The 217,129-nt window shown below is 37.6% G+C and overlaps 1 protein-coding gene across 1 annotated transcript; it reads left to right on the plus strand.

The window, feature by feature from the left end:
- The first annotated feature begins 63,323 nt into the window (after positions 1-63,323).
- CFTR (CF transmembrane conductance regulator) lies at positions 63,324-216,048 on the plus strand. The gene is made up of 27 exons (XM_080936133.1): positions 63,324-63,443; positions 84,574-84,684; positions 102,837-102,945; positions 113,859-114,074; positions 119,254-119,343; positions 120,168-120,331; positions 121,169-121,294; positions 124,370-124,616; positions 126,352-126,444; positions 128,216-128,398; positions 132,094-132,285; positions 157,377-157,471; positions 160,410-160,496; positions 166,213-166,921; positions 168,505-168,633; positions 172,050-172,087; positions 172,722-172,972; positions 176,069-176,148; positions 178,497-178,647; positions 179,742-179,969; positions 182,942-183,042; positions 194,428-194,679; positions 199,923-200,078; positions 208,533-208,622; positions 213,769-213,941; positions 214,519-214,624; positions 215,649-216,048. The coding sequence occupies exons 1-27, from the start codon at positions 63,391-63,393 to the stop codon at positions 215,847-215,849; spliced, it is 4,431 nt and encodes a 1,476-aa protein (XP_080792259.1). The 5' UTR covers positions 63,324-63,390; the 3' UTR covers positions 215,850-216,048.
- The last annotated feature ends 1,081 nt before the right edge of the window (positions 216,049-217,129 follow it).

A 217,129-nucleotide genomic window follows, 5' to 3' on the forward strand; every position in this document is an offset into this window, starting at 1 on the left:
CAGAAACCCAACTCTCATAACACTCTCCTCATAGATGCCCCAGGACAAAAAGTCGCTCATGAGAGGAGAATATCGAAGAGAGAATCAGAGACTGTGAAAGATCACAACGATCCAGATATCCAGAGAACAAGCAACTTCAGGTGAAAGCAGACAAAGGTCAGACCTACTTTTCTATATTATATTGATAGAATGCTGACAACACACCTATTATCTTAGATACCACACACACAAAATAGTTGATTGGTTACAAATATAGAATATTTATCCCAATGACTTAAATGCAAACTAGACTTTCCAGTTCCAGTCTTTCTTGATTTTTTTTTTTCTTGAACAGTGGTTGAGACCACTGGTGGTGGGGGTGGGGAGTTAAGTAACCTCTTCACACAGGTCACCAAGACCATCAGAAAACAAATAAATATGTCATGACTCATAACAGTAAAATTGCAGTTATAAAGTAGCAACGAAATAAGTTTATTGTTAGGAATTACAGCATAGGAACTGTATTAAAGGGTTGCAGCATTAGGTTGAGAACCACTGAGCACTCCCTTGAAGGCTTTTTGTTTGTTTGGTTGGTTTTTTGTAAGAAATCATTTCAGCGATTCTCAAAGATATTAGGTAGGTTAGTTTAGGGGAGGAAGACTAGTCTATCTAAATGTATTCAGTAAATATGGGCCATTGAGTATAGGGTGACACACACTGTGTGTGTGTGTGTGTGTGTGTGTGTGTGTGTGTGTGTGTTTTAGAAGTTTGTCTTACTCTGCAGCATAGGCTTACTGTAAATTCTGGCTTCTCTTACCTTGATCTACAGTCACCTGTTTAAAGTCACATAAGAACATCATACCCACCTCAAAGTCACACACTACCATGGACAGCTACAGTCCAGAACTAGGCTTTAGAGGACACAGCATTAAAGACAAGCCATGGTACCTAATGGAGACCACATTTTAATCAGGAGAGAGAATATATACAACTAAACAAGACTGTTGAAGATTGTAAGTGCCCCAAAGCAAATGAATACGTGTGCTTAATTTCTGAAATCAAATCATTTAGACTCTTTACTGGTAGAATTATTAGTTGTAGCTGTGTGCCCTTTAATGATTTGTTTAGCCTCTTTCTCCCTTTGCCTGAAGTGCCCACCACCACCACACTTTGCAGAGGTGCTTTTTCTCTGTGTCTGCTGCACATGACTGTTTCCTAACCCCCAGCCTTTCTTCAACTGCTGGTTCTGTCTACAGAGCTTGAGATTTCTCTGCAGATACCCATTGTGCTTCAGACGACACCCCCCCCCCCACTGCCTTTTAATCCTTTAACTAACAGAGAAAACAAGATTGATGAAGATCCCTAAACTGTATCAAATGAACAAAAACAGAAGCCTGAAGCTGGAGGTTTGTGAAGAGATTGTATGATGGGTGTGCCTTTGTGGGCCACAATATTGGATTTTACTTCACCACTAAATGAACGCTACAGTATTTTTAAGGTATTGAAAGATTGTGTGTGTGTGTGTGTGTGTGTGTGTGTGTGTGTGTGTATAATAAATGTTTTATCCCTTTTACAGAGGTTTTTTTGTTTAAGCACTTGACTACTTTTGTTATTTAGTAAGATGGTAGGAAATTGCAGGATAAATATGAAGATATAGTGAATAGCCCTAAATTAATTAAAAACCAAATGTCCAAGGGAAGCATTAAAATAGATGGATGAATGTTTAAGAAGGAGCTCAAGAAAGCTTATCTTATACACAATTGGAAATTATTTATGTACAACTTGTTTGAAAGACTTTGGGATTTATCTAACAAGAGAATTTGTAAATATAGGTCATATTATTGTAAAACTTATATGAAAAAGCAAATAAACTAGAATACTTAACAAGCCTTCACTGGACTAAGGGCCTTTCCTCCCACTGAGGCGCCCTATAAGGCCTTCCTCTGCTACATATGCAGCTGGAGGTATGGGTCTATTCATGTGTACTCTTTGATTGGTGGTTTGGTCCCTGTGAGCTTTGGGGGTGGGAGTTGATACTTTTGTTCTTCCTGTGGGATTGTAAACTCCTTCACCTCCTTCATTCCTTTTTCTAACTCCTCCATTGGGGACCTAGGTTTCAGTCCAATTGTTAGATTCGAGGGGTGGGAGTTGATACTTTTGTTCTTCCTGTGGGATTGTAAACTCCTTCACCTCCTTCATTCCTTTTTCTAACTCCTCCATTGGGGACCTAGGTTTCAGTCCAATTGTTAGATTCGAACATCTGCCTCTGTATTTGTCAGGCTCTGATAAAGCCAGGAGACAGTTACATCAGGCTCCTGAAAGCATGCACTTCTTGGCCTACTCAGTATTGTCTGGGTTTGGTGACTGTATATGGGATGGATCACCAAGTAAGGCAGTCTCTAGATGGCCTTTCCTTCAGTCTCTGCTCCACACTTTGTCTCCGTATTTCCTCCTGTGAATATTTTCTTCCCCCCTTCTAAGAAGAACCAAAACATCTACATTTTGGTGTTTCTTCTTCTTGGGCTTCATAAAGTCTGTGAATTATATCTTGGATATTCTGAAATTTTGGGCTAATATCCACTTGTCAGTGAGTGCATACCGTGAGTGTTCTTTTATGCCTGGGTTACCTCACTCAGGATGATATTTTATAGTTCCATCCATTTACCTAAGAACTTCATAAATCATTGTTTTTAATAACTGGGTAGTACTCCATTGTGTAAATGTGCCATATTTTCTGTATCTATTCCTCTTTTGAAGGACATCTAGGTTCTTTCCAGCTTCTGGCTATTATAAATAAGGTTGCTATGAACATAATGGAGCACATGTCCTTGTTATATGTTGGAGCATCTTTTGGATATATGCCCAGGTGTGGTATAATTGGGTCCTCATTTTCTGAGGAACCGCCAGACTGATTTCCAGAGTGGTTGTACCAGCTTGCAATCCCACCAACAATGAAGAAATGTTCCTCTTCCTGCACATCCTTGCCAGCATCTGCTGTTACTTGAGTTTTTGATCTTAGTCATTCTGATTAGTGTGAGGTAGAATCTCAGGATTGTTTTGATTTGCATTTCCCTGATATCTAAGGATGTTGAGCATTTCTTTAGGTGCTTCCTGGTCATTTGATATTCCTCAGTTGAGAATTCTTCGTTTATCTCTGTACCCCAATTTTATAGGATTATTTGACTCTCTTGAGTCTAACTTTTTGAGATCTTTGTATATATTGGATATTAGCTCTCTGTCAGATGTAGGATTGGTAAAGATCTTTTCCCAATCTGTTGGTTGCCATTTTGTCCTATTGACAGTTCCCCTTGCCTTACATAAGCTTTGCAATTTTATGAGGTCGCATTTGTAGATTCTTGATATTAGAGCATAAGCTATTGGTGTTCTGTTCAGGAAAATTTTCCCTGTACCCATGTTTCTAGGTTCTTCCCTACTTTCTCTTCTACTAGTTTCAGTGTATCTGGTTTTATGTGGAGGTCTTTGATTTACTTGGACTTGAGCTTTGCACAAGGTGATAAGAATGGAATGATTTGCATTCTTCTGCATTCTGGCCATGAGTTGAACCAGCACCATTTGTTAAACATGCTGCCCCCCCACACACACTGGATGTTTTTTGCTCTCTTGTCAAAGATCAAGTGACCATACGTATGTGGGCTGGTTCTTTGCGCTTTTTATTTTTAGCCTGTGGTATCCAGTAGGTTTTTTAAAAATCGTACTGGCATGTGGATCAAATGCTCAGGCCATCTGCCACCAGGAACAGTGGAGATCCAGGGACACAGGCCTGGTGAGTCTGCACTGCGCATAGCCAGGGCTCAGATAAGTCTGGGTCGAGTGCCCAGAAAGTGTGTCCCCCACCCCCAATTGGTTCAGGGGAGCAGGAACTCTGCCTTAGCAACTTGGTTACTACCCAGAGGGCCTGTGAATGCAGAACAAACGTTCAGGCCACTGCTACCTTGAACAGCAGGGATCCAGGGACACAGTTCAGGTACACAGGAGAGAAGGGAACCATCAGTGACAACGAGATTAAGTATAATCACAGACAAGATGGCAAGATGAAAGCGAAAGACTTAGCCAATGGAAACCAAGACAACCTGGCAATACCAGTACCCAGCTCTCACATCACAGCAAACAACTGAATGCCAAACACTCCAGAAAAAGAAGACTCAGACCCGAAATCATTCCTCAAGATGAGGACAGAGATCCTTAAACAAGAACGGGAGGAAAAGCATAAAGAAATAGAAGCTTTTAAAGAGGAAGCAAGAAAAACACTCAAAGAAATCAAAGAACTAGAAGAAAACAGAATCAAAGAGATGAAGGATTTTAAGAAGGAAATGAAAATGTAAGTAGCAACAATAAAAAAAAAAAAAAAAAAAAAAAAAAAAAAAAAAAAAAAAACACTAAAAGAGACTTCTGCTTCCTGGAGGAAGAAAACCTAAAAAAGAAATCAGTAGTCACAGATGCAAGCATCTCCAACAAACTACAAAAGATGGAAGAGAGAATCTCAGGGGCCGAAGACAACATGGAAAACATAGACAAAACAGTCAGAGAAGATACAAAAGCCAAAAAGCTCCTAAACCAAAATGTCCAGGAGATCCAGGACACAATAAGAAGACCAAACCTAAGGATAATAGAAATAGAAGAGGGCAAAGAATATCAAACTAAGAGGCACAGTAAATATCTTCAACAAAATGGTAGAAGAAAACTTTCCTACCCTTAAGAATGAGATGACCATGAACATAAAAGAAGCCTACAGAACTCCAAATAGAGTGGACCAGAAAAGAAATTCCTCCCGACACATAAGAGTCAAAACGCCAAGTCCCCAAAGCAAAGAAAGAATACTAAAAGCAGTAAGGGAAAAAGGTCAGGTAACATATAAAGGCAGACCAATTAGAATCACACCCAACTTCTCAACAGAGACTGTGAAAGCTAGAAGATCCTGCACAGACATCATGCACACCCTAAGAGAACACAAGTGTCAGCCCAAGCTTCTATACCCAGCAAAACTCTCAATTACCATAGATGGAGAGACCAAGATATTCCTGGACAAAACTAAATTTACACAATATATGACTACAAACCCAGCACTACAACAAATTATAGGTGGAAAATCCAATACAAGGAGGGAAACTACATCCTAGTTAAAACAAGAAAATACCTAAGCAAGAAAACCAAAAGAAGAAAGACACATAGGCACAATTCTACCACTAAAAGCAAAAATAGCAGGAAACAGCAACCACTATTCCTTAATATCTGTTAACATAAATGGATTCAATTCCCCAATAAAAAGACACAGGCTATCAGAGTGAACACATAAACAGAATCCAGCATTTTGTTGCATACAGGAAGCTCATCTCAGAGACAAAGACAGACACTATCTCAGAGAAAAAGGTTGGAAAAAAAATCTTCCAAGCAAATGGCCCCAAGAAGCAAGCTGGAGTGGCCATTCTAATATCAAGTAAAGTAGATTTTCAAACAAAAGTTATCGAAAAAAGATAAGGAAGGACACATTTTACTCATTACAGGGAAAATTTGTCAGGAGGAACTTTCAATTCTTAACATATATGATCCAAATACAAGAGCATCAATATTCATAAAAGAAACCCTACTAAATGTCAAAAAATACAGTGCACCCCACACAAAAATAGTGGGAGACCTCAACAACCCACTCTCATTAATGGACAGATCATGGAAACAGAAACTGAACAAGGAAGGACACAGTAAAACTAGCAGAGGTTATGAACCAATTAGAATTAATAGACATCTACAGAACATTTCATCTAAAACAAAAGAATACACCTCCTTCTCAGCACCTTATGGCACCTTCTCCAAAATTGACCATATAGTCGGTCACAAAACAAGCCTCAAGAGATATAAGAAGATTGAAATACTCTCATGTATCCTATCAGATTACCATGGTCTAAGGCTGGTCTTTAATATCATTAAAGACAACAAAAAGCCCATATGCACATGGAAACTAAATAATGCTCTATTAAACCATAGCATGGTCAAAGAAGAAATAAAGAAAAAAATTAAGGATTTTATAGAATTTAATGAAAATGAAAACACAACATACCCAAACCGATGGGATGCAATTAAAGCAGCACGGAGAGGAAAACTCATAGCTCTGAGTGCTTCCAAAAAGAAACTGGAAAGCATATATTAGCAATGTGACAGCACAGTTGAAAGCTCTAGAACAAAAGGAAAAGCATGTACACCGAAGAGGAGTACACAGCAAGAAATAATCAAACTCAGAGCAGAAACTGACCAAATAGAAACAAAAGAAGCATTCAAAGAATCAACAAAACCAAGAGCTGTTTCTTTGAGAAAATTAACAAGATTGATAAACCTTTAGCCAGACTAACTAGAGGACAAAGAGAGAGTATACAAATTAACAAAATCAGAAAGGAAAGTGGAGACATAACAACAGAAACTGAGGAAATTCAAGAAATCATCAGATCCCACTACAAAAGCCTATACTCAACAAAGCTGGAAAATCTGGAGGAAATGGATGAAATCCTAGACAGATACCAGATACTAAAGTTACACCAATACCAGGTAAACCATCTAAATAATCCCATAACACCTAAAGAAATAGAAGCAGTCATCAAAAGCCTCCCAATCACAAAGAGCCCAGGTCCAGATGGGTTCAGTGCAGAATTCTATCAGACATTTATTGACAACCTAATACCAATACTGGACAAACTATTCCACAAAATAGAGTCAGATGGAACACTTCCTAATTCATTCTTCGAGGCCACAATAACCCTAGTTCCTAAACCACACAAAGACCCTACCAAGAATGAGACCAATCTCACTTATGAACATTGATACTCAACAAAATCCTTGCAAACCGAATCCAAGAACAAATCAAAACGATCATTCACCATGATCAAGTAGGCTTCATCTCTGGGATGCAGGGATAGTTTAATATATGGAAATCCATCAATGTAATCCACCATATAAACAAACTCAAAGAACAAAACCACCTGGTCATCTCACTAGATGCTGAGAAAGCATTTGACAAAATTCAACACCGCTTCATGTTAAAAGTCTTGGAAATAATAGGAATCCAAGGCTTATACCTAAACATAATAAAAGCAATATACAGCAAACCGATAGCCAACATCAAACTTATGGTGAGAAATTTGAAGCAATCCCACTAAAATCTGGGACTAGACAAGAGTACCTACTCTCCCCCTACCCTTTCATCATAGTACTGGAAGTCCTGGCCGGAGCAATTAAACATCTAAGGGAAATCAAAGGGATACTAATTAGAAAGGAAGAAGTAAAAACATCACTTTTTGCAGATGACGTGATTGTGTACATAAGTGCCCCTATAAATTCCACCAAAGAACTTCTACAGCTGATAAACAATTCAGCAAAGCAGCTGGATATAAAATTAACTCAAACAAATCAGTAGCCTTCCTCTACTCAAAAAACAAACACGTGGAGAAAGAAATAAGGGAAAAGATACCTCTCACAATAGTCACAAACAATATGAAAGACTTTGGTGTGACTCTAACTAAGCAAGTGAAGACCTGTATGACAAGAACTTCAAATCTCTAAAGAAGGAAATCAAGGAAGATCTCAGAAAATGGAAAGATCTCCCATGCTCATGGATTGGAAGGATCAACATTTAAAAAATGGCCATCTTACCAAAAGCAATCTACAGATTCAACGCAATCCCCATCAAAATTCCAACCCAGTTCTTCACTGAGTTGGAAAGATCAATGTGCAATTTCATCTGGAATAACAAAAGACCTAGAATAGCGAAATCCATTCTCAACAACAAGAAAACATCTGTGGGAATCACTATCCCTGACCTCAAGCCATATTACAAGGCAATTGTGTTAAAAACTGCATGGTACTGGTACAGAGATAGCCATGTGGATCAATGGAATAGAATAGATGATCCAGAAATGAGCCCTCACATATATGGTCACTTGATTTTTGACAAAGGAGTTGGAAACACTCAATGGGAAAAGGAGAGCCTTTTCAACAAATGGTGTTGGTCCAACTGGTACTCACAATGCAGAAGAATGAAAATAGACCCTTTCTTATTTCCCTGTACAAAGCTCAAGTGCAAGTGGATCAAAGATCTCCACATTAAAGCAGGTACACTGAAACTATTAGATGAGAAAGTAGGGAAAACCTTAGAACACATAGGCACAGGAGAAAATATTCTTAACAGAACAACAATGGCTCAAGCTCTAAGGTCAAAGATTGACAAATGGGACTTAATGAGATTGCAAATTTTTTGTAAAGCTAAGGACACTGTCAAGAAAACAAAACAGCAGCCAACAGATTGGGAAAAGATCTTTACCAACCCCTCATCTGATAGAGGCCTAATATCCAAGGTATACAAAGAACTCAAGAAGCTAGACAGCAGAGAATCAAACAATCCTATTAAAAATGGGGTACAGTGCTAAACAAAAAGTTTTCAATTGAGGCATATCGAATGGCTGAGAAGCATCTAAGGAAGTGTTCGACATCCTTAGCCATCAGGAAAATGCAAATCAAAGCAACCCTGAGATTCCGCCTCACACCAGTCAGATTGGCCAAGATTCAAAACTCAGATGACAACAGATGGTGGCGAGGATGTGGAGAAAGCGGAACACTTCTCCACTGCTGGTGGGGTTGTAAACTGATACAACCACTCTGGACTCAGTCTGGCGGTTCCTCAGAAAAATGAACATAGTACTACCTGAAGACCCAATTATTCCACTTCTGGGCATTTACCCCAGAGATGCTCCAACATACAACAAAGATACGTGCACCACAATGTTCATTGCAGCTCTATTTATAATATCCAGAAGCTACAACACCAACCACTGAACACACATGGAGAGACCCCATGGCTTCAGTTGTATATTTAGGAGAGGGTAGCAGTGTTTGGCATCAATATGTGGAGCGACCTTTGGTCCAAAAGGGGTGTGTTATTCCAATGTAGGGGAATTCCAGTGCACCGAGTTGGAGAGTGTGATTGGAATAGGGTGCACTTTAGTGGAGACAAGTTGAGGGGGATGGTTAATGGGAGGATTGGGAGGGTTATTAGGAGATTGGGGGAACAAAATAACATTTGAAATGTAAATACGGAATGTATTCAATATAATAATTTAAAGGAAACATAAATAAAATATGACAAATTAAAAAAAATCCTACTATAGGGTAACTTTATTTTATCATTCACACACACACTGTCTGCTAGCTTACCTGCCTGCCTCATTCTTCTATTAGCTGCATTTTCATATGAGTTTTTCCAAAGGTCTTTGGTGTTATGTTATTTGTCTCTATCTACCTATATTCCATTTTTTTATCCTGACTCCCATCCCACACTCCAATTTAACTTTTTCTATAATTCCATTCAAACCTTTATACCTCTGCATCTATTTCCCATCATTTCTATTGAACCTTCTTCCCGATGGGTTTTACTAAGTGTCTTCTCTCAGTGAGTATTCCAAATGGAACATAAATATCTAAAGATTCACAGCTAACCTTCTTAAGTGAGAGGAAACATGAAATGTTTGTCTTTCTGAGTTTGCTTGTTTCCAGGTCTATCTACTTACCTATGAATTTCATAATTTTATTTTTCCTAACAGCTATTATGTAAATATATCATATTTTATTATTCATAAATCAATACATGTAGGCTGTTTCCATTTCTTGGCTATTATGACTAAAGCTACAAAGAATATGGATCAGCCTGTTTCTGTGTAGTAGGATAGAAAGTCATTTGGATATATGACTAAGAATGGTCTGGCAGGATCATGTGATATGATGAATTTATAGCTTTTTGAGCAACCTCCACCATGTTCATGGTGGCTGAACCAGCTTACACTTCCCACCAGTATTCAGTAGGTACCGTTCTCCCTCCATATTTATGCCAGTGTTTGAGTTGATTTGATCATAGCCATTCTGACTGAGGTAAGATGAAATCTCAAAGTAGTTTTATTTTGTATTTCTCTGGTGTTTAAGGATAACAAATATCTTCTAAAGGTTCTCAGTCATTTGTTTAATCTTTTGTAGAGACTTGAGCTTGTTTGTATTTTTAAATTTAGCATTTTGAAGGTATTTCTGTGTAGTTCAGACTAACCTGGAGCTGACTGTGCTCCTCAGGCTGCGGTGGGGCTCACATTCTTCCTGCTTCTCCCACTCGTGTGCAGGGATTACAGTCCTGGGCCAACCATACCCAGCTACATTTATTTCTTCCCTGATACCAGATATCAGCTTCTCTATATCTCATTTATACTGTTCAACCAACCTCAAATTCTAGAAGGTTCCCTTTTCTGTATTATAAAATCTCCATGAGTAATTGGTAAGTGATGAAGTAAGCTTTTGTCTTTAATATTTCACCATGAGGTCTGTGTTAGTAATTCCACAGTTCTCATGTTGATTATAATAAAGTCTTGAATACATATTTTCTATGGAGCCAAAATAGAAACAGTTAGAAACTGCAATGGAGCTTTTAAATGCCCTCAGGTTAAAAAATGGACCACAGGCTAATTGTTTTAATAAGTTAAATAAAATTGGGCATTGATATATGTAAACATAATACTAGCATTATTATTGCTTAAAATAAAAACAATGTACAGCAAATGATGACACAAAAATTATATATATTTATATAAAATATGTACATATATTTATGACATTAATATTAGTTTCTTAGGCATAGTGGGCCACATTACCACAATCAGAGTAACTTATAGTAGTATGTTTTTTCAGTAGCTGTGGAGGTCAAATATCTAAAATGCAAGTTACATTAGGACCATGATGAACCATAGGGGAACATTCTTTGATTCTCCTCAGCTTCTGGGGATTGGTGTCAGTCTTTAGCAGTCTTTAGCTTGTAGATTTCTTACATAATCTGTGTCCCCACTTTGCTTATATTCTGGTGGTGCTTATATTCCTCCTCCTATAAACACATAAAATGTGTATGAAATTTAGGACTCATAAACCCAGCAGTGCTCATCTTTACTTAATTTTTACTCCAATGACTCTATTCCCAAGTCAGGCCACAGTTACAGACTCCAGATGGGCAGGAACTTTTAGGGGGCAGCACTAAGTATACCATACATGCCACTCAGTACAGTGCTGTCAGAGCTCATGAGTACATATCCACTTCTCGCTTTGCTGAGTATTGGGTGGTTTCGTGAGGAATAGTATGTCCTCTATAAGGTTATTATAATTATAAACTAGAAATGGCATGAAAGTGGAGAGGCTTGCTTATTACGCATGGAGGAGACGGGGAAGAGGGAGCCAAAGACGTACACGACAAGAATAATGAAAGAAAGGGATCAGTGACGCAGGCAGTTACTTCTGCAGAGATGGCCGAAGAAACACCAATATTCAGATAAGCAGAAGCTCATCATGAGATCGGGGTTGTTGTCTTAATTTTAGAATTTACCTTCCTAAGATATAAGAATAGACAAAATGCAAAGTGATTATTACCCAGAGAATATGAAGTTGAAATCAGGGACCCAGAGGTCTGATCTATGATTTCTTTTAGGAACAGCAGAAAATGGGGTGCTGAAGGGGCATAAGACCAACCAGGCAGCACACACCAGCTGATATGAGGCCCCAACACATACACAGCAGAAGTCTGGGTTCAGTCAGAGAAGATGCACCGAACCCTAAAGAGACTGGGGGCCCCAGGGAGTTTAAAGGTCTGGTGGGGTGGGAGTGGGGGGCATCCTCATGGAGACAGGGGTCAGGGAGGAGGTATGGGATATGGAACAGTCTAAACGTGGACCAGAAAAGAAGAGGTAAATAAAATCTGGAGTGTAAAAAGAAAAAAATATGAAATAAGCAATGCTTCACATGTTCTATTAAATCATAACTCACAATAATACTCATAGTCATCAGAGCAACGATAGCAATCATCTTCATTTTATAGTGCTTTTTCTAGTCAGTGCCTGAGAGTTTGATATACATTAAATTAGCTGCCCCATACAACCCTATTAGAATAGATGCTATGCAAGTTTTATGGAAGGAATATAAGGCCCAAGCAGTTAACGTGACCTCCAAAGGCCACCTACCTGGCTGGCGTGAAGTCCGTGGTACTTCCATCTGTAGCATCCCTGCTGCAGCACTCTCCTGGGCCAGGACACTTCTCTACGCATTTTAGCTCCATACAGTTCATACCGCAGTAGTTTCTTTCCAGGTGATATTAGTTCTTCATTTTCTAAATGATGAAACTCGGACATAGAAAGATTTTATATAAACGGTCCAAGATCATCTACGTGTGATAGCCAGGCTTTTCTGATTTCCAGGGGTAAGAGTTAACAGGGAAAGTTTAACACCCTCCCAAGAACTCCCACCTCTGGGAGGTTCTTACTTCTACTATGTGACGTACCCACACATTAGAGAGATACATTCCTTTCCAAAGATTTTATCTTCTCTATGGAAACTTTAACGGAGTCAACTATGATTCATCTACATTACAAGTTTTACTTCTGGCCAGATAAGAAGTTAGTAAGTAGGTTTTGTCTGAAAATGTTTGGGAATTGCCCAAGGGGACTTCCTGGGACGCATCAGAAATCTACTTACATTGTCTGGCTCTAAGAGCCATTGGAGAGCACAGTGTTCTGCTTGCTTCAGTGATGACAGTAGGTTGGAGACAGACAGGACACATGCTGCCTCGGTTCAGGTTATTCCTGGTTCCTGTGTTTTTGAAATGAACTTTTAAGCTTTGACTCAGCACCAGTGACTCAGCATTTGAACCATGAGCAACAGCGCTGCTGTAGTTTGTGGCTCAGTTGTCTTTGAAATGAACGTGTTGACAATTCTGTAGTTCTGCTGTGTTCTTTAGGACTACGTTAAGTTTACTCTTCAGAAATTACAAAAGAAAAACACTTGGATTTTAAAAGTCATAGTCCTCTCCGAAATTTATTAGTGTTAAAGACATAATATTGTTTCAAATATTTTTAATTATTAGAATTCATCTTCACAAAATAGGGGATGAGAAAATCAGGTAAGAGTCTTGATCTCAGAATGTTTTCAATGTAGCAAGAGAAACAAATAGATAAGTTTATAATTAAATTGAGGAGGGATATGTCCTTTAATGAAAAACTTATTACAAACAACAATAAGAGGCAAGGGAGGTAAGGAGGCATTTAAAATTAATTCCAGGGCACCTTCTCTGAGGTTCTCTTCTTACTGTGACAGAAGTTACAAGAATTCCATTTGTCCACTGAGTTAGAAGCTAGGTAATTTAAATGTACAGGTCTCCTTTATAAAGCTCACCATGGGAACTCAGGGAAGTTTCTGTTCTCTGAATCCTGGCATGTAATATACCTCTACCTAGAGGGTAAAAACCCAGAACCTGAAGTATATGGTATTTCATATGGTAAAAATGCAGACTGAACTATAGACTAGAACGAGACCCATGAACTCCATGTTTGATGGACAAGAAGTGATGAGTGCTTGGAAAATTTTCTAACAGTCCCTTTCAAGGTGCAGAGCCTGAAAAACAACTGCAAGTGTAATGCCCACCTCCTGGCCCATGAGCCACACCTCTGCTTGCCCAGCACACAGCAGAGATAAGCACAAGAAGCTTAGAGCCGCAAAGGCGCTGCTCTCATCAAAAGATACACATCTAAATAGTCAAGGAAAAGTAAGAGAGTGTAAGGACAGGATGAGCAGACAAGTGACCGCACAGAGTCATGCACCTGTGCGAGTCATGTGACCACACACAGTCAATCTGTACCCCGTGCGCATGTGATTGTCTGCAGCTGTGCATACGTAGCACCCACATAGAGACAATCTACCTTCACACATGCAAATGATGGTGCAGAGACAGTCTGCACCTGTGCTAGGTGAGCGTCCACCTAGTAAATCTGCATCTTCTTTCACATCAGCGACTACATATAAATACTCTGTTATCTGTGTGTAATTTTGTGTCTGTTTCCACTGCTTCATTTAGGAATGCTCTGCCAGTGGGCACAGGTATGGTGGAGTTGAAGAATCATCTTGATCAGCCTCCCATGTTGCTTTAGGGTATTTCCTTAATGCCTTCCTTCTCATTTGATCATGATTGCAGATGTGTTCTATCCTCCCATATCCTTAATTGTTCTCTCCTCCACGGACTTTTCTCTAGTCTATCTATTCCTCTGATAATCAGTATTGCTAAGCTTACACAGTGGCTAATATCTTACTATTGACCATGCTAAATTGTTTTGTTCATCCACCCAAAGTTACTGGATTTCAAAAGATGTTGTTTTCAAGTGGTTATTATTCTAATTTTTTAATACGCCTCTTCGTTTGTAGTAGAAGTTTTTGTAGCTAGTATTTTACTTTCTTGTGGAATGCTAGAGATTGTGCTTGGTGCCCTGAGCTTATAGGCTGAAGTTTGATTTTGTTCAGTCCAGTGAGGAAGAGTGACACATCATCCCTACTGCAACCTAGTCCCACTTGAGTATTGCAAATGCCTCAACTAAAAGAATATAGATGATCAAAAGGTATAACCAATGACCTAATTCCAGATTTACAAGTCTATCATAGAAACACCAAGAAACATGAAAAACCAAGGTAATAGGACACTTCCAAAAGTTATTAATTTTATAGTAATGAATTCTAATTAGAGAATTAGATTAAATCAACAACAAAAAAATCTAAAAGAGTGGTTATAAAAACAATGTTCAATGAATGGCTTCAGTGATTAAGGACACTGTTCTTCAAAAGGATATGTTTCTATTCCTAGCACCAATATTATGGCTCATGACCATCTGGGTTCCAGGGGTTCCATTATTATTCTCTGGCCTTTGTAGACACCAGAGATACAGGTGAAGCACAGACATACACTCAGGCAAAACTCCAATGAACATAACAAAACTGTCAGTAAAATGAAAGAGAATATGAACAAGTTCATTATTAAATTCAAAGAGAATTAAAACAAAAGAAATCCAATTAAAAATAGAAATATTGGAAAATTACATTTTTAGAAGTGAAAACTTTAATAAACCAAACTTAGTTAAAAAAAAACCTAGTAGAATGGAGCCGGTTAGGTCTTAAAGGCAAGTTAGACAACGCAGAACATCATAAATGACAAAGATGAAATTAGAAAGCACAAGCAGAACATGCAGTACCTGTGAGAAAACCTGAAGAGAACAAGGCTATGAATAATAGACATCAAAAAGTAAAAAGTTGGAGCTCAAGGCATAGAAAACATATTCGATAAAGTCATAGATAATTCCTAAATATAGAGAAGGAAACCATCACACAAGTCTAGGAGATAGTTATAATATCAAATAGATAAAACAAGAAAAACAACTCCCTATAAAGTATATTAAAATGCACTAAGTGATAGAACAAAGAAGAAACATTTAAAGTCACTCTAAAGAAGCAAGTCACATAAAAAGGCACACTCATCAGAATAAAAACACATTTCTTTTTTCTTTTTTTTATTGGATATTCTCTGTATTTACGTGTCAGATTTTATTTCCTTTCTCCCCATTTTATCCCCCCTTCCCATCCCATTGCCTCCATGAAGGTGCTCCCTCTCCCAACAACCTTCAACCACCTCAGCACCTTTTCTCCAATCCCTGCTCCTCTATTTGTTCCATTATTTTCTCCCATGAGTGTTTTGTTCTCCCTTCTAGGAAAGATAGAGGTATACACCTTCTGGCCTGCTCTTGAGCTTCATAATTTCTGTGACTTGTTTCTTGGGTTTTCCAAGCTTTTTGGGCTGGTATCTGCTAATCAGTGAGTGCATACCATGAGTGTTCTTTTGTGACTGGGTTACCTCACTCGGGATGATAGCTTCAAGTTCCATCCATTTTCCTAGGAATTTCATGAAGTCATTGTTTTAAATAGCTGAGTAGTACTCCATCGTGTAAATGTACCACAATTTCTGTATTCATTCCTCTGTTGACGGACATTTGGGTTCTTTCTAGCTTCTAGCTATCATAAATAAGGCTGCTGTGAACATGGTGGAACATGAACAACACATTTCTTAACAAAAATCTAATTTAAGAAGGCATAGAATGATCCATTTCAAGCACTGTAAGACCGTACTTGTTAGCTTAAATTACTATATACACTTTATACAGCAAAGTTACCCTTCATAATTAGAAAAGGACCTTTCCATAATAATATAACCTGAAGGAATTCATGACAACCAAGCACTACATAAGATACTTAAAGGAGTCTTATGTATTGAAAGAAAAGATAAACAAATAAGCACATGCATGAAGCCACAGGAAAGAATACAGCACACAGAAACAGAAACAAGGAATTGAGGAATGATAAAGGATCAAATACTACAAAAAATGATAAAAATTCAAAACAACAATTCTGAATTAGTTAAAGGTCTGGACTATTCAATCAAAAGATATAACTAGCTCATTAGATTTTGTACCTAACCGACAAAAACTAATAAGGATAGTGATGGTTTAAATATATTTAGCTCAGGGAGTAGTGCTATTAGGAAGTGTGGCTTTGTTGGAGTAGATGTGGCCTTGTTGGAGGAAGTGTGTCATTGTGGTTGTGAACTTTTAAGACCCTTATCCTAGCTGCTGGGAAGCCAGTCTTCTGCCTGCCTTTGGATGAAAATGTAGAACTTACAATTCCTCTAGCTCCTCATCTGCCTGGATGCTGCTATGCTCCCACCTTGATGATAATGGGCTGAACCTGTGGACCTGTAAGCCAGCCACAGTTAAATGTTGTCCTTTATAAGAGTTGCCTCTACACACATAGACTTATGGCTGAAGAATAGTGAAAGGTATTTCTTGCCAATAGTACTAAGAAGTAAAGATATATAGTGATACTGATATCTGAGAAAATAAAATAATCTAAATTTAGAAGAGATAACAAAAGGCCTCTTAATTATTGATTTAAGGATAATAATCAAGGCTATATTGGGGAGGTTAAAGAGGAGAATGGAATGGACAAATGTAATCAAGTTATTATCTCAAATAGTTTTAAAAATCAGATATTCTTAATACAGATGAATTGGTCATTGGCACCCATAATTTTATAAAATGAACACTATGGAATATAAAGACATGGATTGACTTAAAAGAGTGGGGAAACAAGGCATGATTAAAAGAAATAACCCTAGGTAACAGATAATATGGTTTGTGTATGATGTGTTTCTCCCTAAAAAGCCAAAGTTATAATAACTATAGTTAAGAAAGCAACAATAAATACTTAAAAGGACTTGGTAAAATGGAATTCATATATGCTTTTGATAGGAATGTAAACTGGCCCAGTCATATTGAAATCAATATATAGGTTTCCCAAATACCTTAGAATTACCATAGGATCCAGATATGGCACTCCTAGACATATACTTAAGGACTCCAAGTCAACACACTACAGATATGCTTGCACATCCATGATTCTTTAAGCTATTCATAATAGCCAAGTCATGGCATCAACCTAGATATCAGTCAACAGATGAATGGATAAATGACATGTAAATAGACACAGACAATCTTATGTAGCCCTAAAGAAAATGCATTATATGCTGGATATAACTGGAGATCATCATATTTAAGTAAATAAGTCCAACACAGAAGGGCAAATATCACATTTATTCTCATTTGTAGAGACAATGGGAGGACTGAATATATTCAAAGAATATGATGAATTTGAAAGAAATTGTATTTATAAAAGTAAGAAAAGAAAATATATAACAACTTGTTCTTGGTTAATCAGTATAATATTATCCATGTATTAAAATGTTGCAATCTTCTCTAGAAATGTGTACAATTTGAGTGATAAATTATGCAAAGCAGTAACAACAATAGGAAAGAAGAGCCCTCCCACAGTCTTGCTTATTTTTCAGTAGGAACCTAACACAGGTGAGACCACCCTACATACACCCCAACCTTCACAACAGCTAGAACCCAACAGAGCTCAGAGAACTTGGGTTCTGTTCAGCCCTGTCGAAGCCCTATCATCTTCCAGGATCACACCTCCACCTGTTCTGACAGCAGAATAGTGAGCCTGATTTCCACCCCCACCTCACAGCCCTGTCTGTCTCCCAGGACTGCTCCAATCAGGAATACAGAAGTCCTGCTCAAATCCGTGCCACCCAGGCCAGCTAAAACCAGAAACAATCAGATGTTGCAAAGCAAGCACAAGAACATAATCAACAGAAGCCAATGCAATATTACACCATTAGAAATCAGCTGTCTTACTATAGCAAGCCCTGGATATTCTAGCACACCTAAAGGCAAGATTCTGACCTTAAATCTCTTCTCATGAAGATGATAGAGGCTTAAAGTGAATATAAGTAATTCCCTTATAAAAATACAGAAAAATAGAATCAAGCAAGTATAAGAAATGAACAAAATGGCCCAGACCTAAAAATGGAAGCAATAAAGAAAACAAAAAATGGAGGCAACTCTGGAGATGGAAAACCTAGGAAAGAGAATAAGAACTACAGACACAAGTATCACCCACAGAATACAGGAGATGGAAAAATCTCATGCATAAGATACCATAGAAGAAATAAGTAGATCAGTCAGTAAAAATGCCATGTGTAAAAAGTTTCTAACCCAAAATATCCAGGAAGCTTGGGACACAATGAAAAGACCAAACCTAACAATAATAGGACTAGAAGAGAGTGAAGATTCCAGTTCAAAGGGCCAGAAAACATCTTCAATAAAACCATAGAAGAAAACTTCCATAACATAAAGAAATAGAAGGCCATAAACATACAAGAAGCCCTCAGAACAGACAGCTAAGCTTAGGCAGTTAAGTAGTTGGAAAACAGAAAGCTGGTGATAATGTAGTAGGACAAAGAGGCATTGTTCCAGCTCTTGTAAGCAGCAAAACTTGGTAATTTCAGGCATGAGGCTCTGCCTTTATAGTCAAGAGGAGAACAAGACTATTGGGAAAATTGATGTTGGTTAGCTGGAGTTGAGAAATTAGTAGTGATTAAGAAGAGACCAGCATCACTGAGGTGAAATCTCTGGGAATTGTTTTCTGAGAGCACAGAGAAGCTCTCAGAAGTGTTCCAGAGAGAGCCAAGGTTGCACCTAGTGTTGCAGCTGTACTTGGTAATGTGTAAGAGTCACCCAGGCATTACTGGTTTTGAAGCATGAAGGGGTCATGAAGAGCAGCTGAGTGAGGCTCTGTACTGTGAGAGGCCATGGAAGGCCATTGGTGAAGGTACAGCCTTAGTTGCAGTTGATGGCTCAGGACTGAGGCAGTCATACAAAGAATATGAGGCTTGGCACCATGAAGAGAGTCTATGAGAGGCTACAGGGGAAGCCTACCTAGTTGCAGCAGAAGACCCCAGCATATTGGAGCTGCCAGAACCATGGGATGACCACCAAGAACAGCAGCAGTGGCAGTAGAGTGGATCAATCTGAGCTACAGAAGGCAGAGCTGGGTGACACCAATCATTTGGAGGAACCCAGAAGATCATGTGTGAATCCCAAACATTGTAACAAGGAGCTGTAACATTGAAGCTGCCTTGGAGACCCCAAGATTTTCAAGATACAAGATGCATAGGATATCTCCTTAGGAATGCTGCTAGCACAGAGTGGAACAAGCTCAGGAAAAGAAGTTTGTTGCAGTCAACAAATATGAAAAAGGAGTTGGAGATCTGAAGACCAATTTAACATCAGCCATGGAGATGCAGTGTTTGGTGTTTGCCCAGCTGGTCTCCTGCCTTGCTTTGGTGATTACAGTTAAGTGATTGAATGAATCTCAGAAGAGACTTTGAACTTTGGACTTTTAACACGGTTGAGACTGCTATAGACTACAGGGACTTTTGAAGTTGGACTAAATGTATTTTCCATTATGTTATGTTTAGGTATGGCTCCCATAGCCTCATATTTAAACAAGTTTATGGGGGACAGGGAATGGAAGGAGATAATTTGCACATGCTCATCCCAGGAACTAGCACTATTAGAAGGTGTAGCCTCGTTGGAGGAAGTGTGTCACTGTGGGATGGGCTTGCAGACTCTCCTCCTGGATGTCTGAGGATGCCCAATCTGTTCCTGGCTTTCTTTAGATAAAGATGTAGAACTCTCAGCTCCTCCTGCACCATGCCTGCCTAAATGCTGCCATGCTCCCACCTTGATGATAATGGACTGAACCTTTGAACCTGTAAGCCAGCCCCAATTAAATGATGTCATTTATAAGATTTGCCTTGGCCATGGTATCTGTTCACAGCAATAAAACCCTTAGACACATTCTTTATAGCAGATCTGCAAGTAAATTGTTCAGCTTTTGCAAGATTATAGCAGCCTTTGTTTTGTATTTGTCTTAAAGGAAATTTTTTCTGGGTAGTTCTGATTGTTAGTTTTATTTTCTGAGACTGTTAAATACTGATGCTGTTATGATATCAAAAGAAGGAGAAGGAGAAGGAAGAAGGAAGGAAGAAGGAAGAAGAAAAGGAAGAAGGAAGGGAAGAAGCCCACAGAACACCAAATAAATTGGACCAGAAAAGAAAACCTGCCTCATAATAATTAAAACATTAAAATGTACAAAACAAAGAAAAAACCACTAAGAGATTCAAGGAAAAAAAGGCCAAGAAACATATAAAGGTAGACTTCTCAAGAGAGATTCTAAAAGCCAGAAGAGCCTGGATAGATGTCTTGTAGATCCTAAGAGACCACAGATGCCAGCCTAGACTGCTGTACCCAACAAAACTCTCAAATACCATACATGGTAAAGTGAAAATATTCCATGACAAAATCAAGTTCAAACAATATCTGTTTATTAGTCCAGCCCTACAGATGATACTAGAAGGAAAACTCCAGAACAAGGAGAGTAACTATACCCAAGAAAACATTAAAAAAAAATCATCTCACAACACCCCCCCAAAAGAATGTCATACACACAGTGCCATCCCCAACAACAGAATAACAGGAATTAACAATGGTCATTAAAATGTCTCAGCATCAATGGACACAATTCACCAGTAAAACAGCACAGAGTAGCATACTGGATAATAAACAGGATCCCTCATTCCCTCATTCTGCTGCGTACAAGAAACACACCTTAGCAATAAAGAGAGACACTACTTTAGAGAAAAGGGGGAAAAAGGTTTCCAAGCCAACAGTCCCAAAAAACAACCTGGAGTAGTCATTTAATATCCAGTAAAGTAGACTTTTAACCAGTAGTAATCAGAAGAAATAGGGAAAGACACTTTATACACACACATATTACAGAAACATACACCAGGATGAAGCCTCAATTCTGAATATCTATGCCTCCAAAGAAAATGTATGCACACTTGTAAAAGAAACTTTACTAGAGCACAGAACACCCATTGACCTCACATAATAATAGTGGGAGACTTCAACACCTCACTCTCACCAATGGACACGTCACTGAAAAAGAAACTAAACAGAGACACAGTGAAAATAACAAGTTACAAACCAAATGAATTTAACAGGTATCTACAGAATATTTCACCCCAAAACAAAAGACTAATACCTTCTCATCAGCGCATGGAACCTTCCCAAAATATGATAATATAATTGGACACAATAAAAGCCTCAACAGATAAAAGAAGATTGCATTCTATCAGATTACCACAGACTATGGTTGTACTTTTAAAAACAACAGAAAACCTATATATTCATGGAAACTGAATAACTCAATGATAACTTGGTCAGGGAAGAAATAAAGAAAGAAAATAAACACTTTTGAGAATTCAATGCAGATGAATGCACAACATACCCAAACTTATGGGACACAATGAAAGCAGTGTTAAAAGAAAATTTCATCAACACTAGTTACCTTTAAAAACTGGATAGTTCTCCTACTAGAAACTTAACAGTACACCTGAAAGCTCTAGAACAAAAAAGAAGCAAACACACCCAAGAGGAGTAGACAGCAGGAAATAGTCAAACTCATGGATAGAATCACTCATTTAGAAACAAATAGAGCAATACAAGGAATCAACAAAGCCAAGAGCTGGTTCTTTGAGAAAATCAACAAGATAGACTAACTCTAGCCAAACTAATTAAAAGGCATAAAGACAGTATTGAAGTTAATATACTCAGAATGAAAATGGAGACATAACAGACACTGAGAAATTTTAAAAAATCATCATGTCTTGCTTCCAAAGCCTATACTCAGCAAAACTGAAAAATGAAGACATGCATGATAAATTGAGGCATACTAGTTTTATAGGTCTGTTTTATAAAGGAATTAGTTGTTAAATCTATGCAGGAAAATAAGCTATACATTTCATTGGTATTATTTAAAGGATCTGAAATATCTGTGATGATTTTTATGAATAAAATGGAAATAATTTCTTTAGTGGATATCTCTTATATTAATATCACAGTATCAAAAATAATTCTCAGCTTTTATAGAAGATTTCAGTTTACTTCAGCAAAAGGATGTATACATCGAAGAATTCTCATAATATGATTTAACTGTTCTAAAAGAAAGGAACTTTGGTGTGTAGGGAAACCTTACATTTATTTATATGCACATAGTACTTTTATGTGAAGACATTTGACTTAGAAACATGTTTGGAATTGTCATAGTAAGATAGACCGGTAGTATAGATTCTGTTTTAATCGTTAGGAAAAATTTTAGAAATGTATCTGTCATATCAAAAGTGAATTATTTGAATATTACCTTTTTAACATCTTTATTTTACAAAACAAAAATAAATGTACAGATTTCAAGTATTTTTTGCATAAAATTATACATTTTTGTCAGTACTTTTTTTCAGATTTTAAAATAATTTTTACATAAATCTATATGAATAGTCAGTACTTGATCTTTTTAAAGGTTTGCCAGTATGCATCGAAAACCCAATAGTTACAATGAGCACAAAGTACATGCAAAACAAAATGTAAAATGAAAATAGTCAAAGTTTTCTTGTTGTGTAAAGATTTTTTTGTTTTGTTTTGTTTTCTTTATTTCTTGGACTTCCTACACTCTGTGAGTTGTTTCTGGGGCAGTGCGAGCCTCTGGGGGTTAGCATCCCACTATCAGTGACTGCATATTATGTCTGTTCTTTTGTGACTGGGTTATCTCACTCAGAATGATATTCTCTAGATGCAGCCATTTTCTTAAGAATTTGGTCAAGTCATTGTTTCTGGTGGCTGAGTAGTATTCCATTGTGTAAATGTACCACAATTTTTGTATCCATTCATCTTCTGAAGGGCATCTGGGTTCTTTCCAGCTTCTGGCTATTATAAATAGAGCTGATATGAACATTGTGGTGCATATATCTTTGTTGTGTACTAAGGTGTCTCTGGGGTATATGCCCAGAAGTGGAATAGCTGGGTCTTCAGGTAGTATTATGTCCAATTTTCTGAGGTATCGCCAGACTGATTTCCAGAGTGGTTGTATTAGTTTGCAACCCCACCAACAGTGGAGAAGTGTTCCTCTTTCTCCGCAACCTCGCCAGCATCTGTTTTCATCTGAGTTTTGGATCTTGGCCAATCTGACTGGTGTGAGGTGGAATCTCAGGGTTGTTTTGATTTGCATTTCCCTGATGGCTAAGGATGTGGAGCACTTCCTCAGATATTTCTCAGCCATTCAATATTCCTCAACTGAGAATGTTTTGTTTAGTTCTGTACCCCATTTTTCAATAGGGTTATTTGATTCTCTGGTGTCTAGCTTTTTGAGTTCTTTGTATACCTTAGATATTAGGCCTCTATCTGACGTGGAGTTGGTAAATATCTTTTCCCATTCTGTTGGCTGCCATTTTGTTTTCTTGACAATGTCCTTTGCCTTACAGAAACTTTGCAATCTCATTAAGTCCCATTTGTTAATCTTTGACCTTAGAGCTTGAGCCATTGGTGTTTTGTTCAGGAAATTTTCTTCTGTGCCTATATGTTCTAAAGTTTTCCCTACTTTCTCATCTAATAGTTTCAGTGTATCTGGTTTAATGTGGAGATCTTTGATCCACTTACACTTGAACTTTGTACAAGGAGATAAGAAAGGGTCTATTTTCATTCTTTTGCATGCTGAGTGCCAGTTGGAACAGCACCATTTGTTGAATAGGCTGTCTTTTTTCCATTGAATGTTTACGGCTCCTTTGTCGAAAATCAGGTGACTATATACATGAGGGCTCATTTCTGGATCTTCTATTCTATTCCATTGATCCACATGTCTATTTCTGTACCAGTACCATGCAGTTTTCAGCACAATTGCCTTGTAATATAGCTTGAGGTCGGGGATAGTGATTCCCGCAGATGTTTTCTTGTTGTTGAGGATGGATTTCGCTATTCTAGATCTTTTGTTATTCCATATGAAATTGCACATTGATCTTTCCAATTCCATGAAGAATTGTGATGGAATTTTGATGGGGATTGCGTTGAATCTGTAGATTGCTTTTGGTAGGATGGCCATTTTTAAAATGTTGATCTTTCCAGTCCATGAGCAAGGGAGATCTTTCTATTTTCTGAGATCCTCCTCAATTTCCTTGTTTAGAGGTTTGAAGTTCTTGTCGTACAGGTCCTTCACTTGCTTAGTTAGAGTCACACCAAGGTATTTCATAGTTTTTGTGACGATTGTGAAGGGTACCTTTTCCCTAATTTCTTTCTCCACATGTTTGTCCTTTGAGTATAGGAAGGCTACTGATTTGTTCGAGTTAATTTTGTATCCAGCCATTTTGCTGAACTTGTTTATCAGCTGTAGGAGTTCTCTGGTGGAATTTTTGGGGTCACTTAAGTACACTATCATGTCATCGGCAAAGAGTGATGTTTTTATCTCTTCCTTTCCGATATGTATCCCCTTGATCTCCTTTTGCTGTCTAATTGCTCCAGCCAGGACTTCCAGTACTATATTGAATAGGTAGGGGGAGAGTGGGCAGCGTTTGTCCAGTCCCTGATTTTAGTGGGATTGCTTCATGTTTCCCACCATTAAGTTTGATGTTGGCTGTTGGTTTGCTGTATATTGCTTTTATTATGTTTAAGTATTGACCTTGGATTCCTGTTCTTTCCAGGACTTTTAACGTGAAGGTGTGTTGAATTTTGTCAAATGCTTTCTCAGCATCTAGTGAGATGACCATATGGTTTTGTTCTTTGAGTTTGTTTATATGGTGGATTACATTGATGGATTTCCTTATATTAAACCATCCCTGCATCACAGGGATGAAGCCTACTTGGTCATGATGAATGATCGTTTTGATGTATTCTTGGATTCGGTTTTCAAGTATTTTGTTGAGTGTTTTTGCATCAATGTTCATCAGTGAGATTGGTCTGAAGTTCTCTTTCCTTGTAGGGTCTTTGTGTGGTTTAGGTACTAGGGTTATTGTAGCCTCAAAAAATGAGTTAGGTAGTATTCCATCTGATTCTATCTTGTGGAATAGTTTGGAGAGTATTGGTGTTATGTCTGCAGTAAATGTCTGATAAAATTCTGCACTGAACCCGTCTGGACCTGGGCTTTTTTTGGTTGGGAGGCTTTTGATGACCTCTTCTATTTCTTTAGGTGTTATACGGTTATTTAGATGGTTTACTTGGTCCTGGTTTAACTTTGGGATCTTGTATCTGTCTAGGAATTTGTCCATTTCCTCCAGATTTTCCAATTTTGTGGAGTATAAGTTTTTGTAGTAGGATCTGATGATTTCTTGAATTTCCTCAGTTTCAGTTGTTATGGCTCCACTTTCCTTTCTGATTTTGTTAATTTGTATACTCTCTCTTTGCCCTCTAGTTAGTCTGGCTAGGGGTTTATCAATCTTGTTGATTTTCTCAAAGAACCAACTCTTGGTTTTGTTGATTTTTTTCAGTGGTTCTTTTTGTTTCTATTTGGTCTATTTCTGCCCTAATTTTGATTATTTCTTGCCGTCTACTCTTTTTGGGTATATCTGCTTCCTTTTGTTCTAGCGCTTTTAGCTGTGCTGTCAGGTTGCTGATGTGAGCTCTCTCCAGTTTCTTTTTGGAAGCACTTAGGGCTATGGGTTTTCCTCTCAGGACTGCTTTCATTGCATCCCATAGGTTTGGGTATGTTGTGTTTTCGTTTTCGTTGAATTCTAGAAAATCCTTAATTTCTTTCTTTATTTCTTCTTTGACCCCGCTATCATTGTTTAACAGAGCGTTGTTTAGTTTCCATGTGTATGTGGGCTTTTTGTTGTCTTTGTTGTTGTTGAAGACCAGCTGTAGACCATGGTGATCTGAGAGGATGCATGGGAGTATTTCAATCTTCTTATATCGATTGAGGCTCATTCTGTGTCCAATTATGTGGTCAATATTTGAAAAGGTGCCATGGGGTGCTGAGAAGAATTGTATTCTTTTACTTTAGGATGATATGTTCTGTATATATCTATTAATTCTAGTTGGTTCAAAGACTCTGCTAGCTTTGCAGTGTCCTTGTTCAGTTTCTGTTTCCATGATCTGTCCATTGGTGAGAGTGGGGTATTAAAGTCTCCCACTATTATTGTATGGGGTAAAATGTATTTTTTGAGCTTTAGTAGGGTTTCTTTTATGAATGTGGGTGCTTTTTTATTTGGAGCATATATGTTAAGGATTGAGAGTTCCTCCTGACAGATTTCCCCGGTAATGAGTAAAAAGTGTTTTTCCTTATCTTTTTTGATAACTTTTGGTTGGAAATTTACTTTATTCGATATTAGAATAGCCACTCCAGCTTGCTTCTTGGGGCTGTTTGCTTGGAAGTTTTTTTCCCACCCTTTTACTCTGAGATAGTGTCTGTCTTTGTCTCTGAGATGAGTTTCCTGTATGCACCAAAAGGCTGGATTTTGTTTGTATCCAGTCTGATAGCCTATGTCTCTTTATTGGGGAGTTGAGTCCATTTATGTTAATAGATATCAAGGAATAGTTGTTTCTGTTTCCTGCCATTATTGCTTTTGTGGGTTGAGTTGTGTCTGTGTCTTTTTATTTTTTTAGTTTTCTTGTTTAGGAGTTTTCTTGTTTTTACTACGCTGTATTTTCCCTCATTTTATTGGGTTTTCCACCTATTATTCATTGTAGTGCTGGGTTTGTGGTCAGATATTGTGTAAATTTAGATTTGTCTTGAAATATCTTCATCTCTCCATCTGTGGTGATTGATAGTTTTGCTGGGTATAGCAGCTTGGGCTGGCACTTGTGCTCTCTTAGGGTGTGCATGATGTCTGTCCAGGCTCTTCTAGCTTTCATAGTCTCTGTTGAGAAATCGTGTGTGATTCTGATTGGCCTCCCTTTATGTGTTACCTGACCTTTTTCCCTTACTGGTTTTAGTATTCTTTCTTTGCTTTGGGCACTTGGTGTTTTGACTATTATATGTCGGGAGGTATTTCTTTTCTGGTCCAACCTATTTGGAGTTCTGAAGGCTTCTTTTTTGCTTGTGGTCATCTCATTCTTGAGGGTAGGGAAGTTTTCTTCTACGATTTTGTTGAAGATATTTACTGTGTCTCTTAGTTGATACTCTTCTTCCTCTTCTATTCCTATTATCCTTAGGTTTGGTCTTCTCATTGTGTCCTGGATTTCCTGGACATTTTGGGTTAGGAGCTTTTTGATTTTTGCATCTTCTCTGGCTGTTTTTTCTATGTTTACAATGCTATCTTCTGCCCCCGAGATTCTCTCTTCCATCCCTTGTAATCTATTGGAAATGCTTGCTTCTGTGACTCCTGATTTCTTTTTTAGGTGTTCTACCTCTAGTGTTATCTCTTTTAGTGATTTCTTTATTGTGTCAATTTCTGTTTTAAATTCCCTCTTCCATTTCTTCGTCTCTTAGGTTGTGTTTTCCACTAGTTCTTTGAGTTCTTTGAGTGTTTTTCTTGCTTCCTCTTTAAAAGCTTCTGAATCTTTTTGCTTTTCCTCCCGTTCTTGTTTAAGTATCTCTATCAGCATCTTGATGTATGATTTCAGGTCTGCATCTTCTTTTTCTGGAGTGTTTGGCATTCCTACGTTTGCTGTAATGGGAGAGCTGGGTTCTGGAGTTGCCAGGTTGTCTTGGTTTCCTTGGGATATACTCTTTCGCTTTCCTCTTGCCATTTTGGTGTCAGTGATATGTTCTCGCCTTTCCCTTGTATCTGGTCTGTGTCCCTGGGTCTTCACTGGTCTAGGTGGCAGATGGGCCGAGCCCTGTTCTATGCCTCAGTGTCGCCGGGTTGAAACAGTAGTTCCAAAGTTCTGTTCCTTGTCCCTGGATCAGGCAGGGCTGGAGGTGCGCTTACAGTGCTCACTCGGCAGAGATCTCTCTGCTCCCTGGCTGCCCAGGTCTCCCACTCACCGGTCTTTAAAGCTTTAAATGCTGATGATCCGTGTGGTGGATGGGCCGCGCCCTGTTCTGCGCACTCTGAATATTACTTATTATGTTTTAGAAAAAAGAATCTGTTTCCTTGCTGTGACCTGGCTTCATGGTTAATGTTTTCCTTGTATTCTTAAAAAAATAAAATAAAATAGACCAGACATATGTGAACCATTCAGTTGCAGGAAGAGAGTAGCTTTTCTGAGTTTTCAAAGGTCTATGCTATTATGAACAAGGTAAACTCAAAGCAGCATGGTGAAAAGAAGCCATAGGTAGAGATGGAGTTACTATTGAGCATATTATAACATGTGGGAGCAATTGTATTTGTGAATTACTCTGAGAATTACACATTAATCAAGAAGCCTACATTAAGGGATTCCAGTGACTGTGCCTGGAATTATTCTGTTGAGCAGAGAGATAGGGTCTTTTACCCATAACTGTGCAATAAATATGTCCATGCCATCTTTTGAAAAGGGCCAAGGAGGAATATCATGCTGTAAGTATATTTGTGCTGATTTAAACATTGTACATCACAATGTACTCATCTCATCAAATGATCCAATTGCTAGAAAACAGAGGTCATTTTTTGTTGTTTTGGTTGAAGATGTCTGTAGAAAACTTGATAGCCCTATTAAACTTATTTGCAGGGACCCCAAGAATCAGACCGCAAAACCATCCCATGTCATTGTGGTATACACAAGAGAGGTAGGTCATTCTTGGGCCAGGCAGGTATGGTGGTATGGAAATTGGGAAGGCTGAAGAATGGAGAAAAAAATCTTGGAAAACTCTAAGAATATAAGATTTGAGTAGGAATTAGTAAAGTAGGACTGGAGGGGTGGTGGGACAAAACATGGTTAAACGTAATCATAGGGAACAGGTTACAGTCTCATTATGGTGTGGACATGAAGTGCTGTCTCCAAACCCAAGGCTTAGTTCCCACCAGTTGGTGGTATTGTGGGAATGCAATTAGATCATGAGGGAGTGACCTTATTAATGAGTTAATCATTCACTGACGAGTTCACAGCTGAATGAGCTGTTAGGTAGGACAGCAGAGCTAGAGCACAATGTTGTGTTCCTGGATTGTACTTTTGAAAGGAGTCTCTTTCCCTCTGGCTCACTCTCTTTCTTTTTCTTCCCTCTCTTATGCCCTTCTCTCTCTTATTTGGAGGACATGAGTGCCTTTATTTCTACTACATGATGCCCTATAGTGATGTCCAGTTTCTCCTCAGGCTGGAAGCAATGAACTGAAGCATAAGCTGGAGTAACTCTCTCCTCATTGAAGCTGACAGGTATTTTGTGACAGCAACAAAAGTGAACAGCACAGTTAACAGGAGGGCAGGGGCAGCTTCTTCCGATGCCGTGGGCACGGGGAACAGGAACCTGACTGGAGAGGCAGCAGCACCAGACAGAGAAGCTTCCCTCCTAATTTCTGTCACTCATTTCTTCTTCCTTCTTCCACCTTTGTGATGTCACTGCATAACATCCTTCTTGCTTATCTTGTCTGTCCTTGTCTTCTAAACTCCCTAGATTCTTGTCCATCTGAAGTCCTTCGCTGTAGCTGTTACTTCCAGCACTTAGACTTATGCTTACATCTCTTTCTCACATCTGCTCAAATCTTGACTTCTCAGTAACACCCACCATGGCTCCTATATTTCATATTTCAACCTATTCTAATATTGCAACCCTTTGTCATGTTCTATCCCTAGCCACTGTTTCTTTATAGCACGGCCACCTTCTAACAAAGTACAGTATACTACTTATTGTGTTTATTGCCTGCTACAGCATAAAGCTTACATAGTTTGTGTTTTATTCCCTAATATGGAGTTCCCGGAAAAGGCATTGGGGTTGATGCCAACGAGAAGTCACTGCTGACTCTGTGCCTGCACTATAAAGCTGGTCAAATATACTCAGTATCAGTAAACGGTATGTTAACTTTCATCATTATGACGAACTTCTCCAGGAAATCAAAAGGAAAAAAAAAAAAAAAAAAAAAAAAAACATTTGACTCAGTGTTCTGAGGTTTCACTTAGACCTATTGTTTCTAGGCCTTTGGTGAGGCAGAACATTGTGGCAGGGAGAAGCAAAGATGGCAGCCAGGAAATGGAGGGGTGGGAGGGAGGGAGGAAGGGAAAGACAGGGAGGGGGAGAGGGAGAGAGGGGGAAGGAGAGAAAGAGACAGACAGACAGAGCTGCAATCTTTCCTTTTTTAAATACTTGCTTTTATTTTTATACAGTCCAGCTTTTCCCCCCTTCCTGGTCCTGCCCCCTCCCCAGTTTTTCTTCCCATTCCCTCACCAGTGACTCTTATCCAAGAGAATTTACCTTCTCCCACCAGGCCTCTCCACTCCCTGGAGCCTTAAGGGTTAGGCCAGACCCAGCAGTCCTCTGCTATACATGTGTTGGGGCCTCAGACCAGCTTATGTATGCTGCCTGGTTGGTGGCTCAGTGTCAGAGAGATCTCAGGCGTCCTGATTAGTTGACACTCCTGGTCTTCCTATGGAGTCACCTTACTCAGCCTCTTTCAGCTTTTCCCTGATTGAATCACAAGGCCCCCCAACTTCAGTCCAGTGGTTGGATGTAAGTCAGCTGCTTGTTGGGTCTCTCAGAGGACAGCCATGCTAGGCTCCTGTCTGTAAGCACACCATAATATCAGTAACAGTGTCTGACCTTGGAGCCTCTCCTTGAGATGGATCCCAAGTTGGGTTGGTCACTGAACCACCTTTCCTCAGTCTTCTCCATTTTCTCCCCTACAGTTCTTTTGGGAACAATTCTGGGTCAGAGTTTTTGACTGTGGGTGGCAACCACATCCCTCCTCTTTATGCCCTGTCTTTCTACTGGAGGAAGATTCGAGTCCCTCTGCCCACTGTTGGGCATTTCATCAAAGGTTCTTCCTTCTGAGAGTCTCTTACCTCCCAAGTCTCTGGTACTTTCTAGAGGGTACCCTCATCTCTCATCCCCGATGTTTGCATATTCCCATTCATTCTGCTGGGCCTTGGGGGTTTCCTCCTATTCCCCAATACCTGATCATGTTCCCCTTTTCTTCTTCTCTTCCCTTGCCCACCCAGGACCCTTTCTCCATCTCCCATGATTATTTTCAATTACCATATGGAATTGTAGCATTCTCACTTGGTAATAGACTAAGTTCTGAATCTACAAAGGGATTAATTTAGTCTTCAGAACAGAGCCCTCTGGTCCTTTCATCTTCAAAGCAGTATCTCTGACTATGGCTGCATTAAGGATCAATGCTGCCTAATCAGCAACTGTCCCAACAAGTCTTGTTAGCCATCAAACAAGTTCCAGAATTTTCTCTTTTCTCCATTTCGTGTGTTGTCCTTGTGCTAAGTCCTTCTGGCCACTGGTATTGTCCCCATCTCTGGGTCAGGGTGCAGCAGGCATATCTGTCAACACTCACCTCACCATTTGGGCTTCTTCACTGAGGGCCTCTCTGAACTTCCTGGAGACTTGGTGACTTCAAAGGCATATGTTAAATGGGCAAGAACATGGTTTGTTTTTGTTTTATTGTTTTTTTGGTTTTGTGTGTGTGTGTGTGTGTGTGTGTGTGTGTGTAATGCTGTTCTGCAAAGAGGCACAGAAGTATTCCTTTACTTCTGGAGTTTTGTCTGGGATTTTACTAAAGGTTTTACTGAAAATACATAGTATTTCTATAATCTTTTCTGCCCACTAGTTCACTTGAGGTTTTCTTCTTATGCACCTATTTATTAAGTAATCAGCACCAGCTCAATTGTGACATATGCATATTTAAGTACATTTATATTTAGAATGGCCCTGTGAAACAAGAATAGTTTTCAACTATACACATAAGAAACCAAAAACAAAGAGTTTAAAATTTTACTAGAGTCACAGGTGGTAGGATTTAAAGCCAGAACAGTTGAACCCTGTAATAAATGTTGATGTACAACTAGATTAATTTTATCTTGTTGGAACTTCCATCCTCTACCTAATAGGACTACAGGCTGGTGTCTGATAGAATGACTCTCTTCTGGAAGATTCTGACAAGTGGATTTTTGACTAGTCATTGCCTAATAGAGATCAACAAAGGTTTTACTACTTTCTCAGGGTGAGCCTGATTTTGTGATGTAGTTTGTGCTCCCAAGCTTACCTTTGGGATCAAAATGATTCTAGTCTTTAAGTCAGTCATATTGTAGCTTCTCCTGACCTATCCAATTTACTGCACTTATCTCAGGAGTAATAAATTACTTGTGCAAAAACAAACAACCTCATCTCAGATATTCTAGTAGACCTGTATCCAGCTTTTAAAGCCCCAGAGTATACTGCCTCCTGTGAGACCAGGAGTGTGTACTCATCTCTCTCACCTGAGGATAAGCTTCCTTATGTGTCACAGGCCACTGGGATTGGCCATGGTGAATGCATTTTAGGCCTTAATTCAGTGCTAGTGTGCTCTGTCCTTTCCCCTGAGAGTAGCTTTAAGCTAAGCACAGGTGAGCTCTTACAGTCAGGTAAATTATTGCCCAAGCATGTCCAACCAAACTTTAAGAACATGCTCCTCTAAGTAGAATTGGTTTTAATATTTTTGAATTTTTAATACATTTTTTTATTATGAAACAAATTGTAAGTAACAATATCGACAGCATCAAACTAGATTTCAGGGAGAAGTGTATATTGTGTCCATTCTGGAGAATTACAGAGTCTGCTAATGTAGTGAAACACATTTCAATACATTCAGGATTTTAAAACATATCGTAATAAGATAAGAATTTTGGAGTAGGGTGGTGGTGCTGGTGCACACCTTTAATCCTAGCACTGGGGAGGTGGAAGCAAATGGATCTCTGTGAGTTCAAGGCCAGCCTGGGCTACAGAGTGAATTCCAGGGTAGGGAGTCAAGGCTACATGGAAAAACTCTGTCTTTAAAAGCTAAAAAAAGAAAAAGAAAAAAGAAAAGATAAAGAATTACTGAAAACAAAAGATAAGACTATTAAATGTCTAGCTAGAAATTCGTTTTTATTTAACTGTGATTTTTTAAAAAATATTTCTTTCTGCCTAGGTGATATCTCATTCTTCCAAGCATCCATCAATACTCTACAAATAAATGACTAAAACCTAACTCTTATCAAATACATATGCCAAAAACTTTTGTGTAATTGACTAATACAAAGAATTCCAGAGGAGGTCCTTGTTAATTATGAATTGTGCATTACTCCAAGATCAGAATGGCAGGCAGATTCATATGGTATAACTATTGAATGGTTACATAGACATAATCTACTTGTGAATGAATAATATGATTTATACAACAGGAAATCATACCGGCCAATCAAATTTATTTCAACATAAAGTCATTGCTTTAAAAAGGAACAAGGAAATATAACTTATTAACATTTTCCTTTGACAAAGTCTCTATTCTCCTTATTCTAACCCTGCTCCCATTCTAACACACAGATACATACACGGTGGCTTTGAAAATTGAACTATAGGGAAATGCCAGGATGGGGAGGCAGGAGGGAGCAGGTGGGTTGGTGGGGGAGCACCATCATAGAAGCAAGGGGAGGGGTACGGGATAGGAGTTTTTAGGGGGGAAACAGGGAAAAGGGATAACATTTGAAATTTAAATAAAGAAAATAAGAAAATATCCAAAAAGAAAAAAAAAAGAAAAAAAGAAAAAGATTGAACTATTGGGCTGGAGAAATACATTTGTTTCATTTCTAAATTGTTTGAGAAATCAGTAACAGAGTTGGGATAATTACTTATTTAGAAGAAAAAAATTTGTTACCTTTCAGTAAAATAGCATATATATATATATATATATATATATATATTTTTTTTTTTTTTTTTTTTTTTTTTTTTTTTAAATAGGATATATTTGTGTAGACGGCTGTGTTTGTACCATGGAGGCTAAAGGAGGATGCGACCTCCTGGGTCTTGAGTTAGGGACTGCAGTGAACTGCCCTGTGGATGCTGGGAACAGCAGGTGCTCTTAATCCCTGTGTTATATCTCCAGCCCACACTTAACACTTTTATGTCTCCAACACATTAAATATCTAAGTAGCTGATGGCATTGCACAAGTGACTTTTGGGTCTGGAAAATTTTAACCAAAGTTATTTTTATGTTTTTTTTTTAATGAAAATAAAATTACAACTTTATCTTCCTTCCCAAAGAAGTCTTAAAAGTTCAGGATATTGGGAGAGAACTGAAAGAGTTGAACACTGGTATAGCTAAGTATAAAAATAAGGTGAAATGTATGGCAAGGAAGAATGCAAGCATATTGACATTTCAAGAGTTGTGATAACCCTTCGATTGTTTTTGAAAGTTAAACAATTAGCTCATGGCTGAAAAGATGGCTTAGCAATTTAAGATGCTTACTGAACAAGCTTGACCACCTCAATTTGATCCTGGGAAGTCATGTAAAGTGGTAAGAGAGAATCTGCTCTCTCTCTCTCTCTCTCTCTCTCTCTCTCTCTCTCTCTCTCTCTCTCTCTTTCTCTCTCTGCAACACCTTTTTTAAAAAAAGATTTATTTATGTATATGAGGAGTACCCTGCAAGCTAGCTTCTTCAGACATACCAGAAGGAAGCATTGTATCCCATTACAGATGGTTGTGAGCCACCGTATGGTTGCTGGGAATTGAACTCAGAACCTCTGGAAGGACAGTCAGTGCTCTTAACTGCTGAGACATCTCTCCAACCTGTACACAAAAATCTTATTTTTTCAATATTTTTCCAGTGACAAAAGGCTCATTTGAGTGACATTAAGTACTTAGTGTTGCATGATCACCATTATGAATTTCCAGTACTTTCTCATCCTCTCAACAAACTGTGTATCCTTTACCCATTACCTCCCCACTCCCTACCTCTATCTCAACCCACAAATCTACATATGTTAGAATTTTGTGTCTTTATGGCATAATGGAGAATTTTCTTGCTGCTATGCCTCAACAATGTATATAAAATATTTTCTCTTATAGATGAAAGTCAAGGGAGAATAAAGTTAGAGTAAATCCTGAAGAATCTATGTGGATTAAAGAAGCCCCGTTTGAGAAATCTTAGAATATTACCAGTGATAGTTTTTTTTCTGAAAAACTTTCAAAGGAAGAATTTAACATAACCATGATTAAGAGACATTAAGGTGATGGAAAAAAGTATAGGCAGTTTATAATAAAATGCTACTGTTGTAATTTATTTAGAGAAAAGTAAATGTTCTGTAAGAGACTAACTCTAATATTCTAACTGCCTTAGCTGATGGGCAGCTGTATTTTTTCATATCTCACTGTGCTGGAGAGATTACCCAGTGGTTAAAAATGCTGACTGCTTGTGCAGGGGACATCATTGGTCCCCACTGATGTCAGGTGACTCACAACTAACTGCCTGTAATTTCTGCTCGAGGGAATTGAGGCCACCTGAACTCACGTGTGCACAGGTTTCCCATCCCCGTTATTTAAAAATAAAGTATTTAAGGAAGAACTTAAATCACTCATTGTATATATTGTAACTTGCATGAGTCCTACTAACACCACTGAATTAAAGAAGGCAGAAATTAGAGAATAGATAAGTACGTCTGTGGGGTCCACATGCCACATAGTTCCTTGGGGACAACTGAGGAAGAGGTAACAGAAAGGAGACTAGTACAATAGACTTGTCAGTCTGATGGTAGTTACATGGAAATGAATTATGCACTTTTCTGTACGTGTATTAAATGGCAAAAACATTAAAAACAAAACCAAATGCCAAATAAATTTTGGGTCTAAAACATAAGTATAATGTAGTTTACTATACCATTTGACTAGTTATCTGTCTGGATCTTATAGCACAATTTTAAGATGTTAGAACTCCACAAATTAAAGATTCTACACTCCTCAAATTTAGTGTTGAAGATTTCTGAAATGCTAAGATATGGTCATTCATTAATCTTCCTCCCTTTGAAAAAGAATTATAGCTTTCATCTCTTGTTCAGGAGAGCTAAGCTGATACATGAACCAGTTCCTAATAGAAATTAGTGTTGTGCTAGCTGGGTTTTGTGGTATTTGCAGAGTTTTAGTGTAGGTTTAGTGCACACAGTGCACTCAATCAAGATGGCTGTTGTTTCAAGAATAGAAACTGGGGAAGTATTTCTTCTCATGTCCATCTAAGATGATTCAGATCTTATTTTCACGTGGCAATTTAATCTGATTATATATTAAGAAGTGACATACTTCCAAGGATAGTTTTTATTTCATCCCAGTCTTAACTCATAACCAGTATGCTTCACATCAAAATAGTTCTTCAGTAGAAATGAATTGTCCTAACTTTGTAACAACCAAACTTCTGTTTAAGTCATACCTCCTTCCCGTACACTGTCTAAACATTTTTGCTTCTAACTTCTCTTTTCTTTCTGTAACCAGCAGAGGGCAGATAAGAAAGAGAAAAGAAATGACAGGCCACTAATTGGCCTCAGTTTAAAGTGGTTAATAATTCTTTCCCAATCATGTATAAAGTGAGTTAGTTGGTTTTCTCTTTTAAAAATAATCTAATAATAAGATTTAGTTTTTTACACAGGTATCTAACTTAATTAAGGTGTCTAATAAAATTAATACTTTATATTTTAATTATTTACAAATCATTAATTGTATTTTAAAACTCTAAATATTCTTTATATTTAGAAATGATGTGAATGATGCTCTCCTACTTTGGGCAGAATTAGACTTATTTCTTCCATGATTCTGAATTCAGTTATGGATAGATTTACATGACTCTTTTCTTCTGTTTTAATAAAGCCATTAACTAATTAAGTAATACATATATTAAAAATAATTGAAAGCAACCCAAATGACACACAATCAATTATCTTTTCTTTTTGGCAATACATACTCTAGAGGAAGGCTTAAGTACTGTTGTAAGGATATATTAAAATGTTATTTCTTGCAACATTAAGTTTGTTTAATCAACAATAAGACACAGTTTCCTGAACATTAGATGGTACAATGAACTACGTCATCCAACAGATCAGATCAGCTTTCAAGTAAACATTTACAATCATAGGTGAAGGTGCAACTGGGATTTTTTCTTCTTCTTCTTCCTCTTCTTTTTCTTCCTCTTCCTCCTCCTCCTTCTCCTCCTCCTCTTTTTCTTCTTCCTCTTCCTCTTCCTCTTCCTCCTCCTCTTTTTCTTCAGTATAAATGAGGTGTTACTGTTTAGGATTAGAGAAAATACTATACTTTTTCTATTCCTTGGAGGATAAATCTCCATATTACTCATTCTACCAACTACAAATATCTGCTTTCCCCTTCTTACTGAGAATTTCATCTTTAAGAATCTTCTTTTTAAAGGACAAAAAGTTACTGACAGAATCGCAGCTGGATAGCAAGTGCTTTGTATTAGTTACTATGACAAAGTCACATATTTCAGGTGGGTCCATTTATTGAACTAAGGTCATATAAAATGTAGCTGAGGACTCATTCTTTAATAAGAGGAAAAACTAGAAAGCATTCTTAGAGGTGCTAATTCTATTCTTGTATTCAATAAGAAAAGAATACATTTAGCTTGAGTGAGTCAAGCACTTCATGGAATTGAGCAACAGGGTGGAATTAGCCCATCATTTAGTTCTATTAGAATAAATGCTTCCTGGTATAGGAAACTGGGGCTGGATTTCTGATGTGTGATTTAAATGATATATATTTTTTTAAATCAAGCTAGAGGAGAAAGAAACCTTTTATTTCTGTTGAAGAAACCTCTTGCTCTTAAAAGAACATTTGAAATTATTGGACAGAAGTAAGTCTCCCCATGGTATGTTGTGAAGACAAGTTTACAGAGCCTGGGGCACAGGTGGAACTTTGAGTGAACAGGGAATCTTGGTCAGACAGAGTGATAAAGCTTCAGGCCCATGTGGAATTTCTCTGAACTATTTCTTCCTATTGTACTTGTCAATGTGCCTGTTTAGCTTGTTTAGAAAGTTTTACCTTTCTTAAAATATAACATGAGTTTATTTTCTTGCTCTAAGCCCTAAGAAGACAGTGCCAAACTTCTGATGTTTTTATTTTCAGATTTTTAGTTTATGATGGCACAAAAGGGTGCTACTCAAGAGAAACCGTTTCAAAGTGTGGCTTGCTCATTCTGTTAACAATGAAGTAAGTCTCCTTTAAGCAGACACCCACTGACACTCTGAAGTAAATTCTGTTGCTAAACAATGATGCCCAGCAACTTAGGTGTATTAAATGTACATTTTTAACTTACGCTATTTTTCCATGTAAGGTAGCTTTACCCAGACATGGCTTCATCAGAAAGCCAGGAGATTCACACAACTTCCTTAGTGGTCTTAGTAGGTATGGGCTACCTTATCTTGTCAGTTGTGATTCTGAGGAACACAGTTCATGTCTGCTTTACCATTCCTTTTCACCTTCTACATTCCTCTTCATAAAGTCTGCTCCTCTCTGCCCATAAACTTCAAAGTTATCTTTGCCTTCCAGTGGCCCTGATCTTAAGATTTATTTTCAATAGTGTCTTTTCTTGAAGACATACTAATTTTTAGATGGACCTGATCTTAGCACTGATTCTCATGAATATTAATGTTGATAATGGACTTCTTATTTTATCTGTCAATAAATTTATTTATATATTTGTTTCTCTTTCTATGCTACTATAAGCTCCCAGAGAGAAAAGAATATGTCATTGTGTGCTCTGCAGGAGGCATAGACATTTGGCAAAACCAGAACTGTTAGCATTTTCCAGGACTTCAGAAGAAAGAACTTCAGGCCATAAAATTATGCATTTGACTATCAGAGTTAACTAATGGATACTATGAAAACACATAAATATTCATAATGGTCCCCAAAGTAGTTGTCTTATTCATGAAACAATGATAGAACCTCTAAAAATAATTAACAGTGTCTCTATGTAACCTGAGGTGAGAACTGAAGAGCCTTTCAGACTCTGTAAGGGGCCATCCCACTTGATGAACTTAATTCCTGTTGTTTAATAAGAGTTAAGTTTAAATGTATATAGAAAAAAGTTGCTGCATATAAATACTGTGTATTAACTCTTATACTTCAGCATGGTCAGACTGCTATTCGTAAATAAAGTTGAAAGTTAGCATTAAAGTCTAGCTTGATGCTTGAAATTTAAATTTTAAATTATTTTCCATTTATAAGCCAAAGAGCTAATATTGAGAAGAAAAAACAAGCTCATTTTTACCACTTTAACTGACTACATACAACTTTGTAGTAGAAGACATGTAACCAGATAAATTATGTGCTCTGTGACTCATTTTCTGAGTTAGTAAGCCGATTAATGCTTTATGAGATTTTTTAATTATCTTTTGGAAATAAGGTAGAGATGAAAAATCAAATTCCTATACTTTAAAATATTTAGGAAGCAGTAGAGATGTTTTAACAGTTAAAAACACATATTCCTCTTGCAGAGGACCTGAGTTTGGTTCCTAGCACTCATGTCTTGAGGTGCACAAGCATTTGTTAACCCCAGCTTCAGAGAATACAATGTCCTCTTCTATCCTCTTCAGGCTTCTCCCTTTCATGCTCACGCTCCCACACAGATGTGCACATGCACATATAATGAACTACAAATAAAGTAAAGTCTTTAAACAATGGTAATCATTTTCATAAGGATGCAAACTGATGTCAGTGTGTAGTCTTTGTCATTTGTTAGTTACTAAAGCTTACAGTTGCCTAGGAAATGTGACTTCATGCTGAGCAGAAGCAGTACATGATTACATGTCTCTCTGATTCTCTTTTAGTATAGAATAGTGAAACCAGGCATGCCTGAAAATAAGGACGAAACAATTATTGTTTTTTTATAGATGTGTACATGTATAGATATTCTCCCGATATAATCTCTTTCCCCTTGACTGATTTCTGTAATTGTGTGCTTCAAGTGGTACTTTACTTGTGCCAAACTGTATTAGTGTATTTTCCATTACTGTAATAAGATATCTAAGAAACTTACCAGGAAAAGTAATTATTATTGGCTCATGGGTCTAGTTCAAGGTTAAGGACCTGGGTTAGAAGTGCCAAGTTGGTTCAAGGTATCACATGACATAAAACCTATGCCTGCCTATTCTTTCTGTGTCTCTTTTTCCTTATAAAGTTACTGCTATGAAATAGTGGTGCTCCACCTTGATATCCTATATAGTTGCAATCACTCACTCCAAAGGCCCACCTGTGGCCATATTTAGGCCGTATGATATCCTCCTAATACATTCACAATGAAGACTGATCTTTAGCACAAGAGTACATGAGCGATGTACTCAGATCATGTCCAGAGCATAGTAACAACAGTACTCATAAATTTCCCTTATAATGGAAAGAAGAAGAAGAAACCAAACTTGGTTATTTTTACTATTCTTTCCCTACTTAAAAGACTGATTTTTTATTTTAAGGAGCAGGTCAGTTAGGGGCAAGGGTGGAGATGGACTTGAAGCTGGAGAGTGATGAAGTGTGAAGTAGTTAACTTACAGTAAGTGCAGGTATTTCCTAGTTTTACTGTTAAGACACAGATGATTAGACAAGTGAAAAATGGAAGGAAAGTTATTTCTGAAGTTTATTAAGTTATGATATATGTTTATTAAAAGTTAATATATTAAACACTTAAAATCCATATGAACATCAAATGTTTTCTTTGGCTAGAATCAGTTGAACTATTAATCAGTTAAATAATTCACATCTATACCTCTGTCACATTCTCATTTTTCACCTAAGTATTTCAAAGCTTTTGAGACAGGATCTCACTTTGTAGTCATGATTGGCATGAAACTTGGTGTAAGTTGGCCTCAAACATACAAAAATCTGTCTGTCTCTGTTTCCAGAATGCTGAGATTGAAGATACACACCCCTACCTTCTGACCAAATATCTTTAAATTTATCAAAACTAAAAGGCATTTTCATAGCATCAATGTGTTTTAAATCACATAATTTAAAATCTTAAGCACTCGTAAGATTTAGACATAGGGCATCTGAATATTAATATTTAAAGGCTATCAGTGTAAACTTATGAAGAGAGGTAAGGGTGGCTTTATAAAGCCCCAAGTCAAATGGCAAGAGGACAGTTTGCATACACAGAAGGAACCCTGGGTGAATGCTCCCAAACTGATTAGCACTTCCTTCTGACTGGATGTACTGTACAGTCAACAAGCCTTTGTTTCTATAAAAATCCTGTTAATTATTTGTGAATCAGGCAAGATAATCCCAACCATGCCACAGTGAATTCAAATATCACTCATTCTAGGAGACCATAAATTTCAACCCTTCTTTGCAATAGAACAAAATATAAAAGAATGCAGTATGCATCTGTATTTATAGATCAATAATTTATATTATATATGGAATTTCATAAGCAAGTCCAACACAATTTTGATTATCTTTCACTTTATGTTTTAGCCATGACTTGAACTCTGGCTTCAACTTCTGAGCGAGAGCTCCACTTTTTTGAAATGTAGGAATGTAATCTTCGACTCCTTTGGCTCTGTAATGTGGACTTTATTGAGACCAATGACATAGTTTCATTTAATTTTTTAAAACTACATTCTTTTATGGTGTGTTCATCTATATTTAAGAATATTTTTTTTATTCAATATTTTATGTGTTTACATTTCAAATGTTATCCTCTTTTCTGTTTTCCCTTCTAGAATCCCCACTCTCCCATCCTCCCTTCCCCTGCTTCCATGAGGATGTTTCCCCCCCCCCACTCCCACCTCACTGCCCTGACATTCCCTTACACTGGGGAAATGAGCCTTCATGGGACCAAGGGCTTCTCTTCCTATTGATGCCATCCTCTGCTAGGATGATGATATTCGGCTGGAGCCAAGGGTCCCTCCATGTCTACTCTTTGGTTGGTGCTTTAGAACCTGGGAGCTCTGGGGGAGGGGTCTGGTATTGTTGTTCTTCCTGTGAGGCTGCAAACCTTCAGTCCTTCCTCTTAAGTCCTCCATTAGGGTCCCTGTGCTCAGTCCAGTGGTTGGCTGTGAGCCTCTTACTCTGTATTTGTCATGCTCTGGCAGAGCCTTTCAGGAGACTGCTGTATCAGGCTCCTGTCAGCATGGATTTCTTGGCATCAGCAATAAATAGTGTCTTGTCCCGCGCAACCGTCTCACCAGCAAGAACGACGCGGCACACGAATAGGATTCTTCTGCGGTAAAGCTTTAATGCATCTGGAGAGGCAGAGCATAAGCTTGCAACAAGTGAAGACGAAGACGCCGAACTATCTAGCCCGTCCCCTTATATAGGAATCAGTCCTCACCTTGGATGTGGAGCCCCCTGATCGGTTGAAACTCATCAGGCCCTATGACGCCACAGGAGAGGCAAAGCTCAAGGAGTGGAAAGTTACCCAGCGCGTGCGCACATGACTTGTTTACTGCTAACTCCAGCCAGATGTCAGTGCCATCTTGTAATGGAGAATGTGCAGGCAGCGCCCCACAGTGTCTGGGTTTGACATCTGTATATGGGCTGGATCCTCAGGAGGGGCAGTCTCTGGATGGCCTTTTCTTCAGTCTCTGCTCCACACTTTGTCCCAGTATTTCCTTTATACAGGATCACTTTTGGGTTAAAAATTCCCAGAACCAGGAGCCTTGCCTAACCTCTAAATATGGTCTCTATGGTTCTCCCTCCCCTTTGTTGGGCATTTCAGCTAATGTCATCCCTGTTGGAATCTGGGAGCCTCTTTTTTTCCTGGCATCTGGGACTTACTGGTGACTAGCTCCAGTTCTCCATTCTCTGTTGCTACATACTTCTTTTCAAATGCTGACCCATTGTATATCATCCTTGTCTTCTCCCATATCTCATCCTGCCCCTCCTTTACCCTCCCCCTCCTTTCTTCCTTCCAAGTCCCTCCCACCCTTAATCTCCCAAGAGTATTTTGTTCCCACATTTAAGGAGGACTGAAGCTTCCACAATTTGCTCTTTCTTCTTTTGAGCTTCTTTTTCTTCTTTTGTGGTCTGTGAATTGTATCTTGGGTAGTTTGAGCTTTAAGGCTAATATCCACTTATCAGTGAGTGCACACCATATGTGTTCTTTTGTGACTGGGTTACCAAACTCAGGATGATAGTTTGCCTAGGAATTTGCCTAGGAATTTCATGTAATCATTGTATTTAATAGCTGAGTCATACTCTATTGTGTAAATGTGCCAAATCTTCTGTATCCATTTCTCTGTTGAAGGACATCTGGGTTCTTTCCAGCTTCTGGCTATCATAAATAAGGCTGCTATGAACATAGTGGAACATGTGTATGTCCTTGTTATATGTTTTATCTTAGCCATTCTGACTGGTGTGAGGTACATATAAACTGAAGAAGCCAGTTGAACTTTCTAGTTCAAATTATTTTACAGATGTGCATAATCAATTTTTTTTTAGTTTAATGTCTCTTGGTAAATTTTTTTTCAAAGATTGTGTCATTCATCACATCAGTGTATTCTACTTTATAAGCATATGGTTAATAGGTGGTCATAAGGCAGATTAGACCTAATGTACCATGGGCTGTTTTAGGTGTGAGATTATAAATGGGTGGATGAATACTTTTCTTATTTTCATCAATATTAAATATCATGACAGTTATCCCTTAAGGGAAAGTCAGTACTAAAACCACAAAATGCCCTACCATAGTAGAGAGTCAACGCAAGTTAATGTTTTGCTTTTAGTTTATCCTGAGTATATTTCAAATTGAAAAATGGACAGGAATAAAGCTGCATGTTCTATGCTTCGGTTACTTAACATAGCAACTGTTCCTCAAAGCAAAGAGATTCATTTAATTGTACATCGTCTAAACCGTATTTAAACACTAGTTGTAAAAAATCTTTACTGTACAATACAAGTCATTTTCAAAAGTACATTTTTGTGAGTGGAATATGGTACCTTCGCTGGTTTGCAGCAATCCTGTGTAAACATTTAAAGGTGAAAGTAATGGCAGACAGGCGTGTGAAGAGCAGGAATGGAGAACAGAAAGAAAAGTAGAAAACAAGAACCCAATTAAGGGAAGTAATTTTCTAGAAAGGATTCAAACAGTAACGTTTGCAGCTGATTTTAATTCAGTGTTTCTAGAGGATACAGCACTCTGTGAGTAGTCACATGTCTTACTACTTTGCAGCCAAACTCAACCTCACAGTGAAATTAAGTTCTGCTTTGACATTTCGATGTTTCAGTAAAGACTGAAATTTTTTTTAATTGAACAACTTTATTTTAAAAAACAAAGATAAATGTACAGATTTTAAGCATTTTTGCATAAAAGTATATGAATACATTTTTGTCAGTACTTGATTTTTTTTTAAAGGTTTGATAGTATGCATTGAGATCTTACTAGTTACAATGAGCATAAAGTACATGTAAAATAGGATGTAACATAGAAATAGTCAAAGTTTTCTTGGTGTGTAAAGATTAAGCATAATGATTTTCCACTTTTTTTTTTTTTGGCCTTTGTTTTTTCTTGAACTTCATATAGTCTGTAAGTTGTTTCTGGGGTATTCAGAGCATTATGGGGTTCATATCCAATTATCAGTGACTGCATATTATGTCTGTTCTTTTGTGACTGGGTTATCTCACTAAGGATGATATTTGCTAGATGGATCCATTTTCTTAAGAATTTCATAAAGTCATTGTTTCTGATAGCTGAGTAGTACTCCATTGTGTAAATGTACCACAATTTTTGTATCCATTCATCTACTGAAGGACATTTACAGCTTCTGGCTATTATAAATTGGGCTGCTATGAACATTGTGGTGCATGTGTCTTTGTTGTATGTTGGGCCTTCTCTGGGGTATATTCCCAGAAGTGGAATAACTGGGTGTTCAGGTAGTACTATGGCCAATTTTCTGAGGAACCGCCAGACTGATTTCCAGGACCTGGGCTTATTTTGGTTGGGAAGTTTTGATGACTTCTTCTATTTCTTTAGGTGTTATGGGATTATTTAGATGGTTTATCTGCTCCTGATTTAACTTTAGAATCTTGTAACTGTCTAGGAATTCATTTATCCATTTCCTCCAGATTTTCCAGCTTTGTTGAGTATAGGCTTTTGTAATAGGATCTGATGATTTCTTTCTTGAATTTCCTCAGTTTCAGTTATTATGTCACCACTTTCATTTCTGATTTTGTTAATTTGGATATTCTCTCTTTGCCCTCTAGTTAGTCTGGCTAAGGCTTTATCAATCTTTTTAATTTTCTCCAAGAACTAGCTCTTGGTTTTGTTGATTCTTTTAATGGTTCTTTTTGTCTCTATTTGGTCAATTTCTGCTCTGAGTTTGATTATTTCTTGCCATCTACTCCTCTTGGGTGTATCTGCTTCCTTTTGTTCTAGGGCTTTTAGCTGTGCTGTCAAGTTGCTAGTGTATGCCTTCTCCAGTTTCTTTTTGGAAGCACTCAGAGATATGAGTTTTCCTCTCAGTTTTGCTTTCATTGCATTCCATAGATTTCGGTATGTTGTGTTTTCGTTTTCATTAAATTCTAGAAAATCCTTAATTCTTTCTTTATTTCTTCTGTGACCATGTTATCGTTTAATAGAGCATTGTTTAGTTTCTATGTGAATATGGGCTTTTTGTTGTCTTTGTTGATATGAAAGACCAGCCTTAGATCATGGTGATCTGATAAGATGCATGGGAGTATTTCAGTCTTCCTATATCTATTGAGGCTTGTTTTGTGACCGATTATATGGTCACTTATGGATAAGGTGCCGTGAGGTGCTGAGAAGAATGTGTATTCTTTTGTTTTTGGATGATATGTTCTGTAGATATCTATTAATTCCAGTTGGTTCATAACCTCTGCTAGTTTTACTGTGTCCTTGTTCAGTTTCTGTTTCCATGATCTGTCCATTGATGATAGTGGGATGTTGAGGTCTCCCACTATTATTGTGTGGGGTGCAATGTATTTTTGAGTTTTAGTAGGGTTTCTTTTATGCATATGGATATTCTTGTATTTGGAGCATATATGTTAAGGATTGAGAGTTTCTCCTGACAGATTTCCCCTGTAATGAGTAAAATGTGTCCTTCCTTATCTTTTTTGATAACTTTTGGTTGAAAATCTACTTTATTCGATATTAGAATGGCCACTCCAGCTTGCTTTTTGGGGCCATTTGCTTGGAATTTTTTCCCCAACCTTTTACTCTGAGATAGTGTCTGTCTTTGTCTCTGAGATGAGTTTCCTGTATGCAGCAAAATGCTGGGTTTTGTTTATGTGTCTAGTCTGGTAGCCTATATCTTTTTATTGGGGAATTGAGTCCATTTATGTTAACAGATATCAAGGAATAGTGGTTGCTGTTTCCTGCTATTTTTGCTTTTGGAGGTTGAATTGTGCCTGTGTGTCTTTCTTCTTTTGGTTTTCTTGCTTAGGTATTTTCTTGTTTGTACTAGGATGTAGTTTCCCTCCTTGTATTGGGTTTTCCACCTATAATTCGTTGTAGTGCTGGGTTTGTGGTCAGATATTGTCTAAATTTAGTTTTGTCTTGGAATAGCTTGTTCTCTCCATCTATGGTGATTGAGAGTTTTGCTGGGTATAGAAGCTTAGGCTGACACTTGTGTTCTCTTAGGGTCCGCATGATGTCTGTCCAGGATCCGCTAGCTTTCATAGTCTCTGTTGAGAATTCGGGTGTGATTCTGATTGGTCTGCATTTATATGTTATATGACCTTTATCCCTTACTGCTTTTAGTATTCTTTCTTTGCTTTGGGCACTTGGCGTTTTGACTATTATGTGTCAGGAGAAATTTCTTTTCTGGTCCAACCTATTTGGAGTTCTGAAGGCTTGTTTTATGCTCATGGACATCTCATTTTTAATGGTTGGGAAGTTTTTTCTATGATTTTGTTGAATATATTTACTGTGCCCCTTAGTTGATATTCTTTGCCCTCTTCTATTCCTATTATCCTTAGGTTTGTCTTCTCATTGTGTCCTGGATCTCCTGGTCATTTTGGGTTAGGAGCTTTTTGGATTTTGCATCTTCCTTGACTGTTTTGTCTATGTTGTCCATGTTGTCTTCGGCCCCGGAGATCCTCTCTTCTATCTCTTGTAGTCTGTTGGAAATGCTTGCATCTATGCCTCCTGATTTTTTTTTTTTTAGGTTTTCTACCTCTAGGGTTGTTTTTTTTTTTTTTAGTGTGTTCTTTATTGTGTCCATTTCCGTTTTAAATTCTTTCTTCCATTCCTTCAGCTCTTTGGTTCTGTTTTCCCCTAGTTCTTTGATTTCTTTGAATGTTTTTCTTGTTTGCTCTTTAAAAGCTTCTATTTCTTTTTGCTTTTACTCCCGTTCTTGTTTAAGGATCTCTATCATCACCTTGAGGTAGGATTTTGGGTCTGAATCTTCTTTTTCTGAAGTGTTTGGCATTCCACTGTTTTCTGTGATGGGAGAGCTTGGTACTGCTGTTGCCAGGTTGTCTTGGTTTCCCTGAAGTAGGTTCTTTTGCTTTTCTCTTGCCATCTTGTTGTCAGTATATATACCTGGTCTTGTTGTCAGAGATTGGTTCTCTCTTCTCCCTTGTTTCTGGCCTGTGTCCCTGGATCTCTGAGTTTTCCTGGTGGCAGATGACCTGAGCTTCTCTTCTGTAAGCATGGGCCGCCAGCTGAGAACAGACAGCCCAAAGTAGGTTTCCTGTTTCCCTGAACCAAGCAGGGGAGAGGGCGTAGGGGGCATACTTTCCACTTGCTCGGCACAGACCTCTCTTTTCCTTGGCTACTTGGCTACTTGGAGCACCCTCTCACTAGACCTGTGTCCCTGGATCTCTGCTGTTCTGGTGGCAGATGGCCTGAGCTACTGTTCTGCATGCATGGTCATGCGGGCTGGCAACACACAACTTCGAAGCAGGGTTCCTGCTCCTCTGAACCAGTGGGGGGGGGGCACACCTTCTGTGCGCTCAGCAGAGATCTCTCTGCTCTTCAACTACTCAGAACGCCTTCTCACCTGTCCTATGTCACTGGATCTCCACTGTTCCTGCTGGCAGATGGCCTGAGCGCCTGTTCTGCACGCAAGGGTCACTGGCTTTCTGTTCCCTGGCTACTCGGCTACTGGGAGCACTGTCTCACTAGGCCTGTGTCCCTGGATCTCTCAAGACTGGAAATTTTTAATAACTACAGACTACTGTGTTATGTGGGTGTTTGCACTATTTTTTCCCCACTGGGAAGAGAGAATTTTCAGGTTAACAGAATAATTCAGTTTGAAATCAATTATATGGTTGAGTTCATGCCTAAGCCTAGACCCTATGGCCACGTTTGAAATAGAAATAATTATTGAGAGAAAGAAATAAACAGAAAACTATTTTTTAGAAAGCCTAAAATGAAATAAAAGCATCTCACAGGACTTGAGATATTGTTATTAAATGTTATTAAATGTCTAAAATTTCAATACTTGCTTATTGCATAGGAAGAACAGGGGTCACTAAAATATTTTTATTTTTCTAAATAAAAATATTAAGATAATTTTAGGCTTATCAAAAATTGTGACAATGCTACATGTACACTAAACATTGCCTGTGGTTCCCTTTTTCTGTTAGTGTGTTATGTTTGCCATATGTAACAATGTAGTAGCAATATATCATAAAATAATGTCCGTATTTAACTCCAATTTCCCAGTTTTCTATTCTAAGCTCTTATTCAGGATAATGTATTGTATTTAGTCCTTATATCTCCTTATATATTCTTGGGTGTGGTACTTTCTCAGATTTTTTTTATTCCTATGACCTTGATAATTTTAGGCGTACTGTTCGAATATTTTGTAGAATATATATATATATATATACATATATATTTGGATTTGTCTGGTTTTCTCCTGATTACCCTGGGACTGTGGGCCTTGGGAGTAAGATAGAGAACTATAATGCCATTTTCACCATGTCCCATCATGATTGTCAGGTTTAACCGTTGTTATTGATGTTACCCTGGTTGACCTAGATGAGGTGGTCTTGTTGGATTCCTCCACTATAAAGTTATTCCTTTCCCCTTTGCCACTAATACTGTATTGTTTGGAAGGAAGTCATTGTAAGTAGTCCATGCTTTAGGAATGAGGAAGAAAGTTCTACCTTCCTAATAAAGTATCTAATTAGTTGTGTGAAATTCTCTACCAGAACTTAGTTTATTTTCATCTAATGATTTATTTAATCACTGGTTCATGTTAGTATTGACTCATGGGTATTTATTGTACACTTTTGATTATAATTGAATGCTACTTGATTTATTGCCAAAGTATTCTGGCTTTTGTGGCTAGAAGGTTTTGTTTGAATTCATGGGTCTCTTTAAGATACTCTTGGTATTATGAATTTGTTTTTTATTTTTATATTTCATGTTTCTCACTTCCTGATAATATATTCTATGGTCAATTTGCATATTTCCTATCTCTGTCCTAAAAGGAATAATTGTACTTTATTTTGGAAAATGATATTTGAAATTGTAGTTTACTGGTACCTACGGTGAGGTATTTTAGAGTTCCTTAGCTGACTAAGTTCATGATGTATCTTGCATTTTAATCTATTACTACATATATCATTTTAATATAATTTAATTCTGTTTGCTTGTCTTTAACTTCTCTTTCCAACCATGAGAAACCTGGCTTCCAATACCCAGTATCTCCTGACTTCAGTTTTCTTTTCTAGAATGTGTATTTAGTGGCTTCATGACAAATGGAACTTGGTTGAAGAGCACTTATGTTGGTTTTCATACCTCTAATTCTATGATTTACTCATTTCCAAGGTTACTTTGGCCTCCACCCCAATCTTTTTCTTACATGAGGTAATTTCCTACTTCTCACTATTTCCTTTGTTGTATTCTGCTTTGCATGCTGGGGTGCCTTCTTTTCCTATCTTCTAAATTATGTTTTTACTCTCATTAAGATACATGTTTCCAACCCCTTGAGCTCCTTCAGCACTTTCTCTAATTCCTCCATTGGGGACCCTGTGCTCATTCAGTGGTTGGCTGTGAGCAACTGCCTCTGTATTTGACAGGCTCTGTCAGAGCCTCTCAAGAGACAGCTATATCAGGCTCCTGACAGCAAGTACTTGTTGGCATCCACAATAGTGTCTGGGTTTGGTGTCTGTTATGGGCTGGATCCTCAGGTGGGGCAGTCTCTAAATGGCCTTCCTTCAGTCTCTGCTCCACCCTTTGTCCCTGTAATTCTTCCCCTGAGTATTTTTTTCTCTCTTCTAAAAAGGACTGAATCATACACATTTTGGTCTCACTATAGAACTTCTTGTGGACTGTGAATTGTATTTTGGGTGTTTTGAATTTTGGGGTTAATACCTACTTATCAGTGAGTGCATACCCTGTATGTTCTTTTGTGATTGGGTTACCTCACTCAGGATATTTTCTAGTTCCATCCATTTGCCTAAGAATTTCATAAAGTCATTGTTTTTAATAGTTGAGTAGTACTCCATGTGTAAATGTATCACAATTTCTTTATTCTTTCCTCTGTTGAAGAACATATGGATTGTTTCCAACTTGGGGCTATTATAAATAAGGCTGCTATGAACATAGTAGAGCATCTGTTCTTGTTCTGTGTTGGAGCATCTTTTGGGTATATTCACAGGAGTGGTATAGTTCGGTCTAAAGCTAGTACTCTGTCTAATTTTCAGAGTAACTGCCAGACTGATTTTTACAGTGGTTGCAATCTCAACAATAATGGAAGAGTGTTCCTCTTTCTACACATCCTTGCCAGCATCTGCTGTCACCTGAGTTTTTGATCTTAGCCATTCTGACTGGTGTGAGGTGGAATCTCAGGGTTGTTTTGATTTGCATTTCCCTGATGACTAAGGATGTTGAGCATTTCTTTAAGTGCTTCTCAGCCATTTGATATTCCTCAGTTGAGAATTCTCTGTTTAGCTCTGTTCTCCACTTTTTAATAGGATTGTTTGATTCTCTGGAGTCTAACTTCTTGAGTTCTTTGTATATATTGGAAATTAGCTTCATATCAGATGTAGGATTGGTAAAGATCTTTCCCCAATCTGTTGGTTGCCATTTTGTCTTGTTGACAGTGTACTTTGCCTTACATAAGATTCTCAATTATATGAGTCGATTTGTTGATTCTTGATCTTAGAGCATAGGCCATTTTCTGTTTAGTAAAATTTCCCCTGTGCCTATGTGCTCAAGGCTCTTCCCACTTTCTGTTCTGTTAGTTTCAGTGCACCTGGCTTTATGTGGAGGTCCTTGATCCACTTTGACTTGAGCTTTATACAAGGAGATAAGAATGGAATAATTTGCATTCTTCTACATGCTGACCACCAGTTAAACCAGAACCATATGTTGTCATTTTTCCACTGGATAGTTTTAGCTCCTTTGCCAAAAGTCAAGTGACTATAGGTATGTGAGTTCATTTCTGGGTCTTCAGTTCTATTCCATTAATCTACCTGACTGTCTCTGTACCAATACCATGCAATTTTTAATCTATATTGCTTTGTAATACAGCTTGAGGTCAGGGATCATGATTCCCCCAGAAGTTCTTTTATTGTTGAGAATAGTTTTCACTATCCTTGGTTTTTTGTTATTCCAAATGAATTTGGAAATTGCTCTTTCCAACTCTATGAAGAAATGAGTGGGGATTTTGATGGTGATTGCATTGAATTTGTAGATTGCTTTTGGCAAGATGGCCATTTTTACTTTATTAATTCTGCCAATTCATGAGCATGGGAGGTCTTTCTATCTTTTAAGATTTTCTTCTATTTCTTTCTTCAGAGACTTGAAGTTCTTGTTATACAGATTTTTCAATCTCCTGCTTAGAGTGATACCAAAGTATTTTATATGTTTTGTGACTATTTTGAAGGGTATTGTTTCCCTAATTTCTTTCTCAGCCTGTTTATCCTTTGAGTAGAGGAAGGTCATTGATTTGGGTTAATTTTATATCCAGCCACTTTGCTGACATTGTTTATCAGCTGTAGCAGTTCTCTGGTGGAATTTTCGGAGTCACTTAAGTATACTATCATATCATTTGCAAATAGTGATACTGTGACTTCTTCCTCTCCAATTTGTATCCCCCTTGATGTCCTTTGGTTTTCTAATTGCTCTGAATAGGATTTCAAGTACTATATTGAATAGGTAGAGAGATAGTGGGTAGCCTTGTCTATTCCCTGGTTTTAGTGGGATTGCCTCAAGTTTCTTTCCATTTAGTTTGATGTTGGCTACTGGTTTTTTGTATATTGCTTTTACTATGTTTAGGCAACCCCATTGGTAGAACAACACTATCAACTAACCAAACCCCCAGAGGTCCCAGGGACAAAACCACCAAGTAAAGAGCACACATGGAGAGACCTATGGCTCCAGTTGTATTTGTAGCATAGAATGGCCTTGTTGCACTGCAATTGGAGGAGAGATCCTTTGTTCTGTGAGTCTCAATGGCCTGGTGTAGGGGAATGCCAGGGCAGGAAGGTGGGTTTAGGTGGGTGAGACCACCCATAGAAGCAGGGGGATGGGAGATGGTGGTTGGAGGGGGTAGGGAAGGGGATAACATTTGAAATGCAAATAAATAAAATACCCAATAAATAGATACATGTACTGTTGTATTTAAAGTTCTGAAACAAATGCATAGTGTCATATAGACATATCAGCCATTCTGAATAGCTCCGCCATTCTATACACATCCCCTTGTGCTTCAGCCATTCTCTATATTTGTTCTTCACACCAAGCTCCTGTCAATCACTACCTTTTCATTTAACATCTCAACAGTCATGAATTTTCTAATAGACATATAATATAAATCATAAAGTTATATAAGCTTTTCATGCCAGTGTTTTTTTAAATTTATGATTAGCAATTTGTCTCTTAGTTTAGTCCATGTCTTTTTCTGGCTTTTTAAATTCATTCTTTTTTATTGCCAAGAAGTAATCTGTTATATACATATAGCAGTTTGTTTGTGTACTTACTGATTAAACAGCACTTGTTTTAGCTTTCAGCAATTATGAATGAAGCTATTATATTGGGATTCAAATATATCTCTGTCTCTGTCTCTCCCTTTCCCAGTGTGTGTGTGTGTGTGTGTGTGTGTGTGTGTGTGTGTGAGAGAGAGAGAGAGAGAGAGAGAGAGAGAGAGAGAGAGAGAGAGAGAGAGAGAGAGAGAATACACACACACGCGCACACATACATAAAGTTTTCAGATCAGTTGGTTGAATACTTAGGAGCATGACTGTTGGGTTATATAGTAGGACCTTATTTAGTTTTACCAATAACATATTCTAACCTCATGAGCATTTGTTATCAAGGGTTTTAAATTTTCAGCCTAATAGTATGTCATTTTTGTTTTAATTTGCAAGTTCACAACAGCAACCAATTGTATATACCTCTCCATATGGTTCTGTCTTTTACATGCATCTTCACTGCTAGAGTGCCCAGTTGCTTGTTTTATTTCTAGTTGGGTTGCTCTTTTGTTGTTGAGTCTTATTTTCCTTTATTTTAAAGTAAGTAAATAAAAAGAATTGTTGAGAAATGTTGTTTAAAAGTCCTAAAGAAGTGCACAGTAGCCATTTTACTTTTACTTTTCCATGTAAAAATGACCTTAAAGGACTCAGCTCAGCAATGACTGAATCATTAGAAGATGTCAAAATTGGAATATGAATGTACACTGTCAATTATGCTAAAATTTAAAATTTTAGGTTAACTCATTTAATTCTCAGTACAATCTTCAGTAATAGGAGCTCTTGATTCCCTCGCATTAGCAACTGAGGAAACACTGTTCCCTGGAAGAATTTACAAAACCCATTTGCCTAAAATGTTATCTATATGTATATGTAATGTATATATATATATATGCTTAATATGTTTAATAATAAATACATATAATTTTAGATATATGAATCTTGGCCTTCATGTACACACAGCCTGTGGACACCAGAAGAGGGCATTGGATGCTCTGAATCTGCAGTTCCACAGGGATGTGAACGTGTGTACACTGCGAATTAGATCTAGGTCCTCTAAAAGAGTACCAACTGCTCTTAACTGCTAAGCCATATCTCCAGACTCCTACATATATTTCTTGAGACAGCATTTCACTATGATACCTAAACCAACCATAAGACAAAGATAATATATTTTAGAAAAGAGATGATCTAAAGCATGCTACTTGCATAGCTAATGGAAAGAGTATTTTACATGTATTGTCTGAATTAGGAAACATCTCAGAGAGCATCCTATCAAGATTATTATGGCTGTCTTTGGCTGAACGTGTTGGGTTTGTCTGAGAACACACTGAGCTGAACGAGTAAAGTTCTTGGTTGTTGCAGATGCTATTGCTCTTTCCTCAGAGTTTTCATTGTCATTTTCTTGAAAGCATGCACGGTAAAAGTATAACAATAAAGTACGCCCCTTCTCCCCTTTTAATTTTGGTTAGAAAATTAACTTCCAGAAGTGATTTGTTTCATTATTTGGTAAATAATCAACAAGAAGAATCTAAAAGGCAGTGATAGTCGTGGCCAAATGAGGTCTTGAAAACACAGCAGTGCGGTCGCAGCTGTGGCTAGCTCTCTGGCTGGCGATGAGCCTGCAGCATGGGACTGGATGTTCTACCATGGCTCTGGCTCCCCTCCAGGGAGCTGTCAGTATCTGGGTTCCCACAGTGCTGAGCAGAAGGCAGGTGCAAAAAGTTCAAGGTTCCTGTTCCCCATTAGAGTTGAGGGCATGCAGTTCATCTGACATGAGGTATGGTGGGGTGGAATTCCTGCTCTGTTCTGAGGAAAGGAAGGACGTAAATTCCAGAACCTGGTATAGCTCATCACATTCCTCAGTCTGCCTTTGATATGAATGAGGAATATCCAGGATCTTTTTAAAGAAACAAGACTGTGATATTTCCCATTCTCTAAGCTACTGATGATTTTCTGTTTGTTTCTCTTTATATTTATAATTAATATTCTTAATAAGTAAAAATTAAATGCAATCAAGAGTATATACACTTTTAAAAAAGAATAACCCAGAATGAATCAGTGCTAGTAGTGAAAGAATGTAGTTACATAAATGTTTTGAAGTTATCTGAGGGAAATATTTTCTTACTCCCAGTAGGGTATTTTTTGTGACTATATCAAATGGCTCTAGAGAAGATCTAATTTTTGACACCAGTCCACAAGCGGTGTATGCATGTAATCCTGGGGGTGGATAAAGCAGGAGAGATTTAGGACCACCATAGCTTTTGAGAAGAATACCTATGTTCACCATTTACTTTGGCTCAGGAAGCTAATATTTTGCTTTGTCCAAGTTTTAGTCAAACTTAGTTCTAAGATGTTAGATGTTACACCAGGGTCTGCCTTTTTTACTGTATACTTAGCCAGACAAATAGCCGATAGGCATTCCAAAAATATTGGTGGAATTTAGAAACTCCTTAGTCAGGCGCTCTATATCTTTTTCTTGTTTTGAAAAAAAGTTAGAATTTGTGACATGATTATAATGTTTTCCCCATGTTTATGCAATTATGTATATGTATGTCTGTGCAATTATGTATATGTATGTCTGTGCACATGTATGTATGTATATGTATATGTGTATGTGTATATGTACATGTATGTTTTATTTATCTATGGAATGTATATGTCATCTTTCAGTTCTTGGAGTTGAAATAAGGTCATAAGCCTCATTTTGAATATTGAGAGATCCAAAAGTCCCCTTTCAAGTTTGTCCTCCACTCACCTTCCCAGGACCAGGCTTTACCTGTGACAACAGCATATTCCCATTTCTGCACATCAGAGGAGTGTGAGTGCAGTCTGAGCAGTCTAGGCAGTTTCTCCTGTTGGCTTCTGTCACAGCAATATTTTGTCAGGTGGAAATAGTTCTTGGGCTTGTTGAGAAGAGCTTGGGAGAGGGGAGGAGATGAGGGGATATAACAAAAATGCATCACATAAATACATGAGCACGTCAGTGAACAGAAGAGGCCCTCTCAGCTTCTGGATCCATGGTTGCCTTATTGGAGTAGACTCAGAAGGCTCGCTCGTTCCCATTATTACTCTCAGCCAGTATCACCTCATACCCTGTTCCATCCTGGGTCCCATCCGCATTTCCATCCATGGACTAACTGGATCCCCTCAATGAAGTCCAAAGAAACAGAAAAGAAACACCCCGTTTGTGATGTGTCCTGTTTTCACCCACACAGAGAAGCAGAGAACAACATTCACAATGCTGCTCCTGTCAGTTAGTCAAGGCTTCTCCCTGGTCTGCTGCATGCACAGCACGGACTGCACATTCACTTCCAGGCACCCCATCAAGCTTGTTCGAAGTCTCCTGATTTCCCTCGAATTCATGTAGTGATCACCCTTTGTAACTAAGGTTATTTATTACTGGAATTTATTTGTTACTGGAACATACTAATTTTACAGTTTTTCCTGAGCCATATAATGATATTTATATAGCAAAAGATTATATACATCCTATAAGTACTTGCTTACAAATCTGGTACCAAGTTAGGTTTAGTTTTTATTCAGTTATTCAGAATAATTTATACAATAATAATTGAACTTGTATTTGAAGGTAAAACTTTGCAGTGGTCAAATGTGTTTAGAAGAAAAATGATCTAAATTTGGCAGTTTGATTTTGCTTCATTAGTATGATTATGTTTCCAGAAAAATGTAAGCATTCATATGTCTTTAAAAACAAGTTTTGGCATGTAAACTCCAAATGCCTGCTGCCCTCTGACAAGCATGCTGCTGGACAACAGCTATACAAGCAAGAGAGAAAGCCCAGTCGTTGTCAGCTCCCACAATGCACAGAGGCCCTGGTCCCTGAACAGGAGTGGCTTGTCCTTTTGACCATTGGATTAATCACCATAGCTGCACCAATTGCAATGAACATGGAGATCAATAAACAGCCATCACAGAGTCCTGAAACAGCAGTGTCTTTTAGATTGTCTGAATAGCTAAGCCAAGACAGAAAATATAAGAGCACAAATTCTTACATTTTAGCCTTCCAGACAGAACAAGAATTGAATGGGTAATCAACCCTGCATTCTGTCCTTCACACCCTTCCATTTTAGAATCATGAACAAGTAAAAAGTGATCATTAAATAAATTGTTGACAAGTTAGTTGTTGACTATAATGACAGTGACTGATCACTGTAAGTTTCTGAGTACAGGCTCTTTCAAAGCTGAGTTGTGGGGCAGTGTTTCCTTCCAGTTAAATGTACATTGTCTTCAAAACGTTAGACTGAGGATCATGTGTTGGACTGGACTTTGATAAACCAAGACTTTAAAAGGATCACTGTGAGTACCCATGTGTAGTAATATTTCCATCAATCTATGTTCATGACGATGATCTCAAAATCATCATGTCACCTGCTCTGTTGTAACCCTCCAGTTAGAGAAGAAGCTAGAAATAAGTGAATGATCTGCTTTTGTGGTCACTGTGCTTCACTGACTAGTTAAATGTAACGCAGAAATCCCACAGACCTTATGGGCAAAGTGTTATCATTTCCCCCTGTAGAGTTCCGATTTATTAAACTCCTGTTATAGCTCTGTAGCTAACATCTGGCTTTCAGCATGACACCATCAATGCAAATTTAACTTGAAGGTAAGAATTCTCTTGTTTGCAGAAAAGCTTCAGTGAGAAAATAAGAAGAGATTGAATATAAATAATAGAACATTTTATGATAAAAACTTTAAGAAATCCCAGAAAATTCATTAGTTTCTGTCTTTAGACCAAGCTATGCTCTGTACGTTCTCTGTGATTGTTCCAGCTCATTAGTGACATTAATATCATTCCTGTTTTGCATAGCTAGAGGATCTTTTAGACTTTCTGTCTTAGGAACTACCTTTAATATTCAGAAGACCCATCAGGGTGCCAAATTCCATCTGGTCCCAGTTGTTACAAATACATTATTGTAGATGAGCTGAAAATCAGAGGAACCAGGAAACAGAACTGGAAAAAGTCTTCAGTGTGCAGAGGTCAAAAGCATGTCTATAAAATGCAGCCTTGCATATAAATCAAAAGTATCTTACCCCCGTAAGAGTATTTGATTTACTCATTTTCCTGCCAGGTCTATCCAGCCAAATAACATCAAAAGGAGCAGGAAACCAAAGTTCCTGAAAATGCTGATAGCCTTCAGAAGACCGAACAATCTGTAGTATTTTGTTTTGCAAGTTAACCTGAGTTTCTGATGTCTAACGTTTGTACATAAATGTAATTTTGAACATTTTATGGATGCTTATACAGTTATAAATTCTTTATATCTGTATATCATACTTAATGTATTTCACCTCAACTAAGGACCTATTTTCAGCCCATTCCCCTCGAACATCTGGTAATCTTTTGAGATGATGTTTTTCATAGCTTGCAGACTATGGACTGGTTATAGTAACAGCTTTGGGTACAGGTTTAAGATGTTATTAAACATCCTGGTATAATACACAGAGCGGCCTCAAATCAAAGAATAATTAAACTGCATGTCTAATGACACAGAAATAGAGAAATTTCTTTCCTAATCCACTAAGTAAATACCTAGTTTGTGGGAGTGATTAATCTAAATTTGAGGGAAGAGAAACTTTACATAATAGGTGCAGGCCTTTAATCCTAGCACTTGGGAGGTAGAGGCAGATGGAACTCTGTGAGTCCCAGGACAGCCAGGGCTACACAGAGAAAAACTGTTTCAAAAGAGAGAGAGAGAGAGAGAGAGAGAGAGAGAGAGAGAGAGAGAGAGAGAGAGAAAGAGAGAGAGAGAGAGAGAGAGAGAGAGAGAGAGAGAGAGAGAGAGAGAGAGAGAGAGGGAGAGAGAGAGAGAAAGAAAGGGGTAGAATTATCTAAAGTCACACAGCTAAGTAATTGGTAGCACCAGGTTTTGGTTTCAGACTTAGATTTTGTTGCCTTAAAACTCAAAATGACTTTTAAATACTCTAATACAGTTTCCAGGGAAAAACTGAGAGCTATGAATAAATTGTGTTTCAATGGAAGTGCTACTCATTCTATATGACAGCCATTTTATCAGGCCCTGATGTTATGAAAGCTTAACAGCAGCCACTCATACTTGAGTAGCTTCAGATTCCCTCATTAGAATGTCATTTCATCTATTATATCAGTAACTACAAGACAAAGATTGCTTGGTTTTTCTTGCTGCATTATGTAAGATGAGCCAAAAACAAACAAACAAACAAACAAGCAAATATGGAAACAAGCCAACAACACCCCAGAAGACATTATTTCTGTCTCTATTTCTGTGGAAGTTCTATGTGAGTACCAAATGTGTGTGTGTGTGTGTGTGTGTGTGTGTGTGTGTGTGTTTTCATGAGTACTTATAAACAGATTGGTCAGACAAAATGTGATGCTGGAAGCAGTGAAGATGACCAACTGGCCTAACCCTGCAGCAGGGTACCTCCTATAGCGAACTATCAGCTTTGTAAGTCTGCAGTGATATGTAGTCACACTGAGGTGATCCTTGAGGCAAGGTGGGGAAGAGCTGTGCCTTCCCCTACCTCCTATCTTTGGTAAGTTTTTAAGTATAGCCTTCCTGTGCACGCGACCTAATAAAGTCTGCCTTCGCTCCTTAGGGAGCTTGTCCTAAGAAAGAACTTCTCACCCTACTTGTCTAGGTTTCAGTGCATCCCCGACTGTTACCCATGCACAACATAGCTCCCTCAGGGAAGGTTTGGATGTACTCAAATTAGGTTGAATGTGAAGGATCAGGGCGAGATGTCGTGTACCTACTCTCTCCTACTCTCTAATGGGCACTTACTAGCAGGCAGAGAAGCACATGACAGGAAGCTTATATTGCCAAGGTCATCTGTGGAAAGCACCTGGCACACTGCTGGCACACTGCTGGCACACTGCTGGCACACTGCTGGCACACTGCTGGCACACTACAGTAGGTGCCAAAAACACATGGGTTACTTTTGTCCTCTTCCTTCTTTTTTTTTACCAACCTTTCCCACTCCATTCCTTCTCTTCTTCTTGCAGTCCTCTCAGTGTAGCTTCAAAAGTATGACATGAGAGTATTACTCATCTGTACTAAAGAAGAGCGCTTCCCAAAATACCAGTCAATCCTGCAGATGAAGTTGCAGTTATTAAGTACCAGGGCAGACAACAAGTGCTTAGCTTCACATTCCATTTTGCTCTTTATCACTGACTGATCACACTGTGGCTAGGACTGAGGATGTGGTGCAAGCAACTCTGCCCTGAGAAGCACCCTGATCTACCTGTGTTATTATGAATCAGCCAAGCAACTTAATTTGGAAATTAATAAGCCATTGTTTTTCAAATTCTTTCCCTGCAGGATATATTTGCTACCTCTATGTGAACATGTCCTAAGGATTAAGAGTTCATGGTAGACATAGTAATACATCTGAACGTGGCTGTTGAGTTCATGGTCCCTGAAAACTGAAAGGACTCATTACCTTTTCACGTGTCCTTTTAAGAGGAAGCAGCTTGAGGTCTCATGGAGTCGTGCAGCTTGGTCAGCTCTGATGATCTCTGAAACTTAATTCTTCATTGAGTGTCACATGGTGGTTAATACAAGGAAGAACCGACAACAAATTAGTTTCAGAATCTGTGTATCATCTGTGATGGGTCACACTACCATTTACAAACAATGGGAGGGTGGGAAGGATAAGTCAAGTTCAGTCACAGTGATGGGAAAAGTCAATAGTGAGAACCAAGTTTCAACTCTTGTCATAATGGAAAGAAAAATATACAGATAGTACTTGAAAATGATAAGCTAGGGGACGCAGAAGTTTCCTGTAGTGTCTAAGTGTAAGAACTTTATCTTTTTGCTATTTTTTTTCTTTCTAAACCATATTTGACTGTTAAAAACTAAATGTCTTTACAACTATTTCAAGATAAGGGGGAAAAACTAGTATAGATACAAGAAGTAGAGCTATAAAGCCCCTTAGCCACAAGATTCATTAATTTAAATTTATTTTCTTGGCTTAGAAGTATTATGAGGGCTAAAGAGGTGGCTCAGTGGTTAAGAGCACTGATTGCTCTTCCAGAGGTCCTGAGTTCAAATCCCAGCAACCACATGGTGGCTCACAACCATCTGTAATGGGATCTGATGCCCTCTTCTGATGTGTCTGAAGACAGCTACAGTGTACTTATGTATAATAAATAAATAAATATTTAAAAAAAGATTTATAAAAATATATCCATGTCTTAAAAAGTATTGTGAAATATATTTTACTTGTGTTGTAGTTGGATGTCAAAAATCAGACAACTCACAAGTAAACACCCTTGCTTTTATATGGTAAGGCAAGATACAGGCCTCAAAACTTGGAACAGTCAGCCCTTTATGGGATAGCTCCATCAAATCCTTCCCTACAGGGATCAGGGAACCTTGCAGAAGGGCAGACAGAGTAGAAGCCAGAGAAGATGGAGAAAACCATGAAGACAAGGCCCTCTAAATCAACATGGTCAGAGCCCATATAAGCTCACAGACGCCGAGGAGACGTGCATGGGACCATTAGGGTTTGCACCAGGTACTCTGTGTGTATATTATGGCTTCCAGTTTGATGTATTGTGGGATTTCCGAGTGTTCCAACAAGTTTGTCTCCATTTCTTATGCCTCCTATTGGGCTATGCCTCCTATTGGGCTCCATTTTGTTTGTTTCCTGATGATGGACAGAAAGGGAGTGATCTAGCTGAGACTGGGAGGGATAGAGGAGGGAAAACAGTAATCAGGATATATATTGTGATAAAGACTGTTTTCTTTGTTCATTTGTTTGGTTTTGGTTTTTCAAGACAGAGTTTCCCTGTATAGCCATGGGTGTCCTGGAATTTGCTCTGTAGACCACACTGGCCTTGAACTCAGAGATCATTTGTTTGCCTATGACTCCTGAGTGCTGAGTTCTGGAATTAAAAGACCTGTGCCACCACTGCCTGCATAAAAAGAACATTTGATTTTCAATAATGGAAAAAAATCCAACTCTATTTAAACTTACTTTGGCACAACAGGGTTTAATTATTACAGTGTTGATTCTTTACAACCCAGCAGGGAAAAGCTTGGAAGGCATGCAGCCTGGGGAACTCTCAGTGAGCTTGAGGTGAACAGGACACCTTTGCTTCAGTGACTCAGTTCCTCTTTAGTGTCTTAGTCAAGATACTTTGCTTAGTGAGACTAGGAAAGTGAAAGGAGGGTCCTTTAGTTTATACTGCCCCCTGTCAGTCTCTAGTGCACACACATAAAGCCTTCTGCTCAGGAAATTCCAGACCATACACACGGAGCAGGTCCTGAGAGAGAAGTGGTAAAGGGTACCTCCTTTGTACTTGAAGTCTTTGGCTGTAATTATGATGTCTCAAAGCATTGTGACATGTATGTATGACACACATGTACCTCATAAGGGAAAGTAGTAGCTTCCCTTTCCTTGGTAGGACTTTTGGTGTACTTATGTCATATCAGTGAATTGTGACATATGTGTATGACACACATGTACCTCGTGAGTGTTTGTGCCACTATGGTTACCCTAGCTAGAGTCTCCAGCCAACAGAGCTTAGGTCTTGTCAAGCTCTTGAAGGGTTTACTGAGGTGGGACCTCAGAGTACCGCGGGACTTTGTAGTTTCTTGAGTGTTGTTTGATACAAAAGAGCCACATTTTCATCTCATTTTCAGAATGGATCCTGAAAAGTTGACTGTAATTCAGCCAGAAGCTAAGGAGACAGGAGAAGGAGGGAGAGAAAGAGAAGAAGGAAAAGAAGGAGAGAGGAGTGAGGGTGGAGGAGGGAGAAGAAAAAAGGAAGAAAGAAAAGAAAAAGGGAGAAATGAAGAAGAAAGAGATGAAGGCAGGGAAGGAAGAAAAAGAGTTGAAGGAGGAGAAAGAGATGTAGGCAGGGAAGCAGTGAGAAAAGAGGGAGGAAGGGAAGGAGAAAGAGATCAAAGAGAAAGAATTGAAGGTGGAGGACAAAGAGAGGGGGAGGGAGAAATAGTTAGCAGAGAAAGAGTAGAAGGAGACAGAGAAGGAGAGGAAGGGAGTGAGATAGAGGGAGAACGAAGAGAAAAGTTCTACGAAGCCAAAAGGATCAGTGAGTGGTCTTTATTTCCACATAAGAAGGGTTCTAGGTCCCGCAGATTGGCCACGGTTTACCCGGGCCAGCTGTCTGAGCCACTGCTGCAGCCTGAAGGTAGGTGCGCGGGGGGCGCTGGAGGGCAGGCGCGGAGAATGAGGGCCAGGGAAAAGGAGGCGCTGGCGGGCGGGCGGGCGCGGGGCGCGCTGGGGGAAGGAGCGCAAGGAGCGCGCGGGGCGGGCGCGGGGCGTGGAGAGCAGCGACTGAGAGGCTGGGCTAGGCAGCGCTGGCATTAACCTGGGCTGTGGAGGCGGGGGAAGAAAGCTGAGGAAGGGGAGGTGTGTGGGACCCAAGTGGGTGGGGGTAATTGGAAGCAAATGACATCACCTCAGGTCTGAGTGAAAGGAAAGAGCCAAAAGCAGTGACCAGGTCCTGGATATCCAGAGGTCGAGTCCAACCTGAACCTGGACGGACACAGACCTCAGAGCACCACGGAGACATCATGCAGAAGTCGCCCCTGGAGAAAGCCAGCTTTATCTCCAAACTCTTCTTCAGGTGAGAGGGTGCCCAGCGGATCTTTGCAGGGACACGTGTGTGCCCATGCCAGAGAAGGGAATAAATATGGGCAGACTTTGGGAAAACAGGAAGTGATTTTTGTTGAGTTTGTTTTGTTTTTAAAGGTGTGTTGTCATTCATTGCTTTAAAGGAAATATGTATTTTGTTAGAACAAAATGAAGCTGATTGAATAGAGAACAAAATATACTTGCAACTGTGAATCAGACTTGCAACAGCCAAATATGCTACAGAGCAGTAGATTTTTAAAATTTTCTAGAAGTTATACATCATAAATGTACTTAATAAAACATTCTTACGATTGGTCCATTGTTTTCTCCCAGGAACGTGTGTCTGCAGGTGCCATGCCTGTATGTAATAGGTGCTCAGAGAATACTTGCTGAGTTTTTTAAAAGTCAGGGAATTATATTGTACTTACTTTTTGCTGTTGTAATATTGAGTAACTCTAACTCTTACCACAGTTACATTTATTCTTTTTAAGAATGAGCAAGTCAATTAAAGTATCTAACTTTTAAAAGAAATACCATAAGCAATGCATTTAAAAAGTCAGTTACTAAGAGGACATGAAGCTAGGCTTCTAGCCACTGAAGCTGTATCCAGTTGACACTGAGGACATGTTCTTACCTTACATTGCCAAAATGTAAGTTGGAAATCCTAGGCAGTTATTAAGCACTTGGTATTTGAAGTGCTCGGTGGAGCTTCATCGACTCTGCTGTAGTGTGAATGAATGAACAGAACCTCTCTCTCCTGGGTCCTCGGGTGACTCACCCCCACCCCAGTGAATCAGCACACTGAAGTATCATAAGTGTCCAGTATGTTCTGAATATGCCCTGTGGTGTGGGAAGGAGGCAAGGCTCAGCCTTCAGCCTTCCTGATGTTCTTTCTCCTGCTGGTCTAGAGCTCAGGGCTCAGGAGAGAGAAGTGCTTCTGCAGGAGAGCTCCTCCCAGTGGATGGGAGAGAAGGTCTTCACTCTTTAGAAGGAATAATTGTGGTGCCTTTTGTTACTTCATCTATAAATTTAGCTTATTGGCATGGATCTGTTTTCTTATTATTTCCAAAATCAGAATATCAATTGACCTAAATTTTAGGCTTTATGAGAGCATATTGAGGAACCTAAATTTGTCTGAAAAAGCAAGTTTTCTGGAAAATGCATATCTCTTGTGTGTTTTCCCACTAAGTATTAAGAAACTTAAATTTTTTCACTTATCAAGTGTTTCAAAAATTTCCCGTTTTTATAATCCACCTAATACATTTTAGTGTGCTTTACAAATGTTCTTAAGCTGATTTGGAAAGGAAATGTATTATAATGGCTGTGAAATTTGTTAAGAACATACTCATTTCTATTCTCCAAATGATTTCATAATCAGTTGCTTTAAGAATAGGTGTGTTTTTAAGAGTTTAGTTCCTCCTATTTATAGGAGCTGACATTTAGCTAAGTACCAGTCAGTGACTATAAACTTCCTTCTGGACCGTGCTTTTCAAAGGGTGAAAACCTTTCTCCACTGGACTAGGTAGTGCTCAGGGCAGTGGGCTCTGGCTCCCACGGCCTGGACTCTGCCAAGCTATTCTCACTGTAAAAGACAAGTTTGTTACTGTTGGGTACAAACTTGTGACCATCGGCCTGTATCCGTGCCATACATTTGAGGAGTTAATGGAGGGGCGCAGTGTCATTTCTTACAGATGTTTAGAAAGTCACACACTTGGATCCCATCTCCTTCAGTGCCTGAGAAGTTAACTCTCTGAACACCATCCCGTCAGTTTCAGGGTCACAAAGGACTTCAAAATGCTGATTCTATGTGTCTACTCTAAGGGTCTTGGTTTTTGGATTGTGTTATGTATCATTTTAATTATATCATTCAGAAACCAAACAAAGTTTAATAAAAATGTAAGTACATTTTATTTTTGGAAAAGTTTCCAGTAAATAAAAAAAATGAAAGACTTTGGAACTGTACAGAAGATAGTTTTACCATGAAAAATTCAAGTATTTGACTTTTATAGAAAACAAGTGTATTGACTTTAAGATGTTATGGTAACATTTATGAAATACGTAGTTTTTAAACAAGTGATGACATATTTGCATAGAGTTTATGATTGGTATATTAGTACAATTGCTTCTAAAATATCTTATTTGAAGAGATATTTGAACTTTACAGTTTCATATAGCTTTAAGGGAAAGATTATGCCTGATATCTGTGTATCTGTTAGTGTATATGTGTGTGTGTGTGTGTATGTGTGTGTGCATGCGTGGGTCTGTGCCCACAGAATGCAGTATAAGGTATTATTATCAGAAGAGCCATCATATCCTTTGAGGCAGGTCTCTCATTGGCCTGAACTTCACCAGTTGTGTTAGACAAACTTGCCAGTGACCCCCAGTGACCCCCAAGGAGTCTTACTGTCTATGCCTTGGTAGCGCTGGGATTATAACCTTGCCCTCCTGTTCATATGAGTTCTTGGGACTGAACTCAGGTCTTCATGCTTGTGAAGCATGTTCTTCACTGACTGAGCTATGAAGTTACAACAAATTAAGTTGCAACATTTTAATTCTGTTTCTGATTCATGCATTTGTATCTTGTATTTGCCAAGACTCAGGTTATCCAGATCCAAAGGCCACTTTTGATATACTGAGGATATGGTTTTTTAGAAAACCCACGATAGCTGTTCCCTTAGCTGATGGAGGCCACCCAGTGGCTACAGCTCCAGATTCCCCTGCTGTCATTTGGCTTTTCTTCAATAGGAATTAGAAGAGTCCACGTCTAGGTTGGAGACCCTCTGGACAGTGTAAAGCACTGCCCATTGTACCAGCCCCTCAGGACTCCCTTCTGTTTATTTTCTTTTAACTGATCATGTTTAGATATTACACAGCTCAGCATTTCCAACTTGGGACTTATGTTAGGTTCGTGTTCATTTTGTTTAGTTTAATGCACAGTTCTAAGAACACTTGTATATGACATGATGAAATTGTCATTTTGTGTATGTAGAATATATATGTGAGTGTATGCATAATATCTCTATACAGTGAAATTTACTTTAGTTGATATCACAATTATTAACATCTCTTCCAATGTTTTATAGCACATTACTACATAATATACTTTTAATAGTCAATCCCTTGCTCTCAGAGCAGAGGAAGCTATTATCTTAAAAATAACTTTGTCAACAGATTGTTTGATGCAACAATGAAATACTACTCAGTGCATACTGATACTCAGGGGAAATCAAGGCTTTTTGTTTTCCTTATGGAAATTGGACTTACTGTGATAATAATTCCTAAATGTTAAAACTTGTTTAAGAGGCCCACAAATAAATATCACCACAAAGTATATTATTACCGTTAATGTCCTTTCACAGGAGCCTGTAATTTCATTGTGGTAGCCCTATAGATAAGTATAGGATTGCCAAACCATAAGGGAAGGGCGTTAGCCATTTAGCATGCAGTCAGACATTTGTTGAGGCTTTAGAAAGAGCTCTGAGTCAGCAGCATGCTGGGCCTCTTCGATCCTCTCTTCCCAGTGCATTGCATTTCCTCAGAGCAGAGCCCCTGCAAAGCAGTGAGCTTGAGAGGGCAGAGCTATGAAAGAGGTCCACGAAGGGGCTTCATGAATATGTTGTTCATTATTACTGAGGGAAACATTACTTTAGGTGCTTCCCTTCAGTTCTTAAGAATGGAATGGATGTAGGTCTGTGTAAACTCAGAATTACAAAGTGGTCTTTGTTTGTACTTGATTGTCAGAGATCTTAGTCTTTTAGCAAGAATACTGTAGTAGTTCAGACGAGGCTTGCCAAATTGTCCATTTCTGTATAGCTCATTAATTAATTATCTTTTGACATTCAAAATTGTATGGCTATTTGAAATGGTAAACTGCTCTTGTGTTTAGTATTCAGACCACTTCAGGACTCCAGGGCTACATGATTCTAATAAGTGTTTCTTTGTGATCAACTCTATAGCTGTATGTATATTGCATATTGATGATGTTTAGCATTCCTCAAAATAGTGCTGGGACAATCATTCTGATAAAATGGGTGAGGGAAAACAACTCTTGACAGATTTTTTAATAGAGCAAGAGTTCTTTCAAATTTCTCTTGTGATGTTTAGGATGAACTCTTTAGGAAGTAGTCTACTTTATGACTCTGTGTTCTCGGGCCATGGTTCTTAACTTGTGTCGCAAGGGTCAAATGACACTTAACACACAAGTTGTGTAACAGATATCCTTCATATCATCTTATAATTCATAACAGTAGAAAAATTAGAGTTATGAATTAGCACCAAAAATAATTTTGTGCTTTGGGTTCACGATAACATGAGAAACTGTATTAAGGAGTTCCAGCAATAGAAAGGTTGAGAGCCACTGCTCTAGGGTAAGGAAATGGTTTGAAGAGTTTTGAAGTCTTTAGCACCTTTAGACTTCTCAGCTTATAAGATATTCTCTTGAGATCATCAGATTAACTGTCCTCCCCTACCCTCAAGAGCCAAGTCAAAGCAGACTTTCCCTCGAGGTCATGACTCAGAACAATATTTGCAGGGCTCTTTCATTCATTCCCTTTCCATCACTGTACTCCATGCTTGCCAGTACGGTGGAAGAGGTGCTGCCTTCTGAATGAGTAAGTACCATAGAACTGATGATCTCAAACCACAGAGATCCCTAACCCACTCACTCCTGTGCAGAATAGAGAAGTGTTTTCTGTAGTCACACACGGTCTCTCAGTGAGTATTATTTAGAAAAAAAAAAGGGGGATGTGCATGAGTTCAGGGAAAGATGAAAGCAAATCAGACCATGTGTATAGAAATGACAGGAAGAACACAAGAGACCTGCCTGGTAAAGGTCCCGAGTTTGTCCTGAAAGCATGTGACAGAGATGAGGGAGGTAGATCAGGAAACTATCAAGGCTAGATCACTGGGGACCTGGTACATTTCTCAGAGTGTTGCCGTACTGCTGGTGAAAGGAGACAGATGTGAAGCCAGCAGAGATATGGTTATTTCAAGGTAGTTGACGTTTTTCACAACACTGACAGAAGGCTTAGAGACAGATGCAGATCTGAAAGACGGGAAGTAAAGTGAACAGATTTTCAAACTAGAGGTGGAAGGTGAGAGGGAGAAGAAAAAGAGGATTCAGGTGAGCCGGTGGAGGGCAATGCATCCAAATGAAGTGGGTCATTCAATTAAAGGCGGAAGCCTGGTGTGAGGACTGAAGCCTATGCAGGTCTGCAGTCTATAAATAAAAACGCAGCTGGCTTGAGGTGGGTTAGACAATTGTTTGGATGAATTCGGTGCCTTACCAATGCTGTTTTCCAACAAATAATAATCAGGCAGAACTAATATTTTATTTGGTAGGGCTAAGGACCAAACCCAGACCCATGTTCATATTTAAGTGCTCTCCTACTAAGCTGCACCCCAGCCCGAGTGAGCAAAGAGTAAGCATTCCTACCACTTAGTTCAGACAGACTTGTCATATAAGAATTCATATTTGCTTTTCTACTCCATTACACCTATATCTAATAGTTACTGTTCTCTGTACATAAAAAAATTCAGTCACACACACACACACACACACACACACACGCACACACACACTTAAAAAGCCATCATGGATCAGTGTCAGTGATAGAGTAAAAAACATTAACTATTTCCACAATTTAATTCAGTGCATCAAGTACATAACTCCAATGAAACCTAAAAAATTATTCATTCTATTAAGAGTTTATAGAACTGTTGAAATTAAGTGTCAGGGATAGCAATCCCAATAGCAGAGTCAAGGATTTTTGTAATAAAATTTGATGAACCAGATAATCACTATAAGATGAGCTCATTTAGGTGAGGATAATGACCTTGAAATACAAATGTGGCTCTTAGTGATGTTAATTATCCATCAATCCTGTGTTTGCATATTTATATAGCATTACTTGTGAGTCTTTATACTTGCCAGGTTTCTAACAGCTAACAGTCTTAGATTCCATATAAGAACTTATTAAAAATTCTGTTTATTCTTCCTAAAGTTTCATTCCAATATTTTTAATAATGCAACTGTTTCCTTTGTAATGAAATGGCTATCACATTCATTTATAGGTTCTATAATTTTGTTACTTAGTTTAATTAGACTAGACACTAATTTTGATTCATAAAATCATTGACTGTATAAAGTAGTTGATACATAACAAAATGAATTACAGTTACAAATAGAATTCCTTGAAAACAAAAATCATTTAATGTTTTGAAAAATTAATGAAATCTTTCACCTGTGTTGTTAGCATAAGGTTATTTCATTTAAAAATGTATAATGTGTTAGTCCTTGAATCAGCCTATGGATTCCTTGAAGTATGAAGCTGGTGACATGTCATCTGGGCCCTGGAGAACCAGGTGTTTTGCTGCCACAAAGGGGAGCAGAAAGAGTCTCTCCTGATCTCACTCCTTTTGTCACTACTGTGACATCAAACACAGTCCAGTGACGGTTGACTTATCAATAAAGCAGTGTTGTCAGGGTGCTGCATTCACTGGAGACATGTTTAGGGTTAGTGGTGTGTTGAGATGGAAACCAGTTGTGAACTTACAATATTTTATTATTTATCAACTACTTTACATAGCCATTGATTTTATAAATTAAAATTAAAGTTGAAACAGGATGAGGGGGTTCTTGAAATTAGAACATTCTGCTTCACAGCCAACAGCCATTTCTATAGCTTTCTTTACTCTGATAACTACTATCTATATAGGTTCTCTGGAATATAACCCACACATGACATGGAAAATATATTAAATATGCCAAGGCCTAGATCCTTCACATACATTCTTTAACAAATGCTCAGGTAATTCCTTTTTGCTGAGTAACAACTCATATCAGCAACTCAACCATAAAACAGGTTTGGACAACCCAACAGGTCTTCAGTGGACTAGCAATATCCTCCTCTTCATTTTCCTCCCAAGAAAATTAACAATAGAGACAAAGAAGTAGGTCACCTTGACAAAAATTCATTTTTTTCTCTTGGCTAGTTTCTGAATTCTGTAGTTTTGCCAATGTCTCCAAGCTCTTAATAAGTACATTCAAGAGATTTTTATACATTATCTCAATAAAATTTTTATCTGTTTTCCAGAATTGTACATATAAGAAATGTGGTTTTAGAGGCCTGCATTTTAGCAGTCAAGTATTGTGAAGTCAAATGTATCTTTAGATTTTTATAAATCCAGATATACAATTTTAGTGAATTTATAACACACCTAGAATGGAATTGATAAATTATATTATTTCACTTGGATTTTATATACTTTAAGTTTTTTTGTCTCTGAAATAATTTTCTAATGCATTTGTCTATAGACAACACTAAACGAGCCTTCTTGGAAGGGCTTGTTGCTTTAACAACAACAACAAAATACTTTATGTGTATAGGAGTTTTGCCAGCTTGTATGTTTGTATACTATGTGCACATTCTACCAGTGGAAGACGGAAGAGGGTGTTGAATTAGCCTGGAGTTCCAGATAGTTGTGAGACAACATGAAGATGCTGGAGATGAAGTGAGTTCCTCTGGATGAGCAGCTCCTAAGCACTGAGCCATGTCTCCAGCCCCTGTTTATTCTTAGCATAGGCCTTTATAACATCCACAGGAGGCAGGATAGGGCTTTCCTCAAAATAATGATATCCTTATATTTTACTCTTAGTGAAAAACAGATAATATAGTAGGCCAGAAAACATGGCAGTAGCTGAACATTGTCACCCCGTAACAGCTCAGTTAGTGTGACTCCAGCTGTGCCTCTTGTCTTGATTAAGGTGCCAGGTACCAGCTGGTGCCATTTGCTCCCCAGCCTTCCTAGTTTTCATTTTCAGGCTAGAATATCAAGCTGGGCCTTCGATTGAGTTTTCACCTCCTAACTGACTTCCTTCACTCTGACCACATCATAGCTGTCTTTGCTACATATGCCACCATCAGCACCAGTCATGTGATCTCATCACTCATGGCATCTGGTTTTCTATTGGTTTTACTTCTCATCCATCTGCTCAGGTTGCAGGGAGACATCTGATAGTTGGGTCTTTAATTTGATGCTTGTCACTTTATTTATGCAAATTATAGATTTTCTTCATGTGGTAGTATCTACAGTTCTTTTAGAAGGTGTTTTTAACAGTAAATCTTCGTGGAATTTTAATACTTCATGAAATTTCTAATGTACACACATACCTATGACAATAAAAGGATTGCTTTTCCACAGATAAAAAGATATAAACTCCCAGATAAAGGCAATGTGTGTGTGTGTGTGTGTGTGTGTGTGTGTGTGTGTGTGTGTGTGTGTGTGTATTTAGAGAGAGAGCACAATACATAAAAGGTGTATGTTTCCTGTGTTCCTGTAACCTCAGCTGATGGTTTTTGGCATTACTTTCATCCTACCATGCTGACTTCTAACTTTGCTTGCTTGATATTTCCTGTGAATACTGTGTGATCCAGTTTTGAAGGTAACAGGTAATATATACTTGGATGCTCGTCTAGTAATTACAGGCAGTGTAATTACAGTAGAAGTTCCCCAAGTCTAGCCCTCTACCATATGTTGAAATTATAGCCTGCCCCAGGAGTGGAGTTGTTCTGAAGGCATATTTTCTCTGGAAACCTCGTCCTAGATTTGAGAGGCCAAGAGTGACTCAAAACTAATTTTACTTGAGTATGAAAATGGCCTAGGCTAAAACTTTAATTACCATAGGAAAAGCAATAGTTGTGCAGATTACTCTATAATTCTAATGTCTAAAATGGTGTGTCATGGACAGTGTTTGCAGTGCAGCTGTTGGTTTAATAATGAGTCTCATAATCAGTGTCCCCTTAGAATCACACAAACACTTTACTTAGAAGCTACAGCAGTGCCACCTGTGGCATGTTACCCACCTGTGGCATGTTGCCCACCTGTGGCATGTTGCCCACCTGTGGCATATTTGTTTCCCACCTGTGGCATGTTTGTTTCCCACCTGTGGCATGTTGCACACCTGTGGCATGTTGCCCACCTGTGGCATGTTGCCCACCTGTGGCATGTTGCTTGTCACTTTCTAGGTGTTTTGTGGCTCCTGGTTATGCTGTGACCTTGTGCCAGTGTCAGCAGGTGTACCGCAGACATTCGAGGCCGGACTGAGCCTGACTCATTTGTGCTCTAGGAACATGGCTCACTTATAAGAGTAAACATGGCAATAAATTTCAACATTCACCAAAAAGAGATGTCTGGTGAAGTTTTCCTATTTGTAGGACTATTATGGGACTAAAATTATCATATAATACATTTAAGAATATGCAATTTTTATTTCTTAAAATAATAGTCACTTTAAAAGATTGATGTTTGAAAACAAAATTTTGGGGGTATGTTTAGAGAGTGGTAGATGTTGGGACTCAAGGTTTCAAAGCCTCTGAAGGTAGATTATGCTTACATTGATTGTGCCTGGCAATTTCTGAGTGCCTTGCTTCATCTGTGTGTACACTTAGAAAGGCCTCACACTGTACCTCATATGTAGCTTCTCTGTCAGTTCTTAGGTACCAGCATGTGGCAGAAGAAAGGTGTACTTTGGAATGGGGCTTAGTTGGAATCCTCATTCTGTGATTTATTAACAGTGTGATCTTAGGCACTTAATCTTTCTGATACTCAATTATTCTCACTGGGACAATGAAGGACTTTCATTTCATCTGGGCCTAAGAATATAATAATATTCAATGTTCTCTGGGTACTTACTCTGAGTTCTCCTAAGAATGAAAATCAGTAGTAAATCTATTTAATATATAAGATTATTTATAAAGAATTAGTTTCCACGACTAAGAAACCTGTCAAGTTTAAAACCTGCAGGGTTGTTTTCAGCATGGAGACTGGGAAAGCCAATATTCAGGTTTGAGTTGAAAAGCAGTCTGCTAGGAGTTCAGTGCCATTCAGACTGTTCTTTTCAGACTCATGTTTTTTGTTTGTTTGTTTGTTTGTTTGTTTTGTTTTTTTTAATGTTCTTTGCCTTTATTTTTCCTTTCTTTTCTTTTATTGGATATTTTCTTTATTTACATTTGAAATGTTACCCCCTTTCCTGGTTTCCTCTCTTTAAGCTCCCTACCACCTTTCCCTGCTTCTATTAGGGTGCTCACCCATCCACACACCCATCCACACACCCATCCACACACCCATCCACACACCCATCCACACACCCATCCACACACCCATCCACACACCCATCCACACACCCATCCACACACCCATCCACACACCCACTCCTACCTCCATGCTTGGTATTCCCCCACGCTGGGACATCGAGCCTTCAAAGGACCAAGGGCCTCTCCTCCCAATTATGCCCAACAGTGCCATCCTCTGCTACATATGCAGCTAGAGCCATGGGGCCCTCCATGTATACTCTTTGGTTGGTGGTTTAGTCCCTGGGAGCTCAGGGTGTCTGATTGGTTGATATTCTTGTTCTTCCTATGGGGTTGCAAGCCCCTTCAGCTCCTTCAGGCCTTTCTCTGTATCATTCCTCTGTTGAAGGACATCTGGGTTCTTTCCAGCTTCTGGCTATTATAAAGAAGGCTGCTATGAACATAGTGGAGCATGTGTCCTTGTTAGATATTGGTGCAATTTTTGGGTCTATGCCCAGGAGTGGTATAGCTGGGTCTTCAGGTAGTACTATGTTTAGTTTTCTGAGGAACCACCAGACTGATTCCCAGAGTGGTTATACCAGTTTGCAATCCCACCAACAATGGAGGAGTGTTCCTCTTTCTCCACATCCTCAACAGCATCTTCTGTCACTTGAGCTTTTGATCTTAGCCATTCTGACTGGTGTGAGGTGGACTCTCAGGATTGTTTTGATTTCATTTCCCTGATGACTAAGGATGTTGAGCATTTCCTTAGGTGTTTCTAGGCTGTTTGAGTTTCCTCGGTTGAGAATTCTTCATTTAGCTCTGTATCCCGTTTTTAATAGAACTATTTGATTCTCTGGAGTCTAACATCTTGAGTTCTTTGTACACCTTGGATGGTAGCCCTCTATCGGATGTAGGATTGGTAAAGATCTTTTCCCAATCTGTTGGTTGCCATTTTGTCCTAATGACAGTGTCCTTTGCCTTACAGAAGCTTTGCAATTTTATGAGGTCCTATTTGTCTTGGATTTTAGAGCATAAGCCACTGGTGTTCTGTTCTGACTCATGTTTTCAGTGGATTAGGGGAAGCCTGTTTACATTAGGGAGCTTCTATTGGTGCACAGAGGCATGTTCCCATGTGTTTTCAAGAACCAAATTAACAAAGATATCTCTAGAACAGTGTACCACAGGAGCTCAACCTCTTTTAACCTAAGTGCTCTGATTTAATGTCAGTCTGACCTCCAATTATCTTATCAGTTGCCATAGCCATCACCCCGGAGAGGACTTTCTGTGTCTTCAGTGATAAGAAACAGTTCAAGATATAGAGTGGCTCTTTAATAAGTAAACAGAAACTCTTACCACCACATCAGCATTAATGCACTTAATACCTTTTAATTTCTGCCCAGTATGTAACAGAGTAGCCCTTTCCTTCCTACATCTAATATTCGTCTCCTATAAAGTAGGCACAACATGTCACTGAATTATGATCCTATTCCTAAAACTGCTGTTGCCCAGTCTCTTAACTTTGTGTGTGTGTGTGTGTGTGTGTGTGTGTGTGTGTGTGTGTGTGTGTGTGTGTTTATTTTTGGGTTTGAATTAATGGCTGAATGTACTATGCTAAGCAAATGCTCTGTGGTACTTAGTTGTACTTCCAAACCTCATCTTAATTTTAAGTTTATTTCAAGGACTCGGGTTACTCCTTTTGCTCTAATATATTTCCTTTGTGCTTGAGGCTGGTGTGTTTGCAGAGGCTGCCATCACACAGTACTATAATCTGAATGGATTAAGCACCCAGAGTTTATTGTTACAGTTCTGAAAGCTTCAGTTCTGAGATCAAGGTGTTAGTTGACTTGGTTTCTTCCAAGGGCTGTGAATAAGACTGTTCTGTGCTTTCTGCTAGTGTTTGTCAGCATGCTGGTGGGTTTCCTTAGCATTTTCAGAGTTGTAGAGGCATCGCCCTGTAGAGGCACCCTTTTCACAGATTTCTCCTCATGTCTTCAGATCAATGTTCAAAATTTATTCCTTTGTAAGGAAGACAATCATGTTGTCTTTTCTCCAAATGTTTTGAGGATCAGAGGTTAAAATGCAAACATTCAAAAGTAAACACATATATGTCCATACAGTATGCAGATACAGGGCAGAGGATACTATAAGACAGATAAGGAACTCTCAAAGGAATAGGTCATTAAACTTTTGTATATCTCTAGAGTATCTGTACTTAAAATGTATGTATGCCAAGTACTGGGAAAGCTTAGGTAATGAAAAATGTTTCATAAAATTTTATCAAACAAAATTAAATAATCTTGGTTGAATTTTTAGTATTGTAGGCCATTAATGATATATAAAATGGACATGTTATTATTTAAGAGTTATCTCTGAACAAGTATAAATCCCTTATGTTTGCATTGCATTCCTATAGATTTTTTTTTCTTTCAGTGCCTTGACCAGAGTAATGTACAAGCAAAACCTACTTGCAATCAGTGTCTTCAGGGTGCTATAGACATACGGTGTTTGTGGAATTAATTACTAACAGATCAATTCACCAAGTTTTTAATTTGTTCAATGCAATGAACAGGAAAATGAAAATAAGATAAATTACACACTGTGTTATCCTTAATATTTTAATCTTGTGAGGAAAAATTAGCACCATGTAATATGTTAACTTTAATTCAACAGTTTAAAAATTTGAATGAAAACAGTGAAGGGAATGCTGCAGTTTAAACACAGCTCTATATGATGCTTGCCCTATGGTATACAGTTTAGTGCACGTGGTGACTCGAGATTGGTAAAGGAAGGAGTAGACAGTTAATACAGAGACTCAGAAGAAGGAAGGATGGAGTAGAACTGTGTACACTGGACATAAATTAACCAGACTGGAGAAGGTTCATCTCAATACCAATGTACATAACCCTTCTTAGAAACAGACTTCAGGCCCTGTTTCAAGGAAGCGCTCTTTCTTTATTCAGTGTGATTCAGCTAAGCCTGAGATTAAATTGCTCAGTGATGGTGATAGGCTAATCTTTTCAAAAATTAAGGGCCACCTTATTATCAGTGTTTTCATCCAGTTGAGTTCCTGCAGAGTTCAAAAGCTGGAAAAATCTGGCTCAGTGTTTCTTTTAAAGCTCATTTTCTTACAGCCCAATGGGAGCAGGAGCTCATGGCATTCTGAGGGGAAAATCCCTTTAAATACTTATAAAAACAATTTTTACTAACTCTCCATGTCCTTTAAATACCTGACTGCCGCACAGCTAATTGGATCTCTTAAAATGCTTATTTGAAACAATGAATTGCTCACTATTATTCATATGTATTATGTTCCTGACAAAAAATCGGCAATTTTAATTTCTGATGGATATTAGCTTGCTTGTATTAATATACAGTGCTATGTTTAAATGAACATAAAAATATTAAGTAGAGGCATAAAGTAAGGCTTTGGAGTAGTTTTATTTCATGGCAAATCCTGGACCAATCTGGTTGTTGACTCAATTCCCTGCTAAATCACAATTTTCTACAGAAATGCATGGTGAGAAAGGTGAGGGTGAGTCTCTATTTCACTTTCCTGCAGCTTTGGGGAGCTTCATTGTTTGTTCTTGGGGATACCAAGGGTTTTAGGCAATGCAAATAGAAATCGTTTGCCTCCTAAAATCAGGTACAGAATATGAACCTTACATTTCAAGTCATAAAATACGCTTACCTACAGCCTCCCATCACTGAAAGGGAAACGGCATAAAGATTTTAGGCTTCTACTTCACTTTGTTGTGCTTTGCAGATTTTTTAGACAGTGAAGTAATCATAATAGGAGGGAAAAAAGACTAAAATGCTGCTAATAAACAAATTTCATCCTTAATAGGAGATGGGAAACTATGCAAAGATGAGAGCCCAAATCACACGCCATTCCACTCTTCTAATCCCACTGGGGTAAGAGGAGGTTAAGACAATGAGGAAAATTCCAGAACTGACTCATTGGACTAGGTGATTGCATGGAGAACTGTGAAGACTATGTTTATCACAAGCTGAAGCTTAACCTTATCTTCTTGGTACAGAGCCACTTCTTTTAAAAAAGTTAACATTCTTATTATACATGCATGTAATGTGTCTTGATTAAACCACCCTCGCATGTATCCCCTTCTTTCCACTACTTTTTCCTCCCAACTCCATGTGCTCTTATTTATTTTAAATTTAATACCCACTGAGTCCATTTGGTGCTGCCTCATATGACCATGTGTGCCCAGGAGACCATCTACTGGAACATAAGTAGCCTTTCAGGAATGGGCATCCCTGAATAGTGACTCTCCTTTCCCCAGCAGCTATGTATTAACTAGTAATTTCTCAGATAGAGCTAAGACTTTATGAGCCCCTTCCCTATCCATACTTGGGTTTTGGCTGGCTTACTACTGTTACTATTTTCATCTTAAGACATGATGTATTTGCCTCTAGTCTCTGTTGTGTCATTTTATCTACAAGCAAAATAATCAAATGAGAAAATGATCTCAAACTATGTGGGATGGAATGCACTTTAAAATTACATTTGCATATTTGTGTGTACATACATGCACATATGCACATGTGCTCACACACCACTGTGTACTAATCTATGGAGGACTGAGGACAACTTGTAAATCAGTCCTCTCCTTCTACCATATAGTTTCACTGTATTGAACTTAGGTCATCAAACTTGAAACCCAAGTACCTCCTAAGTCATCTTCTGGCTCTGAAATGTATTTTCTAAAGGTTTGAATTGGTAGAGGCCATTTTGAGGTAATGAATGAGAAACATCTATCAAAAAAAAAATTCGGTAATACAAAAAGGACTTGTTTGTACACATAGTGAGGAGCTATTAGATGACTTAAATATTGAAGGTCTCAAGAAAATGTACTTTGTGTTTTATGTGTCTTAGCTCATACCAGACGATATCTGCAGGGATCTAAAATCTGTCCAGAGCCTCATAGAAGTTCTATCTCTAAAACATAAATGTTCTTTATACCTTTTGGGAAATATCTTGGAGAATCAAGTAGGTGTGATTCCAAAAATTTAGTCACTGTCAGAATGGTAATCATGGTCAGTAAAGGACATGTTTATTTTCCTGAGAAACGAAAAGTATAGTCTTTGTGTCTTAGTGATGCTGTATGAAAAGCAAAATGAACAAAGAACCACAATAAAGGATATAAAGTTCTACAGAAAGGGAGAAAACACTGAAATAGATCAAATAATTTAAAAAATATTTTTAAAATACCAGCAAGATAACATATAAACCAGTTAGGAGATGTCTTTGAATGCCAGTCAAGTGCAGTACATTTTTTTCAGTTGCCTAGTCAAAGACAGGGAACTTGTGCCCACCTTTCCCTGTCATCCTTCCCTGAGGATGTGCTTGAAAGTGCTCTGGCCTCTGTTTTCCAGAAGGTGATTGTTAACACCACATAGTGGGTGAATTCCCTGATAACACAGAGGTTTCCATCTGTTCTTCCATACATGCCTCCATCTGTAACTCAGAAACATTGCTGCTGTAAAATTGTCTCCTGTCTTTTGGTTTCAAATATATTTCTTATTGAAATGAAAACATTGCTCAGAAATTAGAGAGCAATTGTTTCCTTAATCTTTGTTGAGAAGTCTCCTAAAAGGAACTGCTCAGGCAGGATACAAGCAGCTTCAGGGGATCATTCGTACTCTCTTTCTTGGTTTGGGTATAGTTACAGTGATATTTGTGGCTTCATAGAAAGGCACTGAGCTGCTTTATGGAGTACATTGGCACTTGACTATAAGTTACACACTCTGTGTCTTCTGTTATCTCCTAATATAAGCAGAATATTTCCCTTCCTTTCCCTTCTCTTTCTTTCCCTCTCTTTCCTACTGTTTCCTATTTCCTTTTCTATTTTTTTTTTCTTGTAGCCTTGCTTGTTGCCTTTGAAGTTTAGAAATGCTAGTGTCTTCTCACTGCCAATGAACAACATTTCTTAATTTCTATACAATAGAATATCATAATACCATTTTACCTTTCAGAATTCACAATAGTTCCAAAATGTCCCTTTCTGGCTGTGGGAGACAGAAAATAAACAATGTATAATATTCATGTTGCTTTTCACCAATCATTAACTGTCTCCATGAACTGCTCACACACTCTTGATATCATTGACAGGAGCCATCAAGACATTTGCATATGTGAAAAGGAATACAATTTGAGAATTACCATTGAATAATTTCACCAGCTCTAAAAGCATATCTCACTTAGAAAGCCCTTGCAACACCAACACTGATTTCTCAAGCCTTCATCCTGCCTTTCTAACTTATAGCTTTACTGAGGTAAAAATTATACACCAATTACTTATTTACAATATCGAAAATAATGAATTTTAAGCATATTTATAATTTGGCTAAATATCACTAAAATAAATGTAGGAACCTTTATCCATACAAAAAAGAAATGACTTGGTCATTAGTAATTATTCCTTAGCTCTCTCATGCCTATCTGCTGATCTGTTTCAAGGGCCTTTTGTTGCTGTAACCTCTCCAACCCAAATACCCACGCAAAGAAAACACAACTCAGTTAATATGAATACAAGCTGCATGCCTAGACTGGGCAGATCTACCACTACACTACTCTGTTGCCCAGCTACGAGATCCCTTATAACTTGTGCTTTCTCCAGGCCACGTGCTTCAGCTTCATCTTTCTTCTTCTTCCTCCTCCTCCTTCAAAGACCCCCTCCTCCAACTCTTCAGCTCCACTTCCTTTCCCCTGCCCAATCACCAGCTCTCACCTTTATTTTACAAATTAAAATGGGAAGAAGGTTCTGATGCAGTCACACGAGTATGTGACTAGGCAGCCCTTCTTGGGGAAGTGGAATTAGTGTCAAAATACAAACAGCTCCAGGGCAGTCTACAACATTTCCCCCCTTTTTGTCCAGTTAATAGGCTCTTTTCCCTTAAATATAAATTGAATACAACTATTATTACCATTCTACAATTTATGAAGTAAAAGATTTACTTAATACTCAGTCCATCATTTTTGTCCATTAAATAAAGCACTCTGCAAAAGACTATAAAAAAAAAAGTCTATACTTGACTTATATCCTTGTTTTAGATTGTATGTCATCTGAAAACCACCCTTTCAAATCTATATCATCTTTCTCAATGCTAAACAGCTTGGGTTGGTTATGAGACTACCAGTCTTCAACTACTTCAGAAATCCAAGAATGACTAATATTACCTGAAAATTTGGAAGCACAAAACATAGCTTCCAAAACTTAGCCAATTTATAGACTGCTGATCACCTAGACAGTCCTTCATTCCTCAAAATGTTGGAGCATCAGTCTTCAGCCTTCTGGCCCAGGATCATCTGACAGACATTTGTAATGCAGAATTTTGAAGGGCTGATAATTCTGGCTCAGCAAAGATTATCAGTCAACTAGTCTGCATAATGTGTCCCTTTCTAGACAGTATATCAAAAAGGTCATGGGTGGGCTCATGTGAATTGTAGTAGAAATCATACAGCTGGATGCAGCAAGGTTTAATTCATTGACTAGTTTAATAAAAAGTAATGTTAAATACAGTGGAAGTATTCTTCTATACAAATAATGGCTTTGAAAATATTTTATATATCACCTTAATATCGTTTTAGTAGATGAAAATGCCAGGTGACTGTTAGATGTAGCTAAATGCCAGTTGGGAAACTGGCTATTGGTTATTTTAAAACATGGGCTTTATGAGGAAAGGTTTTGAAAAAACAAAAGCTTTAATAGTCATTATAATTGACAGGTTTTTAATAGGAGCTTAGACATTTTTGTTGAAGAGCTCTGACTCCTCATTTGGCCCATGGGGTCACTATAAAAAAACAAAATCCTGGTATCCATGGGGGCATTTTGCATCTGTATTCTTGTCTGACTTTGTTGTTAACTTTGGGTTAAACTCTTACTTTTGTATGTAGGTTTTATGTCACTTATGTAGTATTGTCTCAAAAATGATGCCTAGTCTATTGCATCCCCTTTACGACTGGATACACAAAGACGAGTGAGAAATCCTACTCTCTCCCTCTATAGCATCCTTTCCTAGACTCCCAAGATGATCTTGCATTTCTTCAGGGATTATCATAAGCCTGTAGTTACTCTGTATTCCAAGACAGCAGACTTGCACAGACAGACCATTATGCATGAGAATCATGTCCTGTACAGGAGTCTTTCTCGGGAACTGGCTTGTCCCCACAGATGAAAATGGCTTCTTTGAACTGACTTGTGAAACAAACCGTGGGACCAGACAACAGTTTGACCAAATCTCTTTACTGATGCACATCTCCTGTCCTGCTTCCGTGGTTCCTGTATGGAAGCCTAAGCTCTTGCTACTGTCCTGAGGATGGACTCAGTGGGAAGGGGCAGAACCCTTTCCTGCTCTTCACCATGTGCCCACTTAGATTAAATCTCCATTCTCTGTCTTTTGTCACTGCTCATCTCCTTGACTGGCTGAGTTGACTTGGGAACTACTTGCTAAACATGGCCATTGTTAAATATCAAATCATAGAACTCAAATTAGATATGACAAACAAAGGTTCTGGAGGTTATCTCTTAGCATTTGTTTTGTATTTTGCTGTTATTGTAATAAGGTCACTTGTGTTCCTTGTTTTTGAGGAGGTACGCATATTAACTCTTCCCAGTTCTCATCTTTGGTAGATTGACATTGACCATGGAAAGAGTCCTTATAAAGCAGTGAATGCCGAAGGTCATGAGTCAGCTTCTGCTTTTGTTTTCTGGAAAGGGGTTATGATTTGTTTGTAGATTACACCCCTACCTATTGCCTGTTAGTTTTCACTCCCTTAATTTGAGTCTAATTTTGTGTCTTATTTTAATACAACTCACTCTACCTACTTTTCTAAAGCTGAACATGGTTAAATGAATTCAAAAGAATGTGAAGAAATCTTTGACGTTGTTAGTAATTCAGAAAAGTTTTACACCTCTAAGTACCATTTCCTAATCCTGGCAATAAGGCAACACCCCTTTTTGTCCTGTTTGCTTAACAGAAATTTGAAATGCAAATAACAATGTGCTAATGGTTGTGAAACTTCTTTTGCAATTGCTAAGTAGATACTTAAAAAAATTGTAATAAACCCTTGCTTCAAGTTTATGGCGGGTAATAGCCTAAATCACATTCTACATTGCTATCTCTATTGTCCTCCTATGCTAACTGCCAACTACATTTCAGGTCTCTTTCCTTCTGTGAGATGCTGGGGCACTGAGCACCTAGCTGTACTATTCTTCCTTAGATGATGCCACTAGAGACACTGCCCCATTGTGGCACCATTTTCCTCTGTGCCTCCAGACCACGTTCATGAATATTCACCATTTTTCTCCTCTGCCAAGAATGACCAGTGAATCACAGTGTGCCGTGAGGACATCTAGTAAACCCTTTGTTAAGGAAGGTTCTTGTTAAAAATGTTAACTTGCAAGTTAAACAGGGAAAGTAACATACTAAACCATAGTCAATCACTAAAGTCTTAGCAAGGAATGGATAATGAGTTCACTTAATCTTAGGGATGGACCTAAATTTAGGTCAGTCTTAAAGACAACTTCGAGACCAATTAAGGACATAGGGCTGGTCCTAGTGAGCAAGTCAGAGGTGGAAGTAGTGTAAAGAATACGGCCCTTGAATGGGAGGCATGAGGGTTACCATGAAGGCCACCGGGACAGTTTGCCCTGGAGCAGTATCAAGATTTTGACATTTGGCATGACATTTCCTTGCTTTCTCAAATGACTTTGATAGAGTGTGATTTTCGGTTACATGTTTATCTTGCTTCTCAAACACTGACTTTTAGTGGTTTAGTGTGAATATTTCCTTTCTTTTACATCATTAAGAAATCTCAATAACAATAATCTTAGACATCTCTGAGGTAAAAAAGAGGTGCTGAGGGAGAAACCAGTTTTGTAAACTACATAATTAAACAAACACAAAAAAATTGACTTGGTGGTGATCACACATACCTTTAATTCCAGCACTCTAGAGCAGAGACAGGTGGATCTCTGAGTTCAAGGTCATTCTGGTCTATGGAGTGAGGAGATCCAGGACAGCTAGAGTTACACAGAAAACTCCTGTCTCAAGACATCAAACAAACACACACTTTAAGCTAAAAAGATACCTCATTCTTTTGAATTTATTTCAGAATTTTCTTTTGATATGTGATTGACTTTTTTTTATAATTTTCTTTTCTTCTCTGCCTTTCTTCCTCTCATACATATTTTTCCAGGCCTGCCTTAAGGAAATATACTATATACACAGGATAACCTCTAAAATCACCTTCTTTTGCCTCAGCCTCCCACATTCTGGGACTAGAGGCATGTGTCACAATGGCTGGCTTGCTATCAAAATAATTTTAATCAAAAATTAGTACTGTGGTCTGAATGAGAGGGAGCTCTAAAGGCTCTTATATTTGAGTATTTGGTCACCAGGTGGTGACAATGTTGGGGAAGGATTAAAAGGTATGGCCTTGCTGGAGGAAGTGTGTGTGTGTGTGTGTGTGTGTGTGTGTGTGTGTGTGTGTGTGTTAGAATTTCTGATTTCTGTCATTGTGAAGGTTATGCTGCCTTTTGCCATAGTAGAAGCATGTTTGAGCAAATAGGGCTACTCTGCTTATTTCATCCTTCAGCTTCTCCGGTTTCCTTGATAAATTGTGTATTAAATTTCCAGTAAATATCTAAAGTGTAAAGATGAGCAGATGGTGATGATTCATATTTTCAAGAAATGACATAGTGATAATTATATCAGCTAACTGGTATAAACCATTCACTGTTCATATTCACTATTTAAAATAGCTAACTCATTGCTGAATTGCCCTTGGCTACACTTGGGAAAGACTATGCTGCAATAGATTTCTTGTCTATTCAGAATGAAGCAATGGCATAAGTTTCAAGGTGCTGGTGTTTATGAGGGTGTATCAACTAAGACATGAATTAATGTATCTACATAAGTGGTCTTATTTCACTTTCATCGTTTTGTGTGCATACAGTTGGTATATAAGAATAATGTCTACATTGGAGACCTAATCAAGGGAGTAAATCTGTCTGTCCTCCTTTATTTTAGCTGGACTACACCAATTTTGAGAAAAGGCTACAGACACCACTTGGAGTTGTCAGACATATACCAAGCACCTTCTTCTGATTCAGCTGATCACGTGTCTGAAAATCTAGAAAGGTATGATCTTATCAATGACTTTGCTGCCAAAGAAAAATGTCTTTCACGTCTTTTAGAGAAAACTCAAGTATTAGAACTTCCATTTTAAATTAGTGCACTTAAATAGAATCATTTTATATTCTTGTTGAATCTTGATCAACTCAAAAATTAAACAATGAAATGAATGAAAGACACTTTTTAAAAAAATGGCTTCTTCTACGAAAATAAATGATGCATAGCCTGATAATTTCTATATCTTTAAAAATATGGAAAAAGGAAGATTTGGAAAGACTAAATTAACAGTATTGTATAGAAAATTATCTATATTTGTTTTCAGCCGTAGAAACAGAATGTTTTCCTTTTTACTCTTTGTCAAGCAGTCTTATCAATGAGGTGCATTTTCCCCCCTTGGCATTATTTTTATTTCTATTAACAGTATTTTTACTGAATACTTTATTTATTTACATTTCAACTGTTATCCGATTTCTCAGTTTCCCCTCTGGAAAAGTCCTATCTCATCCTCCTTCCCCCTGCCTCTATGAGGGTGCTCCCAATTCCACCTGCCCACTCTGCCATTCCCCTTCACAGGACTAAGGGCCTCTCCTCCTATTGGTGTCTGACAGGGTCATCTTCTGATGCATATGTGGATGGAGCCATGGGTCTCTACACAAGAATCTCACAACTCTTTGGTTGGTGGATTCTTAACCTTGGTCTTTTGAGACAAGATACCATTATTTAGTCCAGGCTAGCCCTAAACTCACTAAATGCCTAGGATGGCCTCAAAATCTCCTCCTCTTTGCTTCAACCTCCTAAAATTATAGATATATACCACCAAGTCTGGCTTGTTTCAAAAATATTTTTAAATTGAAAATATTTATTATGATGGTGTTCTGAGTGAGAATGCCCTCCGTAAGCATGCATATATATGTATATGTATATATATATATACATATATATATATGTATATATATATATAGAAAGAGAGAGAGAGAGAGAGAGAGAGAGAGAGAGAGAGAGAGAGAGAGAGAGAGATATTGAATACTTGGTTCTGAGTTGGAGAGGCTGTTTGAGAAGGATTGCAAGTCTGACCTTTATTTTTTCAAAAGCCCATGCTATTTCCAATTAGCTCTCTCTGTCTTATGGTTACATCTCAACATGGGAGCTCTCAAGTGCCCCAGTATCATGCCTGCCTGCTGCTAAGCTTCCCACATGGTGGTCATGAAGTTACTCTCTGAAAGCATAAACCCCAATAAACTATTTTTTTTTGTAAGTTGTCTGAGTCATGGTGCCTTAGCACAGTAGTATAAAAGTAACTAAAACAGGCCTGGTGAGGTCATGCCATAAGTACCATAGTGCAGAGAGGGCTTGGCACTGCTGGTGGAAAAGGGTCCTTTCTGGCCTACAGTGAGGGCCCGGTCTCTGTCATCCCGTCTCCAGATCTGCCCGGGAAAGGCGGTGCTCGAAGATCAGCTCCACAGGTGCTTTTACACCTGGACCAGAGGTGAGCTTGTCATATAAGCTCAGGGAGGGCACACTGTGAGTTCTCAGAGAGCAGAGAGTGCTGTGCCAGTAGTACTCAGGACCTGTGGGCAGAGGGCTGAGCTCCCAGAACAGCCTTACCAGAGCTCCCACACCTGAGCCCACAAAGACAGAACTGAGTCACTACCACCAGAACTCACTGCTTGCCCACAAAAAGCCAAACACTCAGAAGCAATTTTCTTCCTGAGGCCATGGAACCTCAGATCCACAGGAGAGACAGGCGCCAATCACTGACAACAAGACCACATATAATCACAGATCACAAGATGGCAAGAGGAAAGTGAAAGAACTAAAGCAATGGAAACCAAGACAACCTGGCAACATCAGAACCCAGATCTCCCACTATAGCAAGTAGTGGATTGCCAAACACTCCAGAAAAACAAGAATCAGACTTGAAATCATACTTCACGGTGATGATAGAGATCTTGGAGAAGCACATGAATAACATCCTTAAACAACTACAGGACATCCAGGTGAAATCACTCAAAGAACTACAGGAAAACACAACCAAACAGATGATGGAATTAAAAACAGAAATAGAAATAATAAAGAAAACACAAAAAGAGACAACTCTGGAGATAGAAAACCTAAAAAAGAAATCAGTAGTTACAGATACAAGCATCACCAACAGACTACAAGAGATGGAAGAGATGGAAGAGAGGATTTCAGGGGCCAAAGACAACATAGAAAACATAGACAAAACAGTCAAGGAAGATGCAAAAAGCTCCTAACTCAAAATGTACAGGGGATCCAGGACACAATGAGAAGACAAACCTAAGGATAATAGGAATAGAAGAGGGCGAGGAATATCAACTAAAAGGCACAGTAAATATCTTCAACAAAATCATAGATGAAAATTTTTCTGCCCTTAAGAATGAGATGACCATGAGCATAAAAGAAGCCTTCAGAACTCCAAGTAGATTGGACCAGAAAAGAAATTCTTCCTGACACATAATAGTCAAAACAACAAATGTTCAAAACAAAGAAAGAATCCTAAAAGCTGTAAGAGAAAAAGGACATGTAACATATAAAGGCAGACCAATCAGAATTACATCTGACTTCTGAACAGAAACTATGAAAGCTAGAAGAACCTGGACAGACATTATACAGACTCTAAAAGAACACAAATGCCAGCCCAGGTTACTATAGCCAGCAAAACTCCCAATTGCCATAGATGGAAAGATATTTCAGGACAAAACTAAATTTACACAATATCTGAACACAAATTCAGCCCTACAATAGATGGAAAACCCAGCACAAGGAGGGAAACTACACCCTAGGAAAAGTAAGAAAATAACTAAGCAAGAAAGACACATGGCATGATTCTACCTCTAACAGCAAAAGTAGCAGGAAACAACAATTACTATTCCTTAATATCTGTTAACATTAATGGACTCAGTTTCCCAATAAAGAGACATAGACTATCAGGCTGGATACATAAAAAGAATCCACCATTTTGCTGCATAGAGGAAACTCATCTCAGAGACAAAGACAGACACTATCTCAGAGTAAAAAGCTGGGGAAAAAAAAAAAAAAAAAAAAAAAAAAAAAACTTCCAAGCAAATGGCCCCCAGAAACCAACTGGTGTAGCCATTCTAATATTGAATAAAGTAGATTTTCAACAAAAAGTTATCAAAAAAGATAAGGAAGGACACTTTCTACTCATTACAGGAAAAATCTATCAGGATAAATTCTCAATCCTAAACATATATGCTCCAAATACAAGAGTACCCATATTCATAAAACATACCCTACTAAAGCTCAAAACATACATTGCACCACACACAATAATAGTGGGAGATTTCAACACGCCACTCTCATCAATGGACAGATCATGGAAGCAGAAACTGAACAGAGACGCAGTGAAACTAGCAGAGGTTATGAACCAATTGGAATTAACAGACATCTACAGAACATTTCATCCTAAAACAAAAGAATACACCTTCTACTCAGCACCTTATGGCACCATTTTTAAAACTGACCATATAGTTGGTCACAAAACAAGCCTCAATAGATATAAGAAAATTGAAATACTCCCATGCATGCTATCAGATCACTATGGACTAAGGCTGGTCTTTAATAACAACAAAGACAACAAAAAGCTCACATATACATGGAAGCTGAAAAATTCTCTACTCAATGATAACATGGTCAAAGAAGAAATAAAGAAAGAAATTAAGGATTTTTTAGATTTTAATGAAAGTGAAAACACAACATACCCAAACCTATGGAGTACAATGAAAGCAGTACTGAGAGGAAAACTCAGCTCTGGGTGCTTCCAAATAGAAACTAGAGAGAGGGACTGAGGCTTCCACTTTTTTTGGCCTTTCTTTTTTTGAGCTTCATATGATCAGAGTGGGGTACACCTAGACCTTAAATCATTATTAACTCAAGAGCTAAGAAGATAGCCTTGTGGCAATTTTTGGTATTTAAAAATCATTATGTTTAACCTTTACACACCAAGAAAACTTTGACTATTTCCATGTAACATTTTGTTTTACATGTACTTTATGCTTATTGTAAGTAGTAAGATTTCAAACCTTTAAAATCAAGTAGTGACAAAATATATTCATATAGTTTTTTTGCCAAATTGTTTTTAAAAGTCTGTACATGTATTTTGATTTTTTAAAATAAAGTTGAAAAAAAGTAACTAAATGAAATCTATTAATCTAACCATGTTAAGTATTCTTAAAATACTGACTTCTATTATGATTATATAAGGTAGAAGTAGTTTAGCTTTCTGATATTTAAAATATATTTTGATTTTTTTTGAGATGAGAAGTTATAGTATGTGTTTTTTGGTTTATTGTATTGATAATTTCATACAAGCATATGGGTTTTTGTCAAGTTCATCTTCGATTTCATTCTACTCGGTGTCTATCCCCTCATCCTCCCAGTTCTCTACCAGATTTCACGTGCTTTTTAAAAAGCACACTGATTCCATGTAGTGCTAATGTATGTGGATAGTATAGGATCATCTACTTGGTCGTGGATGGCCTCTCTGACTGCATCCCTGACAACCGACTATCCACTAATTACCAGTAGCCCCTCAAGTAGTAGTGGACTTCATAAGCTGCTCCCATCCGTGCTGAGATTATCTGTGACATGACTGTTTACAGGTCTTGTACATGCATTTGTAGCTATTGTGAGTTCATATGTGCAACAGTGCTGTCATGTTCAGCAAATTCTGACAGCACATACTATATTTCTGCATGTATCCAATAACTCTAGCTCGTTTTTCCTTCTAGAATCTGGAAGTCTGGATTTTTCCTTTTTTTTTTTTTTCTTTTATTTTTTCACTCAAAATTTTATTCCCCTCCTAGTCCACCCTCCTTATGTTCCACATCCCAACCTCCTCCCTGCAAACACTGTCTTCACAAGGATGCCCCTACCCCCCACACCCCACCAGACCTCTAAACACCCTGGGGCTTCCAGTTTCTTGAGGATTGGCTAAGTCTTTCTTCTCTGACTGAACCCAGACCAGAAAATCCTCTGCTAAATATGTGTTGGGGCCTCATATCAGCTGCTGTATGCTGCCTGGTTGGTGGTCCAGTGTCTGAGAGATCGCAGGGGTCCAGATTAATTAAGACTGCTAGTCCTCTTACAGGGTTGTTCCCCCCAAGCTTCCTCCAGCTTTACCCTTATTCAACCACAGGGATCAGCAACTTCTGTTGATTGCTTGGGTGCAAATGTCTGCATCTGACTCTTTCAGCTGCTTGTTGGATCTTTCAGAGGGCAGTCATGATAGGTCACTTTGGTGAATGTTCTATAGCCTAATTAATAGTGTCTGGCTTTGAGGCTTCCCCTTGAGCTGGATCCCCTTTTGGGCCATGCCCTGGACCTCTTTTTCCTTAGTCTCTTCTACGTTCCTTCCCTGTAGTTCTTTCAGATAGGAACAATTATGGGTAAGAGTTTAAAGTGTGGAATAGCAACCCCATTCCTCACTTGATGCCCTGTCTTTCTGCTGGAGGTGGGCTCTACAAGTTCCCTCTCCCCACAGTAGGGCATTATATCTAGCCCCTGCCCCCTTGAGTTCTGAGGGTTTCTTACCTCCCCAGCTCTGTGGTACATTCTGAAGGGTCCTCCCAACATCATATTTTCTGAGGTTGCCTGTTTCCATTTCTTCTGCTGGCCTTCAGGGCTTTAGTCCTTTTCCCCACCCAATACTATATCATGTTCCCATCTCCCCCAACACAAGCCCATCCACTTTCCCTCCGAGGTCTGTCTCTCCTCCCTTCTGGTTGATTACTTCTCCCTCCCAAGTGGGACTGACACATCCTCACTTGGGCCCTTCAGCTTGTTTACCTTCAAGTTCTGTGGACTGTGTCTTGGATATTCTGAACATATTTTTGGCTAATATCCACATATTTATGAATATATACTGTGCCTGTCCTTTTGGGTCTGAGTTACCTCACTCAGGATGATATTTTCTAGTTTTATCAATTTGCCTTCAAAACTCAGGATGTCTTTGTTCTTAATTCCTGAGTTCTTAGTATTCCATTTAGTAAATTAATCACATTTTCTGTATCCATTCTTCAGTTGTGGGACATCTGGGTTGTTCCCAGCTTCTGGCTATCACAAATAAGTCTGCTATGAACATAGTGGAACACATACCCCTGTGGCATAGTGGAGTGTCTTTTGGGTATATTCCCAAGAGTGGTATTCCTGGGTCTTTAGGTAGATTTATTTCTAATTTTCTAAGGAACCTCCAAAGTGATTTCCATAGTGGTTGTACCAGTTTGCACTCCCACCAACAGTGGAGGAGTGCTCCTCTTTCTCCATGTCTTTGCCAGCATGTGTTCTTGCCTCAGTTTTTGATCTTAGGCATTTAGATTGGTTTGAGGTGGAATCTCAGGGTTGTTTTGATTTGCATTTCCCTGATCACTAAGGACTTTGAGCATTTTTTAGGTGCTTCTCAGCCATTTGAGATTCCTCTGTTGTAAATTCTTGGTTTAGTTCTATACCCCATATTTTTGGATTGGGTTGTTTGGTATTTTGGTGATTAGCTTCTTGAGTTCTTACTATATTTTGGTTATTAGCCCTTTATGAAATGTGGGATTAGTGAAGACTTTTTTCTCAGTCTGTAGGTTGATGATTTCTCTTATTGATTATGTCCTTTGCCTTATAGAAGCTTTCCAGTTTCATGAGGTTCCATTTATGAGTTCTTGACTTTAGAGCATGAGCCATTGCAGTTATGTTTAGGATATTTTCACTTGTGCCAATGAGTTTGAGGCTCTTTCCCACCTTCTATTAGATTCAGTGTATCTGGTTTTATGTTCAGGTCCTTGATCTACTTGGACTTGAGTTTTGTGCCATATGAAAAATATGGGTCTATTTTCGTTTTTCTACATACAGACAGCCATTTAGACTAGCACCATTTATTGAAGATGATTCTTTTTTCCATTGTATACTTTTGGCCTCTTTGTCAAAGATAAAGTGTGCATAAGTGTGTGGTTTATTTCTGGATCTTCAATTCTATTACACTAATCAGCTTGTCTGTCTCTGTACCAATACCATGCAGCTGTTAATCACTGTTGCTCTGTAGCAGAGCTTGAGGTCAGGGATGGTGATTCCTCAGCCTTTCATTCTTTTATTGTTAAGATTTTTTTTTCTAATTTGTTTTTTTTTTTTTTACCTTTCCAGATGAATTTGAGAATTGCTCTTTCCACAACTTTGAAGAATTGTATTGGGATTTTAGTGGGGATTGCACTGAATCTGTACATTGCCTTTGGTAGGATGGCCATTTTTACTATATTAATTCTGCCAATCCATGAGTAAGGGAGGTTTCTACACTTTCTGAGATCTTCGGTTTCTTTCTTGAGAGACTTGCAGTTATTTTCGTACAGATATTTCACTTGTTAGGTTGGTGGTTTCCCCAAGATATTTTATATTATTTGTGGATATTGTGAAGGGAGTTGTTTCCCTAATGTCTTTCTCTGCCTGTTTATCATTTGTATAAAGGAAGGCTACTAGTTTATTTGAGTTAATTTTATATCAAATATAAGGTTTGATATAAAAGGCTGAAGGTTTTTATCAATTGGAGAAGTTCCATGGCAGAATTTTTTGGGTTTCTTATGTATAGTATCATATCATCTGTAAATAGTGATAGTTTTAATTCTTCTTTGTCAATTTGTATCCCCTTGATCTCTTTTGGTTGTCTTATTTTTCTAGCTAGCACTTCGAGTACTATATTGAATAGATATGGGGAGACTGGACATCCTTGTCATTTCCCTGATTTTAATGGGGTTGCTTCAAGTATCTCTCAGTTTAATTTGATATTGGCTGTTGGTTTTTAGCAAATTGCTTTTATTATGTTTAGGTATGGGCCTTGAATTCCTATTCTCTCTAATACTTTTAACATTAAGAGCTGTGGCATTTTGTTAAATGCTTTTTTTTCTTCATCTAAGGAGATGGTCATGTCATTTTTTTTCTTTGATTTTGTTTATGTACTGGATTATGTTAGTGGATTTTCAAATATTGAATTCACCTTGCATCTTTAAGATGAAACCTACTTGATCATGGTGAATGATAGTTTTGATGTGTTCTTGAATTCGGTTAGCAAGAATTTTATTGAGTATTTCACATTGATATTCATAAGCGAGATTGGTCTGATGTTCTTTTTTGTTGTTTTTGGATTCTTGTCTGATTTAGGTATCAGAGTATTTGTGGCTTCATAGAATGAATTAGGTAATGTTCCTTCTGCTTTTATTTTATGGAATAATCTGAGGAATATTGGTATCAGGTCTTCTTTGAAGGTCTTGTAGGATTCTGAACTAAATGTATATGGCCCTGGGCATTTTTGGGTGGGAAGTTTTTAATGACTTCTATTTCCTTTTGGAATGTGGGCCTGTTTAGATAGTTTACCTCCTCCTGATTTAACTTTGGTATGTGATATCAGTCTATAAAACCATTCATTTCATCTAGATTTTTCAGTTTTGTTGAGTATACTACTTTTGTAGTATGATCTGATGATTTTTTTGAATTTCTTCAGTTTCTGTTATGTCTTCTTTTCATTTCTGATTTTGTGAATTTGGATACTGCCTCTGGAGCCTTCAGTTAGTTTTGTTAGTGGTTTATTTATCTTACTGATTCTTTCAAATAAACATCTTTTGGTTTTGGCAATTTTTTTTTGTGTTGTTCTCTTTGTTTCTATTTGGTTGATTTAAGCTCTGAGTTTGATTATTTCCTACCTTCTACTCCTCTTGGGTGTATTTGCTTCTTTTTTTTCTAGAGCTCTCAGGTGTGCTGTTAAGTTGCTAGTGTAAGATTCCCCTAGGGCACTTAGTGCTATGAATTTTTCTCTTAGCACTGCTTTCATTGTGTCCCATAAATTTGGATATGATGTGTCAACATTTTCATTAAATGCAGGAAGTCTTTAATTTCTTTCTTTATTACTTTCCTGATCAAGTTATCATTGAGTATAGAGTTGTTTAGTTTCCACATGTATGTGGGCTTTTTGTTGTTTTTTGCTGTTATTGAAGACCATCCTTAGGCCATGGTGATCTGATAGGATGCATGGGATTATTTAAATCTTCTTGTATCATTTGAGGGTTGTTTTGTGACCAATTATATTGTCAGTTTTGGAGAAGGTACTATGAGGTGCTGTGAAGAAAGTATATTATTTTGTTTTAAGATGAAATGTTCTGTAGATATCTGTTAAATCCAATTTGTTCATAGCCTCTATTAGTTTACTTTGTCTCTGTTTAGTTTCTGTTTCAGTGACCTGTGCATTGGTGAGAGTGAGGTGTTTGAACTCTCCCACTATTATTGTGTAGGGTTCATTGTATATTTTGAGCTTTAGAAAAGTTGTTTTTCTTTTTTTAATGTGGTGCTCTTGCATTTGGGGCATAGGTTTTTCAGAATTGAGACATTTTATTGGTGTATTTTTCCTCTGATTAATATGAAGTCTCCTTCCTCATCACACTTGATAGCTTTTGGTTGAAAGTCTATTTTATTGGATATTAGGATGGCAACTCCAGCTTGTTTCCTGGGACCATTTGTTTGTAAGACTTTTTTCCTATTACTCTAGATAGTATCTGTTTTTGTTATTGAAGTGTGTTTCTTGTATGCAGCAAAATGCTGGATCTTGTTTGTGTATCCAGTCTGTTAACTTATGCCTTTTTATAGGTTTGTTGAGTCATTAATACTGGTTTAATTAAAGACAGATGACTGTTGGTTCCTGTTATATTTGTTTTTATACGTGGATTTATTTGCTTGTGGTTTTCTCCTTTTGTTTTTTTTTTTTTTTTTTTTTTTTTTTTTTGTGCTTAATATCTTGTCATTTCTTTGTTGTATGTACCTTTCTTGTGTTGAAGTTTTCCTTCTAGGATGCTCTGTAGGGCTATATTGGTAGATACTGTTTAAATTTGATTTTGTCTAGGAATATTTTCGTGTCTCTTTCTATGTTGATTGAAAGTTTTGCTGGGTCTAGTAACCTGGGCTAGCATTTGTGTTCTCTTAGAGTCTGCCTGACCTCTGAGAAGGCTCTTCTGGCTCTCATAATCTCTGTTGAGAATTATGGTTTAATTCTAATAGTGTTTTGATTATTATGTGATGAGAGGGTTTTATTTTCTGGTCCCATTTGTTCGGTGTTCTATAGGCTTCTTGTACCTTTATTGTTATCTCTTTCTTTAGGTTGAAGAAGTTTTCATCTATGATTTTGTTGATGACATTTTCACGTTTTTTCAGCTGGGAATCTTCATTCTCCTCTATTTCAATTATTCCTAAATTTAGTCTTTTCATTGTGTTCTGAATTTTCTGGTTGTTTTGGGTTAGGAGTTTTTTATGTTTTGAATTTTCTTTGACATTTGTATCAATCTCTTCTAAGGCATCGTCTAACCTGAGATTCTTTCTTCTATCTCTTGTATTCTGTTGGTGACACTTACATCTGTAAATCCTTACCTCTTTCCTAGGTATTCAATTTTCAGGTTTGTCTCCGTTTGTGTTTTCTTTATTGTTTTTACTTCTTCTTTTAGGTCTTGAACTGCTTTATGCAGTTCCATCACCTGTTTACCCGTGTTTTCCTGTATTTCTTTCAGTGAGTTATTTATATCCTCCTTAAAGGACTCTATTATCTTCATGAGATAGGATTTTAGTTCAGGTTCCTGATTTTTAGGTGTGTTGGTATATTCAGGGATTGCTGTGGTGGGAGAACTAGGTTCTGGTGATGGCCACATATGTTGACTTCTGTTTCTTATGATCTTGCGTTTTCTTCTCACCATCTGTTTATCCCTGGTATTTACTGGTTTAGATTACTCTGTCTGAGGTCTGCCTTTTTTGTCCTTGGGTTGCTATAGGTACCCTGGTAGGCCTGCTGCACTGGCTGTAGCAGAACTCCTGTGGGGCCTTCCAACTAGAGGGTCTTCAGAGTGGCTGAGAAACTGCTGATTTGTTGCTCTATCTGCAGTAGATCTCCTGGGAGGCCTTCAGGTTCCTGGGTCTTTAGAGGAGCAGTCAAGCTGTTGTACTGTGTGAAGCTTTTCCCAGGGGCTGTGTGTGGGGTGGGTGGGTTATGGGCTGTACTTTATGTTTTTCTGTTTGCAGCTAAACTCAAGGGAGCCAGGGAGGCTTTCAGTCTTTTGGTTCAGTTGCCCTGTATGCCACAGAGCCCCTAGCAGGTCTTCAGACTGTGCTGTCAGTTGCCTAGTTGCCCTGTGTACAGAGGTACTCCTCAGATCCCTTCAAGCTGTGAATACTACACCCAGACATGAAGACTGAGACATGCATGTCTTGGGTGTAGTAGATCTCATGGAATGTCTCCAGCTGTAGTATCAAATGCCCTGGGTACAGCAGATTTCTTGGGATGCCTCAGGATGTGTTATCAAATGCTCCGAGTACAGCCAATTTTCTGATATGCCTCAGGATATGGTGTCTTCTGGGGAGTAGACTAGCTAGCAGTCAAATGCTCTGAATGCAGGGGATTCTCTGTATGCCTCAGGATATAGCCTCTTCCAAGGAGCAGACTAGCTGCAGTCTGTCTTGGCAGAAAGGACCAGGCAGAAGGGGAATGGTGTTCCTCAGGTTAGGTGGGAGGGCGTGGGGAAATGGTGGGTTCCCAGCAGCAGCTATGGGACTTTGGGTGTGGAGGGTTCTTACTAAATACTCTGGGTACAGCGGATCCTCTGGTATGTATCAGGATATAGCCTCTTCCAGGGAGCAGACTAGCTAGCAGTCTGTCATAGCAGAATAACTCTAGCTCAAAATTAATTGCTATGTGCTGCAAAAAGTGGCTTATCTGATGAAGACTAAGACATGCATGAATCTAAAAATATAGATAAGAATTTAGGCAGTGGGTTAATACTATATCTGTTTAGCATAATAATCATATTAGGTTCTCTCCCAGGGCTATGGTATAGCCCATTTAATGGTACCAAACATAACTTCTTTATTGTGAAGTGAATCAATCAGAAAAGGTTTGATTACATGAATTGATATCATTCATGTCTCTCAGTGTCCTCCTTATTGACATGTCTTTCCAAAGCCAGTCTTCATTTTAAATGACAGCGTTTACACCTGTCTAAGACTCTTACTTTTTTTCTCCAGTCACATGCATAGAATTTTCAGCACTGTGATCACCTTCATGGAAACAAGTGGCGGGGAAGGGGGGATGGGTAGGGGGAAAAAGGGGACAACATTTGAAATGTAAATACAGAAAATAGCCAATTAAATTTTTTAAAATGTCATTTGTTTCATCTCTAATTTTATTAATTTGGGCCTTCTCTCTTTTTTAGTGAATTTGGCTAATAATTTGTCAAATTTGTTACTTTTTTCACAAAACTAACTCTTTGTTTCCTTGATGCATTGTTTTCTTTTTATATCATTAATTTCAGTCCTGATTTTGAAATAACTCTTTTTATCTACTCTTCTCTGGTATTATTTGTTCTTGTTTTTCCAAGGCCTTTGGGTGTATCCTTAATTTATTAATTTGAAATCTCAAGATTGTTTAATTGTTTTGGCTCTTGCTGCTACAAACATCTTTTAACTGCCTTCATATGTTCCATAAGTTTTTGTATCCTGTAATTCATTTTCATCCAAGTCTTAGGATTAATTTTTTTTCTTTGACCCAATTATCATTCGGTCATGGACTGAATAGTTTTCAAAGTTTCACATATTTTCTCTTGTCATTGATACCCAGCTTTATTCCACTGTGTCATGTGGAATGCAGGGTGTCCCTAATACATAGTCGATTTTGTGTTACTGCGAAGAGTGTGTGTCTAATATTTGGCTAGGATATTCTGTAGATACCTGTTAGGTCCATTTGATCACTGAGATGACCTATCTGTAGGTGACATTGTTTTGAAGCTTCTTCTTCCCCCTGAAACTCGGTGCACTTGTGTTTTACATATAAATAGCAATATCTAAATTAAATGTCCTCCAAGTGGATTGCTTTGTTTTCAGTAAGTTACTTAATAATGGAGATGATACCTACTTTTGTTTTACCTATCTAGCTACTCTTCTGAGTGGTTTTGGTTTGAAGCTTATCTTGTCATTTATTGCAATAGGTATGCCTGATTTTTTTTTTTACATTTAAATTATTTATTATGATTTTAATCATCTAATTAATTAATTATGCATATATGCACATGTGTCATAGTATGCTTATGGAATTAAGAGGATGATTATAGAAATTGGTTCTCTCTTCTATGTGCATTTCTGAGATAGAACCTTTTAGCAAGGCAGAAATTCTTTATTTATCTCTTTTTAGATCCTCTGTATTTACATTTGAGATGTTATCCCTTTACCCGGACCCTCTCCCATCTCTCCTCCCTCTTCATCTGCCTTTAGAAAGTTTCACTCCCTTCTGATCCACCTCTCCACCCCATTGCCTTGGCATTCCCCTACATTGGGGAAACATGTCCTCTGTGGAATAAAAGCCTCTTCTCACATTGATGCCAGACACTGCTAGCTTTGATTGTTTCTTAATTCCATTTGCTTAGAATACCTTTTTCTATTCTATTACCCTAAGATGAGCTGATATCTGATATTGATGGTGATGTATGCTTTTTAGAGGCAGCAAAAAGATAGATCCATGTTTCTAATTCAAGCTGCTTTTTTATATTTTTTTAATATTTTTTAATTGAAAGGTATATATTAATGTCGGTTGTTTTGTTTTGGCCATCATTTTAGAACTCTTTTGATAAACTATCATGGAGTTATTTACTCTCTGTGACTTACTGTGAAGGCCATTTATCTTATTTTCTGACTCTAGTATTCCTTCCAGTATCCTTTATAGAGGTGGCTTAGTGTCTGTAAATTCCTTTAATAAATAAATAATAAACAAAATGTTAAGTTTTTATTTCTCTTTAACTTTAAATAGATAATTTCACTGAATATAATACTATGTGTTTACAGTTATAATCTTTAGAACTCTTTAATGTTTTGGGCTATAACTTTCCAGCCTTTCTGGTTTTGAAGAAGTGATGATTTGGGAGTGAGATGGGAGATACTGGAAGGAGTTAGAGAGAAGGGACTTGGGCTGGGCTGGATGGAGGAAAGAGAGCAAAATGACACATTAAGATGTTAGAAGTAAATAGAAGTCTTGAAGAAAACTTTCTGCTGAATTATCAGGTGCTATTCTGATGGCCCTGCCATTATAAGAGATTTGACCTCTTTTTTTTTCTTTCAATCTCTTTCTCTATTCTGCATGTTTAATGTTTTAACCATAACATGTGCTGAGGAAGTTTCTTTTGTAGCTCTGTCTTTCTGGTGTTCTGTGAGCCCTCTTGCACCTAGAAGGACATCTCTTTTTCTAGATTTGGCATTTTTTTCCTCTATTGTTTTATTGACTATGTATAAAGCCTTTATTATGGAGTTCCAGAGGTTTCCCATATTTTGGTCACATATGTTCTTAAAATTCCTTGCTGATTTACTGAGTGACATAATTTCGATATGTTTCATCTTCAGCCCTCATCCTCTCTCTGTTTTCTACACAATCTTGTCTACTGATTAGACTTCTCACTAAGATTTTTACTTGAATTATTTTTTATTTCCAGAATCATTTTAGTTTGAAATTTTCTAACAATTCTCTTAATTGAAATATATTATCCTATCTTGTATTGATGTCTTTGTTTTATTAATCCCTTTGTTCCTTTGTAGTATATTCATGCTTTTTTTAGACATTTGGATATACTCATATTTTATTAAGTGCTATTATTATAGGATCAGTGACTTGTTGAGGAAACATGGTGTCTAGTTTTCTCATGCTTATTTCCTTTTTGTGCTGGTTCCTGTACATCTCAAACAGCTGTTGAGTTCCCCCCTCCTTTCCATTCACGTCACTGTCTTTCACTGATGTCACCTACAATGTCTATGAAAGTATTAAGTCTCAGTGAGCTAGAATGCCATTTCCATCTATGGTGCTGTTAGAGGAAGTTGGGGTCTGAGTAGGTGGCCTATGAAAGGGTTACCTATACAAAGATACATAGTTTATGCATCAGGAGCAAAATTCATGTGAGCTGAATGTATGAACGCTCCTTCACTTCAGGGAAACCATTATACTTCATGTATTTGAATCTTTCATACATCAACCATAATTTCTCATCTTGACTACTCTGGAAAAAAAACTGTAATAATCACACCACGGCTTAAAGATAATGTAATTTGCCAACCACTGAATGATGAATAATTCAGTCCAGGTGAATTTATAGTTCCCTTTTCTGACTGTTGGTTGGGGCCATTGTGATTGTGAGTGACAAAAGCCCAATCAATTATGTTTATCAGTTAAAAAGGGGACATTTAATAATGAAGCCTGAACTATGTAAGTGTCTAGGTAGAGAACTAGCCTGAGGAGGTCAGTGAGTCCAGTGTATCTGGGATCAAATGTCTACTTGAGATATTTGCCCTATGCTGGCTTATTTTTTTAGTTTAGTTTTCTCCTCAGGTGGACCTCTCAGAAGAAGATAAGTCTTTCTTCCTTTCCCCCTCCCTCATTCCCTTCTTCCTTCTTTCCTCCTCCTCTCTGTTTTTCCATCACCAAATTTATAGAATTATCTGGCCTTATACTTTCTGCTTAGTTTTATGACTCCTATCTTGATAAAATTCAAAATTTATCTATTGTGTTTTAATTAAAACTCTTTGTCTCAGAATGGATACATTAAGTTCTAATAAGAAATAAATTCTAACCTATATAATCGCCATTGCTACAATTTTGTATCTCTTATTATCTTATTTCTTATTATATATTTATTGAAACCTTTACACCCTTGGGAAGTGACTGAAGTTCTCAGTCTGTTGGCTGAGGTCCATTATTAACTCTCTGCTTCGTCTTTGTGGCCATAAGAGTGAATTAACTGTATCACTGCAGTGTTAAAACCACAAACCCACTCTTGAGTTTCTAACTAACTTACAAGCTTTGCCAGTCTGGAATTCTTTCCCCTCATTAAGCTTCTTTTGTGTTGCTGGATTAATACCATCTACTTTTATTGCTAATTGCTCTAGAGTTACAGAATATTCAAGTCCTATGATTAAAATAACAGCTTCTTTTCCCTTCAAGTCTACATCGTTCTCATCTCTCATCTGACATCTGTCCCATTTCTCCCATCTGACAATTCTTTGTTGTTCTGGTCTCCACTTGTTTATCATCCATTTACAAATCAATTCCTGAAATATGGTTTTTGTTTTGACCATATTCCTCAAACTGCATTGATGAGGGATAACAGTGAGGTGTTACTGTCAAATGTGACACTTGTTTTTTTGTATTTAGTATCCCACTGTTATTGGTATCTTTGTCTGGAATCAAATTTTTAGTTTATGGACATTCCCTCTTCTGTATTTTCTAGATGGAGTTGATTGTTAAATTATAATGGAGTATTGGTGAAATTTTTAGTGAGACCTATTACTTGTATGGAGAATATACTGCTGCTTTGTAATTTTGTGCCCTGTGTTTTTTAATTAAATTTATTTACTCATTCCCTTAACAACTCAATATTAGCCATTTCTCTCTCCCAGTACCCCCTGACACAAATTCTCCCTCCATTACTTCTTAATGAAAGCTCCCCTTTGGGTGTTAACACCACCCCCCCTCTAGCAAACCAAGTCACTGTGGAAGTTGATACAACTTTTCCCAGTGAAACTCTAAATATCACAGATAAACTGGCTCCATGTTTATGAATACAGAGTCAAAGAGGACTATGGGTTGACTAGGCTTTATAGACCAGCTGCCATTAACAAATTATTGGGGAAGCATAGGCCATATACTGAGACTTCTAAGCTTTTCAATTAATCTCAGTTGTATGTTCTTCCTCTGAAGTGATGTAGCACCGTATTTAATTATGACAACTTAATGAGAATATCCATTAATGGAATACAAGGCCTTTATCTGAGTATTCAGTCCTTGTCTGTGGTTCATGGAATTTTTTTCACCTCAGAACAATTTGAAAATTATGATGAAAGTGACACTGACACATATTTTATTCCATTATGAGAATTATAAGTACTTTTTCTTAATAAACAGTAGTGGCCACAGCCTACAGTGAACTAGCTGATGCTCTGGGAGCACAGAAATAAAACTGTCAGTACTGTCTAGTAGCTATGCTTACTGTGAAACATATTTTTAGTAATGTGAAACATTACTAAATGAATTCAGCAGTTTGATATGAAGTTTAATGATAGTTATTTTATGCCTTTTCTTTAAAACTCCAAATAGGATTTTCTTGTGTTAAATCACGAAATGCTCACCTGACATTTTCCCTTTCTTATGTCCTATTGTCATTGTTCAGATCTCCTTTAAGTAACCAGACTGTTGAGGTGTTATGAGTGCAGCTTCCTGTCATTTCTAGGAGACATATCTCAGAACAAACTTTCTGGCCTTTCCGCCCCCCTCCTAGACAAAGAACTATAGACAACTGAGAGAGAAATGTTTTTTTTCTAAAGGTGAGCTCCCTAATTAGTTATCCAATGTCAAGGAGTCATCTCTGAGGTCATATACATACATACAAGCAGCACTAAAGGACATCACCAGGTTGTATTTATATATGTATATATGTATGCATGTATGTATATGGAAATATGTCAAAATAATAATACATATTATAATCAAAGACAGGCTATGAATTTGAGAAGGAACTCAGAAGAGGGGTAGGGGAGGGACTAAAAAGAAGAGATATAGGAGGGGGTGGTAGGTAGACAATGAAAGAGAAAATGATGTAATTATATTAACTAAAAATTTTAAATATATTTAAAATAAAAAATTCACCTGATGTTTTATTTTTTGTTTGAAAGTTGTATATTGTAAAATCTGTGACAGTTAAAAACACATCTATATGAGACAACAGGAAAAGAAGCTTAAAACATTAATTTTTGCATCCTGTTCTGAACACAAATGCGTTGTCAGTATTATAAATCATTTGTTTACCCTTGTCATTGCTTTTAGGAAACCTAGTATAGTTCTTTAACATAGAAAACTCAGTATTTTCAGAAAATGAAACTGCAGAGAGATTTCATGGCAGGCCATCAGGTTATACCAAATATCTCGGTGGGCAGTTGGTACTGGAGAGAGAGACATCACAGGGTCTTGTCTCTTGCACCATGGTGGTTAAGCTCCTTGACACTTGGGGCCAGAGAGAGTATGAAGGAAATAGAGCCGCTCAGATACTTGTAGCTTCAGCTTACCGGTTTCACTTTCTTGTTCTTTGCAGAGAATGGGACAGGGAACAAGCTTCAAAGGAGAATCCCCAGCTTATCCATGCCCTTCGGCGATGCTTTTTCTGGAGATTCACCTTCTATGGAATCTTGTTATACCTCGGGGTAAGATGTATACATTTATGCAAAAATGTTTAAAAATTTCTTTTCTTTTATCTTTGTTTTTTAAAATAAAGTTAAAAAAAAGAAATGTAAAGAAAAAAGAATCTCACCTGTAAATATGCTGTCATATATTAGTAAGATATAATTATTAGTTTTCTAATTACATAAATATGAGGGCACTTGTGTAAACAAAGGTTTTTATTATTGTTTTTGTTTTAAATAAAATTCTATTACAAGTTTAAACACAAATGACCAAAAACTTTAGCAAAAAGAAGTGGAAATTCTTAAAATATAGGTTTCGATTTATAGTTTAAAATTAAAATGGGTCCAGAAAAGCAAATTACTCATTTCAAAATTATTTTTTTTTATGAATCTATATTATAATGCCTCAACAGTATCTGTGATTGCTGGCACCTTTGCTTTTCTGTACTATAGAAGAGAATGTCAGAAGACAGGAGTAAGACTTCATTCGGGCAATGATATGGAGGAATGTTTATGATATTTTGGACTCATACATATTGATATACTGAATTGTTTCCAAAAGATGGCAGAAATTTAAATGAGATGGTGAAGTACACAGACCATGTATTTTATCAGCAGTCCATCATTGTAAAGAGAGTAGCAGCGAGGAAACCTAGGCTTTGTGGTGTTTAAGGACGTGCTTATACTTTCTGTGTCGTCCGAACATCACTTTGAAGCTTGGTCATAGCCTGTAAAGAAATGACCCGCAGAAAATATGTTGAGTCTGCTGTAACAACTCCACACAACTCTGCCTTGGGACGTTATGTTCCATTTGGATTGATTTGCATTGTATGTCTTCAGGTCTTTATCCTCAGATAGCAGGGCTTTGGTGTCTCCTCAAATCCTTTATGAACCATATGCAGTCATGTTATTTAAAGAATTTTATTTTATCCTGCCTCAGAAAAAAAATCATTAAAAATTTACCTTGACAAAATTGACTATAATTACTCCAGAATGTTTTTTAGCTTGCAAATTATTTATTTTTATTTTTGCGCTCAAATTTCATTCCCCGCCCAGTCCACCCTCCTTCTGTTTCACATCCCATACCTTCTCCACAACCCCTCCCCTATCTCCAAAAGGAAGTCCTTGCCCCACACACCCCTTGAGACATCAGACCTCTAAACTCCCTGTGGCCTCTAGTTTCTTGAAGGCTAAGTGCATTTGCTCTGACTGACCCCAGAGTCCTCTGCTGTATATGTGTTGGGGGACTAATCAGCTGCTGTATGCTACCTGGCTGGTGATCCAGTGTCAGACAGATCTTAGGGGTCAAGGTTAATTGAGACTGATGGTCCTCCTACAGGGTCACCCCCCTCCCTCAGCTTCCTCCACTTTTTCCCTTATTCAACCACAGGGGTCAGCAGCTTCTGTCTATTGGTTGGGTGCAAATGTCTGCATCTGACTCTTTCAGCTGCTTGTTGGATCTTTCAGAGGGCAGTCATGATAGGTCCCTTTGGTGAATGTTCTATAGCCTAATTAATAGTGTCTGGCTTTGAGGCTTCCCCTTGAGCTGGATCCCCTTTTGGGCCATGCCCTGGACCTCTTTTTCCTTAGTCTCTTCTACGTTCCTTCCCTGTAGTTCTTTCAGATAGGAACAATTATGGGTAAGAGTTTAAAGTGTGGAATAGCAACCCCATTCCTCACTTGATGCCCTGTCTTTCTGCTGGAGGTGGGCTCTACAAGTTCCCTCTCCCCACTGTAGGGCATTATATCTAGCCCCTGCCCCCTTGAGTTCTGAGGGTTTCTTACCTCCCCAGGTCTGTGGTACATTCTGAAGGGTCCTCCCAACATCATATTTTCTGAGGTTGCCTGTTTCCATTCTTTCTGCTCACCCTCAGGACTTCAATTCTTTCCCTCCATCCAATACCAGATCATGTTCCTCTCTATCCCCCACACCTGTCCCTTTTCCTTCCCAGGTCCCTCCCTCTCTCCTTCCTTGTGGTTGTTTTATTTCCCTCCCAAGTGGGTCTGAGGCATCCTCACTTGGGCCCTTCATCTTGCTGAACTTTTTGAGTTCTGTGGACTGTACCTTGGATATTCTGTACCTTTTTCCTTTCTTTTCTTTTCTTTTTCTTGAGTAATATTAGTTAGAACATACTGTGCATGTCCTTTTGGGTCTGAGTTACCTCACTCAGGATGATATTTTCTAGTTCTATTCATTTGCCTGCAAAACTCAGGATGACTTCATTCTTAATAGCTGAGTAGTATTCCCTTGTATTTTCTGTATCCATCCTTCTGTTGTCGGTGCACCTGTGGCATGGTGGGGTATCTTTTGGGTATATTTCCAAGAGTGGTATAGCTGGGTCTTTATGTAGATCTGTTTCCAATTTTCTGAGGAACCTCCAAAGTGATTTCCGGAGTGATTGTACCACTTTGCACTCCTACCAACAGTGGAGGAGTGCTCCTCTTTCTCCATGTCCTTGCCAGCATGTGCTGTCACCTGAGGCTTTGATCTTAGTTATTATTTGGTGTAAGTTGGAATCTCAGGGTCATTTTGATTTGCATTTCTTTGATCACTTAGGACTCTAAGCATCTTTTAGGTGCTTCTCAGCTGTTCTAGATTCCTCTGTTGTGAATTCTTGATTTCCCATTTTTTAATTGTGTTGTTGGGGGGGGGGGTTGGGAGGAAGACTATGGACTGTGGTTTCTGTTTTCCTGTTTGCAGCCAAACTCCAGGGAGGCTTTCAGTCTTTTGGTAGTTGCCCTGCATGCCACAGAGCCCCCAGGAGGTCTTCAGACTGTGGTATAGGTTGCCTAGTTGCCCTGTATACAGAGGTACTTCAGGGATTCCTTCAAGCTGTGGTGTCTTGGGTACAGTGGATCACCTGGGATGTCTCCAGCTGTTGTGTCAAATGCCCAAGGTGCAACAGATGCCCTGGGATGCCTCAGGATGTGGTATCAAATGCTCTGAATGCAGCCTATCTTTTGATATGCCTCAGGATATGGCATCTTTGGGGAAGCAGACTAGCTAGCAGTCTGTCCCAGCAGAAAGGACCAGGCCCATAGTGTTTTCTAATGCTATTATATTTTAGAAGAAATTCTTCAGGTCTTTTCAATCCACATATGTATATATGTATATAAATATATGGAGGCATACATTTGAATTTCTTTGTAAGTAAATTTATGAGTATTATAATAACTGTACATATTTATGCATAAATTCATACATTTATATATAATAACTAATTTGTTATATATCATAGATCTGTTATTTAATGGTGGATCTATACATCTATACATGAAAGACAAGACTATAAAAAAGATAATATAATTTCTTCTAGTAGAATATGTTATAAAATACACATATAGACATAAATAGACATACAAAAAAGAATGAATTATCATTTCAACTTACCTTTGAGGTCACTTTTATCAATGAGCACACACAGCATTTGAAAATATTTTCAGTCAAGATCTCCCTGTGAGTAGAAATTAAGGACAGGGAAATGCAATAAATATGAAAAAGTTAAAAAATTTTTCAACATTAAAAATAGCTAAAAAATCTCCAAGCTATTCACCGTGTATTAATTATTTATGGATAAGTGATTAGAAGTGCTTCTGAGATAACCTGGGGGCTTAGAATGTATCTCTGGACACATCACAGCATTTGGAGCCAAAGATCAAATGTCCACTGATACACAGCCGAGTGTTGGTAAGGAAGGGTCCTCATAGGAGAGAGTCGATGAATGTACAAAGTGAGGAGGCATGAGGAGGAAAATTGTCAGGACACAGTGTGATGATGTTGAAGGGGCTCTTTTATCCTTGCCCCCTTCACTGAGACCACACAGTTCAATGCTGTAAAACTTTTATTTCCCAGATCTATTATTTATTTCAATTTAAGTTTTATTTTAAAAGATTTATTTGACATATTTAAATTGTCATTATAAAATACATAGTGTATAGTTCAGTATATGTATCCAATCTTTCATGATGAAATGAGGGTAATTAACATATAGATCACTCAATCATTTATCATTTCTTTGTGGTGAGAAAAGTGAAATTCTCTCCCGGCTGTCTGGAGATATTATTTCTAACTATAGTCACCCTAGTAGAACGTGTTCCTTCTGTACATTTGTCACTGGTAAGAGCTTCCCAGCATCCTGCCTACTCCTCTTACTAGACTTTGTTATCTTAACTCCTCTTCCAACTCACAGTGGCAATGGGAGATAGTTTAGCCATTTTAATAAGCTTCTTTCGTGTCGAATAACCAATGCCATTGCTTAACTGTTGTGTGTTCCATATGGGCATTTTCTTCTTCCTATTAAATAAGCAAAGATTACTGAAACATATATAACACTTGTATAGATAAATGTAGAGGAACATTCACTCAGGTGTTTATACTCTTGGTCTCTGTATATTATGATAATTGTGGCATAACCATTATTTAGTTGGTTTCAGTACTGATAGAAAAAAGCACTATAAAAATTGCCTTCAGCTGCGAAAGGTTAAGAAAAAGGAAATACCATCACAAAGGACCTTATTTCTACAACAGTGACGCAAGTTTTAAATCATATTAGCTATGGTACGTCCCCATTAACTTCGGACTTGTGTTTTCTTTATCTTACTCAGCAGCCAGACATAACATGGTTTTTAATATTTAAGACTTTCAGCGCAGAAGAGCAACAGGCTGCTGAAAACCATTGGAGAGTCACTTAAGGATACTCTAGGGACCCTGTGAGCACACCACTGACAGAATATGATCACCAAGGAGAACTTTACTGTAGAATTCATAGGCATACATCCAGAAGCATTTTTGATTCCATTTTTATCATTAGTTTAGCTTAGATCGGGACTTTTTTTTTAAAGTCCCAGAAAAGCTAAAGGACACAAAGAAAACCTAGTTCTTACAATGCCACAGTTCTTATATTCCCCAGACTGTTCTAAAGGAGGATCTGTCTCTTTACATTTAGACAAATACAGGCTTTTGAATCCAAGCCTTCTGCTCCTGAAGCAAGAGTGTTTGGGTAATTCTGCTCATGTGTGGGCTGGCTGATTGTCTGGATTCATCTTCACTCACAACCGAGCTCTCCAGAAGCTGGCTGCAGCTCAGTGTGCGTTTATTCTCCTTGTAGAGCTGCCTCCCCATCACCAACACACATGCTTCCGTCTGTAATCAGAGCGCTCAAGTTCACAGCATCCTTTTCGAAAAGGAAAGAATTATTACTCACCTTTACAGTATTTACCTCCAGATAATTTGATACTTTTTCCATGTTGTATGGGAATATTTGCTTAATGAAAGGGAGGGAGAGCATCCTTTCACACAGTGTCCAACTTTCTCCTCTTGATGTACTGTGAATGTGTTTCTGTGTCATTAGATGTTCTTTCTCCACATGATTAGTAAATTCTCTGTTTGTACTGTAATTCTCGGAATAAGTCCAAGTTATTTAAATTATTTCAATTTTTTGTGGGTAGTGAATGTAGTCCTTCAATATCCATCTAATTAGATAAAATCTAAATCTTTCTATGACATCTAGACTTGAGATATACAAATATAGCTAGGAAACATTTTCTAGTACTAGTGGAAAGTAGAGTCTTTATCACCAATTGATATTATCTTCATTTTGAAATGCTATATTTCTAGGTGAAAAAATACATTATTATTACCAGAGTTGTTTTTGGTTCTTAATAAGTTTAAAATGTCATTTATATTCATCATGCATTTAAGTGTGTGTGTGTGTGTGTGTGTGTGTGTGTGTGTGTGTGTATGAATTGCCCTTTTATTCTACTTCTGTTTTGTTGTGTTTCTCTGTTTAATATTATAATGTTTTCCCTAGACTTTTATAGGCCTTATAAATTTATTATAGTGATTCTTAACTAATTTTTGAGACATAGTAACCCTGGTTGTCCTGGGTTGTCTGTAATTTACCTGTAGCCCATACAGTTTGGAAATCACAAAGAACTAACTGCTTCTGGCCTCTGAGCACTGGAACAAAGGCATGGGCCACCACATGTGGACATGTTTTTATTTTATAGCTCTTATAATTTTAATTGATGCATATCAGTGTAATATTTTTTGTTTTATGCTTTTTTCAGGGGTATTCAATTATTATGCAAGGTGCAGATATCTTTGGTTTTCTTTTAATTTTATTGTTTCAAGACTTGCTGATATGGATGTATATGTGCATCTGCATGTCTATATTTTTACCAGAAGTGTTCATGTACCACAGAGACCAGATGAGGTCATTGTGTTCCCTGGGACTTGAATTACAGACAGTTGTCAGCTACTTTGTGTGGGTGTTGGGAACCAAATGTCAAACTCAAGTCCTCTAGAAAGTCCTCTAGACAAACCAAATCCTCTTAATGGAGCTATTTCTCTAACCCTGCTTATGCTTCGTTGTGTCATGTTTTACACGTAATGTCTGTGCCGCTTAGAATCTACCTTCTCCACTGAATTAAGTGCCATGTATTACAAGTTAAATATATATATATATATATATATATATATATATATATATATATATATGGTCCTTTCACTGGAATTTCCAGATAAATCAGTACACTTTCTTTGTCCTGTGACATGTATACTTGTCTGGTTTAATATCCAGTAGGTTACATTTTCATATTGTTTTTATGTTTCAAATGGTTTTAATTAGTAACAATTTCTAAATAAAATTCATAATAATTTCATTTATTGATTTATTAAATATATATTGCTTAAATATACTCACTAGGAAGGTATTGTATATATCATAACTCTTGTGACAATATAAATAGATAGCCCTGTGCTAATTTATTTATTTTTAAAATATACTTGAAATTTTTATGTGATTACATTAATCTTATTGAGTAAATTAGATGAAACATAATCTTTGTAATATTTAGGCTTTTTAGTTCAGTAGTTTTTTACATGTAATTAATAGTTTCTGGAATCAATCATGTTTCATATTAATACAGGTGCTTTTTGCTTTTTATATAATTCATAGAAATTTTTATTAAATTATCTTCGCTAGACATTTCAGAAAAATGTTAAGTGGTCATACTAGCCAGTTTTCTTTTGTTTTCCTGCCTCCAACACTTGTGTTTATCATCTATTCCTGTTTCCGGATTCTGAAGGAATCTTAGGTTAATAAGCACTGTTTTGATTCAGCTTTGTAGGAATTTTAACCAGATACAGATATTGTTTATCAAATTAATTACTTCATTGTTACTGTGATATTCACAACTTGTTCAGTAGTATATTGGTATTCTGCTAGTTGATTTCTCAGTATCACCAGCCCTAATATTCTAAATGTAAAGATATATAAAATGTGCTTACAAGTGAAGGTGATAGTATTACTTAGTGGCTGCACAAGACATAGCAAGAAATTCTTAAACCTTACATTCGAGTAGGAAACACTCCTGAACTAAATGCTCACAACATGCTGTCTTTTTTTTTTTTTTTTTTTTAATATAAAGTCCATATAACTTCGCTGCAAGCCTGAGTCTGCCCTTTTGTTTTCGGGTAAACTTTTCTTTATGGTCTGATGTCCACTCAGCACAGACCTGTCTGTCTTTTATTTGCTTATTTGCCAGGTGCAGTGGTGTAATTTAAGGATATGTGTACATCTACAGTGACTTAGAGCTTTGTTTGTTTAGCAAATCCATTCAAACATCCCCTCATAGGCTGCTCTGAGATCTGAATTATTCCCACCAAGAGTGCAAGTCCTTTAACTAGTTTTTACATGATCACTTACCCAGATGACACATGTTTTCACATGATCACTTACCCAAATGACATGTTTTATTTTGGTGGGAAGGAAATGTGTATAGACTGGCCTAGAATTCATAATCCTCTTTTTGTAGCCTACCTAGATAGGATTATAGACATGTGTCAGAATTCCTAGCCCCAGGTGATCTTTTGAACTCACAATGTTGAGTTCCATATCTCGTCTAGCAGGGAAAAAAAAAAAAAATCTATGGTCACAGAAGGAAAGGAACCAGTACTTTACCTTAGGTATTACTGAGCCTCTGCATAGTACTTCAAGACTCAAGTCATGCTTCCAGGGATAATGCTGTAAGACAGAGCCTTCTAGATTGCTAGAGTTTGCCAATAAGGAGAACTCTCCAAACAATAAAATTGGCTGAGGTGACACCTGTAAAGATACTGGAATAAGAACAGTAAGGAAGAGGTCATATACAACCCAGGGAGTCATATGGGAGAGAGTGGTGACGGTGTGTGTGTGTGTGTGTGTGTGTGTGAAGTATTCATGTAAGAAATTTAAAAATAAATGTAAAAAGGGGTGTTAGAGTTTTATGATTCTGAATTTAGTGTTCTTATTGTCTTAAACATTAGCATTAAGCTTCTTTTATTTTCTAATGAAAAGAGTTAAGGAAATTCTGTTTTGATTTATACCTGATAAAATTATTAAAATTCTTAATTGAATATTATCTTAAAATAGTTTTGCAGTATTTTCTATTGGATGCAGTTCTGTTTGGAGTACTATTTAAATGTGGTGAAAATAAGGGAACTTTTTATTTTTGAAAATAGTCTGAGCAGCAGAGGACTGCAGCTCGCATGTGTTGGTGCTGAGTTTTGAAAAGGGCTGTGTTTGATAGATTAAGCTCGGTATCAGTTACCATTGTTTTTTTCCACACTTTAAAAAAATGTCATGTGGATCTATGAATAGTTCCATTGTAAATATTAGAGAACATGATACATACAAGAGATTAGGGGAAATGGTAGAAGGAGAGAGTCTAGAAGTGCTGGTTTTGTCCTTGAGTGATAACAGCACTATGTGGTAGTAAGGTTTGTGCTGTGATCTACAGACTGTCTTGTCATTGACGTTTTCCCGTGAAGAAACAAACTGTACCTCACCGTGTGGATATATGCCCCTCCAGAGTAGTACTGGTACAGTCCTTGTGCGATGACTTGTATTGTTCAAAGATGAGTACGACCTGTTATTCGTGACAAGATGAGATCTAATTCATTAGTAGCAATATGTAACAGGTATGCCATCTAAGGCAATGCAGGCTCTAATTACTGTATTAAGTTGAAATCAAATAATAGAGCAAATAAATATGTTATGTTAAAGAATGTAGGTTATTGAAAAATATATTGGAGATCTAACATTAGAAAGTTTAGTTCAAACTAGTCAACAGAAGAAAGACATATAAGCTTATAACTTATAACCTGAAAAAAATGTGTGTTAAAATGAAGTTTTAAAACATTTACTTTTATTCAGAATGGTCTTTGTAATCTTTCATAATCAAGAATGATTTCTTAGAAATAATTATATATAGTACAATATGATATTTAATATAGTCTCTGACTTGTCTCTGGATCTCTCACATTACAAAACTCTTAAGAGCGTAACAGCTTAAACATAGAAATAGCACATTGTCTCAGCGCAGGGATAAACAAACTGATATATTCGTTAGGAGCCATGTTAGATAATATTTTGAACAAATGAGGTAATTATATGAATGCGTAGAGTTAAATATAAAACTTTTTAGGTTTTTAATAAAAGCACATTATGAGAACCTTTATATGACATTTAAACATCACATCCAGGGCATATCACTCTGAATGTGACTGCTTAGTCTCCAATATAATTCAACATCTAAATATGTTAAAGATGTTTAGCTAAAAATATTTTATATACTTTATAAAAATCAAGTTTTATCACTAGATATTACAAACAATTGACATGTTATAAGTAGGTTAGAGGTTAGAAAATATTTTTGATAACTGTGTTTTCATTTGGCATTCAAAACCATTTAAAACATGGTATGTAAAAGGAAAGAATTATATCTCATCCTTGTGATTATCTTGGAAGATTTTCAAAGGTTTGAACCTTCTCTTTGAATTATACTATCATGAAATGAAGTACTGTGTATAAAGTAGAGAATGAACAGCTACACAAAACCAGTGATCGATGACAGTTTGTAATTCCCTGTGGAGATGAAGGTGATGTAAAAATATGGTCATCTTCTGGGGCTTGTGGGGCAGGAAAAACCATCGTAGAGAACAATGAAAAGCAAATTATCTGTAGGAGCTAGGATTGCTGAGCAGCATGGGGGCCATTAATACAATCCTTTCCTTTAGCATCACATTGGTATTAATCTTCATGCAAGATTTAGCCCTAAGTTTCTATTTACTAAGTTATCATAAAACAAAAATTAGGAGATAATGTCTTCCTAACTCAAAGGATGTTTATCTAAATAAATGAGATTTAGGGTTTCTGGGTTCAAATCTATCTATGTACATTAAGAAGGTTGAGCATCTTGGTTGGTAATCAGTTTTGGATTATTGAAAAGTTTATGGGGTTGTTGACAACTGTCCCAATGTAGAGTGCTCTAGTGCACACCTTTCCTGAAGTCTCTACCCAGCCTACACTGGCAGAGAAGGAACAGTACCCAAGTGGCTGGCTTTAAATACCAGTGGAGCTGGCATGTTCTTCCCTCCGGACTCTAGCTCCACTCAATGGCAGTACTCTTAAGAAGCTGTTCCTTCTGATGTCACAGCTCAAAATACCTAGAGAGGTTCATTTGAAATTTCTTAGTGTCTTGCTTTCTTTAGCCTTCATTTCTTCATCTGTCTGCATAGTGAAAGCAGTTCCTGCACAGACTGAGAGCTGTGAAATCTTCTGGGACATATTTTAAAAATGGTTTTGTGACATGTAGGTATTACTAATCCATGTGCTACTTCATCAAGTCCCCCCTATACAATTTAGTCACTATTTGTACAGGTCTTAGTGAACCTCACACAAACTTGTCTCTAAGTGAGTTTTGCTGTAAACTAATAACCAAGTCTTATTACAGAGTATGCTCAAAGACACCACCAGCAGTTTCATGGATTGTCCAACCTTCTCTGTGAAGTTATTTTAAGGCCTTTGTAAAGATCAAATTTTCATAATTAAATTGTGACCTTATTTTTAGAACAGGAAATGAAATTTAATCTCTGTTTTCTCCTTCTCTAGGAAGTCACCAAGGCTGTCCAGCCTGTCTTGCTAGGAAGAATCATAGCATCCTATGATCCAGAAAACAAAGTCGAACGTTCCATTGCCATTTACCTAGGCATCGGCTTATGCCTTCTCTTCATCATCAGGATGCTGCTTCTGCACCCAGCTATTTTTGGCCTTAATCGCATTGGAATGCAGATGAGGATAGCTATGTTTAGCTTGATTTATAAGAAGGTAATACTTTTTGGAAGATGTTATTTGATTGGTCGTGTTTTATTATTTCAGTTCTAGAGATTAAATTCAGGATTTCTTGTACGTCAGGCAAGTTCTTTCCTGGGTTTGCTGCCCTGCACAGTCTCAGGTATTCTACATGGTATGTCTTCAGTGCCCTGAATATGATCTTGTACAAGGTTAAGTGTGCATACTTACTTCATGTGCCTGTGAAATAAATGGCAGGTACAAATATTGTTCTGAGTTATCTATCCTTGATAATGCAAATTGATTTAGTATACAATTATTAAATAACTTCTGTAAATTACCTATATTGCAGATGTCATATTTTAGGGGAAGGATTTGAGTAGTTTTATGGTTTTATTTTTAAATTCCCAGCACTTCACACGTACTAGACAAGTGTTGTAGCAGTAAGCTAAATCACCGTCAAGTTTTTGAGTCCCCCCTTTTTTTATTTAAAATAACAAATAGTATGAAATTCATTGACTAAATATCTTATGATAAAACGCTATTTTTACTAACAATAATATATCACTCTTAATGATAACCTAAGCAATACATTCCCACCTTAGTCAGCTGCCACAGATGGTGACAGTGTCGCAGTGGTGACACTCATCTACCATCTTACTTTGAGTTGGATTTTTGTCACCCAGTGAGTTCTGAAACTTTATAACATTTTAAAAATAGTATACACACTGAGATGATATGAACTTATTTGCTTTTCTGCATTCATTAGCTAGATAAGAGCCTAGACTGTCTAGGAATTATTTAAATATATTCAAAGAACATCAGGCTTTCTAAATGTGGTCTTAAATTTTGACAAAATTCAAGTCATGTCAATGACATGGGCTTTCACCTATCTATGTCACTTTGTTGCTCTGTCAAGTGATCAAAAAAAAGATATATTTTGGTGGTGTTTAGATATTACCTTATTCTTTGTTATTTTCTTTCTTCAATAACAAACAATGTATATATTTGGCTTATAAGGGCTATGGGTCTAAAATTGACCTTTAGCAAGTAATCCATAATACTACCACAGTACATACTCAAGGGCTATTGTGTCATAAAATCTTAATAGCTGTACTTTATTGCTTAAAAATTCTTTTATAAAAGCAGAGAAGAACAAAAAGATGTCAGAGTTTAATTGAATTTCTTATGCTACAAAATCATCAATTCATGAGTTCCAGAAAAACATGTTGAATAATTAACAAAAATTTTAGAGATTATTTGGAATATAGAATCTACAAAAAATGTTATCAAAGAAAATTGAATTTACTTTAATAAATATTTGTTTAAAGTACTTATTACAATGATAATAACCAAGCATATGTATATTGCTCTAATGAATTATTTAAATATGATCTAATTTTATCTACCCACAAATTTCTACTGTAGGTAATATTATTATCATTCTTTTAAGGAACTTAAAACCTATAAAGATCATTGAATAAGAGGTACTTCAAAACTTCAAAATAGAAAAGTCACAGTCGTGGAAAGTGGTTTCCAAGTAATTAGGTAAAACAGAAGTATGGAAACATAATATTGAGGGAAAGGACATATGAAGTAAAATAAAGAGGATGGTTAATTTGGAATCAAGACCTTATGTAAAATTTAGCACAAATATAGTAACACATGTGCTACATAATTTTAGAGAACTTAGTGAAGAATTTGAAGCTGTTACATATACATTTTCCTCTCAACATCAACTACTTGTGATTTTGACCTGAATTTATCTACTTTATTTCACAGACCACTTGTAACTTCTCAGTATTGGCTCATCACCAAAGAGTATGAGTGCATCTTTATGGTGCTCTAGTTGGTTCCTAATTGCCCTTTGTCTTTGCTCTTCCCGTGTCTCATATCCTTTCCCATATCCATCCTGTTTTAGGTCCATAGCAAGGACAATATAGTATCCTTCTATCAATATTTACAATTTTAGAGAGACAAATTTACTCTCCTTAAAATTCTGAAACCAAACATGTTATACTCAAAATAATGAACACAAACACAAACCAAACCTTGCCCATTAATGTGAAGATCACCAAAGTAAGTGAATAAATATTGGCTATGTGCTATGCATGAAGCTTCATGCTTTAGCCTGTGCATAACTTTACCTGACACCGGAATTCCTTCTAAACACATTAATCTACCTCAGCGAGCTCTCTCTCTCTTCTTATTGCTTTAATAATATTTTTTAATTAGCTGCACTCATTCTCTCTTCATCTTTGCTTCTCTAAAATTTATCTATAAAATCTTTCATATTTTTAAATGTAGAAAAGGAGCCCACTCTACATTCTGCCTCCCTAACTAATTTACTATATATATATATATATATATATATATATATATATATATATATATATATATATATATATATAAATTCCTGATACATACAGGACAATGGCTTACATCTATTTATTACTCAACAAATATGACAAATATGTAATGAGTTGAAACAAATAAATGCTTTGTTGCCAAAGCCATCTAACAAAAAATAAGTAATTAAATTTTACAGGCAAAGGATTATTCTCTTTCAGGATTATAATGTATCTAATAATGTTAAAACATTAATTTATAGGTAAGTAAATAAATGTTTTTAATCAATGATCTTCCATGTTTTTTGTAATATTTAAAGACTGTTTTGTTAACATAAAATACTGATTAAGTTATTCATAACATACTTTTGTTGAGTTTAAGTAATTTTGTTTCAAAGAATTAGTGAAGGACATTATGAAAAAATTGAGGTAAGGATTCACTGCCTTAGGGTTCATCTTTCATTTCTAAATTTATATATATTTTTTATTGTTTGACATCTTCAAATATTTACACAATTAACTTTGGTTATCTTATTTTTAGTTTCTTTCTAATCCTGTGTGGTCTAGAACTAGTCATAGCAAGCACCCTCATTCTTTCATGTCTTTTTGTGTGTGGCCCATTGAGTTTAATGAGATCATAGGTGGGAGGTTATTTAGTGGTGCAAGGGAAGCCTATGTGTATTGTAGACATGAGCTCTGAACACAACTCCTCCCTAACAACCGTGAGCCTGCCCCACCCATCCTAATGTGCTTCACCTTGTACTGATAACCTTGGCTTTAATGGGTTCAGGATAGCAAGTGATATGTCCTGTAGCAAAGATGTCTAGCTACTGTATATCTTTCTCTAGCTCAGTTCTTCAGTTCTTCATGCCCTCTCTTCTGCCATGCTCTCTGAATTATGGTGGAGTGATACAGCCTTCTTATTTATGACAAATATTCTACCACTCCTTATTTGCTACTGGTTAGGTTTCTGTAGTCACCAGGACCCATTGTGGTAAGAAACTTTTCTGATAACTGTGGTTACAAGCTCTGATTAATGGTAGAAATACAAGGGGTGAGAAAGTACCTAATAACATGACCACTTAGAACAGCAGTTACCTGGATACCCTCAGCAGTCAAAGACCACCCCATTCAAAGGCTCTTATTCGGGGTTACAAACCCAAATATAACTTCGATTTGTGGAGCAGGCCATACATATAATCAGAAAGCAGCTAGTAACCTCCACAAGAATTGGACTACTTCTATCACTTCTATCGTAGAGGACACATTTTACAAAGATATGCCATTAATATAGATCACAAGATTCACAGCTGGGTAAAGCAGATGATGCTCTTTCCCCCAGCAACTTGCATATGCCTCTAGTTCTATGAACCAGTAGGGAGGAAGCTTGTAGTTCAGCTCCGTGTCCTGTGACTATAGCATACAGTACCTTAAACAGCAGGTTCTTACCATCACATTCTGGTAGACAACCAAGAGCACTGGGAAAAGCTTGTGTTACTTTTTGAGCATCTCTGAGATCTCCCTAGTCAGTCACTCATAGGAAGGCATCGTCTACTCAGCACTGGGACTATTGTTCAGTTATTCATGGTATTTAAGAGGAATAACATCTAAAGAATACCTCTGTTAAAACTTACATCTATTTCTTAGAATTGTACAAGAGTAATACTCAAATGGTAAATTTTAAACTCAAATATATATAATTTTTATATATGTCCAATTTATTAACTAATTTCTCAAGGCATGTTATATACTATAGATAAAACAAACATAAATAATAATATTTACAAATCTCTATATTAAATTATCTTGATAATTGCAATTTGGTGACACACTTCATTACCACATGGCATGGCATATGTTTCTTTGCATATTCTTTGACAGAGACAAATTATGAGTAATGAGTCTTTGCCAGTGTATGCCAATTAGATTGTATTATTGCTCAATTTTATCACCACCCCACAGTCCCATGTAGAACTCCATTCTGTGAAAACTGGTTTAGTTAAAACTAGCTAATGCCATTTCTGAATCCACTTTACAGAGAGAGTGCCTCAGCCACCCAAAGTAGAGGGAAGATGACTGTGCACCCTACTCTTTGTAAACTCTCACACTTTACTTGGACCACAGACACCCCTCACTTGTCCTATGTATCCTCGCTGTCTGACATGCATTAAAAAAACCATAAGATGGTATTTTAAGTAACTTTATAAAATAATAGCTTTCAAGATCCCTTTTTCTTCTCTCTTAGTTTTAGATCTATGAATTAATTACAGTACTTGCCGCTACTCTTGCTGTCTACTGTCTTCCCACCCACTCCATGCCTCTACCTTAATTAGCCCTCAACTCTGGCCACCATTTTCATGTCTAATGTGTAATACTGTCCTCTTCCTCTCTCTCTAATGCCTCTCTCTACCTTTCTTACTTTTGCCAACATATTGTTACACTTACTATCTTAAAAATTAATAGCTGAGATCCTCACATAAGGAAGAACTGGTAGCATTTGTCCTTTTGTGTCTGGCTTACCTGACTCAGTGTAGTATTTGTTTCTGTTTAAAAAAAAATAAAACAAACCCCCAAATCTCAAACAAAAACACTTAAATAACAACAAAAAAGATTCAACCTTACATTTTGCAAATAGAAATACAATATCATTCTTATTGTCAAAGACAAAAAAGGTTTTATATGACAGAAAATATTCAGATATAAATATTTCAATATAATATTTGTCTTAAATTTGAATATTTATAAAGCTGATAAAGTATAAAACAAACAGATATGAAACAAGGTTGACTCTCCAGTTAAGAGGCATGCAGTGACATCTTACATTTTACATTTGCTTGTTTCACCTAACTTCCATTTTTGTCTTTTAGACGTTAAAGTTGTCAAGCCGTGTTCTTGATAAAATAAGTATTGGACAACTTGTTAGTCTTCTTTCCAACAACCTGAACAAATTTGATGAAGTATGTACCCATTGATTTAATATTTTATGTATTTTATTAGAAATAAAACACTTGTAAAGAAAGATTTGCCCTGCATCAGGTAAAAGTGATAAGTAGTAAAGTCCCACCCATACCTGGTTTGGCTATTTCTGGACACTGGGAAAACTTAGTTGTGTAGCAGAGCTCCATTCTGAGGTCATGTGAAATTGCCCAACTCAAACATACCTCAGCTTGCTCTTAATAATGTTTTTCAAAACGAAATCCTTATCAGACTTACCTTGCTTCCTTTTAGTATAATACTTTAAACTGCTATGTACTTTGGCTAAATATAATACTCTGAGCAGCTCTTGTTCTGTGCTGTCTGATGTCACAAGTAAATTCAAGGTCCTTGAGGACAGACACTGTGTTTTATTTATCTTTGCATTTCCAGTATTTTTTAATATAGCAAGTGTTAAATAAATTACTGTTGAATGAATTGAGTACCAGATACTCTGTGAGTGAGTGTGTGTGTGTGTGTGTGTGTGTGTGTGTGTGTGTGTTAAACTTAAAAGAGTCCCTTGTTCCCACGTGTTCTATATGAGGACACTAGCTTTATCTAAAAAGGGCATTGATAAAACCTTGGAACATTTTCAAAGGTATATGATCTCAATTCTACTGAATAAAAACAGTCCAGTGACTGTGCATCAATTAGGCCCAATACATAAATTGTAGTGTACTCAGAACCATGAATTTATTGATTGGATAAGTTTTAAGTGCTCATTTTCTTCCACATGTGTTTCTTCGCATAGTTTTTGAAGGTGGAATACGATATGCCACTTGACTTTCTCTGTGCTTTTATTTTTCAGGGACTTGCCTTGGCACATTTTATATGGATTGCTCCTTTACAAGTGGCTCTTCTGATGGGGCTTCTTTGGGACTTGTTACAGTTCTCAGCCTTCTGTGGCCTTGGTTTACTGATAATCCTGGTTATTTTTCAAGCTGTCTTAGGGAAGATGATGGTGAAGTACAGGTAGGGACCTCTGTCAAAGCTTCTCCAGGCCCTGACAGTAAAACCATGCATATCACTTACAAGGGCTTCTTTTAACTGTGTAAATAATTCTTCCTATATAACAAAGGGATAAGTATTTTCTACAGGATTTCTTTGTGCATATTTTAAGGTTCAGTACATTTTTGTATTCATAAAGTTTATGTAGCGTAGATACTGCATTCATATGAACTGGAAGGAATGCCTAGACCTATGGAGTGAGCTGGTCTCTTCTACTCCATATCGAAGGGTATCCTAACAGAGCTTCCATTGTTGTATTGGTGATATGAGGCATGTGATGTGCTCATTGCACAGAATTTGTAGTTTGCATGTTTGAGTGTGAAAGAAAGTTAAAAATCTGAGGACACAGACAGACCTTTGTTTAAGTTTGTATATACTTTCGTTTGCCTCACAAAATAGAGGTGATCACCTCTTAGAGAGTTTGTGAAGGATTGGATTAGGATATTGTCCAAAGTTCATCTAATGGGGGGTGTCTGGCACTCAGGAGGCATGTGCTAGATGGTACAATTAACTTTATCCTTTTTTCTTCCTGTTTTTCCGAGACAGGGCTTTTCTCTGTAGCCTTGGATGTCCAGGAGCTCACTTTGTAGACTGAGCTGATATAGAACTCAGAGATCTGCCTGCCTCTGCCTCCTGAGTGTAGAGTGCACCACCCGGCTAGAATTTGGTTTGTTACCAGCTGTTTACAGATGATAACAATGTTTATCAAATAAAACTATTGAATTTCTTAAAATTTTGAATAGTTATTAGTTATAATTTGACTTGTTTCTGTTATTGATTGGTTGATCAATTGTTTTACAGAGATAAAAGAGCTGCAAAGATCAATGAAAGACTCGTGATCACATCAGAAATTATTGATAATATCTATTCTGTTAAGGCCTATTGTTGGGAATCAGCGATGGAGAACATAATTGAAAAGTTGAGAGAGTAAGTTGATATAATTACAATATTGGTCTAATTTTATATTTAACATTTAAAACTGACCACTCAGGTGGTTTTCAACTCATCTGAACTTTGTCAAATTCAAGCATATGTCCTGAGTCTTACCATGGCTTGTATACATCAGTTCTGAGAGGAAAGGGTGATCCTGTATGACCCTGTACTTCAAGTGTTATGACTTACAAAGTGTCATTGATACCCACATTTGCACAACTTCTGTTAATTTGAGCCTGAAGAATAATGAAAAAGAAAAATTTTCCTTAGTGTTACTCATCTAAATTGCTTACAAGAGGCTAAGTTAGTCACTGTAACAAAAGCCACCTTGTGAGATGGAATCTTTACTTAGCACCCCTGTATATCTTGTCTGCTTTCACCTAAGATAACCTTTTGCAGATGAGTAAAGATTACCTCTGACCAATAGAAAAAAGGAAAAAAAAAATGAATAAAACGTACAGCACAGAGTGATAAAAAATTACTGAGATAATTTTGGGTAAAAGAAAAATGAGCGTTGCTGTAGCCATGTAATATTATTTTTTTAGTTGACTTCCCTGTTCTACCAACTACAGTCAAGGAAATGTTGTAGATTTCAGGATGTGGGTGCACCATGAAGGATACTGCTAATTTAAAGACACGGCGTATTTGAGTGTTTCATAGGGAAAAGGAAAGGAAGGGTGCGTTTTGCAATAGTGTGAATTTGGGCTGTTTCACGTTCAGGCTGCTGGAGACCTGTAGATGATGGTCACTGAGCCACAGGTGTGTGATGGGAACAACAGTGGAAATGCTGAAATGTTAAGTCCTTTGGCATGTAAATAGAAAGAGCAAAAGAGTATTTATTTTCCAAACAGTATTGGCCACCTGTCTTTGTTATGCCTTTCAAGGTAAATCCAGGAAAGGAACCACATTTTCTTTCCAGAAACATCCTTAAAGATCTTGGGCAATTGTTCAGTTGATAAGAGTTGTTTTTCACATTAACAGGTTGAGGGCTCCCTCACACTCGGCCAGTGAATACAGTCCTGGCAGGGCTTAAGAGGTTATCAAGAGTATCAAGTTTTCTCAGGCTTCACAATCAGCTCTCAGAAGGTCGTTCCTATGGCTGACAGCTTTTTGTTTTTTGTTTTGTTTTGTTTTGACATTGGTATTTTACCCTTCTTTTCCTTGCATGATGAAATCTATTCTGTATTTTGGGTCTGTTAATTCTGATAGCTAGCATTTGTCTGGTAGTAACCTGTTTGATACAGCATGAAATTGTTACCTGAAAAAGCTGGAACGTTCTGACGTAAAAGGAAAGTGAGAATTGCTTTACTCAGCAGAGCAAATACAATGTTCTGGGAGAGACTGATGGGATGCTCTTATAAGAATGATTACCTCAGCCTAGGCTACTGTTGGACTGGGCCAAGGGCTATGCAGTGTTCTTGAAATAAGCCTGCCTTTTATTGCTTTATAGCAATAAAGGCACTTTCAATTTTTATAAGAAACTGATAGAATATTTTTATGACTCATAAAATGATAGAGATTTTATATTAGTTTCTAGATTCTGTTAAGTGTTTTTGGATTGACTGTTCTTTTTTCTATGTTACTTCTGACTTTTCTCAGCTGTTCTAATATATTTGAACCATTCTGACACTTTACTGCCATTTGTAAGCAATTCTCTCCTTTCATAGATCCCAGCCTCATGAATCTATTTTTTATCTCTAGAAGAAAAGGGATACACAATGCCCTTTAACATCTTCTGCTATGCTGCCATCTAAGTTTTACACCTCTGCAAGGGGAGTGCTCTGTGTTCTTTAGTCATGGTGTCACATGTAGTTAGAGGGAAGAGTGGTTTCCTTGAAACATAGGTAAGAGAGGCAGAGCCTGAATAATAGTCCACCTTTAGTACAAATTTATTGAAAGATCAAACACTCCAATTCCTTAGGCTGATCAGTATCAGTCATACACTTGATCTCTGTGGTGAGCTTAGTGTAGTACACTGCTTTCTTTGAGGACTTAAAAAACATTTTTTTTTAGTTCTACTAGTTAACAATAACACTTGTTCCTCTGGGTTAGAGGTGTGTGGAGGCATAGCGTTTGTGTCTCAGGTGCCTCCCTGCAGCAGGCTGTAGATCAGTTACTGTTCCTTTCAAACAGAGCCTTCATTTTGTGTTCACCATTGGTCTTTGCCCACAAGAAGTGGTTGTTACAAATGATCGCAAGTGGCCTGAGGTTTTATGACTCCTGGAACAGAGGTGGGGTTGAGGGCAGTACTGCTCTCCATCTTCTTGTCACCATCTTCTGCAGTCCCTGCTTCCCTGTTAAATCATGTAACCTCTTCGTGTATACGTTACAACTGTAGACACCTCTCAGCTGGAGTTCAGACTGGCACAGACTAGAGGACTGCACCTCTAGTGAGGTGTGGCTGCAGATAATTGCACTGCAGTGAAAGGGAATAGGAGGGCGTTGGCCACTCCCTGCTTTCTGAAGAACCACCTGCAGCTGAATCCCTGGCCTCTGACTACAGAGCAGCTTCTGGGAAGCTAGAGCAGCATCTCAGCATCAGTAGTCAGGGAAGAGAATACCCAGTAACATTTGTCAGCTGTTCTGAGTCCATGTTGACACTTGGGAATCTCTCCTCTTTGATATATATAGACCTTGTTAATGCTATTTAAAGCCAAGCTAGAATCTCAAAAATGCCAAGAATCTGATGGATAGCTACAAAATTGTCATTTTGTTCATAAAGCTTGTAACATTGTTTTCCCTTCCATACATCACTTCAAAGGTTAATAATGAAGTTATGAAAGATATAAAAATAGTATGAAATTAAATCCATATTAAATAATATGAATTTAAATGAATTTTAATTATAATTAAGGATTTAATTGTGATAGTAATTCAACTTCTTAGTTGTTTTATATTAACAAGTATGCGGTGTAAATACATGGTATATTCATTAACAGTCATATAAGCTAATTAAGGCCAAGAGAAGTTTTATAACTCCCAAATTTTAGGCTGTATATTCAGATTTTAAATTTTAAGACACCTGATAATTGAAAGAAAATAATGTGTCACATCTTCTGTTTTCCACAGGGAGGAACTGAAAATGACCCGGAAGGCAGCCTATGTGAGGTTCTTCACTAGCTCTGCCTTCTTCTTTTCAGGGTTCTTTGTAGTCTTTTTATCTGTGCTTCCCTATACAGTCATCAATGGAATCATGCTCAGAAAAATATTCACCACCATTTCGTTCTGCATTGTCCTGCGCATGGCAGTCACACGGCAGTTCCCCACTGCAGTCCAGATATGGTATGACTCTTTGGGAACAATAAGAAAAATACAGGTAACTTCCATGATACCATAACACTTATATGATTTTGGAAAGATTTTAGAATTTGTATAATGGGTGAAATCTCTAAAATTAATTTATTGATTTTGGAATTATTAATGGATTAGATTTTCTCTTTTCATTTTCATGTATAGTCTCATGAGTCCTTACAGTGAAAAATCTAATGAAACAAATTTTGCATGTCAAATGAATTTAAAATAATTATTTCTATAATCTAGAAAAATCCCACTCTAGAAATCTGTGAATAGATTATTTCTAGACAGCTTGTAAATATCCAAAAACATTGAAAATAAACCTCAGCAGGAAGTTAAAAACATGTTCCACTGGCCTTGGAATGCCTGTCTTATAGGCCACTGTACTTTCTCCTGAGGCATTGTTATGTTCCAAGAACTTCAGCTCTCAGCATGCCAGGAAGTTACCTGATCCATGGGCAGGTGGGGCTTACAGGTTAATTTGGGGCTTTACAGAAGACGTAGTTCATTCATAGCAAATTGAATAAACTTCTGAGACAAAATGTCTTATTATACTTTAAAATATCTAGTTAAATATTCAATATAGAAAGTAAATCATGATGAATAAATGTTGGGGGGGGGGATTGGCCACTTTTTAAATGGTTCTCTCATTGTTTCCTCCGGCCGATGTAATTTTAGTTTTTATATACATGTTTTATTTGGCCTCTGAAACTTTTTGAATTAGTTAATAGCAGTTACAAGTAGAGAAATATAATTTATACCTCTATGTGCAGTCATTCATGTGTATAAACATACATGTGTTGAGTGCCTTCTGGAGATTTGACATTATCTAGTAATGCAGATTCCCACAATTAGAGCAACTAACTGCCTTCAAGTGTCTGCCCTGCCCAGGTTATCAAATCTTTTTCAACCTTTCCTACTCCAGGTTTCACCCCCAAGGTCAAATGAACTTGAGTTGTGTGACGAGAGCAGTTACTGAAATTTAGAATCATAGGGGCTCTGAAATGAAATCTTATTTCTCTGCTGACATTATTGTAGTTGGGTGGAGGGATGAGAGGAGAAAGACGGAGAGAAGGGAAGAGAGGTAAGGGAGAAGTGAGAATATCAATGAAGAGTAACACAGAAATATCTGGAAAAAAGAAAAGGAAATGAGACAAACTAATAGAGGAAGGGAGGTGGGAGGGGCAAGGAAGAAAGACTAGAGGCCAGGCAATGACCAGTGAGAACAGCCAGGTGCACGCATTTACGTCTTATGCTCTCCATCTTCCCCAAGAGCCATGTGGTTTGAGTTCTCTCAAGGAGGCCTTCCCTTGACGATGGAGTCCTTCTATGAAGTCCTTATACTTCCCTTATATAGAGAAGCAATGACTGTGATGTTGCTTGTAAAGAGTGTAGAAAAATGTGGTGTTCTTTTCATTTGTACCAGCCTTGAACTGAGACATGAATAATTGTCAGGTTTCATTAGAAAGTCATATCCCATGTAACAGTGTAAGAAAGAAACAACTATGCACTGATATCAAATATAAAACTAATTTCATAAACTAATCTATTGAAAGAATATATTTTGACTATGATAGATCCTACTGCTTGGCACTTTAACTTTAAGACAATTGTAAAGTTAACTTATTAAAAAACAACTTCTAATTTAATGATTAAAATCCACACAAGACACTGTAATGTTAGAGTATAAGAAGATATAACAATACATTTTTGCTATTATGATTCTACAATTGAAAGATTTGGTCTTTATTGACTAGGATTTCCTACAGAATCAAGAATATAAAGTACTGGAGTATAACTTAATGACCACAGGCATAGTCATGGAGAATGTAACAGCATTTTGGGAGGAGGTGAGAATTTCTAAATATTGTGGATTTTTAAAATATGTAAACATTTGGGCCTTTTCCTTTTCATGCACCTAAATTTCTAATCAATAAAATATAAGATTAGAAAGATACTATATCTGATAGAGCTAAAAGGAGGGGGTATTCTCTTTTTTAAAGGGAAAAGTGGGAAACCAGGAGAATTAAATGCAACATAAAGTGCTTTTATTTCTTTAAAGTCATATAATTGGTATTATATAACAGGCCAGGAAGATGATACCTTCAGCACTGGGTTTGAATCCTGCATACACTTTTCATGTAATCTAAATCATACTATGTTCAAGTTGTCAAGTTTCTAGTGTCTTCATCTGTAAAATGAAGACAGTATTTTCCTACTAAGATGCTGTAATGGGCTGTTCATTAGTGTACTTTGCATATAATGGTTCTACAGTGAAGATCAACTTCTCTGATCATGACTTCTAAGGTTTTCCTGCATATCATTCAGCGTTCATGAGCCTTGAGTTCCCATGAGCACCTTCAAACAGTTTACTCTCTCTTTGTGATGACCTGAAGGTACAAATCTCTAGTCATAGTTTCAAGCCTGAATGTCATGCATGGTAACCTTCTAGTCATCAGTCCCCAAGCTTTACTGCCATCTTGTTCAGCATATGCTCCATCTCTTTTGATGGCAACACCTGAGAGACAAGTCTGCCAAACTTTGATTAGATTTTTTACCATGTTCAATGCTCACTTTTCCTCTTAACTCCTCCTAATTAAATCCCCAATGTTGGATTTAGAAGTACTATTTTTGAAATATGAAGATAGACTCCTACATTTAAAATCTAGGTGAAATACATTGTTACCTCTTTTTTGCCAATTATTCTTTTTACCTTTGCTTTTGTGGTTCTCTGTTGTTTCAAGACATTACCATTCATTTTGATGCCATTGTTTGGGTCTGATCTTTTTACATTCTGGAGAGTACCTTAGTGATTTAGGCATCATACTACAGAGGGAGTTCTTTCTGTAGAAAGCCGGGCAAGAACAATTGTGAAGTACAAGTGGATCATAAAAAGTAGCAAACAATGAATTCTCAGGCAGGTTAACCTTAGAAAAGAGGATCTTTGGATGTCAAGTACCCAAAAATAGATTCACTTAAAACTAAGCACAAAGGTTTCACAGGCTTCTTCATGATCACTATTTGATACTATTAATTTTGTTTGGAGACAAAACCCCCGAGTTTGCTTTGAGCAATATAGCCAGTGATAAATGTTTATAGCAAATCTTAGAGGAACAGAAGATTGAATTGTAATTCTACCCTGTGAACTACTTATTTGTGACTAATCATTCATCTTTGCTGAGCCAGAGTCTACAGTTTAAAAAAAATTGTAAAACTGGCCTTATATATCATGTCGAAGATTAATTTATTTACCAAGTTTGTAAAAAAAAGGGTACATGTATATACTTCCTTATAGTCTTGGTATACACACACACACACACACACACACACACACACACACACACACACATACACATTAGCCATTAATAATATGAGATTGAGACAATGATAAGCAAAAATCTGATGAAGAGAAATTTTGTTCTCGTTAAATATACCCATTCCTCAAACACATTGAACCATGCTCTCCAGAAACCATGTACTTTATAGTTATATATTGTAAATTAATTTAATAATATGTATGTATTTAAATGTATCCTGTACATGTATTTTTTAAGCTGATCGCACATAAAATTTTCTGTGAAAAAATTTGAAAACATTATTATCTTTAATGTGTATAAATAGGGATTTGGGGAGTTTCTGGAGAAAGTCCAACTAAACAATGTTGGCAGAAAACGTTCCAGTGGTGAGAACCCCCTCAGTTTTGGTCATCTCTGTATTTTGGGAAATCCTGTGTTGAAAAATATCAGTTTAAATATAGAGAATGGAAAGATGTTGGCTGTTACTGGATCTACTGGAGCAGGAAAGGTACTGTCTCTTTAAATTGTTAATTTGAGAAATTCACACACAAGTACTGCATTTACTTAATTTCTATCTCCTTCCCCAGTATCTAACTTCTTCCATGTACCCCTCCTTACATTCAAATTCAAGCCTTTTTGTTTATTATTATCATATGTAATGTTCTGGATCTAATTTGTGTTTTATATAAGCGTGTGTTTAGAACTGATTACTTAAGATTGGATAACCTATCAAAGAGCTTATTTTTAGAGAAAACTGATTCTCTCTCAACCACTTGGATTGTAATTTTTCAACTAGGGGATGGAGCTTCTGAGGTAACCTCATCTACATTGTCATGTTAACAGGTAACGTTATCATGTAGGACTTACTCAGAGAACAGTATTTTGAATATTTCATAGGTGTAGCATCTTGTGTCCAGGAGATATTTGTTATCTAGCAGTACACATGTCTGTTCTTTGATTATCTTTTAGTCCCATTTTCCACAGTTTGCCCTGAGCCTCAAATACAGTTTGCATCTTAGATGTATCAACATGGTCAATTCTTCTCTGACTAGCTATACATCTCTGCAACAGTTTCAAAAAAGAGATATCTTTAATAAGAGGTGAGAACTATACTTACATGTGGTTATGAAAGTAAGAATTTAGAACTCAGAAATCATACTCATTTACAAGATGGCAAGTAGTAGGATGTCTTCCAGGAGATATGACCTCTCCAGATATGGGTAGTAGTTAGGTCTGCACTACTAGACTACTAGGTACGAACTGAACACTCTGAATGGTTGGCCTTAGGTCCAGTCAGGCAGCTCTTGGTTATCCCTGGGATGCCACTGTGTACCGTTGATTTGTATCTTGCCAACACATCAGATTTTGTGTTTGTTTCTTGTCTTTTTATTTTTATCATTAAGAATTTAATTTACTATTCATTTTTCCTTTTCCTCTAGTTATCAGTATACAAAATATTTCAGGGAAATTCATATATGTGTGGAATATCTGGTATAATATATATTATATATAATTTGTAGGAATATTTGAGTATAATGTTTTCTTAAATATAAGTTGCTTCAGTAATGATTTCCTCCAGGTTGTTAGTTATTCACATAATTTCTTATGACTTTTTTGTATATAATTTAACTTTGTCATATATATAGATTACTTTCAAGAACTATTGGTTGAAAAACTATCCGTTTAACCATTCTTTACTACAAATCTATTTTCAGAGCTGGTACAAAATAAAAAACAAAATAACGTTGGTTTAGATTTGACCTCTTTCTATATATATATTTGACCCTTCTATATATATGGATTTTTATTGAATAGATAGACCCAGTCTTGCTTTTTATATATTAATAAAATATGTCAAGTGAAAGGTTTTTAAATGTTAATTTATCCAGTGGCCATGTTACTCCCCACCCAGTACCAAGAACAATCTATTATGATTTGGAGAGACATCTGACAAAATCTAATTGGCTAGAAGTGAAAAGTGCTTAAAGACGAAATTTCACTGCCAAGAAGCTTTCTCTTGATGTTTAAGATATGTTCTGTCATGTAGATAATAGTAAATACTTTTTCATAGCTAGCTAGATAATAGATTGAGGACCAAAGAAATGAAATTTGACTTGAGTCTGTGCTTTGAGCAGCAAAGTACTTGCTGTGGAGATCCATAAAATAGATCCTCGCTGAAATCAGTGTTGTTTTAGAGTGCCTTTCAATAATATGAATATATACTTATTAATCCCTAAAATTCTATTTCAGAATATGAAACAATGAGAGAGGAAGGGTGGGAGGGAAAGAGAGAAGAGAACAAAAAAGGATGAGGCAGAGCTGTTATAAAATAAAAATAAAAAGTAAGGATCTCAGGATCCTTAGCATACATGTCTCCTGAGAGGCTTCATTCAGTAGTGGATGGAAACAGATGCAGAGAGCCACAGCCGAACATCAGCCTGGGCTCAGGGAGTCTTATGGAAGGGCTGGGGATAGTATCGAACTAGCCAGAGGGATCAAGGACACCACAATGAGGCCTAGAGTGTCAACTAACCTGGGCCCATGGGTATTCACAGAGATCAAACCAACCAAAGAGCATGCAGGGGCTGTTCCTGGGCTCTATACACATTTATAGAAGATGTGTAGCTTGGTTTTCATTTGGATCCCCTAGCAATTGGACCAGGAGCTGACTCTGACTCTGTTGTCTGCAGTTGGATCCCCTATTACCTAGCAGGTTGGATGGGCCTCATTGGGAAAGGATGCACTGAGTCCTACTGAGACTTGTTGTAGCAGAGTGGGCTGGTACTCAAGACAATCTTCTCTTTCTCTGAGGATTTGTAATGGGGGTAGGGATTTGTAAGAGTGGGACTGAGAGTTGGAGCCAGGATATAATATGAATTAATTAATTAATTAACTAATTAATTGATTGATGAAAACAAAAGGATTCTAAAAGGGAATTTGTTTCTATTTTATATTAAAATCTTAAACAAGGATTTTATTTTAAAGAATTTTATATGAGATTTTTGGAAATAAAACAGCTCAAGTTTTCTAGTCACTGTACATTTGGCTTATTTTTCTCTCCAATTATTTTCTTATATGTGACATAAATATTTTACTTTGTTTTGTTTTACTTATTATTTTAATACTGAATGATCTTTATTGTGCTTTTAAAATTAATTATTTTATTTATTTACATCCCCCCTCCCAGAATTCTTCACCCCATTCACCCTCCCCTTTGCCTCTGAGGGGAGGGTGTCAAAGCCTGGGCATCACTCTTCTCTGGGACATCAAGTCTTCTCACACTGTGGCCAGAGAGATGACGTGGGCATTCCTTTCTCCCTCTTTCTCTCTTACACACACACACACACACACACACACACACACACACACACACAGATTGAGAGAGAGAGAGAGAGAGAGAGAGAGAGAGAGAGAGAGAGAGAGAGAGAGAGAACATCCAGTTTTTCTTAAGGAGATTAACAAATTCTCTATACCACATCCTGCTCTGTTGCCTGTTATATACGTACTTGTTTTTTATTTAGGTCTCCTCTTGTGAGGACACATAGCATATTTCAGTTCTTTCCTTACTTTTTTATTTTTATAGTTACATAAAAGTGGCTCACGTGGCTCACAAAGAAAGCTTTTTAAAGCAGTTTTGGAATGCATAGGTTTCTAGTATTTAGTAAAGATAAAAGCAAGTTTTCATACTAATAAAATGCAAGTACTTTCTTATTTGGCATGAATAATATCAATAAAATTTTGTTTAATGATAGTTCTTTTGGGTTATCTCTTAGGTTATCATAAACACTAACAGATACTATCTAAATATGCTTCTTTTTTTCAGACTGATCTCCATTTAAGAAGAAGATAACACTGAATCTTTTTTAGTTTATTGTGATAAACATTCATAGTTAGAGCATAGAGGCAGCACCTAGCCCAACAAGTGCTCAGTGTCACCAGTCTCCTGCCTGCAGACTGAGCCCAGCAGTTTCATAGGGCCTGCTCTGCTCTGTGAACCTTGATCCTGAACACAGGGTCTGTGCTGATGCCTCTTTCCTTCTCCTTGTATTTTATGCCTAGACAAGTCCCTGTGTCATGTACTAATAACATCCTTAATTAAATACCTTTGTAGACTCTAAACATTAAAAACTTCTGATTAGAATTGGAGGCAAGAAAAAGCTAAGGAATTTGATCAAACAATTTAGCAATTGTTTTTCTTTGTAGACATCACTCCTGATGTTGATTTTGGGAGAACTGGAAGCTTCAGAGGGAATTATTAAGCACAGTGGGAGAGTTTCATTCTGCTCTCAATTTTCTTGGATCATGCCGGGTACTATCAGAGAAAATATCATCTTTGGTGTTTCCTACGATGAGTACAGATATAAGAGTGTTGTCAAAGCTTGTCAACTGAAGGAGGTAAGTATATGTATAAAAAATGCTGATTGTGTTAGCTGCTGTGTCATCATTGTGGTAAAATGCCTTGACTACTCACCTTGAAGAAGGAAGGGTTTATTTTAAATTCTGTTCAGGGAGGAGACAGTCCATCTTGGCAAAGGAGAGACAAGAATGGGAGGATGGCTAGACATGTTGTACCCATATTCAGGAAGCAGACAGCCAACAGGAAGTGGGGGTCTGGGATATAAATCTTCAAGGCTCACTTCCAGTAGCCTAGTTTCTCCAGTAAAGCTTCCCCCACTAAACATTGTATAACCTTCCCCAGTGTACCACCAACTGGAGACAATGTGTTCAAACACAGGAGCCCACTGTGGACATTTACCATTCAAACCACTACATGGATTATGCTTGTTCACTCTTCAGACTAACCAATTTACATGTTTAACTCTCTATTCAGTTAATGTATACAAAGCAAGGATCCCTCTAGGAGTAAGCTGGAGTAGGTGGGTCAGTGAATAAAAGCATGACTCCTGCTTTAAGTTTGCAAATTTATATCTAGATGCAGTTTATTTGAAAAGTATGCGTGGGTTTTGAAAAAATAAAAATTCCTTATATATGGGGTTTGGTACTTCATGACTGCAATCCCAATACTCAGGGAATTGAAGCAAAAGGGTCATGAAATTGAAGCCAGTATTGGCTGTATAGTGAGTTCTATGCCAGTCTGGATCACATGGTATGATCATGCTAAAAACAAACAATAAATCTTTGTGAATTCAATAGTAATATTTTGTGTATACCTTAAGACCACAGTGAAAAGAAACTATCCTAAAAACTAGGGCTAATCCTGCAGAAGATATTCATGCTTTTCTAAAAGCCCTTCATTTACAACCTGGAGGTTGGTATATTCTGGGTTTGTTACTAGATCTGTTTTTAGAAGAGTTTTTCTTGGCAAGAATTGGAGATAGTAATAGGTCTTACCTGGCTTATTTATGGGATGGTATGAGTGAGGTAAGGTGGTACCTTCTTGCTAAATATAGACTTTGCTTTGAATATGTATTTTTCCATAGACATGATTTTACACATGTTATTTTGAGTATCCAAAGTCAATCTACAAAATGTATATAATCTAAATATAGCATTTATACATTACTGTTAATAAATTTAGAACTGTGAGTCCCTTATCCATGTGACAAGTATTTTCGATATTCTGAACATGGGTAGGTCATGGTAATGTTTAGATATTTTTAAAGCTTTATAGTAGGATGGCCTGTATTAATAATGGAGGATTATATGGCATGTAAATTATATTCCAATAAACCTGTTAAAAATAATGAAAGAAGGAGAATCAAAATATATTGTTCTTTCTTTTGGATGCAAGGACATATTAAAATTATTTTAGTGTGTATTATTCACTGTGTTTTAGTATAGTTATAGTTGAACAATGATGACCACTCTTTTAGAAACTCTAAATAAAAACTCCATATTCATTAATAATCAAATTCTATTTTTTGTATGTTTGCCAAATCTGTTAGCAACCACTAAATCTGTCTCCATAAATTCTCCTGTTTTTTTTTTTTTTTCTCACATTTTACACAAAGGAAGTTTATTGCGAGTTTCATATGTTTATCCAGTACACTTTTTATATATTCCATCTCCCACTATCTTATCTTTCCTTTAACTTCTCCCAAATAACCATCAACCATTTCACCCACCCACATCTGCACTCTTACTTAACCTTCAGAGTTCATCAGTGCTCCTAGTGAATGGCCTTATAACCATGTATCTTAGTCAGGATTTCACTGCTGGGAAAAGACACCATGACCAAGATAACTCTTATAAGGACAACATTTAATTGGGGCTGGCTTACAGGGTTTAGTCCATTATCACCAAGGTGGGAACATGGCAGCATCCAGACAGGCATGGTGCAGAAGGACCCAAGAGTTCTTTCTACATCTTCATCTGAAGGCTGCTGACAGAATATTTACCTTCAGGCAGCTAGGATGAGGGTCTTAAAGCCCATGCCCACAGTGACACACCTACTCCAACAGGGCCACACCTTCTAATAGTGCCAATCCCTGGGCAGAGCACATACAAACCATCACACCATACTGGCAGCCCTAAAGAAATTTTAACATAGAAGTAATTAGTCTTAGTCTAGAAACATCTACTTAGACTTCCTATGTGTTGTTCAGTAGAGTGATAGAAACAGACCAATAATGAATTTAGTTGAAAATGGAAAATAAAGGGGGGGGGAATATTTTAGGAATAAAAGAAGAAACAGAGACTCTTTAGGCAGAAACAGGGTCTGCCTAAAGAATAACAGTGTCCATATAAAGAAAAGGTTAATATCTATGATGGGGTGATTCTCTATAGAATTCTGGGGATTACAAGAAAAGCTTATGACCTCAAGAGTTCTTTATTAGGAACATTGGAACTATGAAAAAACAAGAGAGAAAGTCAGACTAGATTTAAGGAGTAGAAAAATGGGGTCTGATTGTTTAGAGTAAATGAAGAAATAGTTGCCTGACGAGCATTTGGTATAAATTCCTTTCGGTAAACAGTGAGTTATTTTTGCTTTTTTTGAAACAGAGAATAATACCACTAGAGAAAAAAAGCAGGAAAAATAATTTGAGAGCCAGTTGTTCTTAGTAAGTGAATTTTGTGGAGATGAAATAGTTAAGGACAAGAAGAGCCACAAGCCAAAGAATAATGAAAAGACATTGATCTGATATTGATATTGACAAAACTGGTCACGGAGAAGATGGTAACAATGACATTTAAAAATTTTGGCTTATGTGACAGTCAACAGATGTTGGGCACCTGTGGCAGAAATGAACCAATAGCAGAGCCTGGGGCTTTGCAGTGTGGACACATTGGCTTTCTGCTCTGTGTCAGTGAGAGCTGGAAGTCACCCCACTTCTGTGCTTTTTTAGACCCCCCAAAACTATCTGTGTCATTTCTTTATGTCACACTGTTTTGGTTTGATTCCTGATGCTATGATTTTGACCAAAAACAGCTTGGGGGGGAAAGGGATAATGTGGCTTATACTTCCCAGTCACAGTTGATCGTGGATGAAGTCAGAGTAAGGAACTGAAGGTGGGAAAGTGAAGCAGAAACCAAGAAGAATGCTATTTTCCGCATTTGTTCTTTGTCCTGCTAACAGGCTTATGCTTGGCTGGCTTTCTCTTTCAAAGTAGACTACCTGCCAGGAAGTGGTACCCAGCCCAAAGGCAGTGGACTGGGCTCTCCTACATCAAATAGCAATCAAGACAGTTTTCCACAGATGTGCACAGGCCAGCTGGTCTGGAAAATTTCCCAATTGAGATTTCTTCTTTCCAGGTGACTCTAGGCTGTGTCCAATTGACAGTAAAAACTGTGTCTACTTTAGAAGAGTCAAAGTGGATACCAAATGAAAGATTAATCACTTCTCATACGAAGGATTTATATAATAAATTTTGGGGAAACAAACTTGAGGTTCTAATTTCCATATGCTATGGCACTTGTTGGGTTAAAGTCAGTGGTGAAATTTGAGCCTACTTGAATAATTCAAGAAGCCTGTCTCTAAGAGAAGTCAAAAAGGTAGGTAGCATTATGTTTAGAAGAAAAATAACAGAAACTTGGGTGTGAAACCACTTATTGCAGAGGATTATAAGCATCTTGATAGAGCCATGGTGCAATGAACAAGAATGAGTGAGCAGGAATGGATTTGGGTAGCCAGATGTGGGAGTTTTATCTTAGAGAACTTTTGGTGCAAGAGTGCTGTGAGATCTTCCAAGTTTATCCCTTTCATGCTGTGGCAGTGGAGAGCAGACAAGGTGGATACCACATGAAGCTTAGTAGTACATACACAGCATCTATTTTGATGTTGGACAAAGCTGGGTCATAAGGTTATTTAACTTGTCTCAATACTGGGGTTTTCCCCTCTGCAATATGAAGCTAGTATTGGCTATTTTATAGCTTCTGTAGAATGCTCTAGTACATAGAAAGTTCACCATAAATAAAGCTCTCATTATTATCATTACTGACACCATTGGCAATAGTTCTCTGTTCACTGTTGTGGCTAGAGGAAGGGACAATAATTGGAAACTATTTCAGTTACAGCGATTATGGTAATAATGGCCCAGAAGAGACAAAAGTTATTTATGTAAAAGAGTTGTGAGGATATAGGAAATAGTTATTTATGTAATTTTCTTTCATTGGAAAGGACATCAGTGGAAAAAAAAATGTTTATTTGTGGAGAGTAAGGTATTCCTGCAAATAACATTTTTAAAAGAATATCAATTGATTCAAGATTAAGAGATCTGAGATCTTTAAAACAACAATCAGAAAATGGACAAATATAGGTCATGGCTTCAAGGACACAGGGACAGTGAACAAGGTAGAAGGATCACAGATTTGCCTGACAAAGAACCAACGGGGTAACACTAGGAAGGGCTTAAATAGTTATGAAATGGTTATAATCTCTTTTTCCTTTTAAAAGATGTTTCATGCATAGATCTTCAATTACTTCTAGACCCTTTCCTGTTGTTATGCTTTCAAAGATTACTTCACTTTGACCACTTTCCAAAACTTGCCATTAGCAGTGTGAAAGTGTCCTCTGCCTGCTGCAGTGTAGTGACCGAATTCTGTTCTTGCCTGAGCTCTTTCATTATCTGCAGAGTTATTCTCCCGAACCCTCAGGATTTCCATGCGTTCCAAGTTGTCTCTGTCCGTGTTACATTCTGAGTGCTGTCTGGGTTCTGTCTTCTAGGGACAGTGTACATTTGGAGGACTCCACCACTCTCCTGCACACCCTCCACCGTGCTCTCTCTGGAATTAACAGCCTCTTTCCCTTAGTGGTTGTTACCTAGACTACAGCACTCCTTAGTTGCTTCTAGTTCTTTGCCTAGGATTGGAACTCCTGAATTTCCCCTTTTACATTAAAAAAGTCCATTGGCAGCATTGTTGATTGTCCCTTTCGCTTGCAAATTACCCTTCCTTTTCTTCTTTAAATAAAATGTTTGGTAAAACTTTATCCTTTTTTTAATTTTAAAGAACCCCAAAGTCTTTGTTCCTTTTGATCTACTGCTTTTGGCCATCCAAGTTAGAACCTTTTAGATACCTTATGAAAGGCTTTTTCCTTAAATCCCTGCTCTTTAAAATGGCAAAAGTAGTATTACAGTGAGCTTGGTATATGCTGGATGTTCTCTTTTGAATTACAGAGGAAAGTTCTGGACACGACTCTAAAAATGTTACTTTAATTTAATCTATCTAGTGTACTGATAGAATAGCACATTTTTACTGGATACTGAATTTTGCCCAGGAAAGGTTCAGGGCAGATTGTTTCTGGAAGCTTGGATTGATTATGCTTGTCTGACTGTAAAGAAAATCATCAGGAGTCTCCCCTGCTTGCAGTGACTGAAACTTCCATGTTTGTTTCTGTTACATAAACACACATTTGATCAGGTGCAGAAGGAACCTCAATACACTAAAATTCCTTGTTTTCTTACTTTTTTAAATTTTAAAGAATTCCTAAGTCTTTGTTCCTTTTTTCCTACCACTTTTTGCCATATATACATATACACACACATACACACACATACACATACATACAAACATACATATATACATGCATGCATACATATGTACATACATACATACAATGAAGATTTTACCTCCTAAGCATGTAGGAGGTGTGATCACAAGAACACAGGATACTACAGCATCCTCAGTGGCTCAGCAGCCATGGCACCAACACAAGAATTCCTCAGCATAATCTGTGGGTGGTCCCACTTGCCCAATTCAAACATTCACAACTCTGTTCTCATTTTGACTGCTGAAGGTGATCTGTTTCTTAATGTGCTGCACCAAGGCTTGGAATTAGAGATGGGAATGGGATATCCTCTTCCTCATGCTTATGTTTTTGTCCAACTCTAAGATCTTCAAAGTACCCTGTGTGTCATGATGTTCTGTGTCACAGGAATAGGCAGTTGTGTGTGAGTGTGGAAGGGCAAAGTGTGCACAACATATTTCACATAGTTTTCCGATTTCAGTTTGTTGTTGGAAATTATTCACTAGGTGAGACAGCTAAAGCCTCTATCAAGGGGGAAGGGCCTAGTGGTTCTGTTGCTAGAATGATTTTTAGCATGTAGTCTCAAATGAATAAGTTATGTTGGCATTTTTTACTTTTAACCTCTTCTTTGGTAAAAAATTCTCCATGTCCTGCTTTATAAAAATGAATTTTAGAGTCTAGATTTTAAGATGACAGTCTTTCAGGTGAATTGAGAGTCATTTGTAAAGCACTGTCATGCATCCTTGTGTCCTTGAGCTTTCTCTTGATTTCAGTCGGTACGACTTAGCTCTAGTCGAAGATGTCTTAGGAAATTATATTCCTATTTCAGTATTGAGAGAGAGCAAGAGCTGTTCTCCCACCCTCCTTCCCTGCCTCACATATCCCCAGTGACAAGAGAATTGTGGATAGGCCAGTGTTTGGGTAATAAGTGACCCAACGTCTTTGTTCTGTGAGTCATCTTCTTATAAAAGTACCTGGGTCTGGAGCAGTAATGAACATTGATACTTTATGGTGGGGAGTAGGGATGGGCAATGTGCAAAGGCGGTCAGGGGCTTAGGATATGTAGTCAGTTTCCACAGAATTAGTGATGCTTTTGAAACCACAAAATGACTTTCATCAAGTAAGCATCTGCCATGACAGCCGTTGCACAAGCATTGCAGCAAACAGTATTTACTATGTAAGATGAAGAAGGAGAAAATTTGCATCTTTCTCTTCCATTGCTGTGTAGTGGTTTTTGTATTTAACTCGCTAGAGGAACCACTGAGGAGAAAATTGCCAAGAATTCACTAAAAGATTTAAAAAAAAAGAACCTTGGGTGAGCAATTGGCAAGAAGTAATGAAAAACTTGGGAGGGAAATAAGCTGAAAAATGAGGGTGTTCTGAAAAATAAATTCCACCATAGAAATTCCACATGACTAACTGAATTTGAATTTGACCTCTGGCACCCTATGTTCTGTACAACTAACCAGTGAGAAGGTGAGACTTAACCTTTGAATAGTCAGTTTGCCAAGTTGAATAATTCACAACTGTACAGTTAGAAGTAATGAGAAGATAAAGGTGCTGTAGACTCGGCATTTGCACTAGATCAGACATAATGGATATCTAAAGCAGATATTTGAAACACATCGAACTGTGTTCCTTTCAACCAGAATAAGTCACATCGACTATACCATGAACTACTTGTAATTTTTTTTTTTTTTTTTTGCTTACACATGGATAGGAAACACTGGATATTATTTACTGTTACATGAAGCCAAGAATACTTTATAAAACTGCTGAACCAGAACTAAATGGGAATGCTATAGTGTTTTATAGATGGAACTATTATTTCACATCATTTGAGCCTTGGAACTTAAAAAACAAAAACTAGCCAATATAAAGGGAACTAGTATCTATGGCTGGCTGCATTGTGCCAAGCTCTAGCATGAATTGGCCCAAGGAGTTGTTACTTTTCATTTACTTAGTGACAGCTTCACCAAGAGTGTAGTCAGAGTGATTTCAAAGTGCAGACCAGGCGTTAGACTCTAAGAGCATGAAGTTCCCAAGCTAATTATCAAGTTAACACTTAGTCACAAAAAACAAAATAGCACCAGGATAGCCGCTCCTAGTGAGATTTGGCGAAGTCAACAGAGCAGTAGTGTATGAACATAATTATAACTATCTGGACAGACTTCCTCATGAGTAGACTCTGAGACCATGATATGCAAGTCTGGCCATCATGTTTAAAACAAAAGCTTTAACAAAGGAAAACTACCAAAGATAAAAATGATTTTATAAAATCCTTATTATATGTTTTTCAGTTTCAACTTTTTAAGACGTAGGAAATCTAGATTCAGAGTTTTCCATATTTAGAAGATGAATAATTTTAATATAAACCAAGAAAAATTAAAATATAATTTTAGATCCAGGATGGCTCTCAAAAGTCCCTAGCTAAATTTCACATTCATGGCAAAAGTTTCACATTTTACCAGACTTGTAGCTCTATAGATATACACAGAAGCTTACCCAGAGAAGGAATCCTCATGTTTAGTATATTGAGCATGAAGTCTTCTCTAGACAGGCAAAATATGCTAGCATTGACAGCTATTAGAAGAATTCCATGATGACAGGCTAAGTGTTTTTATTTATACTGCTTATTTTTGGTTTAGATTGATGATTAAAAAGAAACTGATCTCAGCAGGGTATGGTGGTTCATGCCTTTAATCCCAGCATGTGAGAGGCAGACGCAGGGGGATCTTTGAGTTCATGTTCAGCCTGGTTTACAGAGCGAGTTCCAGGACAGCCAGGGCTACAACATACATGTAGCCTGTCTCAAAAAAAAAAAAAAAAAAAAAAAAGAAAAAAAAAGAAAAGAAAAGAAAAGAAAGAAAAAAGATAGAGAAGTTAATCTCAACAACTTTTCATTGAGTTTATACTATAAACACAATGCTCCACTAAGCACAGAGATTATAACACTATTATATATATATATATATATATATATATATATATATATACATATATATATCATATGATATGTTATATATAATAGTTATACCTTCAGGTATAGCTATTAACTTGTCTACAGTGAAATTTTTGCTAATGAAATTTTTAGCAGGATGACATATATTCATTCAGTAAATATTTATAAGTATATGTATTAAACTAATGATTATACCCTGGGGATTACACTTATAAGAAAGGCACAATGCTTGTTCTCAAAGAGTTTTTTATTCTAGTAGAGAAGAGTAACAATTAAATACTAACATAGGTGAATGTATTGTATGTTTCTTAGGGTTTTTACATTAGGAAGTTAACAATGTGGTCCTAAAAGATGATGAAAATTTCCCCCAAGGGAGTCACATCTAAAATGAGAGGTGAATGAAGAAGTAGAAGGACATTTTAGAAAAAAACAGAATGTACAGGGATGGAGAACCAAAAGAAGATACTATACTAGGGAGCCGGAGCTGGTTGTGTATCACCGTACTACAGATTGAAATTAGTGTGGATCCTCTGGCAATTTGGGGAACTCTCTGTAGTATATAGTAAGCATGGGCATCTGGAAAGTGAAGGCTGTGTGAAGAGGTGAGTTGGGGAAGGGAAGGGTAGTCATAGTCCCAGAACGCACTATGCTGTTCTCAGAACTCAGACTTATCTAAGGTTATGAGACTCACCAAAGGGTTTTTAATTAGGAGATAATGCCATAGGATTACCTTTCTCAAAGATGTTTTGAGCTACAATGTATAGTTCCCATGCTCTCAATTAAAGGACTAGCAAAGCTGATGGCAGATAGAGAATTTTGAAGGTTGTTCCAATTATTCTGATGATAATGTTGACCCATTAGGTAGAGAAAAAAATGAAATAGTTGTCATTATAGAAGTGTACAGTAGCTACAATTTGATATGGTGGATAAGAAAGTGGGATTGATCAAGCATGTTGCCAAGCTTTTACATTTTAATTTTATTTAATTTTAAACTTCAAAATAGTTTTGTTAATTTTAAAAGTCTTTAAACGTACAGTTGGTACATATAATTTATATGTATTTGTTGTATGCAGTGTATTATGAAATACATCTATTAGTTATATAGCTGTCATTTGAATTTCTTTAGTGAGTGAACATTTAAGTTCTACTTTATAGGTTAGACATTGTGGACCATACTTGTAGTCTCATTATTAAAAGACAGAGACAGAGGATTCTCCAAGTCAAAGTCTACCTTGTCAGTGTAGTGAGTTCCAGGCAAGCTGGGGCTACATAGTGAGACTATGTCAAAACAAAAAACAAACAAAAGGACCAAAAATTTAACAACTATTCATTGAGCATAAAATATAAGGTGTAGTATTGACTGTAACCACCACATTACAGGGTACATCTCCAAAGCCTGTTCATCTTGTCAGAGACAGTGTCTCTTATGAACACTTCCCTCTGATGGTACTATTGTTGCTTAGCAAGTTGATACAATAAAAGCATTGTGCTTCATTTTGGAAATCTGGAAATGATGTCGAACTTTGAAGGGAACCTGGCTGAAGAGGCTGTTCACTAGAGATGGACAGAAAAGAGTTCTTAGCCTATAGATTAGAAAGGGATATGTATTATCTTACTTTTATTAGCGTGGTACCAACACAGACATATTGCCAAAAGATTTAACTGGCGATATAATATCAATACTTAAGAGGTAGCAAAGTGAAAGGGGTTTAAATGTAAAGAGTACAGAGAATGACTGAAAGTTAGGACTACCTATATAGAGCAACATGGTACGGAGACTGTGGAAGAACATTCTTAATGGGCAGTACACAATCATGGCATCTTTTTTTGGAAATAATAATAAAGATAAATAAGGACTCATTAATTTTCTTAATTTTATCAAAATGTGTACAAATTTAGAAGGGCAAGAGATGGGTAAGGTATATAAGGACATTTGTTTAAAATATCTAAAATAACTGAACATATAATTCTCAGGCTAATTCATAATTAAGAAAATAAGATGAGTGGGTGGCCCTAGAAGCTCCAAGGAGAGAGGCTCCTAAAGGCTAAATGCCAATGTCTTCATAGCACGAGAAGGCCAGTCCATAGAGCATATTTCTAGTCTGAGCTCCATGAAGTGAAGGGCACCGTCCTTTGGAGAATTAAGAGAATAAAAGTAAGATGCTACAGATGTAAATATAAGGTCAGTGTAGTGGGAAATTGAAGAATCTCATGCTCATTCAAAAGTATTTACGAGTTTTTTTTTTTTTTTTTTTTTTTTTTGTGGCATTATTGTTTTAGGAACTAAGGACACACTTAGACAAGAATCTTTGTTTTTAGATAGCTTACATTTTGCACAAAGGAGATAGGCTTTAGCAGACAAAACACAGGAAGTCAGCTCTTGAGAGATAAAAAATCGGATAGGAACTTCAAAGGTGATGGGTTTGAAGGCCTTCTCAGAAATACAAAGCAGGAACACACTCAAGGTAAAGGGGAACGTTCTGTTGTAGTACAGTAAGCTTTCCCCCAGGGATTAAATTAGTCCTAGCATTAGAGATGGGTATATTTAGAGGAGAAGATAAGGAATTGGTACCACTTAAATGTCCATAAAGCTGAGAAATTCTGACATGTGCTATCCAGAAGTCTATGAGTAAATGAGTCTAAACAAGGCACAATGGCAATACAGACACTGAATGGCATCTGAAAGGATGGTTGGTTGGTTGGTTGGGTTGGTGAGTTGGTTGGTGAGTTGGTTGGTTGGTTGGTTGGTTGGTTGGTTGGTTGATTGGTGAGTTGTTTATTTGTTTGTTTGTTTGGTTGGTGATTTAGTGACTTGGTTGGTTGGTGAGTTGGTTGGTTGGTTAGTTTCATTTAATAAAAGCCAGCGAAATCCAGTTTCCATATCATTCTCTAGCTATAGCAGTGTTGAGGAATCTCACCACATTTCTATTCCTGGACGTTTTTTCCCTGCACACATGAAATCACTGTACTCTACAGCTCCTCTCTTAAGAATGCTCGAGCTATCCATTCTGAATACAAACAGAGATCTATACACACAAGGAAGGACACAAATAAAAACAGTTATATTGATATCCACAGGTTAACACACATACATGAAAACTGGTTATAAAACATTTTAGTTTGCATGTATGATATATGTAGGTATGTGCTTTTCTGTTTGTGAGTGGGTGCATGTCATGGTAAGTGTGTACAGGTCAGATGGCAGTACTGGGTACCGAGCTTCACTATCTACCATGTTTGAGGCAGATTTGTTGGTTTTGTTGTTGTTGTTGTTGCTATATGTGCTAGGCTAGTTGGCTTGTGAGCTACTGGACCTCAGACAGTTCTCCTGTCTCTGCCTCTTATCTTCCAGTACAGGCATACTTCCATTAGAGATTCTCAAGGGATAGAGTCTAGTTTGAATATGGATTCTGGGGATCCAAACTCAAATTGTCAGACCTGTGAGCCAGGCATGTTAGCCCACCAGGCCATCTTTTCAGCCCAAAGCGTTTAACGTTGACAGTAACTACTATAACATCAATTTTTATATTTTTCTTGGTTATAATAAAGATTATATCAAATGTAGAGGTTTTTTTTTCTGCTATAAACTTAGTTACTATTCACTAGTGAAGGCAAATCTTTTTATTTTTAAAATTTATGAAAATTCTCATAGCCCTTCTTAGTAGAGCTTGGTCTTTTGAAAATGTTTCTTCATGCAGCTATTTGTAATAAAGTTTGACTTAGGTCCACAACCTATCTTATTTATTAGACATAATACAATTTAAATTATGAACTGCTTAGTGTCTGCATTCTGTTATGCAGTTTACCTCTGTTGATCTCTTGTAGACTACCTAGTATCTGTTTGCCACGCACACTCACATGTTCAATTGGGTATGTAGAAATGTTTACTAGAAATTACTCTTCCAGTGCTTTCTTGGCTGTCTCACATTTTCCCATCTTGACTTCTTTCTACCTGTTTTTTCTACCTTTGCCTTAAATCTCTCTTCCATTGGCCATTTTCTCTATGTACAAAAAAAAAGGCAGAGTTTAGTGATTTTTAAACATTATTAACAATGGCATTAATCATCCAGTGATTTACCGTTAAAGATATGCTTTATTGAGTGGCATTACCCTGAAGTTAATGTTCCCTTAACCCTAGCTTCTTACCGTGCCCACCCTCTTCTTCCCATAAGCATCTGTATTGTCAAGGTTGTTCTAAAAATGATAAGCCAGCCATATAAAAGTTTATGGTATTTTCCTATCTTCAAAGCTACAGGAAGCTCAAATATACTCAGCAAATATTGCTCAATTACACAAGACTATTAAATGTAACACCCCACCCTTTCTTCTGAAAAGCTCTCCTCTTCTATATCTTTTCCCTTTCTTTCTTAGTATAACAGCCTAGATCATTATGGCTTCTGTTGTGTGATCAATTAAGAGCAAATGAGGCTCATATTAGCAAGTTTCCTTCATAATCCCTAGTTTGTTTGTTATAGTTGAAGAATACCAAGATGATAAATTCTAACTTTCTAAGAGAATTCAGTGTTAGTTGTTAATAATTAACATTCAGAATTAGATGTTAATAAATGGAATATATCACAGTAAGTATGTTCTCTACTTCTTAATGATAAAATAAGTTAATCTTTATTGCACACTTATAATATTACTTTGACCCTCTTCAGTGTGCTTATCTCAATGTTTTCAAGTGTTTTACAACCTCACACACACACATTGTGTTGTGTGCACAGACTGCTTTGAAGTTGACATTTGCCTTTCTGACTAGGCTATAATAAAGGAAGTTAACCAACCGAGAGAACAAGTGTCAGATGAGGATCTCAGGCCCTGGTAGGCACCACCATGCTGGGTTAAGTGCAGATACCTAGGCTCCATCCAGAGGCCTTTCAGTCCTACAGGGGCAGCAGTTCTAACAAAGAGAGTTTCTGCTAATTAGCTCAAAAGCCTCATCCAAGGTTGGTAGGTATTTGATGTTACTTGTAGATAAACTATACAGAAAAAATAAATAAAATATCAAAAACTTAAAATAAAGATTACCCAGAAGCTGCCTCACCTGGGGATCCACCACATATGCAGTCACCAAATCCAAGCACTATAGCTGATCCCAAAAAGTATTTACTGGCTGGAACCAGACAGAGATGTCCCCTCAGGGACTAGACTAGAGTCATATAGATACAGCTGAGCATGCTTGCGGCTAACCATCGGTCTGAACTCAGGGATCCCAATGAGGTTGCTAAAGGACCTAAGGAGCTGAAAGGGGGTTGCAGCCTCATGGTAAGATAACATTATCAACCAACCAAACCCTCCAAAACTCCCATGGAGTAAAACACTAACCTTTGTACACACTTTGAGAAACCTGTTGATCCATTTGCATATGTAGCTGAAGATAACAGTGTCTGGCATCAATGTGAGAAGAGACTTTTGTTCCAGAGAGGGCATGTTTTCCCAATGTAGGGTAATGCCAAGGCAATGGGGTGGAGAGGGGGATCAGAAGAGAGTGCACCTTTGTGAAGGCAAGTGGAGGGGGAGGGGGGATGGAAGCAAATCTCAAATGTAAATACAAAGTATCTAATTTAAAAGAAAAAGGAAAGAAAAAAAGAAATTAAAATTGGTAGTAGAGAATAATTTGAAAGAAATGTTACTAATCTCCTATAAGAATAGTTTTTTATTATATAAATTCATATTTTAGAATAAGGCAGTTTTCTTTTATTAAACACAGTTCTACTGGACGCATAGGAAGCATGTGCAAGGGCCGGTATTTCATCCACAGCACCGATCTTAAAGAATGACTGAGTAAAACCCAACAACTAAGTTTATAGATTATTTTATAGTACCCTTATCGAGGATCCTTATTCCAATGGATGGTTTTCTTCATGAAGTTTTATGGATAAATCCTCCCCACAGAAGAAAATCCAGGGAATTTTCAGTATTAGGAAAAGTAGAATCCATGTGTCAGGCTTGCTCTAAAAGCCACATGCGCTCCTGCATCATTTTACAGAGCTCACTGCACACCCCATGTGCAACTGGGCAAGTAGTTCAACTAAAGGGATTAGTAATGAAAATACAAAGGCAAGGCTTGAGTGAGATAGGGTGAGGGGTACAAGCGGCATTAGAAGAGACTGGAATTTACATGATCAAAATACATTTATAAATGAGTGGAATTTTCAAAAAGAAAAACATTATTTAAAAGACCCCCTCCCCAATGTTACTGCCCAAGCGAGAGCTGAATAAGGACATGGCAAATGGACCGGGGGAAAGCCTCGGAGGCCTCCACACTACACCAAGAACTACAGGCCCCTGAGGGCAGCTGGGAACAGGAGAGGTGGTGTCCCCGGGGAAGAGCACACCAATTGGTGTCTGGTGCCAAACAGTCCCCCAAAACTTACATACAAGTAACATTTTATGACCAAACAGGCTATATTTGGAAATATATCTACATTCATGTATGTGCATGCAATAGCCATTAATGAAAGAAGATAAAAGAGGCCATGAATCTGAAGGACACTTGGGAGGGACATATAAGGAGGGTTTGGACGGAGGAAAGGGAATAGATAAATGTAATTATATTGCAGTCTCAGACATAAAAATAAAAGATTAAGAAGCAAGCCCTTATGATAGGCAGGAGTGATATAACAGTTTTTAAATTGTGATTTTTCACAGATGGGGAAAAAAAATCTATGAAGTCTGAAACCAACACCCTTAAGATAAATATATACCAGATTTGAGTATCCTTAGTAGTCAGCAAAGGTCAATGTTTAACAATGCATGCAAAACAGAGTGCTTTGTTTTAAGTCAAACAGAATGTCAAGTACTCATAAAACTGCAGATGGATGAGGCATAAACTGAGTAATCAAACCAGGTGCTCAGATTAATAGAAGGGTATTGTCAGTGCTGATGTATTAGGGCTGTAATGAGCGCAATCTCAGTTCTGGGTAAAAGCTCTGCTGTCTGTCCTCATCTGACTCACCAGCGTCATGACAATGAACATGGAAGATCTTCATTCACCGAGTGAGAGTTATCCACATTTCTCTTCCCAACTGGATTCAGTCCATAAAAACGGTCCAAACCTTAGCTCAGCAGATCTTCTATTTTCATATCATTGAAAGTTAGTTCATGCAACTAATATGTTATAGAAGAGAACATTCATGTCTCTGGGCCCTTATTATGTTCAATGTCAGAAGCCTGGAAGACATCATCAGAAAGAACTCTGCCACAAGACTCTGAGCTCCAGCAATTAGAAAAATTACACCCATATATGCATTTCAGCTTTAAAAACTGCATAGTAATATAATTTGCACACATTATTCTCTAATTTGCTTTTACCGATATAACTATATTTACATATGTATTTATTCATTTGTTTAGGGAGGAGTGTGTACATGTGGCTTCATATGGAAGTCTGCAGGGTCAGTCCTCTTCCCTCCACCTGTGAATCTCAGAGACAGAACACAGCTCCTCGGGTTTGGTTTCTGAGCCCTGCACCTGCTGAGCTCTCTTGCTGTTCTGTCTTCCTGTCCTTCTGTATTGTACACATAATGAAAATCTAAGACTGGTTCTCATTTGCACACATGCATGCCTTTTTCTGTCACGGAAGATACCTAACAGATGAATTTCAAGGTCATAAGACAAATACATTTAACTTTTCACTGGTTGTTGCCAATTTAAAAGTTGAAGTAGTTGTATCAATCTTCAACCTTGTCAACCAAAATGAGTATTTACATTCACTCACATCTTTAAAACTCCTATCAATGATGTTAATCATTTTGCTCATTCTGACTCTTAAATCAAAATTTCTATTATTTTAACTTACACTTACATGAATATGTAAGAGATTATAAACATCTTCATTTTTGTTAACCATCTTGATTTCCTACCATGATTTCCTAAATCATGATTTTCATCTTGATTTACTCTTGGCCACCTTTTGTAAGTTATTATGATGGATATATGTGTGTTGTATAGACTGCTGCTATAGGAAACACTTGAATGAAGACCCCTGTTGTGTTCTGAAAGCCTTAACTCAGTTTGCTTTGAGATTACCTCTACATTCATGAACGTTTCTGGAAGGATTACTAAAGTAGATTTCTATTTTGAAAACATAAGACTTACCAGCTAATTTTTGACATACAAATCAATCATCAGGCTGCTTTGCCAAATTCTTCGATGGCTAAGATGGTATATATTCTTCCATACCAACCATCTATCCTTCATGTTAGGATAAGAGTTACAGTGGGCTCTTCAGACTTCCCATCTTCTCTGTGTTTTCTGTTCCACAGTATTTCCCCCAATTAAACTCCGGGACATGCTGGAGTCTATTTGGAGAATTCTGGCCAACAGCTGTATATTTATTACATTATCATCTCCTGCAGTGATAGCTTTTGTTATAATTTTTATATAGTCAGTTTCATCTAAATGTCATTTTGTGTTTTGACATTTCTGACTCATCTTAAAGATATCCACTAGAACACATAGTAAAGACATCCTGTCCTGAGAATTTTAAATTTTCATTTATCAAGAATATTGATTATTAAAACTATATGGTATGCAGTTTTATGTTTATATTTTATATTTTTAATTAAAATATAATTGCTTCTTTTCCTTCTCCCCTTTCTTCCTTCATTTCTTTCTCATGTCCCTTCTCTCCAACCCTTTCACTTTCCCTCTCTTTAAAATTGATGTCCTCTACCTATTATAGTTATGTGATTTGCATAAATATATACATAATAACTTATATCTTAGCATTAAGGAACAATTCTTTAATTGAATGGAAGTCATGCTCACCAATCGCATTAGGAAAGTAATGTGAAGTGTAATTTGCCTGAAGCTTCAGAATCTTTATTATCCTAACAGATCTTTTGAAATAGTAATAAAATATCTCTTAATCTAAATCTGTCATACCAAAATAACCAAATATTTTTAGGTTCCAGTAATGCTGATGTCTAAAGTTCTGTTAAAATTTTTGATGTTAATTGTAGAAACTTTTAGGATCACTCTTCTTTGTCCTGATCAAAGTGGTTTTACAGATTTCTAGATTTCCTTGAAGAAATATTAGTCCGCTGCTGTTTCTATTGAGAAAGTTTAACTTTACATGTTAGCTCTGTGATCAGATGAGTGAATTTTAGGCAAATATTTAAGGTAACTAGCTCTTCCTCACAGAAAAAAAGGATCTCTGGGGTATATGCCCAGAAGTGGAATAACTGGGTCTTCACGTAGGACTATGTTCAATTTTCTGAGGAACCGCCAGACTGATTTCCAGAGGGGTTGTACCAGCTTGCAATCCCACAAACAATTTTTTCTCTTTCTTCACATCCTTGCCAGCATCTGCTATTACCTATATTTTGATCTTAGTCATTTGGACTGTGGTTAGGTGGACTCTCAAGGCTATTTTTTGATTTGCATTTCACTGATGACTAAGGATGCTGAACATTTTTTTTAGGTGCTTCTCAGCCATTTGGTATTCCTCAGTTGAAAATTCTTTGTTTAGCTCTGTACCCTATTTTTAATAGGATTATTTGATTATCTGGAGTCTAACTTCTTGAGTTCTTTGTATATATTAGATATCTCTCTATTGGATGTAGGATTGATAAAGAGCTTTTGCAAATCTGTTGGTAGCCATTTTCTTCTATTGACAGTGTCCTTTGCCTTTAAAAAGCTTTGCAATTTTGAGGTCCCATTTGTCTATTGTTGATCTTAGAGCATAGGCCATTGGTGTTCCCTTGAGGAAATTTTTACCTGTGCCTATGTGTTCTAAGTTCTTCACCTCTCTATCTCTGTTATTTTCAGAGTATCTGATTTTATGTAGAGGTCTTTGATTCACTTGGACTTGAGCTTTGTACAATGAGAAAAGAATGGGTCAGTTTGCATTCTTCTACATGCTGACTACTAGTTGAAATAGCATCTTTTGTTGAAAATGCTGTGCTTTTTCCATTGGATGTTTTTAGCTTCTTTGTCAAAGACCAAGTGACCATAGGTGTGTGGGTTCATTTCTGGGCCTTCAATTCTATTCCACTGGTGTAACTTCATGTCTCTGTACAAATACTATGCAGTATTTATCACTATTGATCTATAATACAGCTTGAGTTCAAGGAAGTTCTTTTATTGTTGAGTATAGTTTTTGCTATCCTGGATATTTGTTATTCCAAATGAATTTACAAAGTGCTCTTTCTAACTATGAAGAATTGAGTTGGAATTTTGATGGTGATTACATTGAATCTGTAGATTGCTTTTGGCAAAATGGAAATTTATGCCATATTAATCCTACCAATTCATGAGCATGGGAGATTTTTCCATCCTCTGAGATCTTATTCAATTTTTTTTCTACAGAGAATTGAAGTTCTTGTCCTATGGATCTTTCACTTGCTTGTTTAGGGTCACACCAAGGGATTTTATGTTATTTGTAACAATTGTCAAGGGTGTTGTTTCTCTAATTTCTTTCTCAGCTTGTTTATCACTTGATAGAGGAAGGCTACTAATTTTTTGGAGTTAATTTTATATCCAGCCACTTTGCTAAAGTTGCTTATCAGGTTTAGGTGTTCTCTGGTTGGATTTTGGGGGCCATTTAAGGATACTTTTCTATCATGTGCAAAAAGTGGTATTTTGACTTCTTCCTTTTCAATTTGTATTCCTTTCACCTCCTTTTGTTGTATAATTGTTCTAGCTTCGATTTCAAGTACTATTTTGAATAGGAATGGGGAGAATGGGCATCCTTGTCTAGTCCCTGATTTTAGCGGGATTGCTTCAATTTCTCTCAATTTAGTTTGATGTTGGTTACTAGTTTGCTGTATGTTGCTTTTACTATGTTTAGGTATGGGCCTTGAATTCCTGATTTCCCCAAACTTTAACATGAATTTTTGTCAGATATTTTGTCAGCATCTAAAGAGATGATCATGTGGTTTTTTTTTTCTTTGAGTTTGTTTATATAGTGGTTCACATTGATGGATTTCCATATATTGAACCATTCCTGCATTCCTGGCATGAAGCCTGCTTGATCATGGTGAATGATTATTTTCCTGTGTTATTATTTTTCTTGCTTTGCAAGAAATTTGTTGAGTATTTTTGCATCAATATTCATGAGGGAAATTGGTCTGAAGTTCTCTTTCTTTGTAGGTCTGTGTGTGGTTTAGGTATAAGCATTAATTTTAGCTTTGAAGAACAAATTGGGTAGTGTTCCTATTTTGTGGAATAGTTTGAAAAGTATTGGTATTAGTTCTTCTTTGAAGGTATCATTGAATTAATTCTGTACTAAATCCATCTGGTCCTGGGCTTTTTTGGGTGGGAGACTTTTAATGACTGCTTATATTTCTTTAGGGGTTGTGGAACTGCTTAGATGGTTTATCTCATCTTGATTTAACTTTGGTACCTGGTATCTGTGTAGAAAATTTTCTATTTCTTCTATATTTTCCAGTTTTGTTGAGGCTTTTGTAGTAGAATCTGAAGATTTTTTTGAATTTCCTCTGTTTATGTTATTATGTCTCTTTTTTCATTTCTGATTTTGTTAATTTGCATACTGTGCCCTCTGGTTAGTCTGGCTAAGCATTTATCTATCTTATTGATTTTTTTTTTCAAAGAACCAGCTCCTGGTTTTGTTCATTCTTCGTACAGTTTTTTTTTTTTTTTTTTTTTTGTTTTGTTTTGTTTCTACTTGGCTGGTTTTTAGCTCTAAGTGTAACCATTTCCTGCTGTCTATTCCTCTTTGGTGTATTTGCTTCTTTTTGTTCTAGAGTTTTCAGGTGTATTGTCAAGCTGTTAGTGTATGCTCTCTTCAGTTTCATTTTGAAGGAACTCAGAGCTATGAGTTTTCCTCTTAGCACTGCTTTCACTGTGTCCCATAAATTTTGGTTTGCTGTGCCTTCATTTTCATTAAATTCTACAAAAACTTTAATTTTTTCTCTATTTCTTCCTTGACCAAGTTGTCATCGTGTAGAGCATTGTTCAGTTTCCATGTGTATGTGGGTTTTCTTTCTTCTTTTTTTTTTCTTCTTGTTATTGAAGACCAGCCTTAGTCCATGGTGATCTGATATGATGCATGGGATTATGTCAGTCTCCTTGTATCTGTTGAGCCCTGTTCTGTGACTGATTATATGGTCAGTTTTGGAGAAGGTACCATGAGGTACAGGGAAGAAGGTGTATTCTTTTGTTTTAGGATGAAATGTTCTATAGATATGTTAAATCCATTTGGTCCATAACTTCTGTTAGTTTCACTGTATCTCTGTTCAGTTTCTGTTTTAATGATCTGTCCATTGATGAGAGTTGGGTGTTGAAGTCTCCCACTGTTATTGTGTGTGGTGCAGTATGTGCTTTGAGCTTTAGTAAAGTTTCTTTTATGATTGTGGGTGTCTTTGCATTTGGAGCATAGATGTTCAGCATTGAGAACTCATTTGGTAGATTTTTTCTTTCATGAGTTTGACGTTTCCTTCCCTATCCTTTTTTTTTTTTTTTTTTTTGATAATTTTTGGTTGAAAGTTAATTTTATTCAATATTAGAAAGATATCTAACTTGTTTCTTGGGACCATTTGCTTGGAAAAATTTTTCCAGCCTTTTATTTTGAGATAGTGTCTCTCTTTGTCACTGAGATGAGTTTCCTGTATACAGCAAAATGCTCATTTTTGTTCCTGTTTCTGTATCCAGTCTGTTAGTCCATGTTTTTTAATTGGGGAATTGAGTCCATTGATGTTAAGAGATATTAAGAAGTAGTGATTGTTGTTTCCTGTTATGTCTGTTGTCACAGGTAGAGTTATGTTTGTGGCTGTATTCTTTGGGGTTTGTTGCAAGAAGATTACTTTCTTGTTTTTCTTAGGGTGTAGTTTCCCTCCTTGTATCAGAGCTTTCCATTTATTACCCAAAAGATGCTCCAACATTTAACAAGAACACATGCTCTACTATGTTTATAGCAGCCTTATTTATAATAGCCGGAAGCTAGAAAGAACCCAGATGTCCTTCAACAGAGAAATGGATACAGAAAATATGATACATTTACATTAAGGTGTATTACTTAGCTATTAAAATAATGACTTAATGAAATACTTAGGCAAATGGATGGAACTAGAAAATAACATCCTGAGTGAGGTAACCCAGTCACAGAAGGACACACAGGGTGTGTGCTCACTGATAAACAGATACTAGCCCAAAAGCTCAGAATATCCAGGAAACAATTCACAGACCACATGAAGCTCAAAAAGAAGAAAAACTCAAATGTAGATGCTTCAGTCCTTCTTAGAAGGGAGAACAATTATAATTACAGGAGGAGCTACAGGGACAAAGAGTGGAGCAAGGATTAAAGAAAGGATCATCCAGAAACTTTCTCACCTGGGCATCCATCCCATATGCAGCTACCAAACCCAGGCACTATTGCAGGTGCCAAGAAGTGTTTGCTCACAGGTGCCTGATATGGATGTCTCCTGAGAGGCTCTGCCAGAAACATACTGATACAGCTTAGGATGCTTGTAGCTCACCATCAGACTGAGCATGGTGACCCCAATGGTGTAGCTAGAGAAAGGACTGAATGAGCCAAAGGAGTTTGCAACCCCATAGGAAGAACAACAATATCAAATAACCCCTACCGATTTTCCAGGGACTAAAACACCAACCAATGAGTATACACTGAAGGTACCATGACTCCAGCTGCATATGTAGCAGAGAATGGCATTATCTGTCATCAATAGGAGAATAAGCTTTTGGTCTTGTGAAGAATTGTTTCCCAAGTGTAAGGGAATGCCAAAGTGATAAGTGGGAGTAGGTGGGTGGGAGTGGGAACATTTTCATCGAAGCCAGGTGAGGGGGGAGGGGCCATGGGAGAGGGGAGAAAGGGGATAACATCTGAAATGTACATACCTAAAATATTCAATGAATAAAGATTCGAAAAAGATACCAAGAAAAGTTTTATAAAAGTTGCAAATAAATTCTACTGAGATTATGTTAAGCTAAACTTAATATAAAATCTTAGAAGCACTTAATTTATGGACCAATTATTTTGGTTGGAATTTTGGCCTTGGCCTGGTATTTGTACTTCTTACATTTGAAATGTTTGTGATGAAGAACTAGTGCATTAAATGTGCTCAAGTCAGCACTGAGGCTGTGTCAGCTCCTCTTCTGATACATTGTTATTATATGAAAAACTAAGAAAGCCAACTATTTTATGAGGAAGGATTGCATTTTATCAGGTGGCAAATAATATATAATTTAATTAAAAATCCAGAACCCCAAAGTCCCGAAAGTATTGATATAGAAATTTTAAAAAAATGGATCAGAATAACAAGAGAACCCAGAAGAAGGAACTATGACAGATGATCAGATGATACAGGTGTCAGTAAAACTTACTCACTTGATGATTATTGCTGCCTCGGAACCAAAGATAGATTAGACAAACATAAAATTGTTTCATAAGGTCACAAGGGGTTTGAACTCAATAACACGTGTAGCTAGCTGGTACGGAGTAGATAAATTTATTTCACAAAGATGTTTTTGTACATGGTAAGTGATATGTAAACAGGAGCAAAGCATAGTGTTTTATATGCAGCCTAGAAAGTTGCCAGAACCCATTACATACAGACGTTAGGCACTTCAGAGAAGAAAACACAACTTAGCAAATATTTTAAGTCTTCGCAATTACGAAAAATGAAAATTAAAAGAGAAAATTATCAAAAAGTATTCCAATCATACTATTGCAACTCAGTAGTAAATTGTAATTTAACTCTTTAGTTGCTTTGTAAAGTCAGTAACTTTTGAAAGTAGAATATGTGCATTTGATATAGTAATCCCAGTCTTGAGAATATAACTTCCAGCTACAGATCACAAAAGCACAGGTATATTCAGCGATATCAATAGTAGGCTTTGTAGGAAGGAAGTGGGGAGCAAATGCCCGGGAAGAATTGCACACCTCACTACTGTAATGCAGTCTGGACTACGGAGGGGAACAAATGACTTCAGAGACCTGCCTGCAAGCAGCGTGCCTCTGCCCTCTTACAGTGTTCTGTTCTCACAGTGTTGTAAGATCATATAGACGTTACTCTGCGGAGATGACGGTTAAAAGTACTTTTTGTTCTAGTGGGAATTTCATGTTCATTTTGCATAGTCGTCTTAAAAGCAGGAGGAAGTGTTTTGGAAGAGTGATAGTAGTGAACCCCATCACATCCTTTTTTTTTTTTTTTTTTTTTTTTTTGTCTTTTCTTTTTTATAAAGCAATAATAGAGAAAATAAAGATATAATTGTATAATATATCCCTGTAAAATAAAATCACCATCTGTGCTAGCTAGTTTTTATGTCAGAGCTAGAGTTTTACTGACATAAGCTAGCATAATTTTGGAAGAGGGAAACTCAGTTGAGAAGAAAGGGTCTCACCAGATTGGCCTGTGGGCAAGTCTGTGGGAAGTTTTCTTGATTAAGGATCGTGGGCGGTTCCAGGTCCCCATGGTTAGTGCCACCTCTAGGCCAGTGGTCCTGGGTCCTGTGTGTTATGAGAAAGCTGGCTAAGAAACCACAGGGAGCAGATCAGCAAGCAGCACCCCTCCATGGCCTGTGTTCTAATTCCTGTCTTCAGATTCCTGCCCTGAGCTCCTGAACTAGCTCCTGTCCCTCAGTGATGGGCATATATGTTGTCAGGTGAAATAAACCATTGTCTCTAAGTTGCTTTTGTTCCTCTGTTATCACAGTAAAACAAACTAACAAAAAACAAAAATAACCCTAAGGAAGATACCATCTGCAGTGACAGTATGTGGGAAGTTACTGTTTTGTCACAGGTCTTTGATCACTCAGTTTGAAGGGCTTCTTTGTTAAAAGTGAATAGCACAGCAAGCTAAGGAGTTGGTAGAAAAGGCTAGATGGGGCTAGGAAGAAAGATTAAAGGAAGTTGGTTCCTAAGGCGATCGCCCTTCACTACGCTGGTGAAGCACCTCATGGAAGACCTCTAACATTTTCTGTGTAGTGTGTGGTTTACACCTACTATCTAAACAATTAACTTGCCAATTAATTGTGTTCTGTCTGATAACCCTTTGTAAGATTGTTTATTAATGTGTAGGTTGGAGGAATGTCATATGTGACAGGGGAGGAAGCATGAATGGGCAACAGAAAGATACTAGAAATGGTGAGGGTGTTTGTGGAGTTGTTCGTGAAGATGAACGAAGGGGTGTGGGAATGAACTGATGTGTTGTTAGCCTCGGAAGATGCCCACAGGTTGCTGGGTGTCAAGACTTTTGTTTTAGCTTTTCTTACTAACAGGCTTATTCAGTGTTTTGACATTTTTTAAAAGAGTGATTTTAAATTGAAAGAACTTTTCACATTTCAATAGATTTGAGTTTATATGATGGGCTTATGGGTAGTTTCCAAATATAAATATTCCCCAAATACACATATATTTTAATTTTTATATTTTTTAAATCTTCTGTAATGATCATGAATAACATTTTTAAGAAGAATAAAGTTTTACATCTAAAAATTTGGCCATGCTATTTTAACCAGCTGAGTGAAGTGTGTTTGAAATAATTAAGATTCAGTGTTCAAACATTGGAATGGTTGATACAGGAATCTAATATACAGAAGACAAATGTCCTTTTCAATTTCAGATTATATATATACTAAATTTTATGTCTGGTGTTGTGCTTTGGATAATAGGACATCGCCAAGTTTCCAGAACAAGACCTCACAGTTCTTGGAGAAGGTGGAGTCACATTGAGTGGTGGTCAGCGTGCTAGGATTTCTTTAGCAAGGTAAGCATTTAACTGCTGGTCTAGTGAGAGCCTGCTGTGAATAATATGAATGTTTAATTATATATACACTTTTCTCTTCTGCTTCTTGTTCTGTCTCTAAGGTTGACATATTTTCTTTAAAAACTATAGACAAATTTGGTAGAGATTGTGGCTTTTTCCAAACACACACTTTTCAAACTGCATAATCTCATTTTCATTTGTCCATACTTGTTTGTTATGTTGCATGGATTGTTATCAACAGAAAATCATAGAATTCTAAAGAAAACAAAAAGAGGAAATTACAAGTTTTCTCCCCCCCATCCCCCACCCTTTTCCCTGTCCCCAGATGCCTTTGTTTTGGATTTCTGTTTATACTTCTATGTTTAGACAATATACATTTTCAATTTTTAATTTTAAGAACATAATATATGATATAACAAAAATAGGAAGGCAAATGATGTCAGTATTAAAGTTTCTCATTTGTTTGGAAACACAGGGCAAGGTCTCTCTATGTAGAACTTATGATCTTTCTGTGTTTGTTTCTGGATACTAGGATAGAGGTGTGTACCACCACTCCCACGTAGACTTTACTGGATACATGCCTTCCTTTGTGATGTCAGAGAGAAAACATCTTATTTTAATTGTAGCTTCTGTTTAAAGACAATTGGTGATGTGGGATTTCAAATACTCTCCAGTTTTATGGAAACAAAGTTCTTACTACATTAGCAAAGTTGTTAATGAGAAATTGCATAGGCTCATTGGTATCTTGGGATCTTCGCCATTTCTCTTACTTTCAGTTTTGGAAAATGTAAACACTAAGTACCTACAGCTGATGCCTTGATACTACTTCCTCTCTCTCTCCCTTTGTCTATCTGTCTGGTCTGTCTGTCTCTCTGTGTGTGTTTATGATCTCAAGCTTCATACAAGCCTAGAAGCAGAAATTGGCCTCTTTATTTTATGGAAGAAATCACAAGATAATTGAGGTAGTCAGACATTAACTTACCACAAGCCACAAGGAAATGACAGTCACTGTTATTCAAGGTCATCTTGACTCGGTACATTACACTGTGCATCAGTCTGGAGAATACACCGGGAAGTCAGATCAATAGATACAGAGAACTTTCAGATGATGGCTTCATAATGATTGGAAGTCAGTTCCCTCATCTGTATGGCAAAGATCATATCTTAAGCATTCCATTTGAGGTATAAGTAAAATAATTTCTGACTTCAGTATAGTGCCTATATTCACTAGTATAAGATTTAGTCATTTGCTAAGTACAATGTATGGCACAACTGAAGATAGTTGTCTAATGTCATTCACATGTGCAATAAATATGTCATCTACTTTTAAATGGTGAATACACACATTTTAATCTTGAGAAACTAGTCATACATGTGAAGAAGAGTATTTAGTCTGTTTTTGTCCTAACAGTTCATCAATATATTTACAAATAATCACTTTTTTTGTTTCCACTTATTGTTTAAGGTAAAGGAGTCATATCCAGTGATGGTACCTTGTTGTCAGAGTCTTTAGACAGCACAAAAAATAAATCACATGTCAAGAAAAAAAAGGAATATGTGTATGTGGTGTGTGTGTGTGTGTCTGTTTTGTGTGTGTGTGTGTGTGTGTGTGTGTGTGGTGTCTGTAGTGTGGTGTGTATGTGTGTATGTGTATGTGTGTGTGTATGTGTATATGTGTGTGTGTTTATGTCTTCTAGTATTCCTTTCCTCATAAAGCCACCATTATTCAATCACGAAAATCCACCTTGATAATCATCCTCAATCCTCATCATTTTGGAAAATAAGCTTTGTGTTGGACTAAGTTTCCATTTTCCTCCTGCCTCATGGTGGATTGAAAGTCTTTATTAGTTTCAGAGTAAACAAAGTATATTTGAATTATGTTGCAGAAAGATAAGCAAAAGCTACATGTGGGTAAAGACTTGAGAGTATATTTTTGTGGATTCTATTAGCTCTTTTACGTTTCCTTAAAGACAATTTACAGCATAAACACTTTGTTTACATATTTATTTATTTATACCCTTTAATCCTTGTGTGTAGTTCAGAATTCATCCCCATCCTTGTCTGCCCCCGACTGCTCCCCGTCCTATACTTCCTGCAGACACCTCACCCAGTCTCCACTAGGATGTCCCCACCCAGAGCATAAAGGGCTTTTATGACTTTACCTAGATTATTTTTTGCTATTTCTATTTTATTTCATTGCTTTTCTGATGATTAAGTACATTTTAAAAACAAAAGTAACAATAAATACCTTCTAGGCATGCCCTGTGTAGCTGGAATAGAGGTGGCATTATTAGTAATCACACTTGAAAAAAAAATACGTATAAAGAAATTATTTCCCTTTTGTTACTTTGGAAAATATATCTTTATATTTCTACTATTGTAAGTCAACTCAACTTGTTTTTTGTTTTAACTTAAAGTAGAATAAGAGCCGGGGAGAGGGAGGTCATTGGTGAAGAGCACTGGCTGCTCTTCCAAAGGGTCCAGGTTTGAGTCACAGTATTAATCTGCTTCGCAATCATCTGTAACGTGTGATCCAGCACACCTGACATCTTCTCCCCATAGGCAATGAACACACAAGGTATACATACATGCAAGTCAAACACTCAAACACACAAAAAGAACTTTAAAAACAAAGTTAAACAACATGTCTTCTTATTTTGATTCATTAATCCTTCCCTTATATATAAAACACTTATGAAGTTCAGGGGCAGATGGTAAGGAGCCATTGCAAAGATTATCTCTTATGCTTCACGCAGTAAAATTTACACTATTTATGAAAAACGTATGTACAGCAGTTACTAACAGTGCTACTTATGCTCTGTGCGTGACAAGTGTGTTTTCAGTGCAAGGATCTGATGGTCATTCTATAACACAAGTGCTGTTCGAAATGAAAGAAAAATATCGAGGGGCCCTAACTTTCTCTCCACTTTGTTTATAGAGCAGTATATAAAGATGCTGATTTGTACCTATTAGATTCCCCTTTTGGATACCTAGATGTTTTTACTGAAGAGCAAATATTTGAAAGGTATGTTCTATGACTGAGTTACTGATACTGCTCATGTTAAAAGATAATGAATGTCTGTTTTACCACAGGCTGCATATTAGCATATTAGCTCCAGACCAATAGCCACCATTTCTATTGCACAAGCCCTCAGGATATAAAACAGAGCTTATTCGGTTCTGGCATTTCTTTAATGGTCAAGATTGAAGATTGCATCTACCAAACCCTTTTCTGATGATCATGTGTGAAGTCAATTTCTTTGATTGCTATCCTGTCATAACAATTGACATTTAAGGATTATTTACATTTTGCTATCTTGAGACATGTCTTCCAGTATTTTAAGTAGTTTGCTTTTAAAATTTCACTTAACATTCTGTATTAGTATTTTTAAACAGTTTTATTTTTTAAAACAGAAATAAATATACATATTTTAAAGCATTTTTGCATAAAACTATATAAATATATTTTTGTCAGTACTTGATTTTTTAAAGGTTTGATAGTATGCATTGAAATCTTACTAGTCTGTATTAGTATTTTTATTTTATGTTGTTTTAGAAATAAAATAATGACTGTTTAATGATGAATGCCCATACTGTACCTCTGCCTTAGTCCTTTTTGGATGCTCCTCCTTGGTCACAGAGGGGAAAAAAAAAAAAAAAAAAAATATATATATATATATATATATATATATATATATATATATATATACATTTCCTTGAAGCTTTTATTAGAGTCCAAATGAGTGTAAAGTCTCTAAGAGCTACCATTAGTTATAATGATTTCAAACTTTAAAATAATTTTGTAAACAACAAAGTAGCTTATTAGAATAGACATTATAGTACTCTGGAAACAAATGAGTTTGTTTAAGTGTAGAATGTAGTGTGTGTGTGTTAAAATGATTCAATTATTTATTGGTTTATTCAAAGTTTTACTTTAAGACATTGTCCTAAAGGTTGAAATATTCTAGATCTGTCTTAAAATATGTTGAATAACATGTTCTAATAATGGACTTTACTATTAACACATGAAGTCGACAGAAGGTCTCTGTCCTGTAGCTACTTTTATTCAGAGGTGGAATAATGTGGCATATTTGGTGTGGAATTTTCAGGTTGTGTTGCACTTGCACAATGTATATAGCATGGTTTATCCAGTCACAGTCCCAAGAATATGTCATTCTGATCTCTGAATGAAGGGCTGAGTGCCCACAACACCATCCCCACCCTACACTTCCCAATCCCCATTTTGGTCATAAGCTTCTCTAACCTACAGTGAAGAGGTCCTTACAAGACAATATATTTTCATAGTTCACTTAATCATCTCTCGCTTATTTTAATCTAATGAAAAAGGCTGTAGAAGGCTCTAGTACGTTTGTGCTGCCCTTAAAGCTTACTACAATCTTACTCTCTCTGAGACTCTAGAGTTGTTCTGTAATTCCCACTGCATCAAGCTCCTTGAGTCCATTGCGGTCAGAATGCTGACCACTTGAAGCATATAATGCTTGTGAGAACAACAGGTTTTTTTTTTTTTTTTAGATGCAAGCTGATATTTCAGGTACGCTCTCTGTTCCCTGGCAATTCTAAATATTTTTAATTCTTCAACTTCAGCTTAATAACCAGAGAGAGCTTGAACATAGACTTTTATTTACTAAAGCTAAATCATTAAGGCTTTGATCATTGTTACTAATCATCAAGAATTCTCTTTTCACTTATTAATTTATTTTTTCACTTTACATTTCTCCTCTCCTCCCAGTCTCACTCTCACAAATGTGACCCCCATGAACCTCCTCAGATACAGATACCACCCTGCCCCTTGGGTATCTGCCAACCATGGCACAATTCACAGCAGAAGCCCAACAAAGCATCTCAGCTAGGGGCAGGGGATCCGATGGCAGGCAGTAGATTCAGTGACAGCCCCACTGCAGTTGTTAGGGGACCCACATGAAGACTAAGCTGCACAATTGCTACACATGTAGCCGACTAGGGTTACCCTCCGCAGGCTCTTTGGCTAGTGGCTCAATCTTTGTGAGCCCCCATGGGCCAGGTTAGTACATTCTGTAGGTCTTCATGTGGTATCCTTGACCCCTCCATCTCCCTAATTCCTGTGCCTATTCTTCTAAAACACGTCCTGAATTCTGCTTGATGTTTGGCTGCTGTTTTCTACATCTGTTTCCATCACATGCTGAATGGAGCCTCTTAGGAGACATATTTGCTAGGGTCCTGTCTGCAAGCTTAGCATCATTAATAGTGTTGAGTTGGTTCTCTCCCATGGGATAGGAATCAAATTGGGCCAGTCATTAGTGAGCTATTGCTTCAATCTCTGTTCCAACTTTTTGTTATTATTTTATTTTATTTATTATCTTTACTCTTATTTTCACAGTGCAGGCATCATCACACTCCTGCCCTCTGACAGCCCTTCATTCCGTTCCTCCTCCCCTGTCCCCAAGAAAATGTCCCCACAACCCCCACACACCCCCACATCCCTTCTGGCCTTCCCATTTCCTGGGGCTTCTTAAGGGTTAGGTTTGTCTTCTCTCACTGAGGCCAGACCAGGCAGTTCTCTGCTGTATATGTATGTGTTGGGAGCCTCAGACCAACTAGTGTATGCTGCTTGTCTGATCAGTGTCTTGAGAGATCTCAGGGATCCAGGTTTGGTGAAACGGCTGGTCTCCTCAGCTTCTTCCAGCTTTTTCCTAATTCAACCACAGGGGTCCCCAACTACACACCATTGGTTGGGTATAATTATCTGCTTCTGTCCCAGTCATCTGCTTGTTGAGCCTCTCAGAGTATATCATAGAACCAGTAATAGTGTCAGGCCTTGGAGACTCTCCTTGAGATGGATCCCAAGTTGGGCCAGTCGCTGGACTTCCTTCCCCTCAGTCTCTTCCCCATTAATCTAATTCCTGCAGTTCTTTTAGACAGAAAAAAAAATCTGGGTCTGAGTTTTTTATGTTGCAGTAATATTAAAAAATAAAAAATTGGTTTATCTCTTTACCAGCCCTGAGGTCTCACTCCTCAGGCCCAACCCTGATACAGAGCCACATGAAACTCTGGAGCCCAGTCTGAGCCGAAACCACAGCCCAACTCGTCCACACAACTCCCTTCCCTTGACAATTAACTACAGCCTGTTCTCCACCTCTGTCCCGGGGTATTTCTGTACCCCAAAATCCCACACAAACATAACTCTGCAGCCCGACAGCTTTTCATACAGGTTTATATATTCAACTCTCAATCCACAAATACTCTACACAAGATTGCATCAAATAGACAAAGATACAAACTGCCCTTCTATATGAGATACTAGACCTGTAAAATCCTTAATGTTCATAGCTTTTAACACCAATAAATCCCACCTGGGTCCCGCTGGTCCTTGGGAAGCTCCATGTTGCCAGGATCTCTAACCTCCTTCCTCTCACCTCCTCTGACCTCTCCACTTCCCTTGCTCTGTCCAGTCACTGGCTTTCCTTTATTTTACTAATTAAAATTAAAATGGGAAGGTTCAGTTGGAGTCACATGACTAGCCAGCTCTTCTTGAGGAAGTGTAATTAACATTAAAATACCAACAGCTTCAGGACAACCTACATTTTTACTCTGGGATAGCTACCTTATCCCTTTACTTGATGCCCTGTCTTTCTGCTGGAGGTGGCTTCTATAAGTTCCCTCTCCCCACTGCTGGACATTTCATCTAAGTTCTCTTCCTTTGAATCTTGAGATTCTTTTACCTACCAGGTCTTTAGTACATTCTAGAGGTTTCCCCCACCTCCTACCTCCTGAGGTTGTATATTTCCTTTCATTCTGCTTGTTGTTGGGGCTTCACTCCTGGTACCTCCCTCTCCACATACCTTATCTTCTTCTCCCCTTCCCCTCTCTCACCCAGTTTCCTCCCTCCCTCTGCCCCTGCTTTCTTCTTCCTCCCAACTGGGCCCTTTGGCTTATTACCCTTGAGTTATGTGGATTGTATCCTAGGTATTTTGTACTTTTTTGGCTAATACTCACTTATTAGTGAGTACATACCATACTTGTTCTAAATCTGAGTTACTTCACTCATGACATTTTCTAGTTCCATCCACTTCTCTGCAAAACTCATGATATTCTCATTCTTAATAGCTGAAGAGTATTCCATTGTGTAAGTGAACCACACTTTCTTTATCTATTCTATTGTGGGACATCTGTGTTGTTTCCAGCTTCTGGCTATCAAAAATAAGGCTCATTTAAATATACTGGAGCATGTGCCCCTGTGGCATGGTGGGACATCTTTTGGGTATATGCACAAGAGTGGTATAGCTGGGTCTTCAAGTAGATCTATTTCTAGTTTTCTGAGGAACCTCAAAATTGATTTTCAAAGTTGTTTTACCAGCTTGCAATCCTACCAGCAATGTGTGTTTCCCTTTCACCAACATGTGCTGTCACCTGAGGTTTTGAACTTAGCCATTCTGATTGGTGTAAGGTGGAATCTCAGGGTCATTTTGAATTGGATTTCCCTGATCAAAAAGAACTCTGAACATTTCTTTAATTGCTTCTCGGCCATTCAAGATTCCGCTGTTGTGAATTTTTGTTTTAGTCCTAGACCCCATTTTTCAGTTGGGTTGTTTGGTGTCTTGGTGGTTCGTTTCTTCCGTTTTGTGTATATTTTGTATATTATCCCTCTATCATATGTGGGGTTAGTGAAGATTTTTCTCCCAAACTGTAGGTTGCCAATTTGTCCTGTTGACTATGTCTTTTGCCTTACAGATGTTTTTCATTTTCATGAGGTCCCATTTATCAATTTTTGGCTTTAGAGCCTGAGTCATTGGAGTTCTGTTTAGGAAATTTCCCCCTGTGCCAATGAGTTTGAGGCTCTTTCTCACTTTATCTTCTATTAGATTCATCATATCTGGACTTATATTAAAGTTCTTGATCCACTTGTTCTTGAACTTTGTGCAAGGTAACAAATATGGATCTATTTTCGTTTATCTACAAACCAATTGCTAGTTAGACCAGCACCATTTGGTCTTCCAGATCCACTTGCATTTTAGAAGTCTGTTCCCAGAAGGACTCTGTAGCTTAAAAGAAAGAGAAAAATCCATTAAATGTAATACCCCCCAAATACTATTTTTATGATGCTCTGACTATTGTTGCCAATGTCTTACTGCCATAAACTGGGCTAAAATTATATTCTTTATATTTAAGAGTGTATAGTGGCACTTATTTTTTTATATTTTAATAGGTAACAGAAACAGATTTCCCCTGGAATCTTTACTTCAAGATTTACTTTTAAACTATAGGAAAATGTTATTGGAGGAAGGTTAAATTGATAAGTAGTTCTTAGTTGTAATGTTTTGTCTTAAAGAAAACAGATTAGTCAACATAAAATACATGAGAAAATTCATTAAAAATTAAAAACAAAATCTCAAACATCTTAGAAGTTATATGGAAATATAAACTTTAAGGATCATCTAATTTCTCTGTTTTCTAGAAAAATAATCTAAGACCTAAGAGAAAATTATTTGGTTAAAATCAGATACTTGATTATTAAAAATTGAATTTCATTTTATGGCTACTGGTATTCACTTTACAGCAAGATATGCTATTTCATACTTCAATTCACAAGATACCAATAGTTATCACGGAATGTTTATTTGTATAAACATATTAAATAAAGCAATAAAATGCCATGATAGAGATTTTGTGCAATAAGATGCTAAAATGAATGTATATATTACTATTTATAAAATAACATCTTATATCTTTTTATATTTCCAAAGCTGTGTCTGTAAATTGATGGCCAACAAAACTAGGATTTTGGTTACATCTAAAATGGAACACTTAAAGAAAGCTGACAAAATACTAATTTTGCATGGTGGTAGCAGTTATTTTTATGGGACATTTTCTGAACTGCAAAGCCTACGTCCAGACTTCAGTTCAAAACTCATGGGGTATGACACTTTTGACCATTTTACTGAGGAAAGAAGAAGTTCAATCTTAACTGAGACCTTACGCAGGTTCTCAGTAGACGATTCCTCTACTGCCTGGACCAAGACCAAACAGTCATTTAGACAGACTGGAGAGTTTGGAGAAAAAAGGAAGAATTCTATTCTAAATTCACTCAGCTCTGTAAGGAAAATTTCCCTTTTGCAAAAGACTCCTTTATGCATAGAAGGAGAATCTGATGATCTCCAGGAAAGGAGACGGTCCCTTGTTCCAGATTCTGAGCAGGGAGAGGCTGCTCTGCCTCGCAGCAACATGATCACCACTGGCCCCACATTCCCAGGAAGAAGACGACAGTCTGTTCTGGATCTTATGACATTCACACCCAGCTCAGGCTCCAGCAGCCTCCAGAGGACCAGAACTTCTATCCGAAAAATCTCCCTAGCTCCTCAGATAAGCTTAAATGAAGTGGATATATATTCAAGGCGATTATCACAAGATAGTACACTGAACATCACAGAAGAAATTAATGAAGAAGATTTAAAGGTATATACACTCCAAGTCTTAAGATGAACTTCATCCTAACCCCATAATTGGAGTAAATTTTGTCACATACTATGTATTTCATGGCATCCCATTGTGGTCTCCAAGTTAAGGGCACAAAGCCCATTATGTATGTAAGCAACTTGAAAACATAAAACTGTTTCCGGTTGTCATTGAAATATCACATCCACTCCACAAATATGTTGTAAGCAAAGACAGGGCCCTAGTGTTGAGCTTTTTTACTAGGCTCATGATTCACTTTTACAAGTTAATAATTGATTTTCTTGGAAAAGGTGGAGTAAAGCATCACATAAACAAATAGCTGTATCTGTGTGGACAGCAAGAAGTGTGTCTAAGGCTTGGCCTTGCTAATGATCACACACCTGGCTTCCTGACCGGACTAATTCACATTCTTTTCTGCACCTAGTTAGCGTGTATTTTGTAATCTTTCAGATTTGTGTTGTGAGTTTTAAAGAGTTTCTTTTTAAGGAAGATATTTGAAGCTCAGCATATATTGGTGACAGTAGTCAGACAAAAGGTCTTAACACTGTGTGGGTAAGAAAAATGAGCTCAGTAAAATAGAAAGTAATAGAAGACAGGGGGGCCCTGTTTACCAAACAACGCATGTGCCTTAGACGAAGTTTAAGACAGAGTCCTAGTAGATGACATATTTAATGGTGCCAGTCTTTAAATCAAAGTTAACTTTTTAGCAATGGCAATTCATTTAGTATCTCTGGTCCTGAATTCACTCTGTCATAAAATAAAAAGACAAGTCATTTCCAAACATATAGTTCAGTATTTCAATAATCTTAAACTGATTTGCTAAAAGATAATTCATCTATATGATCTAATATCCATCTAAATAAAATTCCCAAACTGAAGTCTATAAATTTCTGCTAGTGAGCATTTAGAGAATACTCTGTTTGCCGGACTTTGTTACTAAGTCATCAGTTGCTTCACCTCCTAGGCAACACACTTCAGGTCTTGAATTTAAATGAAGGGCAATTTAGTTCAACAATCTAATTTTTAATCAGTGAACCTTATTCCAAGTTAACAGGCCACTTAATGACTTCATGGGTTTTATGAAGGCAGTTCCATCTTTTTCCTTTAGAATATATAGACTCCTTTTTTTTTTTTTTTTTTTTTTTTTTTTAGAATGTAGCTTCCAAAAGACAAAGGCTTTTAGAGGAATATATTTAGGATTGGATTATAGCTAAGCAACACTGTAATGCCTAAGTATTACACAAACTCAGTAGCTAGCAAGTGTCCATGGATCCCTGAATCAAGTTCAGTCTCAATCGTGAAGAGTTTGGGAGCTACACTCACTGGACAAGAGGTGTGGGCTGTAAAGCATTTAAGTGCTAAGGTCTGAGAAGTCTCATGGTGTCTGTCACCTTTCAAAACTATATTGCTGAAGCAGACGTCCTACTCGCTGCGGCCATCTTCACCTGTGGCATTTTTAATGATTTATATTTTTAAAGATACATAGCTGTAAATGGCACTGTTACTTTATTTCCCTGAATTCACAATAAAAGCCCAGTGGCAGCATGGACCAGGATTGTGTCAAATCCCACTTCTTTTCTCAGGAGTGTTTTTTTGACGATATGATCAAGATCCCCACGGTGACAACATGGAACACGTACCTCCGATACTTTACTCTTCATAAAGGCTTACTTGCAGTGCTCATGTGGAGCGTGCTGGTTTTTCTGGTTGAGGTAAGAATGTTTGGTTGTAAATTATTATTGTGAGTTTAAATTAAGTACAAGAAAGCTGTATGTATCCATATGTGCATATGCACATGTATGTGTGCATGTGTACAGTGGTCGTTTCTGTAAAGTCCATAGCTTCTGAAAACCAACAGGAGCTGGTGAGACTCTGTGGTTAAGGGCACTGGCTGCTTTTTCAGTGGACCAAGTCAAATTACTAGGACCCACATGGTGGTTTACAACATCTGTAACTGAAGTCCCAGAAATCTGGTGCTCTTTTCTGGCCTCTGTGAGCACAGCATGTATACAGTGCACAGATATGTGTGCAGGCAAAACACGCATACACAGAAAAGTAAGGTAAAGCCTTTAAAACCCGCAGTTAGAATTACTATTGATATTTTAGTCCTTCAGACATAAGAAAATACAGAGAAATAAAATGCTATATATTATGATTTGTTATAAAATAAAATTTATTGGAAATATATATTTAACATATTTTGACTCATACATACTGTAAAGAAATTACTATAACAAAGGCAGTAGCATAACTATCATCTCAAGTAACATTTTTTGTTGTTTTTGTTACAAGAGCTACTAAAATCCACACATCTAACAAGTACAATATAGTTTATTATTTATGATCCTCACATCATTTATTACATCTCCATGCATTTAGCTTTTAACGGTACTGAAGAGCATTTTAGATGTTAGTCTAGGTATTGACGGTGACTCTTGGTGGCGATCCTTACTTGTCTGCTGCACCTTTGTCCAGGCAACTTTCATTGTTGGAAGCTTGGGTATCTCTTACAAGGACATAATCAATCATTGTGTGCTGACCTGCTACACCAGAATGCAATGATATCACTTCACTACTGTTTTGCCTGTTGCCATGGTAAAGCACCTAAAAAGTTAAGGAAAGGAGGGTTTGTTGGTTTTTGTTTTCTGTGTGAGGGGACTTGTTCGTGGAGGCTGGGAAGGCAGATTGCAGGAGCAGCAGGCTGGCAGATCATACGGCAAGCACACTCTGAAAGCAAATAGTGAAAGTGGGGCGGACTGTACCCCGGAGGCCTGCTCCCAGGCCCCCACTCCATCGAGGCTCAAGAACGTATGGATTCTACAGCCTCTGAAACAGCACAGGACCTAGAGAACAAGGATCAAACACAAGAATCTCTAGGACATCATTTTATATCTAAATTATCAACATTCACATGAGGAAAAAAATACATTTTTGCCATCTGTTAAGAAATAAACTATAAAAAAAATGCAAAGGCCATATGACTACTTTTAAAAGGGAGGAGGGTAAGGAAGGGACGGGATGGGGTGGGGTCACAGCGGACAAAACTCAAGGATGCCCTCTTCAGGAAACAATCTAATGGCATGTTTTGTTTTCTTTTTTCCATCCTTCCTTCCTGCCTTCCTTTCTTTTGTTGGCAATATCTTAGAGGCATTGGCCAACTCAGTAGCTCTCAAATGCTAGATTAAAAGAAAGCAAAAATATGCACAACTTTACAACTAAACAACAAATTTGCTAAGGTTTAATTATGTTGCTTTCTTTCAATCAAAATTTATATAGACCTTGCATTGGACTGAAGTTTTTTTTTTTTTTTTTTTTTCATGTCAGTGCCAGGGTATGGATTTCTTTTGGCTACTGGAATGTTTCCTGGTACACTCCATCATGGAACTGGTGCCAATCCACAGTGGTAGCTTAGTTTGTAAAGCACGGTTTAAGTTCTTAATGACAAGAAATACCAAAATGCATATCCTCCTCTATTAAAGTGAGGTAGCTAATTGTAAGCTTTAATAAGGGACGCATTTCCACTTAGATCCACAGACTTCATTCTGCATGTATCCCTTTTGTCATAGGAAATAAACTTAGTGGCCCACACTGTCTTTCCTATTTCGTCACAGCTACCTAAGCTAGGGGTGGGAGAGCTAATATTTCTCAGTTATGTGTTATTTAGAAAACGTAGGTTTTGTATTTTTCCCGAAAAGCAATGTTGTCTGTGAGTTCTTCACACTGAGTAAATAGACGAGTGTTTCTATTGTACTGCTCTTTCCAGGGCCCCTCTTGCCAGTGTATTATGGACTAGAAAGGGAAAAATGTAAACACTGGATTAAGGGACATCTCCTGTTTCCTGTTTCCTTTACAATAATCTGATGGTGTTTTGAGTGCAGCATCTGAAGATCCTGTTTGCTCTGTTGTTTTGTGGTCTTTAAGATTGTGTCAGAGGGCTGCTGTGTCTTGTTAATAAGGAGTCCCTGAATGGCTTTGCATCAGTACTAAAATGGAGAGTGTAGCGAATTTCCATAAACTGTCTTTGCTATTCAGTGATAGAATCCTCTTAGCACATCTTATTTCTTGTGAATGTGGATTTTAGGATATTATTTGTCCCACTAAATGTGTGAAAGTCTGTGAGTTACAGTGCATTTCATGGGATATAGCACCATGTTTCAGCTCCCCAGCATAGAAATGGAAAATGATTATTACTTATTCTGTTGATGCTGCAGCTTAATCATCCAGGAGTGTCCTTCCTGAAAAATCACATGAGTTTTATATAGTCTTGAAGCATTTTGAAGTGAAATAATAGTGTGTATTCTATTGTTTCTTTAACTCCCAAATATTTTTCCTAAAGGCAGCCTACTAAGTATTTGAAAATGCTTTTACTTACTGTAGTCAGTAAATATACTTGGGGTTGGTCAATCTATGTGATAGACAAGAAATAAATCTGTTAGGATCTAGGCCCCTTAGAAAACTTTCAAAGAGTCCTTTGTTGTTCCATTGGTAAAACACATTTCTCCTATAGCTCCTACTCGGAGTGTGGGCAGTGCCTGTGTCACTGACTTTTCTCCTCTTGGATCAAAGGAGATGAGTAGTAATTGAGAAGTGGCTCAGTACATGTGCCCCATCTGAGCCACTCAGTGAGTCTGAAGATTGAGTAAGGCTTTTCTATAAAAATAATGATATTTAATTAGCTTAGATTATTGCCATGTTTATTGTTTTGAATTAACTTGAGTCTTAAGAAAACTGAGGTTTTCCTTTTTAACTGAGCCGGTACACGGAGGCCATGGGTACACTGAGAAAACACAACAATTAAAATAATGCCATTAGATTTCATCATAAAGGTTAATAAGATAAACTAAAATACAATGTAGTTAGACAACCCTTAACTTCCCTGTAGGATTTAATAGATAGCGTTTGTGGAACACATGAGTGTGCAGAGAGAGAGAGAGTGGAATTCCATATGCTCAGTGTGCTCTTGCCCAGCAGTGTCGTGTAAGACAGTTACTAGGGAGGCTCCAGAAGTGTGAAGCCAGGCACTAAGTGAGTGCACGCCCATGCTGGTCACAGTGAATTTAGAAATGAGTGTGGGAGGCAGAGGTAAAGATGCTAGAAAAAAAATCAACTGTGGATTGTTCCATTTCAGGTGGCTGCTTCTTTATTTGTGTTGTGGTTGCTTAAAAAGTGAGTATGCCACACTTGATGTGGATTGCGTTTTGTTCACACTTGGAGATTACGAACTATTTCAGTATCTGCTATGTTTTATTATACTCCTCTATATTCCTCCAGATTATGAGAAGAGAAAGACAAGTTTCAGTAATTTTTCAATTTCTGAGGAGATTGTGTTCCAGAACAAAGATCTAAGTTCTGCTCCATTTGTAAAACTGTATAGTATTTTGCATGTACTATATACATAGGCTTATGCATATCACCATATATAATTTAAAATATTCTAGATTTATATGATGCTGGTATACTATAAATCTCATGTAAGTAGTTATTAGATCGTGTCATTTAAGGAAATGACATGTTCTCTAGAGATAGAGTTTTAAGAACCAGTTCCTTAGCACACTGATGGCTGAGTCCATGGGAAGCCATTCAGTGCCTCCATCTCTTCATTTCTAAAATATGTTGTTTGTGGTTTCCACTGCAATGCAATAAAATAAAAATTGCATACAAAACTTAGCGATACAAACTTTTTAAAACTAAGGGTATAGTCTCTTTTAAGCCAGAATTTCATGCTTCTTCATACTTACTTTTATTAATGACTTGGTTGACAAATTTGGTTGTTAAGTAACATGTTTCTTTTGTTTTGCAGCAACCCCGTTAATGGTGGAAACAATGGTACTAAAATTGACAATAGCTCCTATGTTGTGATCATCACCAGTACCAGCTTCTACTATATTTTTTACATTTATGTGGGAGTGGCTGACACTCTGCTTGCTCTGGGCCTCTTCAGAGGTTTGCCGCTCGTGCATACGTTAATCACGGCATCAAAAATTTTGCACAGGAAAATGTTACATTCTATACTTCATGCCCCTATGTCAACCTTCAGCAAGCTGAAAGCAGGTACTTTCGATTAGGTATATAAAATGCAACTGCCTGCATGTCATCTGTGGGCCTTACTGCTTACTTGCTTTCCAGTAGCAGCATGAGCGTGAACACAGGCATCTGCCCCTCCCCCCATTACCTTGTTCCGAATTTCTGAGATGCTGCAGGCAAGCACACCCTTCGTTTCGAGTATTTCTGTGTCAGCCTCGTAGAGTCAATCACTTTGTTACAGGGTGACTCTGGTTCAGTAGCCTCCCTAGAAGCAGCCTTTATTTGGATAACTTGGCCTGTTTCTTCTCACATGCTTATCCTGATGAGAACAATAACCATTTCTTGTGACTCTTCAAGAGCAGCCATATGAATGTATTAGAGGACCTTTGCAGGGAAGGGGATATTTTACAATTATTTTGCGACAACTATAGTACATGTTACTTTGTATAATACATTTGACACCAATTTCATTACAGTCACAGAAAGTAAGATAATTTAAAAATAGAACCAAACTTTTGAAAACCTATGGTAAACGGTTCTTGAAAATGTGGTGCATTGATTCCCTATGGATTAACTTACTTTAAAGACCATGAAGATACTAAGCCTTCTAAATTCTCTGAAGGCAATCCCTGGAGACCCTGCTCTGTGGCACTAAACCAGGGAAGGCCTAGCACATAGAAAGGAAGAAAGTATTGTTCTTGTCCGGGAGGAGCTCACAAGCAAGGAGAGATGTCAGGCATAGAAACGAAACCAAATCTAGAACAAGTTACAGAGTTGAGAATTTATAGTATAATCTGATTCTGAAAACCTCAAATGCACATCAGAAGTTTTAGGTGACAAAGTTACATGTTGGCGTACTAGAAAGATTATACTTATCCTGGAGCCCTTGTGCCGCACTAAAGGGTTGCCTCATTTGCATATGACCCTGGTCATCTTTTGCTCTAAGAATCTTAGAACTAAGGAAATGGTCAACTCACTTGATCCAGTGACTCTGTGAGACCCCAAGAGGGTAGGGGCTCTCTCGTGTTTCTGGCAGAGTAAACTGTGGACCATGAAATATGGTGAATAGAACACAAGCATTTGCACTGGGGCTGCGTTTGGTCACATATGAATGGTAGCTATGGCTATCAGCAGCCTATGTGAAATATATCAGCATATTCTTGCCATTCTTTTCTGGGGGGGATATTGGTTCCAAAGGAAGTGAACTCTCCATCCTCTCTCTCCCAGTATCCATTCCCAGTGCACTCTTGGCCTAGCAGTGATCATCATACATTCTCCTTTACTCATCTGTCTTCCCAAAATGTCACCTGTGTCTCAGGTTAACTCCAAGACATAAATCCACTTTATGTTGTGTTTCTCCTTATTCACCCTCCTGGAACTAGAACAGCAAGTTGACCTTAGAAGATCTCCCATCAGCCTGTGCTCATATTTTGGCTGTTGTGGTACATGTAAAGCTTGCTTTCCATTAAACATACTCTTAGATTTATGGTTTATGATTATCCTCTGTTACTGAGTTATTATGTTATACTTTGCAACAACCTCTGGACATTTTCCTTGGATATGCTCTATAGAGTTATGCATTGACCATGATTTTCCTTGACTTTTTGATTTTTTTTTTTGTTACTTTCCCTACTTTGTCATACTCAAGTGACTTTGTGATCATATAGACACATAATATAGGTCCTCAGAAAACTATGGTTATATTAGATAGAGATTCCTGGTTGAGACAAAATTTGAAATATAAATATCGCTATGATTACACTATTTTGCCCAAGCATACTTTAAGTTGTTAAATAGCAATTACAAATGTCATGGAATAGATGTTCTTTCTCTGAGTTAGTTATGGAAGGGTGTCCATAATGGATATGCATTTAATAGATCATAAAATACCCTAAATGAACATATTAACTAACACATATCACAAGTCTACAGAAGGCCTTTTACTTTTGTCTATGGGTCATATAAAATAAACATGGAATTATCCCATTGACCTCAAAAGTCTAATATTTGGGAAAAGAGGTAAGACATATGTACACATACAAGCAGCTATGATATACCGCATGTGTGTAGTCTCTGCAACTCAGGCATGCAGACAAGGACAGGAAGAGATTGTTTCCAGGTGTAGTAAATACCCTACTCTCTTGCAGACAGGTCATTTGAGTTGAGCCAGTAAAGAGGTACAGATATGACAAGAGGAGAAAGGCTTTAGACAGAAAGGAACAACACAGGCAAAGTAGGAAAGGACAGATTATCTGAAGAATAGTCATACTTACCAGAAGCAGTGGATTTGGTTAGAGGGATCGAGGTTAGTTAGGACAAATTATGGGAAAGTATTAAATATTAAACAAAGAATGTTGGACTTTATCCTTCAGGTAATAGTGAGTGAGTGATAAGGTTCACTATTACATTATTTTCATAGTGTTACATTACACTGTATCTGTTTGCTTAGCTCCTTTGTGGAAAGTGAATTCCTGCACTACAGGGAGAATGACTTAATCCCCTCGTTTATTCCTGTAGCCAGCAAAGCACATTGTAGACATGGAATTTTTAGTTAATTGAGGCAACAAATGATCAAGACTCAGACATGTGAGTCTGGAATTTAGAATACAGGTTGAAGCTTATATTCCCAGTGAAAACTATAGACAAAATAAAAATGAAGTCTGGTGTGTACTGAGAGAGACACCTGTGGGTTCTGAATCCCTGTATCTAAATGGCAGAGAACTCAGCAGGGATGTGTATGCCCTGTGTGGTGGAGCTGAACATAAAGAAATGCTCAAAGCACACCAGTGAGACACCTTAAAACTAAGCAGCAGCAGTGAGGTTCGGGCAATACAAAGACCAGACTTTCCTAATCTTAATTATACTAAGAACTTGATTAAAGACATTGGCTGGAGCTGAGTCTTCGGGGACTCCATGTTTCATAAAAGTTCAAAAGTAGGGGGCAATAACTTACAGACATACTTAGAATTCTCGACAAAGTTAGTATTTGTAAGTTCTTGATGACTTTCTGACTAGATGATAATTATTATTTTAAATGCTTTTGCAATGCTGTAAATTTACGATAAAATATATTTTGTCCTTCTAAACGTGATTAATTTTTGAGAATTTTCATTTGTATCACAGGTGGGATTCTTAACAGATTCTCCAAAGACATAGCAATTTTGGATGACTTTCTGCCTCTTACCATATTTGACTTCATCCAGGTTTGTAAAGAATATTATCAGGAGGTTTTTTTTTTTTTAAATTACCATAAAGTTTTCTGAATAGTTTCAAAAGGAAGTAAGTTGAATTTTTCCTAATTTTTTACATCCTAGTTGAAGTCCTGGGTCGTGAATAAGTTTTGTGAAGAGCAGCGATGTTTTACAGTCCTGGGCTTGGTGAATCAGTAACTAGCGATGTCTGCTTACTTCAGGCAGCGATGATATGATACTGTCTCTTCAATTGATTTGATAGGTGCAAAAGACCATTTGCCACCTAATCATTGACCATAAAATGTGACTGATAGAACATTTCTTAAGTCCAACACTGAAATGAAAATGGAGTTCCTGGAGAGGCTACGCTCTGATCCAGCTGTACCCATGAGCACTTAAACCCTGATTATTCAAACAGTTTCCCCCCATAATGTGACTTAATGAAAGGATGGGGAAAAATGGGTTGTTAAAACCATGAAGGAAAAGGAGTGTTCAAAATGCGCTATCCTCAAGGGACAGCTGTGACTCGACTTCCAGGGTAGCTATGCTGTGAAGATGACTGAAAGTCACCTCATAACAAAGAGGGCAGTGGAGTGTGGACTAATGTGACCTTGAAGATGCCACATTAGGACCAAAGTCACATGACTTACGGGAGTTGTAAGCTGATACTCTTGCCTGTTGAACCAGGTAGTTTTCCCAGCTCCCTGGTGTCCCTGGTGGCTTCCTGGAGCTTTGGAGAACAAATGCACTTGGAGAAACAGTTGTAACACAGCACTGCCCTTGTTGGGACGATACATTCTCATAGTGTGTCCCTTTTCTTCTCTCCACAATAGTACTGCATTTCTGAGAAGTTGAGAAAATGTGGAACTATTACCCTAGTATGTGTACACAGTCACATCAGCAGATGCTGAGCAACCAGCTGCTGGTTCAGCTCCTGTGAAATGACTGACATAATTAAATGCACTCACCGTAGTAAGTGATCTGTGGTGTGGATTTCCTTCACTGCTGTGTTTAAAGATATAACTTCAGGGCAGCAGCACCTGTTGGAGTTCTTTAACCCAAGTTTTGATTTATATGCTTACTCACAAGTGTTATTTTATGTGTGTTTTGTTAACATGAGACATTTGATTCCCATTCTAGGAGAATAAACCATAGGTCCATAACATAAGTATACTAAATACTAATACTAATAAAATATAATATAATACAGTGTAATAAAATATAATATAGTACGGTGCAAACTAGAATGTGGATGTCTATCTGGACATGTCTGCAAAGGTACTAAAAATGGTGCTTGAGTGATTTTTTTTTTTTTTTTTTGGTCTCTTGAGTATCTTCTGTTAATTTAAAGTTTACCTCAGAAATCTGGATGAGCTCATTTTCAAATGTTTATCTTATAAATTAAAGGTCGTTTGACATCTGTGATGACTTTCAAGTCCTTCTATGTATCTTACACAGTTTTAGCTCAAGTCCTAGAGCTGCTGAAGATTCATTATGTAGCAAATCTTACAAAGAGTTTCATAGATCTGAGGCCCACCCATCTCCCTTCCCAGTATACCCATGGAAACTTGTGGAGAATTAGCATATGAAAGTAACACTAAGATAGTTTTAAAGTTAACACATGCTTGACATCATGTAGACCATTTATCTGGTTAACATGTAGTAAGATTGCAAACAGTATTCTAATTTTCTGGGATGTAATATAGTGAGATGTCTACATTGTATGGGAAAAATTTATTTTGATAATGTGAATAGGAAAAATACTTAATTTCAAATTAAATCCATCTACTAAAAACCTTTTGAGTTACTGGAGTATCTTCAATTATCACAACAGGAATAGGTGAGGTAAGATATGAGTAACACTTATTAAACAATACTCTTTTCAATATTAAATATGAAAATTAGTGTCAGAAAAGTGAGCTTGTCTGCATGACTAGACAATCATTTGTAAGTCAAAATGTTCCACTAAGAATGTTTCACTTTAAAGAACTCTTCAACAAAATCACAAAAGATAACATTTATACTAAAATTATTTTGAAATTTTAATTTTTCAAAGGACTGAATGAAGAAAATTATAATCATTTAACATTTGCTTCTTATGCAACTTATATTATCTGATAAAAATATCCTGAGATCACCGTGTAAAACTTCAACATTGAATTATCAGTAAACTAAACAATTTTAAGTTTGTTTCTGTGCAATCTGCAGAAACTACCTTTGAGCTAGCACCTCACTCATGGACGTGCACTTCCTTACTGAGAAGAGCGCAGAGTGTAAGAACATGTGTGGACACACTCAGTGACACAGCTTGTCCACTACAGAGTGAAAACTCACTCACCGTGTTCTCTCTGACCCCACAGTTGCTGTTCATTGTGGTGGGAGCTATAATAGTCGTCTCAGCCTTACAACCCTACATCTTCCTAGCGACGGTGCCAGGGCTAGTGGTCTTTATCTTACTGAGGGCGTACTTCCTTTACACGGCACAACAGCTCAAACAACTGGAATCTGAAGGTACAGCATGGAATGGATTGCAGGGTTCCTGGGGGTATGGGGCTGGGGACAGGAGTCCTTTTCTCTTCTCTCTTCCTCCTTTGCTCCCTTTCCTTCCTCTCTCCTTCCTTCCTTCTTTCCTTCCTTCCTTCCCTTCTCTTCTCTTCTCTTCTCTTCTCTTCTCTCTCTCTCTCTCTCTCTTTGAGTTTCTCACAGAATCTGGAACTTGCTGTTTCAGCTGGGATGGCCAGCCAGGGAGGCCCTGGGACCCACCCGTCTTCACCTCTAGCAGATATTTGGTACAGGCCCAGAGTTTTATATATGTGCTTGGAATCTGTCTCAGGTTCTCACATTTTGTAGCAAACAAACTACCAACTGAATTCTCCCCAGACCAACAGTGAAACTTATGAAGTGCACATGGATTGACTTTGTTAAGTAACTACTATGACTTTGTTTTGGCTTTCAAGCAAGTGTCTACCTTACCTTACCATTGTTCATGCATAGACATGTATAAGTTGTTGCACTGCTTGAAGTAAAAAACAGCAATTCTGTTGTTCCTCAGAGTTTCTCCCAGATTTCAAATGAAACTGGACAGAATTCTTCCATTTGCTGTATCATCTTCAAGCCTTTCCTTAATGCCCTAGTGTCTTTTGGTTAATCTTTTCTAGAAGTCCTTAGGAATCATCTCTTTAAGAAAGAGCCTTGGTATGAGGCAATATTTTTAATGGAATAAACTTAAGTGAGTATCTGCCCTGAGATTTATGAGCTAAATCAATTCACAGAAATTTTACATTGAGAGACTTAGAGATTGAGTCTAAAGACAAAACCCATTTTCTCAGCAGTTAGTAATTTAGGATTAGCCAAGAATATTGACTACTGTTTGCCAAGGAGTGTGAGTTAACTAGGAAAGTGGTTCTGTACTATTATCATTCATGGTTGGCAGGTAAAAGGGCAGGGCCATGCATTTTAAAATTAAGTTCTGGTTGGGGTAGCCACAGAACCATAGATGCTTATTGTGAGGTTACTCTTGAGTTAATCTTTGTCAGAAACATGGTGGTATGAAAGTCTGTTCCGTGTTGCAAGCTGTACATTATCTCCCATGGGATATTTTACAGGCAGGAGTCCAATTTTCACCCACCTCGTTACAAGCTTGAAAGGACTCTGGACGCTTCGAGCCTTCCGACGCCAGACTTACTTTGAAACCCTGTTCCACAAAGCTCTGAACTTACACACTGCCAACTGGTTTATGTATCTGGCAACCTTGCGCTGGTTCCAAATGAGAATAGACATGATCTTCCTGCTCTTCTTCATTGTCGTTACGTTCATCTCCATTTTAACAACAGGTAATCTGAACTTACGAACAACCTGGAGCACTTAGGGAAAAACTTCGCCAATGATTAAAATGCCATGTTTACAGTAAAATATTTAGATGTTTTAAGTAGACCAGTGGAGCTTACAAGTAATTTCTTTGCATTCCTGTTGTTTTGTTTCTAGCTAATTTATGTAAAGGTTTATATGCTATTGTTTGTAGGCTCACTATTTTAAGAATAATGAGACTGAGTCAGCACAAATGTGACTGAAGTAAAATAACTCACACAAAAGTGCATTGTTTCTCAAATATAAACGAAAATCTCAGAAAAAAAAACTATACGGACAAATTAGTACTTTAAGGTGCTGGATTTTTGAGTCAAAATGATATATGATTTATATGTAATATTTTATTATATATAAAATATTGTATATTATTTATGGCAAAATTTTAGAGTAAATGCCACACCAACGCCAGGTTTGCAACATTATTTGATCATAAGAATTGCTCAACTCCAGTGAAGCAGCCTTTGACAAGTTATCAAATTGTGTTATGCAGCCTCAGGGTGGTGGTCACACTTGGTTACCTGGAGGAACCAGAACAGGCACTGGAGAGTCAGGAGTAGATATGACTCATGTAGATACTGGCTTGTGTTCACTTCCTTCTATGGATAATTTAGTTCTTTCTCTGTCTCTCTGTCTCTCAGTCTTTCTCTGTCTGTCTCCCTATGTCTCTCATATATACAAAAATATGTATCCATGTAATATAAACATATGTATATGATATATGCACATATAACATTTATATATATGAGAGAGATGTGTATGCATCTTTCTCTTCCTCCCTCCCACTCCCTTTCTCTCCCTTCCCTCTCTCAGAATAATAGTAATCTTTAACAGTACCATACAACATAAACTTCCTGTGGTGTCTTCATTCTGCTTCTTGAATGAATGGTACAGATCCTCTGTCTAGTTATTAAGTCCTAGAGGGAACAGGAAACATCCTTTGCTTTGGACCCACTACAGATTTACAACTGCTGTGAGGATGGTTAACTTACCCATTTATTGCTTTCTCCATGCATGGCTGTGGAATGAATCTGTAAGTACATTTTGTGGATCTTCACATACGGTCACCTTGACACCATAAAAATAACTTTTGGGAGGCAAAATATTGATTATTTTCATAAAAGATAATTCAAAAGGTATCAAAGATGACCAAACTACATGGGTCAAGACTTAACAATTAACTCATGCCAGTGTATCACATGTGGTATCAGAAGAGGTAATATTAAGACTAAGTCTTGGGTTACCAAGATCAGCTGTCAAAATATTGGATAGTTAACGTAGTCTAGATCCTCCAGTAGGAATGAGAAGCACAGACATGAGCAACCAACTCTGTTGGTCTTAATTATTATTGAGGATATTAACTTACATTAAGTTACAGATGTTAATTAATTTCCCTAATTCCCTTGTGTGGGCAGATATACACTAATAACTCTCTCATAATATTGTGTGATATTTTGTGCAAGACAGTAGAGTCTTGTCTGTAATAAATGACCAGTGATTATTATATTATATTATAACATATTACTTGCTATTAAAAATTTACCTTACTTTCTTTTGAGCCCCCAAAATAAGAAATATATAGGGGCCCTATATAAGATGAACTATTAGCAATTTTCAGTGCATTATTTGATGTTAACACAGAATAATTTGTGTTGTCTATGGTGTACCTAAGGTGGAGAGATGTCAACTTGAAAAATTTTAGTCAATGATAGGACGGCTCATTCATCTTGGTGTTTATAGTAATTTAGTGTGAGATTAAGTATTATCAGTTGGTATATAATAACCTGAGTTTATAGCAATGTACGAATATTTATCTTAAATATATTTGTAGTCATAATTATAATTTTAAATATATTAATTGGTTGCTCTTTCTATTTTTTTAAGTAAAATTTACTCTAAAACAACATGTTAGCACTGTCCTTTTCAAACATATTGGTTGTTTTTCTTCTTTCTTTTAATGTAATGGGCAAACTTCTCTCATAAATGGCTGGCATTAGTTTTCTGACTGCCTGGTGACACGTTAAGTCCACGTTATTAGAAATAGGTTCTGATGAGCAGAGATGCTCAGCTGGTGCTCCTGCTACTCAGATGCATGCATCCCTCCTTTGACTTTTGTAGAGGATTTATACTCATTCATTCATTCATTCATTCATTCATTCATTCATTTACAGTCTGGTGTTCAATCCAGTATTTATTTTTATTGTTTCATACAGAATAAAAGTAGACAAGACAGTTACCCACTACCAACATTACCTTCAAGACCTAAGCATCATTAAAAAGTGCATCAGTCCCAGAAAGCTCTGAATACCCAAGAAACAACTCAGAGACCATATGATGCTCAAAAAGAAGGAAGGCCAAAATGTGGAAGCTTCAGTCATTCTTAGAAAAAAATAAGTGTATAGCACCCTCTCAGAGTGTGGTACATCTAGACCTTAAATCATTAATAATCCAAGAGCTAAGAATGCAGACTTGTGACAATCCTTGGTATTTAAAAATCATTATGTTCAATCTTTACACAACAAGAAAACTTTGACTATTTCCATGTTATGTTTTGTTTTACATGTACTTTATGCTCATTGTAAGTAGTAAGTTTGCATACTATCAAACCTTTAAAAAATCAATACTGACAAAAATATATTCATATAGTTTTATGCAAAAATGCTTTTAAAATACATACATTTATCCATTTAAAAATAAAGGTGTTTAACTAAAAAAATAAAATAAAAGTGCAACAGTTTTCTAATAATATTCAGTCACTATTTGATTTTAAATTTTGATTGAAAGGTTACTCAACCAGGGCTTTATTGTTCAAAGGAGTCACTAAAACTGCGTTAGATTAAAACATAAATTTATTGGCAAGTGATGAGAGAGATATGATTACAATAATTCACAGAAGAACAAAATAACATGTACTGTGTTCAAAATCTTTTTCCATGTCTAGGAGAAGGAGAAGGAACAGCTGGTATTATTCTAACTTTAGCGATGAATATCTTGAGTACTTTGCAGTGGGCTGTGAACTCAAGCATTGATACAGACAGCTTGGTAAGTTACTGTTTTTAATTTTATGAAAAATGGAGAGAACAATGCCAAAAGAGTATGCAATAACGTAAGGAATGTGTGTGTGCGTGTGTGTGTGATCACATATTAAGCTGTGGCATGATATATTTTTCATCCTCATGGATCGCCATTGTGATTGCTCTTGCACATGTGTCACTGGCCAGGAGTTTCCCAAAGCAAACCTTAGGAGTGGAAGACATTGCTGAGGTTAGAATTTCCCTGAAGCTTAGTTTCACCAATGCCAGATTCCTCAGGTCTGCTGTGCTAGTGTGTACTTCCACCAAGAGAGTATGTGAATGTTGCCAGCACTATTTTTACTCCCACTTTTAAGATGTTGCCAGTCTGAGGAGTGTGTAGTAACTACTAAAATTTCAGGATAACTTAATGTCTTTATCGCTTGTTGTTTATTTCTGTTAAATGCTTGTTCTTGTTATTAGCTTTCTTTTCAACATGATGAGTTTGTTTGTGTTTGTTTTCCCTCACTTTGTAGGTGTTTTGAGTACTGTATAATTGTATACCATTATAATATGTCAATTGTCGGTTCTATATATTAAAATGGCCCTTGAGCCAGTGGCTTTATTCACAGTATCCCTTGATGAAAGGAAACATTAAATTTGAAAGAGATTTTTCTTTTCCTTAATGGCTTGTGCACTTGGTGTCTTGTTTAAGAAATCCTTCTGTATATTAGGTTCCCACACTCAGCAGCCTGACATTTTCATAATATTCTTGTCTTATTTTTAAGATGTCTGGGCTCAGTGATTGTTGCTTCCTAAGTGTTTACATGGTTCTTTTCCTCTGTGCTTAACTGATGCTGTCTTGTCTTTGAGAACTTTGTATATTCAAAGACCATATTTTGTGAATTGTATCTTCTTCCACAGACTGAGAGCCTGAGGTAATATTTGTGCTACAATGGTGTGAAGGACTGTTAATCCACCAGGGCCAGGGTGAGAAATGAAAGGAAGCTTGTTAGAATTTCCTATTTATAGTTTAATAAAAAGCATATTTTCAGTTCGACTTTAGAATTGGCCTGGGAACTTCATCCGTAATTTCTTTATAAATTTTTGATTACATGTATTTGTGTATGTAAGGAATGTCCATGCCACAGCATGAGTGTGGAGTTCAAAGGGAAACCTGTGGGACTCACTTCCTTCCTTCCACTGTGTGGGTCCAAAGAATTGAACTCAAGGCACCAGGCGTAACAGCAAATGCACGCTGATCCATCTTTGATGGCCTGTCATTAAATCTGAAGACGTTTGAACCCCATTCATTCACTTATTACTCCATTTCTAGGAGGTCTAGAATCCCCAGTTAAAAATCATCATACAACTAACTTTACTTCCATTTTCAGACACACATTCTTGTAATTGTGACATTTCTATAATCCTAATATATGCACATTAATATGTAAATATGTACAATATATTTTTTTCATGAATATGCCACAAGGGAAAAACCTAAAATCTTTTAAAGCCTCTTCTTCTTTGTGTGTTTTGATAGTTTGCTGAGGCATCTTAACAAATCTTTGAAATAGTTTTCTTAGTTTTATTTTTCTTAGACCAGTTCCTAGTCTCTCCTCTTCTTGTTTTTATTTTTGTTTTAGAGCTCTTATAAAGACATATATATCTGTTGGAAGTAACTGAAGAATATTATATAAATGCTGTCTCTGTTTACTTAAAAATTTCAACTATGACTTCCTAATTCAAAACCCTTGTGCATATTACTTGTTTCTTTACATGAACAAACCTCTCTTCACCTTGAACATGTACAATTTCCTTTGCAACATTAATTTTTCATCTTAATCATGTAGCCAAACGTTTGACATTGTAACTCAATGTTGTCATACACAGAGTTCATACTGAAGATATGTACAATTAAGCTTCCAAACGTAGTCACACACAGACAGCCTAAGGTTTTCAGTGAGTTTATGATTCATGTTGGGCTTCTTTTATAGCTCTATTTGTGCAGCTGGATGTGGCCTGTGAACTGTGGGTTGGACGCTCCTATTGGAATAGCCTATGCACAGACTGACCAAACATTTGCTGTATACATTTCTACTTCATGTGTCTAACACTTTAAGATATTTCTCCAGGTTTTTTCATGGATATGCTAGACTTTGTAGCCTGTTCATTCACATTGAATCTTTCCTGGTGTGTGAAAGGACCTATACAAGTACCTATTGTGTTTATGAGATGGTCTATGGAATGTATCAATATTTGCAGTTGATTACATTTTCAAAAGTTATGTTCTTTTGCTTAGTATCAAAGAGCATGTGTCAGTTTGCATTTTTTTTTTGCCCAGCACTGCTGTTGGGCCTTCCTGGGTGTTGGTGGCCACTTTCTGCTATTAACTCCCATCCTGCTAGTCTGAGCTGCACTGCTGCTAAAACTACCCCGCAGTGCTCTTCTCTTCTCTCCCTTGGGAATCAAGAGGAAGACCGACTGAGCAGTACCTTCAGATTTCACACCCCCCTGATGTCACCACCAAGGTCTTAGAACAATAAGCAAAAATTCAGTGTGGAGTAATTTTATTTTACCAAGCTTTTAACTGCATCCACAGTGATCTCAGTTTAAAGTGGAACAAATACAATGTTTTCTTTTCAATGTTTTAAAACTAAGTGCAAGGCTACTCTGGAAAGGTCTTCAGAATTGGAACGATTACTTCATTTACCCATCTGCCCCAATTTAAAACATGAATAAGGGTCAGTTTGACTATAAAGTTATAAATGTAGCAGGGTAACTTTGTTTTTTTTTTTCAACCTGTTACCTACCTTCAGCCCCCTAAGTTCCTTTATCTCTTAGTTATTAAATCCGACACCACAACACCAGTTATGCTGTGCTTGTAATCACGTCTGAAATGCTGATTCTCAGAACTGTCCAGCAACTCACTATGTTTTCATAATAAATATCTATTCTCAAGCCCTGTCCTTTATTCCTGCACCCTTTTAGACATTATAATAATTCAGTTCCTTAAACTCTCAGCCAAGGCCCTTCCTACATATCTCACAGGAATACATATGTATAACCAGAAATAATTCCCATACAGCTACTGTCTCTTTCTTAATGCAGCATACTGCTAGAGAGTCCTCCTGTGGACATGACATCCAGAGTCCACGTTCCCACCTTATTGACCTGTAGTCATCTGCACTCTCTCTGCCCTTGTCCGTACTTTTATATAGAGGTGGCTCTGTGTAGTTCCCCGCCCTTTATGAGACTGTCACCAGTGAATAGTCTCACTTGGTCTCCAGTTCCTCTCCTAATTATTTGACCTGCTTACAGCCAAACTTCTAAAAAGATTGCCTTTCTCTGTTACGTCTTCTGTTCTGTTACAATAGTCACAATGAACATTATGCACAAAGCAGCAGCCTTGTCTTCTGCAGTTGTTGAGCACTATTTTACACGGATGAATCTTTATACTATTTCATTTTTCTGCTGCCTCCTGGGCCTCCATGTCATGTATCCTTTAAATCTTTTGAATCACAGCCTCTTCTTTCCATGTGCATTCACTGTAGCTATTGTTGTCTAACCCCATGCTTCAAAAGTTGTCTTTTGATGAATCATAGATTTGTATATTTAGTGTACAGATCCTTATTGCTCTCTATATGTGTACATATACCATTTTGATACATCCATGCACCCATAAAAAGACCACTAGATTAGGGTATAAGTTCCTGTGCATCAACTCAGAGTGCACATATGATCTTAAGTGACCATTAAAATGATACAAAGTTTATATTCCCTTCAGTTCCCTGAAATACCAAATAAATAAGTGAGAGCCAGTGAGGTATAGAAGCTGTGACCGTAAACTTAGTAGTATTAAACCATCTGGTGACTAAGTGGCTGCTCACACATAATTTCTTCATCAGATAACTCAGATCCTTCTAGAACTGCTACCACAAAAGGAACAGAAAGGGAACAGTCTTAATATGTGAATTCCACTACCTTCATTTTCCAAGTAGACCAGCAGTCCCTGTTTCCACTAGATTATTGAACTGAACTGCATGTCTCTAGTACAGAAAAGGAAGCTGCATGGTTAAGAACAGTGAGCTTACAAGGCTTCCATTTAGGTCACCATTAGTGGAGTTCCAGAAAGTTCTTGCATGGTTGGTGCACTCTGAGGAAAGATTTCTGTCAGTACAGAGTCACTCTGTTTCTCCTTTGTTCTCTCATCACCTGTGTTTATTTTGGGTTCTACTGAGGATCAAGTGACTAATTGTAGAATGAGCAACATGAAATGTGGGAGGACAAAAAGGAATTTCTCTTTTCTTCATGACTGCCATTACTAAATGTTCTTCTATTGAAGGCGGTTTCTGTTATACGGATTTGACAGAGGAATTAATTTATCCTCTTTGTCTTTTGCCTCCTTTGAATCATAGCTCGGCTGTGGTTTGTTGTTGTTCTTACAAGACTTTGTGGTATTTTTCAAGACATATTACCCATTCAACCACAGAGAGCCTTGTATTTTATTCTGGCTCAGACACTAAAATCTTGAGTGCCTTTAGGTAAGTCTTTGTTCCTCATTTCCAGGGCTTTATTTTCCTCTTCTTTAAAGTGAAATGCTTTGGTTAGGAAGTTTTCAGATTATTGGTAGCTTTGACATTCTCTCTCTTCTGAACCCTTCCACATAAAAATGTAATTCTTAACCTATATGTTTGTCTTATTTCCGTTCTTAGAAAAACCACACACCAACCCTATCCTGAATGCTGAGATACATTGACGATTACCCTGTAGTTACTACAGCTGATCTAAAACCTTTAACTCAGTGTGGTTACTATGCTAACAAAAAAAGTAATTGATAGACTGTTATTCTTGAACCGTGAAGTAAGACAAGATACTTAACAGCCCCCTCAGGAATTGCTGGAGTGTACAAAAATATCTGCTACACTTGGAAAATTGATTAGGGCTTTGTGCCTGCCACTTTAACTTCCTGGTTTAGATTTTCATTTGTACAATGAAAGAATAGATTAGATCATGATCTCTCCGTCTGGCTGCACATGAATATAGCTTCCTCAGATTCACAAAGGCCAGAGAAATTAGTTCTTCTGCTGGGGCAGGGTGACAGGACCTGTTGTCTGTATTTTGAAATGTGCCCAGGTGATTCTAATGTGTATCCAGGCCTTTAAATCACTGGATTAAGTTGTCTTATAGATTCATTTTTGCTTTGGATTTCTATGAGTCACATCACAAGGGTTAGCAAACTTTTTCTGTTAAGGTTGAAATAAAAATAATTTTAGCTTTATAAGCTTATGGGCTCATGACAGCAACTCAACTCAACCTTTGTAGGACAAAGCAGCCATAGACATGTGTGTGTGTGTGTGTGTGTGTGTGTGTGTGTGTGTTTTATATCACTTTGGTAATGATTATTTTCAGTTTATTTGAATTCTGAGGGGTTTTGGGTTGAGAGAAACCAGGAGGAAGTATGAAATTGAGTGGTTAGAGAGATAGGGGGACCTGGAAGCAACTGGGGAAGAAGAAAGAATATGGTCAAAATATATTGTATGAAAAATATAAATGGAAGTTATTTTAACAAAACTAAACTAAAATAACAAATCAAAATATCTTATCAAAATATCAGTATTTTTCTCTAAGCATCTAGATTTTGAAATATTGTAACTTCTCCAAAGCACTCTGTCAGTCAGCATCAACTTTAGTATGTAACATAGATACTTATGTAAATATCATTGACAGCCCCCCCAAAAATGCTAGTGGTCCCTCCGTTTACTAGTAATCATATTCCTTAGGCTAAGAGTGAGCAGAAATCTGGCCAATATGCCATATTCCACACCATATGCTTATATATTATCTTTACCAATTACTACTGATTTGGAGTGTGGTAGATATACCAGTGACACCCATTGAAAAAACTGATTTTGCCTTTCCCAGCAAGTATCCTTTGCAAATGGTTTCTTAGATAAGGGTGAGACATGTCCACTTCTCTCCTCAGTCTGGTGCAAACATGTGGAGATCTTGCAGATGCTACCACAGTCTCTGTGAGTTCACGTGTGTAATTCTGTTGTTTCTGGATGACACTGTTTCCTTGGAGATGTCTATGACGACTTGCTATCTCCTCTTCCTACAGATCCTCAGTTTTGAGAGGATTGCCTCTGTCATTCTTTGCGCATTCTTCAGTTGTGGATCGTTTTGTTAATTAGTTTCTGCAGCAAGGAAAGGCTTCTCTGATGCTGGCTGAGTGAGGCACTGATCTGTGGATATAACGTTGTGTCGTTAAGAGACATTTATTGTTGTATTCTTTAGACTGAATAAGAGCAGTAGGCTTTCCTTACAGACTATTACTTACCTAGTCAGATTTTTGCCCACTTTAGCAGTATTCTGTCTTTTGGAATGGGTTGTGTTAGAGCTTGCAGGCAGGTCACTGTCAAAGCTGCTGGGTTTGTAGCTGGGTGATATTAATGACCTGACGTGATTTTGTGTGTTTGGATGCTTTGCCTGCACCTGTTCACCACATGCATATGTGGTGTTCATGGAGGACAGTAGACCACGTTAGATCCCCTAGGAACTGTAGTTATGGACAGTTGATAGCCTCATCATGGGTGTTGAGAATCAAAACCAAAGTCTGCTAGAACAACCAGTGCTTTCTACCACTGAGCTTTTCAGTGATGGCATTTTTGTCTAGGGTTGATGAACATTGTAAGCATGGGAAATAAAGTCACTGTTGTCATGACTGTGGACTGATTGGCCATCGAAGCATAATTTTGTTATTCTGGCTTCTAAAGAACTAAGTAAATAAAAGCAAATATTTGTATGAGGTGTTTCTGGATTCCTGAAAAGGCTGTAATGACCTCTATGATTAGCTACAAAGGATGAACAGGAAAATCTAAAGTCGTTTTTATGTTAACCCAGTTGCCTCATTTCTAAATTAACATTGAGAGGAAGCTATTGAACTACATTTTGTTATTACCGTCATCATTATAATTTTGGTGCTTAGATTAGTACCTTTAGGCGTTATTGCAAAGATAACGGTTTTTAGCATCAATTCTTCCTCAAGATATATAGGGGAAAGATTTGGCTTTTAATAAAATTAATGTATCAACCGTTAGAAGCACATGAATCTCAAGTAAACATTTCACTTTATCTTGGCTACATTCCAATGTTAAAGAGTACGAATCTACTCTATGTTAAGTTTTCTTCTCCATAATTAAAACATAGATTCAATGTTTTAGCATCCGGCTCTTCTTTTGTCTTTTGCCTGTAAAGTATGAGAAAATGGTGCTAATCCCTTCCCTAACTTCATTGTAATTTAACTGTAGCCACACAGAGACTTTCCTGATCGTGAGGCTAACTTACCTTCCTGGGCAGGGCTGCCCATACTCCTTCCCTCTTTTTTTTCTTTTTTTCTTTCTCTCTTACAACTTTATTTTTAAAGAGAGATACATATACAGATTTTTAAAGGCATTTTTGCATAACACTGTATGAATATTTTTGTCAGTACTTAACTCTTTTAGAGGTTTGATAGCACGCATTGAAATCCCTCTAGTTACCATAAGCATAAAGTACATGTAGGACAGAACGTAACATGGAAACAGATTTCTATACTCACCAAGAAATATGTTTCCATGTTACTCCTTCTCCCTTAACTCCTCTAAGCACAGCAGTCAGCAGCCTGGGGTTAGGGAGTATGCAGGCCTACAGTTTTCATGATAATTGTCAGTGCTGAGTGACTGTCTAGCACTAAGGTACCATGGTTCTCACACAGCACGTAGAAATATATAATAGACAGTCCTTTGAAAAAGAATTGAGTCTTGCAAGTTTTCTGAAAACAGGATAAACTGAAACTGTAGGGATAATCTCTGCTGTGCTGTGTAGAAGAATCACCCGTCAATAAAACTGTTATGGCCAGTACGCTGATGCAAGGGTAGAAGGCAGGACTTGCAGTTGGAAGAGTCAGGCAGGAGATGGTAATTTTGGACAGGGGTGTGGATAGAAGAAACTGAAAAGAGGAATCCAGCCACATAGCTGAACTTTGGTTAGAATAAATGGGATAATAAGTTCAGAGTTACTTGGGTAACCAGCGTAGTTTATGGCCTAGGCATTTATTAATACTATTAAGCCTCTGGGTTTTTATTCAGGTACTGGGGCATGGGTGAAAAAGCCCATGGCTATATAAAACTTGTGAGGTATGCTATAACTTGTCTAATCCAATTAGCAGTGCACATGTGTACACAAAGAATATGAGATAAATCCCCAGTCTTGGAGACATACCTTGTCATGCTCACAGCATTGCCATTATCCTTGCATAGGAGAGACAAGAATGGCTTTATTAGTTAGTAAAGAGGTCTAAATGACTTTGTGTGGTTACACACTAGATGTTCTGAATAGTCCATTTGTTGAGTACAAGAAATAGTGTGAGCTATAACGGGTAGAATGGCTTCTCCACCAAACCAGGGGACATAATCTTCAGGTCTTCCCACTAGGTCAGACCTTTCCAAAGGCCCCTGTGTCACCATGACAAACTATCTGTTACAAACCGCATGGAGACATGAGGTGTTTCTTTTGGCTTACAGTCTCAGAAGTGCCGGTGCATGGTTACCTGCCTTGACATCAGCCCTGTGCTGCAGCAGAACATCATGGGGACAGAAATATGTGGCAGAGAAGGTGGATTACCTCATGGCAGTCAGGAAGTGTGGGGAGGGGTTAGGATGGGCAAACCCTCAGGGCTGACTTCCTCTCATATTCTGTACCTCTCAATATTTCCACTGTGTCCCCAAAGCTCTGTCATTGTGGAACCAAGCCTTTATCTTGGAGTGACACTTATTCCAGTTCATAACTACTAGGTTTAGGGTAGGGTCATTGTTCGGGTACTGAGAGGGTCACTAGCAGCAGTAGCATGGCAGGGGCTGCCTCTAGCCTTCTTCATTGACCAAGTTGCTACCTGCAAGTCCTGTTTCCAGGAAGGATGGGCCCTTTACTCTCTGACTTGATAACAACTTTAATTTGGTATGTATAATTCAAATTCTTTTCTCAAGAAGGATCTAGCAAATTGTTCACACTTTCCACAAACTAGAGATCACTTTTATAGAGGATATGGACCTTTGACAGGGAAATCAAGCATACAGTGAGTATGACTTCAGCTTTGTTGTTGCTAGTTATTTAGTAGTTTTGCTTGTGCTGAGTGAAGGAGAGAATTCTGAGTAATTCAGACATCCTTCTAGGTTTGTCGTGGGCCTGAGCTCCTTTTGCGTGCTCCTTTCTGAGCTCGCTGTCCGTGACTCACCAATGTTCCTATCTTGTCTAGAAAAATTATCTGGGACGTTGTCTTGCTCTGTCTTCTCTCTTTTTGCAGAACTTCTTGGTTTCTTACACGCCTCTTAAGATACTGGAGTTTGGTTACAAGACAGGACACCTTTTTTTTTCAAGCTGCCCTATTCATGGGCAAACTCTTTTTGATTCATACTGTGGGTTGAGAAAGCTGACTATTTCTCAGCCATCCTATGTTTATGACAAGATTTTTTTCCAAAACTCCTGAGTCTTCAGTGTTTCAGACTGTTCATTTTTATAAGCATTGATGGCATGTTTTCCTGCCTGGGCTAACACCTGAGCCTGAGCTCAAGTGACTACTTTCTTGGAAACCATGAATACCTACAGTTGTATATCTCTTAGGGCCTTGGCCTTTGAAGCTTAAATGCCATTATTTATATGACTACAAAATGCTGAACATCATTATGTTTTGACTTTAAAAAGACTGTTTTTGAGGCTTGAAAAAATGCTGTGGTTCTGATGTGACTTCTTCTAGAGATGATCAACATGCTGACAGATCTCTGGTTCAATGAATTGGTTAGTGACTAGCCTATTCCATAATGGCATTTCAGTAGCTATGAAGTGCCCCCACTTGCTACCTTATCTGACTGTCAGAAAATGTCCTCATACTGAATTGAACTACACTTTGCTCATATGTTATAATGAATGTTCACTGCTAGGAAATAGCAGGTTGGTCAGGGATATTTTCACCAGGCTGAGGATAGTTAGACTTGAGGTTCATTTTAAGCATTGAAATTGTAAGAAACAAATTTAAACTTTAAAGTTTAACACTCAATAAGTATATTCCATGTAGCACATAGATTGTTAAATGTTCTGGATTTGTCTTTAATGGTGACTGTCACTGATGGAGTTAGGTTATAGTGCTTACGTCAAAGAAATATATATGACCTTTCAAAATGGCCAAAACCTAGGTATTTATTTATTTGTTTGTTTGTTTGTTTGTTTGTATATATGTATTTACCCCTTCATGTCTCCATTTATTAATTGTTCAAATAGTATCTGTTGTCATCATGTTTTAAAAGTATCATGAATAAAAATCAGACTATTAAAATAAAATTAAAGCAGTTTCTTGTTGTTGAAAATATGCCAAGTTCCCGTATTTCTGTGTGCATTAAATACATACCTTATTCAATGTTACATTTGAAGATGTATAGGTCAGATTATTGCATTAATTGTTGTTCCCAAGGAAAGGTGAACAAATATTTTCACTCCAGCCAGACACTGAAGAATGCCATCCACATCTGATATGGTGAGGAATGAGTTCCCGGGTACAGTAAGCATGGATGACGACTCGTTCACAGACTGAGCAAATGTCAGACACTGTTACACCACAAAGTTCAACTCCATTGTGGAAATGACCTTGTGGAAGCTGCCCCAGTGTGTCCCACTCCTAGTTAAAGTCCCACTTCCTCTCTTCCTGCGTGTTCTAGGGCCTCCCAAGATCACTTCCAGCTGAAAGGGAGGGGAAACAGGAGGGAACTGATGGTTGGAGCCCCAAAGGAGGGAGAACTCTCCTCTCCTCCATTCTACCAGGGAGTACCAAATGCTCTCACTACAGATCTAGCTGTCAGTGTTCATTATCTTGCCTATTTTGCCACATAGCCACCAGGCCCCCAAGCATATCTCCGCTCTAAGCTGATGGAAGAACCAGCTACTCTACAACCAATGATGTGTATGGAATTGAAAATATAATCTTCCATATGGTCACATTTTGCTATTAATGGGTATTGATTTTCTTACAACATACTGAGTGCACATAATTGTGTAGTACTGCCATAGTGGGGAAAATATTTCTTTTTGACATTATCTGTGCCCTTGAGAATACTTTGGTTATTTGTGTGTGGACTGTGTGAGATTTAAGCAATCACAAAAATAAACAAGTCTCTACAGAACCCAATTATATGTGTCTTAGTTGATTCGATGGTTAAGCATTTAATTATATCTAATTATTGCCTGTTACTTCACTGAGAACCCTGACAAATAACTTAGTGACAGGCAGCTTGCATCATAATTTAAAGGTTATTTTTTTAGGCAGCATCAAACTAATCCTGGCACTGTCTAGAGTTCCCAAGCAAACATACTGTTATTTTCATTTCAGATGCGATCTGTGAGCAGAGTCTTTAAGTTTATTGATATACAGACAGAAGAAAGCATATATACCAATATAATGAAAGAACTGCACGGTGAAGAGCCATCTAATGTCTTAGTCATTAAGAATGAATATGTGAAGAAAAGCGATACCTGGCCATCTGGAGGCGAAATGGTTGTCAAAGACCTTACTGTGAAATATGTGGATGACGGGAATGCTGTATTAGAGAACATTTCTTTTTCAATAAGTCCTGGCCAGAGGGTGAGATTTCGGCATTACTTGCTTTGTTAGTGAGTCCCAACAACCATAGCAATGGGAAACCCTTTGTAACATAGTTACACAATCAATATTCTTTACACATAGTTGAAGGTGTGACTGTGCAATTATTATGTTTCATATGAGATTTGAATTATAGAGTCTGTACAGCAAGTTATTGTAAATGAGATTGAATTAGAATATGACTGGACTTGTAAATGTTTAATTAATTACAGATTTTCCAACTGCAGATGCCTTTAAATACACAACAGGCACCAAAAACTACAACCATCACTATGAACAGCAGCACCAAATTGGTCGACGGGCACAGTGTAAATTGGTCTGTCCCTTAATTAACTTATACGGCAGTTTAAACTGGATTTTCCTGTAGGCACTGGGTAGTTATCTCTTACTTACTTACTTACTGGTCTTCGGGCCACTCTGCCAGTCCACGTCTCCCAGGCGATGTGTTCAGACTGCGGACGGAGAATGCAGTCCTTACAGCTGTTCTGCCTTTTGTTCCTTACTCTTGCTCTTTACCCCTGTTTTTACCCTGAATCCTCTTCTTTCTGCTGCTGTTCTTTAGTATTTGTGATTCCAAGTCTTTCTCATTTCTTAACACAGTAATTCTACCTTTGTAACTTTTTTTTGAGTTTCTCAAGAGTTCGAAATATCCGTTTTCAATGAAACCAGGTCCATTTAAAAAGAATAATGGTATCACATAAATAGCATCAGCATCCCTTAGTCCCATTTTCTCCCTCCTGTGTCTTATGTTCCTTCTATGGATCATTTTGTGTATTCACAGATCATGTGTGCAAATAGATGTTATTAAAATGACTTTATGGAAGCTTTCCTATTAAGCCCATTAAGAGTAAGAAAAGCATTTTAGTTTCTAAAATAGTTTCTGTATTTATTTACCTCCAAGTTTGCAATTTCTTGAAGATCTGAGTTGTGTCTTTTCCCTGAGTAAGTTCTCTTAACATATCTTTCAAGATAAGCCCATTGACAATGCATTACCTCTGTGTTGGTTTAATAATTTCTTAACTTTGCCTAAGTTTGGAAAGAGCTTCATTCACAAAGTTCACAGTCCTAGTTTCGTGTTTTCCTCTTTACTCCACTCATTTCCTGATTTTATGGTGTCTGTAAATTTATACGTAATTCTTATTTCAGTTTTAATAAATATGTTTTTTCTCTGGGCTTTTCTCAAGAGAATTTCTTTAAATTTTTTTTTGTACTTTTGAGATGATGTGATGTGGTATGGTGTTTTGACTTTGAGCAACATTCTGCTTATTTTTCTCTGTGTGTGAATTGAGTATGTGACACTAATTTTTTAGGGAACCTTCTCAGTAACTGTTGTTTGACTCATTTCCCTCCATCCCGTCTTCCTGATTTTAGCAGCAGCTCTTTGGGCTCAGGGGTTCTTGCCTCACACATCTAAACTGTAGTTGAGTCATCAAGGCGCCCTCTATCATGGTTGTCCATGATGTTGTGGGTTATTTGCTCGGCTTGTATTTTATTCCATAGCAGTAGAAGTCTTAGAATGACCCCTTTCTGTTCACTAACGACCCATCTGTTTCTATCTTCTATGTTTTCATGATAAAACCCTTATCACATTAATCATAGTTGTTTTTGCATTTCTAACCTATTAAATCTAGTGTCCCTGTCACATCTCTTTGTTCTATCCTAGTATTGTTTTTTATTTCCTTTTTTTTTTCCATTCAACATGTCTTATAATTTTTTTTTCTTGAAAATGAAGCATAGATGATGTGCTTAAGGAAAGGGACTGTGGTAATGGGCTGTGAGTAAAACCTGGATATGTTGTGTTGGAGTGTAGAGTTCTGTAGCTCTGTAGTGAAGAGAAATTACATCTTCAGCTCTGAGCATCTAAGTACCACCGGCTGGGTTACCCCTTTAGATAACAAGGTTAGTACAGAATGTTAGAGTGGTCTGGTACTAAGTATTTCTATTTCCTAAAATCAGTCAGGTTGGGCTTTTAGAAAAATCTCTAAGTTACACATGATAAAGTAGTCTCACTCAAGACAGTCTTAAATGGAATACAGTGAGTGCTCTAGCCTACCTCAGAATGACCACTCTCTTGTGCGGTTGCTGGAAAGCAACAAGAACTTCCTCCACTCTTCCTGTGAGGTCACTGGAGTTTTCCAGGAATTGTTTCTCTCTTCATGGTTCACAATGACCCTGGGTCATCTTTTCACTGTCGTCTAGTCTTTGCTCCCTGGAGGTTTCTGCTTGCTGATTTCTGCCTGCTGATTTCTGTTTGCTGATTTCTGCCTGCTGGTTCCTGCCTGCTGGTTCCTGCCTGCTGAGTTGTGACTGTATTTGCTTGTCTCCAGCTCTATGGGCACAGCCATTTGCTCTGTCGCTTAACCTTTCTGACAGAAAATTTGTTTCTCAATGTTTTACTTAAGTTGGAGTGACTTGCCAGTTAGTGGTGGCACATACCTTTAATCCCAACAATGGGGAATCAGAGGCAGGTGAATTTCTGTGAGTTCAAGGCCAGCCTGGTCTACAGAGTGTGTTTCAGAACCACTAGGGCCACACAGAAAACCCCTGTCTTAAAAAAACAAAAACAAGCAACAGCAACAAAACCCAAAAAGAATACCAATATTCTCATATCTAAATATGTGTTAAAAGTACACCCCATTCTGTCTTTATAAAATCTGGTTTAAGCCCGCTAAATCATTTAACAATTTGAGCAGCCCATGTGTTTTATTAATAATAAACATGTGTGAACATATAGGAATCTCAGTTATAATCATCCATGAATCTTGTTTCATTTGATTGTCTGTCTTGGTTTCTGGAAACCACAAGGAAATGAGATAATTACAGTGCATTTTCTTCTGCCATTAAAGTACAGGTCCAGCACTTGAAAGGGGCCTTACCACAACTGCTCTACTCTTGACACAATAGAATTCCTGCTCAAATCAAGTTTGACACTGATTAGCTTTGCAGATTGTAGTTTGATTTATGTTGATCCAAAATTTGCAGAGTTGAGGTGCGTTGAAATTACTAACAAACATTGACTCATACTTAGGATGTCTTAAGAGCTTTTTTGCAGGAAGTACTCTTACAAATAAGAAGATAATTATTATGTGACTATTACTCAACAAGACAACCTTGTTAAGGTACAAATCAATTAGGTATCTTGCTGTTGAAAAACTTGTCAGACATAATACACACCAGCACTCTGATGTGAGGAAACCAGAGCAATAGCCAAAGGATTTAAAGCTAAAGAAAGCGTTGACTGCCTCTCAGCCCATTATGCCAGCATAAGAACTGAGGTCTCTGAAAATGTTATTTCCTTCTGGAGATTTACCCCTACTGCCGCCTTCTACTGACTATCCTGTAGATGAACTTAGGTCTCTTCCATTTCTCCTGTACATCACCTGCATCGACCTATTCTGATTTCTTATTTAACTTATTTAACACTGCAGTGTGGGAAAAGTCATAGCATATGGTAAATGTGTATGTGTACAACATGGGCTAGTGTAGAGATAGAAGCATGCCGCATGTAATTCCTCCAGGTTTTAAATTGAAATCTGTTGTAGCCATTGAACAAAACCACTGTCTTATTTGTCTGTAAGGTACAATAACACATGTGCTCATTTATTTGCCCATCTATCGGACTGTCTTTCAGTCGCCCTCAGTAAATGTTTCTTGAGCAGCTTTTGAAAGTCATGTGCACATGAGCCCATTTATTCCTCTATTCTTCCAGCCATCCATTTTCCCATCCTTCCACCCTCCAATCTGACCACCAGCTAACCCAAGTACTTATTATGTAAACACACCATTATTTCAGATGGAGAAACTGAAAAAAAAATAGGTAAATTATGCAACCTTTCTTGAATTTATGTAAATACAAAAAAGAAAACATAACTTATTACAAAATTCTTCAGCATAACATTTGCTCAGTCATATTTTCCCAAGAACAATGATTTATAAAAATTACCTGTGGGGCTCTTCTGATGGTTCGGAAGGTAATAATTCTTGTCACCATTCTTTACCAGCCTGTCACAAAGGCCTACATTATTTCCAAGTAATTTATCCAGTAAATTATTCTTTTCATTGGTTGTGGCCCATGACATGAATTGAGTTAGTAAGTTATTGCTAGCCTACAATATTTAGCCTACAATTATTTCTAAATATTTAGAAATTCATTTTATAATCTATTTAAAGTACTGATTTGCAGTATATTAAAAACAGACAGTTTTCACCAACCAAATATATGTAAAGAACGCTTTACAAAAAGAACATTTTCTCCCTAAAGATGTCAAATTATAGGAAATTAAGGAGCAATGTGAACAGCATGAAACAAATTTAACTGTTACAGTATATGCAGCAGTTTATATTGCTGTGATCAGTTAGTTATTGCAAGAAACTGAGCTTATATCAGAACAAAGAATGTGAGCTTTGAGGGCTGCCTGAACTGCTGAGCTCCTCTAATGGGAAATAGCCTTAGTCTGATGCGCGGCTCTTGCAGCTGTGGTCGTTGGATTGCAAGAAAAGTTTCTTTAATATGCTTTTTGCTTCTTGGAATTTTCTTCTCGCCAGAAGAGTCATATGTTAGTATTTGATTTGAACATTGCTGTGGAGCTGAGTGATCTTGACTCTCTGCTCAACACAAATTCCGTGGGAGTATACACTTTACAGACCATGCCCTGAATGTTATCATTAGGCCTGAACCTGACCCTGCTCAACTTCTTAAGGGCAGAATCCATCCCCATCTTCAGTGCTGGCGCCTAATCCCCTGACCTTGTGCATATGTTGGACAACTGTTGTTCCATCAATGAGGAGATAAATTTGGTCCTAACTAATGTGAGGCATATTTTGAGTAATCTTCCAAGTCTGTGTCTATGTTCTAAAGTATATCAAGAAGCAGGTCCCTGCTTCTAGTTTGAGTCCATCCATAGAGCTGATGTGCATCAAGATATACTATTCTTACTTTTCCTTGACTTCAAATGGACACTTTCTCCCTTTTTCCTCATTAGTAAAAGTCAGAGGCCAGTGAAGCCCACGTTGGGAACACAGCCCTGTATGGCCAGTTTCTGATTTCAGTTCCAGATTAAGATGGGTTCCAGATCAGTTCCAGATAGTGAGGAGAATTGGGAGTGTGTAAGAAGGATCAAGTGGCTACTTAGCAAGAGAAACTGCTTTCAGTTGAAGGGCAGGGTGGAGTGGCTATGTAGAGGGCTCCTTAGTGAAGGAATAATTCTGTCACCTTTCCCTCCTAGGTGGGGCTCCTAGGAAGAACTGGCTCAGGAAAAAGTACTTTGCTGTCAGCATTTTTACGAATGTTGAACATTAAAGGGGAAATAGAGATCGATGGTGTCTCGTGGAATTCAGTGTCCTTACAAGAATGGAGGAAAGCCTTCGGAGTGATAACTCAGGTGAGCACAAAAATATGACAAGCAGTAGAAATAAAGCAATAACAATTAGCATCTTCGTCATTATTTGGCATACTTAAGAAATTCACTTCACTCTGCAAAGTACATTTGGTGGGTCCTACATCTCGTCTACTGTGCAAGAAAAACGTAGCATATGGAATGAATGTATCTCCCAGCATTTGGAATTCTGTGTGATGTCTATATCTTGAAGTGTGTTGATAGTGTTTTTCCTACATGCAATCTATAGCAGCAGCCTGGGTCGTTCTTGTGACTGGCTTCCTAACCCTACTTCAGTACTTGATCTCTGAATGAGGGATAGCAGCCTGTGGGTAAATGCTCTGCAAGACGTGGAAGATGCTCCTGAGATCACAAGCTCTCAGAAGCAGGACAGTGGAATTGGAAACTAAAAGGCAGCAATTTTTTCCGTTGGAGTTTGAAGAGGAAGAACCATGTCAGATGAGTCTAGACTCTTACAGATGTCAGCTTTTGATCCAGGCAGGACTGACTCTCCTAACATTGCCACTTGGTGCCATCCTGTATGTGTCACTGCGCATGCTGACTTTTTATGTAGAAGAGAAACAGCAACAGTTGCGGTCAACATGACACAAATGTCAACCAAGAGCTGCCGTTGCTCAGACAGAAGCCAGAAGAATTGAAGTATTTCTGACGGTGTTTTTGCCCTTTTCTCTGAGACTTTCCCCCCTTTTGTTCTACTAAGCACAGAATCCAATCCACTAAGATGGCCCTTTGAAGCACTTCTGTATTTTTAACACAAAAAACATTCCGGGAGTATCACCAGGTAGACCAACTACAAAGCTAGACCAAGCAAATGCTTGTATTTCCTGATAAATGGTCTTCACATTTGCTCCTTTCAAATGGTGAGACAGACATTGTAGCCGCCAAACTGATGCTTTCAGTGTGTTTCCGTAGTGTGCCGTTTTTCCACATGCTTCATCCTGGCTGAAACTGTGGAAACGCTGTGTTTCTCAAAAACACAAAAGGGACGGTCACATGGTCTAAAGATAAAGAAACACTGGGAATACAAGTTTCCTGAGGTGATAGCATTAGGCAAGTAAAAATGCTGAGGACAGTGGAGGGGAATGTGCCTGTCCAAGGAGCTGCTGTTGGACTTCCCTAAATTAACTAGAGTCAACTCCCAGTGTTAAATAAAGCAGTGAAGGCTTTGCCTTTTTTGCTCTCATCTGCACATCACTAGAAAAGCCAAGCTCTTCGTCATGGCTGCTACGCAGGTAGAAGGGCTCCTTCCTCCTTGCTAGTCCTGCTTGGGAACTCACTTGTGCCAGACGCAGAGGACAATGCAGTGAGCCAGAGCTGGGAAATCTGCCCTGCCTTTCAGCTTAAATGACTCTTCAAACTTGCCTCTTCATTTCTGCTCTTTTATGAACTCAAGGCTTTTTTACATTTTTAAAAAATGAAAAAGTGTGTTCAGGGGTCCTTCAGAGATGCTGATGACAGGCATGTGGCCACCTTTCTCAGTCTCAAGAACATCCACCAGGCTGTTTAACAGGGCTCAGTGACAAGTTTTGAATGCCATGTGAAACCTAAGAAAGAAAAGAAAGTCCCCATATGCTTGCTGTCTAAACTAAGGGTCACTTTGCTTTTTCTCTTTCTTTTTGGAAAGTGAGAATTAAGCCTGCTGAGTTTGATCTTTAGAAGGTTACAAAGAAGGAGAAAAGTGAATATCCAAAAAAAAAAAAAAAAAACCTAATTTGGTCTGCTTTTTCATCTGTTCTTTTCTCCTCCGTCTCCTCTAATAATGATGTACTTCTAAGAGTCACTCTTACACTGAGCTATTATAATGTTCAAGGTTCACTGGCCACTGGTTTTTCAGACATATGAAACAGGTACTTTGAAAAGCACACCCTCTTTACACAGGGATCCTGAAACATTAGCAAGTCACAAGGTCCCATTGGTTTGGGCAGTTCTTAACAGTTTTGCCCCCTCCTTTTATAGTTTAGTAACTACATAGCAATCTCAGAATACACGCAGCCCAAAATTTAGACCGTCTTGTACATTCCCAATCAGAGCCTCTTTTGTTTGTTCTGTCTTGGCTGTAAGTTCTCAAGAAGAGGAGTCAGTGACACTAATGGATGGCATCTTGTTGACTTAGACAATGAGATCCAAGATGAAAACAGTCACTAACTGTGGACCTTGTTAAGCAGATAATTAATGAAAAATTATTTTACAGCTTCAGTTACAAATTTGGAAGGCTGTAAGTTCTTCTGACTAAAGGGCTGTAGCTTTTTTATTTATTTATTATTATTATTATTATCGTCATCATCTTCATCATATGTGGTATGTGTATAAAAGGAGAGGAGGATGAGTGGGTGTATTCCTCATGTCATGGCTCACTTGTAGAGGTCAGAACACAACTTTCAGGAACAGGTTCTCTTCTTCCATCATGGAATTTGGACACTGGATTCAGGTCATCAGGATTGTGTGGCAAGTATACCTTATCCACCGAGTCATCTCACTGGCTCCTTTCCTTAATGCTTTGGAAATACTCAACATCCTCCCATCATCCTCACCACAGACAGAGTTGAGGCATCTTTTGTTTGGAAAGATATCAGATAGCATGTATAGATATAAATGATGAAATTAATGCTGTCAGCTTAAATTCACTGTACAAAACTGTATCTTGTGCTCACAATTATACTGTCAGAGACTTTTAAGTCTTTTCAAATGTAGAGGTACTATTTGTCATCAATATAGCAGAAAAGTTCCAGACCAACCTGTAAACTTGTAGTGAGAAACACAAAATGATGCTCATTGTCATGTGACAAAGATTACAAACAGAAAAAGGCCAAAGTGAGTGGCTGAGAATCAGTAATCAACCATAGCTGTCTGCCAAGCTGGGGGCTGGTGAGGGACTGCATAGGCAGCGAGAAATGTCCAGACCCTGAGCGAGCTGTGGCTCCTGCCAGCGCAGCATTTCCTTCCTTTCCTGCTTTTTTTTGTTGTTGTTGTTGTTTTTTTGTTTTTTTTTAAACGACTTTATTTTGCAAAACAAAGATAAATGTACAGATTTTAAACATTTTTTGCTTAAAATTATACATTTTTGTCAGTACTGTTTTTTCAGACATTAAAATAAATTTTACATAAAACCATGTGAATATATTTTTTAGTCAGTACTTGATTTTTTTCAAGGGCTTGACAGTATGCATTGAAAACCTACTAGTTGCAATAAGCGTAAAGTACATGCAAAACAAAATGCAACATGGAAATAGTCAAAGTCTTCTTGTTTTGTGAATATATGTATATTTTTTGTTTTCTTTATTTCTTGGACTTCATACAGTCTGTGAGTTGTTTCTGGGGGAGTGCAAGCCTCTGGGGTTAGCATCCCACTATCAGTGACTGCATATTATGTCTGTTCTTTTGTGACTGGGTTATCTCACTCAGGATGATCTTCTCTAGATGCATCCATTTTCTTAAGAATTTGGTTAAGTCATTGTTTCTGGTGGCTGAGTAGTATTCCATTGTGTATATGTACCACAATTTTTGTATCCATTCGTCTTCTGAAGGACATCTGGGTTCCTTCCAGCTTCTGGCTATTATAAATAGAGCCACTATGAACATTGTGGTGCATATATCTTTGTTGTGTATTAAAGTGTCTCTGGGGTATATGCCCAGAAGTGGAATAGCTGGGTCTTCAGGTAGTACTATATCCAATTTTCTGAGGTATCACCAGACAGATTTCCAGAGTGGTTGTATTAGCTTGCTCCTTTCCTGCTTTTTATTTTTATTTTTATTTATTTATTTATTTATTTTTGTCTCCTTTCTTGTTTTCTCACCAGAGAAAATGTGTCTTTGTACTAGACTGGGAGTATGTGCTAAAAGTACGAATAAATGACTTTAGACTTTATGAATTGAGCGGCTTTGTTTGTTAGTTATTGGGGTGTTTTTCTCTGCCTTAACACAAATGCTCTGCTTTGACTGTCCAAACCCAGATGGGATCTCAAATCTTGCTTATGTATTTCTGGTTGTAGTTCTAATAGGTCTCATTTTCAAATTATCTGTATATCTCCTTTGGTTACACAAGATTTGAACAGAATGATAAGAAAATGGAAGCAGAGTTACAAAAAGGATAGAAATACTTAGTAAAATAATTTTCTTCTGGATATTTTCCTCTGTTGTAAGATATGTATTATAACACTTTGGATGCATAAGACATTTGTCCTATGCAGAATCACTAATTTCACATTTGTGTTTTTTTCAGCATTTGAGCCCTAAACTGTATATAATCTTAGGGCAGTTTTATAATTTCTCTGTATCTTAGTTTCCTTATTTGTAAAAATGGGTATCATAATAATAATTACTTATACTTTGGGGGAAACTGAATGAAAGGTATTTAAATTCTTCCTTACCATATTGGTTGATCATTATTGTCTGTTGTGGTAGTTATTATTTTTAATTCAATGAGGGTGGGAAGTCGTATCTCCTTTGTCCTTGTACTTATTGGACTGGGAGTATGTTCTGTAAGTATGAATAAATGAGTCCACACAGTTTGACAAAGAAGTTGTAATGAATACATGCCATAGAGTATCATAAAGTTTATAGGTTTGGAAAGATTGGGAACACAGGGTTCTAGGCAGGAAGACTGAACTGTCAGAAGGATAGGTCGATATGGAGGGAAAGGGAGAAGGGTCAGAGGAAAGCACAGCTTAGAGAGTATTAGAAGTCATGGCACGGCCCAGTAGTTATTTCTCCTGGGCGGAGAGGAAGGAAATGGAAAAGGTTTGGTGGTGCCTTGGTAGACTCTCAAATGAGCATACTGTCATGTGGTTAACTAGAACTTACCAAGGTAGCCAGGTGAGCAGAGTGTAAAATTCAAGGGAGGGCAGAAAAATAACTGTCATGTCCGATTTTCAAATAAATACAACACAATTTAGCTATTTCTGATCCTAAAATTTGAAACTTTTGATTGTATGCTTTGATTAGAAAACATTTTTATGTATCTTTAGAAAGGTTTATACTAAAACTTTGTAGTATCAAAACTGTTATGAAACACTCAGTAGATTTCTAAGAAACTGAACTCTATCTGACATGCAGCCTTGTATATTTAAATCAATGGCATATGCACTGATAGTTTATCAATCTGTATTCCTTACAACTGTTAATAGTTTTCAGTAGGAATATGTCATTCACAATTTTCTAGTTGATAGATTTTTTTAAAGCAAAACAACCATTAATTTTAAACATTCTAATGCAACCTGAGAATATTCATGGTATGTGGTGGGATGAATTTTTATCGAACAGACATAGTGCCCCAGACTGATGCAGAAATCACCAGAGAGATTGCAACCACTGCCAACGTTTATGAGCCTTTGGGCCACATTTCAAAGGAACTGGTCATGATTTGCACATACATACTTTAGCAGGGACAGTCACTTCTCCTATTTATATATTTTATATTAAATGCAGTCAGTCACCACATAAGCTGGATTACTGTTTTGTTTCCATTTGACATCTAGAACATAAAGCATATTACCTGTTGCTGGGATACATGATCAGCTGTGGGAAGTCCATGTAGGATCAGCCACATCACCACATCCACAGAGTTGAGTGGAGGCTACAGCTGCAGGGAGGAGATGGGACATGTGGGGACACTGATGATCTCTTTATTCCGCTTAGAGTTTCAAGAATGGCTCCTTATACCATACATGACATTAAATAAATATCAAATATTTGCTTGCCCTAACTGGCTTATTAGTAAGTAGTTTCTTACAAGGCCAATTGGGTATCCCTAGGATTTGAAAGCTTCGGGTGCATTTGTAGACCTGGGAGTGCCATGTTGGCCATCATTATACCTTTCAAGGCCTTCAGTGTTGAATTTCCAAACCAGAGAGAAAGGGTTTAGTCAACCTCCAAAGACTTGTTGGTTCCACGGGGTTGTGGATGATTGGACAGCTTAGGAAACAGGAGTAAGACATCTGCTGGCACCCTGCAGGCAGGCCACTGCCAGACGCTCTTTGAATTAAAGGAATGGAATGTCTGGTTGATGGTATACAATTGAATTCTAGCTGAACCAGTTTGCTTAGTTGATTTTTCTTTAAAACTGGATATGTAGTTCATTGCCTTTTATTAGACATGAATTTATGAAGAAAGGCCTGCAAGATTTCTGTGTTGTAATAAATCTATCACACCCAAAGCTTTTAGATTCCTGACAGACAGCTTCTTTCCTTAATAATTTTGAATTTGTATCTGTTTAAAATAAATTAGCTAAAACATCGTAAATTTAGTAAACTAATATATGTTATAGACTGTTATGAACAAAACTTAGATAATTTCTGAAGCATCCAGACGGTTGTTAGTGTTTTACTTAAAGAACCGTGGTACCTGTAAGCATTTGGGTCACGTTTAGTAGATCTCTCTCTCTCTCTCTCTCTCTCTCTCTCTCTCTCTCTCTCCCTCTGTCTCTCTCTGTCTCTCTCTCTATTCCTCCCTCCCTCCCTCCTTCCCTCTGTGTATGTGACACACACACACACACACACACACACACACACACACACACACACACACACACACGGAGGTGGGGAGGAGAGGAAGGGAGAGGGAAGCAGAGAGAGAACTTTATTAGCTAGAACAATGGCTTATAGAAGTTAACTTTCAAATCTGAGGAAAAACAACATTTACTCTGATTGCTATTATTTTGTACTTTTACTTCTCCTCACCGGCTCACTCATTTGGGCAACTTTTGCTGAATTTATACAAAACTTGCAACTACAAAAGAAAGTAAAGACATGGTCTTCAAGGAACTAGAAACACTAAAACCCAGATAGTCACAGATGTCCAGGTGTTCTTAGTTTTCTGAGACACACCACTCCAACTTCATATGTGACAGAGGGCAACTCTGAAACTCTCACCTCGTTTTTTTTGTCTCCTACATGTTGGAATTATGGGCACATGCCACTCTGCTCAGTTTATGTGCTTCTGAGATGAGACCCAAGGCCTCTTGCAAATTAAGCTAGCATTTTTGCCAACTGTACAGGATCCCCATCACCTAAATTTGATGTTATTAAGTAATGAAAGCATAGAAATAATTGGGGAGCCAGTTTGGTTCAAGGATAAATAACACTGCCCTAGGAAATGACACTTAAATTGAAACATGAAGGCTATAGATCACCATGTGCAGACCAGGGAGGATGAAGTTTCCAGCAGAGAAGAAAAGTTATGTGCAGAAGCTAAGACAGTGTGTGATTAGAATGGAGTGGAGTGGAAAGGGCCCTAAGGTCTGTGGCCATTGTAAGGATACTGTGCCTTAGTGAAGGGGAAAGTCGTTGCCTGTTTTCATGAATAATTTGGGTGCATTGTAAGAGAAACAAGAATATAAAGAAGGAAATCAATTTGGGAAGCTCTCGAACTGGCACAAAAAGAGCTAATGATAGTTAATAGTAGTTGGGAGTGTTCAGTGGGAATTAGAAATTAAGAAAGAAATTGATTTGACATATAGCTTGAGAATAATACAAATGACCAATGGCTCATTGTTTTAGGTAGGCTGAGGAGTCAGATGAATCCTGACATGCACTGAGAAGGAGAGGCAGAGAGGACAGAAGAGGGTGACACTTCTCTGCTTTAGAAAGCACAGAAATGCAAGAGACTGGGTTCCTGTTTGCAGCCACACCTACCTAGCCCGCACCAGACTACCAATATATCTTTTTAAACCACATTCCCATTAGCAACTATCTGTTCTGAAGATAAAACATCTTGTTCATTCCTGTTAGTCTTTCAGGATAATCACATTATCTGTTTGCCCCACGTAAATATTTCTATTGTATATTTCAAATAAATATATAACTCTTTCAAAGCAACCAAAATAATTAGAGGAAAGAAAATTATTTTAGACATTGACATCATTTTTTTTGCCAGTCTTCCATGTGTACAGAGAGGACTGAATATTATCTTTAAAGTATCCCTTATTATCTGAGATCTCTTAAGACAGTGGTTTGCCCTTAAGCTCATGGTCCGCCTAAGAAGAAGTGTTATTGCAGGGGGAACATCTTGACCATGGTCATACAGTGCTATCTCCACACTGGAGATCTGCCTCTCTTCCACAGAACATGTACCTTTGAACAAATGGTTGATCTATGATCACCTATGGGTTTCCAGGTTATCCTTTTTCCAGTTTCTCTCTGCTCATAGAAGTAAGAGGATGTGTAAAGGAACACTAGTAGGAGAGACTCAGTTCTCCCCGGTGGACAGTGGCCTTAATTTTCTTATCCCGAGAGCATTGCAATGAGGAAAAAATATCCAAAAAGAGGTTGAAATGCTGCCGTATTTTTTAAAGTAAATAAAACAGATATAGAAATATATAACTAGCTCATGAATGCATGGGTGCTCCTTTGTTTTATCTCTTACTTGAAATATTTTGAAATAAAGAAGAATACATTGAAAGATGTATAGGTTATTTATACTTTCTAATTTTATTTATCATTGTAGAAAGTATTTATCTTTTCTGGAACATTCAGACAAAACCTGGATCCCAATGGAAAATGGAGAGATGAAGAAATATGGAAAGTTGCAGATGAGGTAAGGATGATATGTAAAATAGTTTTAAAGAGGTAGGTCCTTCACACAAGTATGGTCACATACATGACAGACACTTTTACACATCTGCCTTTGTGCGTGCGTGAATGCAGGAATGCACACACACACACCTTGCAAGAACAGTGCTCTAATTTACCCAAACATCCATAGTCTGATTTTGACTCCTCACCCTTTCAGGGGTGTCGCTCCTTACCATGTAGTCTGTGGTGTGTTACTAAAGTTCTGTAGACTCAGGTGCTTGTAGACAAGGTATGTTTCTCTCACCATTTTGGAGACTGAGAAGTAAGTCCAAGGTTAAGGAGCCAGCAGTGTTATCTGTTAAGGCCCTACTTCCTGTATTTCTTGCTGTGCCTCACTTAGTGTAAGTGGTCATTGAGCACTGTGGAGGCTCTTTTCATTAAAGTGCTAATCCCATCCATGGGGTACCCAGACCCCATGACCTAATCACTTCGAAGACATTTTATCTCTAAAGAGCACTGCCTTTGGCAGTGAGATGTTAACATGAGTTCCTGAAGACATGTAGACCTAGAATTAATTCCCTTCTTTACTCCTCTCCAAAGTTGTGTCTTTCCCTTATGAAAATGTATTACTCCATGTCAACCACACTCAAAATCTTTACACATTCCAGTTATCAGTTGACAACCAGAAAACTCCATGAGACTTTGGGCGTTAGGTTTCTCCTGTTGGCATTCTACCATTTCCTGCACTTGGCCCATTGTTGCTCCCTTACTGTTTCATCTTCTGCCCTCACCCCTAGAACAGATCTTGTGAGGAGCTTTGAAGCCTGTGAGTGCTAAATGCTAACCCCTTGAGTAACCAACCTTAACCTTCTCCTAATAAAATGCACCGAGATTAACCGTTTTTCATTATCAGGGTTTCCTTATTACCCAGCAAGCACAAGGTTTTTAAAGCAAACATTAACCAAATTGCTAGTGATATGGTGCAAGATCCATGATGTCCTTTTACAGAGTCAACTGTAAGAATACAGTGTGCTGGGGAGAACTTGGGAAAGAAGGTGTTAGGTTTTATAAAACTCAAAGGTATTGCCAAGTCTCCATAAAATTTTCCGGAAAACGAGATCATAAAATCATCTAAAATGTTAGGAGATATGCTTAGGAGTCTTTAGATTTCAGAATAATATACATATGGCTAGATTTTTGTCTACCAGCTCATCTTTAGATGTATCTTTTCACTGATCCTCTTTTTAAATTTATGTTCATAAAGATATTGCTGCTGAACTAACCTTAAATGTCCCATTACAAAGAAACACAAGCACCAACCCCTAGACTACAGCAGCAGTAAGGAGATCTAGGTTAAAAGGCACAAATCCTAGGTTTTAATGCTATATGATTGCTGATCCAATACAGGCAAACAGGAACATGTTGGGTGTGTCAGCCTAAGACACTGGGACAAAAGTCTAACCTTCCTGCCCTGGTTCAGGTCAATTCCCTGTCCTGTGCAGCTCTGGAGAGCTTTCTAAGGCCTGTATCTTTAGCCTGCTCATCACCCCTCCTCCTGCCTCTTTTGACTGCAGGCGGGGTTCCTGTTGTCCACTGCCTGAAGGACCTTGGTGATTTGGTCTCTGCTGCTCTACTCTCAGTCCCCCAGCCCTGCAACCTGTCCTTTGATTCCACTACTGTGAATTTTAATTGTCTTTAAGCCAAAGTGCTGCTCTCTGTCCTGTGGTAAGGGGTGGTTGTTTTTGCTTTTCTCCTGCTGGTCTCTGTACCTGGGACACCCATGAAGTCCTCTGCTGCTCCTCACCATTCAAACCTTCCTCTACACATCACTTTGCTCTGAAACTATCTGGACCCACCTGCTCTGGGAAAGGAGATGTTCCTAGATGTACACCACACTTCAGCTCCTCAAAATTTCCTACAGGGAATCAAAAGCCACCTCTTGGCTAATCCGTATCACCTATGGGATTGCAAATTCACCAGGTTTAAGGAATCATCTCCTGCTCCCTGTTGTGCCTGGATCCTTGGGAGGGTTCTATAAGTACTGTTTGAATGACTTGAATAGGTAAAGAATTTCGTTCTGTAAATCTAGCCACTATAGAATCAATTTAAATAGCAGAAGCAGTGGTCTTTTAAGTGGGGAGTTTCCCTGGGAAGTTTGCAGATTGGGAACAAAAGGAGCTGAGGGTATCCGGCTTTAAATTGCCCACTAGTGATTACAGGCAAAGCACAATCCACCTTTTACTTTTAAAAACCCTGTCATACAAAACAAAAATCCTACAAAATCTACTGAATAGTTTGGTATAGAGTACTGATTTATCTAAATATATGTGGGTATTTTTAACTTTGTAAGCTGATGGGTGGTCATAGAGAACTAAAGATTTATAGATTACAGTGAATAATTTCAGGGCAAAAACTAGCACTAATTCATTCATCCTTAAGTTTTAATGCTTAAAGACTCTGTTTACCTAAAGCACCAGAGAATCATAGTACATATTGAATGAATGACTGAAAGAAAGATGAATGAATGAATGTGCTGAGGCTGAGAGTGTTTCTAACTGAAGAACCAGTATGGTCCAACAAGGGAAGCACACAGAATTCTAACAATAGAGGATGCCTGTCCTGTAGAAAATTATATCTATATTGCCAATGAACAAGATCACTTTATTGGGTTTGAGCCAGGGTAGGTGACACTATTTTTCCAGACATCAAAGGAGGCTGCTCTAGCACAGGTCACGTGACCATCTTAAACAGCAATAAAAAGGTAAAATAGATTGCACAGTACTTTCTGCTCTCTGAGGACTCCCAATGTGCCCCCAGAAAGCTCTGAATACTCCAGAAACAACTCACAGGCCATATAAAGCTCAAGAAAAACAAAGGCCAAAAAGTGAAAGTCTCAGTCTTTCTAAGGAAAAAAATAAATGTATAGCACCCTCCCAGAGTGTGGTACACCTGGATCTTAAATCATTGATAATCCAAGAGCTAAGAATATAGCCTTATGGCAATTTTTGGTATTCAAAGAGCATTATGCTTAATCTATACTCACCAAGAAAACTGTTTTCATGTTATGTTCTGTCCTACATATACTTTATGCTTATGGTAACCAGTGGGATTTCAATGCATACTATCAAACCTCTAAAAGAATTAAGTACTGACAAAAATATATTCATATAGTATTAGGCCAAAATGCCTTTAAAAATCTGTACATGTATCTCTCTTTTTAAAAAAAAAAAAAAATAAGGTTGTAAGAGAAAAAAAATTAAAATAGAAACCTTTATTTAGAATTAGAACCAACACTCGAGTGTGACAAACACAGCATTCAGCTTGAAGAAGCATCTGCTAATGGAGTGAGCACCCCGCTAATGGAGTGAGCGTTTATTCCGCACAATCACCACATGTGGACAATCCCTGGACAGGGTGCAGGAACACTGTGCGGAGCTGGCACCTAGTCCTCTCTCCCAGGTCGCCTCTCTCCAGCCTGTAGACCAAATCATAGATATGTTAAAGGGTATTCAGACTGGGCAGTAGAACAAACACTGAGAGGGTTGAGCTGTGTAAAGCATTAAAAATTGATGCTGCTGAACACAATAGTAGATGTGTGTGTTAGGGGGAGGTCAGGATGTCTTGTGTGCCACATGAGAACGTTTACATTTTATTCTTCCAGTAAAAGAACTAGTACAGGATTTAAAACAGAGATGTGATTTAATCTCAAACCTGCATGTCATTGATACTTGCAGTATGCTGCTTAAGAAATGACAGAATCCCAGACAAGGCTCAGAGCTGACAGAGAACGGCTGCAGGACACCCCGGAGAGTGCCTTGTCTAACGGCTGCACTCCCTACACTCCCTACTAGCTCAGAGACCTTTGAAACCTAACCAGTTTACTCTGAGCTTCCATACTGAGCGAGCACACCTGAGTCTGCCATAGACAGTGATGTTAGCCACTTCTGAACTCATCTCCAAGATCATGAGATCTTTCTGAAGGCCTCACCTCAATTTGTCTGTGTTAGAGTGAGATATATATATATATATATATATATACATATATATATATATATATATATATTTATAGAGTGAGATATATATATATACATAAATATATATACATATACATACACAAATACATATATACAAATAAATATATAGAACTATAAATATCTTACCTGCACATACAAAACTCCAGATTTTTGAAGATGAAGAGACAATCCTGTCTGTATTTACTTAGCTCTTATATACTTAGTGGTTCTTAGCGAAGAAGACATAATGGGCATGTATTTGAATAAGTAACAACCACCAAGACATCTATAATTATACCTTGATTTTGACAAAATGCTTTTTTGATTTTTTTATTAAACTCCTTCAAAATTGCAGTTTAAAAATATAAGTCATTAATTCTAAATGAATCCACATATCCTACCCTAACAGTAAGAGCTTTTAAATTTTATTCCTGTTCCATTTTTAACTTCATGAGAAAGTTAGCAGTTTCTCAGACTTTGTAGTGAAGGAGGTAAGTATTAGGGTGTCATGTAATGTTTAAGGCTAATTTTCATATTTCCCATCCCTTATTACAGATAGAAGTTGAACATGTAATGTCTTTTACCCTTTATGCTCTTGCCATCTATTATAATGCAATGAATAACTGTCTTCAGTGTCTATTATCTTTAAAGCACACATTGAATTGTATTGCAATTGTATCTCTACCTATCTGCCTACATCTATCCATCCATATATATGTCTGTCTGTCCATCTCTCTCTGTATGTAGATGGATGGATGGATGGATGGATGGATGGATGGATGGATGGATGGATGGATGGATGGATGGATGGGTAGGTGGGTGGGTGGGTGGATGGACGGATGGACAGGTGGGTGGATAGATAATTTGGCTGGAGCAGGTATACTAGTATATCACTGCCTGTTAGGGAACATGACACTTCCCAGGTGAACACTGAATGTTTTTTTAATGAAGTATGAAACTAAAAGAAATCGTCCAGTCTGCTTAGAACTACCAATATTATTGACAGATTTTCTTCAAACTAAGTGGGAGTTGGGGAATTGAGGGTGATGTGAAATTTATTTTGTGCAAACTCACATCTACTTTTAGAATGTCAGACACTTGAGTGATTTTGGTTATGCCCCTTCTAAGCACAGTGTTTTCCTTTATTTTCTGCAGGTTGGACTCAAGTCTGTGATAGAACAGTTTCCTGGACAGCTCAACTTTACCCTTGTGGATGGGGGTTATGTGCTGAGCCACGGCCACAAGCAGTTAATGTGCTTGGCCCGATCTGTTCTCAGTAAGGCCAAGATTTTACTGCTTGATGAGCCCAGTGCCCATCTAGACCCCATGTAAGTTCCAGAAATTCTGTTAGATAATTGTGCAATTGCAGTTGATTCACTGAAGTGACCTCATATTGATATCAATTCCCATTCAACTACCATACCTACAAGTAGGGCATACAAAATAAATCTCCAGGGGAAATTCACTATTTAACTTGAGCACAGGTACTTATTTTCTTCAACAAGAGCCCTGTTTTCCCTCCTAACTGTAGTCTAGAATTCATAAAACTCTTTAACCTCATTAACAGATAAGAAAATAGTTAGGTATGCACCCTCTTACAGCTTCCCTCTGCATCCTCTTTGTATTGTAAATACATTAATAGCACAAAATAAGTAACTGATGCTGAATCTGCATAAAATGTAGTTTCATTTTTATATTTCTTTTAAACATTTTTCTTATTGGTGTATTAAATACTTAGAATGGTTTAAAAGCTGATTGTGGCTGATTCTGTATCAACATTTTGATAAAAGTTTTTTTTTTTTAAGTAAAGAACTAAGTCCATAGAATACTATACATATTGTCAAATACAAAGGCAGATAATTTAGAGTCTATAATGTTTTATGTGGTATTCTCTTGCTTTGCTAGAACATACCAAGTAATTCGACGAGTTCTAAAGCAAGCCTTCGCTGGCTGCACAGTGATCCTCTGCGAACACAGGATAGAAGCAATGTTGGACTGTCAGCGATTCTTGGTGAGTCTTTAACACTTGTTTAATATCTCAGCCTCCGTTTATTTTAACAATCTGACACAGCCAGATTTGCATACCCCTTTCTTCAGACGTAGTCACACATCTACCACCTACCATTAGTCTCTTTCCCTTGGACTTCAGCTATGAAGTGATGGTGACATTTAGTACACTTCCACTCCTGGCATATTGCTGAAGGACACTGTGCTTTCAGATCTTTATATGGGGAACAAGTCACAAAATGTACAGCTGGTGAGAAGACTCCTGTCTCTCTCGGTAACTAAACCTCCCATGGGGAAGATGCTGGTGGCGCTCAGCGTTAGTGCTTTAATGTGGTAGTTCCATCATCCCCATTACTACTGGAACTCAGGGTCATGTCCCTGTCAGACACCTTCTCACCCCTGCCAAATGTTCCTGTTTAGACATGGGAAGTTCCAAGGATCATGTAACATTTTCACTTTCCCAAGGCTTTTGGACATTCTGGAGGTAAATGCTTTGTTTACTGAAGCAGTTTTTGTTCCTGTTGTCATTGCCCCATTACGAGTGCCTAGAAAGAACATGCATCTCTCTTGTTCTGTTGTGATCAAGTTCAGGGACTAGTTAAGGAGCTCTATTCTCAGACTCAGGCATGTAAGAAGTTTAACAAGCACTGCAGGCATTGTTCTCAGTCACACCTGGCCAGTCTGGAATCATGAGGCCTCAGACCCTGGTGTCAGGAAGTTCAGAGTTAATGTATTTGTAGCACAGTTTAAGAATACATAAGAGATGGGTCATGGATTATTCTGCTTTACACAGCTCCTTCAGTTGATCGACTGTTGAGGGCAACAGCTGTTATTACATGAATTTTTCAAATCCCTATCACTACTTTCCCAGCTAATTTCACAGATGTGGAAGTTGAGTGACAAGTATAAGGCCCTGAATCCTGCTTTATAATTCTTTGGACTTTTATTTTCTTTGGGCCTGGGTCAGTGTCTGTGTCCACACTGGCCTACTCTTCACTCTGAGGTCTCACTATTGGCCTTTCCCCTAGGTCATAGAGGAGAGCAAAGTCTGGCAGTACGACTCCCTTCAGGCACTTCTGAGCGAGAAGAGTATCTTCCAGCAGGCCATTAGCTCCTCAGAGAAGATGAAGCTCTTCCAGGGCCGCCACTCCAGCAAGCAGAAGCCTCGGACGCAGATCACTGCTCTGAAAGAGGAGACAGAGGAAGAAGTGCAGGAGACCCGTCTCTAGTCTCTTGCACTGGGATGCTGAGGAAGCAGCTTAGTGCACTGAGTCCACTTCCAGAACCCATACGACTGAGAAAGCCAGACACTCCCCATGCCTCTAGCCCAGTACTGGGGACACAGACAGGTGGATCGCAGGGGCTCTTCATCACGTGATCCTAGCCCACAAGGGGCACCTTTCCAGGCTGGGCACCTGAGGGACAATACCTGAGGACGTCCTCTTGCTTCCATGTGCAAGTACACACCCACAGCACACCCACAGGCACACACATTGATGGGCACACAGAAGCAAGGAAGAGAAGAGGGAAGAACAGTGTCAGTGCAAATGATTGAAAACCAGTCATGTATGGAGGCTGCTCCTGGACTTGAGGGGGTGAACCCCACCACCTGTGCCTTTGAAAGCAGGGTAAAGCCCCCGACTTGCTTTTTAAGAGACTGCTTTGGAAGAGAAATCAAAAACGTTCCCGTGGCCATGGGTAACTGATTTTAGCAGTGGTCAAATTGGTTGAAAGATGATGAGGACCACTGGATATTGCAAGCCAGATGTTTTCTGAAAACATTTGCTCCCTAATAATAGATGGAAAGGCAGCTGTAAATGCCGACCAGGTTAGTTGTTTAGCTTATTCAGTGCAGCTAATTTGCCAGAACTTTTTTAAGAATTGAAGTCATAGGTGTAAGCAGTGAGCTTACATCTCTCATAGCCCAAATTTCTTCGTGATATTTAGGCACACAGATGCATTGCCTTGTATACATTGTCCCACTCCAAGCAAGTGTTAGTATACTATCAAAATACTAGGCGGTATTGAAAGTTGCCCCTCTTGACATCAGGTGATCTAGTAACCCATTAGGATTAAGAATATCCAAATCTTGGAAATTAAGATTAGGACCATCTAGCCTTACTTCTATACAGCTAAACAGTCTTATTATCAGAATGCATCCCTGACCTAGGAAAACAACTGTTACAGTCCCATGAAGGGACCAGGATAATATTCCTGATATGGAAATTGACACACTGAAGTTCCCAGAAAGCAACAGATTGTTGAGACTTCTGAAGTGAAAGGAGGTTGTGTTAGTGCACACTTGTGCAACACAATGCCAGGGCCAGGACTCAACATGTAGCCAGGCCATGGGCTGTGTAGGTAGATGCTCATGGAAATGTGCTCTCAGCTAGCTTTGTGTACTTCATACTGTCTCCACACAGCTGTTGGGGAGACACTCTGAAAAAGATTTAATTGTGAATTAGTTTTATATGCTTTGTTTTATAATTTGTGATGAAAATGAAATTTT

Source organism: Micromys minutus (assembly GCF_963924665.1).
Source record: "Micromys minutus genome assembly, chromosome: 23".
NCBI classification, from domain to species: Eukaryota; Metazoa; Chordata; class Mammalia; order Rodentia; family Muridae; genus Micromys; species Micromys minutus.

Bases quoted from the DNA above. Each gene is read 5' to 3' on its own strand.
- CFTR (XM_080936133.1), top strand. From the start codon at position 63,391: ATGCAGAAGTCGCCCCTGGAGAAAGCCAGCTTTATCTCCAAACTCTTC. The intron at 121,295-124,369 runs GTAAGTTGATAT...TGTTTTCCACAG, and splicing joins ATAATTGAAAAGTTGAGAGA to GGAGGAACTGAAAATGACCC. The intron at 128,399-132,093 runs GTACTGTCTCTT...TTTTCTTTGTAG, and splicing joins GATCTACTGGAGCAGGAAAG to ACATCACTCCTGATGTTGAT.